The sequence below is a fragment of the Chiloscyllium punctatum genome, chromosome 8, assembly GCF_047496795.1.
Source record: "Chiloscyllium punctatum isolate Juve2018m chromosome 8, sChiPun1.3, whole genome shotgun sequence".
Classification (NCBI taxonomy): domain Eukaryota; kingdom Metazoa; phylum Chordata; class Chondrichthyes; order Orectolobiformes; family Hemiscylliidae; genus Chiloscyllium; species Chiloscyllium punctatum.
This window is the reverse complement of record NC_092746.1, coordinates 126,058,457-126,346,814: the sequence shown is the minus strand read 5'-3', so window position 1 is coordinate 126,346,814 and position 288,358 is coordinate 126,058,457.

Here is a 288,358-nt window from a genome sequence, read left to right as displayed (position 1 = left end):
GGGTTGCAGGTTACGGTTCATTAATATGTAAATCCCAGAACTCCTTTTAAGTCACATTCTCGAGATAACGTGAGGTTTTATAAAAATAAGGTGACAATTGGGCGGCAGAGTGGTTCAGTGGTTAACACTGCTGCAGCACCAGGGTCCCAGGTTTGATTCAAGCCTTGGGTGATTGTCTGTGTGGAGTTTGCATGTTCTCCCCGTGTCTGTGTGGGTTTTCTCTGGGTCCTCCTGTTTCCTCCCACAGTCCAAAGATGTGCAGGTCAGGTGAATTGGCCATGCTAAGTTGCCCGTAATGTCAGGTGCATTAGTTAGAGGGAGATGGGTCTGGGTGGGTTAATCTTCGGAGGGTCGGTGTGGACTGGCTGGGCCAAAGGGCCTGTTTCCACACTGTAGGGAATCTAATCTAAAAAAAATCTCACCTCAGACAATGCATTAAAGTGTGAGGTTAGAATCTGTCTGTATCCAAATCTTGAGTCATACTAGTTCTATTTGCGAAGTAGGAATTTATAAATTTATAATTGACTGCCTGCATATTGTGCACTTTTTGAGCATGTGTGTGTGTGTGCATGCATGAGAGAGACTGTGAGTGTGCACATGAGAGTGTGAGTGCACGTGAGTGAGTGTGTACTTACGTGTGTGCATGCTTGGTAAAATGTTTGTGTGTGTGATGGCCTATAAGCCTGTGAGAGTGTGTGCGCGTAGGTGTGAGTATGGGATTGTATGTGTGTGTGTGTATGAGCGAGGGTCTCATGAGTATGTAAGAATGTTTGTATGTGTGCTTGTGTGTGTGTGTGTGTGTGTGTGTGTGTGTGTGCTTGTGTGTGTGTGTGTGTGTGTGTGTGTGTGATGTGTGTGTGTGTGTGTGTGTGAGAGTGTATAGTGTAGTGGGGTCACCTGTAGTGTGACATGAACCCATGGTCCCAGTAGAGGCCATCCTCATGGGTTCCTTACTTGGCTAACAGGCTCTGCTTGGCCAATCTGCATTGTTGCCTATCCTTAAGTCTACCTTTGAGGATGGTTACCTGAAGATTCGAGGGTGAAGTGTTTCCTGACTGGGTGGGAACACCCCTGTCTGGTAATTGTTGCGTGGTGTCCATTCATCTGTTGTTGTAGTGACTACTTGGTCTCACCAATGTACCATGCCTTGGGGCATCCTTTCCTGCAGTGTGTGAGATCGACAACGTTGGTGAGTCACACGGTGGGTGGTGTCCCCACGTGTAATGGTGGTATCCATGTCGACACTGACACGTCTTGCAGTGGTTGCCATGACAGGATTGTACAGTTTTGTGGCCTATGTTGTCCTGAAATCTGTGCAGTTTGCTGCGAACAATGGTCTGTTTAAGGTTTGGTGATTGTTTAAAGGTGAGAAGTGGAGGTTTAGGGATGGTCATGGCAAGGTGCTCATCCTCATTGATAATGGCATAGTTTCTCTGCTCCTGGGAAGTACTGGACAATGAAGGGTACCCTATCAGTTGCATCCCGTGTCTGTGTCTTGAGGAGGTAATAATGGTTTCTCGCTGTGGCACATTAGAACTGGCAATTGATGAGTTGAGCATCGTACCCTGTTCTAATAAGGGCATTTAGAGTACCTTCAGCTGTCCGTTGTGTTCCTCCTCATCTGAACAAATCCTGTAGATACATGTAGCTTGTCCGTAGGGGATGGCTGTTTTAATATATTTAGAGTGGAAGCTAGAGAAGTCCAGAATTGTAAGATTATCCATGGGTTTGCAGTAGAGTAAGGTACTGAGGCCCTGGATTAGTGGTGCTGGAAGAGCACAGCAGTTCAGGCAGCATCCAAGTAGCTTTGAAATCGACGTTTTGGGCAAAAGCCCTTCATCAGGTACTGAGGTGCCTTTCCTTGATGGAGATGCATGTGTCGAAGAATGAGACAGATCCTAAAGAGTAGTCCATCGTAAGTCTGATGGTGGGATGAAACTTGTTCATATCACTGTGTGATTGTTTCAGTGACTCTGCGCCATCGCTCCAAAAGAATAAAATATTGCCAATATGTCTGGTGTATAGTGCTGCTTGGAGGTTTTGTGCAGCCAAGATGTCTTGTTTGAACTTCTGCATGTAATGTTGGCATATTGGGGTGCAAATTCAGTCCCCATGGCTATTGAATTAAATTGAATTTATTGTCACATGTAACAAGGCATAGTGAAAGGCTTTGTCTTGCGAGCATTACAAGCAGATCACAGAGTTAAGTAGCATAGACAGTAAATAATAGGTAAACAAGGACAAAAACAAAAACACTGATACAGGCGAATGTTAAGTTTGTGAGTCCATTCAGTATTCTAACAACAGTAGAGTAGAAACTTACGAAACTGGCTGGTGCATGTGTTCAGACATCTGTACCTTCTCCCCGATGGTAGAGGTTGTAGAAAAACATGGCCAGGGTGGGATGGATCTTTAATCTCCGAGCACCATCCGACAACTCATCCACTTCATCCTCAACCAGAACATTTTCACCTTTGACAACCAGTTCTTCATCCAGACGCATGGAATAGCCTTTCGGCGGGATGTTACTCATGCCCCCTTACACATTCACAACACAGAGGTGGAATGAGTGGAGAGTGTCAACTTCCTGGGAGTGGTCATCAACAATAAGCTTTTTGAACTCTTCATGTGGACGCACTGGTTACCAACACATTCCACCCTGACCTTAAATTTACCTGGACCATCTCTGACACTTCGCTCCCCTTCCTGGACCTCTCCATCTCCATTAGTGACGACCGACTTGACACTGACATTTTTTACAAACCCACCGACTCCCACAGCTACCTGGATTACACCTCTTCCCACCCTATCTCTTGCAAAAATGCCATCCCATATTCCCAATTTCTCCGCCTCCGCTGTATTTGCTCCCAGAAGGACCAGTTCCACCATAGAACACACCAGATGGCCTCCTTCTTTAGAGACCGCAATTTCCCTTCCCACGTGGTTAAAGATGCCCTCCAACACATCTCGTCCACATCCCTCACCTCCGCCATCAGACCCCACCCCTCCAACCGTAACAAGGACAGAACGCCCCTGGTGCTCACCTTCCACCCTACAAATCTTCGCATAAACCAAATCATCCGCCGACATTTCCGCCACCTCCAAAAAGACCCCACCACCAGGGATATATTTCCCTCCCCACCCCTTTTCGCCTTCCGCAAAGACCGTTCCCTCCGTGACTACCTGGTCAGGTCCACGGCCCCCCTACGACCCACCCTCCCATCCTGGCACTTTCCCCTGCCACCGCAGGAACTGTAAAACCTGTGCCACACCTCCTCCCTCACCTCTATCCAAGGTCCTAAAGGAGCCTTCCCCACCCATCAAAGTTTTACCTGCACATCCACCAATATCATTTATTGTATCCGTTGCTTCCGATGTGGTCTCCTCTACATTGGGGAGACTGGGCGCCTCCTAGCAGAGCGCTTTAGGAAACATCTCTGAGACACCTGCACCAATCAACCAAACCGCCCCGTGGCCCAACATTTCAACTCCCCCTCCCACTCTGCCGAGGACATGGAGGTCCTGGGCCTCCTTCACCGCCGCTCCCTCACCACCAGACGCCTGGAGGAAGAACGCCTCATCTTCCGCCTCGGAACACTTCAACCCCAGGGCATCAGTGTGGACTTCAACAGCTTCCTCATTTCCCCTTCCCCCACCTCATCCTAGTTTCAAACTTCCAGTTCAGCATTGTCTCCTTGACTTGTCCGGACTTGTCTGACTGCCTATCTCCTTTTCCACCTATCCACTCCACCCTCCCCTCCCTGACCTATCACCTTCATCTCCTCCCCCACTCACCCATTGTACTCTATGCTACTCTCTCCCCACCCCCACCCTCCTCTAGCATATCTCTCCACGCTTCAGACTCACTGCCTTTATTCCTGATGAAGGACTTTTGCCCGAAACGTCAATTTTGCTGCTCATTGGATGCTGCCTGAACTGCTGTGCTCTTCCAGCACCACTAATCCAGTATTTGGTTTCCAGCATCTGCAGTTATTGTTTTTACCGCACTGGTTACAAAGGCACAACAATGTCTCTTCTTCCTCAGGCAACTGAGAAAATTTGGCATGACAGCGAACAAATTTGCCAACGTTTATATGTGTGTCATTGAGAGCATTCTGTGTGGATGTATCACTACCTGGTATGGCAACTATACCATTCAAGATCAGAGATGGTTACAGAGAGTGGTGAACTCGGCCTGGACGATCACAAAGGCCAACCTCCCATCTATAGAATCCATCTACCAGGACCGCTGTCAAGGAAAGGCCGCCAGCGTTCTCAAAGATCCATCCCACCCTGGCAATGCTTTTCTACAACCTCTACCATCAGTGAGAAGGTACAGAAGCTTGAACACACGCACCAGCCGGTTTTGAAACAGTTTCTACCCTACTGTTGTGAGAATACTCAATGGACTCACAAACTCTTAGCATTTGCCTGTATCTGTGTTTTTGGTTTTGCCGCTGTTTACCTATTATTTACTTATCTATGCTATTTAACTATGCGATCTATCTGTATTGATCGCAAGACAAAGCTTTTCATTCTTTTTTAACTGAAGAGACTCTAAATCTCCTGGTTATATTTTTTTCTTGCGGCTGTGCTTACTTTTCCCCAGCACCCATGTTGTATGTGTGCCGGTGTGAGACACAGTGAAAGGCAACAGGTGTACAAATCTTTATTCAGTTTCCACCACCAGGAAGGAAGGAAACACCAGGGTGGCCAGTGACAAGCAGTGCCCTTCTCAGAGGGCAATGCTGCGGGATCAAACAGTGAGGGTGAGGGTAGGGATCAAATCAGAGTTGGAGGGGGAAATAATACACTCCATTCCTCATGGTGCCCACCTTTTCCTGAAAATCTCAAGTGTGTTGATGGACACCGCGTGCTCTTTCTGCAGGGACACCCGGGCTCTGACATACCCATGGAAGGGGGCAGGCAATCAGCCATAATGAACCCCTCCACAGCCCGTTGCCTGGACCTGTTTATGGCCAGTTTGGCCAGGGACAAAGCTTTTCACCGTGCCTTGGTACATGTGACAATAAATTAATTTCAGTTCAATTCAATTCAATTCAATTCAATTCATCTGCTGGTTGGATGACAATGTTGCAATTGGCTTTGAGAGCATGGATGGCATTGCATTGTGATTGGGTGATGTTTTGCTCTACCTTGTGGGTGTGACTGATGAATCTGGCATTTATACATTTCCTGACAGTTTGAGCATACATGTCAAGCCAAGGGCAGCAGCCTTCTGGAGGGGTCCGAATCGACTCCTTCTTTGGTCGCTCCACTACGGATCTCTCCGATGACTGTTCTGGTTCATCGGTTGGCTCATTGGGATTACTGCAGACATCTTGGAAGAAGTCCCAGAGTCTCATTCATTTGATGAATTCCTCTGTGTCTGCTGCAAGAACAATGGGGTCCATTTTGGTGCAGGGCAGAAATTGATGAGAACCACCATCTCCTCCGCTTGAAGAACATGGTCCGATAAGTTGACGATCTTTTCCCCGTGGTAATATCATTTTCAACTGTCGTGCCAGGGGACGCTTGGCTACTGCTGGTGGTGATACCAAGTTTCTCTAATTTCTTGTTCTTGTTCTTGTTGTATCTGTACATGGTGTAGGTCTGTCGCTATGTCTGCTTGGCAATGTTGTATAACTATACTGCTGTATCTTGAGTGCAAGCTGAGACTGTAAACTCTGTTTTGACTTCAAAGTTACGGCACCTGCTGTAGAGTTGGTGTATGAGGTTATTGAGGAATTTGCAAAAGGTGTGGTAGCATTTTGTTTTGCTCAAAAATGCACAATCTACAGGCAGTCAATGCAGGCAATAATCCATGTAATATTTTATAAATTCCTACTTTGGAAATAGAACCGGTCTGACTCAAGATTAAGATACAGGCTCTAACCTTACTCCTCTAATGCATTTTCTGAGCTGAGATGTCACCGTTTTTTAAAATAAAACTTTAAGTTATTGCCAGAATGTGACTTAAAAGACGTTCTGGGATTTACATATTAATAAACTGAAACGTGCAACCCATTCTAAAAGATGAAAGACTTAGCTGCAATTTAGGTTAGTTCAATATATCATTTCAATTGCATGACTCTGTAATCTTTTGTGATAAATTCTGTGTTTTATGATCCTGTTCCACAGCTACCTGATGAGGAAGCAGCACTGCAAAAGTTAGTGCTTTCAAATAAACCTGTTGGACTATAACCTGGTGTAGTGTGATTTTTAACATTGAAAAGGCTTCTGGATGGATATATGAATAGGAGGGGTTAAGAGGGATATGAGACAAATGCTGGCAAATGGGACCAGATTAATTTAGGATTTCTGGTCAGCATGGATGAGTTGGACCAAAGTGTCTGTTTCCATGCTGTATATCTCTGTGACTTGATGACTGTATCCAAGTCCTCTAAGTCTTCCTTATCAATTTTCCCTGTTATCGGGACATATCTAGGTAAAAGGCAACCTGAGGTAGACCTTGCTAAAGGTTCTCCATCATCTACTGAAACATTGAACAGGCTGATGATATGCTGAATGGCAGTCTCGTATTTTGGTAGAAGCTGTTATGGGATTTAATTGTAACACACCTCTGAGAATTCTGGTCAAAATTCAAGTAAGTAGGGCTCATGTCAAGCTTTGTGAAGGATAAACCTCCTGACAGCTTCACAGACATATAATTTATCAGTGGAATTGAGTATGTAGCTAACTGTAAAAAACTGTTTACTGTTTACTTAAAGTCCCCACAAAGGTGAACAGACCTAACAGACTTCAAAATTGGTACAACCAGTGCCACCCTTTTTGGCAATTGGACTGATTTGTTGATTCACTTACTTTCCAGCCTTCTGAGTTATACTTCTGGTGGCAGATGAAACTCAACATGGGAAAGTGTGAGGCCATGCAGTTTGATAGGAAGAATAAAGGCATGGACTATTTTCTAAATGGGGAAAGAATTCAGAAATCTGAAGTGCAAAGGGACTTGGAAGTCCTAGTCCAGGTTTTTCTTAAGGTAAATTTGCAGGTTGAGTCAGTAGTTAGGGAGGCAAATACAATGTTGTCATTCATCTCGAAAGGTCTAGAATACAAAAGCAGGGTTGTACTTCTGAGACTTTATAAGGCTCTGGCCAGACCACATTTAGAGTATTGTGAGCAATTTTGGGCCCCATACCTTAGGAAAGATTTATTGACCTGGAGCGGGTCCAAAGAACGTTCAGCAGGAGAAAGTAAGGACTGCAAATGCTGGAGATCACAGTCGAGAGTGTGGTGCTGGCAAAGCACAGCAAGTCAGGCAGCATCTGAGGAGCAGGAGAATTGATTTTGGGCATAAGCCCTTCATTAGGAATGAGGTTTGTGGGCCCGGGGGGGCTGAGAGATAAATGAGAGGCGGTGGTGGCCTCGGGGTAGGGTAGCTGAGAATGCAATAGGTAGATGAAAGTGGGGGAGAAGGTGATAGGTTGGAGAGGAGGGTGGAGCAGTAGATGGGAAAGACGATGGACAAGTCAATGTACCAAGTTGGAGGCTTGGACCTGTGATAAGATGGGGGGAGGGGAAATGAAGAAACTGGTGAAATCCACAATAACCCAATGGGATTGCAGGGTCCCAAGGTGGAAGATGAGGTGAGTGGTGAATTTGTGGAATTCATTGCCACAGAAGGCTGTGCAGACCAGGTCATTGAGTATATTTAAAACAGAGGTAGATAGATTCATAATTGCCAAAGGGATTAAAGGTTACAGGGAGAATGTGGAAGGATGGGGTTGTAAAATCTACCAGCCATGAATGAATGGCAAACCAGACTCAATGGGCCACTTGACCTGATTTCTGCTCCTATGTCTTATGGTCTAAAAGTCTTCTATTTTTGGCCATAAGGCAAATGGCACTAGATGAGGCATGCAGAGTTAAGGAATTGTTTCCTGATCACCATGCAAAGTTGCTTTGGCTCCTCTGATCATCTCTGAAGTGAAAAGTCACATGATACCAGCATGGTGGCTCAGTGGTTATTACTATTGCCTCACAGCTCCAGGGACCCAGGTTCGATTCCAACCTCAGCGACTGTCCGTGCGGGGTCCCCGTGTCTGCGTGGGTTTCATCTGGGTGCTCCGCTTTCCTCCCACAATCCAAAGATGTGCAGGTTAGGTCAATTGGCCATGCTAAATTGCCCATAGTAATCAGGGATGTGTAGTTTAGGTGCATTAGTCTGGGTAAAATGTGGAGTGATAGGGTAGGGGAATGGGTCTGGGTGGGTTGCTCTTCGGTGTGGACCTGACCCAAAGGGCCTGTTTTAACACTGTAGGGATTCTATTCTATACCGAGTTATACTCCAACAGGTTCATTTGAAAACACAAGCTTTCCGAGCTTTGCTCCTTCTTCAGGTGTTAGTGAAGAGGATATATTGGTCACAAAATTTCTAAGTAAAAGATCAAAGGGTCATCCAACTGATACAAATGTAACAAACAAACCTAGGTGGTTGCTAAGTGTTTAATCAGTTAGAATTGAGATGCTGGTTTTAATTGATTAAAATGCAAATCCCAGAATTTCTTTCAAGTCACTGCCCTGAGATTACTTCAGGTTTTATCAGTATAATGGCATTATGGGTCAACCCGCAGCAGGTGGACTGCAGAACTTAAAGAATGCAGCTCACCACAACCTTCTCAAAGGCAACTAGGGATGGGCAACAAATGCTAGCCAGCAGGCAATGCCCACATCCTACAAAATGAATATTTAAAAAAATTGAAAATCTGTGTCCTTTTGGAACTCAGGAAGAAGTCCGAGAAGTGAGAAAGAAGTGCTACAACACTTTGTAGTAGCTAAGTGTTGGACTCAGGCCTCTTGAACCCACTGCAGAGTTGTCCTCTGAAATAAATTGGTCAGTAAATTGGTTGCATTACTGGTGAGAGGATACCAAGCTGTACTGAAGCAGGGCACAATGGAGGACTTGAACAGTGAGGCAATATGGGCAGAGCTTAGAAATAAGAAGGCTGTGGTAACAATTTGGAGCTGTACTATAGGCTTCCCAACAGCAAGCAAGTTAGAGGTTCAAATATGTGACCAAACTGTGGAAACATATAGGAACAACAGAGTGGTGGTGATAGAAGATTTTAATTTTCCCAACATTGACTGCGATTCACTTTGTGTTAGAGGGGTAGATGGAGCAGAATTTGGAAAGAGCATCCAGGAGCGTTTTATAGAGCAGGATGTAAATAATCCAACTGGATCTGGTGTTGGGGAATGAGCCCAGCCAGGTAGTTGAAGTTTCAGTATGGGATTACTTTGGGAACAGTGATCACAATTCTGTAAGTTTTAGAATATTCATGGACAAAGATGAGAGTGGTCCTAAAGAAAGAGTGCTAAATTGGGGGAAGGCCAAATATAGCAAAATTTGACAGGAGTTGGGAAAGGTGGATTGAGAGCAACTGTTTGATGGTAAATTCACATTTGATATGTGGGAGGCTTTTAAAGAGAGGTTGATTAGAGTGCAGGGGAGTAGGGATTAGCTTGGGAATAGTGATCACAATTCCATGACATTTAGAACATTCATGGACAAAGATGAAAGTGGTCCTAAAGGAAGAGTGCTAAATTGGGGCAAGGCCAAATATAGCAAAATTTGGCAGAAGTTGGGGAAGGTGGATTGAGAGCAACTGTTTGATGGTAAATTCACATTTGATATGTGGGAGGCTTTTAAAGAGAGGTTGATTAGAGTGCAGGGGAGTAGGGATTAGCTTGGGAATAGTGATCACAATTCCATGACATTTAGAACATTCATGGACAAAGATGAAAGTGGTCCTAAAGGAAGAGTGCTAAATTGGGGCAAGGCCAAATATAGCAAAATTTGGCAGAAGTTGGGGAAGGTGGATTGAGAGCAACTGTTTGATGGTAAATTCACATTTGATATGTGGGAGGCTTTTAAAGAGAGGTTGATTAGAGTGCAGGGGAGTAGGGATTAGCTTGGGAATAGTGATCACAATTCCATGACATTTAGAACATTCATGGACAAAGATGAAAGTGGTCCTAAAGGAAGAGTGCTAAATTGGGGCAAGGCCAAATATAGCAAAATTTGGCAGGAGTTGGGGAAGGTGGATTGAGAGCAACTGTTTGATGGTAAATTCACATTTGATATGTGGGAGGCTTTTGAAGAGAGGTTGATTAGAGTGCAGGTCAAATATGTCCCTGTGAAAATTAGGGATAGAAATAACAATATTAGGGAACCATGGATGACAGGTAAAATTGTGAGACTAGCTAAGAAGAAAATGGAAGCATATATGAGTCTAGGCGACTTCACTGGGTAAGTAAGACCAATCTGAAACAAGGAATTAAGAGGGCTAAAAGGGGTCATAGAATCATAGATATGTACAGCATGGAAACAGACCCTACAGTATAACTCATCCATGCCAACCAGATATCCCAACCCAATCTAGTCCCACCTGCCAGCACCTGGCCCATATCCTTCCAAACCCCTCCTGTTCATATACCCGTCCAGATGCCTTTTAAATGTAGCAATTGTACTTGCCTCCACCACTTCCTCTGGCAGCCCATTCCACACACGCACCACCCTCTGTGTGAAAAGGTTTCCCCTCGGGTCTCTTTTATATCTTTCCCCTCTCACCCTAAACCTATGCCCTCTAGCTTTGGACTCCCCCACCCCAGGGAAAAGACCTTATCTATTTACCCTATCCATGTCCTTCATGATTTTATAGGGTTGGTGACGATTCACCATGGCACATTCGCCGCCGCCGATTAGCCACTGCCAGTTCACCACCAGCACTTCTCCACTGGGGTTGTTTGACCTCTGGAGACTATTCGCCACAGGAAAAATATATATGTACTGATTGCTTTCCCTCCCACCTGTTCTTTCATACTTCTCAGTCCCCTTAATCTATACAACTACATGCTACATATTCATAAAACAAGAGGTAAAATAAATATCATTTTATTGGTTTATATATAAAAATACTTGCGGTGGCGAATCGTCTTCAGTGGCCAATGGGCGGTGGCGAAGCATCCTCGGCGGTGAAAGGGCAGTGGCTAATTGGCGGCGGCGAACCTGCTGTGGCGAATGGTCCCATCCCGGATTTTATAAACCTCTATAAGGTTACCCCTCAGCTTCCGATGCCCCAGGGAAAACGGCCCAGCCTATTCAACTTCTCTCTATAGCTCAAATCCTCCAACCTTGGCAACATACTTGTAAGTCTTTTCTGAACCCTTTCAAATTTCACAACATCCTTCCGATAGGTAGGAGATCAGGATTGCATGCAATATTCCAACAGTGGCCTAACCAATGTCCTGTACAGCGACAACATGGCCTTCCAGCTCCTGTATTCAATACTCTGACCAATAAAGGAAAGCAAACCAAACGCCTTCTTCACTATCCTATCTACCAGTGACTCTACTTTCAAGGAGCTATAAATCTGCACTCCAAGGTCTCTTTGTTCAGCAACATTCTCTAGAACCTTACCATTAAATGTATAAGTCATGCTAAGATTTGCTTTCCCAAAATGCAGCAAATCCCATTTATCTAAATTAAACTCCATCTGCCACTCATCAGCCCATTGGCCCATCTGATCAAGAACCCATTGTAATTCGAGATAATTTTGGTGTCATCTGCAAACTTACTAACTATACTTCTTAAGTTTGCATCCAAGAGATTTTCTTTTGCAAACAGGGTTAAGAAAAATCTCAAAGCCGTTTATTCATAAATAAGGAGCAAGAGGGTAATTAAAGAAAGGGTTGGTCCACTCGAGGACAAAGGAGGAAAGTTATAGAAAATGGGTGAGATTCCTAATGAATACTTTGCATTGGTATTCACCGAGGAGAGGGATATGATGGATGTTGAAGTTTGGGATAGATGTTTGCTTACTCTTGGTCAAGTTGGCATAATGAGGGAGGAGGTGTTGGGTATTTGAAAAGGTTTTAAAGTGGACAAGTCTCCATGTCCGGATGGAATCTATCCCGGGTTCCTGAGGGAAACGAGAGAGGAAACAGCTAGAGCCTTAACAGATCTTTGCACCTTGAACACGGGTGAGGTTCTGGACGACTGGATAATTGTTCATGTTGTCCCCTTGTTTAAGAAGGATGGCAGGGATAATCCAGGTTATTATAGACTGTTGAGCCTGATGTCAATGGTAGGGAAGCTACTGGAGAAGATACTGAGGGATAGAATCTGTTTACATTTGGAAACAAATTGGCTTATCAGTGATAGGCAACATGGTTTTGTGCAGGGAAGATCATGTTTTACCAACTGAGTAGGATTCTTTGAGGAAGTGACAAAGTTGATTGATGAGAAAATGGCTGTAGATGTTATATACATAAGGTTCCCTACGGTAGGCTGATAGAGAAAGTGAAGTCGCATGGGGTCCATGGTGTACTAGTGAGATGGATAAAGGACTGGCTGGGCAACAGGAGACAGAGAGTAGTAGTGGAAGGGAGTTTCTCAAAATGGAGAAATGTGTCCAGTGGTGTTCCACAGGGATCCATGCTGGGGCCACTTTTATTTGTGATATGCATAAATGATTTGGAGGAAGGTATAGATGGTCTGATTAACACATTTACAGATGACATGACGATTGGTGGAGGAGCAGATAGTGAAGGGGACTATCAGAGAATGTAGCAGAATATAGACAGATTGGAGAGTTGGGCAGAGAAACAGCAGATGGAGTTTAAATCGGACAAATTTGAGGTGATGCATTTTGGAAGATTCAATTCAAGTGTGAACTATACAGTAAGTGGAAAAGTCCTGGGAAAATTGATGTAAAGCGAGATCTGGGTGTTCTGGTCCATTGTTCCCTGAAGGTGGCAATAGAATGGTCAAGAAGGCATACAGCAGGCTTTCCTTCATCAGACGGGTTATTGAGTACAAGAGTTGGCAGGTCATGTTACAGTTGTTTCTGACTTTGGTTCAGCCACATTTGGAATACTGTGTACAATTCTGGTCACCACATTGCCAAAAGGATGTGGATGCTTTGGAGAGGGTGTAGAGGAGGTTCACCAGGACTTGCCTGTATGGAGGCCACTAACTTTGAAGAGAGGTTGAGTAGATTAGGATTATTTTCATTAGAAAGACGGAGGTTGAGGGGGGACCTAAATGAAGTCCAAAAAATCATGAGAGGTACAGGCAGGATGGATAGCAAGAAACTTTTTCCCAGATTGGGGTACTCAATTAATAGGGGCCACGAGTTCAATGTAAGAGGGGAAATGTTTAGGGGACGTATGCGAGGAAAATTCTTTACACAGAGGGTGGTGGTTGTCTGGAACATGTTGCCTGTGGAGGTGGTAGAGAAGGGCATGATAGCATAATTTAAGATCTATCTAGACAGATACATGAGTGGGCAGAGAGCAGAGGGATACACATCCTTAGAAAATATGTGACTGGTTTAGATAGAGGATCTGAATTGGCGTAGGGTTGGAGGGATGAAGGGCCTGTTCCTGTAATTTTCTTTGTTCTTTGTTTTGTTCTTGACATGAGGACGCAAAGATCATCGCCAAAGGCACAACAATCTCTTCTCTCACCTCCCGTGGAAACCTTGGCTATCTCCTTCCTGTCCCAGCGGACTTTTCTATCCTCATGTTTTTCAAAATTTCCAGCACATCCTCCTTCTAAACATCAACCTGTTCATGCATATCAGCCGATTTCACGCTGTCCTCACACACTACATCATCCCTCTCATTCGTGAATACTAAAGCAAACTACTCATTAAGGACCTCCCCTACCTCTTCTGACTCCATGCATAAGTTCCCTCTATTAGCCCTGATCAGCCATACCCCCTCTCTGGCCATCCTCTTGTTCCTCACGTAAGTGTAGAATGCCTTGGGGTTTTCCTTAAGGCTTTTTCATGTCCGCCCTTCTAGCTGTTCTAAATCTAATCTTCAATTCCTTCCTGGCAACCTTGTAACCCTCTGGAGTCCTGTGTGATCCTTGCTGCCTCAACCTTAAGTACCTTTCCTTCTTGCTATTGAATAGATATTCCACATGTCTTGTCTTCCTTTCACCCTACCATCCCTTTCTTGCCTCAGTGGGATAAACCTATTCAGCACTCGCAGCAAGTGCCCCATAAACAATGTCCACATTTCTGTCATGCATTTCCCTGAGAATAAATGTTCCCAATTTATGCTCCATTGTTCCTGCATAATAGCATTGTAAATCCCTCTTCCCCAATTGAATACTTTCCCATACCGTCCAGTCCTATCCCTCTTCATGACTATAGTAAAGGTCAGGGAATTGTGATCACTATTACCAAAATGCTCTCCCCCCAGGAGATCTGACACCTGATCTGGTTCGTTGCCAAGCACCAAATCCAATATGACCTCCCCTCTAGTCGGCCTATCAACATATTGAGTCAAGAATGCTTCCTGCATACACCTGCCAAAATCTGTTTCATCCAAACTGTTCGCACTAAGGAGATTCCAATCAATATTAGGGAAGTTGAAGTCACCCATGACAACAACTTTGTTACTTCGGCACCTTTCTAAAATCTACCTCCCAATCTGCTCCTCCATGTCTCTGTTGCTACTGTGAGGTCTATAGAAAACTCCCAATAAAGTGTCTGTTCCTTTCCTATTTCTGACTTCCACCCAGTAGAAATGACTCAGTAGACAAACCCTCCTCAATGACCTCTCTTTCTGCAGCTGTTATACTATTCCTGATTAGCAATGCCACTCCCCCAACTATTTTTCCTTCCTCTCTATTCCTTTTGAAACATCTAAACCCTGGAACATACAAAAGCCATTCCTACCCTGTGACATCCAAGTCTCCATAATGGCCTTGCTGTCCATCTGATATTACTTTCAATTTTCTTTAACAATAAAACAGATGTTTATTACATGAAGAAAGAATTTAAAAAGCTATTTAATTTAGAACTCAGTTTAGAAAATATTTATAACACATAACAAAACAAAGTTTCCATCTGTGCCCCAACATTATAACTTAACAGTGTTGAATCTTGACAGTTTATCCTTCCACTTCATTTCTTGAAATATTGAGTCAAGATTAGAGTGGTGCTGGAAATGCACAGCAGGTCAGGTAGCATCCGAGGAGCAGGAAAATCGACGTTTTGAGCAAAAGCCCTTTCAGCTTGAAATATTGATTCAGCTGATCCTTCCCAGTTCTGTGAAGTTTTCTTGCATGAATAGTCACAAACTGAAAGCTTATGTTTTTTCAGTCTTCAATATCTGAAGATTTCTAATTGGTATGGCCCAAACCAGACCCCTCGAAAATATTTTAAGAAGGTAGCCTAGACCCTAACCTTTTCTTGGAGAAAGTGAGGACTGCAGATGCTGGAGACCAGAGTTGAAAAGTGTGGTGCTGGAAAAGCGCAGCAGGCTAAGCAGCATCCGAGGAGCAGGAGAATCGACGTTTCGGGCATATGTCCTTCTTCAGGAAAGGTTCTCCTGCTCATCGGATGCTGCCTGGCCTGCTGCATTTTTCCAGCACCACACTTTTCAACCCTAACTTTTTCTTATTTGAGAGGTACATGTGAAATGTGTGTTCCAAATATGATGTGACTGGTCAAACTACTTGATGTTAAGCAAATCACAATTTATTTAAACACGTTAATTAAAATACAAACAAAATAAAGAGGAATTTAGAATAACTTAACTATTGGAAAACTTAACCAAATAGACACAGTACCTATTACTAATGAACTGTTCCAATATAGGAACATCCCAGAAGTACACTCCTTGACAAAAAGGTAAAATCAGACACAGATTCTTACATTCAGTTTTCCAATTGAGGAGGAAACAAATTCAAGAGAAATTTCAGAGAAAATAGCAGCTAGGAATCATTTGCTGAAATTTCCACCTCTTCTGGGACCCCAAACAGCTTCTGACTGATGCAACTAAAAAAAACTTGAATACCTGGTCTATGAGAGCTAGCCACTCCTCTTCGATTGTTTCAACGTTTTAATGAAAAATCTGAAGGCCTCAAAGTGTTGACTTGGGTGGTCTCTCATAGCCACTTCAGCACCTCTGCGTCTACAGCATGTGTTCAAAACACCCAGGACAAAATAAACCTTTTCAAGTGACAGCATCGTCACACGAATCAACATTCCTGGTCTGGCTGTTGCATAATTAACTGTCAAATAAGGTATTTTATTCCTTGAACATCCCTTAAAATGGCCACCCAAGTGGACAGAGTTGTTAAGAAAGCATATGGTGTTTTGGCTTGTTTTTATTCCATACAAAGGTATTCTACCTGATATGAATTGTTTGCTCCATGTCTGTTTTTCATAAATGCAAAGAGAAAGACACTACTGAATCATTTTTGTGATCTAAAAAATGACAAAATTAGAAAATTATATTTTATCATTATTCATAATTATATAAGGTTTATGTTTTGTTTTAGGAATGAATATTTTTATTCTTTATGTAGAGAACTTTGGAAATCTTTCTGCCATTTATGATCCAGATTCACTTGAAGACGATGTTGGTGGTTTAAGTTCAGGTAACTGATTAATGATGTCCTAAATACCATCTTGGTAAGAGTTACAGAGTGAGTAAGGAATAAAGAAGCGGTGTTGTTGACTATTGTTATGACCCCTGCTGATGTCATCCCTAGACATGTAGATCCCAGACTAAAACCTGACTTGATAGATCATGCTTTATTTTGATTTTAACAAATTGGTTTGTTACTGAACTATAAGTGTGTGTTGCTTCTTATTTTGTTTTAACAATTAAATTATATTTCATTATCTAAGCAATTGAAGAAAAAAATATCAAATTAAGCTATCTAATTAAATACACAAATTCAATTATTTTTAAGCTTCCTGTGAAAGGGCAATCTCATTAATCCTAAAATATTATTTTGTAAATTGAAAAGAAAAACAGCAACTTTCATATTGTGCCCAAAATGCACTCCTGATAGTGTATCTAAGAACATCCAAAAACACCACTCATACAATACATTTCATAGAACATAGAACATGGAACATTACAGCGCAGTACAGGTCCTTCAGCCTTCGATGTTGCGCCGACCTGTCATAACAATCTGAAGCCCATCTAACCTACACTGTTCCATGTACGTTCATATGCTTGTCCAATGATGACTTAAATGCACTTAAAGTTGGTGCACCTACTACCGTTGCAGGCAAAGCATCACTGAATAAAGAAACTATCTCTGACATCTTCCCTATATCTATCACCCCTCAATTTAAAGCTATGCCCCCTCATGCTCGCCGTCACCATACTTGGAAAAAGACTCTCCCTGTCCACCCTATCGAACCCTCTGATTATCTTATTTGTCTCTATTCAGTCGCCTCTCAACCTTCTTCTCTCTAACGAAAAAAGCCTCAAGTTCCTCACCCTTTCCTCATAAGACCTTCCCTCCATACCAGGCAACATCCTAGTAAATCTCCTCTGCACCCTTTCCAAAACTTCCACATCCTTCTTATAATGTGATGACCAGAACTGTACACAATACTGCAAGTGCGGCCGCACCAGAGTTTTGTACAGCTGTAGCATAACCTCATGGTTCCGGAACTCGATCCCTCTATTAATAAAAGCTAAAACAATGTATGCCTTCTTAACAACCCTGTCAACCTGGGTGGCAACTTTCAAGGATCTGTATACCTGGACACCGAGATCTCTCTGCTCACCTACACTACCAAGAATCTTACCATTAGCCCAGTACTTTGCATTCCGGTTATTCCGACCAAAGTGAATCACCTCACACTTGTCTGCATTAAACTCCATTTGCCACCTCTCAGCCCAGCTCTGCAGCTTATCTATATCTCTCTGTAACCTACAGCATCCTTCGTCACTATCCACAACTCCACCGTTCTTAGTGTCATCTGCAAATTTACTAACCCACCCTTCTACGCCCTCAGCCCGGTTGTTTATAAAAATGACGAACAGCAGTGGACCCAACACCGAACCTTGCGGTACACCACTAGTAACTGGACTCCAGGATGAACATTTCCCATCAATGATCACCCTCTGTCTTCTTTCAGCAAGCCAATTATTGATCCAAACTGCTATATCTCCCACAATCTCATTCTTCTGCATTTTGTACAATAGCCTACTGTGGGGAATCTTATCGAATGCCTTGCTGAAATCCATATACACCACATCAACCAGTTTACTCTCATCTACCTGTTTGGTCACCTTCTCAAAGAACTCAATAAGGTTTGTGAGGCACGACCTACCCTTCACAAAATCGTGCTGACTATCCCTAATCAAATTATTCTTTTCTAGATGATTATAAATCCTACCTCTTATAACCTTTTCCAACACTTTACCAACAACTGAAGTAAGGCTCACTGGTCTACAATTTCCTGGGTTGTCTCTACTCCCCTTCTTGAACAGGGTAACGACATTTGCTATCCTCCAGTCTTCTGGCACTATTCCTGTAGACAATGACGATTTAAAGATCAATGTCAAAGGCTCGGCAACCTCCTCCCTGGCTTCCCAGAGGATCCTAGGATAAATCCTATCCGGCCCAGGGGACTTATCTATTTTCACACTCTGCAGGATTTCTAATACATCTTCCTTGTGAACCTCAATCCCACCACATTTAGTAGCCTGTATCTCAGTATTCTCCTCGACAACATTGTCGTTTTCTAGAGTGAATACTGTCGAAAAATATTCATTTAGTGCTTCCCCATCTCCTCTGACTCCATGCACAACCTCCAACTACTATCCATGATTGGCCCTAATCTTACTCTCGTCATTCTTTTATTCCTTAAATACCTTTACTAACTTTTCCTCTACATCTCTGGAACTATTCGGAGGCCTGTAGAAAACTCTCAACAGGGTGACCTCTCCTTCCCTGTTTCTAACCTCAGCCCATACTACCTCAGTTGACGAGTCCCCAAACATCCTTTCTGCAACTGCAATACTGCCCTTGACCAACAAAGCCACACCTGCCCCTCTTTTACCATCTTCTCTGTTCTTACTGAAACATCTAAATCCTGGAACCTACAACAACCATTCCTGTCCCTGATCTATCCATGTATCCAAAATGGCCACAACATCGAAGTCCCAGGTACCAACCCATGCTGCAAGTTCATCCACGTTATTCCGGATGCCTCTGGCATTGAGGTAGACACACTTCAAACCAACTTCTTGCTTGCCGGTGCCACCTTGCGTCCCTGATTTTGGACCTCCCTACTCTCAACCTTTTCTGTACCCGAACTACAATTTTGGCTCCCATCCCCCTGCTGGATTAGTTTAAACCCACCCCAATGGCCTTAGTGATTTCCCCCCTAGGATATTGGAACCCTTCTTGTTCAGATGAAGACCATCCTGCTTGTAGAGGTCCCACCTACTCCAGAAAGAGCCCCAAATATCCAAGAATCCAAAACCTTCCTCCTGCACCATCCCTGTAGCTCATGTTCAATTCCTCTTTCTCCCTATTCCTTGTCTCACTAGCACATGGCACGGGCAACAAACCAGAGACAGCAACTCTGTTCGTCCTAGCTCTAAGATACCATCCTAGCTCCCTTAATTTCTGCCTTAAATCCTCATCTCTCTTCCTACCGATGTCGTTGGTGCCTATGTGGGCAACGACTTGGGGCTGCTCCTCCTCCCCCTTCAGGATCCCAAAAACATGATCAAAGACATCATGAACCCTGGCACCTGGGAGGCAGCACACCAACTGTGAGTCTCTCTCGTCCCCACAGAACCTCCTATCTGTCCCCCTAACTATGGAGTCCCCAATGACTACTGCTCTGCTCCTCTTCCCCCTTCCCTTCTGAGCAGCAGTGACAGACTCTGTGCCAGAGCCCTGTGCCCCACTGCTTTCCCCTGATAAGTCATCCCCCCCAACAGTATCCAAAATGGTATGCTTATTGTTGAGGGGAATGGCCACAGGGGATCCCTGCACTGCCTGCTGTTTCCCTTTCCGTCCCCTGACTGTAACCCATCTGCCTTTTTCTTGTACCTGAGGAATGACTACCTCCCTGTAACTCCTCTCAATAACTCCCTCTGCCTCCCGAATGATCTGAAGTTCATCCAGCTCTAGCTCCAATTCCCTAATGCGGTTTTCGAGGAGCTGGAGTTGGATGCACTTCCCGCAGATGTAGTCAGCAGGGACACTAGTGGTGACCTTACCTCCCAAATTCTGCAGGAGGAACATTCAACTGCCCTCACCTCCATTCCCACGATTCTAAATTCCCAAAGAGACTGTTGAAAAAATAAGGAATAAAAAATAAACTCGTTACCTTACCAATCTGGCGCACAGAACTTTGTTTTGGTTAGAGGAGGAGGATGGGTGGGAGATACTACCCGAGTAGTGTTTCAGGTAACACAACCACACAAATATATGACTTCCCAGAAGTCCTTCGCTCCTCCCTCGCACCTCTTAGCAAATGGAGGCCCGACTCCCGAGATAAGTCCTTTTTAATGTGGGAAAACTCACCCTTCTCGGCAGCCGTCGCTTCACCACTCCTTCTCTCCTCGCTTTTTCCGTTACGAAGTTCTGTTGAGTACTTGTGAACTGGAAGGTGGGAAGCTAGAATTTGTTTCTAAAAATGGTAGGAGGGAAAGTTGTGTGGTCCCTTTAAGAGGTGATGTGCTTTTCGAAGCTTGGAGATTTAAGAACGAATGTCTGTGTTCTGCAGTTGCAGATACTTGAATTGAAACATATGTATCAATTGGTGGTGTGTTTAGGCTTGTTTGATGTGAAGGCAACCAGCTTGAATATTAGCCAATAACAAGGGAACCTCAATTATCTGAACGTGATGGGCGGGCACTATTTCGTGCGGATAATCAATTATTCGGTTAATCGATTAATTGCTTTTCTTCTGGGGCTCGGAGTTTTTAAAGTCTGTTCCCTGTTCAGGAGACTGCAGCAGGACACAGCGCATAAGGCCCCACCCCTGACCCCGTGCAACACTGTCCCTTGCCTCCAACACCATCCCACGCCCGCCCGCACCCAGACACTGCACCCCAAAAGTGTGGTGGAGTTCGAAAAAATTAGATTGCAAACAAGACAACTGGAGTTAGAGAATGAAAGGAAGATGAGTTTGAATTACAGTTAAAAGCTGAAGATAAAGAAAGGGAAAGAATGCTCAAGTTGGAAAAGATGAAGTTGGAACTTGAGGCGAAAAGACTTCAAATGACAGAAGTAAAAGTACAGGATAGAAGCGATGATGAGCAAACTCATCACAGTCAACAACCTGATAGTGATATATACAAATACTTCAGAACATTACTGAAATTTGACAAAAAAGATGTGGAATTCTTTTTAATTTCTTTTGAGAAACTGGCTAGGCAGCTGAATTGGCCAGTGAATGTGTGGCAATGTTAATTCAGGACGAGTTGGTAGGCAGGGCTAGTGAGGTGTTTGCAATGTTTCAGAGGAGGTGTCAGGAGAATGTGAAGAAGTGTAAAATGCTATTTTGAGTGCCTATGAATTGGTACCAGAAGCAGATAGACAATGGTTCAGAAAGGTAAAGAAGGAACGTAAAGACTTCTGTCAAGTTTGAACGAATTAAACATAGCAACTTTAATGAATGGGTGGGAGCATTAAAGATAGACAAGACACATGAGGATCTCAGAGAGATTATACTGCTAGAGGAGTTTAAAAGCTCACATCCAGAAATGATAAGAAATCAAATTGAGAAACAGAAAGTTCAAACAGTGAGAAGAGCTGTAGAGGGGGTGGATGAGTATGCAGTAGTGCAAAAATTGAAACTTAGCTTCCGACAGCAATTTTATTGTGTGAAGAATAGAAATTGTGAAAAAGGGGAAATCCTTCAATGAAAAACAAGAAGTAGATCACACTTCGAATAGTTTACCGCAGGTGAAAAAAGAAACCCGAAGGGGATTAAAAGCCTCAGATATTTTCACTGCAATAGACTGGGACAAGTAAAGTCATAGTGCTGGTGATTGAAGAAAGGTGCTGGGAAAAGGTGTTTTCACTGCAATAAGGTGGGACACATGATGTCACAATGCTGGTGGTTGAAGGAAGGCAGTGGATAAAAGGATGTGCTAAAAGAGGCTAAACCAGTGTGATTCGTTGAAGTGGCGAAGGATATCCCAAAAGCAGTTGAGGCACTGCATGGCCTAGTTACGGGCTAGAAAGTGAGATGGTGCCCGAACTCTACAAAGACTTCACCTCTGTGGGTAACGTTTACTCCGGTAGACCAGAGGGAGAAGGTAAAGAAGTTAAAATATTGAGAGACACAGGAGATAATCAGTTTCTAATAGGGAGAAATGAAATTATTTGCACTGTTTCTGAAATATTACCCGAGAGATTGGTAATTTGTGGAATAGATGGAGAGAGATTAAGCCTTCTTGTAAGATCAGGTTGGAAAGTCCACTCAAGACTGGGGCAGTGAGAGTGGGAGTGATTGAAAGAGTGTCTATTCCAGAAATACAGTTTGTTCTTGTAAAAACCTAGCAGGATCAAAGATGGGAGTGATGCTCCTTATAGTGAAGAATCCAAAGGAAACAAGGGAACTGAGGATTTTAATGAAAAATAACCTGGAATGTTTCTGGATTGTGTGGTAACAAGATCCCACAGTCGTAAGTTAAATCAAGAAGGAGAAATAAAAGAGAGAGATGAAGGAGTTGAGGTGCAGTTAGCTTACATTCTGCTTGATGAAATGATAAAGGAAAAATCTGAACAGGTGAAGCATCAGGCAGAGATATTTAGTTCTGGAAGATTACTGGAATTATAAAAAAAAGAGACAGTAAAAAATTTATATAACAAATTCTACTCACAAAAAGGAGTCAGAATGTATTCCTAGTGTTATTATCTCAAGGAAGATTTGGAGATGCCGGTGTTGGACTGGGGTGTACAAAGTTAAAAATCACACAACACCAGGTTATAGTCCAACAGGTTTAATTGGAAGCACACTAGCTTTCGGAGCGACGCTTCTTCACCTGACAATCACCTGATGGAGGAGCGTCGCTCCGAAAGCTAGTGTGCTTCCAATTAAACCTGTTGGACTATAACCTGGTGTTATGTGATTTTTAACCTCATCTCAAGGATGAATTCTAAGGTGAAAATGGAGACCTCACTGGTTATTGCCAAGGGAAAATGGGCAGAAGTTCAGCAGATTGTTTTGCCGGTAGCATACAGACAGGAAGTATTATGGGTAGCATGTGAATTTGCAGTAGGAGGCCATGTAGGAGGGAGGAAGACTCAGGTGAATTCTATTGGCCTAGATTGCATCGGGATGTGGTTGAATTTTGTCATACCTGTCATATGTGTCAAAGTTAGGAAAGACACAGGCATTAATAAAACCAAAGTTAAAAATCACACAACACCAAGTTATAGTCCAACAGGTTTAATTGGAAGCACACTAGCTTTTGGAGCGACGCTCCTTCATCAGGTGATAGTGGAGGGCTCAATCGTAACACAGAATTTATAGCAAAAATTTACAGTGTGATGTAACTGAAATTATACATTAAAAAGTTGATTGTCTGTTAAGCCTTTCATCTGTTAGAATACAGTGATAGTTTCACTTCTTTCATGTGTAAATCAGAAAACCTTTTTTTTTAAAAAAGTTGCATTCTTGGGTTAGCAGAGAAAAGTGGCCGAGCAGAGGCTGATAGTTAAGTTCGGTACCCATAGGGAGGGCCTCAACCGTGACCTTGGGTTCATGTCACATTACAGCTGACCACCATTGCACTATACACACACACACAGATATTCCTACAGACACACACTCTCACGTATACACGAACACACGTACACACAGACGTGCACACAGACACCCACACACACCCTTACACACACACTCATTCCCACACTCACACATGCACCCCCTCACAGACTTAAGACACTCTGCACTCACTACACACACACACACATACACTTTCTCACACTCACAACCCCCAACCCAGACAGACAGACATACACACACACAGACACAGACAAAGACCCACATGCACACCTATTGTGGGGTGAATTTGTACTGGCAGGGTTACATTGTACTTTGCTCAAAAACTGCATGCATTCATGTAGAACTCTGAGCTCAAAAACTGCATGAATTTATGTAAAACTCCGTTATCTCACTTTTTAGATTAGAATCAATCTAAGCATCATGGCATAGACAGAGAACACAGGGGGCCAACACCTTCAACATATTGTCTAGCTATCACCATTGTTAACAGCTAACCCGAGAATGCAACTTTTTAAAAAAAAAGGTTTTGTGATTTACACATGAAAGAAGTGAAACTATCACTGTATTCTAACAGATGAAAGGCTTAACAGACAATCAATTTTTCAATGTATAATTTCAGTTACATCACACTGTAAATTTTTGCTGTAAATTCTGTGTTACGATTGAGTCCTCCACTGTCATCTGATGAAGGAGTGTCGCTCCGAAAGCTAGTGTGCTTCCAATTAAACCTGTTGGACTATAACCTGGTGTTGTGTGATTTTTAACTTTGTACACCCCAGTCCAACACCGGCATCTCCAAATCATTAATAAAACCAGCGCCTTTTGACAGGGAACTGGAGAAAGAGGTATTAGTTGCTGCCCCTCTGAGTGAGTATTCATATTTAGATGATTTGGATTTTTATGTGCCTTAGAGTAAATTGACTAATGAGGAGGTCCTGAAGGAATGGGATAGGATAGCAAGCTATCTCAGGACCACAGAACTGATTTGAAAGGCTTGTTGCTGCAGTATAAAGACATATGTATGAATAGAATGGGGAGGACTAATACTGTAGTGCATGACGTTGATGTATGGAGTGCTGTTGTGATAAATCAACACTCCGACAAATTGATGCTCTTAAAGCAGCACAGGTACAGAAGGAAATGGATGCAATACCCCAAGAAGACGTCATCCAGCTGAGTCAAAGTGGGTGTGGATGTACCTACTAGAAAAGGTACAAAACTTGACCTTACTCTCCTCTTGGGAAATAAGGCAGGGCAGGTTACTGAGGTGTCAGTGGGGGAGCACTTTGGGACCAGCAACCACAATTTCATTAGTTTTAAAATAGTGATGGAAAAGGATAGACTTGATCAAAAAGTTGAAATTCTAAATTGGAGGAACGCACGTATTCTCAGGTAAAGAGGCTGCTGGAAAATGGGAAGCCTTCAGAAATGAGGTAACGAGAGTCCAGAGAAAGTATATTCCTGTTAAGGTGAAATGAAAGGCTGGTAGGTATAGGGAATGCTGGATGGTGAGAGAAATTGAGCTTTTGGTTAAGAAAAAGAATGAAGAATATGTCAGGTATAGACAGGATAGATCGAGTGAATCCTTAGAAGAGTACAAAGGCAGTAGGAGAATACTTAATAGAGAAATCAGGAGGGCAAAAAGGGGACATGAGATAGCTTTGGCAAATAGAGTTAAGGAGTATCCAAATGGTTTTTACAAATACATTAAAGACAAAAGGGTAACTAAGGAGAGGATAGGGCTCCTCAACGATCAGCAAGGTGGCCTTTATGTGGAGCTACAGGAGATGGGGGAGATATTAAACGAACATTTTGCATCAGTATTTATTGTGGAAAAGAACATGGAAGATATAGACTGTAGGGAAATAGATGGGGACATCTTGAAAAATGTCCACATTACAGAGGAGGAAGTGCTGGATGTCTTGAAACACATAAAAGTGGATAAATCCCCAGGACCTGATCAGGTGTACCCCAGAACTTTGTGGGAAGCTAGGGAAGTGATTGTTGGGCCTCTTACTGAGATATTTGTACCATCGATAGTCACAGGTGAGGTGCTGGAAAACTGGAGGTTGGCTAACGTGATACCACTGTTTAAGAAAGGTGGTAAGGACAAGCCAGGGAACTATAGACCAGTTAGCCTGATGTCTATGGTGGGCAAGTTGTTGGAGGGAATCCTGAGGGACAGGATATACATGTATTTGGAAAGGCAAGGACTGATTAGGGATAGTCAACATGACTTTGTGTGTGGGAAATCATGTCTCACAAACTCGATTGAGTTTTTTGAAGGAACAACGAAGATGATTGATGAGGGCAGAACAGTGGATGGATCTATATGGACTTCAGTAAGGCATTCGACAAGGTTCCCCATGGGAGACTGGTTAGCAAGGTTGGATCTCATGGAATACAGGGAGAACTAGCCATTTGGTTACAGAACTGGCTCAAAGGTAGAAGGTGGTGGTGGAGGGTTGTTTTTCAGACTGGAGGCCTGCGACCAGTGGAGTGCCACAAGGATCGGTGCTGTGTCCACTACTTTTTATCATTTATATAAATGATTTGGATGTGAGCATAAGAGGTACAGTTAGTAAATTTATAGATGACACTAAAATTGGAGTTTAGTGGACAGCAAAGAAGGTTACCTCAGATTACAACGGGATCTTGATCAGATGGGCCAATGGGCTGAGGAGTAGCAGATTGAGTCTGAAATGCGAGGTGCTGCATTTTGGGAAAGCAAATCTTAGCAGGACTTATGCACTTAATGGTAAGGTCCTAGGGAGTGTTGCTGAATAAAAGAGACCTTGGAGTGGAGGTTCATAGCTCCTTGAAAGTAGAGTCACAGGTAGATAGATAGTGAACAAGGCACTTGGTATGCTTTCCTTTTTTGGACAGAACATTGAACATAGGAGTTGGAAGGTAATGTTGCGGCTGTACAAGATGTTGGTTAATCCACTTTGGGAATATTGTGTGCAATTCTGGTCTTATTCCTATTGGAAGAATGTTGTGAAACTTGAAAGTGTTCAGAAAAGATCTACAAGGATGTTGCCAGGGTTGGATGATTTGAGTTTCAGGGAGAGGCTGAAAAGGCTGGGACTGTTTTCCCTGGAACATTGGAGGCTGAGGGGTGACCATATAGACATTTACAAAATTATGAGGGGCATGGATAGGATAAATAGGCAAAGTCTTTTCCCTGAGATGGGGGAGTCCACAACTAGAGGGCATAGGTTTAGGGTGAGAGGTGGAAGATATAAAAGGGACGTAAGGGGCAATTTTTTCGCACAGAGAGTGGGACATGTATGGAATGAGCTGCCAGAGGAAGTGGTGGAGGCTGGTAAAATCACAACATTTAAAAGGCATCTGGATGAGTATGAATAGGATGGGTTTGGAGGGATATGGGCCAAGTACTGGCAAATGGGACTAGATTAGTTTGGGAAATTTGGCTGGCAAGGACGAGTTGGACGAAAAGGGTCTGTTTCCATGCTGTACATCTCTATGACTCTAGTTCTAATGGAAGTCATATAGGTATACAACATGGAAACAGATCCTTCAGTCCAACCAGTCCATGCTGACCATACTCCCATACTAAAATAGTCTCACTTACCTGTGCTTGGCCTGGATCCCTCCAAATATTTCTGACTCATGTACTTATCTAAATGTCTTTTAAACATTGGAACTGTACCCACATCTACCACATCCTCTGGAAGTTCATTCCACACTTGAACCATTCAGTGTAAAAAAGAAACCCCTCATGTCTTTTTAAAATATTTCTCCTCTCACCTTAGAAATATGCCACCTCGTCTTGAAATGTCCCACACTATGGAAAAGGCCATTGCCATTCACCTTGTCTATACCTTACATTTTCTAGACACACTCCCAGTCACAGCTGACAATATCAGACTTTGGACACGGAAAGATGCAGTCCTGCCAGAACAGAAGCAGCTGGTGGTGATAGGGGATACCAAAGGGCCAGAATTAAAACCTTTTCAGACCTAGAAATACCAGATCAAATTAGAGGATGGCATGTTATTATAGGAAAAAAGTTTCCTGATGAAGGGCTTATGCCCGAAATTTCGATTCTCCTGCTCCTCGGATGCTGCCTGACCTGCTGTGCTTTTCCAGCAGCACATTCACGACCCCCATATTATTATGGTGAGCAAGAGTGATTGTTCCAAGCCAAGGTTACCGCCAGATGACTCCACCAGGGTCATCCAGGGGTTTCCAAAATGAAATTGTTGGTGAGAAATTTTGTCTGATGGCAGGATTAGTTGCAGACAGAGTTGCAATGGTGGGGCAGTGCCCAGGGTGCCAACAAGGACAAACATTACCGCCAGGAGCTCCATCACATTTGTGGGAATAGTTGGGTAAACCCTTGACTCAGTTACATCTTGATGATTTAGGTCCTTTCGTGGGTTCAATGTTCTTAGTCATTATATTCACCCACTCAAAGTGGTTGGATATGGATATGGGGATGACAATAGAAAAACTGCATGCATTTTTTGTAACACACAGAATCCTGGAAATTTTGGTCACAGATAATGGGCCATCATTTACCAGCGGGAAGTTTGGGTATTTTCAAAAGTTGGGTGGCATTCAACATTTCAGGACAGCTTCATCAAATATTATGGCAGAACGATCTGTCGAAATTTTAAAGGCAAGCTTAAATAAACATCCTACAGCTTCACTAGATACTAAACACTCCTAGTTGCTATTTCATTGGGGGAACCACATGCAACCACAGTGATAGCTTGAGCTATGTTGCTAATGGGGGGAAGAGCCCACTCCAGGTTCCATCTGATCTTCCCCGAAACTGTGGGGATCATTTGTGGGAGGGCGCAACTGCATCAGGAATACCTCTGCCAGAGACAAGAATCTGCTAAGTGAGATTTCAGGGAATGAACTTTGAAGTAGGAACCACAGGAATGGTTTGGCATGGGTAGGAGGCACGTGTGGACAGGTCATGTGACAGGTCACTGGATAGGTGTGATGTTCCTGAATGAGCACATGGACCATATGAAGTTGCAGCCCTGCAAACGAGCAGGAGCATAACATTCTCCACTCCTTGGTGTAGTTGGAAAAGCTGGCGAAATCCGTGGATTCTCTCTGTCCACTGTCAAGCATTCAAGAGACCTCAGAATCTGAGATGGACAGGCGCATGTCGCCACTTAAATGCCTTTCCTGCCTGAAAAAGAGTTTGAATTTCTTCTGAAATGCTTTGGGCGCAAGAGGTGTTGTTACTTGACATCAAGGGCTTTTGCCCGAAACATCGATTTCGCTGCTCGTTGGATGCTGCCTGAACTGCTGTGCTCTTCTAGCACCACTAATCCAGTATTTGCTTTCCAGCATCTGCAGTCATTGTTTTACCTCATCTATATCAGAGGCAGAGTCAAAGGAACCTGAACCACAACTAAAATGCCTCAGGAAGAGATATAAGAAAAAGAACTGGCCTCTGTCCTCAGACTCAGAAGGGAGGAATGTAGTGATTGTAATGAGGTCAACCAGGTAGACCTCAAAGAATATGAGATTCCTGATTAGGGCTGTTAATAAAGAAGAACAGTACAGCACAGGAACAGACCTTTCGCTCTCCAAGCTGCACCAACACATTTTGCCCTTCAATGTTAAGACTATCATCATTTACAGGATTGGGCATCCCTCTATTCTCTTCCTTTTCATGGATTCATCCAGGTGCTTCTTCAATGCTGCTATTGTGTCTGCATCCACCACCTCTTTTGGAAACTTGTTCCATGCACTCACCACTGTTTGTGTGAAAAACTTGCCTTGCACATCTTTTTCAAACATACCCCCTCTGCACCTTGAACCTGCATCCCCTAGTTATTTACTCCTCTGCCCTGGGAAAAAGCCTGATACTTTCCACTCTATCCCTGCCATTCATAATCTTTTAAATTTCTATCAGGTCACTCCTCAACCTTATGCACTGCAGTGAAAACAAACCCAGTGTATAGAGTCATAGCCCTTTGTACACACCACCCATCGCTACTGCCGATTGGATGGTTTAGTGAGGTCCTCGGCTCGGCCCCGCCGGTGTCGGACAAGGCCCTGGTGGAACAAAAAAAAAATTGGGGGCAGCCTCACAGCGCCAGAGACCCGGCTTCAATTCCTGCTTCAAGCGACTCTCTGTGTGGAGTTTGCACATTTTCCCCATGTCTGCATGGGTTTCCTCTGGGTGCTCCAGTTTCCTCCCACACTCCAAAAATATGCAGGTGAGGTGAATTGGCCATGCAAAATTGCCCATAGTGTTAGGTTATGGGGTAAATGTCGGGGAATGGGTCTGAGTGGGTTGCACTTCGGCGGGTCGGCTTGGACTTGTTAGGCCGAAGGGCCTGTTTCCACACTGCGGATAATCTAATCCAAAAGTACAGCACGCAAACAGACTCTTCAGTCCAATTTGTCCATGCCAACCAGATATTCTAATCCAATCTAGGTCCATTTGCTAGCACTTGTCCCATTTCCCTTCATACCTTCCTATTCATATACCCATCCAGATGCCTTTTAAATGCTGCAATTGTACCAGCCTGCACCACTTCCTTTGGCAATTCATTCCATAAATGCACCACCCTCTGCATGAAAAAGTTGCACCTTAGGTTCCTTTTATATCTTTCCCCTCTCACCCTAAACCAATGCCCTGTACTTCTGGACTCCCCCAACTAAGGGAAAATTATGTAGGGAATCCAAACTGCTTCTACAAGTATCTGCAAACTATTTATGATGAGATCAAATGGTAAAGGTAAAGTCAGCAAAGTCCCAGAGGATAGCTCTCCTATTAGAGCGGGTGACAATTGGTAGTGGTTTAACCTGAGGGTCAATATGCCTGAGGCAAGGATTGAGGTTGAAAAGATGGGACTTTCATGATGAACTCAGCTGTTATGGGAGTTGAACCCATTGTTGGCATCAACTGCTTTACAAACCAGCTATCCAGGCAACTGAAGTAACTGATCCCAAATTTAAAGTGAATGCTTGTTCCATGAAATCAATAACCAGATGGCTTGCCGGGATAAACACTAATGTGAGCTGTCTTGTGAAATAGGCATCTCTCAGAATAGGAGAAAGTGAGGACTCCAGATGCTGGAGTTCAGAGTCAAAAGGTGTGGTGCTGGAAATGCACAGCCAGTCAGGCAGCATCCACGGAGCAGGAGAGTTGACATTTTGGGCATAAGCCCTTCATCAGGAATTTGGTGGGGGTGTGGAGGGATGGGTAGTGGGAAGAGGGGGCAATGTGATCAAAAGTGGACAAGGCCATAGATTTTAAACCATCAGATATAGGAACAGAAGAAAGCTATTCATCCATTTAGTGAGATCATGGATAATTTGATAACCCTCAACTCTCCTGCCTTTTCCCTGTAATGTTGATTTTCTTAGCTTCACCCTCCCCATTAACTGATGATAATTAGCCTTTGCCTGCATCCACCTATCGCTTTCCCAGCTATCTACCACACAGCCCACCCTCCACCCCCGCCCCACCCCCTTATTTATTTATCATCCCCTTCCTCCTCCTCATTCCTGATGAAGGGCTCATGCCTGAAACATCAACTCTTTTGCTCCTTGGATGCTGCTTGACTTGCTTTGATTTTCCAGCACTACTCTTGTTAACTCTGACTGTCCAGCATCTGCAATCCTCACTTTGTCCTAATCAAAAATCTCAATCTCAGCCTTTGAATAAACTTAATGATCCAACCTTACCAGCCTTCTATAGTAAAGCATTTCACAGATACACAACATTTATCCCAATCTTGCGTTTTCTCTGAATTGGCCAAGCACCTAGCTATACTAGCTTCAATGTTATGGGTTCTTATTAAATGGCTTAATTTTTGGCATCTAATCAAATACCTCTGTAATCCCAAATATATGATCCCTTTATCTATCCATCTTATTTTCTTCTCAAAGATTTCAACAACTTTTTTAAGGATTCAGTAGATTAGTATCAGTGCAGAACACTGTCCCTGTACTTGATTCTCTTCATATTCTAGGATGCATCAGGTAATCATCAGGGTCTGGGTCAGGATCTTTAGCCCCATTAGTTCAATAGTGTTTTTTTTCTAGTGATAATCATTGTAGTTATTTCCTGTACTTTAGATATTTAATTACTTTACTATGAATGTCTCTACTGTGAAGACTGATGCAAAGTATTTATTTAACTCCTCTGTCATTTCCTAGGTCCCCATTATTATTTCCTTAGTCTTATTCTCTCGGGCAGCTGTGTACACTTTAGCTTTTCTTATTGTTTTTATATATTTTAAAGAAGCTATTTTCTTTAATAATAAAACAGATATTTATTTTAAAAAAGCGTTAAAAAGGTTATTTAGTTTGGAACATAGTTTAGAAAAATCTTAAATTACATAATAAAACAAAGTTTCCATCTGTGCCCCAACACCATCACTTAACAATGTTAAATCCTGCGAGTTTATCCTTGCAACTCAAAACTTGAAATATTGATTCAACTGATTCTTCCCAGTTCTTTGCTGTGAACTGTGAAGCTTACTTGCATGAACAGTCACAAACTAAAAGCTTATGCTTTCTCAGTCTTCAATATCTGAAGATTTCTAATTGTTATGACTCAGACTAGACCCTTGAATATATTTTAAGAAGGTAGCCCAGACCCTAACTTTTTCTTATTTTACAGGTAGGTGTGAAGTGTCGGTTCCAGATGTGATGAGACTGGTCAAACCATTTGACATTAAGCAAATCTCAATTTATTTAAACACAATAGTTAAAATAAAATGAAAGGAAGAGGAATTTAGAATAACTTAACTATTGAAAAACTTAGAGTTCATTACAAGGCTGACGTCATCTGCAGCTGTCTATTGTAGTATATCTGCAACCTTAAGCACTAAACATGAGATCATTTTGGAGAAGAAATCAATTGAAAAACTTAACCAAACAATAGATACAGTACCTATTACTAGTGAACTGTTCCAGTATAGTAACATCCCAGAAACACACTCATTGGCAAAAAGGTAAATTCAGATGCAGATTCTTATATGCAGGCCTCCAATCCAGGAGGAAACTAATTCAAGAGAAATTTCAGAGAAAGTAGCAACTAGAATCATTTGCTGAAACTTCCACCTCTTATGGTCCCCCAAACAGCTTCTGACTGATGCAGCTAAAAAAACCCACAGAACACCTGGTCTGTGAGAGCTGGCCACTCCTCTTCGATTGTTACAACATTTTAAAAATAAACCTGAAGGCCTCATAAAGTGTTGAATTGGGTGGTCTCCCATAGCCACGTCAACACCTCTGCGTTTACAACTTCTGTTCAAAAAACCCAGGACAAAATAAACTTTTTAAGTGACAGCATTGTCACACTAATAAACACTTGTAATCTGGCAGTTGCATAACTAACTGTGAAATAAGGTATTTTATTCCTTGGACTGTTTGTATTCCGTACAAAGGTATTCTACCTGATATGAATTGTTTGCTACATGTCCATTTTTCGTAAATGCAAGGATGAAGCTAATACTAAATTTTTTTTGTTCCAAAAATGACAAAATTAGAAAATTATATTATATCATGATTCATAATTATATAAGCTTTCATTTTTGTTTTAGGAATGAGGGCCGTGTACTGAATATGTTCTATTCTTTATGTAGCAAACTTTGGAAATCTTTCTGCCATTTTTGATCCAGATTCACTTGAGGAAGACGGTGGTTTATGTTCAGGTAACTGATTAATAATGTTTGCTTAAGAGTTACAGAGTGAATAAGGATTAAAGAAGGAGTGTTATGACCCCAGCTGATGTCATCTCTGGATCTGTCAGATCCCAGACTGAAACCTGGCCTGATAAATCATACTTTGTTTCGATTTTAACAAATTGGCTTCTTACTGAACTATAAGAGTATGATGCATCTTATTTTGTTTTAACAATAAAATGTTATTTCGTTATCAAAGCAATTGAAGATAAAATAATGTAAACTAAATTAAAGTATCTAATTATAACATAAAAGCAATGATTTTTAAACATGCCATAAAAGGGCAATCTCATTAATTCCAAGATTTTATTTTGTGAATTGAAAAGATAAACAGCAACTTTCATATCGTGCCCAGTGCATCTGACTCATATGATACATCAGCATCCCTATCTCTAAACCTTGATGATGGTTTTAAGTCACTTGTGACTTGAGTGAGCTTCTTCTGTTATGAAGTTCTGTGAAGTACTTGAGAAGTGAACGGCAGGAAGCTGGAATTTGTTTGTAAAAATGGTAGGAGGAAAATGTACATGGTGCCGTTAAGAGCTTCCAAGTTTGGAGGTTTAGAAATGAATGTTTGTGGGCAGCAGTTGCAGTTGCAGCAATTGACAGTGTGATGGCAACTTAGGCTTGTTTTGATGTTAAAGGCACCAGCTTGAATATCAACCAATTAATTCTAAACCAGGCCCTAAATACCAAAATTCCTGAAGAAGGGTTCATGTCCGAAACGTTGATTCTCCTGCTCCTTAGATGCTGCCTGACCTGTGCGCTTTTCCAGCAACACATTTTCAGCCCTAAATACCAAAACACAATTAAATTTAAATCTTGGTTTTAACTACCCCAAACCAATCCAAATTTTAAACAATTAATATATCATCACCGGTTTAACGAAGAGGGTATTTGAAAATTAGAGGGAGAGCCAACTGCTATCTGAAGAGAGAGCAAACCGGCCATTTGAGAAATAAATACCTGTCTCTCACAAGAAATCTCCATGCTCTCTACAAAAAACACCATCTATTCATAAAGGTACACTGCACATTTAGTGAATATTCCTGACAGCAAAATTTGATGGAGAGAGGTGTAGAGAACAGAAGAAATTGCAGAAATCTTTGACAGCAGAATTCAATGGAAGAAAGGCATTTGTGACCTGGATAAGCAGAAGGAAGACAAGAGATAGCAGAAAAGGAGGAGCATTCTGGAAGACACATTCTGTTTGAACTTTGAAAGACTAAATTTTACTTCACTGTTTTCTTTTGACTTCGACTTATGTAGGTCAGACCTGTGTTTTTGGTTCAGCATACTATTAGAATCTTGTTTTATTCAGGAATAGGTAGTTCAAGGGGGATTGTTTGGTTTGTTACTTTGCTAATTTGTTCACCGTTGTGGAGTAAGATAAGTAATTAGTTACTTGTTAATTATAGAGTGGATGAAAGAATTCCATTTCATGTACCCACTCCTTTACATCAGATTACAGGTAAGAGATAGGTCATTCCACTTTTCATCCTTCTTTCATCTAATTATGAGAGGGAAGGTGAGCTTCTCTGGGTATTTTGGGTAATTATCAGAAGGGAACCTCTACTTCTGCCATAACAGATTGAGACTTGTGATTGCGTTTAATTATCAGAGGTGCTCAACATTTTCTGCATCATAATAGATTGGGCGCTCAGTTCTGGGATCTGAATGGTTTGTGTGCGGATCTGAATGGATTTGGATAGCTTTGAACAGTTTTGGGTTATAAAAAGTCACAGCAGATTTGAACAGATCTGGGGATTAGCGTCCTGAATCTTTAAATAAACTTAGGTGAGGAGTAGAAAGTCAGTTTAATTTCAGTTACTTGTGGCTGGTTAAATCAAAACCGGGGGGAATGGCTTGTAACATTGGTAAAGAGTCGCTGCGGTTTGAAGATGCTTCCCAAATTTGCCAAGGAAGTTTAGAAAGACAGAAAAAAGGAAAATTAGCAGACAGGCGAGAATTTGGTTTACCTGGGGAAAGTAGGAAAGCTGAAAGTGTAACAGAGATCATCAAGCAATTAGGAATATTAGAGAAACTGTCAAGTGTGGTACATTTTAAAAAAAAATAGATTGCAAATGAGACACCTGGAGTTAGAGAATGAAAGGAAAAAGAGAGACTTTGATTTTTGGTTAAAAGCAGAAGATAAAGGAAAAGAGAGAGCATTCGATTTGTAAAGGATTATGTTGGAACTTGAGGCAAAAAGACTTCAAGTGACAGAAATAAAAGTACAGGATAGAAGTGATGATGAACAGACCCATCGTAGCCAACAACCTGGTAGAGATATATACAAATATTTCAAAACGTTACCAAAATTTGACGGAAAACATGTAGAAGCCATTTTCATTTCTTTTGAGAAACTGGCTAGGCAGCTGAATTGGCCAGAGACTGTGTGATAATGTTAATTCAGACCAAGTTAGCAGGCAGGTCTAGTGAGGTGTTTACAGTGCAGTCAGAGGAGGTGTCAGGATTATATGAAGAAGTGAAAAAGGCTATTTTGAGTGCCTATGAATTGGTACCAGAAGCAGATAGACAATGGTTCATAAAAGTAAAGAACAAACCATGTCAGAATTCTGCTGAGTTTGAAAGAATTAAGCATAGCAACTTCAATAGATGGGTGAGAGCATTAAAGGTAGATTGGACATATGAGGATTTTAGAGAGATTATTCTGCTGGAGGAGTTTAAAAGCTCACTTCCAGAAATGATAAGAACTAATATTGAGAAAGAGAAAGTTGAAACAAAAGATCTGCAAAGATGTATGATGAATATGCGTCAGTGCACAAATTGAAATTTAACTTCTGGCAGCAATTTTATTGTGTGAGGTGTAGAAATTGGGAAAAAGGGAGATCTTTCAATGAAAAACAAGAAGTAGATCACACTGGGAATAGTTTACAACAAGTGAGAAAAGTAATCAAGAGGGTGAAAAGAATGTGGAGGTCATCAGATGTTTTCATTGTAATAGAGTGAGGCACATAAAGTCACAGAGCTGGTGGTTTAAGAAAGATGGTGAAAAAAGGTGTTTTCACTGCAATAAGGTGGGACACATAAAGTCATAGTGCCGGTGTTTGAAGAAAAGCAGAGGGAGAAAGAATGTGGTAAAGGAGGCTAAACCAGTGGGATTAGTTGAGGTGGTGAAGGATATCCCAAAGATGTTGAGCAGCTGCAGGAGATTACATCGCTTAGTTATGGGCTGGATAGTGAGATGGTGCCTGATCTCTACAAAGACTTCACCTCTGTAGTGGGTAAAGTTTACCATGAAAGAAAAGCGGGGGGGGGGGGGGGGGGGCGGCGCGGGGGAAGGGGGAAGTTAAACTATTGAGAGACATGGGAGCTAATCAGTCTCTAATATGAAGAGATCAAATTATTTGCAATCTTTCTGAAATTTACCCGGGGGAGTGTAATTTATGGAATAGATGGAGTGATCTTTAGCATTCCCCTATGTAAAATCAGATTAGAATGTCCACACAAGACTGGGGAGGTGAGATTAGGAGTGATTAAAAGAGTGTCTAATCCAGAAATACAGTTTGTTCTTGTAAATGACCTGGCAGGATCAAAGGTGAGGGTGATGCTCTTTGTAGTGAAGAAGCCAAAGGAAAACCAGGGAATTGAATAGTTAAAAAGAAAATACTCTGGAATTTTTCTGGACAAGATCCCACAGTCATAAGTTAAAACAAGAAAGGAAAACCAAAGATAGAGATGAAGGAGTTGAGGTCCAGTTAGCTGACACCCTGTTTGATGAAATGGTAAAGGAAAATCCTGTACAGGTAGAGGATCAGGCAGAGATGTTTAGTTCTGAAAGATTACTGGAATAATAAAAGATTTATAGAATAAAGCTTACTGAAAAAGGAACCAGGGTGCATTCCTGAGTGTTATTATCTCAAGGAAAGAATTCCAGGAGAAATGCATGGAAGTTCATCAAATTGTCTTGCTGGTAGCATACAGAAAGTATTAAGGTTAGCACATGAATTACCAGCAGGAGGTCATATAGGAGTGAAGAAGACTCAGGCTAAGATACAAAAGCACTTCTATTGACCTGGATTGCATGGGGATGTGGTTGAATTTTGCCATACCAGTCATATGTGTTGAATGGTAGGAAAGACACGGGCAGTAATAAAACCAGTGCCTTTGGACAGGCAACTGGAGAAACAGGTATTAGCTGCTGCCCTTCAGAGTGAAGAATCAAATCTAGATGATTTGGATTTTGAAATGACTTTGAATAAATTGACTAATGAGGAGGTCGTGAAGGCATGGTTTAGGATAATAAGCTATCTGTTTCAGGATCACAGAACTGACTTGAAAAACTTGTTGCATACTGCTGATTCTTTCTATATGTAAGAATAGAATGGGGAGGCCTAATACTATAGTGCACAAGGTTGATGTATGGAGTGCTGTTCTGATAAAACAATACCCCTACAGACTTAATCCTCTCAAAGCTGCATAGGTACAGAAGGAGTTGGAAGCAATGCTCCAACAAGACATCATTGAGCTGAGACAAAGTGAGTGCAATTCACTAGTCGAGTTGGTCCTGAAGCCTGATGATACTCAATGATTCTGCGTGGATTATTGGAAGGTCAACACTATAACTAAATCAGATTCATACCCAATCCTATGGCTGGAGGACTGTGTCGAAAAAGTTGGACAAGCCACTTACATCATAAAGTTGGACTTACTACATGGTTACTGGAAGAGCCTTTGTCGGATAGAGTGAAAGACGTTTCTGCATTTGTAACTCAAAATAGATGATGTCAATTTAAAGTAATGCTTTTTGGAATGAAAAATGCACCAGCCATATTTCAAAGACTTGTGAATCGAGTTGTGGCAGGATTGACAAATTGTGCCATCTATAGAGATAACTTAGCGATGTTTAGCCATTCATGGAAAGATTAAATGCTGCCTTTGGCAGAGCAGTTTGAAAGACTACCAGAGGCAAAACTGGTTATAAATTTAACAAAAACTGAATTCATGAAGGCAGAAGTGACGTTCTTGGGACACGACATTGGACATGGAATGATGACCCCAAAGGCCATTGAGGAATTTGCAAGAGCATCCTCGAAGAAAGAGGTGCTTTGATTTTTGGCACTGACTGGATTCTACTGGAAGCCTGTGCCAATAATTAGTAGTGTGGTGGCACTGCTGACAGATGTGCTAAAGTAGAACCTGAAATTTTAGTGGACAGAATAATGCCAGGAGGCCAGGAGGCACTTGAGATTTTAAAAGCCCTGTTAACTACCGCACCAGTTTTAGCCACACCAAATTGCTGAAACTCTTTAAAGTCCTGCACGACACCAGTAATGCTGGGGTTGGAACTGTGTTGATGCAGGAGGATAACGATGGAATTGAAAGGCCAATTGGTTATTTTTCAAAGAAACTCAATATCAGAGAAAATAACCATCATCGAAAAAGAGGTATTGAGTTTAGTTCTGGCCTTATAACATTTTAATGTTTATGTTGTGAACAGTGTATCAGAAATGGTTGTGTACGTGGACCACAACACACAATATTTTGGAAAGATTTAAGGGCAAAAATATGAGACTATTTCTTTGGGGTCTTATGTTACAGGCTACAATTCTGCTACAATTTACAGATTGTCGATTTATGGGTTATGAAAATGTTACTCTGAATGCGTTATTGCGGGCTTGAAAGAAAATGTGTAGATAAGATTGCACCACTGTTATATATGTATGCTAAATTAGTATGAAATGTGTAACTTTAGATACTGACCTATATATTTCATGACTTGCCTGCATTTGGACCATATCTGTCTCTAAACTTTTCTGATTCAAATGTGAAATTGTCTTTTAAATGTGTAATTATAAAGGACTTCACCACTTCCTGAGAATGGTTCTACTAGAAATGTCAGATTTCTATACCTCTTAATGCTGCCAGGCTTGCTGTGCTCTTCCAGCCTCCTGATTGCATACATTGGATTCCAGCATCTGCAATTTTTTTGTCTCTTCACCACTTCTTCTGACAGCTTGTTCCATAAATGCACCACCCTCTGTGCTTAGATGAGGGGAGAGGTTGAGAAGGATAACCTCAACTCTATCTCAATCAATGTGAATGGAGTCACTCTGCATCACAAACCAGCCAAATGAGCTAAACGGATCACTTACCTTTCAATCAAATTGCAAACAATCCCATGTAGAACCAGTATATATTTTCCCAAATAACTCTCCAAATTAAGCTTAATGTTTTGTTATTTTGTTATTTTGACCTTATCTCAAATTCAAATATCAATATTACTGGAATGGTTAGTTTTGTTTAGACATGTTATGGACAGGACAGACCCTATCAAAATATTTTAAGAGGGTCGCCTAGACTCTAAGTTTTTCTTATTTTAAAGGCAAGTGTGAAATGGACATTTCAGGTATGATGCAGCCAGTCAAACCACTGAATTTTAAGCAAAACAGAATTTAGAATAACTTAACTATTAAAAAACTTAACAGACCTGACATAGCAACTTAACTATGAAACTGTTCCAATTCTAATAACACCCCATAAACACACTCAATGGCAAAAGGTAAATTGAAACACACATTCTTACAGGCAGGAGACATTTCAGAAATAAACAACAGCCAGGAATCATCTACTGAAGCATGGAACTTATTTGAACTGCAGCAGCTTCTGCTCCAGTTGAACCAAATCAGAAAAAAAAACTGAACTATAAGATCTGGCCACTCCACTATCATTGTTAAACTAGTATTTTTCCAGACATTTCGGCAGCTCTGCTTTTACAACCTCTCCTGAAAAAAAACCCAAGGACCAAATAACCTTGTTAAAGTGACAGCACTGTCACAAACACCACTTGAGTGCAGGTAATTGAATACTCACGACATATTGTGAACAGCGGTTAGTCCACAGCAAAACTTCAAAACAAAGCCAAACCTTGGCCAAATGGTTAATGCTTTCTTCAGGATCCAGGTTGGCAAGGGATTGTAATTGCTATTGGTATTCAAAGAGTCCCACTAGACCTAAATTGAGTAACAGAACTAATAGTCCTATGTCCAGGAGAGTGCACACCCTGGAAGGTCCACCTACATCTGATTTGGAATGGTTAAATTGCTTCGCAACATCCAAATCAGAATCAATCAAAATGAGCATCTGGTTAAATCGTCATCTAGTTCATAGAGCTATAGAGGCAAACAGCATGGAAACAGACTCTTTGGTCCAACCAGTCCATGCTGACCCTTGGCTGAATTTCACATCAACTATGCAAGTCCTTTCATGAGCTCAATGTCCTCAGCCATAATAGATGCGCACACTCAAAGTAGTTGCATAGAGTTCATTCGTCAAACCTGGGTATGGTGATAGAAAAATTGTGTGTATCTTTTACAATACACAGACTCCTGGAAGTGTTGGTCACAGATAATGCACCATCATGTACCAGCAGGGAATTAGGGTATTTTCTAAAGTTGAATGGCATTCAACATTTCAGGATAACTCCGTATCATCTGTCATCGAATGGTTTGGCAGAAAGATCAGTCGAAACTTTAAAGGCAGGCTTAAATAAACATCCTTCAGCTTCACTCGATACTAAACACTCCTAGTTCCTATTTCATTATGGACCACCTCTTATGCAACCACAGGGATAGCTCCAGCAAAGTTGCTAATGGGGAGAAGAGCCCACTCCAAGTTCCATCTGACCTTCCCTAAAACTGTGGGGATCATTTGTGGGAGGGTTGGGGAGGGTGAAACTGCATCAGGAATGCCAATACCAGACACAAGATTCCACTAAGTGAGAGAGATAGTTTACTTCAGGGAATGAAGTTTGGAGTAGGAACCATGGGAATGGCTTGGCATGGGTAAAAGGCACGGTCACGTGTGGTCAGATCCAGTGATGTGTACAGTTTGGTTGGGTGCGACGCTCTTGAAAAATGACATAGATCATATGAAAGTTGCAATCTCGCAAATGGACAGAAGCATAACATGCCCCACTCCTTGATGCATGTTGGAAAAGCTGGCAAAACCTTTGGGTTCTCCCTCTCCTCAGTTAAGCATTCAAGAAACCTCAGAATCTGAGATAGATATGCATATGCCTTCGTCCGAATGCCTTTGCTGCCTGAAGAGGAGAATGAATTTCCTCCAAGAAGCTCTGGGCACAAAGGGTGAGCTACTGTGCATTACACGCTGCCTGTATTAGAGGTGGAGTCAGAGGAACCAGAGCTAAATGTCCCAGAAGAGTTATAAGAAAAGAAACCAGCCTATGTCCTTGGACTCAGAGGGAAAGGGATGTTGTGATTGTAACGAAGTTAGCCAGGTAGACCTCAAAGAGTATAAGTTCCCTGATTAGGGCTGTTAAAAAAGACCAGTGCAGCACAGGAACAGGCCCTTTAGCGGTCCAAGCTGCTCTGACGCATTTTGCCCTTCCATGCTAAAAACTGTCTTCATTTACAGGATCTGTATCCCTCTATTCCCATCCTTTTCATATATTCGTCCAGGTGCTTCTTGAATGCTGCTATTGTGTCTGCGTCCACCATATCTTCTGGCAACATGTTCCAGGCACTCACCACTGCTTGTGTGACAAATGTGCCTATAGACATCCCTATGCAACTTGAATCTGAGCCCCCTAGTAATTGACTCCACTGCCCTGGGAAAATGCCTCATACTTTCCACTCCATCCATGCCATTCAGAATCTTTTAATGCACGACTAAAATATAGAGGAGGTTTAGGGAGCATTTGCTACAAGTGCTGGATAGGTTTGTCCCACTGAGGCAAAGAAAGGATGGTGGGGTGAAGGAACCTTGGATGACAAGAGATGTGGAACTGCCTTTATTCCTGATGAAGGGCTTTTGCCCGAAACGTCGATTTCGAAGCTGCTTGGATGCTGCCTGAACTCCTGTGCTCTTCCAGCACCACTAATCCAGAATCTGGTTTCCAGCATCTGCAGTCATTGTTTTTACCTAAGAGATGTTGAACATGTAGCCAAGAGCAAGCAGGAAGCTTACTTAGGGTTGAGGAAGCAAGGATCAGATAGGGCTCTAGAGGGTTACAAGGTACCCAGGAAGGAACTAAAAAATTGACTTAGGAGCTAGAAGGGGCCATGAAAAAGCCTTGGTGAGTCGGATTAAGGAAAATCCCAAAGTGTTCTACACTTATGTGAAGAACAAAAGGATGTCTAGATTGAGGATAGGGCCAATCAAGAATAGTGGAGGGAACTTGTATCTGGAGGTGGAGGAGGTAGGGGAGGTCCTTATGAATACATTGCTTCAGTATATCAAATGGACATTGTCATTTGTGAGGACAGCATGTAATAGGCTGATATGCTTGAAACAGGTTGATGTTAAGAAGGAAGATGTGCTGGAAATTTGAAAACATGGGGATAGATAAGTCCCCAGGGCCAGAAGGAATATACCCAAGGTTACGACAGGAAGGGAGGGAAGAGATTGTTGGCATACTCACTGTCCACTGGAGTAGTACCAGATGATTGGTGCATGACAAATGTTATTCCCTTGCTCAAGAAAGGGAATAGAGATAACCCTGGGAATTATGGACTTATGGTCTTACGTTGGTGGTTGGCAAATTATTGGAGAGGATTCTGAGACAGAGGATTTATGATTCTTTGGGAAAGCATAGTTTAAGTAGAGATAGTCAGCATGGTTTTTTGAGGGGCAGGTCATGCTTCACAAGCCTTATTGAATTCTTTGAGGATTCCTTGGAGTGTTGGAGGCTGAGGAGGGACCTCATAGAAGCTTACAAAATTATGAGGGGCATGGACAGGATAAATAGACAACGTCTTTTTCCTGGGGTCGGGGAGTCCAGAACTAGAGGGCATAGGTTTAGGGTGAGAGGGGAAAGATATACAAGAGACCTAAGGGGCAACATTTTCACACAGAGAGTGGTATGTTAATGGAATGAGCTGCCAGAGGAAGTGGTGGAGGCTGGTACAATTGCAACATTTAAAAGGCATTTGGATGGGTATATGAATAGGAAGGGTTTGGAGGGACATGGGCCAGGTGCTAGCAGGTGGGATTAGATTGGGTTGGGATATCTGGTTGGTATGGACAGTTGGACCGAAGGGTCTGCTTCCATGTTGTACATCTCTATGACTCTATGACTCTATATGATAAGACGCAATGATGAAGGTAGAGCAGTGGATGTGGTGTCAATGGATTTTAGCAATGTGTTTGATAAGATTTCCCATGGTAGGCTCATTCAGAAAGGAAGGAGGCATGAAATACAGGGAACTTTTGGGTGTCTGGGTACAGAATTAGCTGGCCCATAGAGGACAGAGATCGTAGTAGATGGAAAGTATTCAGCCTGGAGCTCAGTGAACAGTGGTGTTCCTCAGGCATCTGTTCTGGGACCTCTGCTGTTTGTGATTTTTATAAATGATTTGAATGTGGGGTGGAAGGGTGGGTTAGTAATTTTGCTGTTGATATGAATGTTGTGGGGAGTTGTGGATAGTGTGGAGGGCTATTGTAGGTTGCAGCGGGACATTGACAGGATGCAGAGCTGGCTGATAAGTGGCAGATGGAGTTCAACCTGAAAAAGAGTGGAGTGATTCATTTTGGAAGGTTGAGTTTGAATGTAGATTATAGGCAGGATTCTTGGCAGTGTGGAGGAACAGAGGGATCTTGGAGTTCATGTCCATAGATCCCTCAAAGTTGCTACCCTAGTTGGTTGGGTTGTTAAGAGCGTGTATGGTGTGTTGTCTTTCTTTAGCAGGAGTTTAAGAACTGCAGGGGTATGCTGCAGCTCCATAAAGCCTTGATTAGACCACACTTGGAATATTGTGTTCAGTTCAGGTCACTTCATTATAGGAAGGATGTGGAAGCTTTAGAGAGGGTGCAGTGGAGATTTACCAGGATGCTGCCTGGACTCGAGGACATATCTCATGAGGAAAGGTTGGGGGAGCTAGGGCTTTTCTCACTGGAGTGAAGAAGCATGAGAGGTGACTTGATAGAGGAGTACAAGATGATGAGAGGCATAGGCAGAATGGATAGCCAGAGATGTTTTCCCAGAGTGGAAATGGCTATCATGATGGGGCATATTTTAAAGTGATTGGAGGAAAGTTTAGGGGAGATGTCAGAGGTAGGTTTTTTACACAGAGTGTGGTGGGTGCATGGAATGCACTGCCAGCATGGTAGTACAGTCAGATACCTTAGGGGCATTTATGCGACTCTTGGGTCGGCGTATGGATGATTGTAGAATGAAGAGTATGTAGGTTAGTTTGATCTTAGAGTAGGGTAAAAGGTCGGCACAACACTGAGGGCCAAAGGGGCCTGTACTGTACTGTTCTATGCTCTATCTTCTATCTCCTGCATTCTAGTGAAAATAAACCCAGTGTATCCAACCTTACTCTGTAGCTAAAATCTCCTATACTGAACAATATCCTGATAAACCTTTTCTGTACCCTCTCCAAAGCATCCACATCCTTCTGGTAGTGGTGACTAGAACTGTTAGCAATATTCCAAGTGTGGCCTAACTAAATTTCTATAAATCTGCAGCATAACTTGCCTATCCATATACTCAATGCCCCTTCCAATGAAGGCAGGCATGCCATAGGTCTTCTTTTCATTACCTTATCTACCTGCGCTGCCAGCTTCAGTGATCTGTGGACCCGCACATCCAGATCCCCCTGCAAATCAATACTCCTCAGGGTATTACCATTCACTGTATAATTTCCACCTTTACTTTACCTTCCAAAATGAATCACATCAGATTTGTCCGAATTAAACTTCAGCTGCCATTTTTCTGCCCATGCCTCTAACTCATCTATATCTTGATGTATCCTCTTACAATCCTCTTCAATATCCACAACTCCACCAATCTTTATATCATCTGCAAACTTACTAACTAACCAGCCATATTTTCTTCCAATATTGAGTAGAGTGGGTTATTTTTGATTATACACTTTCTTGAGATCATCACTTGATTAAAATGTAAAAATATAAAACATTGGTACTAAGTTAGCCTGGATCAGTGTTTTCTAAAGCAGTAAGACTGCGCTACTTTCTGTAGATTGTTAAGGTGAAAGATGGCCTTTTGTAAGAGTGATGTGCTCTTCCTGTAGGATGTGGGAGATTAGGGAGAATTTCCACGTTGCTGAAGATTTTGTCTGCAGTAAGTATGTTTGATTGCGATCCTTGATGTATTGAATGTTTGGAGTGGCAGTTAGAGGCAGTGGGGAATTTACAGGAGCTAAGGAATGTGATAAATGGCAGTAACAGGAAGAGAGAAAAACTGCACATATAGTCAGGTGGATGGGTTACCACTAGGAACAGTAGGAGAGAGAGCCAGGTAGTGCAGGATTGTCCTATGCCTATTCCTGTCTCAAACTAGTATACAGTTTTGGAAAATGTAGGGGCTGTTGGACCCTTTGGGGAATGTAGGCAGAAGTAGGTACTGCAGATACTAGAAATCAGAGTCCAGATTAGAGTGGTGCTGGTAAAGCACAGCAGGTCCTGATGAAGAACTTTTGTCTGAAACGTTGATTTTCCTGCTCCTCGGATGCTGCCTGACCTGCTATGCTTTTCCAGAACCACTCTTTGGGGAATGTAGCATGACCAGCCAAGTTTCTGGCACCGAGACTGGCTCTTTTGTCATGAGTTGTACATCAGGTTCAAAGCGATCGATTGTGATAGGGGACTCATGAGTCAGAGGCACCGACAGATGTTCCTGTGGCCAATAGTGAGAAATTAGAAAATTGTGTTGATTTCCTGGCGCCAGGATCAAGGATATCTTGGAGAGAGTGGAGAATACTCTCAAAGGGGAGTGGGACCTGCAGGACGTCATTGTTCACATTGGAACTAACGACATAGAAAGAAAAAAGAATGACGTTCTGAAAGGAGAATGTAGGAAGCTAGGCAGGAATTCAAAAAGAAATTTAAGCGGGTAGTAATATCTTGGTTGGGTGAAAGGTAAGGCTGGCAAGTGGAGGGACTGCTGGATGACTAGACAAAATGGATATTTTGTCAAGAAAAAGAAGGAAGTGACGAACTAGTGAGGGTAGAGATAGGAGGATAGAGCAGATGAATGTGTGGTTGAGAAGCTGATGCAGGAGAAAAAGGTTCACATTTTTGGATCATTAGAATCTCTTTAGTAGAAGTGACCTATACAAGAAGGATGGATTGCACCAGAATTGAAAGGGGACTAATATACTGGCAGGGGGAATTGCTAGAGCTGCTTAGGAGGACATATCTGGGACTGGGATATCACAGCAATTACAGAGACGTGGCTCAGGGATGGACAGGACTGGCAGCTTAATGTTCCAGGATACAACTGCTGTAGGAAGGATAGAAAGGGGGGTAGGGAGAAGGCGCAAGAGAGGAAGGGGAGTGAGGTTTTTGATAAGGGATAACATTACGGCTGTATTTAGGGAGAATATTCCTGGTAATACGTACAGGGAAGCTATTTGGGTGGGACTGAGAAATAAGAAATGGATGATCACCTTATTAGGATTGTACTATAGATCCCACAATAGTCAGCGGGAAGTTGAGAAATAAATTTGTAAGGAGATCTCAGTTATCTGTAAGAATAATAGGGTGGTAAAGGTAGGGGATTTTAAGTTTCCAAAAATAGACTGGGACATGCCATAGTTTTAAGGGTTTGATGGAGAGGAATTTGTTAAGTGTGTACAAGAAAGTTTTCTGATTCACTATATGGATGTTCCTCTTAGAAAAGGTGGAAAACCTGACTTACTCTTGAGTAATAAGGCAGGGCAAGTGACTGGTGTGTCACTTTTGGTTCCACAGGTTGGCGCAATGTCAAGTACTGAAGGGTCTGTACTGTGCTGTAATGTTCTATGGTCATTTTGGGGCCAGAGATCGTAATTCGATTAGTTTTAAAATAGTGATGGAAAAGGATAAGCAGGATCCACAAGGTAAAGCTCTAAATTGGAGGAAGGCCAATTTTCACAGTATTAGGCAAGAACTTTCAAAAGTTGATTGGATGCAGACATTCGCAGGTAAAGTGATGATTGGCAAATGGGCAACCTTCAAAAATGAGATAACGAGAGTCCAGAGGCAATATGTTCTTGGTTGGGTGAAAGGTAAGGCTGGTAAGTGGAGGGAATGCTGGATGACTAGAGAAAATTGATATTTTGTCAAGAAAAAGAAGAGAGCATATGTCAGGTATAGACAGCAGAGATGGAGTGAATCCTTAGAGTATAAAAGCAGTAGGACTATACTTTAAAGAGAAATCAGGAGGGCAAAAAGGGGACATGTGATAGCGTTGACAAATAAAGTTAAGGAGAATCCAAAGGGATTTTATAAATACATTAAGGACAAAAGGGTACATTGGGGGGAGATGTGGAGAATAGAACCCCTCAAAGATCAGCAAGGCAGCCTATTTGTAGAACTGGGGGGAGAATGGGGGAGATACTAAATGAGTATTTTGCATTAGTGTTTATTGTGGAGAAGCACATGGAAGATACAGAATGTGGGAAATAGATGGTAGCATCTTGAAACATGTCCATATTACAGAGGAAGAGGTGCTGTGTGTCTTAAAATGCATAAAGATGGATAAGTTTCCAGGACATGATTAGGTGTACCCTAGAATTCTGTAGGAAGCTAGGGAAGTGACACTTGCTGAGACCCTTGCTGAGGTATTTGTGTCATCGATAGTCACAGGTGAGATGCCAGAAGACTGGAGGTTGGCTAACATGGTGCTACTGTTTCAGAAAAGTGGTGAGGAAAAGCCAGGGAACAATAGACTGGTAAGCCTGAGATCGGTGGTGGATAATTGTTGGAAGGAATCGTGAGGGACAGAATTTATATGTATTTGGAGAGGCAAGGACTTATTAGGGATAGTCAGCATGACTTCTTGCATGGGAAACCATGTCTTACTAACTTGATTGAGTTTGCAGTTGACACCAAAATTGGAGGCATAGTGGACAGTGAAGAAGGTTACCTCAGAATACAACAGGATCTTGATCAGATGGGCCAATGGGCCGAGGAGTGACAATTGAAGTATAATTTGTGAGGTGCTGCATTTTGGAAAGGCAAATTAGAGCAGGATTTATGTACTTAATGGTAATGTCTGGGGAGTTGCTGAACAAAGAGACCTTGGAGAGCAGGTTCACAGTTCCTTGAAGTCATGAGGGACATGGGTAGGGTAAGGAGACAAGGTCTTTTCCCTGGATTAGTATAGTCCAGAACTAGAGGGCATAGGCTTAGGGTGAGTGGGCAAAGGTTTAAAAGGGCCCTCAAGGGCAACTGTTTCATGCAAAGGGTGGTGCGTGAATGGAATGAGCTGCTAGAGGACATGCTGGTACAATTACAACATTTAAATGCATCTGGATAGGCACATGAATAGGACGGGTTTACAGCAATATGAGCCACTTGCTGGCAAATGGGACTAGATTAATTTGGGATAACTGGTTGGCATGGACGAGTTGGACCGAAGAGTCTATCTCTGTGCTGTAAATCTCTACGACTCTATTTATGTCGACTATGAACATTAGAGTTCCCAGCACTGATCCCTATGGAACAGCACTAGTCACAATCCTCCATTCTGAACTGATTCCTTCTACCGCTACCCTCTGTCCCTTTGATGAAGCCAGTTCTGTATCCCTCTTGCCAGCTCACCCGTAACACGACGTGACTTCACCATTGGTACAAGTCTGCCATGGGGGACTTTGTCAAAGGCTTTTCCCTCATCAATATCTTTGTCATCTCCTCACAAAACTCAATCAAGTTGGTGAGGCACGACCTCCCCCACACGAAACCATGCTGTTTAATCTGGTCCAACCTTGGATACTTGACTGATCAATAAAAACAGGAGTGTCAGACATCCTAACAGTCTGACAGCTGCCTCTGAGGGAGCTGGATCAGTATCAAAGACTTTTTACATGTAAATAAAGGGTGACTTGGTGACGGGATACCGCCTCTGTGGAGTTATTTCACTATCCTTGATTAATCATAATATTCATTCACTTTTACCTAGATTCTGTTTGTCTTGAATAATGTATACCCCTCAATATTCAAGACCTAATTCTTGTTATCCCACAGCATATTTCTGTAACAAATCTCAGTTCATACTTAACTGTTTTAATGTGCTCTATGAATTTGTTTATATGTGAATGATATTCACATTTATGAAAGGTTACATGGCCACCACTTCTGGCCCTGAACAGTTGCTCCTCTTCCTCAAATTACTACAAAAGTGAAAGGTACCTGAAAAAATTGAAAACTCTCACCCTATTACTTTGTGGGAACGCCATGAGTGTTCTCTCCATTATCAGGATGCTGCCAGCAGGCTAAATGATGTTTTGCCTACCACACCAATTAGTAATGTTTATGTGAGTTTCGGTACCAATGTGATGCCAACTACAAAGGCCATAGAACCCAGTCACTGGCAGATCATATAAAGCAACATAACCCATTGACCATCCTTAGCAGGAGTCATGCTTCACCAGCTCTTGCTTGTAAGCCTCTGAACATCATGTTCAACATTAGATGTGGTTCTGCTAATGGACAGCAATTATTAAATAATCTGAAAGTTTTAGGAATTGCACAAAATACCCAATTAAGATTATCTTTGAGTTTGCAATAAGATTTAATTGCATGTTTGGAACTACATACATAAAGACGCAGGAGTCTGTTTGTCAACAACAGGAATTCATCAAAAATTGCATCTTTCTGTTTGGGTAAAAAGGAAACATGGAAACTAGTCATCTTTGCTACAATTTTCTAATCTGCTACCCAATCAGAAACTGCCTGCCTGGTGTGAGAACGAAGTTGAACAATTCACTGTTCTTGTTGCATCTCTAACCTACAAGCACCCTTTTCTCACACTGTATAAATTGGTAATCCTTTTTTCAAGTCCGTTTCTAGCATACTGGTCTTGATGAGAGTGAGATGGAAATGTTTGATTTAATGTACTTTAGTAATGTTTAAAAGTCAAAGCTTACATGTTGTACACAGAAATCCAAGAGCTGGAATACTATCCAACCTGTAGCTGAAACAGTTGCATATCAGATGGTAAAATACTGTGCAAATAAAGGTTGGATAAATTATAAAAGAAATCCAAACTGCTTCTATAAGCATCTGCAAACTACTTATGATGAGATCAAATTGTAAGTATAAAGTCACAGTCCTAGAGGACAGCTGTCCTATTAGAGAGGGAGATGATTGGTGGTGGTTTAGCCTGAGGGTCAATATGCCTGAGGCAAGGATTGAGGTTGAAAAGGTGGATGTCCATGGTGAACTCAGCTGGTATGGGAGTTGAACCCACTGTTGGCATCACACTGCTTTATAAATCAGCCATCCAGACAACTGCACTAACTAACCCCAAAATTAAATAGGATAATTATTCCTAACACCACCAAATTTGCTTCCATGAGGACAGAAACCATATGTAATGCTGGGATAAACACTAATGTGAGCTGTCTTGTGAGATAGGCATCTCTCAGAGTAAAAGTCATAAAGTCATAGACATATACAGCACGGAAACAGAACCCACGGTCCAACCTGTCCACGCCGACCAGACATCCTAACCCAATCTAGTCCCACCTGTCAGCAACCGGCACATATCCCTCCAAACCCTTCCTATTCATAAACCTATCCAAATGCCTTTTAAATGTTTCAGTTGTACTAGCCTCCACCACCTCCTCTGGCAGCTCATTCCATACACGTACCATCCTCTGCATGAAAACGTTGCCCCTTATGTCTCTTTTATATCTTTCCCCTCTCGCCCTAAACCTATGCCCTCTAGTTCTGGACTCCCCCAACACAGAGAAAAGACTTTGTCTATTTATCCTATCCATGCCCCTCATAATTTTGTAAATCTCCATAAGGTCACCCCTTAGCCTCTGACGTTCCAGGAAAAACAGTCCCAGCCTTTCAGCCTCTTCCAGTAGCTCAAATCCTCCAACCCTGGCAACATCCTTGTAAATCTTTCCTGAACCCTTTCAAGTTTCAGAACATCTTTCCAATAAGAAGGAGACCAGAATTGCATGCAATATTCCAACAATAGCCTAACCAATGTCCTGTACAGCCACAACATGACCTCCCAACTCCTGTACTCAATGCTCTGACCAATAAAGGAAAGCTTATCAAACGCCTTATTCTATCTACCTGCAACTCCACTTTCAAGGAGCAACGAACCTGCACTCCAAGGTCTCTTTGTTCAGCAACACTCCCTAGGACCTTACCATTAAGTGTAGAAGTCCTGTTAAGATTTGCTTTCCCAAAATGTAGCACCTTGCATTTATCTGAATTAAACTCCATCTGCCACTTCTCAGTCCATTGGCCCATCCGATCAAGATCCCGTTGTAATCTAAGGTAACCTTCTTCACTGTCCACTACACCTCCACTTTTGGTGTCATCTGCAAACTAACTAACTGTACCTCTTATGTTCGCATCCAAATCATTTATATAATTGACAAAAAGTAGAGTACCCAGCATCGATCCTTGTGGCATGTCACTGGTCACAGGCCTCCAGTCTGAAAAGCAACCCTCCACCACCACCCGCTACCTTCTATCTTTGAGCCAGTCCTGTATCCAAATGATTAGTTCTCCCTGTATTCCGTGAGATCTAACTTTGCTAATCAGTCTTCCATGGGGAACCTTGTCGAATGCCTTACTGAAGTCCATATAGATCACATCTGCCGCTCAGCCCTCATCAATCATCTTTGTTACTTCTTCAACAAACTCAATCAAGTTTGTCAGACATGATTTCCCACACTGGATTAGTGGTGCTGGAAGAGCACAGCAGTTCAGGCAGCATCCAACGAGCAGCGAAATCAATGTTTTGGGCAAAAGCCCTTCATCAGGAATAATGGCAGTGAGCCTGAAGCATGGAGAGATAAGCTAGAGGAGGGTGGGGGTGGGGAGAGAGTAGCATAGAGTACAATGGGTGAGTGGGGGAGGAGATGAAGGTGATGCGAAGGTTTGTAGGGTGGAAGGTGAGCACCAGAGGCGTTCTGTCCTTGTTACGGTTGGAGGGGTGGGGTCTGAGGGCGGAGGTGCGGGATGTGGATGAGATGCGTTGGAGGGCATCTTTAACCACGTGGGAAGGGAAATTGCGGTCTCTAAAGAAGAGGCCATCTGGTGTGTCCTATGGTGGAACTTGTCCTCCTGGGAGCAGATATGGCGGACGCGGAGAAATTGGGAATACAGGATGGCATTTTTGCAAGAGATAGGGTGGGAAGAGGCGTAATCCAGGTAGCTATGGGAGTCAGTGGGTTTGTAAAAAATGTCAGTGTCAAGTCGGTCGTCACTAATGGAGATGGAGAGGTCCAGGAAGGGGAGCGAGGTGTCAGAGATAGTCCAGGTAAATTTAAGGTCAGGGTGGAATGTGTTGGTGAAGTTGATGAATTGCTCAACCTCCTCACGGGAGCACGAGGTGGCGCCAATGCAGTCATCAATGTAGCGGAGGAAGAGGTGGGGAGTGGTGCCGGTGTAATTACGGAAGATCAACTGTTCTACATAGCCAACAAAGAGACAGGCATAGCTGGGGCCCATACGTGTGCCCATGGCTACACCTTTGGTCTGGAGGAAGTGGGAGGATTCAAAGGAGAAATTGTTAAGGGTGAGGACCAGTTCGGCCAAACGAATGAGAGTGTCAGTGGAAGGGTACTGTTGGGGACATCTGGAGAGGAAAAAACGGAGGGTTTGGAGGCCCTGGTCATGGCGAATGGAGGTGTAGAGGGATTGGATATCCATGGTGAAGATAAGGCGTTGGGGGCCAGGGAAACGGAAGTCTTGGAGGAGGTGGAGGGCGTGGGTGGTGTCTCAAACGTATGTGGGGAGTTCCTGGGCTAGGGGGGATAGGACAGTGTCAAGGTAGGTAGAGATGAGTTCAGTGGGGCAGGAGCATGCTGAGACAATGGGTCGGCCAGGGTGGTCAGGCTTGTGGATCTTGGGAAGGAGGTAGAACCGGGCAGTGCGGGGTTCCCGGACTATGAGGTTGGAAGCTGTGGGTGGGAGATCTCCTGAGGTGATGAGGTTCTGTATGGTCTGGGAGATGATGGTTTGGTGATGGGGGGTGGGGTCATGGTCGAGGGAGCAGTAGGAAGAGGTGTCCTCGAGTTGGCGTTTGGCTTCAGCGGTGTAGAGGTCAGTGCGCCAGACTACCACTGTGCCCCCTTTATCCGCTGAAGGAGCCTTCCACATCCATCAAAGTTTCAACTGCACATCCACCAATATCATTTATTGTATCCGTTGCTCCCGATGTGGTCTCCTCTACATTGGGGAGACTGGGCGCCTCCTAGCAGAGCGCTTTACGGAACATCTCCGAGACACCCGCACCAATCAACCAAACCGCCCCGTGGCCCAACATTTCAACTCCCCCTCCCACTCTGCTGAGGACATGGAGGTCCTGGGCCTCCTTCACCGCCGCTCCCTCACCACCCGACGCCTGGAGGAAGAACGCCTCATCTTCCGCCTCGGAACACTTCAACCCCAGGGCATCAATGTGGACTTCAACAGCTTCCTCATTTCCCCTTCCCCCACCTCATCCTAGTTTCAAACTTCCAGCTCAGTTACTGTCTCCTTGACTTGTCCGACCTGCCTATCTTCTTTTCCACCTATCCACTCCACCCTCTCCTCCTTGACCTATCACCTTCATCTCCTCCCCCACTCACCCATTGTACTCTATGCTACTCTCTCCCCACCCCCACCCTCCTCTAGCTTATCTCTCCATGCTTCAGGCTCACTGCCATTATTCCTGATGAAGGGCTTTTGCCCGAAACGTTGATTTCGCTGCTCGTTGGATGCTGCCTGAACTGCTGTGCTCTTCCAGCACCACTAATCCAGTATTTGATTTTCAGCATCTGCAGTCATTGTTTTTACCTTGATGATTTCCCACACACAAAGCCATGTTGACTATCCCTAATCAGTCTTTGCCTTTCCAAATACATGGAGAAGGTGAGGATTGCAAATGCTGGAGATCAGAGTCAAAAAACGTGGCACTGGAAATGCACAGCAGGTCAGGAAGCATCCGAGGAGCAGGAGAGTCGACGTTTCGGGCATAAGCCCTTCATCAGGAATGTGGGGTAGGGGAAGGGGAACAATGTGATCAAAAGCTGACAAGGCCCATAGATTTTAAACCATAGGATATGGGAACAGAAGTGGGCCAGTCAGCTCATTTAATCTGCTTCTACATTCAATGAGATCGTGAATAATCTGATGACATTCAATTGTCCTGCCTTTTCCCCATAACCTTGATTCCCTTACTAATCAAAAACCTATTTCAGCCTCTGAAGATACTTAATGGTCCAACCTTAACAGTCTTTTATCATAAAGAATTTCACAGAGACACAATATTTATCCCAATCCTATGTTTTCTATAAGTTGGCCAAGCACCTGCCTATTGGAGAAAGTGAGGACTGCAGATGCTGGAGATCAGAGTGGAGAATATGGTGTTGGAAAAGCACAGCAGGTCAGGCAGCATGCAGCAGGTCAGGCAGCATCCAAGGAGCAGGAGAATTGATGTTTTGGGCAAATTCCTGATGAAGGGCTTGTGCCCAAAATGTCGATTCTTTTGCTCCTTGGATGCTACCTGACCAGCTGTGCTTTTCCCTCACCACACTCTCAACTCCAAGCCCCTATCTATTCTAATATACTACCTCCAATGTTATGGGATCTTATTAAGTAGCCTGATGTTTAGCACCTTATCAAACACCTTCTGAAAGCCAAAATATATGATCCCTTTATCTATCTGTTTTATTTCCTTCTCAAAGATTTCAACAACATTTTTAATGATTCCCAGTTCACCCACTGTCCCTGTAGCTGCTTCCTTTAATATCCTATAATGTGGAGGTGCTGGTGTTGGACTGGGTTGGAGAAAGTTAAAAATCACACAACACCAGGTTACAGTCCAATAGGTTTGATTGGAAGCACTAGATTTCGGAGTGCTGCTCCTTCATTAGGTAGCTTTGGAGTAGGATCATAAGACACAGACTTTAGAGCAAAAGATCACAGCAAACCTGGATTGCTGTTAAGTCTTTCATCTTTTGGAATGGCTTGCAGGTTTCATTTCATCAATATGTAAATCCCAGAACTTTTTTCAAATCACATTCTCAAGATAAATTAAGGTTTTATAAAATACAAGTGACATCTCAGCTCAGACAATGCATTAAAGATGTGAGATTAGAGTCTGTCTCTATCCCAAGCTTGAGACAAATTGATTCTATTTCCAAAGTAAAAATTTATAAAATGTTACATGATTGACTGCCTGCATTGACTGCCTATAGATTATATGCTTTTTGAACAAAATAAAATGTATCTACAATTACAATTCTGCAAAAGCAACTTCAAGCCATAGACTGCTCTGTGTGTGTGCATGCATGTGAGGAGAGAGACAGAGAGGAGAGACTGAGAGAGAGAGACAGAGAGATAGAGAGAGAGAGAAGGAGAGAGAGAGAGTGTGTGTGTGTGCACACACACGTGTACATGTGCTCTCAAATATGAATGTGTGCATGTCAGTATGTGTGAGTGAAAGTGTGTGTTTGTGCGCCTCTTGGAGGGTATTTATCTATGTCTCTGAGGGAGAGCATATGTATAAGAGAGGGTCTGCGTGAGTGTATGAGTATGTAAAAGTGTATATGTATGTGTGTGTGTGAGAGTGTATAGCGTAGTGGGGTCACCTGTAGTGTGACATGAACCCAAGGTCCCAATTGAGGTTATCCTCATGGGTTGGTTATTGGCCCCTGCTCGGACACTCTGTTGTTGTGTATCCCAGCGTCCGCCTTGGAGAATAGTCACCTGAAGATGCTCAATGCCCCTGACTACTGAAGCGTTTCCCGACTGGAAGGGAACATCCCTGTCTGTCACGATGGTTCAATGGTTAGCACTGCTAACTCACTGCGCCAGTGACACGGGTTTGATTCCAGCCTCGGGCAACTGTATGTGTGAAGTTTGCACATTCTCCCTGTGTCTGTGTGGGCTTCCAACTGGTGCTCCAGTTTCCTCCCACAATCCAAAGAAGTGTAGGTTAGGTGAATTGGTCATGCTAAATTGCCCATAGTGTTCATGGATGTGTAGGTTAGGTGCTTAGTCAGGGGTAAATATAATATAATAGGGTCGGGGAATGGGTCCGAGTGGGATGTGCTTTGAAGGGTCAGTGTTGACTGGTTGGGCCAAAGGGCCTGTTTCCACACTGTAGGGATTCTATGATTGTTCCGTGGTGTCCATTCATTCATAGTCGTAGCGTCGGCTTGGTCTCACCATTCTACCATGCTTCAGGGCATCCTTGCCTGCAGCGTATGAGATAGACAATGTTGGCTGAGTCACATGAGTACCTGCCATGTACATGTTGGGTGGTGTCCCCATGTGTAATGGTAGTATCCATGTCAACACACTGACATGTCTTGCAGTGGTTGCCATGACAGTGTGGTGTTATGGTCGATGTTGTCCTGAAGGCTAGGCAGTTTGCTGCAAACAAAGGTCTGTTTAAGGTTTGGCGGTTGTATAAAGGTGAGAAGTAGAGACATAAGGAAAGACTTGGCGAGGTACTCATCCTCATTGATAATGTGTTGCAGGTTGCAAAGAAATTGGCGTAGCTTGCCCGTTCCTAGGATGTACTGGACAATGGAGGGTACCCAGTTGGTTGCATTCTGTGTTTGTTTCCTGAAGAGGCCATTACAGTTTCTTGCTGTAGCACGTTGGAACTGTTGATGGATAAGTTGAGCATTGGACCCTGTTCATTTGAGGGCATCCTTCAGCACCTTCAGGTGTCTGTGGTGTGCCTCCTTATAGAACATAGAACATAGAACAATACAGCGCAGAACAGGCCCTTTGGCCCTCGATGTTGCGCCGACCTGTGAACTATTCTCAGCTCGTCCCCCTACGCTATCCTATCATCATCCATGTGCTTATCCAAGGATTGCTTAAACCTCCCTAATGTGGCTGAGTTAACTACACTGGCAGGTAGGGCATTCCAGGCCCTTACTACTCACTGAGTAAAGAATCTGCCTCTGACATCTGTCTTAAAGCTATCACCCCTCAATTTGTAGTTATGCTCCCTTGTATAAGCTGACGTCATCATCCTAGGAAAAAGACTCCCACTGTCTACCCTATCTAATCCTCTGATCATCTTGTATGTCTCTATCAAATCCCCTTTTAGCCTTCTTCTTTCCAATGAGAACAGACCTAAGTCTCTCAGCCTTTCCTCATAAGACCTTCCTTCCAGACCAGGCAATGTCCTGGTAAATCTTCTCTGCACCTTTTCCAATGCTTCCACACCTTCCCGAAGTATGGCAACCAGAACTGTGCACAATATTCCAAGTGTGGCGGCATTAGCGTTTTGTATAGTTGCAGCATGATATTGCAGCTCCAAAACTCAATCCCTCTACCAATGAAACCTAACACACCATATGCCTTCTTAACGGCACTATCAATCTGGGTGGTAACTTTTAGGGATCTATGTACATGGATTCCAAGATCCCTCTACATATCCACACTAACAAGAATCTTTCCATTGACCCAGTATTCTGCCTTCCTGTTATTCTTCCCAAAGTGAATCACCTCATATTTAGCTGCATTGAACTCCATTTGCCACCTCTCAGCCCAATTCTGCAGTTTATCCAAGTTCCCCTGCAACCTGTAACATCCTTCCACACTGTCCACTACTCCACCGACTTTAGTGTCATCTGCAAATTTACTATTCCATCCACCTATGTCTGCGTCTAAGTCATTTATAAAAATGACAAACAGCATATCTGAAAAGATCCTGTGTATGCATAGGGCTTGTCCTTAGGGGATGCTGTTATAATATGTTTCGGGTGGAATCTAGAGAAGTACTGCATCATTAGGTTATCTGGGGGTTTGCAGTAGAGTGAGGTCCAGAGGTGCCCATTCTTGATGGACATGTGTGTGTCCAGAATGAGAGACATAGTAAAGATTTGGTTGAAAAATCAATCAGTCATGATCGAATGGCGGAGCAGACTCTATTGACTATTTGTGCTCCTCTGCCTTTGATCTTTTTACAACCTTTTAAAAAAACCTAACGGCCTCATAAATTATTCCATTAGGCTGTCACTATAGTGACTTCAGCATTTCTGCCTTTACAACATCTGTTCAAAAACCCAGGACAAAATAAACTTTTTAAAGTGACAGCTTCATCATACTAATAAACAGATCTGGTCTGATTGTTGCATAACTAACTGTCAAATAAGGTATCTTACTCCTTGAATTGTTTGTACTCCATACAAATGTATTCTACCTGATATGAATTGTTTGCTACATGTCCATTTTTCATAAATGCAAGTATGAAGACACTACTGAATTTTTTTATGATACAAAAATGAGAAAATTGGAGAATTATATCAAGATTCATAATTATATAAGGTTATGTTTTACTTTAGGAATGAGAGGCATGTACTGAATATTTTTATTCTTTGTGTAGCAAACTTTGGAAATCTTTCCGCCATTTTCAATCCAGATTCACTTGAAGAAGATGTTGGTGGTTTAAGTTCAGGTAAATGATTAATGATTTCCAAAATACCATCTTGGTAAGCGTTACAGAGTGAATGAGGAGTAAAGAAGCGGTGTTGTTGACTATTGTTATGACCCCAGCTGATGTCATCTCTGAACATGTCAGATTCCAGACTAAAACCTGGCTTGATGGATAATGTTTTGCTTTGATTTTAACAAATTGGTTTCTTACTGAACTATACGTGTGTGATACTTCTTATATTGTTTTAACAATAAAATGTCATTTCATTATCAAAGCAAATGAAGATAAAACAATGCCAACCAAATTGAAGTATCTAATTATAACACAAATTCAATGATTTTTAAACATAACGTAAAAGGGCAATCTCAGTAATCCAAAGATATTATTTTGTAAATTGAAAAGAAAAACAGCAACTTTCAAATAGTGTCCGAAATACATTCCTGATACAGTATCCAAAAACATCAATTATATAATACATCAGAGTTTCTGTCTCAAAAACCTTGATGGTTTTATGTCACTTGTGACTTTAGAGAGCTTCTTCTGTTGCGAAGTTATGTCGGGTATTCATGAAGCGAAAAGCAGGAACCTGAATTTGTTTGTAAAAGTGATAGGAGGAAAAAGCACATGGTTCCTTTAAGAGGTGATTTTCTCTTCAAAGCTTGGAGATTCAAAAAATGAATGTCTGTGGGTAGCAGTTGCAGATGCTTGAATTGAAACATATGTATCAATTGGCAGTGTGGTTGGCAACCTAGGCATGCTTTTGACAATTAATTTAAACCAGGCCCTAGATATCAAAAATTGAAAAGCATGGCGCTAAAAAAGCACAGCAGGTCAGGCAGCATCCAAAGAGCAGGAGAGTCAATGTTATTAGCCATTCATCATTCCTGACTCTCCTGCTCCTCAGATGCGACCTGACCTGTTTTGCATCTGCAGTCCTCATTTTCCCCTCGATACCAAAGCCCAATTAAATTTAAATCTCTTGTTTTTGACTACTTCGAACCAAACCAATTGTAAATAAATTAATTTGTCATCACCCGTACGTTTAGTGAATATTCCTGACAGCAGAATTTGAGGGAGAGAAGTGTAGAGAACTTCTAAAGTGGATTAAAGGTGTTGTGACTTGAGAGAAGCAGAAGGAAGACAAGAGACAACATAAAAGTTGGAGCATTCCGGAAGACACATTCTGTGTGAACTTTGAGAGACTAAGTTTTTAATTAATTGTTTTCTTATTACATGGATTTATATAAATTGGACCTGTGTTATTGGAACAGCATACTATTAGAATCTTGTTTTATTCAGGAATAGGTAGTCAGAGGAGAATTGTTTGACTTGTTAGTAATTCTGCGAATTTGTTAGATAAATAAATTGTTACTTGTTAATTATAGAGTGGATGAAAGGATTCAATTTCATTTAACCACTCTTATAACAGATGACTAGAAGTTGAGTATCGAGAGTGTGTTGCTGGAAAAGCACAGCAGGTCAGGCAGCATCCGAGGAGCAGGAGAATCAATGTTTCGGGCCAGAGCCCTTCATCAGGAATTGATGTTGAGTATGTTAGAGGAAGTGATGACTTAATGGTATTAATCGCTGGACTATTAATCCAGAGATCCAGGTAATGTTCCATGGATCCAGGTTTAACTCTCACCACAGCAAATGGTGGAATTTGAATTCAATAAAAATTTGGAATTATGCATGATGACCATGAATATATTGTTCGGTAAAAACAATGACTGCAGATGCTGGAAACCAGATTCTGGATTAGTGGTGCTGGAAGAGCACAGCAGTTCAGGCAGCATCCAAGTAGCTTCGAAATCGACGTTTCGGGCAAAAGCCCTTGTTGATTGGCAGAATGATCCATCTAATTCACTAATGTCCATTACGGACAGAAATTGCCTTCTTTATTTGGTCTGGATTACATATGACTCCAGACCCATAGCAATGTGGTTGACTTTTAACAGGTTGTGTAATAAATGCTGGCCTAGCCATCAGTGCCCTCATCTCATGAATGAATAAAAAGAAATTAAGTTCAGGTATTTCACAGCTTCAAGGAAGTATTATGAAGTGGAGGTTGACACCCTCTCACCTTTTAACAGAAGGTCAATTGCAAAATGTAAAATCAATTCACCAGGATTAATAATACAGGTACAAAAGTGGTATAGACAATGTTAATAAGATTTAATCTGAAAGATAAGGCCTTGTTACATTAATGAAGTAATATTACAGAAGTTATGGGAAATAAAGCAATGAAGTAGTATGCACTCAAGTTTTTTTCATTCATTCATGAGATGTGGACTTTACTGGCTAGGCCAGCATTTATTACTCATTCCTGCTTCAACAACGTGAACATAGGAAGTGTGGTTAATAAGTTTGCAACTGACACCCAAATTGGAGATTTAGTGGTGAGTGAAGAAGGTTACCTCAGAGAACAATGGGACTTTGATCAGATGGGTCAATGGGCCAAACAGTGATAGATGGACTTTAATTTAGATAAAGGTGAGGTGCTGCTTTTTGGAAAGGCAAATGAGGGCAGGACTTATACACTTAATGATAAGGTCGAGGGAGTGTTGCTGAACCAAGAGACTTTGGAGTGCAGTTCATAATTCCTTAAAAGTGGATTCTCAAATAGTTATGATAGTGAAGAAGGCATTTGGTATTCTTAAATTTATTGGTTAGAGCATCGAGTATAAGAGTTGGGAAATCATGTTGCGACTATACAGGACGTTGGTTAGGCCCCTATTGGAATACTGCATGCAGTTCTGGTCTTAGTGCTATAGAAAAGATATTGTGAAACTTGAAAAGATTCAGGAAAGATGTGCAAGGATGTTGCTAGGATTGAAAGGTTTGAGCTATAGGGAGAGGTTGATTCAGCTGGGGCTATTTTTTCCAGTGAGCATTGGAGGCTGAGGGGTGATCTTATAGTGGTTTATAACATCATGAAGGGCATGTATAGGGTAAATAGCCATTTCCCTGGGGTGGAGATAACATAGGTATAAGGTGAGAGGGGAAAGATTTAAAAGGGATCTAAGGGGCAACTTTTTCATGCAGAGGGTGGTCTGTTTATGGAATGAGTTGCCAGGTGAGGCTGGTACAATTATAACATTCAAAAGGCATCTGGATGGGTAAATAAATAGGAAAGGTTTAGAAATCTTTGGGCGAAATGCTGGCAAATGAGACTGGATTAACTGAGAATGTCTGGTCAGCATGAACAAGTTAGTCCAAAGGGTCTGTTTCCATGCTGTACATCTCTATGACTCTGTGACTATGAGACCACTATCATCCCGGTGCCCATAAAAAAATCAGATTGCCTGCCTGAATAACTATTGCCTGATGGAGGCTCTGATATCCATCATTCTGAGAGGTTAGTAATGGAACAAATCAACTCCAGCCTCTCAGGTTGCCTTGATCCACGTAATCACCTACCATCATATTGTCCATGGCATCAGAGATGCCATTTCTCTGATCCTACACTCAATCCTGGAATATTTGGATACAAGGACATCTACATCAGATTCCTATTTGTTGATTTTAGCTCCAACTTCAGCACTGTTATTCCAAACAAACCCATCCTCAAACACCAAAACCGAGGATTCTGCTCCCTACTCTGCAACTGAAACCTTGATTTCCTAACCGGCAAGCCATAATCATTAAAGATATGTGACAACATCTCCTCCATAATAATCCTCAACAATAGTGCCCCACAAGGCAACACATTTAGCCCCTTACACTCAACTCTTTATACAGTGATTATTGTGTGGCCCAGTTCAACTGTAGCTCAATTTATAAATTTGTTGATGGCACCACAGTAATGAGTCTGATCTGAAACAACAGTGAGATAGTGTACAGGAAATAGGTAGACAGCTTAGTGGCATGGTGTAAAGCCAACAATCTCTCTCTCAATGTCAGAAAAAGGAAGGAGCTGGTCATTGACATTTAACAAACATCTGGATGGGCAAATGAATTGGAAGGGTTTAGAGGGATATGGGCCAAATGCTGGCAAATGGGACTCGATTAATTTTAGGATACCTGATTGACATGGACAAGTTGGACCGAAGGGATTGTTTCCGTTCTGCACAACTCTATGACTTTATGATTCTATGTCTGATAACAGCAAATATTAAATCTTTTGCTACGTGTTTTTAAATTTATGGATCTTTCCCCCCAATGGAAGAGAGTGAAACAATGACTGATGTGGGAGGGTTCTTTGATTATGTTGGTTGCTTTCCCGGGCAGCAGGAAATGTAGATAGTGTCAATGGAAGGAAGGCTGTTTTTCATAATGGACTGAGCTGGATTCACAAATCTCTGTAATTTCTTGCAGTCTTGGACAGAGCTGTTGCAATACCATTGCATCCGGACAGGATGCTTTCTGTGGTGCATTTGTAAAAGTTGGTAAGAGTTATTGTGGATATTGTGAATTTCCTTAGTAATCTAAGTGGACAGAGGTGTTGGCTTGCTTTCTTGACTATAGTGTCAAAGTGGATAGACCAGGACAAATTATTTACTCCCAGGAACCTGAAGCTTTTGACCACCTCCACCTCAGCACCATTGACATAATTTTAGAGATGAAGAGAGATTAGAAAGACTGGGATTGTTTCCAGAGGAGACTGAGGGGTGAGGAAGTGGTGGGGGCTGAGGTGGGGGTTGGTGGATGTTGGTGGGGGGGAGAATGGTGGGAGGCATGATTGAGATTTAATTGAGAGGGGCATAAACAGGGTAGGCAGAAAGGATTTTTTTTCCCTTGGTGGAGGAATCTATGCCCAGGGTTCATAGATTTAAGGTAAAACATGGGAGATTTAGAGGAATAATTAATTGGAAAAAGTCTTAAATCGCAGGATTAATGCTTATAAAGGCAGGGATTTGTTGGAGAGAGATCCTGTCTGATTAATTAAACTGAGTTTTTGAAAAATGTGACTAAATATACTGATGATAGCAGGGCTGTTGATGTGGTTTACATGGACTTCAGTAAGGCATTTGATAATGTCCCACATGGAAGGTGGTCCAGAAGTAGAGAGCCCATGGGATCAGGCAAGCTGGAAAACAAGATTGAAAATTAACTTCCATAAAGGAGGCAAAGCTCAATGGTGGAGGGTTGTTTGCGTAATTGGAAACCTGTAACCACCCTTGTACCACAGGGATCAGAGCTGGGACCCTTTCTATTAGTTATTTGCTTTAATGACTTGAATGTGAATGTAAAAGGCATAAATAAAAGTTTTAAGATGACACAAAATATGGTGGTTTTTTTGATAGTGAGGTGGATGGACTCAGGCTAGTCTAATACTAATCAGCAGGTAAATTGTGTACAGCAGTGGCAGTTTGATTAGTCAAACAGGATCTCCCTCCAACAAATGGAATTTAATCCCAATAAGTCTTGGGAGATCTAATAAGGGAAGCATATAGACAAAGAATGGTAGGTCCCTAGGGAGTACTGAGGAACAACAGGACCTTGGTGTACAAGTCCATAGATCCCTAAAGGTGTCAGCACAGGTATACAGGATGGTAAAGAAGCCATACTGCTTGCCTTCATTAGCCAGTGTGGAATATAGGAGTAAGGAAGTCTTGTTACAATTTTATCAAACATTGGTAACGCCACAGAAGAAATACTGTGTGCATTTCTGGCTGCCATGCTCTCAGAAAGATGCAATTTCACTGGCAAAGGTACAGAGGAGATTCCATTAGACCATAAGGTATAGGAGCAGAATTTGATCAATCAGGCCTGTTCTACCATTCTATCATGGCTGATATGTTTCTCAACAGGACGTTGCCAGGGATGAAATGTCTCATCTATGAAGACAGACTGGATAAGCTGGTTTTGTTTGTCTTGGAGCAGGGGAAGCTGACAGGGGATCTGATTGAGGTGTACAAAATGCTGAGAGACATAGACAAAGTAGATCATGAGAATCTTTTCCCCATAGCAGATGTGTTTGAGACCAGAGGACATAAGTTTAAGCTGAGGAGTTTTTTTTTACCCAGATGGTGGTACAGATAGAGAACGTGCCACCTGAAATGGTGGTGGAGGCAAGTATAACCAACTTGATGTAATAAACAATATTCAACATAGTTGGTGGGAATCTGGAAGGCACTGCCTGAAAGGTGGAGGCAGTTACAAATGTGGCTTTCAAAAATGGAATTGGATAATTATCTGAAGATAACAAAATATGCAGAATTTTAGGAACTGAGGGAGTGATTGAAATAAACTGAATTGCTCTTGCGATGAAACAGATCTGGATTTAACCATTCTAGCTTTCGTTTTTTAAACTGTTTAATACATTTCATTTGTGTTGCCTGGAGTATGCTCTCATGGGAAAGTAGCTGGTTTTGCCTGCTGCTCCAATTTTATTTCTGGTGTTTTATTTAAATTAATTTGAATTAGTCATATTATCTAATAGTTTTCTTTTAATTATTCTGATTCTCTTACTACCCCTTTTCTAATGTTATTTGCAAATTCATTTGATATAAAGGTGAAAATATGCACGTGTAGAGATATTCTTTGGATTATAGAGTAAAATGAGAAATTCAGTGGAATTTTGGTCAACTAATACTCACTCTCCATAACCTGGGACTCCAAGCACTTAGGAGTAAATATCGCAATTGATCCATCTTGGTCTATCCACTTTGACACTACAGGCAAGAAAGCACACCAATGCCTCTAATTTCTCAGAAGGCTAAGGAAATTTGTCTCTTACCGATGACTCTTACCGATTTTTATAGATGCACCGTAAAAAGCATCCTATCCAGATGCATCACAGCCAAGACCACAAGAAATTACAGAGTTGTGAACTCAGCCCAACCTATCATGAAAACCAGCTTCCCCTCCATTGATTCCAGTTACACTTCCTGCTGCCTCAGGACAGCAGCCAACATAATCAAAGACCCCTCCAACTCCAATTAAACTCTCTTCCACCCTCTTCTGTCAGGCAGAAGATATAAAAGTTTGAAAATACCTATCACCAGATTTAAAAACAGCTTCTTCCCTACTGTTATCAGACTTACGAATGGACTTCTCACAGAGGGTGGCATGGTGGCTCAGTGGTTAGCACTGCTGCCTCACAGCATCAGGGTCCCAGGTTCGATTCCACCCTCAGGTGACTGTCTGTGTGGAGTTTCCACATTCTCCCTGTGTCTGCATGGGTTTCCTCCCACAGCCCAAGGATGTGCATGTCAGGTGAATTGGCCATGCTGATTTACCATTAGTGTAAGGAGGGAAATGGTCCTGAGTGGGTCACTCTTCGGAGGGTCGGGTTGTGCTGAAGGGCCTCTTTCCACACTGTAAGGAATCTAAACCAAATCATTGACCAGAGATGTAACTGGATCTGCCAGATAAATATTATAAAGATATTTGAGTTCTTCTGTAGGCTGAAATAAGACAGGATTGTTTTCAAATCCACAATTTACAAGAAAGGAATTTGAGACCTTTTGTGAACCCTACTTGTACCTACTTTTCCAACCAACGTATTCAGAAATGTTATTACACACCACTGGAGCAGGTGGGACTTGAATCCAGTCGCCTGTTCCAGACATAGGGACACTACCACTATCCCACAAGAGGGCCCCCGAACCCTGCTTGTATAGTTGTGGGATCCAACAATACTCAAACAGACTGAAGCTGAGAGTCATTCATGAACTAAGCTGATTGGCTTGTGGATTAGGGACCACAGTCCTCTGTGTGTTAACAACAAGATGGTTGCTTGTCAGTTATCTGAACAGTTTGGGCTGCTGGAAAAGCTCAGCAGGTCTGGCAGCATCTGTGGAGAGTGAAGCTTGTCAGACCAAAAGAGAAAATCAGCAGTTCTACAGCAGGCAAAACCAGACTCTCTCAGTTCTCTGCAGTGAAACAAATTAAACCTGAAGAAACTGGTTTAGCTTTCCTTCAGTAGATGTTGCAAGGTTTGTCTTTGAATTGTATAAACTTTTGGAAAAGAAATAGCAACACCCCCCAGCCCCCATACCAGTGCCTCAAGCAAACTGGTGGGAGCATTTGAAAATGGGCTAAGAAGAAACCTTCAGATCAGCAAGATCCAACCCAACAAATTTTTGAACAAAGAACATGGAACTGTTTCCCAGGTTTCCCTTTGTCCATGTCATAGAGTCATAGAGACTACAGTACAGAAACAGACTATTCGGTCCAACTCATCCATTCCGACCGAATTAATCTAGTTAATTAATTAATCTAAATTAATCTAGTCCCATTTGCCAGCACTTGGCCCACGTCCCTCTAAATACTTCCTATTCACATACCCATCCAGATACTTTTTAAATGTTGTAATTATCTCAGTCTTCACTGCTTTCTCTGGTGGAATACAGTACTGCTTTGTCTGTCCAACTACTTTTCTCTCTCTATGAGCTCTATTTCCACCCATTGGTTACAGCAACCACCTCTCCCAGAACCCCCTCCCCAAATCTCTGCAAAATACCTTTTCCTCTCTACCATCAGTTCTGAAGAAGGGTCACTGGACATGAAATGTTAGCTCTTATTTCTCTCCACAAATGCTGCCAAACCTGCTGGGTTTTCCAGCAATTTCTGTTTTTGTTTTTGTTTTAGTTTGATTTCCGGCATCTGCAGTTCTTTCATTTCTTTTCGTCCTCATTTCATTTCTTGTTAACAGTGCAACCCTACTACCTTTTCCATTCCTCCTGTCTCTTCCAAAATATCCCTGAATGTTAAATTCCAAGTTTTAGTCTCTTTGTAGCTATGTTTCCAAATTGATCATGAGATCATATTTAGTTACTTCAATTAGCATTGTTAGTTCATCGATTTTTAAAAAATACTTCATGCAATAAGATGCAAAGCCTTTAAGTTTGTTCTGTTGTCAAATTTTCCAATACTTTTATGGCTCCTTGCTGTAAAATGATATTTACACATTCTGTCCATTCCTTTTATTTTCTGGTAACAGTCAGCCTCTTCACTAAACTGCAATTCTACCTTTTTCTTTATCTTTGATTTTATAATTTTCCTTGCAACTGAACCCTGGGACCAAAACGTATCCTTCAATCAACATCAATAAAATACATTCTGGATTAGTGGTGCTAGAAGAGCACAGCAGTTCAGGCAGCATCCAAGTAGCTTTGAAATCGACGTTTCGGGCAAAAGCCCTTCACCATTTCAAAGCTACTTGGATGCTGCCTGAACTGCTGTGCTCTTCCAGCACCACTAATCCATAATCTGGTTTCCAGCATCTGCAGTCATTGTTTTTACCCCATCAATAAAATACAGTCATCTGGTTATTATTACATGGATTTGTGGTACATTGCTGTGTGCAAATTGGAAACTACTTTTCTATATTGCATAGTGAGTATACTTCAAAAAGTATTTCATTAGCAGTAGGGAAGTTAAACATTTTGCAAAGGTCACTGTAAAAACAGGAGAAAGTGAGGACTGCAGATGCTGGAGGTCAGAGCTGAAAATGTGTTGCTGGAAAAGCACAGCAGTTCAGGCAGCATCCAAGGAACAGGAGAATCGACGTTTTGGGCATAAGCTGTAAAAACATAAAGTCTTTATATTCAGCTTCTCTCATTATTCTGATTTTAAGTTATCTCGGGCCTTCACAAATTGACTTTTCACACATAACATTTACTCCTAATTATATCTGTGTTACTGTTTTTTTATCATTAGCAACATATCACTTTTCAACTGAATTTAAATTCTACATTACATGATCAAGGTATAATAATTTAAAGAGTTCAACAGATACTGAGGGGACATGAATGCAGAGGGCAGTGAATGTCTGGAATTTGCTGCCTGAGTCGGGGATGGAGGAAGAGTCTCTTTTAATAAGTATCTGAGTCTGCACCATAAGTGCTTTAAGCTGCAGGTCTATGCACCGTGTGCAGGAAGATGGGCCAAATAGCTCCTATCTGTACTATATGATTTCAATTGTTCGATATTAAATAAAAGATAATTTCTGGAGAATACACATTGCACCACCTAGATAACCATTTGAAATTTACAAACTCAATATGCCCAGCTTCAGTAAAGGGTTCTTATGGCAGCGTAAGAATTCTGAATTAGTGTTGCACAAAGCTGGATTCTTATTTAACCAAATAAGAGGTTGCTAAGCTGCTGGCAAGGATATTTGCCTCCTCGCTCTCCACGGGAGTCGTACCGGAGGATTGGAAGGAGGCGAATGTTGTTCCACTTTTCAAGAAGGGTAATAGTGAAATCTCTGGCAATTACAGACCAGTCAGTCTTACGTCTGTGGTCAGCAAAATTGTGGAAAGAATTCTGAGGAATAGGATTCATGACTATTTGGCAAAGCATAGTGTGATTAAAGGCAGTCAGCATGGCTTTGTGAGGGGCAGGTCATGCCTCACAAATCTTATTGAGTTCTTTGAGGAGGGGTGTCAAGAAAAGTCGACAATGGTAGAGCAGTGGATGTGGTGTATATGGACTTCAGCAAGGCATTTGATAGGGTTCCCCATGGTAGGCTCATTCACAAAGTCAGGAAGTATGGGATACAGGGAGATTTGGCTATCTGGATTCAGAATTGGCTGGCTGACAGAAGGCAGAGAATGGTTGCAGATGGAAAGTATTCTGCCTGGAAGACAGTGTTGAGTGGGGTCCCGCAGGGATCTGTTCTTGGGCCTCTGCTCTTTGTAGTTTTTATAAATGACTTGGATGAAGAGGTTGAGGGATGGGTTAGTAAATTTGCAGATGACACAAAGGTTGGAGATGTTGTCAATAGTATAGAGGGCTACTGCAGGCTGCAGTGCGATGTAGGCAGGATGCAGAGCTGGGCTGAGAAATGGCAGATGGAGTTCAACCTGGATAACTGCAAAGTGATGCATTTTGGAAGGTCAAACTCGAATGCTGAATATAGGATTAAAGACAGGATTCTTGGCAGTGTGGAGGAACAGAGGGATCTGGGTGTGCAACTACATAGATCCCTCAAAGTTGCCACCCAAGTAGATAGGGTTATTAAGAAAGCATATAGTGTTTTGGCTTTCATTAACAGGGGTATCGAGTTTAAGAGCCACGAGGTTTTGCTGTAGCTCTACAAGTCCCTGGTGAGACCACAGTCGGAATATTGTGTCCAGTTCTGGTCATCCTACTATTGGAAAGATACAGAGGCTTTGGAGAGGGTGCAAAGAAGGTTTACCAGGATGCTGCCTGGACTGGAGGGCTTGCCATATGAAGAAAGGTTGAATAAACTCAGACTTTTCTCTCTGGACGGAAGGAGGAACAAAGGAGACCTGATCAAGATATACAAAGTAATGAGAGGAATGGATAGAGTCAATAGCCAGAGAGTTTTCCCCAGGGCAAGATTGACTGGCATGAGAAGTCATAGTTTGAAGATATCAGGAGGAAGGTATAAAGGAGACATCAGAGGTAGGTTCTTTAAACAGAGAGTTGTGAATGCATGGAATGCGTTGCCAGTTGAGATGGTGGCAGCGAAGTCATTGTGGACATTTAAGCGACTGCTGGACATGCACATGGACAGCAGTGAGTTGAGGGGTGCGTAGGTTAAGTTACTATATTTTACATTAGGATTAAGTCTCGGCACAACATCGTGGGCCTAAGGACCTGTTCTGTGCTGTACTTTTCTTTGTTCTATGGTAAATGTTGAAAGCACTCTGGATGTATAAAAACAAATCTTGACTTGGGGAGAATGACAACACAAGCATTTACCAAACAATATGAAAAACTGCCCAGGAATGTTCCGTGCAATTAGTGCAGGATAAATGCAAACCAGCCAATTAATGCCATATCAGTTTATTTTTAGTTATCAACTGTAATGGAAGGAACTGTCAACAATGCTATCAAGTGGTACTTGCAATGGAATAACCTGCTCACTGATGCTCAGATTGAGTTCCGTCAGGACCACTTGACTCCTACCTTCATTATAGTCTTGGTCCAAATATGAATAAGAAAGCTGAACTTCAGTGTTGAGGTGACAATTACTGCCCTTAACATCAAAGCAGTATCAGGGGAGGCAGTAGCCTAGTGGTATTATCGCTGGACTGTTAATCTAGAGACCCAGGTCATGTTCTGGGGACTTGAGTTCAAATCCATCTGCAAGTAAGAGTTTAATGATGACCATGAGTCCATTGTCGATTGTTGGAAAAACCCATCTGATTCACTAATGTCCTTCAGTGAAGGAAACTGCCATCCTTACCTGGTCTGGTCTACATGTGACTCCAGACCCACAGCAATGTGGTTGACCTGTGCTCTTCCAGCACCACTAATCCAGTATTTGGTTTTCAGCATCTGCAGTCATTGTTTTTACCTTGGCAATAAATGTTGGCCTAGCCAATGACATCCTCATCCCATGAATGAATAAAGATAATTTATTTGACCAAGTATGGCATCAAGAACAGTACCAAAACTGGAGTCATTGGGAATTAGAGGGAATTATAGTCATACCTAACACAGAAAAAAATGGTTGTCACTGATGAAAGTCAATCTCTCAGCCTCAAGACTCCAGTGCATGAGGTCCTCGGGGTAATTGTAAGAAGCCAATTCAATTCTATATCTACATCGGCCAATTCTTTCATCTATCATAAGGTTAGAAGTGGGGATGCTCGCTGATGATAGCACGATGTTTGCACATACTCAGATATTGAAGCTGTCAATGCCCATATGCAGCAAAAGCTGGATAACATCTAGGTCTTGGTTGATAAGTTGAAAGTAATATTCATATCACAAATTGCCATGAAATGACTATTTCTAACAATGATGAGGATGGACCACAGTTGGACTTGGGTAGACAAAGTTAAAAATCACACAACACCAGGTTATAGTCCAACAGGTTTATTTGAAAGTACTAGCTTTCAGAGCGCTGAAGGAGGTCATCCTTTAGAGGGTGAGAAGGGGCATTCAGTTATGGGATATAATGAAATGGCCGAGGCATTAAATAGGTATTTTGTGTCAGCATTCACAGTGGAGGACATAAGTATCATGCCAGTAATTGACACAGAGATAAAGGTAGGTGAGGACCTGGAAAAAATATCATAATTATGGAAGACATGATTTGGAGGAGCCGGTGTTGGACTGGGGTGGACAAAATTAAAAATCACACAACATCCGGTTATGGTCCAACAGGTTTATTTGGAAGCACTAGCTTTCAGAGCACTGCTCCTTCATCAGGTAATTATGAAGCAGGACTATAAGATACAGAATTTATAGCAAAGGATTATAGTGTCATCAACTGAAATGATATGTTGAACAAATCTATATTGTTGTTAAGTCTTGTAGAATGGGTTGCAGATTTTGATTCATTAATATGTAAATTCCAGAACTATTTTAAAGTCACATTCTCAAGATAACAAGGTTTTATAAAAAAAAGGTGACATCTCAACTCAGACAATATATTAAAAGTGTGAGGTTAGAGTCTGTCTGTATCCCAATCTTGAGTCAGACTGGTTCTATTTCCAAAATGGAATTTACAAAATATTACATGGATTGACTGCCTGCATTGACTCCCTCCAGACTGCATTTTTTGAGCAAAATAGAATGTATCTGCAAATATAATTCTGCAAAAACAAATTCACCCCATAGACGTGTGTGTGTGTGTGTGTGTGTGTGTGTGTGTGTGTGTGCAGGAGAGAGAGTGAGAGACAGAGAGAGAGAGAGAGAGAGAGAGACAGTGTGCATATGAGCGTGTGTCTTAATATGAGTGCACATGAGAGAGTGTTTGTTTGTGTGTGTTTGTGTGTGCACACTTCGTAAAGAGTATGTGTGAGTGTGATGGGGTATAAGCCTGTGAGAGTATTTGTGTGTGTATGAGCGAGAGTGTGAGTATATAAGTGTGGGTGTGTGTGTGAGAGAGAGTGTATAATGTAGTGGGGTCACATGTAGTGAAACATGAACACAAGATCTGGGTTAAGGCCATCCTCATGGCTACCGAACTTGGTTATCAGCCTTTTCTTGGTCACCTGTCCCAAAGTCTGCCTTGGAGGTTGGTCATCCGAAGAGTTGAGGCTGAATGTTCCTGACCGCTGAAGTGTTCTGGTCACTCTGGTATCATGCTCTGTCTTCTTATGGGCCAGCTATTTCTGTATCCAGACAGCCGGATTTCACTGTCTCCCATGCCTCCTTACATTCTGAATGAGCCTACCATGGGAAAAATTATCAAATGCCTTGCTAAAGTCCATGTACACTGAATCCACTGCTCTACCTTCATCAATGTGTTTTGTCATATCCTCAGAAAACTCAGTAAGGTTTGTGAGACATGACCTGCCCCTCACAAAGCCATGCCAACTATTTCTAATCAAACTGGTTTTCCATCATAAATCATCTCTCTCAGAATCCTCTCCAATACTTTGCCCAGCACAGACGTAAGACTGGCTGGTCTGAAATTCTCAGGATGATTATTCCTATTCAGTTTCTTTAACAAGGGAATAACATTTGCCACCCTCCAATCACCTTGCGCTACTCCAGTGGACAGTGAGGATACAAAAATCATTGCCAAAGGCACAACAATCTCTTCCCTCACTTCTTGTAGTAACCTGGGGTATATCCTGTATGGCTCAGGACAATTTGTCTGTTCTTATGCTTTTCAAACTTTTCAGCATATCCTCCTTCTTAACACCAACTGTTTGAGCTTTTCAGTCTGTTTCACACTGTCTTCAGAAACATCAAGATCCCTCTCAATAGCGAATACTAAAGCAAAGTGTTCATTAAGGACTTTCCCTACCTCCTCCAACTCCAGGCACAAATTCCCTGCACTATCCCCTGATTGGCCCTACCCTCATTCGAGATTAGAGTGGTGCTGGAAAAGCACAGCAGGTCAGGCAGCATCCGAGGAGCAGGAAAATAGACATTTCAGGCAAAAGCCCTTCATCAGGAATAGATGAAGGGCTTTTGTCTGAAATGTCGACTTTCCTGCTCCTTGAATGCTGCCTCACCTGCTTTGCTTTTCCAGCACCACTCTAATCTAGACTCTGGTTTCCAGCATCTGCAGTCCTTATTTTTAACTAACCACACTGTTGCCATCCTTTTGTTTCTCACATAAATATAGAATGCCTTGGGATTTTCTTTAATCCTTCCCACTAAGGCTTTTCATGCCCCCTTCTAGCTCTCCTAAATCCAGTTTTCAGTTCCTTTCTGGGTACCTTGTAACCCTCTAGAGCCCTGTCTAATCATTGCCTTCTCAACCTTAAGTAAGCTTCCTTCTTCCTCTTGTCACCCGAGATTCTTTCAACCTACCAGCCCTTCCTTGCTTCAGTGGGACAAACCTATCCAGCACAATCAGCAAGTTCTTCCTAAACAACCTCCACATTCCTGTTGTGCATTTCCCTGAGAACATCTGCTCCCAATTTAGGTGCCCCAGTTTCCTGCCTAATAGCATTGTAATTCCCCCTCCACCAATTAAATAATTTCACATACTGTCTGCTCCTAACCGTCTCCATGACTATACTAAACGTCAAGGAGTTGTGATCACTATCTCCGAAAGCTCTCCCACTGAGAGATCTGACACCTTGCATGGTTTGTTGCCAAGCACCAAATCCAATATGGCCTCCCCTCTCGTTGGCCTGTCTACATATTGAGTCAGGAGTCCTTCCTGGAAACACCTGACAAAAAACTCCATCCAAGATATTTGAACAAAGAAGGTTCCAATCAATATTAGGGAAGGTGAAGTCACCCATGTCAACCATCTGTTACTTCTGAACCTTTGCAAAACCTGCCCTCCCAATCTGCTGCTCCGTGTGTCAGTTGCTTTCGGACGTTTGGAGAAAACTCCCAATAAAGTGATGGCTTCTTTCCTGTTTTGACCTTCATCCAGACTGACTCTGTAGACTAACCCTTCTCATTGACCTCCCTTTCTTCAGATCTGATACTATCCCTGATTAGCAATGCCACTACTCCATCTCTTTTACCTTGCCCCATTCCTTTTGAAACAGTTAAACCCTAGAATATCCAACAACCGTTCCTGCCCCTGTGAAATGCAAGTCTCTGTAATAGCCACAACATCATAGTTCCAAGTACTGATCCATGCTCTAAGGTTGTCAGCCTTATTCCTGATACTTCTTGCATTGAAATAGACACACTTCAATCCATCACACTGACTGCACGTTTGCCCTATCAAGTGCCTATGTCTCCTCACAGACTCTCTGCACACTGTATTTGGCTGTTCACTACCTACTCTATCATCTGATCTGTAGGTCAGTCTCCCACCCCACTACCAATCTAGTTTAAACCCTCCCAAAGAGCTCCTGCCTGGGATATTGGTGCCCCTCCTGTTCATGTGCAACCCAACCTTCTTGTACAGGTCCTACATTCCCAGAAGTTACAGAATTTCTACAATGTAGGAACAGGCCCTTTAGCCTAACAATTCCACACTGACCCTCTGAAGAATATCCCACCCAAACCTATTCCACTCATTACTCTACATTTACCCCTGACTAATGCACCTAACCTACACATCCCTGAACACTATGGGCAATTTAGCTTGGTCAGTTCACCTAACCTGCACATCTTTGGATTGTGAAAGTAAACTGGAGGACCCGGAGTAAACTCACACAGACGTGAGCGGAATGTGCAAATTCCACACAGACAGTCGCCCAAGGCTGGAATGAAACCCGGGTCCCTGGCACTGTGAGGCAGCAGTGCTAACCACTGTGTCACCCCTATTATCCCATTGATCCACATATCTGAAGCCCTCTCTCCTACACCAGTCCTGCATCCATGCGTTCATCTGCACTCGCTCTCTATTCCTAGCCTTGCTAGCCCGTGGCATTGGCAGTAATACTGAGATTACTACTGTGCTCATTCTGCCTTCTCGCTTCCAACCTAACTCCCCATAATCTCTTTTCAGGACATGACTCAGATAATCATAGTATATTCACATTTTCCAAGAGGATATTTTACTTTGAGATGAGAAGTAAGCCTATCTTATTACAAAATATCATCTAAAATATTTGATAAAAACCATTCAATAAACTCATCTCCCAGATGATCTTTGCCATGAATTTCCATAGAGTTGCAGACATTCTTTGTTAGAAAGTGGAAGATGTGTGGGTGTTACGAAAGGAAAAATAATGGGCTTTACAGAGGGAGCGTATTTCTCTATGAAGGGTTAGAGACATGTTTCTTTCCATTTTGTCCTCAAGAGAAATTAATTCTCCATAATTCTTATTGGAAAACCTTGCAGCAAACCTTGAGAATACAGAACAAGCTCTAAATCCAAAGTCTGTCTGTCCATATTATGAGTCTTGAGTGTGGTGCTGGAAAAGCACAGCAAATCAGGCAGCATCCGAGGAGCAGGAGAATCAACGTTTTGGGCAAAAGCCTTCCAAGCTTTTCCAGCAGCACACTCTGGGCTCGAATCTCCAGCATCTGCAGTCCTCACTTTTGCCTGTCCATATTATGAGGCAGTGTTACTCAGATATTGAATAACTAATTATATTGAATACTTTGATTTATTTTGTGAACACTGTGATGTTCTTTCCTCAATGACAGCTGGAAGCATGACTGCAGATTCACTTGAAATGAGTTATGACTCACTGGAACCACGGTATCACAGTCGTAAGTGCAATTATTTTTAAACTGAAATAAATTTTCACTTTGATATACAAATAGAAGGTGTATAGGCGTTGATGTTCTAATAGTTGATGGGATTACACCGAAAGGCACTGATTCTCATCCACAATTAGGGAAATGGTGAAACTCAACAAGATTATAGGAGGCTAGGCGATGTCTTTGACCATTTAAAAGAAAATGGAAATCAAATTGTCCCAGGGTTGATATTTGATCATTATTTGGCCTGTGAATTAAAATAACAGAGTGCCTTAGTGGATTGAAAGGAACAGCATCTCTAAATATGGGTTTGAAGGCAGACAGATCTTTTACTTCACAGATCAGACTGGGAGACTAATTGTGTTAGATGCGTTCGATGGGTTGAGTATACACAGGAAGATCTTTCTATGAAATGTAAATTACGAGGAGAGTGTATTACTTGGACAATTTATGAGGCTGGATGATCTCCTCATGTAAAACTGTATGTTGTGTTCCGAGAAATTGTAGGTCTGTGTGGATTAAAGCAAAGGTTTGGAAATGGGGGAGTACTATGTAATGGGGACATTGAGAAAATGACCAGATTAATTGTGAAGGGAATGTTTGTTGAGGTTATGTATTGGCCAGAAGACAAGAGAATCTCTTATTCCTCGTAATGATCTGCGATCTTTTCCTTTTTCTTGAGAATACAGATTACACTTCAATTTTTCATTGTAAAATGCAAACCTAATGTTCAAACTGCTGGAGTGTCCATAAGAACAAATTCTGCTGATTCAGGGGTGAGAATGCTGCCACATATGACTGCTACATTGGGAAACTTGTGAGACTCAATAGAGAGATAGATTAGCTTTGTATGAGGGTAGAGGGATAATCAATATTTCTGTGGATTCAGGGTATGAAGTGTGCAGTTTAATATCACAAACCAGGCAAAGCTATCTTTCCTTGAAAAATGTACCAGTCAGGATCAATTGTTTTCTCCTGTTAATGGTATTCTTGAAGAAATGCGGTGACAAACTTTGTCAAATAGGGAGTAAGTCAGTGATCGAAGTTCTGCCTGTCAGTATTATAAAATATGTCTGTTTTTAACAATAAGTTAAAGCATTGAACAGTTTCATTATTATGCAGTGTGAACACTGAGACCTTCTCTTCCCTTTCATGACCAGGTGGAATGAGTGCAGATTCACCTGAAGTATCAAAGTCTTCTTGCCGTAAGTACAAACATGGATAGCCTTAGATTGGAAGGCATTACAATTTACTTCAGGAAAAGCAATTGGAAGGAATAGGCATATTTATGATTTAAAATCCTGTGGTACCTGAATAGCAACCAGTAATCCCTCAATTCTGCTCGCTTAACCTGTCAAGGAATGTAGTTTTTTAATGTTAAATCATAATGTCTAGAGCATGCAATTCCTTGAATCAACTCCTCCATTGAATTTATGTCATTGCCTGTTGATGAACCTTAATATCAATGACTCAATCTCACCTTGGGGGTTGGATTCATTTCATGAATTGCATATGCTTAATAATTGAGCATTATTAGCCCTCGAGACTCCGTGATGGCCATTTCTCTAGTTGGTTCCTCAATTTATTGATATCAGAAGTCATCCAGTACACATGTCAGAAATTCCTCCCCTATGGAATTCTCAATGGTTAAATTTGCCTTATCATTATGCAGGTTATAAATGCCCAGGATTACAGCTGTAACTGTAATGCTTGCATCTTTAACTTCCTCTTTTATGCCTTCCCTGTTCGCGGTCTAGATACAAACACTACTATTATTTTCTAAACTCTATGAATACAGTACAATATTGGAGTACAGCTCCAATACAGTGGAGCTAATATCTTTCCTGACTATTGCATTGATTGCATTAATTTTCCTCTTTATCAGGAACACCACCTCACCGTTTCCTTTTTGTATGTCCTTCTTAAAAATTGAGTAATCCTCAATATTTAGTTCTCATCTCTGCTCACCCTGTGATCATTTATGTGTAATCCCAACTTTATCAGCAACATTTATATCTTTTTGTGCAACTAATTTATCCACTTTATCGTGAATGCCCCGTGCGTTAAGAGACAGGGCCTTAAGGCTTCATCTGCTGCTGTCCACATGCTATAGGTTGATCTATAATCCCCTTTGAGAAAAATAGTTATATAGCATGGATGCAGACCCTTCCATCCAACTCATCCATACCAACCAGGTATTCTGAACTAATCTAGTCCCATTTGCCAGCATTTGGCCCATATCTCTCTCAACCCTTTCTAATCATATACCTAACCAGATACAATTTTAATTATTGTAATGTTAGACTAGTTAGTCTGATGTCAGTGGTGGGTAAGTTCTTGGAGGCGATTCTAAGGGACAGGATTTACACACATTTGGAAAGACTTTGCACAGGAGAAATTGTGTCTGAGTAATTTGATTGATTTTTTTGAAGAGGTGACAAAGAAGATTGATAAGGGTAGAGCAGCAGACGTTATCTGTATAAAGGTCTGCCCTTAGGGAGAGAATTCCAGGATTTTGATTCAGCAGTAGAATGACAATACAGGGTCAGGATGATTAGTGGTTTGGAAAGGAACTTGCAGCTAGTTGTGTTCCCATGTGTCTGCTGTCCTTGTCCTCCTAATTGAAAGTGGTCGTGGGTTTGGAATGTGCTGCTGTCTGAGGATCTCTGGTGAATTTCTATCATGCGTCTTGTAGATAGTATACACTGCTGCTAGTATGCTTTGGTGGTGGAGGGAGTGAATGCTTGTGGATGTGATGCCAATCAAGTGGGCTGCTTTGTTCCGAATGGTGTCAAGCATAAGCATTGTTGGAGCTGCTCCCATCCAGGCAAGTGGGGGTATTCCATCACACTCCTAACATGAGCCTACTAAATGGTGGATAAGCTTTGCCGAACCTGGTGGTGAATTAGTAGCTGCAGTATTCATAGCCTCTGACCTGCTATTATAGCCACTATGTTAATGTGGTAAGTCTAGTTGAGTGTCTGGTCAATGGTAACCTTAAGAATGTTGATAGTAGGTGATTCAGTGATGGTAACACCATTGAATATCAAGGGGTGGAGTACAGATTGTCTTTATTGAAGATGGTCATTGCCTGACATTTGTGTGGCATGATTGGCTCCTTGATGCAATGCTTTGTCAAATGCAGCATGAATGTTAAAGGCTGTCACTCTCATCTCACTTCCTGAATTCAGTACTTTTGTCCAAATTTGAACCAAGGCTGCAATGAGGAGCTGAGTGGCCCTGACAGTCCCAAAACGGAACGTCAGTAAGCAGATTATTGCTGAGCAGCAGCTACTTGATAGCATTGTTGATGATACCTTCCATCACTTTACTGACAATTGAGAGTAGACTGATGGGGCCGTAATTGACTGGGTTGAATTTGTCATGCTTTTTATGTACAGGACATAACTAGGCACATGTTCCACACTGTTCGGTAATTGTGTCAGAAAAACTCATCTGGTTCACTGAGGTCCTTTAGGGAAGGATATCTGCCATGTGATTCCAGATCCACAGCAAAGTGGTCTGTATGTGACTCCAGATCCACAGCAAAGTGTTTGACTCTTGCCTCTGAATTAAAAATAAAGAAACTGGAAGAGCTTGTCAAAGGGAACAGAAGTTCTGGCCCACATGCTTACTTGTATTGCTGGAATATTGTCAGGCAGCATAGCTTTTGCAGTATCCAATGCCTCCAACCTTTGCCTATATCACATGGAATGAATCTCATTGAGTGAAGATTGGTTTCTGTGAAGCGGAGGTCCAATGGAAGAGGATGAGATGGATGAATCACTTAGCACTTCTGGCTGAAGATTGCTGTGAATGCTTCTTTTACACTGAGGTATTGGGCTGTTCCACCATTGAGGATGTGGATATTTATGGAGCCTCCTCCTCAATGAGTTGTTGAACTACCTTCATGTTTGGATAATGAGATCACTTTGCTCTGTTGGTCACTTGTTGCTTGTCCTATTTCATAACTTCACCAGTTGACTCCTTTTTTAGGTTTGCTTGTGCTGCTAGGCAAAAGTGAGGACTGCAGATGCCAGAAACCAGAGTTTAGATCAGAGTTGTGGTGGAAAAGCACAGCAAGTCAGACAGTATCCGAGGAGCAGGAAAATCATTGTTTCAGGCAAAAGCCCTTCATCAGGGCTGCTCCTGCTTGTGCCTTTCCTGACTTACTTTCCTGCCTCCACAAAAATTGGTGGGGTGGTAAATTGCAACGAGGAAATAAGAAGTTTACAAATGGGTATAGATAGGTAAGGAGAATGGGCCAAAATGTGGTTAGTGGAGTTTAACATGGGTAAGAATGAGGTCGTGCATTTTGGTGGGAAACATTGAAAGGCGATCCATTATCTAACTAGGGATAGACTTTGGGCTGCTACAGTAATAAGGGATCTGGGTGTCCACATCATGGAGTCACCGAAATCTAGCATGTAGCTAAAGCAGATAATAAAAAAAGTGAATTGGCTTTTATAGTGAAAGGAATAGAATATAATGGTAAGGAAGTATTATTGCAACTATACAAAGCACTGGCGAGACCACACCTGGAGCATAGTGCATAGTTTTGGTCCCCTTATTTGAGGAAAGATGTAGTTGGCATTGGAGGCAGTTCAGAGGAGGTTCACAAGATTGATCTCAGAGATGAGAGATTTGTTGTATGAAGAGAGATTAAACAGTTTAGGCCCATACTCTCTGGAATTTAAAAGAATGAGGAGAGATCAAATTGAGGTATTCAAGAAGATAAAAGATATGGATAAAATAGACGTGGAGCAGATGCTTCCTCTTGTGGAACATTCTAGGATGAGAGGTCATAGTCTTAGGATAAGAGATAGCAAATTTAAAACAGAGTTAAGGAGAAACTACTTCTCCCAAAGGATTGTGAATCTGTGGAATTCGCTACTCCAAAGTGCAGTGGATGCTTGGGCAGTGAGTAAATTGAAGGAGAAGCTGGACAAATTTTTAATTGCCAGTTCTATCCATTCCTGAGCCAAATTTCTGTAATAGCTATCCTTGAGGATCTAATTTTCAACCTTCTGCCCTAATACCCCACATTCTGTCATCAGAACTCCGGTCTTTATTCTTCCTATATCGTTGGAATGAATGTGTACAATGCCCTTTTGCTGATCACTCTCTCCTTTGAAATTATTCTACACCCTCTTCCAGACATCCTTGACCCTGCCAGTCAGGAGGCATTACACCATACTGATGTCTTGCTGTCATCCGCAGATACGTCCATTTGTGCTCCTGGTTAGAGAGTCCAATTTCACAATCCATTGCTTGGAACTTGACATACCCCTCATTACAGCAGAGCCAATCTCATAACCAGAAACCTGTCGGTCAGTGCTACATTTCTGTGAGAGTCCATAATCCTTACCCTTACGTCCCACTTGCCAGATGTCCCTTTATCTGCTGTCCCCAGATCAACTTTTTGGAAGTTCCTGTTTAATACCATCAACATTTTCCTTGTCCCAGTTTAAAACTTTAAGTTCTGGAGCATGCATATCCTTTTCTATAATTATTTTTAAATTAATAGAATTACAGTCACAGGTCCCAAACTACTCCCCCACTAACACCTCAGTAATTTGCCTTGCCTTATTTCCCAAGGGAAGGTTGAGTTTTGCCCCTTCTCTCATAAGACCATCCACATGTTGACAGAGAGAGTTTTCTTGAACACGCATAAATAGTTTCTCCCCATCCAAGCCCTTAACATTATAACAGTCCCAGTCTGTGTTTGGAAAGTGAAAATCCCCTACTATTACCTTATTCTTACAGCTCTCTGCTATCCCCCTACATATTCGCTCTTCAATTTCTCACTGACTGTAAGTGTGTCTATGGTACAATTCCATCAATGTAATCACCATTTTCTTATTTATCAGTTCCATCCATATAGCTTCACTGGACAATCTCTCAGGAATATCTTCTCTAAGTACTATTGTGATATTTTCCTGAATCAAAAACACAACTTCACCACCTCTCTTGTCTCCCCTTCTATCCTTCTCATAGAAACTGTACCCTGGAGTATTGAGTTGCCTCCCTCAGTCATGTTCTGTAATAACTATGTCCCATGTTCCCATTCATGCTCTGAGTTAATCTGCCTTACCTGTCAAGCCTCTTGCTTTGAAAATAATGTAGTTTAATTAATCAGTCCTTTCCCCATTCACTGCCGTGCTGTTGTTTGCCTTTAAGTTCCTCTCTTTAACATCTATACTAGCATCATTGTCTGTCTTGTCTCATGGCTGCTTAGGGTTCCATTCCCTGCCAGGATAGTTTAAACCCTCCCAAGTAGCTCAAGCAAATCTTCCTGACAGGACGTTGTTTCCTCGCCAATTCAGGTGCAAACTGTCTCTATTCTCCAGGTCACATCTGCTCCAAAAGAGATTCCATTGATCCAAAAATCTGAATCCTTGCCCCTGCACCAGCTCCTCAGCCACGCAGTAATCTGCCCTATCCCCATATCTCACTCGCATGTGGTGCAGGGAATTTCCAGAGATTACTACCTCTGATGTCCTTCGTTTAACTACCTGCCTAACTCTCTCAGCAGGACCTCATCCATTTTTCAACTTATGTTGTTGGTACCAATGTGTAGAAAGACCTCTAGTTATTCCCGCTCCCCTTCGAGACTTTGCTGCAATTGCTCCGAGAAGTACCAGATAGGCACACACCATCATGAAGTCTCGATCGTGGGTGCAGAAACACCTGTCTGTGCCTGGATTACAGTGCCCCCATCATAAGTGTTCCCTTGGACTGTGCCAAATCCTGCTTTACAGCAGAGTTATTCATGGTGCCAAAGGTCTGGTTATTTCTGTATTTATTCCCTATGAGGGTATTTCTCCCCAGCAGTATATTTGTTTAAGAGGGGGACAGCCACAGGAGCTACCTCTCCTGGCAGTCACTAGTACTTGACTGAAACTCATGTGTGACCACTTCCCTGAAGCTACTACTATCATATTCTCTGTCTCCTGTATGCTGTTCAGTACTTCTAACTGCTACTCAAACTGATGTATGCATTCTGAGAGAAGTGATAGTCAGACATACTTCCTACAGAGAAAGTTACCTTCACCTGACGAAGGAGCAACATTGTGAAAGCTGGTGATATCAAATAAACTGATCTGACTATAACCTGGTGTCATGTGAGTTCTGACCTTGCCCACCTGAGTCCAACACCGGCACCTCCACACCATTTAAGTAACTCATCTCTGCCTTCCTTCTCCAGTGCCAATCATGACTTTCCTTAGATAAAGAAATCAATCCTGCACACAGTACCCCTAGCGGTACCAATGCCCTGTATAAACGTTTCATCATAAAGTTTTCTAGAGATATTGTGAGACTACAAATTAAACCGATGGCAGATCTAAAATGCTTGTTGAAAAGCTTTCAATAAACCCATCTTCCAGAGTACCTTTGATATGGAGAGGGAAAGTTGATAAGGAGAGTGGAGGAAATGGCAGTGTTAAGTAAGTAAATACAATGTGGTGTTCGAGGAGAGTATATATCCTGGTTTGGATGGATAGAGGTGGAATGTTTCTCTGTTTTGCATGTTCAAAAGTATTCAATATATTTGTACATAGAACAAATGACAAATCCAAATTCTCTCTGTACATGTTATGAGGCAGTTTTCCTCAGATATTGAACAGCTCATTGTATTGAGTACTTTGATTCATTTTGTGATTACTACGACCTTCTTTCTTCAATGATAGCAAGAAGCATGACTGCAGACTCATTTGAAATGAGTAATGACTCACTGGAACCACGGTATCGCAGTCGTAAGTGCAATTATAAAATTGAAACTGAAATTTATTTATAATCTAATATACAATTGGAAGGCATTTCAGCATTGACGTTGTGACAGTCTGTGGGATTATGCAGGAATGTACTAAGTCTCGCCCATAACTGAGGAAATAGTGAAATCCAACATGGTTAAATGAGGCTAGGCAATGGCTTTGGTCATTTTAAACAATGAGGAGAAAGTGAGGACTGCAGCTGCTGGGGATCAGAGCTTAAAAATGTGTTGCTGGAAAAGCGCAGCAGGTCAGGCAGCATCAAAAGAGAAGGAGAAGCAACGTTTCGGGCATAAGCCCTTCTTCAGGAATGAGGAGGGTGTGCTAAGCATGCTAAGATAAAAGGTAGGGAGGGGGGACTTGGGGGAAGGGAGTTGGGAATATGATAGGTGGAAGGATGTTAAGGTGAGGGTGATAGGCCAGAGACGGGGTGGGGGCGGAGAGGTCGGGATGAAGATTGCAGGTCAAGAAGGTGGTGCTGAGGCTGAGGGTTGGGACTGAGAAAAGGTGGGGGGATGGGGAAATGAGGAAGCTGGAGAAATCTGCATTCATCCCCTGTGGTTTGAGGGTTCCTAGGTGGAAGATGAGTTGCCCTTCCTCCAGGTGTCGTGTTGCCATGGTCTGGCGATGGAGGAGGCCAAGGACCTGCATGTCCTTGGCGGAGTGGGAGGGGGAGTTAAAGTGTTCAGCCATGGGGCGGTTGCGTTGGTTGGTGCGGGTGTCCCAAGGTGTTCTCTGAAACGTTCCGCAAGTAGGCGGCTTGTCTCCCCAATGTATAGAAGGCCACATCGGGTGCAGCGGATGCAGTAAATGATGTGTGTGGAGGTGCAGGTGAATTTCTGATGGATATTGAAGGATCCCTTGGGGTCTTGGAGGGAAGTGAGGGGGGAGGTGTGGGTGCAAGTTTTGCATTTTTTGCGGTTGCAGGGGAAGGTGCCGGGAGTGGAGGTTGGATTGGTGGGGGGTGTGGATCCGACAAGGGTGTCATGGTGGGAGTGGTCTTTCCGGAACGCTGATAGGGGTGGGGGGGGGAAATATATCCTTGGTGGTGGGGTCCGTTTGGAGGTGGCGGAAATGACGAAGGATGATCCGATGTATCTGGAGGTTGGTGGGGTGGTAGTTGAGGACTAATGGGGTTCTGTCCTGGTGGCGATTGGAGGGGCGGGATTCAAGGGCGGAGGAGCGGGAAGTGGAGAAGATGCAGTGGAGCGCATCGTCAACCAATTCTGAGGGGAAATTTCTTCTTCTTTGAAGAAGGAGGCCATCTGGGTTGTTTGGTATTGGAATTGGTCCTCCTGGGAGCAGATGCAGCGAAGGTGAAGGAATTGGGAATATGGGATGGTGTTTTTACAGTGGGCAGGATGGGAAGAGGTGGAATTTAGGTAGCTGTGGGAGTCAGTCGATTTATAGTATATGTCCGTGTTGAGTCGGTTGTCCGAGATAGAGATGGAGAGGTCGAGGAAGGGGAGGGAGGAGTCTGAGACAGTCCAGGTAAATTTGAGGTCGGGGTGGAAGGTGTTAGTAAAGTGGATGAACTGTTCAACCTCCTCATGGGAGCACCAGGTAGCGCCGATACAGTCATCAATGTAGCGGAGGAAAAGGTGGGGGGTGGTGCCAGTTTAGCTGCGGAAGATGGACTGTTCCACGTATCCTAATTCTTAGCCATGGGCACCCGTATGGGCCCTAGCTATGCCTGCCTCTTCGTTGGATATGTGGAACAGTCCATCTTCCGCAGCTACACTGGCACCACCCCCCACGTTTTCCTCCGCTACATTGATGACTGTATCGGCGCAACCTCGTGCGCCCACGAGAAGGTTGAACAGTTCATCCACTTTACTGACACCTTCCACCCCGACCTCAAATTTGCCTGGACCGTCTCAGACTCCTCCCTCCCCTTCCTAGACCTCTCCATCTGTATCTCGGACGACTGACTCAACACGGACATATACTATAAATCGACTGACTCCCACATCTACCTAGATTACACCTCTTTCCACCCTGCCCCCTGTAAAAACGCCATTCCATATTCCTATCCAAGCAATTTGAACTAAGAAGGTTCCAATCAATATTAAGGAAGGTGAAGTCACCCATGTCAACCAGCTGTTACTTCTGAACCTTTGCAAAATCTCTCTCCCAATCTGCTGCTCCGTGTCTCTGTTGCTTTGGGAAGTTTGGAGAAAACTCCCAATAAAGTGATGGCTTCTTTCCTGTTTTGACCTTCATCCAGACTGACTCTGTAGACAAACCCTTCTCATTGACCTCCCTTTCTTCCGATCTGATACTATCCCTGATTAGCAATGCCACTACTCCATCTCTTTTACCTTGCCCCATTCCTTTTGAAACAGTTAAACCCTAGAATATCCAACAACCGTTCCTGCCCCTGTGAAATGCAAGTCTCTGTAATAGCCACAACATTATAGTTCCAAGTACTGATCCATGCTCTAAGTTTGTCAGCCTTATTCCTGATCCTTCTTGCATTGAAATAGACAAACTTCAACCCATCACACTGACTGCACGTTTGCCCTATCAAGTGCCTATGTCTCCTCACAGACTCTCTGCACACTGTATTTGGCTGTTCACTACCTACTCTATCATCTGATCTGTAGGTCAGTCTCCCACCCCACTACCAATCTAGTTTAAACCCTCCCAAAGAGCTCCTGCCTGGGATATTGGTGCCCCTCCTGTTCATGTGCAACCCAACCTTCTTGTACAGGTCCTACATTCCCAGAAGTTACAGAATTTCTACAATGTAGGAACAGGCTCTTTAGCCTAACAATTCCACACTGACCCTCTGAAGAGTATCCCACCCAAACCTATTCCACTCATTACTCTACATTTACCCCTGACTAATGCACCTAACCTACACATCCCTGAACACTATGGGCAATTTAACTTGGTCTGTTCACGTAACCTGCACATCTTTGGCTTGTGAAAGGAAACTGGAGGACCCAGAATCAACGTTTTGGGCAAAAGCCTTCCAAGCTTTTCCAGCAGCACACTCTGAGCTCTAATCTCCAGCATCTGCAGTCCTCACTTTTGCCTGTCCATATTATGTGGCAGTGTTAGTCAGATACTGAATAACTAATTATACTGAATACTTTGATTTGTTTTGTGAACACTGTGATGTTCTTTCCTCAATGACAGCTGGAAGCATGACTGCAGATTCACTTGAAATGAGTTATGACTCACTGGAACCACGGTATCACAGTCGTAAGTGCAATTATTTTTAAACTGAAATAAATTTTCACTTTGATATACAAATAGAAGGTGTACAGGCGTTGATGTTCTAATAGTTGATGGGATTACACCGAAAGGCACTGATTCTCATCCACAATTAGGGAAATGGTGAAACTCAACAAGATTATAGGAGGCTAGGCGATGTCTTTGACCATTTAAAAGAAAATGGAAATCAAATTGTCCCAGGGTTGATATTTGATCATTATTTGGCCTGTGAATTAAAATAACAGAGTGCCTTAGTGGATTGAAAGGAACAGCATCTCTAAATATGGGTTTGAAGGCAGACAGATCTTTTACTTCACAGATCAGACTGGGAGACTAATTGTGTTAGATGCGTTCGATGGGTTGAGTATACACAGGAAGATCTTTCTATGAAATGTAAATTACGAGGAGAGTGTATTACTTGGACAAGTTATGAGGCTGGATGATCTCCTCATGTAAAACTGTATGTTGTGTTCCTAGAAATTGTAGGTCTGTGTGGATTAAAGCAAAGGTTTGGAAATGGGGGAGTACTATGTAATGGGGACATTGAGAAAATGACCAGATTAATTGTGAAGGGAATGTTTGTTGAGGTTATGTATTGGCCAGAAGACAAGAGAATCTCTTATTCCTTCGTAATGATCTGCGATCTTTTCCTTTCTCTTGAGAATACAGATTACACTTCAATTTTTCATTGTAAAATGCAAACCTAATGTTCAAACTGCTGGAGTGTCCATAAGAACAAATTCTGCTGATTCAGGGGTGAGAATGCTGCCACTGGGCCACACTCCACACTCCAAAGATTTGCAGGTCAGGTGAATTGGCCATGCTAAATTGTCCGTAGTGTTAGGTAAGGGGTAGATATAGATGTAGGGGTATAGGTGGGTTACGCTTCGGCAGTGCGGTGTGGACTTGTTGGGCCGAAGGGCCTGTTTCCACACTGTCAGTAATCTAATCTAATCTAATCTAAATATGACTGCTACATTGGGAAACTTGTGAGACTCAATAGAGAGATAGATTAGCTTTGTATGAGGGTAGAGGGAAAATCAATATTTCTGTGGATTCAGGGTATGAAGTGTGCAGTTTAATATCACAAACCAGGCAAAGCTATCTTTCCTTGAAAAATGTACCAGTCAGGATCAATTGTTTTCTCCTGTTAATGGTATTCTTGAAGAAATGCAGTGACAAACTTTGTCAAATAGGGAGTAAGTCAGTGATCTAAGTTCTGCCTGTCAGTATTATAAAATATGTCTGTTTTTAACAATAAGTTAAAGCATTGAACAGTTTCATTATTATGCAGTGTGAACACTGAGACCTTCTCTTCCCTTTCATGACCAGGAGAAATGAGTACAGATTCACCTGAAGTATCAAAGTCTTCTTGCCGTAAGTACAAACATGGATAGCCTTAGATTGGAAGGCATTAGAATTTACTTCAGGAAAAGCAATTGGAAGGAATACGCATATTTATGATTCAAAATCCTGTGGTACCTGAATAACAACCAGTAATTCCTCAATTCTGCTCACTTAACCTGTCAAGGAATGTAGTTTTTTAATGTTAAATCATAATGTCTAGAGCATGCAATTCCTTGAACCAACTCCTCCATTGAATTTATGTCATTGCCTGTTGATGAACCTTAATATCAATGACTCAATCTCACCTTGGGGGTTGGATTCATTTCATGAATTGCATATGCTTAATAATTGAGCATTATTAGCCCTCGAGACTCCGTGATGGCCATTTCTCTAGTTGGTTCCTCAATTTATTGATATCAGAAGTCATCCTGTACACATGTCAGAAATTCCTCCCCTATGGAATTCTCAATGGTTAAATTTGCCTTACATTATGCAGGTTATAAATGCCCAGGATTACAGCTGTAACTGTAATGCTTGCATCTTTAACTTCCTCTTTTATGCCTTCCCTGTTCGCGGTCTAGATACAAACACTACTATTATTTTCTAAACTCTATGAATACAGTACAATATTGGAGTACAGCTCCAATACAGTGGAGCTAATATCTTTCCTGACTATTGCATTAATTGCATTAATTTTCCTCTTTATCAGGAACACCACCTCACCGTTTCCTTTTTGTAGGTCTTTCTTGAAAATGGAGTAATCCTCAATATTTAGTTCACATCTCTGCTCACCCTGTGATCATATCTATGTAATCCCAACTTTATCAGCAACATTTATATCTTTTTGTGCAACTAATTTATCCACTTTATCGTGAATGCTCCGTGCGTTAAGAGACAGGGCCTTAAGGCTTCATCTGCTGCTGTCCACATGCTATAGGTTGATCTATAATCCCCTAAGAGAAAAATAATTATACAGCATGGATGCAGACCCTTCCAGACCCTTTATCATCCATACCAACCAGATATTCTGAACTAATCTAGTCCCATTTGCCAGAATTTGGCCCATATCTCTCTCATGGATAAGCTTTGCGGAACCTAGTGGTGAATTAGTAGCTGCAGTATTCATAGCCTCTGACCTGCTATTATAGCCACTATGTTGATGTGGTAAGTCCAGTTGAGTTTCTGGTCAACGGTAACCTTAAGAATGTTGATAGTAGGTGATTCATTGATGGTAACACCATTGAATATCAAGGGGTGGAGTTCAGATTGTCTTTATTGAAGATGGTCATTGCCTGACATTTGTGTGGCATGATTGGCTCCTTGATGCAATGCTTTGTCAAATGCAGCATGAATGTTAAAGGCTGTCACTCTCATCTCACTTCCTGAATTCAGTACTTTTGTCCAAATTTGAACCAAGGCTGCAATGAGGAGATGAGTGGCCCTGACGGTCCCAAAACGGAACGTCAGTAAGCAGATTATTGCTGAGCAGCAGCTACCTTGATAGCATTGTTGATGATACCTTCCATCACTTTACTGACAATTGAGAGTAGACTGATGGGGCCGTAATTGACTGGGTTGAATGTGTCATGCTTTTTATGTACAGGACATAACTAGGCACATGTTCCACACTGTTCGGTAGTTGCCAGTGTTGGAATTGTGTCAGAAAAACCCATCTGGTTCACTGAGGTCCTTTAGGGAAGGATATCTGCCATGTGACTCCAGATCCACAGCAAAGTGTTTGACTCTTGCCTCTGAATTAAAAATAAAGAAACTGGAAGAGCTTGTCAAAGGGAGCTGAAGTTCTGGCCCACATGCTTACTTGTATTGCTGGAATATTGTCAGGCAGCATAGCTTTTGCAGTATCCAATGCCTCCAACCTTTGCCTATATCACATGGAATGAATCTCATTGAGTGAAGATTGGTTTCTGTGAAGCGGAGGTCCAATGGAAGAGGATGAGATGGATGAATCACTTAGCACTTCTGGCTGAAGATTGCTGTGAATGCTTCTTTTACACTGAGGTATTGGGCTGTTCCACCATTGAGGATGTGGATATTTATGGAGCCTCCTCCTCAATGAGTTGTTGAACTACCTTCATGTTTGGATAATAAGATCACTTTGCTCTGTTGGTCACTTGTTGCTTGTCCTATTTCATAACTTCACCAGTTGACTCCTTTTTTAGGTTTGCTTGTGCTGCTAGGCAAAAGTGAGGACTGCAGATGCCAGAAACCAGAGTTTAGATCAGAGTTGTGGTGGAAAAGCACAGCAAGTCAGACAGTATCCGAGGAGCAGGAAAATCATTGTTTCAGGCAAAAGCCCTTCATCAGGGCTGCTCCTGCTTGTGCCTTTCCTGACTTACTTTCCTGCCTCCACAAAAATTGGTGGGGTGGTAAATTGCAATGAGGAAATAAGAACTTTACAAATGGATATAGATAGGTAAGGAGAATGGGCCAAAATGTGGTTAGTGGAGTTTAACATGGGTAAGAATGAGGTCGTGCATTTTGGTGGGAAACATTGAAAGGCGATCCATTATCTAACTAGGGATAGACTTTGGGCTGCTACAGTAATAAGGGATCTGGGTGTCCTCATCATGGAGTCACCGAAATCTAGCATGTAGCTAAAGCAGATAATAAAAAAAGTGAATTGGCTTTTATAGTGAAAGGAATAGAATATAATGGTAAGGAAGTATTATTGCAACTATACAAAGCACTGGCAAGACCTCACCTGGAGCATAGTGCATAGTTTTGGTCCCCTTATTTGAGGAAAGATGTAGTTGGCATTGGAGGCAGTTCAGAGGAGGTTCACAAGATAAGTGTTCCCTTGGACCTTGCCAAATCCTGCTTTACAGCAGAGGTATTCATGGTGCCAAAGGTCTGGTTATTTCTGTATTTATTCCCTATGAGGGTATTTCTCCCAGCAGTATATTTGTTTAAGAGGGGGACAGCCACAGGAGCTACCTCTCCTGGCAGTCACTAGTAATTGACTGAAACTCATGTGTGACCACTTCCCTGAAGCTACTACTATCATATTCTCTGTCTCCTGTATGCTGTTCAGTACTTCGAACTGCTACTCAAACTGATGTATGCATTCTGAGAGAAGTGATAGTCAGACATACTTCCTACAGAGAAAATCACCTTCACCTGACGAAGGAGCAACATTCTGAAAGCTTGTGATATCAAATAAACCGATCTGACTATAACCTGGTGTCATGTGAGTTCTGACCTTGCCCACCTGAGTCCAACACCGGCACCTCCACACCATTCAAGTAACTCATCTTTGAAGAGGTGATAAGTAGGTTAGACCAGGGAAACCCAGTGGATGTGGTCTATCTAGACTTCCAAAAGGCCTTTGATAAGGTACCACACGGGAGGCTTCTGAGCAAGGTGAGGGCCCATGGTGTTCGAGGTGAGCTACTGGGATGGATTGAGGATTGGCTGTCCGACAGAAGGCAGAGAGTTGGGATAAAAGGTTCTTTTTCAGAATGGCAGCCGGTGACGAGCGGTGACCCGCAGGGTTCAGTGTTGGGGCCACAGCTGTTCGCATTATATATTAATGATCTGGATGAATGGACTTGGCGCATTCTAGCGAAGTTTGCCGATGATACGAAGATAGGTGGACAGGCAGGTAGAACTGAGGAAGTGGGGAGGCTGCAGAAGGATCTAGACAGTTTGGGAGAGTGGTCCAGGAAATGACTGATGGAATTCCACGTGAACAAATACGAGATCTTGCACTTTGGCAAAAACAATAAAAGCACAGACTACTTTCTAAACAGTGAGAAAATTCGTAAAGCCAAAGTACAATGGGATCTGGGAGTGCTAGTCGAGGATTCTCTAAAGGTCAACATGCAGGTTGAGTCTGTGATTAAGAAAGCGAGTGCAATGTTGTCACTTATCTCAAGAGGGTTGGAATATAAAAACACCATTGTGCTACTGAGACTTTATAAAGCTCTGGTTAGGCCCCATTTGGAGTACTGTGTCCAGTTTTGGTCCCCACACCTCAGGAAGGACATACTGGCACTGGAACGTGTCCAGCGGAGATTCACACGGATGATCCCTGGAATGGTAGGTCTAACATATGAGGAACGGCTGAGGATCCTGGGATTGTATTCATTGGAGTTTAGAAGATTATGGGGAGACTTAATAGAGACGTACAAGATAATACATGGCTTGGAAAGGGTGGATGCTAGGAAATTGTTTCCGTTAGGTGAGGAGACTAGGACCCGTGGACACAGCCTGAGAATTAGAGGGGGTAAATTCAGAATAGAAATGCGGAGACATTTCTTCAGCCAGAGAGTGGTGGGCCTGTGGAATCCACTGCCGCAGAGTGCAGTGGAGGCCGGGACGCTAAATGTCTTCAAGGCAGAGATTGATAGATTCTTGTTGTCTCGGGGAATTAAGGGCTGCGGGGAGAATGCGGGTAAGTGAAGTTGAAGTGCCCAGCAGCCGTGATTGAATGGCGGAGTGGACTCGATGGGCCGAATGGCCTTACTTCCACTCCTATGTCTTATGGTCTTATGGTCACCTCTGCCTTCCTTCTCCAGTGCCAATCATGACTTTCCTTAGATAAAGAAATCAATCCTGCACACAGTACCCCTAGCGGTACCAATGCCCTGTATAAATGTTTCATCATAAGGTTTTCTAGAGGTATTGTGAGACTACAAATTAAACCGATGGCAGATCCAAAATGCTTGTTGAAAAGCTTTCAATAAACCCATCTTCCAGAGTACCTTTGATATGGAGAGGAAAAGTTGATAAGGAGAGTGGAGGAAATGGCAGTGTTAAGTAAGTAAATACAATGTGGTGTTCGAGGAGAGTATATATCCCGGTTTGGATGGGTAGAGGTGGAATGTTTCTCTGTTTTGCATGTTCAAAAGTATTCAATATATTTGTATATAGATCAAATGACAAATCCAAATTCTATCTGTACATATTATGAGGCAGTTTTACTCAGATATTGAACAGCTCATTGTATTGAGTACTTTGATTTATTTTGTGATTACTACGACCTTCTTTCTTCAATGATAGCAAGAAGCATGACTGCAGACTCACTTGAAATGAGTAATGACTCACTGGAACCACGGTATCGCAGTCGTAAGTGCAATTATAAAATTTGAAACTGAAATTTATTTATAATCTAATATACAATTGGAAGGCATTTCAGCATTGACGTTGTGACAGTCTGTGGGATTATGCAGGAATGTACTAAGTCTCGCCCATAACTGAGGAAATAGTGAAATCCAACATGGTTAAATGAGGCTAGGCAATGGCTTTGGTCATTTTAAACAATGAGGAGAAAGTGAGGACTGCAGATGCTGGGGATCAGAGCTTAAAAATGTGTTGCTGGAAAAGCGCAGGAGGTCAGGCAGCATCAAAGGAGAAGGAGAAGCAACGTTTCGGGCATAAGCCCTTCTTCAGGAATGAGGAGGGTGTGCTAAGCAGGCTAAGATAAAAGGTAGGGGGGGGGACTTGGGGGAGGGGCGTTAGGAATATGATAGGTGGAAGGAGGTTAAGGTGAGGGTGATAGGCCAGAGAGGGGGTGGGGGCGGGGAGGTCGGGAAGAAGATTGCAGGTCAAGAAGGTGGTGCTGAGCCTGAGGGTTGGGACTGAGAAAAGGTGGGGGGATGGGGAAATGAGGAAGCTGGAGAAATCTGCATTCATCCCCTGTGGTTGGAGGGTTCCTAGGTAGAAGATGAGTCGCTCTTCCTCCAGGCGTTGTGTTGCCATGGTCTGGCGATGGAGGAGGCCAAGGACCTGCATGTCCTTGTCGGAGTGGGAGGGGGAGTTAAAGTGTTCAGCCATGGGGCGATTGCGTTGGTTGGTGCGGGTGTCCCAGAGGTGTTCTCTGAAATGTTCCGCAAGTAGGCGGCCTGTCTCCCCAATGTATAGAAGGCCACATCGGGTGCAGCGGATGCAGTAAATGATGTGTGTGGAGGTGCAGGTGAATTTCTGATGGATATTGAAGGATCCCTTGGGGTCTTGGAGGGAAGTGAGGGGGGAGGTGTGGGTGCAAGTTTTGCATTTTTTGCGGTTGCAGGGGAAGGTGCCGGGAATGGAGGTTGGGTTGGTGGGGGGTGTGGATCTGACAAGGGAGTCATGGAGGGAGTGGTCTTTCCGGAACGCTGACAGGGGTGGGGAGGGAAATATATCCTTGGTGGTGGGGTCCGTTTGGAGGTGGCGGAAATGACGAAGGATGATCCGATGTATCTGGAGATTGGTGGGGTGGTAGGTGAGGACTAATGGGGTTCTGTCCTTGTGGCGATTGGAGGGGTGGGGTTCAAGGGCAGAGGAGCGGGAAGTGGAGGAGATGCAGTGGAGAGCATCGTCAACCAAATCTGAGGGGAAATTTCTTCTTCTTTGAAGAAGGAGGCCATCTGGGTTGTTTGGCATTGGAATTGGTCCTCCTGGGAACAGATGCGGCGAAGGTGAAGGAATTGGGAATATGGGATGGTGTTTTTACAGGGGACAGGTTGGGAAGAGGTGGAATTTAGGTAGCTGTGGGAGTCAGTCGATTTATAGTATATGTCCGTGTTGAGTCGGTCGTCCGAGATAGAGATGGAGAGGTCTAGGAAGGGGAGGGAGGAGTCTGAGACAGTCCAGGTAAATTTGAGGTCGGGGTGGAAGGTGTTAGTAAAGTGAATGAACTGCTCAACCTCCTCATGGGAGCACGAGGTAGTGCCGATACAGTCATCAATGTAGCGGAGGAAAAGGTGGGGGGTGGTGCCAGTTTAGCTGCGGAAGATGGACTGTTCCACATATCTTACTCCTTAGCCATGGGCACCTGCATGGTCCCGAGCTATGCCTGCCTCTTCGTTGGATATGTGGAACAGTCCATCTTCCGCAGCTACACTGGCACCACCCCCCACCTTTTCCTCCGCTACATTGATGACTGTATCGGCGCTGCCTTGTGCTCCCACGAGGAGGTTGAACAGTTCATCCACTTTACTGACACCTTCCACCCCAACCTCAAATTTACCTGTACCGTCTCAGACTCAATAGAGAGAAAGATTAGCTTTGTATGAGGGTAGAGGGAAAATTAATACTTCTGTGGATTCAGGGTATGAAGTATGCAATCTAATATCACAAACCAGGCAAAGCTATCTTTCCTTGAAAAATGTACCAGTCAGGATCAATTGTTTTCTCCTGTTAATGGTATTCTTGAAGAAATGCAGTGACAAACTTTGTCAAATAGGGAGTAAGTCAGTGATCGAAGTTCTGCCTGTCAGTATTATAAAATATGTCTGTTTTTAACAATAAGTTAAAGCATTGAACAGTTTCATTATTATGCAGTGTGAACACTGAGACCTTCTCTTCCCTTTCATGACCAGGAGAAATGAGTACAGATTCACCTGAAGTATCAAAGTCTTCTTGCCGTAAGTACAAACATGGATAGCCTTAGATTGGAAGGCATTAGAATTTACTTCAGGAAAAGCAATTGGAAGGAATACGCATATTTATGATTCAAAATCCTGTGGTACCTGAATAACAACCAGTAATTCCTCAATTCTGCTCACTTAACCTGTCAAGGAATGTAGTTTTTTAATGTTAAATCATAATGTCTAGAGCATGCAATTCCTTGAACCAACTCCTCCATTGAATTTATGTCATTGCCTGTTGATGAACCTTAATATCAATGACTCAATCTCACCTTGGGGGTTGGATTCATTTCATGAATTGCATATGCTTAATAATTGAGCATTATTAGCCCTCGAGACTCCGTGATGGCCATTTCTCTAGTTGGTTCCTCAATTTATTGATATCAGAAGTCATCCTGTACACATGTCAGAAATTCCTCCCCTATGGAATTCTCAATGGTTAAATTTGCCTTACATTATGCAGGTTATAAATGCCCAGGATTACAGCTGTAACTGTAATGCTTGCATCTTTAACTTCCTCTTTTATGCCTTCCCTGTTCGCGGTCTAGATACAAACACTACTATTATTTTCTAAACTCTATGAATACAGTACAATATTGGAGTACAGCTCCAATACAGTGGAGCTAATATCTTTCCTGACTATTGCATTAATTGCATTAATTTTCCTCTTTATCAGGAACACCACCTCACCGTTTCCTTTTTGTAGGTCTTTCTTGAAAATGGAGTAATCCTCAATATTTAGTTCACATCTCTGCTCACCCTGTGATCATATCTATGTAATCCCAACTTTATCAGCAACATTTATATCTTTTTGTGCAACTAATTTATCCACTTTATCGTGAATGCTCCGTGCGTTAAGAGACAGGGCCTTAAGGCTTCATCTGCTGCTGTCCACATGCTATAGGTTGATCTATAATCCCCTAAGAGAAAAATAATTATACAGCATGGATGCAGACCCTTCCAGACCCTTTATCATCCATACCAACCAGATATTCTGAACTAATCTAGTCCCATTTGCCAGAATTTGGCCCATATCTCTCTCATGGATAAGCTTTGCGGAACCTAGTGGTGAATTAGTAGCTGCAGTATTCATAGCCTCTGACCTGCTGTTATAGCCACTATGTTGATGTGGTAAGTCCAGTTGAGTTTCTGGTCAACGGTAACCTTAAGAATGTTGATAGTAGGTGATTCAGTGATGGTAACACCATTGAATATCAAGGGGTGGAGTTCAGATTGTCTTTATTGAAGATGGTCATTGCCTGACATTTGTGTGGCATGATTGGCTCCTTGATGCAATGCTTTGTCAAATGCAGCATGAATGTTAAAGGCTGTCACTCTCATCTCACTTCCTGAATTCAGTACTTTTGTCCAAATTTGAACCAAGGCTGCAATGAGGAGATGAGTGGCCCTGACGGTCCCAAAACGGAACGTCAGTAAGCAGATTATTGCTGAGCAGCAGCTACCTTGATAGCATTGTTGATGATACCTTCCATCACTTTACTGACAATTGAGAGTAGACTGATGGGGCCGTAATTGACTGGGTTGAATGTGTCATGCTTTTTATGTACAGGACATAACTAGGCACATGTTCCACACTGTTCGGTAGTTGCCAGTGTTGGAATTGTGTCAGAAAAACCCATCTGGTTCACTGAGGTCCTTTAGGGAAGGATATCTGCCATGTGACTCCAGATCCACAGCAAAGTGTTTGACTCTTGCCTCTGAATTAAAAATAAAGAAACTGGAAGAGCTTGTCAAAGGGAGCTGAAGTTCTGGCCCACATGCTTACTTGTATTGCTGGAATATTGTCAGGCAGCATAGCTTTTGCAGTATCCAATGCCTCCAACCTTTGCCTATATCACATGGAATGAATCTCATTGAGTGAAGATTGGTTTCTGTGAAGCGGAGGTCCAATGGAAGAGGATGAGATGGATGAATCACTTAGCACTTCTGGCTGAAGATTGCTGTGAATGCTTCTTTTACACTGAGGTATTGGGCTGTTCCACCATTGAGGATGTGGATATTTATGGAGCCTCCTCCTCAATGAGTTGTTGAACTACCTTCATGTTTGGATAATAAGATCACTTTGCTCTGTTGGTCACTTGTTGCTTGTCCTATTTCATAACTTCACCAGTTGACTCCTTTTTTAGGTTTGCTTGTGCTGCTAGGCAAAAGTGAGGACTGCAGATGCCAGAAACCAGAGTTTAGATCAGAGTTGTGGTGGAAAAGCACAGCAAGTCAGACAGTATCCGAGGAGCAGGAAAATCATTGTTTCAGGCAAAAGCCCTTCATCAGGGCTGCTCCTGCTTGTGCCTTTCCTGACTTACTTTCCTGCCTCCACAAAAATTGGTGGGGTGGTAAATTGCAATGAGGAAATAAGAACTTTACAAATGGATATAGATAGGTAAGGAGAATGGGCCAAAATGTGGTTAGTGGAGTTTAACATGGGTAAGAATGAGGTCGTGCATTTTGGTGGGAAACATTGAAAGGCGATCCATTATCTAACTAGGGATAGACTTTGGGCTGCTACAGTAATAAGGGATCTGGGTGTCCTCATCATGGAGTCACCGAAATCTAGCATGTAGCTAAAGCAGATAATAAAAAAAGTGAATTGGCTTTTATAGTGAAAGGAATAGAATATAATGGTAAGGAAGTATTATTGCAACTATACAAAGCACTGGCGAGACCTCACCTGGAGCATAGTGCATAGTTTTGGTCCCCTTATTTGAGGAAAGATGTAGTTGGCATTGGAGGCAGTTCAGAGGAGGTTCACAAGATTGATCTCAGAGATGAGAGATTTGTTGTATGAAGAGAGATTAAACAGTTTAGGCCCATACTCTCTGGAATTTAAAAGAATGAGGAGAGATCAAATTGAGGTATTCAAGAAGATAAAAGATATGGATAAAATAGACGTGGAGCAGATGCTTCCTCTTGTGGAACATTCTAGGATGAGAGGTCATAGTCTTAGGATAAGAGATAGCAAATTTAAAACAGAGTTAAGGAGAAACTACTTCTCCCAAAGGATTGTGAATCTGTGGAATTCGCTACTCCAAAGTGCAGTGGATGCTTGGGCAGTGAGTAAATTGAAGGAGAAGCTGGACAAATTTTTAATTGCCAGTTCTATCCATTCCTGAGCCAAATTTCTGTAATAGCTATCCTTGAGGATCTAATTTTCAACCTTCTGCCCTAATACCCCACATTCTGTCATCAGAACTCCGGTCTTTATTCTTCCTATATCGTTGGAATGAATGTGTACAATGCCCTTTTGCTGATCACTCTCTCCTTTGAAATTATTCTACACCCTCTTCCAGACATCCTTGACCCTGCCAGTCAGGAGGCATTACACCATACTGATGTCTTGCTGTCATCCGCAGATACGTCCATTTGTGCTCCTGGTTAGAGAGTCCAATTTCACAATCCATTGCTTGGAACTTGACATACCCCTCATTACAGCAGAGCCAATCTCATAACCAGAAACCTGTCGGTCAGTGCTACATTTCTGTGAGAGTCCATAATCCTTACCCTTACGTCCCACTTGCCAGATGTCCCTTTATCTGCTGTCCCCAGATCAACTTTTTGGAAGTTCCTGTTTAATACCATCAACATTTTCCTTGTCCCAGTTTAAAACTTTAAGTTCTGGAGCATGCATATCCTTTTCTATAATTATTTTTAAATTAATAGAATTACAGTCACAGGTCCCAAACTACTCCCCCACTAACACCTCAGTAATTTGCCTTGCCTTATTTCCCAAGGGAAGGTTGAGTTTTGCCCCTTCTCTCATAAGACCATCCACATGTTGACAGAGAGAGTTTTCTTGAACACGCATAAATAGTTTCTCCCCATCCAAGCCCTTAACATTATAACAGTCCCAGTCTGTGTTTGGAAAGTGAAAATCCCCTACTATTACCTTATTCTTACAGCTCTCTGCTATCCCCCTACATATTCGCTCTTCAATTTCTCACTGACTGTAAGTGTGTCTATGGTACAATTCCATCAATGTAATCACCATTTTCTTATTTATCAGTTCCATCCATATAGCTTCACTGGACAATCTCTCAGGAATATCTTCTCTAAGTACTATTGTGATATTTTCCTGAATCAAAAACACAACTTCACCACCTCTCTTGTCTCCCCTTCTATCCTTCTCATAGAAACTGTACCCTGGAGTATTGAGTTGCCTCCCTCAGTCATGTTCTGTAATAACTATGTCCCATGTTCCCATTCATGCTCTGAGTTAATCTGCCTTACCTGTCAAGCCTCTTGCTTTGAAAAGAATGCAGTTTAATTAATCAGTCCTTCCCTCATTCCCTGCCTTGCTGTTGTTTGCCTTTAACTTCCTCTCTTTAACATCTATACGAGCATCAATGTCTGTCTTGTCTCATGGCTGCTTAGGGTTCCATTCCCTGCCAGGATAGTTTAAACCCTCCCAAGTAGCTCAAGCAAATCTTCCTGACAGGACGTTGTTCCCTCGCCAATTCAGGTGCAAACTGTCTCTATTCTCCAGGTCACATCTGCTCCAAAAGAGATTCCATTGATCCAAAAATCTGAATCCTTGCCCCTGCACCAGCTCCTCAGCCACGCAGTAATCTGCCCTATCCCCATATCTCACTCGCATGTGGTGCAGGGAATTTCCAGAGATTACTACCTCTGATGTCCTTCGTTTAACTACCTGCCTAACTCTCTCAGCAGGACCTCATCCTTTTTTCAACTTATGTTGTTGGTACCAATGTGTAGAAAGACCTCTAGTTATTCCCGCTCCCCTTCGAGACTTTGCTGCAATTGCTCCGAGAAGTACCAGATAGGCACACACCATCATGAAGTCTCGATCGTGGGTGCAGAAACACCTGTCTGTGCCTGGATTACAGTGTCCCCATCATAAGTGTTCCCTTGGACTGTGCCAAATCCTGCTTTACAGCAGAGTTATTCATGGTGCCAAAGGTCTGGTTATTTCTGTATTTATTCCCTATGAGGGTATTTCTCCCCAGCAGTATATTTGTTTAAGAGGGGGACAGCCACAGGAGCTACCTCTCCTGGCAGTCACTAGTAATTGACTGAAACTCATGTGTGACCACTTCCCTGAAGCTACTACTATCATATTCTCTGTCTCCTGTATGCTGTTCAGTACTTCTAACTGCAACTCAAACTGATGTATGCATTCTGAGAGAAGTGATAGTCAGACATACATCCTACAGAGAAAATCACCTTCACCTGACGAAGGAGCAATATTCTGAAAGCTTGTGATTTCAAATAAACCGATCTGACTATAACCTGGTGTCATGTGAGTTCTGACCTTGCCCACCTGAGTCCAACACCGGCACCTCCACACCATTCAAGTAACTCATCTTTGAAGAGGTGATAAGTAGGTTAGACCAGGGAAATCCAGTGGATGTGGTCTATCTAGACTTCCAAAAGGTCTTTGATAAGGCACCACACGGGAGGCTGCTGAGCAAGGTGAGGGCCCATGGAGTTCGAGGTGAGCTACTGGGATGGATTGAGGATTGGCTGTCCGACAGAAGGCAGAGAGTTGGGATAAAAGGTTCTTTTTCAGAATGGCAGCCGGTGACGAGCGGTGCCACTCACGGTTCAGTGTTGGTGCCCCAGCTGTTCACATTATATATTAATGATCTGGATGAATGGACTGGGCGCATTCTAGCGAAGTTTGCCGATGATACAAAGATAGGTGGACAGGCAGTTAGTACTGAGGAAGTGGGGAGGCTGCAGAAGGCCCATGACATCGAACAATTCTTCCGTCGCCTCCACCTCCGAGCTTAGTTTCACAATCAGGACTCCCACCCACCTTCCGAGGATCCCTTCACCCACTTCCAACACAATGCATCCATCTGGACACCCCACGCTGGCCTATTACCTGCCCTCGACCTCTTCTTTTCCAACTGCCGCCGGGATATTAACCGCCTCAACCTGTCGACCCCCCTCCCCCACTCCAACCTCTCACCCTCACAATGCGCAGCCCTCCAATCCCTCTGCTCTAATCCCAACCTCACCATCAAGCCAGCGGATAAAGGGGGCGCAGTGGTAGTCTGGCGCACTGACCTCTACACCGCTGAAGCCAAACGCCAACTCGAGGACACCTCTTCCTACTGCCCCCTCGACCATGACCCCACCCCCATCACCAAACCATCATCTCCCAGACCATACAGAACCTCATCATCTCAGGAGATCTCCCACCCACAGCTTCCAACCTCATAGTCCGGGAACCCCGCACTGCCCGGTTCTACCTCCTTCCCAAGATCCACAAGCCTGACCACCCTGGCTGACCCATTGTCTCAGCATGCTCCTGCCCCACTGAACTCATCTCTACCTACCTCGACACTGTCCTATCCCCCCAGTCCAGAAACTCCCCACATACGTTTGAGACACCACCCACGCCCTCCACCTCCTCCAAGACTTCTGTTTCCCCGGTCCCCAACGCCTCATCTTCACCATGGATATCCAATCCCTCTATACCTCCATCCGCCATGACCAGGGCCTCCAAGACCTCCGTTTTTTCCTCTCCAGACGTCCCAAACAGTACCCTTCCACTGACACTCTCATTCGTTTGGCCGAACTGGTCCTCACGCTTAACAATTTCTCCTTTGAATCCTCCCACTTCCTCCAGACCAAAGGTGTAGCCATGGGCACACGTATGGGCCCCAGCTATGCCTGTCTCTTTGTTGGCTACGTAGAGCAGTTGATCTTCCGTAATTACACCGGCACCACTCCCACCTCTTCCTCCGCTACATTGATGACTGCATTGGCGCCACCTCATGCTCCCGCGAGGAGGTTGAGCAATTCATCAACTTCACCAACACATTCCACCCTGACCTTAAATTTACCTGCACCATCTCTGACACCTCGCTCCCCTTCCTGGACCTCTCCATCTCCATTAGTGACGACCGACATGACACTGACATTTTTTACAAACCCACCGACTCCCACAGCTACCTGGATTACACCTCTTCCCACCCTATCTCTTGCAAAAATGCCATCCCGTATTCCCAATTTCTCCGCCTCCGCCGTATCTGCTCCCAGGAGGACCAGTTCCACCATAGAACACACCAGATGGAGACCGCAATTTCCCTTCCCACGTGGTTAAAGATGCCCTCCAACGCATCTCGTCCACATCCCACACCTCTGCCCTCAGACCCCACCCCTCCAACCGTAACAAGGACAGAACGCTCCTGGTGCTCACCTTCCACCCTACAAACCTTTGCATATACCAAAACATCCACCGACATTTCCGCCACCTCCAAAAAGACCCCACCACCAGGGATACATTTCCCTCCCTACCCCTTTCCGCCTTCCGCAAAGACCGTTCCCTCTGTGACTACCTGGTCAGGTCCACACTCCCCTACGACCCACCATCCCATTCTGGCACTTTCCCCTGCCACTGCAGGAACTGTAAAACCTGTGCCCACACCTCCTCCCTCACCTCTATCCAAGGCCCTAAAGGAGCCTTCCACCTCCATCAAAGTTTTACCTGCACATCCACTAATATCATTTATTGTGTCCGTTGCTCCCGATGTGGTCTCCTCTACATTGGGGAGACTGGGCGCCTCCGAGGAGAGCGCTTTAGGGAACATCTCCGAGACACACGCACCAATCAACCAAACCGCCCCGTAGCCCAACATTTCAACTCCCCCTCCCACTCTGCCGAGGACATGGAGGTCCTGGGCCTCCTTCACCGCCCCTCCCTCACCACCAGACGCCTGGAGGAAGAACGCCTCATCTTCCGCCTCGGAACACTTCAACCCCAGGGCATCAATGTGGACTTCAACAGCTTCCTCATTTCCTCTTCCCCCACCTCATCCTAGTTTCAAACTTCCAGCTCAGCACTGTCTCCTTGACTTGTCCGGACTTGTCCGACCTGCCTATCTCCTTTTCCACCTATCCACTCCACCCTCTCCTCCTTGACCTATCACCTTCATCTCTTCCCCCACTCACCCATTGTACTCTATGCTAATCTCTCCCCACCCCCACCCTCCTCTAGTTTATCTCTCCACGCTTCAGGCTCACTGCCTTTATTCCTGATGAAGGGCTTTTGCCCGAAACGTCGATTTCACTGCTCGTTGGATGCTGCCTGAACTGCTGTGCTCTTCCAGCACCACTAATCCAGAATGCAGAAGGATCTAGACAGTTTGGGAGAGTGGTCCAGGAAATGGCTGATGGAATTCCACGTGAACAAATGCGAGGTCTTGCACTTTGGCAAAAACAATAAAAGCACAGACTACTTTCTAAACGGTGAGAAAATTCGTAAAGCCAAAGTACAATGGGATCTGGGAGTGCTGGTCGAGAATTCTGTAAAGGTCAACATGCAGGTTGAGTCTGTGATTAAGAAAGCGGATGCAATGTTGTCACTTATCTCAAGAGGGTTGGAATATAAAAACACCATTGTGCTACTGAGACTTTATAAAGCTCTGGTTAGGCCCCATTTGGAGTACTGTGTCCAGTTTTGGTCCCCACACCTCAGGAAGGACATACTGGCACTGGAACGTGTCCAGCGGAGATTCACACGGATGATCCCAGGAATGGTAGGTCTAACATATGAGGAACGGCTGAGGATCCTGGGATTGTATTCATTGGAGTTTAGAAGATTAAGGGGAGACTTAATAGAGACGTACAAGATAATACATGGCTTGGAAAGGGTGGATGCTAGGAAATTGTTTCCGTTAGATGAGGAGACTAGGACCCGGGGACACAGCCTGAGAATTAGAGGGGGTAAATTCAGAATAGAAATGCGGAGACATTTCTTCAGCCAGAGAGTGGTGGGCCTGTGGAATTCATTGCCGCAGAGTGCAGTGGAGGCCGGGATGCTAAATGTCTTCAAGGCAGAGATTGATAGATTCTTGTTGTCTCGGGGAATTAAGGGCTGCGGGGAGAATGCGGGTAAGTGAAGTTGAAGTGCCCAGCAGCTGTGATTGAATGGTGGAGTGGACTCGATGGGCCGAATGGCCTTACTTCCACTCCTATGTCTTATGGTCTTATGGTCACCTCTGCCTTCCTTCTCCAGTGCCAATCATGACTTTCCTTAGATAAACAAATCAATCCTGCACACAGTACCCCTAGCGGTACCAATGCCCTGTATAAATGTTTCATCATAAGGTTTTCTAGAGATATTGTGAGACTACAAATTAAACCGATGGCAGATCTAAAATGCTTGTTGAAAAGCTTTCAATAAACCCATCTTCCAGAGTACCTTTGATATAGAGAGGGAAAGTTGATAAGGAGAGTGGAGGAAATGGCAGTGTTAAGTAAGTAAATACAATGTGGTGTTCGAGGAGAGTATATATCCCGGTTTGGATGGGTAGAGGTGGAATGTTTCTCTGTTTTGCATGTTCAAAAGTATTCAATGTATTTGTACATAGAACAAATGACAAATCCAAATTCTATCTGTACATGTTATGAGGCAGTTTTACTCAGATATTGAACAGCTCATTGTATTGAGTACTTTGATTTATTTTGTGATTACTACGACCTTCTTTCTTCAATGATAGCAAGAAGCATGACTGCAGACTCACTTGAAATGAGTAATGACTCACTGGAACCACGGTATCGCAGTCGTAAGTGCAATTATAAAATTTGAAACTGAAATTTATTTATAATCTAATATACAATTGGAAGGCATTTCAGCATTGACGTTGTGACAGTCTGTGGGATTATGCAGGAATGTACTAAGTCTCGCCCATAACTGAGGAAATAGTGAAATCCAACATGGTTAAATGAGGCTAGGCAATGGCTTTGGTCATTTTAAACAATGAGGAGAAAGTGAGGACTGCAGCTGCTGGGGATCAGAGCTTAAAAATGTGTTGCTGGAAAAGCGCAGCAGGTCAGGCAGCATCAAAGGAGAAGGAGAAGCAACATTTCGGGCATAAGCCCTTCTTCAGGAATGAGGAGGGTGTGCTAAGCATGCTAAGATAAAAGGTAGGGAAGGGGGACTTGGGGGAGGGGTGTTGGGAATATGATAGGTGGAAGGAGGTTAACGTGAGGGTGATAGGCCAGAGAGGGGGTGAGGACGGAGAGGTCGGGAAGAAGATTGCAGGTCAAGAAGGTGGTGCTGAGGCTGAGGGTTGGGACTGAGAAAAGGTGGGGGGATGGGGAAATGAGGAAGCTGGAGAAATCTGCATTCATCCCTTGTGGCTGGCGGGTTCCTAGGTGGAAGATAAGTATTTAGGTAGCTGTGGGCGTCAGTCGATTTATAGTATATGTCCGTGTTGAGTCGGTCGTCCGAGATAGAGATGGAGAGGTCTAGGAAGGGGAGGGAGGAGTCTGAGACAGTCCAGGTAAATTTGAGGTCGGGGTGGAAGATGTTAGTAAAGTGGATGAAATGTTCAACCTCCTCATGGGAGCATGAAATAGCGCCAATACAGTCATCAATGTAGCGGAGGAAAAGGTGGGGGTTGGTGCCAGTTTAGCTGCGGAAGATGGACTGTTCCACATATCCTACTCCTTAGCCATGGGCACCCGCATGGGCCCTAGCTATGCCTGCCTCTTCGTTGGATAAGTGAAACAGTCCATCTTCCGCAGCTACACTGGCACCACCCCCCACCTTTTCCTCCGCCCAGAGAGTACAGGCCCAGAGAGTACAAGCCCAGTGAGTACAGGCCCAGAGAGTACAGGCCCAGTGAGTACAAGCCCAGAGAGTATAGGCCCAGAGAGTACAGGCCCAGTGAGTACATGGCCAGTGAGTACAGGCCCAGTGAGTACAAGCCCAGTGAGTACAGGCCCAGAGAGTACAGGCCCAGAGAGTACAGGCCCAGTGAGTACAGGCCCAGAGAGTACAGGCCCAGTGAGTACAAGCCCAGAGAGTACAGGCCCAGAGAGTACAGGCCCAGTGAGTACAAGCCCAGTGAATACAGGCCCAGTGAGTACAAGCCCAGTGAGTACAGGCCCAGGGAGTACAGGCCCAGTGAGTACATGGCCAGTGAGTACAAGCCCAGTGAGTACAGGCCCAGAGAGTACAGGCCCAGTGAGTACATGGCCAGTGAGTACAAGCCCAGAGAGTACAGGCCCAGTGAGTATTTCACATCCCCAGTTGCCCCATTGAGAAGGTGGGGATACACAGATCATAGCACCTTACAGCACAGTACAGGCCCTTCAGCCCTCGATGTTGTATTAACCTTTTGAGATAAAACGTTCTTTTTTGGAATGGCAGCCGGTGACAAGTGTGTCCCTCAGGGTTCAGTGTTGGGGCTGCAGCTGTTCACTTTATATATTAATGAAGAGACTGGGGGCATTCTGCTCTCTCTTGTTCTGTGTCTCTGACTCTCACTGTCTTTTATCTCTCTCTCCATGTCACTCTGTCACTTACTCTGTCTGCCTCCCTGTCTCGCTTTCACTCTCCCTGTATATCTGCCTTTCGGTATTTCTGTGTTTTTTCTCTGTCTTTCACCCTCTCTCTGCCTCACACTTGCTGTCTCACATGCCTGAGTGTGTCTCTATCTGTAACCCTCTTTGTGTTCATGTAACTCTCTGTCTTTGTCTCACTTTTTGTGGGTCTCTGTATCTCTCTCTCTCTCTCTCTCTCTCTCTCTCTTTCTCTCTGTCTCACACACTTGTTCTCCCTTTACCTGTGTGTGTCTTGCTCTCTCTCTTTCTGACCCTGTGACTCACTGTCCCTGGCTCTCTCTTTCTCTGTCTTACTGTCTGTGAGTTTCTGTACATATCTCTCTCTCTATCTCGGACTTGTTCTCCATGTGTCTGTGTCTTTCTCTCTCTGTGTCTACATTGTGTATCCACCAACCAGTTTTCAGTCCAGTTAAATATCCTATCCCCAGTTCCAAACATTTTAATTTTTCCCTTTTAATCTTATGTGGGACTTTGTCTGAGAGCCTTCTGAAAGTCCAAATAAACCTCATGACTTGGCATAAACCCCACTCAATCAATATCATTAAAAGCTCTTTAAACGATAGCTAGTGTTCAAGATCTCAATGTTCCTGTGAGGGTGAAGGACGAGGTTGGCAGGAACAGGGAACCCTGGATGACAAGGGACATTGAGGCTTTGATCAGAAAAAAGGAGGTCGTGTCTCAGGTACAGGCAGCTGGGATCATGGGAGTACCTGGAGCTTTACAGGGAATACAGGAGTTTACTGAAGACAAAACAGGAAGGCACAAAGGGGGGCCTTGGCTGAGAAGATGAGGTCAATCCAAAGAGATTCTTTAGGTATATTAAATGACAAAATATATCTCGAGAGAGAATAGGAATCTGGCGGCATAGTGGCTCAGTGGTTAGCACTGCTGCCTCACAACACCAGGGACCCAGGTTCGATTCTAGCCTTGGGTGACTGTCTGTGTGGAGTTTGCACATTCTCCCGGTGTCTGCGTGGGTTTCCTCCGGGTGCTCCGGTTTCCTCCCGCGGTCCGGAGATGTGCGGGTCGGGTGAGTTGGCTATGCTGGGTTGCCCATTGTATTCAGGGATGTGTAGGTTTGGTGCATTAGTCAGGGGTGGGTGTGGAGCAGTAGGGTCTGGGTGGGTTGCCCTTTGGAGGGCCAGTATTGGGCTGAGGGGCCTGTTTTTACACTGTAGACCTCTCAAGGATCTAAGTGGGCATGTATATGTAGAACGTAGGAAATGGGTGAGGACCTCATTGAATATTACTCCCCTGTGTTTATGGTGGAGAAGGACATGAAGACTTGGACATTTGGAAAGGTTAGTGATGATATCTTGGGGACAGTCCATATCACAGTAGAGGAGGTGTTGGATATATTAGAATGTGTGAAGGTGGATAAATTAGATTACTTGCGGTGTGGGGGCAGGCCCTTCGGCCCAACAAGTCCACGCCGACCCTCCGAAGCGCGGCCCACACAGGCCCATTCCCCTACATTTACCCCTTCATCTAACACTACAGGCAGTTTAGCGTGGCCGGTTCACCGGCCTGCGCGTTTTTGGACTGTGGGGGGGGGGGGGGCCGGGGGGCCTGGGGGGGTCCCACGCAGACACGGGGAGAGTCCTTGATAGTTATGATGCGGTGAGGCACAACTTAGGATGCGTGCCTTGGAAAAGTAGGCTTCAAGGCAAGGGCGCAATTGATATGTGGAGCTTGTTCAAGGAGCAACTATTGAGTGTCCTTGATAAATATGTACCTGTCAGGCAGGGAGGAAAGGGTCGTGTGAGGGAGCCGTGGTTTAATAAGGAATTGGAATCCCTTGTTAAAGGGAAGAGGGCGGCCTATGTAAAGATAAGGCGTGAAGGTTCAATTGGGGCGATTGAGAGTTATAAGGTAGCCAGGAAGGATCTGAAGAGAGAGCTAAGAGCAGCAAGGAGGGGACATGAAAAGTCCTTAGTTGGTAGGATTAGGGAAAACCCAAAGGCTTTCTAGAGGTATGTCAGGAATAAAAGAATGATGAGGGTAGGAATAGGTCCAGTCAAGGATAGTAGTGGGAAGTTGCATGTGGAGGCTGAAGAGATTGGAGAGACACTGAATGAATACTTTTCGTCAGTATTCACTCAGGAACAGGACATTGTTGCCGATGTGAATACTGAGTCACAATTAATTAGAATGGACGGCTTTGAGGTATGTAGGGAAGAGGTGTTGGAAATTCTGGAAAGGGTGAAAATAGATAAGTCCCCTGGGCCTAATGGCATTTATCCTAGGATCCTCTGGGAAGCTAGGGAGGAGATTGCAGAGCCATTGGCCTTGATTTTTATGTCGTCGTTGTCTACTGGAATAGTGCCAGAAGACTGGAGGACAGCAAATGTGGTTCCCTTGTTCAAGAAGGGGAGTAGGGATAACCCTAGTAACTATAGGCCAGTGAGTCTCACTTCTGTTGTGGGCAAAGTCTTAGAGAGAATTGTAAGGGATAGGATTTATGAACATCTGGATAGGAATAATGTGATCAAGGATAGTCAGCATGGTTTTGTGAAGGGCAGATCGTGCCTCACAAACCTTATTGAATTCTTTGAGAAGGTGACCAAGGAAGTGGACGAGGGTAAAGCAGTAGATGTGGTGTATATGGATTTTAGCAAGGCGTTCGATAAGGTACCCCATGGCAGGCTAATGCAAAAACTACGGAGGTATGGCATTGAGGGTGCATTAGAGGTTTGGATTAGGAATTGGCTGGCTGGAAGGAGACAGAGGGTAGTAGTTGATGGTAAAGGTTCATCTTGGAGCGCAGTTACTAGCGGTGTTCCACAAGGATCTGTTTTGGGACCATTGCTGTTTGTCATTTTTATAAATGACCTGGAGGAGGGACTAGAAGGCTGGGTGAGCAAGTTTGCGGATGATATGAAAGTCGGTGGAGTTGTTGACAGTGAGGAAGGATGTGTCAGGTTACAGCGGGATATAGATAAGTTGCAGAGCTGGGCAGAAAGGTGGCAAATGGAGTTCAATGTGGGTAAGTGTGAAGTCATTCACTTTGGTATGAGTAACAAAAAGATGGGGTACTGGGCTAATGGTCGGATACTTGGTAGTGTGGATGAGCAGAGGGATCTTGGTGTCCATGTACACAGATCTCTGAAGGTTGCCACCCAGGTAAATATTGCGGTGAAGAAGGCATATGGCGTACTGGCTTTTACTGGTAGAGGAATTGAGTTCCGGAGTCCTGAGGTCATGTTGCAGTTGTATAAGACTCTGGTGCGGCCGCATCTGGAGTATTGTGTGCAGTTTTGGTCGCCATACTATAGGAAGGATATGGAGGCACTGGAACCGGTGCAGAGGAGGTTAACCAGGATGTTGCCTGGTATGGTAGGAAGATCGTATGAGGAAAGGCTGAGGCACTTGGGGCTGTTTTCATTGGAGAAAAGAAGGTTTAGGGGTGACTTGATAGAGGTGTACAAGATGATTAGAGGTTTAGATTGGGTTGACCGTGAGAACCTTTTTCCACGTATGGAGTCAGCTGTTACGAAGGGGCATAGCTTTAAATTAAGGGGTGGTAGGTATAGGACAGATGTTAGGGGTAGATTCTTTACACAGCAAGTCGTGAGTTCATGGAATGCCCTGCCAGTAGCAGTGGTGGACTCTCCCTCTTTATGGGCATTTAAACAGGCATTGGATAGGCATATGGAGGATAGTGGGTTAGTGTAGGTTAGGTGGGCTTGGATCGGCGCAACATCGAGGGCCAAAGGGCCTGTACTGCGCTGTATTGTTCTATGTTCTATGTTCTATGACTCACTGGATAGCACAGCTTCCTCATTTCCCAATCCCCCCACCTTTTCTCAGTCCCAACCCTCAGACTCGGCACCGCCTTCTTGACCTGCAATCTTCTTCCTGACCTGTCCGCCCCCATCACCCTCACCTTAACTTCCTTCCACCTATCACATTCCCAACGCCCCTCGCCCAAGTCTCTCCTCCCTACCTTTTATCTTAGCCTGCTTGGCACACCCTCCTCATTCCTGAAGAAGGTCTTATGCCCGAAATGTCAATTCTCCTTCTCCTTTAATGCTGCCTGACTTGCTGAGCTTTTCCAGCAACACATTTTTAAGCTCAGTTTAAACAATGGAAATCAAATGGTCCCAGTGTTGATATTTGGTCAATACAGAATTATTTGGCCTGTGAATTTAAATAATAGAGTGCCTTAGAGGATGGAAATATATGTATTAAGGCACACATTTTTCTTCACAGATCAGACTGGGAGAGTAATTGTTTACATAGGGTGGGATGAGAGAGTATTTAGTGTTTAGGATACTATGAGGTGAATGGACAAATTCTGAGGGGGGGAAATGACCTCTTTATGAGGAGCTGCATGTTGTGTTCCTATAAATTTCTCATCTGTATAGACAAACAAAAAATGGTTTGGAGATGGGGGAGTACTATGTAATGGGGGACATTGAGAAAATGACCAGATTAATTGTTATGGGAATGTTTCTTGACGGTTACTCCTGATGAAGAGCTTATGCTCAAAATATTGACACTCCTGCTCCTCGGATGCTGCCTGAGCAGTGTGCTTTTCCAGCACCACACTTTTTGACTCTGACTCCAGCATCTGCAATCCTCACTTTCCCCAAATTGGATAAAGATGTGGATGATAATGAAATAGTGTAGGTTAGATGGGCTTTAGATTGGTTTCACAGGTCAGCGCAACATTGAGAGCTGAAGGGCCTGCACTGCGCTGTCATATTCTGTGTTCGTTGACAGCAAGAAGCTTGACCGCAGATTAACTTGAAATGCGTTCTGATTCACTGCAACAACAGCATCACAGTTGTAAGTGCAATTATAAAGTTTTACATTGAAATAAATTTTAACTGAGGCTGAGGAATGGTAGATGGAATTTAATTTAGATAAATGTGCGGTGCTGCATTTTGGAAAAGCAAATCTGGGAAAGACTTATACACTTAATTGTAAGGTCCTAGGGAGTGTTGTTGAAGAAAGAGATCTTGGAGTGCAGGTTCATAGTTCCTTGAAAGTAGAGTCGCAGATAGATAGAATAGCGAAGAAAGCATTGAGTATGTTTGCCTTTATTGGTCACAGCATTGAGTAAAGGAGTTGGGAGATCATGTTGTAGCAGTACAGAACATTGGTTAGGCCACTTTTGGAAATTCCATGCAATTCTGGTCTCCTTCCTACTGGAAGGATGTAGTGAAACTTGAAAGGGTTCAGAAAAGATTTACAAGGATGTTGCCAGGGCTGGAGGATTTGAGCTGTAAGGAGAGGCTGAATAGGTTGGGTCTGTTTTCCCTGGAGCATTGGATGCTAAGGGGCGACCTTATAGAGGTTTATAAAATCATGAGGAGCATGGATAGTTTAAATAGACAAAGTCTTTTCCCTGAGGTGGGGAGTCCAGAACTAGAGGGTAAAGATTTAGGGTGAGAGGGGAAAGATATAAAAGGGACCTAAAGGGCAACGTTTTCATTTAGAGGGTGGTGCATGTGTGGAATGGGTTGCCAGAGGAAGTGGTGGAGGCTGGTACAATTGCAGCATTTAGAAGGCATCTGGATGGGTATATGAACAGGAAGGGCTTAGAGGGATATGGGCCAAGTACTGGCCAATAGGACGATGTTAGGTTAGGATATATGGTTGGTATGGACAAGTTGGACTGAAGGGTCTGTTTCTGTGCAGTACATCTCTATGACTCGATGACTACGATATACAATTAGAAGGTTATTTTTTTCTTCATTTAATAGCCTGTGGGATTATTCAGGAATGCACTGATTCTCATCCACAACCATGGAAATGGTGAAATCCAACAAGGTTATAGGAGGTCAGGCAATGTCTTTGATCATTTTAAACAATGGAAATCAAATTGTCCCAGGGTTGATATTTGGTCAGTACAGAATTATTTAACTGTGAGCTAAAATAATAGTGCTTCAGTGGATGGAAACGAACAGCATCTCTTAATATTGGTTTGAAGGCACACAGATAATTTATTTCACAGATCTGATTGGGAAAGTAATTGTGTACATGTGTTGGATGAGGAGAATATATGTAGGAAGTTTTTTCTTTGCATTGGAAATTATGAGTTAAGTGCATTACTTCACAAGTTCTGGGGGGGGAATTGATCTCTTAAGTGAAGCTGTCTTTTTCATTCCTATAAATTACAGGTCTTTATGGATGAGAGTGAAGGTTTGGAAATGGAGGAAAAAATGTAATGGGACATTGAGATACTGACCAGACTGGTTGTTATGAATCTGTATTTTGAGGGTTATATATTGGCAAGGACACTGGAGAATGTCTTCTTCATCATAATGGCCTGCGATCTTGTACTTTCTCTTGAGAATACAGATTGCAGCGTGGTTTATCATCAGTAGAAAGCAAACTTAATGCCCAAATTTTTGGAGTGTGACATGTAACGACATTGTCCTGACTCAGAGGTGAAAGTGCTGTCACTGAGCCACAGATGACTTCTGCATTGGGCAAATTGTGAGACTGAATAGAGAGAGAGATCAGGTTTGTATGGAGGTAGAGAGAGATGAATACTTCTGTGGATTAAGAGTGACTCGCAACTTTTAGAGCATTTAAATTGTCATTGGATAAACATATGGATGATAATGGAATAGTGTACGTTAGATGGGCTTCAGATTGGTTTCACAGATTGGCGCAACATTGAGTGCTGAATGGCCTGTACTGCGCTGAAATGTTTTACGTTCTATGAAGTGGGCAACAAAATATCACAAGCCTGGTAACCCTATTTTTCCTTGAAAAATGTACCAATACGAATCAAATGCTTTCTCCTGTTAGGATAATCTTAAATAAAAGCAGGGACAAGCCTTGTTAGTGGACAAGTCAGTGATCTAAGCTCTGCCTTTCAGTATTATAAAAGATGTATATTTTTAACAATAAGTTAAAGTATTAAACAACTTAATTATTGTGCAGTGTGAGCACTGGAACCTTCTTCTTTCTTTCATGACCAGGTGGAATGAGTGCAGATTCTCTTGAGGTATCAAAGCCTTCTTGCCGTAAGTACAATCATGGATAACCCTAAATTGGAAGGTATTAAGATGTATTTAATGAAAGGCAACTGGCACTAAATAGCAATCATTAATTCCTCAGCTCTGCTCACTTATCCTGTCAATGCATGTAATGGCTAGAACACCAGTTGGTTCATGCTAAATCACAAGGTTTAGAGCAATTGAACCAACTCTTCCATTGAATTTACATTAAGGCCAATTGCTGAACCTTAATATCAACAACACATTCTCACCTTGGTGTTGAATTAATTTCATAGAAGAAATGATTAGCCCTTTAGACTCCATGATGGCTTTTCTCTTGCTTGTTCCTCAATATATTGATCCAAAAAGATATCCTGTACACACTACAGAAATTCTTCCCCAATGGAATTCTCACTGATTAGATTTGCATATTCAGTATTCAGATTAAAGACATCCAGAATTACAGCTGTATTTGAAATGCTTGCATCTCTAATTTCCTATTGTATACCTTCCCAACTTTGCCAAACCAGTTCAGAATCTAGCTGCAAATATCACTGCACATTGGTCTTTCTAAACTCTGAACACAGCATCCACTTCTCACTGGAACTGAAATCATTCCTCACTATTGCATTAATTTATCTCTTTAATCAGCAACACCGTCTCACTATTTAGTTTTGTATGTTCTACTTTAAAACTGAATATTCCTGGATTTTAAGTTACCATCACTGGTCTCCCTGCAATCACATCTACATAATTCTAGTTATGCCATCTGCATTTATATCTTTTTGTGCAACTAATTCATTCACTTTATTGCAATTGCACTGTGCATTTAGAGAAAGGACCTTAATGGCTGTCATCTTCACTATGGCTAAAGCTGGATGACATCCAGATTTTTCCTGATATGTGGCATGTAACATTCATGCCACAAAGTGCCCGGCTATGCCATCCCTAAGAAGAGAGACACCACCAAATGGTATTTGTGTTCATTGGAATTACCGCTGCTGATTTCTCCCACCATAAACAAACCATTTGGGGATTTGCCTTTAATCAGAAACTGAACTGAATAAGTCACATGTATAGATAAATACTGTAGTTACAAGAGTGGGTCAGAGGTGAGAGGATTTTAAAAATATTTTATTCATGGCAATTGAGTGTCACTGGCAAGACCTTATTGCTTGTTCAAGAACATTTTCTTCCTTGTTGTTATTAGACTCTTGAATGGATCTCTTGAACTTGAAATAATGTTGATCTTACTAGTGTTGATCTCGTTTTGAGCTCCTCCTGTGCTGTACTCAGGTACAATAAAATCGAAGCAAATCAAAGAAGGTAATGGTGAGCTGCTTTCTTGAATTGCTGCAGTCTGAATGTTAAAGGTTGATCCACAGTGCCCTTAGAAACATAGAGTTATACAGCACAGAAACAGACCCTCTGTTCCAACTCATCCATGACAAGCAGAGAAACTTAACTCATCTAGTCCCATTTGCCAGCAGTTGGGTGATAATCCCTTCCTTTCAAGTAATCACCTAGATGCCTTTTAAATGTTGTAGTTGTACCTATCTCTGCCACCTCTTCCTTCCCAGCTTATTCCCTATACGCAGCACATTCTGTGTGAAAAATTACCCTTCAGGTCCCTTTTAAATGTTTCCCCTCTCACCTTCAACCTATTCCCTCTTGCTTTAGACTCCCTTACTCTGGGAAAAAGACATTGGCTATTCAGCATATCGATACCCCTCATGATTTTATAAACGTTTACAAGGTCACCACTCAGCAGGGTGATGGTGGTATCGTGGTGAGCATAGCTGCCTTCCAAGCAGTTGACCCGGGTTCGATTCCCGGCCGTTGTGGTTTGTAAATAGCCTTGTGGGCGGCACTGTGGCACAGTGGTTAGCTGCCTCACAGCGCCAGAGACCCGGGTTCAATTCCTGCCTCAGGCGACTGACTGTGTGGTGTTTGCACGTTCTCCCCGTGTCTGCATGGGTTTCCTCCGGGTGCTCCGGTTTCCTCCCACAGTCCAAAGATGTGCAGGTCAGCTGAATTGGCCATGCTAAATTGCCCATAGTGTTAGGTAAGGGGTAAATGTAGGGGTATGGGTGGGTTGCGCTTTGGCGCGTCGGTGTGGACTTGTTGGGTCGAAGGGCCTGTTTCCACACTGTAATCTAATCTAATCAAACTCCGATGCTCCAGGAAAAAGGCTCCAGCTTATTTAACTTCTCCCTGTTGCTCAAACATTTAACTGGAGGTTAACTAATGTGAAGACATCATTTAAGGAAAAGCCTGGGAACTATTGACCGGTGAGTTCTGGTATCACTGTTGGAAAGGTTGTTGGAGGGCATTCTGAGGGACAGGATTTACAGGCATTTGGAAAAACAAGGACTCATTCAGGATAGTCAACATGGCTTTGTGCATGGGAAATTGTGTCTCAACAACTTGATTGAGTTTTTTGAAGAAGTGTCAAAGAAGAGTGATGAAGGCAGAACAGTAGACATTATTAATATTGAGTTCAGGCCTCACAGAAGGAATTCAATGTATCCCAGCACATTGTAGGAAGCCATGGAAGAAATTACAGGGCCTGCTATGGAGATATTTTGATCATCAACAACCCTGGGTGAGGTGCTGCAAGACTGGAGGTGACTAATGTTGGGCCATTATTTAAGAAAGGCTGCAATGAAAACCAAGTGAACTACAGACTGGTGAGCTTAACATTTGTGGTGACTATGTTATTGGAGAGGATTCTGGTCTTGTCCTGCAGGATATACATGAATTTAGAAAAGCAAGGACTGATTAGGAATAGTCAGCATGGTTTTATGCGTGGAAAGTCATATCTCACCATTCTACATGGACTTTAACAAGGCCTTTGAAAAGGTTTTACTTTGTTGACTGATTAATAAAGTTAGATCACATGGGATTCATGGAGAGCTAGCCAGTTGGATACAAGATTGACTTTAAGGTAGGTAGCAGAGATTTGTTGTTCATGCTAAAGGCCTGTGACCAACGGTTTACCGCAATGATCACTGCTGGGTCCACTGGCTCGTCATTTATATATATACAGTTTTGATTTGAATAGAAGAGGTATGGTTTGTAAGTTTGCAGTTTTAGTAGTCAGTGAAGAACTTTATCTAAGAGTACAATAGGATCTTGATGAACTGAGCCAATATGCCAAGGAATGGCAGGTGGCGTTTAAATCACTTAAATGTGAGATGTTGCGCTTTGGTAAGACAAATCAAGGCAGCTCTCACCCAGATAATAGTAGGACCCTGGGGTGTATTGTTGAACACTCAGGGACCAGTCAACTCAAGAGGGATTACGCAGGTTGGAGAACCGTGAAGCCCCTCTTTGAGTCTCCAGCAGACTGGTGTGAAACGGTAAAAGGGAACATCAAGAGGTTCTTCATCCTCAAAGGTGTTCAGGAGGCGAGAGTGAGGTGGGGAAAACTATACCAACTCAAGGAAAGTATGCAGAACCTGCTCCTGCTGCAGATGGTGGGGGTTGATGTCACGGAGGACCTCCAGGAGGTGAAGGGCCAGCAAGCCTCATTCTTTGCCTCGGAGGCCTCCAGGATAATCTTCCGGTCCAGAGTCTGCTCCGTGGAGCAGGACGAGATGTGCTCGCGTTTCTTCTTCCAGAAGGTGCACAAAGAGAGCTCCGTGCTCGGCAGCCTGAAGGAAGAAGATGGCTCGATAACGTCATCTCAGGCTGACATCATGAGGATCAGTAAATCCTTCTATGCCAGTCTGTATGACTCGAAGCCAACCAACAGCGCGGCCTCCCAGTCGTTCCTGTCCTCTATCATGGTGGTCCGAGACGGCAGAACACGAGAGAGGCTGGACCAGCCGCTATCTCTGGATGAGCTGACCAAGGCCCTTGAGTCCTTTGGAAAGAATAAAACTCCCGGAAGCGACGGCTTACCGGTCGAGATTTATTCCGCTCTTTGGGACTTGATCAGCCAGGACCTGCTGGAGGTTAGATTAGATTAGATTAGATTACTTACAGTGTGGAAACAGGCCCTTCGGCCCAACAGGTCCACACCGCCCCGCCGAAGCGCAACGCACCCATACCCCTACATTTACCCCTTACCTAACACTACGGGCAATTTAGCATGGCCAATTCACCTGACCTGCACATCTTTGGACTGTGGGAGGAAACTGGAGCACCCGGAAGAAACTCACGCAGACACGGGGAGAACGTGCAAACTCCACACAGACAGTCGCCCAAGGCGGGAATTGAACCCGGGTCTCTGGTGCTGTGAGGCAGCAGTGCCACAGGTGTATGTCAGTGTGCTTCGGGCAGTGAATCCATGAGGGAAGGCATCATCACCCTCATCTACAAGCAGAAGTGGGAGAGGGAGGAAATTAGAAATTGGAGACCGATCTCACTGTTAAACACAGACTACAAAATCTTGTCAAAGGTCATCGCCAACCGTTCAGGTCTGCTCTGGGATCGGTGATCCACCCTGACCAAACCTGTGCTGTACCAGGCAGGAAGATCTTTGAGAGTCTTGCAATCCTCAGGGATACGATTGCCCACGTGCAGGACAGTGGGGTGGACACCTGCCTCATTAGCCTGGACCAGGAAAAAGCCTTTGACAGGATATCGCATACATATATGAGGGATGTCCTCTCCAAAATGGGCTTTGGGGAGGGAATCGGAAATTGGATCAGACTGCTCTACACCAGCATTGTCAGTGCAGTCTCAATCAATGGGTGGGAATCAGATAGCTTCCCTGTAAGATCTGGAGTCAGGTAGGGCTGCCCCCTCTCACCCGCCTTGTTTGTGTGTTGCATAGAGCCATCTGCCGAATCCATCAGGAAGGATGCGAACCTGAGAGGGGTGACTATTCCTGGCAGCGGGGGCCTACAGGTTAAGGCCTCCCTGTACATGGATGACGTCGCTATTTTCTGCTCGGATCCGCTGTCCATGCACAGACTCATGTGCATCTGTGACCAGTTAGAACGGGCTTCAGGGGCCAAGGTAAACTGAGGCAAGAGCAAGGCCATGCTCTTCGGGAACTGGGCCGACCAATCCTCTATCCCCTTCACCGTCAGGACTGACCACCTGAAGGTGCTGGGTATTTGGTTCGGGGGGGGGCTGGGGCGTGCGCCAAGACCTGGGAGGAGCGGATCAGGAAAATGAGACAGAAACTAGGCAGATGGGAGCAACGGTCACTCTCCATTGCGGGATAAATCCTGGTCATCAGGTGTGAGGTACTCTCAGTATTGCTATATGTGGCACAGGTCTGGCCTATCCCCAGGACCTGTGCCGCTGCAGTCACCCGGGCCATCTTCCACTTTATGTGGAGATCAAAGATGGACCGGGTTCGTAGACACACAATGAAAAAAGACCGGTGCAATGGGGGAAAAAACACGCCCAATGCCACCCTCACCCTGATGGCCACCTTTGTGTGTGGCTGCATCAAGCTGTGCGTGGATCCCCAGTATGCAAACACCAAGTGTCACTACGTACTGAGGTTCTACCTGTCCCCGGTGTTGTGAAGGATGGGCCTGGCCTTGCTGCCGCGGAACGCTCCGAGTAGCTGGACCGTTCCGTACCACCTGTCCTTCATGGAGAAATTTATGAGGAAAAACACCTTTGACCACAAGTCCATCAGGAAGTGGTCAGCACGTAGTGTCCTTGAGACCCTTCGGGAAAAGGAGAGGGAGGATCCTGTCGAGCGGTTCCCTGAGCAGACTGTCAAAGCCATTTGGCAGAATGCCTCATCGCCAGAACTTTCCAACAAGCACCAAGACGTGGCTTGGCTGGTGGTGAGAAGGGCTCTGCCTGTGAGATCCTTCATGCACACCCGGACTCTCGGCCGCACCGCATGCTGCCCTCGAAGCGGCTGCAGGGGGGGACGAGACTGTCACACACCTCCTTCTGGAATGTGCCTATGCAAAGGAAGTCTGGAGAGGAATGCAGTGGTGTTTGTCGAGGTTCGTCCTGAGCAGTGCCGTGACGCGGGACTCCGTGCTCTACGGCCTGTTCCCCGGGATGCACACCGAGACGAACATCAACTGCGCCTGGAGGATCATCAACTCGGTGAAGGACGCTCTCTGGGCGGTCCGAAACCTGTTGATCTTCCAGCTGAAGGAGTTGACCCCGACTGAGTGTTGCAGACTGGCACATTCCAAGGTCCAGGACTACGTGTTGAGGGACGCGCTGAAGCTTGGGGCAGCTGCCGCCAAGGCGGGGTGGGGAAAGACCATCGTGTAACATCTGCCTGCCTAAAGAAGAACAGGGGGCCCATGCAGTCGTTTGGGCTCTGCTGATGCCTCAGCTAAATATATGGGCATATGATTGAGAAACGCACAGACCTGTATATAACAATGATAAATTCTGATCTGTGTATGTAAATGTTGACATACGTATGGCATGACCAAATGTACAGACCATCAAATCATTTTATGAATAAAGTATATATTTTTGAAATAAAAAAAAACTCAGGGACCAGTCAATGCTCTGAGTAGTTGGACCGTTCCATATCACCTGTCCTTCGTGGAGAAGTTTATGAAGAAAAACAGCTTTGACCACAAGTCCATCAGGAAGTGGTCAGTACATACTGTCCTTGAGACCCTTCAGGAAAAGGAGAGGGCGGATCCTATTGAACGGTTCCCTGAGCAGACTGTCAAAGCCATTTTGCATAACGCATCAGTGCCCGAACTTTCCAACAAGCACCAAGGCATGGCTTGGCTGGTGGTGAGAAGGGCTCTGCCTGTGAGATCCTTTATGCACGCCCGGACTCTCAGCCGCACCGCATGCTGCCTTCGAAGCGGCTGCGGGGGGGGAGGAGACTGTCACACACCTCCTTCTGGAATGTACCTACGCAGAAGAAGTCTGGAGAGAAATGCAGTGGTGTTTGTCGGGGTTCGTCCCGAGCAGCACCGTGACACGGGACTCCGTGCTCTACGTCCCTGTTCCCCGGGAAGCACACCGAGACGAACATCAACTGTGCCTGGAGGATCATCAACTCGGTGAAGGACGCTCTCTGGGTGGTCTGAAACCTGTTGATCTTCCAGCTGAAGGAGTTGACCCTGACTGAGTGTTGCAGACTGGCACATTCCAAGGTCCAGGACTATGTGTTGAGGGATGCGCTGAAGCTTGGGGCAGCTGCCGCCAAGGCGGGTTGGGGAAAGACCACCGTGTAACATCTGCCTGCCTAAAGAAGAACAGGGGCAGTCATTTGGGCTCTGCTGACGCCTCAGCTAAAAATGTAATCGTACAGACCTGTAAATAGGAATGCTTACTCTATTTTTGGTATGCAAACAAATGGAATGTTTACATATATATGGCATGTCCAACTGTACAGATCATTAAAGTATTTTATGAATAAAGTATATTTTTGAAATAAAAAAGAATTCAGGGACCAGTCAAGGGGCTGACCAATCCTTGATCCCTTTCACTGTCAGGACTGACCACCTGAAGGTACTGGGTATTTGGTACGGGGGGTGCAGGGGTGTGCGCCAAGTCTTGGGAGGAGCATATCAGCAAAGTGAGGCAGAAACCGGGCAGATGGAAGCTACGGTCGCTCTCCATCGTGGGGAAAAAAACCTGGTCATCAGGTGTGAGGCACTGTCATTGCTGTTATATGTGGCACAGGTCTGGCCTATTCCCAGAACCTGTGCTGCTGCAGTCACCCGGGCAATCTTCCATTTTATATGGAGATCAAAGATGGACTGGGTCCGAAGAGACTCGATGTATAAAGATCTGGGCAACAGGGTAAAAAACACACCCAATGCCACCCTCACCCTGATGGCAACCTTTGTGTGTGGCTGCATCAAGCTGTGCGTGGATCCCTGGTACGCAAACACCAAGTGTCACTACGTACTGAGGTTCTACCTGTCCCCGGTGTTGCTAAGGATGGGCCTGGCCTCGCTGCCGCGGAACGCTCCAAGTAGTTGGACCGTTCCATATCACCTGTCCTTCGTGGGGAAATTTATGAAGAAAAACACCTTTGACCACAAGTCTATCAGGAAGTGGTCAGCACATAGTGTCCTTGAGACCCTTTGGAAAAAGGAGAGGGCGGATCCTCTTGAGCAGTTCCCTGGGCAGACTATCAACGTCATTGGGTAGAATGTCTCAGCGCCAGAACTTTCAAACAAGCACCATGGCTTCGCTGGTGGTGAGAAGGGCTCTGCCAGTGAGATCCTTTATGCACGCCCGGACTCTCTGGCCACTGCATGCTGCCTTCGAAGTGGCTGCGGAGGGGACGAGACTGTCACACACCTCCTTCTGGAATGTGCCTATGCAAAGGAAGTCTGGAGAGGAATGCAATGGTGTTTGTCAAGGTTCATCCTGAGCAGTTCTGTGACGCAGGACTCCGTGCTCTACAGTCTGTTCCCCAGGATGCACACCGAAACGAACATCAACTGTGCCTGGAGGATCATCAACTCAGTGAAAGACGGTCTTTGGTCTGCCTGAAACCTGTTGATCTTCCATAAAGGAATTGACCCCGACTGAGTGTTGCAGACTGACACATTCCAAGGTCCAGGACTATGCGCTGAGTGACGCGCTGAAACTTGGGGCAGCTGCTGCCAAGGCGCGGTGGGGAAAGACCACCATGTAAGATCTGCCTGCTTAGGAAGAACAGGAGGCCCACTCAGTAATTGGGCTCCACTGATGCCTCAGCAGAATACCTGGATATCAATGTACAAATTTGTAAATACGAATGATTAATTCCGATCTCTGTATGTAAAGAAATGGAATGTATATGTATGTATGGCATCACCGATTGTATAGATATCAAAATAATTTTATGAATAAAGTATAGTTTTGGAATAAAAAAAAGACCAAGGGTGCAGGTATCAACCACAATAAGCCAAAGTCCCCACCCACTTCAAGAAGACCACCATCATCCCTGTACGTAAGAAAGCACATACTACCACCCAACAGCCGTGACCTCAATTATCATGAAGTGCTATGAGAGGCTGGTCATGGCCCAAATCAACCCCAGTCTCCCAGCCTATCTTGATTGCCTACAATTTGCTTACTAACGTAAAAGGTCCACAGTAGATGCCTCATTCCCCAGGCCTGCACTTATCCCTGTAACATCTGGACGTTAAGGACAGCTACGTCAGACTTCTGCTCATTGACAACAGCTCTGCCTTTAAAACTATTATTGTCCCCAGACTGATCCTAAAACTCCATGACCTTGGTCTTGGCTCTGCCCTCTGCAACCAGCTCCTCAGCTTACTAACCAAAAGACCGCAATCAGTGAAGATAGACAACTGCACCTCCACCACAATAATACTCAACACTGGAGCCCTCCAAAGGATTTATTCTCAGCCCCCTACTGTACCCCTTGTATTCTCACAACTGTGTTGTCACATTCCAAATGAATGCCATCTACAAGTTCGCTGATGACACAACCATAGTTGCACAGATATGTAACAATGATGAATCAAATATAGAAGGGAGATAGAGGACTTGGTGACATAGTGCAATCAGAACAACTTCTCTCTCAATGTCAGCAAAACTAAAGAACTAATCATTGACCGCAGAAAGGAGGAAGAAGAACATGGAACTGAGTCTGAGATGATGGATAGCATCAAGTTCCTCAGGGTGACAATAACAGGCAATCTGTCCTGGACTTACCACATAGTTGCAATGATCAAGAAGGAAAAACAACGCGTCTTCTTCCTCAGGCGGCTAGGGAAATTTGGCATGTCCTTAACTATCCTCACCAACGTTTACAGATGCACCATTGGATGCGTACTGTCGGGTGTGTAACGGCCTAGTATGACAATTACTCTGCCCAGATTCTATAAGAAACTACACAAGGTAGTATGTGAGCCTAGACAATCATGGAAGCCATTCGCTGCTGTGGAAAGGTGGCCAACATCATCAAAGTCCCATCGCACCCTAGTAACAATCTGTAACCTCTTCCGTCAGGCAGAAGATAAAGAATCTTGGACACACACACCAGCAGGTTCAGGAACAGCTTCTTTCCGGCCATTATCAGACTGATGACTGGAATCCCTAGCCTCAAATAATACTGATCTTGCTAACGTTGATCTCGCCTAGTGCACACCCTGTGCAATGTAACCTGTATGCCTCTATCATCAGTGTCTTTGATCTGTACATCCTTGCTTACTATGACCTGCTTGTACTGCCTATAAACAAAGCCTCTTACTGTACTTTGGCACAGGTAACAAAAAAAAGCAATCAATCAACATAGTTCTTGAAAGTTAGATGGGTGGTGAAAAAGCTGTTTGGCATGTTTGTCTTCATCAGCCAGAGAATTGAATAGATGAGTTGAGAGATCATATTACAAAAGATATTGGTAAGGCCACATTTGGAGTACTGCATAGATTTTTGGTTTCCCTGCTATGGCAACGATACTATAAAACTGGAAAGGGAGCAAACAAGACTTACAAGGATATTACAGTCATGGCTGATGGGTTTCTCAACCCCATTCTCCTGCTTTCTTCCCATAAACCCTTCATCCCTTTGAAACTCAAGAACCTATCTCAGTCTTAAAAATATTCAACAACCTGGCAATGAATTCCACAGATTCACCAATCTCTGGCTGAAGACATCTCTCCTCATCTCTATTCTAAAAGGTCTCCTCTTTGCTCTAAGGCTATGCCCTCGGGTCCCAGACTCTCCTATCATTGGAAGCATCTTCCCAATATCTGCTCTGTCCAGACCATTCAGTATTCTGTATGTTTCAATTAGATCCCTCCTCATCCTTCCCAACTCCATTGAGTATAGATCCAGAGTCCTCAAATGTTCCTCATTCCTGGGACCATTCTCGTGAACCTACTCTGAATACGCTTCAGAACCAGCACATCCTTCCTGAGATATGGGGCCCAAAACTGTGCACAATACTCCAAACGTGGTTTGATCAGAGCCTTATAAGGTCTCAGAAGTACATCCCTGCTTTTATATTCTACTCCTCTCAAAATAAATGCCATCATTACATTTGCCTTCCTAACTAATGATTCAACCTGCAAGTTTACCTTGAGAGAATCCTGAACTAGAACTCCCAAGTCTCTTTCCACTTCAGACTTCTGAATTTTCACCGCATTTAGAAAATAGTCCATGCCTCTATTCTTCCTACCAAAGTGCATGACCTCACACTTTTCCACATTGTACTCCATCTTCCACTTCTTTACCCACTCTCCTAACTTGTCCAAATCCTACTGCAGCCTCCCTGTTCCCTCAATGCTACCTAAGCCTCTACTTATCTTTGTATCATCTGCAAAATTAGCCAGAATGCTCTCAGTTCCTTCATCTAGATTTTTAAGGTACAAGGTGAAAAGTTGTGGTCCCAAAATTGAGTCTTGCAGAGCACCACTTGTCACCAGCTGCCATCCTGACAAGAACCCTTTTATCCTCACTCTATGCTTCCTGCCAGACAGCCAAGCTTCTATTCATGCTAGCACCTTACCTCCGACACCATGGGTCCGTATCTTACTCAATAGCCCTCTGTGTGACGCCTTATCAAAGAAGTCATTTATTGGCTCTCCTTGGTCTAACCTACTTGTTACTTCCTCAAAGAATTCTAGCAGATTTGTCAGGTATGACCTCACCTTGATGAAATCATGCTGACTTTACCCTGTTTTACTATCCACTTCCAAGTATTCAGAACTTTCATCCTTCACCATGGAATCCAGCATCTTAGCCACAACTGAGGTTAGGCTAATCGGTCTGTAATCAGTGTGTGTGTGTGGTGGGGGGTGGGGGAAGGTTTATGAGTGTCTGTGAGAGAGTGTGTAGAGAGTGTGTGTATGTGAGTGTAAAGGGGTATAAGCCTGTGAGAGGGTATATGTGGGAATGTATGTATGTATGTATGAGAGAGGGTCTACATATGTGTATGTGTGTGCGTGTGTGTAGGAGTGTCTGTCTGTGCGTGTCCATCTGTGTGCGTGTAAAGTGCAATGGGGTCACCTGTAGTGTGACATGAACCCAAGTTCCCGGTTGAGGTCATCCTCATGGGTAGCGAACTTGGTTATTAGCCTCTGCTTGGCCACCTTGCAACTTGTCACAGTAGATGCTGTAAGACGTGTCAGAATGTTGACACAGATACTACTACAGATTACACATGGGGACACCTCCCACCATGTACGTGGCAGGTACTCATGCGACTCAGCCAACGTTGCCTATCCCATAAGCTGCAGACAAGGATGCGCTGAAGCATGGTACATTGGCGAGACCAAGCAGAGGCTTCGGCAATGGATAAATGGACACCGCACAACAATCAACAGACAGGAATGTTCCCTCCCAGTTGGAGAACACCTCAGGGTCTGGAACATTCGACCTTGGAACTTTGGGTGACCTTCCACCAAGGCGGACATCGGGACAGTCAATAATGAAAAGTGGCCAAGCAGAGGCTGATAGCCAAGTTCAGTACCATGAGGATGGCCTCAACTGGGACCTTGGGTTCATATCACACTACAGGTGACCCCATTGCACTTTACACATACACACAGACACTCATACACACAGACACACACACACACACGCGTACGTAGACCCTCTTTCATACGCTCACATATACATTCCCACATACACCCTCTCACAGACTTATACCCGTTTACACTCACATACGCACACTCTCTCACAGACACTCATAACCACGCCCCATCCAAACACACACACACACACACCCCAATGCATACATACACATATAAGTTTTTGTGTGAATTTGTACTTACAGAATTACATTTTACTTTGCTCAAAAACTGTGTGAATCCATGTAAGATTCTGTAAATCCGCCTTTTAGATTAGAATCAGTCTGACTGATTGTGGCACAGACAGCCTTACAGGGAAGCTCACACCTTCAATACATTATCTGAGCCGACATGATACCAATTGTTAAAGTTCACTTGAGAATGTAACTTTTTAAACAAAAGTTTTGCGATTTACATATGAAAGAACTGAAACTAACGTGGTCATCTTAAAAGATGAGGGACTTGACAAACAATCCAGGTCTTTTTCAATATATAATTTCAGTTACATCACATTTTAAACTTTTACTATAAAGTCTGTGTCTTACAAACTTATTCTCCACAACCACCTGATGAAGGAGCAGAACTCCAAAAGTTAGTTCTTCCAAATAAACCTGTTGGACTACAACCTGATGTTGTGTAATTTTTAACTTTGACCTCATCCTTACCAATCTGCCAATTGCAGACCCATTTGTCCATGGTACGATTGGTAATAGTGAGCTCTACACAGTCTTGTCAAGAAAAAGTCTCACTTTCACATTGATAATACTCTCCATTGTGTTGTGTGGCACTATCAATGTTCCAAATTGGACAGACTTCAAAGAGATCTAGCAACTCAAGATTGGGCATCCATGAGTCACTGCACCATCAAGAGCAGCAGAATTATACTCCAACACAATCTTGCAATCTCTTGGCCTGGCATATCCCCCACTCAATCATTACCATCAAGCCAATGTTCCAATGCCGATTCAATGGTGAGTACAGGAGGTCATGCCAGGAGCAGCACCAGGCATATCTAAAACAGATGTTAATTGGTGAATCTAACAGAAACGACAAGCAGCAAGTGCTCGATAGAGCTAAGTTATCCCACTAACAAGCTCTGCAGTTCTGCCATGATCAATCATGAATGCTGGTTGGCAGATAAACGACTCACTGGAGGATGAGGCTTCATAAATATCCCCCTCCTCAATGATGGATTCCTCAACATATCAGTAGAGAAGACGCATTTGCAGCAATGTTCAGTGAGAACTGCTGAGCGGATGAACCATCTTAGTCTCCTCCAGTGATCACAGGAACCAGTCTTCAGACAATGCAATTCACTCCATGAGATACTAAGAAAAGGTTGGAGCTACTGGATACCTCAAAGACTATGGGGCCTGACAACATTCCAGACATGAGACTGAACATGTGCTCCCAAACTTGCTATTCCCATTACTGAGCTCTTCCAGTTTGTTTTCTTTTTGTCATTCATCCACATGGTGATGGCGTTGCTGGTCAGCATTTATTACCCACCCATAATTACCTCAAGGAAAGTTAAAAGTCAGCCACTTTGCTGTGCGTCTGGAGTCACATGTGGACTAGACCCAATAAGGACGGCAGATTCCCCTCCCCAAAAATGACATCTGTGAACCATGTTATGGACCAGGCCAGGCCACCTCAAAATGTTTTAAGAAGGTAGCCCAAGCATTAACTTTGGATTTTCTTTAGGCAGGTTTAGAGTGCGTGTTCCAGGAGGGATGCAGCTGGTCAAACCACACAGTTCTGAACAATTTATTTAAACATTACGGATAAAACAGGAACAAAGGAAAACAGAATTTAAAATAACTTTATTTATTTGATTACCCAAGTGACTCTATCACAACTTAACGAAGGAGCTGTTCCAATCCCCGCATCATCCCTTAAACATACCCCTTCACAAAAGGTAAATTCAAGCACAGGTTCTTACAGGCAGGAGAGGTTTCAGAGAGAAAGTTCAGGTAAGAAACATCTGTTGAAGCATAGAACCTCTTTTCACTATAGCTGCTTCTCTGTTACCAGCAGTTTTCTGACTGATTGCTGAAACAATCAGAGAGTTTAGCTTTGTATGTAGGTAGCGAGGAATGAATATTTCTGTGGATTAAGGGTGTGAAGTCCTCCATTTTAATTGCCCGCTTTGATCTTGTCATACCCTGCTTTACGGCAGATCCAATCATGGTGCCAAAACTCTGGCTTCTGCTAGTTTCTCCTTGAGAGGTCATTTCTCCTTAACAATGTCCAAAATAGTACTTTTGTTTATGTGGAAGATAGCCACAGTGGACTCCTGGCTACCTCTCATTCCAGTGACCCATCTATCTGACTGAACCTGCAGTGTAAACACCTCCCTGAAGCTGCTATCTATCAAATTATATGTCTTCTGTATGCTTCACAGTGCTTCCAACTGCCACTTTTGCCAATCCATACAGCCTGAGTGGAGCTGCATTTAGACACACTTTCTGTGGATTTGGTCACCAGGGATACTCAACTGTTCTGTGATCTCCTGCATCTGACAGAAGGCATGAACCACTCCACTGACTGCCTTCTGTGCCCCTTTAACAAGCAGCAAACTGACGAATAAAGAAAAGTCTTACCTCACCTAATCTTGTTGGTACTCACCCTCCTTATCAAAGCCTGGTATTCACTTCAGCCCACTCTATGATCTAAACAGCAGCACTTTGATCATAAAGCAGCCCCTTCCAAAAATGGCCTGAACAAGACACAGCAATGCCCACCCACCCCCATTTCACTGAACTCCTACACTAAACTCAACTCCCAGTGTTTTTATGCCCTGAAGTTCGCATTCTCTGCTGGGAGCACTTTTCTGATGAAGGGCTCTTGCCTGAAACGTCTATTTTCCTGCTCCTCAGATGCTGTCAGACTTGCTATGCTTTTCCAGCACCCGACTCACAACTCTGATCACCAGCATGGGCAGTCATCACTTTCTCCTGGGAGCACGTTAGGCCTAGCTGATGCACTTAAGGTCTGCCCTGATTCAAGAACCAAATTTAATCAACTTAGTTAACCTCATTTAAGTAACTCAGCTCTACCTTCATTCTTTAGTGCCAAGTTTGACTTTCCTTGGATAAAAAAATCAATCCTGCACACAATACTCCTGGCGACACTGATGCCCCACATAAACATAACATCACAAGGTTTCATGGAGGATCTTTTATTATGAGATTACGAATTAAACCTATGGCAGATCTAAAATATTTGTTGAAAAGCCTTCAATAAATGCATCTTCCAGATTACCTTTGACATAGAGAGGGAGAGTTAGAGAGCGGAGGAAATGGTGGTGTTATGTAAATAAATACAATACAGTACAGAATTTCAGGATAAAATATATCCCTTTTTGGAAGTTTAGAGATGGAATGTTTCTCTATTTTGTGTGATGAAGGGGAATTATATTTCATAACCTTTTTTAGAAGCTATTCAATAAAGCTCATAGAATAGAGAATAAGCCACAAATCCAAATTCTGTCCATCCATATTATGCAGCAGTGTTAGATATCGCTTCGGTAAATATATTGAACAATTGATATATTTTGTGAATGCTGTGATCTTCTTTCTCCAATGACAGCTGGAAGCATGACTGCAGATTCACTTGAAATGAGTTATGACTCACTGGAACCTCGGTATCACAGTCATAAGTGCAATAATAATGTTTTACATTGATATAAGTTTTCACTATGATACACAATTGGAAGGTATTTAGGTATTAATGTTCTAAGAGCTTGTGGGATTATGCAGGAAGGCACTGATTCTCAACCACAACCAGGGAAATTGTGAAACCCAACAAGGTTATAGGAGGTTAAGCAATGTCTTTGATTATTTCAACCAATGGAAATCAAACTGTCCCAGGATTGACATTTGGTTGGTACAGCATTATTTGACTATGAGCTAAAATAATAGAGTTCCTCAGTGGATGGAAAAGAACACCATCCCTATATGGATCTTTTACTTCACAGATCAGACTGGGAGAGCAATTGTGTACATGTATTGGATGGGGAGAATATATGTAGGAAGTTCTTTTTTTGTGCAGGAATCTATGAAGTAAATGTATTACTTGGACAAGTTCTGAGGGGGATGATCTCTTTATGTGAAGCCGTATACTGCAATTGTATAAATTGCAGGTCTTTATGGATAAGAGCAAAGGTTTGGAGATGGTGGAATACAATGTAATGGGAAAATGACCAGATTAGTTGTTATGGGACTGTATTTTGAGGGTTATATATTGGCCAAGACATTGGAGAATCTCTTCTTCCTCGTAATTGCCTGTGGTCTTGTACTTTCTCTTGAGAATACAGATTGCATTTTGATTTAGAATGCAAACTTAGTGATCAAATTTCTGGAATGTGACATGGAACCACGTTGACCTGACACAAGAGGTGAGAGTGCTGTCATTGGGCCACAGATAACTTCTGCATTGGGGAAAATGTGAGAGTAGATAGAGACGGACATCAGCTTTGTATGAAGGTAGAGGGGGGTGAATATTTCTCTGGATTAATGATGTAAATTGGCAACCAAATATCACACACCCGGCAACTCTATTTTTCCTTGAAAATATGAATCAAATACTTTCTCCTGGTGACAACCACCTGAAGAAGGAGCAGTGCTTCGAAAGCTAGTGCTTCCAAATAAACATGTTGGGACTGTAACCTGGTGTTGTGTAAGTTTTGCCAATGTCCACCCCAGTCCAACACTGGCACCTGCAACTCATTTCCCCTGTTATGATATTCTTGAATAAAAGCAGTGACATGTCAGGGAGCATGTCAGTGATCTAGGTTCTGCCTGTCAGTATCATAAAAGTTAAAGCATTGAACAATTTCAATATTATGCAGTTTGAAAACTGGGGCCTTCTTTCTTTAATGAACAGGTGAAATGAATGCAGATTCTCTTGACATATCAAAGTCTTCTTGCCGTAAGTACAATCATAGACAGCCTTAAATTGGAAGGCATTAAGATTTATTTAATAAAAAGCAGTTGGAAGGAATTTTACATTTATGATCAAAAATTCTATGACACTAAATAACAGTCATTGATTCCTCAGCTATGCTAATTTTGCTTGTCAAGTGGCCAGAATACCAGATGGTTAAAGCTATTTTATAAGGTCTAGAGCGTGCAATTCCTTAAACCAACTCCTCCACTGAATTTATATTAAGGCCTGTTGCTGAACCTTAATATCAACAACTCATTGTCACCTTGGGGTTGGATTAATTTCATAGAGAAAATGAACTGGTGTCGTTGTACATGTTTCATGTTTGAGCATTATTAACCCTTTAGATTCCATGTTGACCTTATCTCTTGTTGGTTCCTCAATATATTGATCCAGGAAGCCATCCTGTATACACAACAGGAGTTCCTCCCTGACAGAATTCTAACTGATTATATTTGCATATTCAATATGCAGATTAAAGACACCCAGAATTACAGCTGTACCTGGAATGCTTGCATCTCTAACGTTCTGTTTAACGTCCTTCCCAACATTGGCACTCCAGTTCGGGTTTAGATACAAACACCACTATTGTTTTTTTTGTCCCTTGGGCTTTCTAAACTCTACCAATACACTACCAACTCTTCCATCACTGGAGATAATATCTTTCCTCGCTATTGCACTAAATTTCGTCTTTAATCTTTAGCATTCTAGTTTTTGGATTTACCTATTCTAGGCAAAATACTTTGGTAATTCCCCTTTTCTATGCCCCTCATGATTTTATTAACCTCCATAAGGTCATCCTTCAGCCTCTGTGCTCCAGAGAAAAAGGTCCCAGCCGATCTAGCTCCCTTGAGAACTCAAACCTTCCACTGTCAGTAACTCTTTCTATATTGATAATATCTTTCATTTTGCAGGGCGACCAGAATTGTATGCATGGCTCTAAATGTGGCATTCCAAACGTCTTGTACAGTTGTTACATGACATCCCAACTCTTATGTTCAGTTCTCTGTCTGATGAAGGCAAGAATTCCAAATGCGTGCTTCACCACCCTGCCTCCCAAGATGTCACTTCCAAGGAATTATACACCCGCACCCATAGATCTGTCTGTTTGACAACACTCCCTAGGATTGAAGAAGGAGGTGCTGGAAGAGCACAGCCAATCAGGCAGCATCTGAATGACTGGCTGTGCTTTTCCAGCACCACATCTTCGACTCTGATCTCCAGCATCTGCAATACTAATTTTCTTTTAACACTCCCCAGGACACGAACATAAACTTTATGAATCCTGCTGTAGTTTGTTTTACCAAAATGCAACACGCCATACTTATCTGAATTAAACTCCACCTGTTATGCTTTGGCCCATTGGTCCAGTTGCTCAAACTCCTCTAGTACTGTTAGATAACTTTCTTCACTGTCTATAATACCACTTTTTTTTATCATCTGCAAACTTACCAACCATATTTCTATATTTTCATCTAAATTCTCATCTACTATTATTCAGACAGGATAAGTCATTCAGTGTTCTGTTTTCTGTTCATCCAGTAATCTTGTAAATAAATTGTGTTTTGTTTAAATCTAAGTTGTCGGACCAGCTAATTCTCTCCTGGAATATCCACTGTACATTTGCTTAAATCAAATAGCAAAGCTAGGGTCTGGGCTATCTTCTTCAAACGTTTTGAGGGGTCTGGCCTGGTCCATAACACCACACGTAGACAGCCATGTTAATATTTAATGGCCATTATTCTTTCCCTGGTTACTCTTCTGTCTTTAATATACTTAGAGTCATAGAGATGTAGAGCATGGAAACAGACCCTTCGGTCCAACCCCTCCATGCCGACCAGATATCCTAACCCAACCTAGGCCCACCAGCCAGCTCCCTGCCCATATCCCTCCAAACCCTTCCTATTTATATACCCATCAAAATGCCTCTCAAATGTTGCAATTGTACCGGCTTCCACCACTTCCTCTGGAAGCTCATTCCATACACATACCACCCTCTGTGTGAAAATCTTGCCCCTCAGGTCTCTTTTATATCTTTCCCCTCTCACCCTAAACCTATGCCCTCTAGTTCTGGACTCCCCTACCCCAGGGAAAAGACTTTATCTATTTATCCTTTCCATGTCCCTCATGATTTTATAGACCTCTATAAGGTCACCCCTCAGCCTCCGACACTCCAGGGAAAACAGCCCCAGCCTGTTCTGCCTCTACCTATAGCTCAAATCCTCCAACTCTGACAACATCCTTGTAAATCTTTTCGGAACCCTTTCAAGTTTCACAACATTTTTCCAATAGGAAGGAGACCAGAATTGCACACAATATTCCAACAGTGGCCTAACCAATGTCCTGTGCAGCCGCCACATGATCTCCCATCTCCTGTCATCAATACTCTGACCAATAAAGGAAAGCATACCAATCGCCTTCTTCACTATCCTATCAACCTGCGACTCCACTCATAAGGATCTATGAACCTGCACTCCAAGGTCTCTTTGTTCAGCAACACTCTCTAGGACCTTACCATTAAGTGTATAAGTCCTGTTAAGATTTGCTTTCCCAAAATGCAGCACCTCGCATTTATCTGAATTAAACTCCATCTGCCACTTCTCAGCCCATTGGCCCATCTGATTAGGGTCCTGTTGTAATCTGAGGTAACCTTCTTTGCTGTCCACTACACCTCCAATTTTGGTGTCATCTGCAAACTTACTAACTATACCTCTTATGCTCACATCCAAATCATTTATATAAATGACAAAAAGTAGTGACCCCGCACCGTTGCTTATGGCACTCCACTGGTCACAGGCCTCCAGTTTGAAAATCAACTCTCCACCCCCACCCTCTGTCTTCTACCTTTGAGCCAGTTCTGTATCCAAATGGCTAGTTCTCTCTGTATTCTGTGAGATCTAACCTTGCTAACCAGTCTTCCATGGTCAAATGCCTTACTGAAGACCATACAGATCACATCTGATGCTCTGTCCTCATCAATCCTCTTTGTCACTTCTTCAAAACAAAAACCTATAAGTAAAGAGCTAGACTGAGAGCAGCTCAGTTAACTGTTGCCAATCATCAAGACTCATTTACTTCACTAATGTCCCTTTGAGAAGGAAGTCTGCTATATTTCCTTACTCTGGCCTACATGTGACTCCAGACCCAAAGTGATGTGATTGGCTATAAATATCCTCCAAAATGGGATGGAAAGCCAATCAGTTGAATCACAACAGCTAAAAAGTGTAAAGCAAAGAAGAAAACTAGATAGTTAGCCTGCCATTAATCTTGGTACCAAAAACAAACAATGATAATATGTCTAACCATTACTCTAGCAAATTCCTCTTTACCAACATTTGGGGCTTGTGCCACAATTAGGTGAGTCAAGCAACAACCTGATATTGTCAGATTCACAAAATCATACCTTAATGACGTACCAGACACAACCATCACCATATGGATATATATCTTGTACTACCAGCAGCCACAGTACTGACGGCACAGAAATTACACAGTCAGGCAGCAATCACCTTGGTAGACTTCAACATTGATGCCTAATCCCATGGCAAATCATTCATATGCCCACCATCACACCCACCTTAGCTTATGAACGACTATTCCAGCATGTTGAACTCCATTTGGAAGAAGCACAGAGGGTGGGGGAAGTTCAATGTCCATCACCAGTGTGGCTCAATAGCACCACTACTGACTAAGTTGATCAAGTCCAGAATAGTACAGCTACTAGAGTGAGTCTGCCCGAGGTGGTGAGAGAAAAACCTGTTCTACCTTGCCCGCAACCTGTCAGAGACGCACAGCCACTGTAATATAGGTATGGTTGGCCACCGCACTCTTGTGGAGGAAAAGTCTTTTCATCAAACATGAAGGAGATCTTCTGTAATGTTACATGGCATTGTCCCATTTAGCGTGGTGGCAGTCTTCAAACAGATCCAGCAACTTAAAGCTGGGCATGCAAGAGGCACAGTGGGAGACCAGCAGAATTGTTTTCAACCACAATCTGTAACATCATGGTCCAGCAACCCCCAGCTCTACCACTAGCATCAGGCTGTGGAATCAACTTTGGGTCAATTAAAAGTGCAGGAAGGCATGCTAGGAGCCGCACTAGACACATCTAAAAAATGAGGTGTTACAATACATGCCAAATAACAGAAGCAGCACACGGTCATCAGAGATAAGTGGTCCAAAGGATTCACTCAAAGCTCTGCAGTCCTGACACATTCAGTCATGAATGGTGGTCCAAAATAAAAAGAGCCAACAGACAGAGGATGCTCCATAAAGTGTATCCATTCTCAACGATGGAGTCATCTAGTACATCAGTATAAAAGATAAGACTGATGTAGTTGTGTCCATCTTCAATCAAAAGGTGCCATAAGGATGTCTGATGTGTCCAGCACAGATTCCAGTCTTCAACCATTTCAATTCACTTTAAGGGATAAGACCATTAGACATAGGAACACGGTAGTCTGTTCAATTAAAGATGAGGAAGTCTACTCAATTAAATCATAGCTTTCAAATCAATGCTAAACTCCACTTCTTGCCATTGCCATAACTCTAGGATCTCTCACTGGTTAGAAATCCTGTCTTAGCCTTAAAAATACCCAGCCTTGGTACCCTTCTGTATTAAAGAATTTCACAGATCTATTATCCTCAGATGAGATTCCTCCTCATCATTATCTTAAACGTGCGACCCTTATTTCAGAGATTATGTCCTCTGATCCTAGACTCTTCGCAAGGGGAAACAATCTGTTACATTTGCTTGGTTAAGTCACCTAAAAACCTTGATGGTTTCAATAAGGTCTCTTCTAATTCTAACTTCCCATCAGTACAGATCCAGGTACAGGGCTCTTCATAAGACAGTCTCTTCATAAGGTATCAAACCTTATCTCCAATGCCAGTTATGTTTTTCCTTAGAAAAAGGGGCCCAAAACTGTTCTCCATATTCTAAAGCCCAGTGTAATTTTATCAAAACTTCCGCCCTTTTACTCAATTCCATTTGCCTTCCCAATTACCACCACCAAATCCATCTGCACCACTGGTTTCTTAAGTATTTCCATTTAAATACTATTCAGATTCTCTATTCATCCTGCCAAAGTACATAACCTCACATTTTCCCACATTATATTTCATTTGTCAAGTTTTTGCCCACTCACATGACCCTGTTTATATTCCTCTGCACTGTCATCCACATCACTTACCTTTGATTTATCCTTTACTTTATCTGCCAAAGCTATCTTGTGCCTCCCTTTTGCCCTCCTGATGTCCTTCCTAAGTGTGCTCCTCCACTCCCTATTTTTCTAAAGGGATTAATTTAAACCCAACTACCGGTATGTGCCTATGCATCCTTTTTCTTGAGCAGAGCTTCAATATCTCTAGTTGTCAGTTTTCCTTACTCCTGCTAGCCTTACCCTTCAAACTACCAGGAACATGCTGGCCCTGAATTCTTGTTTTTTTTCTCTTTTGAAAGCCTGCCACTTGCCATATGTCCCTTTACAAGTGACGGAACTTCCCCAATCAACTTTTGAATGTTAATGAATTAATACTATAGAAATTGTCCTTTTCCCAATTTAGAAGATTAACTTGTGGATCAGGCCTTTCATTTACCACAATTATTTTTAAAATATTAGAATTATAATCACTGGTCCTAAAGGACTTCCCATTAATACTCCAGTCATTTTTCTTGGCTTATTTCCCATGAGGAGGTCAGATTTTGCCCCTTTTTGAGTAAGACCATCTCCATATTGACTGAGAAAGTGTTTTTGTACACACTGAACACATTTCTTCCCAACTAAGCCCTTAAGTTTATGGCAGTTAGAATTGATGCTTAGAAAATTAATATCCCAAATTAATACAACCCGATTATCATTTCAGCTCTCTGCAAACCCCCTATATACTTGCTCCTCAATTTTCCACTACTGGGGAGCTGGCAGTACAATCCTATCAAAGAGGTCACCAACTTCTTATTGCTCAGTTCCACCCATTCAACTTCACTGGATGATCCTTGTCTGTACACTGACTAGAGAAGCCCTCATCAAAATTACTCACTTGGACCTTGCCATGTCCCACTTTACAGCAGAGCAAGTTGTGGTGCCAAAGACCAGACTGCTGTTGCTATTTCCCCTGAGAGCCTATTCCCCCCAACCATATGCAAAACAGTATATTTGAAAGAGGAGGATAGCCACAGCAAACTCTTGCACAACCTGACTACCTGTCCTGGCAGATGGTAGATGGGACCATATCCATAAAGCTACAATCTATCACATTATCTGCCTCTTGTATGCTTCTGAGTGCTTCCAATTGCTGCTTCATATGATCCATGTGATCTGAGAAGAGCTGCAGTTGGACACACTTCTTGCAGACTTAGTCACCAGGGATACTTGATTGCACCCTGAACTCCCACATCTGTCGCAAGTACGTTACTTGAGAAGATTCTGTGAGGTAAAATATACATGCATTTAGAAAGACAGGATTTCAGTAGGTATAGTCAGCATGGCATTGTGCATGGGAGATCACACCTCACAAATTTGTTAGGATTTTTTTGATGACCAGGAAAGTTGATGAGGGCAGAGTGGTAAACATAGCCTACATAGATTTCAGTAAAGCCTTTGATACCACATGGTAGTCTGCTCTGGAAGGTTTGATCAAATGGGATCCAGGGGTAGCTGGCAAATTGGAGACACTGTTGGCTTGATAGTAGGAAGCAGAGGGTAATAACGGAAAGATGCTTGTTGGACTAGAGGCCTGTGACTAGTGGAGTGCCTCAGGGGTTGGTGCTGGGCCCAATACTGTTTGTTATTGATATCAATGATTTGGTTGAGAACATACAGGGCATGATTAGTATGTTTGTAACTGACACTAGAATAGGAGGTATCATGGACAATGAAGAAGGTTATCAGAAATTGTAGCAGGACCTTGATCAGCTGGGGAAGTGGGTGATAAATGGCAAATGCAGTTTAATATAGATAAGTATGAGGTCTTGCATTTTGGAAAGTCAAATCAAGGTAGGAGTTTCATGGTGAACGGGAGGCCCTTAAGGATTGTAATGGAACAGAGGGACCTTGGATTTAGGTGCATGCTTCTCTGAAAGTGGAGTCACAGATAGACAGGGCAGTGTAAAAGTCTTTTTGGCACACTGACTTTCATCAGTCAGGCATTGAGGATAGAAGTTGGGAAGTTATGTTGCAGTTGTACAGGATGTTGGTCAAGCCGCACTTGAAGTATTCTGTACAGTTTTGGCTATAGGAAGGATGTTACTAAACTAGAACAAGTGTAGAAGAAATTTACAAGGGTGTTGCCAGGACTTAATGGTGTGAATTATAAGGGAGAGGTTGGACAAGGTAGGGCTTTTTTCTTCAGAGTACAGGAGACTGAGGGGGAGTCTTATGGAATTGTAGAAGATCATAAGAAACATGGATAGGGTGAATGCACTCAGTCTTTTTCCCAGGGTTGGGGAATCAAGGACTAGTGGGCATCACTTTAAAGTTAGAGGGGAATGGAACAAAAGTGAACCTGAGGCACAACATTTTTACACAGAGAGTGGTACATATGTGGAATGAGCTGTCAGCAGAAGTGGTTAAGGCAGGTACATGAACAACATTTAAAAGGCACTTGGACAAACACATGGTTAGGAAAGATTTAGAAGGATATGGGGCAGGTGCAGGGAATTGGGGATAGCGTAGATGAACATTTTGGTCAGCATGGACCAGGCATGTCTTCATGCTGCAGTGGACTCTTCTTCAGAATTAAGATTTAGACTCTTAAACTCCCACAATGAGCTCAACTCCGAGCATTTTCATTCCCTGCAGTTCTGACTCTGACAGAAGGAGCATACCACTCCACTGACTGCCATGTCTGCCGCTTTAACAAATGGCAGATGTTGGAATAAAAAAGGTATTATCTTCCTCTTATCCTGTTGCTCGTCACCCTCCTCAACAAAGTCTGGTATTCACCTGGACCCTCTCTTCCACAATGTAGCCCCTTGCAAAAATGTCCAGAAGAAGCCAGAACAGTGCTTCCCTCCACATTTCACTAAACTCCCACATTTAACTCAGTTGTCAGCATTTTCACACTCTAACATTTGCACTCTGTGCTAGGAGCACTTCAGCCTGAGCATTTTACAAACTGAGCATTTTACAGCCCTCCTTCACAAACTAGATTTAATCACTTTACTTAATTAGTTTAATCAGTTGAATTAGCTGCTCCCTCTGTGCTACAGCATCTGTGAAGCGAAATCAAAGTTAACATTTCGGGTCCAGTGGACTCTTCTTCAGAATGAAGATTTAGACTCTTAAATTCCCACAATGAGCTCAACTCCGAGCATTTTCATTCCCTGCAGTTCTCACTCTTATGTTTCAATTAGACCTTGTAAACTCCATGCAACTCCAGGCTGAGTATACAAAACTACACCTCACAGAATAATAACCATCTCTGTCTTGCTTCTCCAGTGCCATACATGACCTTCCTCAGATGAAGAAACCAATCCTGCACACAGTACTCCTGGGGTACCAATGCCCTGTATAAACATAACATCATAAGGTTTTCTAGAGAACCTTGTACTGTAAGATTATCAATTAGAACAATAGTAGATCTAAAATGTTTGTTGAAAAGCCTTCAATAAACCCATCTTCCAGATTACCTTTGACATGGAGAGGAAGAGGCAGAGTGTGGAGTAAATGGCAGTGTTAGAACATAGAACATAGAAGAATACAGTGCAGAACAGGCCCTTTGGCCCTCAATGTTGCACCAACCTGTGAACTAATCTAAGCCCGTCCTCCTACACTATCCATGTGCTTATCCAAGGATTGTTTAAATCTCCCTAATGTGGCTGAGTTAACTACATTGACAGGCAGGGCATTCTACACCCTTACCACTCTCTGAGTAAAGAACCTGCCTCTGACATCTGTCTTAAATCTATCACCCCTCAATTTGTAGTTGTGCCCCCTCGTACAAGCTGATGTCATCATGCTAGGAAAAAGACTTTCACTGTCTACCCTATCTAATCCTCTGATCATCTTGTATGTCTCTATCAAATTCCCTCTTAGCCTTCTTCTTTCCAAAGAGAACAGACTCAAGTCTTTCAGTCTTTCCTCATAAGACCTGTCCTCCAGACCTGACAACATCCTGTTAAATCTCCTCTGCACCTTTTCCAGTGCTTCAACATCTTTCCTGTAATGGGGCGACCAAAACTGTACACAATATTCCAAGTATGGCCGCACTAGCATTTTGTATAGTTGCAGCATGACATTACGACTCTGGAACTCAATCCTTCTACCAATAAAACCTAATACACTGTATCCCTTAACAGCACTATCCACCTGGGTGGCAATTTTCAGGGATCTATATACATGGACTCCAACATCCCTCTGCACATCCACACTACCAAGAATCTTTCCATTGACCCAGTATTCTGCCATCCTGTTGTTCTTCCCAAAGTGAATCACCTCACATTTAGCTGTATTGAACTCCATTTGTCACCTCTCAACCCAATTCTGCAGTTTATCCCCTTGCAACCTGTAATATTCTTCCACACTGTCCACTACTCCACCGACTTTAGTGTTATCTGCAAACTTAGTAACCCATCCACCTATGCCTGCGTTTAAGTCATTTATAAAAAAGACAAACAGCAGTGCTCCCAAAACAGATCCTTGTGGCACACCACTAGTGACCGAACTCCAGGCTGAATATTTTCCATTAACCACCACTCGCTGTCTTCTTACAGAAAGCCAGTTTCTAATCCAAACTGCTAAATCACCCTCAATTCCATGCCTCTGCATTTTCTCCAACAGCCTACCATGTGAACCTTATCAAAGGCTTTACTGAAGTCCATGTACACCACGTCAACTGTCCTACCCTCATTCACATACTTCGACACCTTCTCAAAAAACTCAGTGAGGTTTGTGAGACATGACCTGCCCTTGACTATCTGCAATCAAATTGTTGATTGTTGGATGGTTATAAATCCTATCACTTATAATCCATTCCAAAACTTTTCCTACAACAGATGTAAGGCTCACTGGTCTATAATTACCTGGGTCATCTCTACTGCCCTTCTTGAACAAGGGCACAACACTTGCAAACCTCCAATTCTCTGGTACTAAACCTGTGGAGAATGATGACTCAAATATCAAAGCCAAAGGCTCCAGCACCTCCTCCCTAGCTTCCCAGAGAATCCTCAGATAAATCCAATCCAGCCCAGGGGAGTTGTCTACTTTCACTCCTTCTAGAATTGACAACACATCTTCTTATTAACCTCAATCCTTTCCAGTATAATATCTCGTTTCTCATTCTTCTCCTCAACAATATTCTCCTTTTCCTGAGTGAAAACTGATGAAAAATATTCATTTAGTACCTTTCTGATCTCCACAGGGTCCACACTTAACTTTCCACTTTTGTCTTTGACTGACCCTATTCCTACCATAGTCATCCTTTTATTCCTCATGTACCTATAGAAAGCTTTAGGGTTCTCCTTTATTCTACTGGTTAAAGACTGCTCATGCCCTCTCTTTGCTCTTCTTAACTCTCTCTTTAAATCCTTCCTCGCCAATCAGTAACTCTCCATCGCCTCATCTGAACCATCTCGTCTCATCATCACGAGCCTCCTTTTTACGTTTAACAAGAGATGCAATTTCTGTAGTAAAGCACCTTACCTTAACACCTCCTCCCTGCCTGCCAGGGACATACTTATCAATGACACGCAATATCTGTTCCTTAAAGCAGCTCCACATTTCGATTGTCTCCATCCCTTGCATTTTGCTACCCCATTCTGTGCATCTTACGTCTTGCCTAATTGCATTATAATTGCTTTTGCCCCATTGATAACTCTTGCCCTTTCCATCGCTAAACTAAAAGTAACTGAATTATGGTCACTCTCTTCGACATGTTCAACTTTCACTAAATCAAACACCTGACCTGGTTCATTACCAAGTACCAGATCCAGTACGGCCTTCCCTCTTGTCGGCTCTTCGATACAATGTGTCAGGAAACCCTCCTGCACACATTGGACAAAAAGTGATCCAAAAGTCAATGTTGGGGAAGTTAAAGTTTCCAATAATGACCACCCTGTTCCTTTCACTCCTACCTAGAATCATTTTGCCGATTCTCTTCTCCACATCCCTGGAACTCGGCGGAGGCCTATAAAAAAACTCCCAGCAGTATGAACATATAGAACATAGAACATAGAAAAGTACAGCACAGAACAGGCCTTTAGGCCCACGATGTTGTGCTGAGGTCTAATCCTAATGTAAAATATAATAACTTAACCTACGCACCCCTCAACTCATTGCTTTCCATGTGCATGTCCGGCAGTCGCTTAAATGTCCCTAATGACTGCTTCCACCACTACCACAACTGGCAACCCATTCCATGCATTCACAACTCTCTTCATAAAGAACCTACCTCTGACATCTCCTCTATATCTTTCTCCTAATATCTTAAAACTATGACCCCTCGTACCAGTCAATCCTGCCCTGGAGAAAAGTATGACCTCTCCTTTCCTGTTTCTAACCCCAGCCTATCCTACCTCAGTAGACGAGTCCTTGTCAGAAGTTCTTTCAGCCACAGTTATACTATCCTTGACTAACAAGGCCACACCTCCACCTCTTTTACTGCCTTGCCTGTTCTTAATGAAAGATCTAAATCTTGCAACCTACAACATCCATTCCTCACCCTGCTCTATCCATGTCTCCGAAATGGCCGCAACAAATAGCCAGGTACCTATCCATGCTGCAAGCTCACCTACCTTATTTCGGATACTTCTGGTGTTGAAGTAGACACACTTCAAACCAGCTTGCTGTCTGCCAACATATTCCTGCGACCGTGAAATCCTGTCCTATCCTCCCTACTCTTATTACACGAATTATACCTTCGGTTCCCATCCCCCTGCTGAGCTAGTTTAAACCCACCTGAACAGCACCAGCAAATTTCCCACCCAAGATATTAGTACCCCTCTGGTTCTAGTGAAGACAATCCTGTTTGTAGAAGTCCCACCTTCCCCAGAATGAGCCCCAATTATCCATGTACCTGAAACCCTCACTCCCGCACCATCCCTGCATCCACATGTTCAGCTGATATGTCTCCCTATTCCTTGCCTCACTATCACATGGCATGAGTAACAATCCAGAGATAACAACTCTGTTTTAGCTCTCAGCTTTCATCCTAGCTCCCTGAAATCCTACCTTACATCCCTATCCCTCTTTCTTCCTATGTCGTTGGTACCTACGTGGACCACGACTTGGGGCTGGTCACCTTCTCCCTTTCTGGGAGCAGTGGGAGGCACAGTGGAGGTGATGTGGAGACCAGGAGGGTGGTTAGAAGGTAAGGAAACTGCTTAAATACTCACCTTCAAAGCCCACAGCCTTTTTTCCTGTCTGGAAGCAGTGGGAGACACAGCGGAGGTGATGTGGAGACCAGGAAGGTGCAGGGGAGGTAAGGAAACTGCTTAAATGCTTACCTTGAAAGCCCACAGCCTTTTTCCTGTCCGGGAGCAGCGGGAGATACAAAGGAGGTGACATGGAGACCAGGATGGTGCAGGGGAGGTAAGGAAACTGCTTAAGTATCTTCAAAGCCCGCAGCCTTTTTCCTGTCCGGGAGCAGCAGGAGACACAAAGGAGGTGACACCAGGAGGGTGCTGGGAAGGTAAGGATTTAGTATATATTTGGGCAGCGGTTAAAACCGAGATACTACATGTGTAGTATCTCCCTCCTGCACCCCTCCTCTAACCAGAAGAAAAAGAATCTGTAAGGTAAGATTTTTTCTTTTTTCTCATACATTTAAGTGCATGGTTTGATTTTAGTTCATTGATATAAAGCTAAGCTTACAATGGCAGGGGACCTCTGACTCATGGCATGTGTGTCTTCCTTGATGTGGGAGCTCAGGAGTGTGGCTGACGTTCCTGACTCTTACACATGGAAGAAGTGTGTCCAGCTGCAGCTCTTGTTTGACCACATGACGGCTCTGGAGCTGCGGATGGACTCACTGGAGCAGCCGCGATGCTGAGGAGGTCGTGGATAACACGTTTAGTGAACTGGTCACACCGCAGGTTAGAATTGCTGAGGGAGATAGTGAATGGGTGACCAAAAGGCTGAAAAAGAGTAGGAAGGCAGTGCAGGTGTCCCCTGAGGTTATCTCCCTCCAAAACAGGTATACCGTTTTGGGTACTGTTGGGGGAGGTGGCTCACCAGGGGAGGGCAGCAGTTGTCAGGATCATGGCACCGTGGTGGGCACTGCTGTTTAGAAGGGCGCGAAAAAGACTCGTAGGGCCATAGTCATCGGAGTTTCTATTGTAAGGGGAGTCAATAGGCAGTTCCGTAGCTGAAAACGGGACTCCTGGATGGTATGTTTCCTCCCAGGTGCTCGGGTCAGGGATGTCACCAATCGACTGCAGAGCATTCTAAAAGGGCAGGGTGTTCAGACAGTTGTCTTGGTGCATGAAGGCACCAACGATATAAGTAAAAAACGAGATGAGGTCCTGAAAGCAGAATTTAGGGAGCTAGGAGAGAAGTTAAAAAGGAGGAGCTCAAAGGTAGTGATCTCAGAATTGCTACCAGTGCCACATGCTAGACAGCGTAGAAATGAAAAAATAGGCAGGATGAACACGTGGCTTTAGGAATGGTGTAGGAGGGAGGGATTCAGATTTGTTGGACATTGGACCAGTTCTGGGGAAGGCGGGACTATTACAAAATGGATGGTCTACATCTGAACCAGACTGGAACCAATGTCCTTTGGGGATTTTTTTGCTACTGCTGTTGGTGTGGTTTTAAACTAATGTGACGGGGGCTGGGAACCAGAAGAGAAGACAAGTAGACAGCGAGGTGGAAACTAGAGAGTGTAAGAATCATGAAGATAGCATTAATAAGGGGAAGAGTAGGCAGAGAGCAGATGAATGCAAAAGAACTGGTGGCCTGAAGTGCATCTACTTTAATGCAAGGAGTATAGTGTGTAAGGCAGATGAATTTAGGGCTTGGATTGGTGCCTGGGAGTATGGTGTTATTGCAATCACAGAGACTTGGTTGAAGGAGGACATGATTGGCACTTAAATGTTCCAGAATATAGATGCTTCAGACAGGACAGGGAGGGAAGTAAAAGGGGGAGCGGATTTGCATTGCTGGTCAGGGATGATATCATGGCTGTGCTAAAGGAGGACACTATGGAGGGCTTGAGTAGTGAGACATTATGGGTGGAGCTGAGAAATAAGAAGGGTGCAGTTACATCGTTGGAGCTGTATTACAGGCCTCCCAACAGTGAGCGTGATGTAGAAGAACAAATAGGTAAACAGATTATGAAAAGATGTAGAGGCAATAGGGTGGTGGTGATTGGAGATTTTAATTTTCCCAACATTAACTGGGATACACTTGGTGTCAGAGATCTGGATGGGGCAGAATTTGTAAGGAGCATCCAGGAGAGTTTTCTAGAGCAGTATGTCATTAGTCCGACGAGGGAAGGGGCCTATTGGACCTGGTGTTGGGGAACGAGCCAGGACAAGTGGTAGAAGTTGCGGTGGGGGATTTCTTTGGGAACAGTGACCACAATTCTGTAAGTTTTAGAATACTCGTAGACAAAGAAGAGAGTGGTTCTAAGGGAAGAGTACTAAAGTGGGCCAAGGCCAATTATATCAAAATTAGACAGGAGCTGGGAAATGTGGACTGGACACAGCTATTTGAAGGGAACTCCACATTTGATATATGGTGGCTTTCAAAGATAGGTTAAAGATAATGCAGGATAGGAATATCCCGTTGGAGGCAAAGGATAGGAAAGGCAAGATTTGTGTACCGTGGATGGCAGGAGAAATCGTACAATGAGCCAAGAGGAAAAAAGAAGTGTACATAAGGTCCAGGCAGCTAAGAATAGAATGAGCCCTGGAGGAGTATCGGAAGAGTAGGACCATTCTTAAATGAGGAATCAAGGGGGCTAAAAGGGGTAATGAAATAACTTTAGCGAACAGGATTAAGGAGAATCCCAAAGCCTTTTATTCTTATATAAGAAGTAAGCACATTACTAGAGAAAGGATTGGTCCAGAAAAGGATAATGAATGAAGGCTGTGTGTCGAACCTGAGACAATGGGTGAGATTCTGACTGATTACTTTGCATTAGTGTTCACTGAGGAGAGGGACATGATGAATGTTGAGATTAGAGATAGAAGTTTGATGAATCTGGATCATGTTGACATAAGTAGGGAAGATGTGTTGGGTAGGCTAGAGGTTATTAAGGTAGACAAATCCCCAGGACTGGATGGGATCTATCCCAGGTAACTGAGGTAGGCGAAAGAGGATATAGCTGGGGCCCTGACATATATCTTTGTGGCATCCTTAAACACAGGTGAAGTGCTGGGGGACTGGAAGGTTGCTCATGTTGTCTCCGCTACAAGAAGGGTCGTAGGGATATTCCGGGTAACTACAAACCAGTGAGCCTGACATCAGTGGTGGGAAAGCTGCTGGAGAAAGTATTGAGGGATAGGATCTATTTATATTTAGAAAAGAATGGGCTTATTGGTAATAGGCAACATGGCTTTGTGTGGGGGAGATTGTGCCTTGCCAACTTAATAGAGTTCTTTGAGGAAGTGACCAAGTTGATAGATGAAGGAAGGGCTGTTGATGTCATATACATGGACTGTAGTAAGGCGTTTGATAAGATTCCCCATGGTAAACTAATGGAGAAAGTGTAGTCACATGGTGTGCAGGGTGTTCTAGTTAGGCGGATTAAGTACTGGTAGAGCAACAGGAGACTGAGAGTAATGGAGAAATGGAGAAAAGTGACCAGTGGTGTTCCACAGGGATCAGTGCTGGGGCCACTGTTGTTTGTGATATACATCAATGATCTGGAAGAGGGCATTGTGGGTCTGATCAGTAAGTTTGCAGATGACACAAAGATTAGTGGAGTAGCAGAAAGCATTGGGGACTGTCAAAGAATACAGGAGAATATAGATAGACTGGAGATTTGTGCAGAGAAGTGGCAGATGGAGTTCAATCCAGGCAAATGTGTGGTGATGCATTTTGGGAAGTCTAATTCTAGAGCGAATTATACAGTGAAAGGAAGAGCCCTGGGAAAAGTTGATGAGCAGAAAGATCTGGAAGTGCAGGTCCATTGTATCCTGAAGGTGGCTGCACAGGTGGATAAAGTGTCAAGAAGGCATATGGTATGCTTGCCTTCACTGGACGGGGTATTGCGTATAAGAGCTGACGGGTCATGTTAAAATTGTACAAGACTTTGGTTCGGCCGCGTTTAGAATACTGTGTACAGTTCTGGTTGCCCCGTTACCAAAAGGATGTGGACGCTTTGGAGAGGGTGCAGAAAAGGTTTACAAGGATATTGCCTGGTATGGAAGGTGCTAGCTATGAAGAAAAGTTGAGTAGGATAGATTTGTTTTCATTAGAAAAAAGAAGATTTTTCAGGGGGCACCTGATTGAGGTCTCCAAAATCATGAAGAGTATAGACAGGGTAGACAGAGATAAGCTTTTTCCCTGGGTGAGGGATTCAATAACGAGAGGTCACGCTTTCAAGGTGAGAGGTGAAAAGTTTAAGGGGGATATACGCGGCAAGTACTTTACACAGAGGGTAGGGGGGGTCTGGGACACGTTGCCAGCAGAGGTAGTAGAGACAGGCACAGTAGATTCACTTAAGATGCATGAGTAGGTGGGGAGCAGAGGGATACAGACGTTTAAGAATTGGGCAACAGATTTAGACAGTAGATTTGGATCGGCTCAATCTTGGAGGGCTAAAGGGCCTGTTCCTGGGCTGTAAATTTTCTTTGCTCTTTGTTCATTGTTCCTGGATCCCAAAGACACGATCTGAGATATCATGGATCCTGGCACCTGGGAGGCAACACACCAACCGTGAGATTTGTTTGTTCCCAACAAGCCTTCTATCTGATCCTCTAACTATTGAGTCCCCAATGACTAACACTCTCCTCCTTGCCCTCCTTCCCTTCTGTGCAACAGGGGCAGACTCTGTGCCAGAAACCTGGGCCCCACTGCATGCCTCTGGTAAGTCATCCCCCACAACAGTATCCAAAATGGTATACTTGTTTTTCAGGGGAACGACCACAAGGGATGCCTTCACTGACCGTTTTCTCCCACTTTGAACAGTTACCCAGCTTTCTTCGTGCTAGGAGTAACTGCTTCCCTGTAATTGTTATCTATCACAGCCTCTGCCTCCCGAATGATCCAAAGTTCATACAGCTCCCACTCCAGTTCCCTAAAACAGTCTTGGAGGAGCGAGAGTTGGGTTCATTTCCTGAAGATGTACATGGATGGTGTCCCTCACTTCAAACATCATTCAGGAGGAACATTCCTCTCCCTGCACTGCCATCCCTACTAGTCCCATTATCAGAAAGTAAAAAAAAGAAGAGAAGCTTACCTGATGTGTCCCTGGTGTTAAAGGTTAGAGGAGGTGGTTGTGTGGCAGGCCTTACAAAAGTAAGGCCTCGAGTTTAGAAAGCACTCACTTAAATAGCTGGAGGGAAATAAAGAAGTCCCTGCTTTCTCAGAAACCTCTGCTCTCTGATGTCAGATGTAAAGACTCGAATCAGTGACTCACCAGTCTCAACAGGGCCCTGGTCCAAGCTCCACCCTTTGAGCTGCTCTGCTGAAAAACAGAAATCAAGTTAAGCAAGTAAATATGATGGGGTATTTGAGGAGAGAATATATCCCTCTTTGGAAGATTAGATATGGAATGTTTCTTTGTTTTGTATGTTCAAAGAGAATTACATCTTATAACCTTTCTTGGAAAATATTCAATAAAGCTCACAGAATAGAGAACAAGTGACAAATCCAAATTTGGTCTGTCCATATTCTGAGGCAATATTACTCAGATATTGCCCAGTTAATTGTGTTGAGTATCTTGATTTATTTTGTGAACTGCGATCTTCTTTCTTCAATGACAGCAAGAAGCATGACCGCAGATTCACTTGAAATGAGTTACGACTCACTGGAACCACGGTATCGCAGTCGTAAGTACAATTCTAAAGTTTTGAATTGATATTAATGTTCACAATGATATACAATTAGAAGGCGTTTACGTATTGATTTTCTTTCAGCCTGTGGGATTTTGCAGGACTGCACTGACTCTCATCCACAACTGGGTAAATGGTGAAACCCATCAAGATAGTAGGAGGCCAGGCAATGGCTTTGACCATTTTAAACAATGGAAATCAAATGGTCCCAGGGTTGATATTTGCTCATTACAGAATTATTTGGCCTGTGAAATGAAAATAACAGAGTATTGTAGTGGATGGAAAAGAACAGCATCCCTAAATGTGGGTTTGAAGGCAGACAGATCTTTTACTTCACAGATCGAACTGGGAGACTAATTGTTTTAGATGCATTGGATTGATTTCCTCCAACAGTACAAAGATGTGCAGGTTAGGTGATTTGGCCATTCTTAAATGTGCCTCGGTATTCAGGGATGTGTAGGTGCATTAGTCAGGGTTAAGAAGTTCTGTGCAAAGGAAATTATGAGGTGAGTATATTACCTGGAGAAGTTGTGAGGGGGCATGATCTTTTTATTTGAAGCTGTATGTTGTGTTCCTTAAATTTGCAGGTCTGTGTCGATGAAAGCAAAGGATAGGAGATAGGGAATTCTATATAATGGGGACATTGAGAAAATGACTAGAATAACTGTCATGAGGATGTTTGTTGAGTCTCCTGGCCAATACATATTGGCCAGGAGACTGGAGAAATCTCATCTTCCTTGAAATGACCTGTGATCTTTGGTTTATCATCAGTAGAGTGTAAACGTATTGCTCAAGTTTCGGGAGTGTGACATGAAATTGCATCCTTCTGTCTCAGCACATGTGAGAGTGCTGCCACTGGGCCATAGAGGACCTGTGGTTTAAGGGAGTGAAGTTGGTAACTGGCCTGGCCACCCTTTCTTTTCATGAAAGATTTACCAATTTGAATCAACTGCTTTCTCCAGTTTATAGTATTCTTGAATAAAAGCAGTGACAAACATTGTTGAATAATGAGGAAGTCAGTGATGTAAGCTCTGCATGTTGGTATTATAAAGCATGACTATTTTTAAACAATTAATAGAAGCATTGAACAGATTCATTTTTGAGGAATGTGAACAGTAGGTCCTTCTCCTTTCTTTAATGACCAGGTGAAATGAGTGCAGATTCTCTTGAGGTATCAAAGTCTTCTTGCCGTAAGTACAATCATAAACAGATACCCGAAACTGATCTAGTTTTCCAACATTTGGCCCTTATCCTTCTACTTCTTTCCAATTCATGTACTGTCCAGATGTTGTAGAGTCATAGAGAGATGTACAGCATGGAAACAGACACTTCGGTCCAACCTGTCCATGCTGACCAGATATCCCAACCCAATCTTGTCCTACCTGCCAGCACCCAGCCCATATCCCTCCAAACCCTGCCTATTCATATATTCATCCAAAAGCATTTTAAATGTTGCAATTGTACCAGCCTCCACTACTTCCTCTGGCAGCTCATTCCATACACATACCACCTTCCGTGTGAAAAGGTTGCCCCTTAGGTTCTTTTATATCTTTCTCCTCTCACCCTAAACCAATGCCCTCTAGTTCTGGACTCCCCTACCCCAGGGAAAAGACTTTGTCTATTTATCCTATCCATGCCCCTCATAATTTTGTAAACCTCTATAAGATCACCCCGTCAGCCTCCAATGCTCCAGGGAAGACAGCCCCAGCCTGTTCAGCTCTCCCTATAACTCAAATCCTCCAACCCTGGCAACATCCTTCTAAATCCTTTCTGAACCCTTTCAAGTTTCACAACATCTTTCCGATAGGAAGGTATCCAGAATTGCATGCAATATTTCAGCAGTGGCCTAAACAATATCCTGTACAGCCGCAACAAGACTTCTCAACTCCGGTACTCAATACTCCGACCAATAAAGGAAAGCATATCAAACACCTTCTTCACTATCCTATCTACGTGCGACTCCACTTTCAAGGAGCTATAAACCTGCACTCCAAGGTCTCTTTATTCAGCAACACTCCCTAGGACTTTACCATTAAGTGTATAAGTCCTGCTAAGATTTGCTTTCCCAAAATGCAGCACCTCACAGTTATCTGAATTAAACTCCATCTGCCACTTCTCAGCCCATTGTCCCACCTGTTATAATCTGAGGTAACCTTCTTCACTGTCCATTGCACCTCCAATTTCGGTGTCATCTGCAAACTAACTAACTGTACCTCTTATGCTCACATCTAAATCATTTATATAAATGACAAAAAGTAGAGGACCCAGCACCGATCCCTGTGGCACTCCACTGGTCACAGGCCTCCAGTCTGTAAAACATGAGATCTAACCTTGCTAACCAATCTCCCATGGGGAACCTTGTCGAATGCCTTACTGAAGTCCATATAGATCACAAATCTCCAATGCTTCTTTCAGCAGCTCTTTCAATGCATGCACCACACTCTGTGAAATAAGTTGCCCCTCAATTCCCATTTAAATCTTTTCCCTATCACTTGTGGGCGGCACAGTGGCACAGTGGTTAGCACCGCTGCCTCACAGCGCCTGAGACCCGCGTTCAATTCCCGCCTCAGGCGACTGACTGTGTGGAGTTTGCACGTTCTCCCTGTGTCTGCGTGGGCTTCCTCCAGGTGCTCCAGTTTATTCCCACAGTCCAAAGATGTGCAGGTCAGGTGAATTGGCCATGCTAACTTGCCCGTAGTGTTAGGTAAGGGGTAAATGTAGGGGCATGGGTGGGTTGCGCTTTGGCGGGTCGGTGTGGACTTGTTGGGCCGAAGGGCCTGTTTTCACGCTGTAATGTAATGTAATCTAATCTAATCTTTAAACCTATGCCCGCTTGGTTTGGACTCTTGTACCCTTGAAAAAGACGTTGGCTATTCACCCTACGTATGCCCTCATAATGTTTTAAACCTCTGTAAGGTCATCCTTTAGCTTCTGATGCTCTGGGGAAAAAGCACAGTGCATTCAGCCTCTCCCTATAGCTCAAACTCTTGCCTGGAGTTTGGCTAATGTGGTGCTGTTATTTAAAAAATGTGGTAAGGACAAGCCGGGGATCTATAAGTCAGTGAGTCTTTTGTCAGTGGTGGATATATTGTTAGAGGGTTCTTAGGGACAGGATTTGCATCTGTTTGATAAGGCAATGACTTCTTAAGTGTAGTCAACATGAATTAGTGCATGGGAAATCATGCCTCATGAAGTTGTTTGCCATTTATTAAGAAATTTCAAAGAAGATTGATGAAGGCAGAGCAGTAGAAGTTGTTTGTATGGACTTTACCCCTGAGAATATAGAACATTATAGTGGAGTACAGTCCCTTCAGTCCGCGATGTTGCACCGACCTATAAAACCAATCTAAAGCCCATCTAACCTACAGTATTCCATCATCATCCATATGTTTATCCAATGACCATTTAAATGCTCTAAAAGTTGGCGTGTTGTCTGCTGTTGCAGGCAGGGCATTCCATGCCCCTACTTCTCTCTGAGTAAAGAACCTACCTCTGACGTCTGTGCTACATCTATCACTCCTCAATTTAAAACTATGTCCCCTTGTGCTAGCCATCACCATCTGAGGACAAAGGCTGTCAAAATCCACCCTCTGATCATCTTGTATGTCTGTATTAAGTCATCTCTCAAACTTCTTCTCTCTTTCAAAAACAGCCTCAAGTCCCTTAGCCTTTCCTCATAAGTCCTTCCTTTCATCCCAGGCAACATCCTAGTAAATCTCCTCTGCACCCTTTCCAATGCTTCCACATCCTTCCTATAATTCGGTGACCAGAACTGTACACAATACTCCAAGTGTGGCCGCACCAGAGTTTTATACAGCTGCAACAAGACCTCATGGCTCCAAAACTCAATCCTCTACCAATAAAAGCTAACACACCGTACGCCTTCTTAACAACTCTATCAATTTGGGTGGCAACTTTCAGGGATCTATGCACATGGACTTCGAGATCTCTCTGCTCATCCAATACTCTGTATTCCTGTTACACCTTCCAAAGTGAATCACCTCACAATTTTCTTCATTAAACTCCATTTGCCACAACTCAGCCCAGCTCAGCAGCTTATCTATGTCCACTTGCAACATCTTGCTGCACTATCCACAACTCCACCCGCCTTAGGAAGGGACTTCCAGGAGTTTGGTCCAGTGATAAAGTGGCAATATATATCCAAGTCAGGATGGTGAGTGTCTTGGAGGGTAACTTGCACGTGGTAGTGTTCCCATGTATCTGCTGACCTTGTCCTTATAGATGGAAGTGGGGTCATAGGTTTGGAAGATGCTGTCTGAGGATCTTTGGTGAATTTCTACAGTGCATCTTGTAGTGGATGCTTGTGGGTGTGATACCAATAAAGTAAGCTGCTTTGTCCTGAATGGTGTCAAGTTTCTTGTGTGTTGTTGCAGCTGCATCCACCAAGACATGTGAGGAGTTATCCATCACACTCCTAACTCGTGTGTTGTTTTTGGTGGCTAGGATTTGGCGCAACACGTGTGTAGTTTTGTGATAAGTCCAGTTGAGATTCTGATCAATGGCAACCTAAATGATGTCGATGGTGGAAGATTCAGTGATGATAACACCATTAATTTCAAGGAGTGGAGGCCAGATAGTCACTTATTGAAGGTGATGATTACCTGGCATATGTGTGGCACGAATCTTACTTGACACAGCCTGGATATTGTCTAGATTGTGTTGCATCTGAAAATAGTACACTTCAGTATTTGAGGAACCATGTATAGTGCCGAACATTGTGCAATCATCAATGAGAATCTCCACGTCTGACCTTATGATGGAGGGAAGATCATTGATGAAGCACCTGAAAATGTTTGGGTGTAACTATCCTGAGGAACTTGCATTGAGATGTCTTAGAGTTGAATTGACTGATGTTAACAACCTTAATCACCTTCCTATGTGCCAGGTATGCTCACTGATGGTCATTGATTCAAGTTTTGCTGCAACCCCTTGATGCCATTCTCTGTCAAATGCTGTGATGATGTCAAGGGCTGTCGCTCTGACCTTATGTCTGAAATGCGATCAAGAGCTGACTGGCCCTGGCAGAATCCAAAATGAATAACAGTGAGCAGGTTATTGCATATTAGCACTATTGATGACTTTACTGACAATTAAGAGAGCCAGATTGTTTCTCATTTGAGATGGGTACAAACAAGGACTGCAGATGCTGGAAACCAGAGTCCAGCTTAGAGTGGTGCTAGAAAAGCACAGCAGGTCAGGCAGCATCCGAAGAGCAGGAAAATCGACGTTTCGGGCAAAAGCCCTTCATCAGGAATAGAGGCAGGGTGCCTGCAGAGTGGAGAGATAAATGAGAGGGAGGTAGAAAGTAGCATAGAGTACAATAGGTGAATGGGGGTGGGGGGGTGGAGGCGATAGGTCAGGGAGGAGGGTGGGGGAAGGTAGCAAAGAGTACAATGGGTGAATGGGGGTGGGGATGAAGGTGATAGGTCCGAGATGAGGGTGGAGTGGATAGGTGGAAAGGAAGATAGGCAGGTAGGACATGTCATGAGGGCAGTACTGAGCTTGAAGGTTGGAGCTAGGGTGAGGTGGTGGAAGGGGAAATGAGGAAATTGGTGAAATCCATATTGATGCAATGGGTTTGAAGTGTTCCGAGGCGGACGATGAGGTGTTCTTCCTCCAGGCGTCGGGTGGTGAGGGAGAGGCCCAGAACCTCCATGTCCTCGGCAGAGTGGGAGGGGGAGTTGAAATGTTGGGCCACAGGGCAGTGTGGTTGATTGGTGCGGGTGTCCCGGAGATGTTCCCTAAAGCACTCTACTAGGAGGCGCCCAGTCTCCCCAATGTAGAGGAGACCTCATTGGGAGCAACGGATACAATAAATGATATTGGCGAATGTGCAGGTAAAACTTTGATGGATGTGGAAGGCTCCTTTAGGGCTTTGGATGGAGGTGGGGGAGGAGGTGTGGGCGCAGGTTTTGCAATTCCTGCGGTGGCAGGGGAGGGTGCCAGGAAGGGAAGCTGGGTTGTTGGGGGGGGGCGTGGACCTGACCAGGTATTCACGGAGGGAACAGTTTTTGCGGAAAGCAGAAATGGGTGGGGAGGGAAATATATCCCTGGTGGTGGGGTCCGTTTGGAGGTGGCAGAAATGTCGTCGGATGATGTGGTTTATGCGAAGGTTGGTAGGGTGGAAGGTGAGCACCGGGGGGTTCTGTCCTTGTTACGGTTGGAGGGGTGGGATTTGAGGGCGGAGGTGCGAGATGTGGACGCGATGCATTGGAGGGCATCTTTAACCACGTAGGAAGGGAAATTGCAGTCTCTAAAGAAGGAGGACATCTGGTGTATTCTGTGGTGGAACTGGTCCTCCTGGGATCAGATATAGTGGAGGTGGAGGAATTGGGAATATGGGAAAGCATTTTTGCAGGAGGTAGGGTGGGAAGAGGTGTAATCCAGGTAGCTTTGGGAGTCGGTGGGTTTGTAAAAATGTCAGTGTCAAGTTGGTCGTCATTAATGGAGATGGAGAGGTCCATGAAGGGGAGGGAGGTGTCAGAGATGGTCCAGGTGAATTTAAGGTCGGGGTGGAATGTGTTGGTGAAGTTGATGAATTGCTCAACCTCCTCGCGGGAGCACGGGGTGGCACTGATGCAGTCATCAATGTAGCGGAGGAAGAGGTGGGGAGTGGTGCCGGTGTAACTATGGAAGATGGACTGTTCTATGTAGCCAACAAAGAGACAGACATAGCTGGGGCCCATACGGGTATCCATGGCTACCCCTTTGGTCTGGATGAAGTGGGTGGATTCGAAGGAGAAATTGTTAAGGTTGATGACCAGTTCAGCCAACGAATGAGAGTGTCGGTTGAAGGGTACTGTTGAGGACGTCGGGAGAGGAAGAAACGGAGGGTTTGGAGGCCCTGGTCATGGCGGATGGAGGTGTAGAGGGATTGGATATCCATGGTGAAGATGAGGCATTGCGGGCTGGGGAAACGGAAGTCTTGGAGGAGGTGGAGGGCGTGTGTGGTGTCTCGAATGTATGTGGGGAGTTCCTGGACTGGGGGGATAGGACAGTGTCAAGGTAGTTAGAGATGAGTTCGGTGGGGCAGGAGCAGGCTGAGACAATGGGTCGGTCAGCGTGGTCAGGCTTGTGGATCTTGGGAAGGAGATAGAATCGGGCAGTGCAGGGTTCCCAGACTATGAGATTGGAAGCTGTGGGTGGGAGATCTCCTGAGGTGATGAGGTTCTGTATGGTCTGGGAGATGATGGTTTGGTGATGGGGGGGTGGGATCATGGTCGAGGGGGCGGTAGGAGGAGGTGTCTTTGAGTTGGCGTCTGGCTTTAGTGGTGTAGATGTCAGTGTGCCAAACTACCACTGCGCCCCCTTTTTCTGCTGGTTTGATGGTGAGGTTGGGATTGGAGCAGAGGGAGTGGAGGGCTGTGTTGTGAGGGTGAGAGGTTGGAGTGGGGGAGGGGGTTAGACAGGTTGAGGCGGTTAATGTCTCAGCAGCAGTTGGAAATGAAGAGATCGAGGGCAGGTAATAGGCCAGCACGAGGTGTCCAGGTGGATGGAGTATGCTGGATGCGGGCAAAGTGGTCCTCAGAAGGTGGTGGGAGTCCTGGTTTGTAAAAGTAAGCATGGAGGTGGAAGCGGCGGAAGAAGTTTTTGACGTCATGCCGTGTATTAAATTCATTGATGCGTGGATGGAGGAGGATAAAGGTGAGGCCTTTGCTGAGGACTGATTGTTCAACCTCAGTGAGGGGGCGGTCAAGGGGAATGGTGAAAACTCAGAAGGGCTGGGAGCTAGGACCTGGTATAGGTGTGGAGCTGGGAGTGGGGGTGGAATGTGTAACTGGAATGGGTGTGGTGGTAGGAGGAATGAGGTTGGAGTCATGAGCAGGGGTGGTGTTCCCCTCAGGGTTCTGGGGGCGGGAATGGTGACAGTGGGATCTGTGAGGGGGCGTGTCAGCAGAATGCAGTTGAGTGGTGTTGGTGGGGTCGGAAGTGGTGGCGAACACGGCAGTGGGAGCGACGGAAGTCACTGAGCGTGTAACATCAGCGATGATGTGAGGGGCAGAAGTGATGTCACGTGTGGTGCATGGGGAATTGTGAGGGGTGGAAGTGGCTGTGGAAGCCTTTTCATGCTTTTATTTGAGATGGTCTTGCCTGGTATTTGTGTGTCTGGAATATTACTTACCACTTGTCAGCCCAAGCCTGATTATTGTCGAAATCTTGTTGTGTTTGAACATGCACATCTTCTGTCATGTCGAGTCACATATGGTGCTGAACATTGTGCAATCATCATTGAATATCCCCACTCTGACCTTATGATGTGGGGAAGGTCAATAACGAAGCAACGGAAGGTGGTGCCTGGAATACTACCCTTAGGAAGTCATCTCGGAGAAAGTGAGGACTGCAGATGCTGGAGATCAGAGCTTAAAAATGTGATGATGGAAAAGCACAGCAGGTCAGGCAGCATCAAAGGAGAAGGAGAATTGGGCATAAGCCCTTCTTCAGGAATGAGGAGGGTGTGTCAAGCAGGCTAAGATAAAAGGTAGGGAGGAGGGACTTGGGGGAGGGGTGTTGGGAATGCGATAGGTGGAAGGAGGCTAAGGTGAGGGTGATAGACCGGAGAGGGGGCGGGGGCGGCATCCCATATTCCCAATTCCTTCGCCTTCGCCGCATCTGCTCCCAAGAGGACCAATTCCAATACCGAACAACCCAGATGGCCTCCTTCTTCAAAGACCGCAATTTCCCCTCAGACGTGGTTGATGATGCTCTCCACCGCATCTCCTCCACTTCCCGCTCCTCCGCCCTTGAACCCCGCCCCTCCAATCACCACCAGGACTGAACCCCACTAGTCCTCACCTACCACCCCACCAACTTCCAGATGCATCAGATCATCCTTCGTCATTTCCGCCACCTCCAAACGGACCCCACCACCAAGGATATATTTCCCTCTCACCCCTATCAGCGTTCCGGAAAGACCACTCCCTCCGCGACTGCCTTGTCAGATCCACACCCCCCACCAACCCAACCTCCACTCCCGGCACCTTCCCCTGCAACCACAAAAAATGCAAAACATGCACCCACACCTTTCCCCTCACTTCCCTCCAAGGCCCCAAAGGATCCTTCAACATCCATCAGAAATTTACCTGCACCTCCACACACATCGTTTACTGCATCCGCTGCACCCGATGTGGCCTCCTATACATTGGGGAGACAGGCCGCCTACTTGCGAACGTTTCAGAGAACACCTCTGGGACACTCGCAACAACCAACCCAACTGCCCCGTGGCTGAAAACTTTAACTCCCCCTCCCACTCCGCCAAGGACATGCAGGTCCTTGGCCTCCTCCATCGCCAGACCATGGCAACACAACGCCTGGAGGAAGAGCGACTCATCTTCCGCCTCGGAACCCTCCAACCACAAGGGATGAATGCAGATTTCTCCAGCTTCCTCATTTCCCCTCCCCCCCACCTTTTCTCAGTTCCAGCCCTCAGACTCAGCACCGCCTTCTTGACCTGCAATCTTCTTCCCGACCTCTCCGCCCCCGCCCCCTCTCCGGCCTATCACCCTCACTTTAGCCTCCTTCCACCTATCGCATTCCCAACGCCCGTCCCTCAAGTCCCTGCTCCCTACCTTTTATCTTAGCCTGCTTGGCACACCCTCCTCATTCCTGAAGAAGGGCTTATGCCTGAAACTTCGATTGTCCTTCTCCTTTGATGCTCCCTGACCTGCTGCGCTTTTCCAGCATCACATTTTTAAGCCCTTAGGAACTCATGCAACGATGTCCTGGAGTTGAGGTGACTGATGTCAACAACCATAACCATCTTCCTATGTGCCAGGTACGACTGCAACCAGAAGAGAGTTTGCTCACTGGTGCCCATTGATTGCAGCTTTGCTAGGACTTCTTGATGCCATACGTTGTCAAATGCTCCGCTATTAAATTCAGTGCTTTTGTCCAAATTTGAACTGAAGCTGTAATGAGATCGGAACCTCAGTGGCCCTGGCAGAACCTGAACTGGCTATTTCTGAGCAATTGCTGCTGAAGGCACTGTAGGTGACATCTTCCAATGCATTACTGACAATTGGGACTAGAATGATGGATGGGTATTTGGCTGATTTAGATTTATCCTGCTTTTTGTGTACAGGACGTAACTGCAATTTTTCCACATTGTTTTATAGATGCCAGTTTTAGAGACATACATAGAGGGCAGGTGATAGCTTAGTGGATTATCATTATCTAGAGACTCAGGCAGTGTTCCGGCGATCCAGTTTTAATCTTGCCATGGTAGATTATGAAATTTTAATTCAATAAAAACCTGGAATTATGAGTCTAATGATGACCATGAAACAATTGTCGATTATCAGAAAACTCCATCTGATTGTGATGATGCTGCCTTTTTAACAGGGTTATGTTGTCCTTGGTTTCTGTCGTAAAGGCAGAGTTTCAATATGTCTGGAAATGTCTACTTGAACACAATGGTAGCGGAGTGGCCAGTTCTCCCAGATCAGGTTATTTCTCTAGTTAGGTTTGTTTTAGCAATCAGTCAGAATGCTGCTGGTAACAGAGAAGCAGCTATCGTGAAAAGAGGTTCTATGCTTCAACAGATGTTTCTTACCTGAACTTTCTCTCTGAAACCTCTCCTGCCTGTAAGACCCTGTGCTTGAATTTATCTTTTTGTGAAGTGGTCTGTTTATGGGATATTGCAGGGATTGGAACAGCTCCTTCCTTCAGTTGTGAAAGAGTCAGTTGGGTCATCAACTAAGTAAAGTTATTTTAGATTCTGTTTTCTTTTGTTTGTGTTTCATTCATAATCTTTAAATATATTGTTTTGTTTAAAGCTGAGTGGTTTGACCAGCTGCATCCCTCCTGGAACCCGCACTCTAAACCTGCCTAAAAAAAATCCAAAGTTAGTGCTTGGGCTACCTTCTTAAAACATTTTGAGGTGGCCTGGCCTGGTCCATAACATCGTTCACAGATGTCATTTTTGAGGAGGGGAATCTGCCGTCCTTATCGGGTCTAGTCCACATGTGACTCCAGACCCACAGCAAAGTGGCTGACTTTAACTTTCCTTGAGGTAATTATGGGTGGGTAATAAATGCTGACCAGCAACGCCATCACCATGTGGATGAATGACAAAAAGAAAACAAACTGGAAGAGCTCAGTAATGGGAATAGCAAGTTTGGGAGCACATGTTCAGTCTCATGTCTGGAATGTTGTCAGGCCCCATAGTCTTTGAGGTATCCAGTAGCTCCAACCTTTTCTTAGTATCTCATGGAGTGAATTGCATTGGCTGAAGACTGTTTTTTTGTAATGCTGGGGACCACTGGAGGAGACCAAGATTGATCATCCACTCAACAGTTGACACTCAACACTGAACATTGCTGCAAATACTTCTTTTCTACTGATATGTTGGGCTTACCAATCATTTGAGGATGGGGATATTTATGAAGCCTCATCCTCCAGTTTACCTGCCAACTAGCATTCATGATTGGTCGTGGCAGAACTACAGAACAATAGATCCAAACTATTGTTTGTGGGATCACTTCGCTCTGTCAATCACTTGCTCCTTGTTGTTTCTGTTAGCTTCACCAGATTAACATCTGTTTTAGGTATGCCTGGTGCTGCTCCTGGCATGGCCTCCTGTACTCACCATTGAATCAGGTTGGGGCGTTGGCTTGATGGTTATGATTGAGTTGGGGATATGCCAGGCCATGAGTTGTAGATTGTGTTAGAGTACAATTCCGCTGCTCTTGATGGTGCACAGTGACTCATGGTTGCCCACTCTTACGTTGCTAGATCTCTTTGAAGTCTGTCCAACTTAGAACATTGGTAGTGCCACGCAACACATTAGAGGGCATTGTCAATGTGAAGGTGGGAGTTTTTCTTGACAAGACTGTGTAGAGCTCACTTTTAACAACAGTACAGTGGACAAATGGGTCTGAAACTGGCAGATTGGTAAGGATGTGGTCAAATATGTTTTTCCCTCTTTGTGAGTGTTGAACACCTGCTCTGATCACTATCCATCCACTACCTACAAGGTACAAGTCAGCAGTGTGATGGAATATTCTCCATCTTCCTGTTGGATGCAGCTGTAACAACACTCACTTGATTAGCAGACCATCTTGAACATTCATTCTCTTCACCATCAAAGCACTGTAGCAGCAGGTGGTACCATCTATGAGATGAATTGTAGCAACACACCTTGACTCCTTCGACAGGACCTTCCAAACCTTTTCCCGCTTCCATGGAGAAGGACAAGGGTAGGAGATGCCTGTGAATACCACAAACTGCAAATTCACCTCCAAGTCAGATAATGTCTTGATTTGGAACTACTGTATATTGCTATTCTTAATAGTTGCTGGTCAACATCCCAGAAATCCCTTCTTAAGAGTTGGCTGAGTGTCCAGTTACTCAAAGAATGCAGCAGTTCAAAACAGCAGGCATCACCAGGCTGTGGACAATGAGGGATGAGTCTGTGACACCTACTTCCCATGATACCAACGTCTGTGAATGGACTGATTTAATTCGAAACTGTGGTGAGGGTGAGGAATGGATTTAGCAGCTTGTGTACAGGGCTTTGACTGAGGATAGAAGTGCCCTAAGTCTTCCCAATTTTTAATTGGTGAGAATTTAGAGCTGGGTGTCAACAACATGCTTGTACTTGAGGGAATGTTGCAGGAACACCTCGTGTTGCATAAGGTTTGTTATATTTCAATCGCTTGCTATTTTAAGAAATTGTGTTTTCAGCTCTATACATTCAATTTATTTCCAATGGGAGACTGGAACCCAAGAGCATTGCCTTAGAGTCAAGAAAAGACCTTTTTTGAATGGAGATAATTAGAAACTTCTTCTGCCAGAGATTAGTGAATCTAAGGAATTCATTGCCACAGAAGGCTGTGGAGGCTGGGTCATTGAGTATATTTAAGATGGAGATAGATAGGTTCTTGAGGATCAAGAGAATCAAGGGTTTTGGAGAGAATGGGGTTGAGAAACTTAAGAGCCATGATTGAATGGCAGAGCAGACCTGATGGGCTGAATGACCTAATTTCTGCTCCTTTGTGTTGTGGTCATATGGCCTCTTCCAGCCACTCCTGATAACTCAAGCATTCAAATCTCAGTAATATCCTTGTTTGCACCTTTTTCAATTTTATAATATCCTTCCATAGCAGGGCAACCAGAAATCTATGCAGTGCTCCAAATGTGGCCTTACCAATATCTTGTACAGCTGTAACATGACCTCTCAACTCTTCTACTCAATTCTCTGGCTGATGAAGGCAAACATGCCAAACACCTTCTTCACCACCCTGTCGACTTTTCAAGGAACTATATGGATTGATTAATTTATTTATCGTCACATGTGCCTAAGTACAGTGAGAAATTTTGTCTACGAGCTGTACAAGCAGATCATAATAAGCAAGGATATACAGATCAAAGAGACTTACATAAAAACATACAGGTTACATTGCACATAGTTTGCACGAGGCGAGATCAATATTAGCTCTATCAATATTTCTTGAGACTAGAAAGTCCATTTATCAGTCTGATAATGGCTGGGAAGAAGCTGTTCCTGAACCTGCTGGTGCATGTGTTCAGGCTTCTCAAGGTTGTAGGAGATAATTATTGGGGTGTGGTGGGTCTTTGATTATATTGTTTAGAATGTAATAGAATCCCTTCAGTGTGGATACAGGCCCTTTGGCACAATAAGTCCACACTGACCCTTTGAAGAGTACGTCACCCAAACCCATTCCACTACCTTAATACTCAACATTTAGATTAGAGTGGCACTGGAAAAGCACAGCAGGTCAGGCAGCATCCGAGGAGCAGAAAAATCAACGTTTTGGGCAAAAGCCCTTCATCAGGAATAGAGAGGCCTCTATTCCTGATGAAGGGCTTTTGCCCAAAACATTGATTTTCCTGCTCCTCGGATGCTGCCTGACCTGCTGTGCTTTTCCAGCACCACTCTAATCTAGGCTCTGGTTTCCAGCATCTGCAGTCCTTGTTTTTACCTAGTTGATTTTAACCTTCCTGCGAATCCTCTTGCAAGGATGCCTGCCTTGAAGAAGTTTTCCTCCTCTCTCTACAAGAATCTCAGTGAGTCTCTCTCTCACTGCAACCCCCAGGTCATCTCCTCTGCCCTGAAGCTCTTCAACCATGTCCTGAAACAGACTTGCTACCACAGCCACACTTGCTTTCTCAGTGCCTGCCTCCGTAACCAACTCACCCCACACGGACTCCGGACCACCTTTAAACAAGCAGAGTTTGGAACTGAACAGGACAAACAGGACAGACTGCAGATTCAAAAACACCAGCAACGGTTCTCCTTCTTGATCCTTCGCTCCACACTCGCAGCCATATGCCGGCACCTAATCTCTCTACAGTCTGCCCTGCCACAGCTGAGGGCCACATTCTCTCAGAATTGCAAAGGACCCCTTCTGTACTGTATTCTCAGGAGAATTCATAATCGGCTTCTATTCCTGATGAAGGGCTTTTGCTGTCAATTTTCCTGCTCCTCGGATGCTGCCTGACCTGCTGTGCTTTTCCAGCACCACTCTAATCTAGACTCTGGTTTCCAGTATCTGCAGTCCTTGTTTTTACTTACTCTACATTTGTGGCTGACTAATTCACCCAGCCTACACATCCCTGAACACAATGGCATTTTAACATGGCCAATTCACCTAAGCTGCACATCATTGGATTGTGGGAGGAAACAGGAGCACCTAGAGGAAACCCATGCAGACATGGAGAGAATGTGCAAACTTCTCACAGACAGTCACCCGAGCTGGAATCAAATCTGGGTCCCTGGCACTATAAGGCAGCACTGAGCCACCGTGCCCCCTCTCTATGGCAGTGAGCTGTGTAAATGGACTCCATGGTTGGAAGGTTGTCTTCTGTGTGGTCTGGGCTGTGCACATCGCTTTCTGTAATTTCTTATCGACCCTGGGCAGAGTAGTTGCCACACTAGGCCGATAGCCCCCAGTGCATCTGTAAAGTTGATGAGGGTCCTTAAGGACATGCTAAATTTTCTTAGTCAACTGAGGGAGAAGACATGCTGTTGTGCCTTCTTCATTGTTGCATCTATGTGGTAAGTCCAGGACAGATTGTCTGTTATTGTCACCCTGAGGAACTTGATGCTATCCATCATCTCAGCCTCAATTCCATGTTCTCCTCCTTTCTTTCTGAAGTCAATGATTAGTTCTTTTGCTGACATTGAGAGAGAAGTTGTTCTGATTGCATCATGTCACCAAACCCTCTATCTCCCTTCTGTATTTTGACTTGTCATTGTTTGGTATCTGTCCAACTATGGTGGTGTCATCAGCGAACTTGTAGATGGCATTCCTTTAGAATTTGGAAACACAGTCGTGGATGTACAGGGAGTACATTAGAGGGGTGAGAATGCACCCTTGGAGGGCTCCAGTGTTGAGTATTGTTGTGGTGGAGGTGCAGTTGTCTATCTTCACTGATTGCGGTCTGTGGGTCAGAAAGCTGACGATCCGGTTGCAGAGGGCAGAGCCAATACTAAGGTCATGGAGTTTTAAGATCAGCCTGGAGGTGATAAAAGTTTTGAAGGTGGAGCTGTAGTTGATGAGCAGGCATCTGACATAGGTGTCCTTGATGTCCAGGTGTTCCAGGGATGAGTACAGACCTAGGGATATGGCATCTGCTGTGGACCTGTTCTGTTGGTAGGTGAATTGTAGGGGATCAAGGCAGGCTGCGAGACTGGAGTTAATTTGGGTCATGACCAGGCTCTTGAAGCACTTCATGATTATTGAGTTAAGAGCTGCTGGACGGTAGCCATTACAGCAATGTGTGCAATGCCCTTTTGCTGATCACTCTCTCCTTTGAAAATATTCTGCATTCTCTCCCGGACATCCTTGACCCTGCCAGCCGGGGGCAACACACAATCCTGATGTCTTGCTGTCAGCTGCAGATACGTCCATCTGTGCCCCTGATTAGAGAGTCCCCTTTCACAATCGATCGCTTGGAACCTGACATACTCTCATTACAGCAGAGCCAATCTCATAGCCAAAAACCTGACGGTCAGTGCTACATTTCCATGAGAGTCCATAATCCATTAAATTTATGTCCCACTTGTCAGATGTCCCTTTATCTGTGAACAGACTCCCCAAATCAAATTTTGAAAGTTCGTGTTTAATTACATCAACATTTTCCTTGCCCCAATTTAAAACTTTAACTTCTGGACCAGGCCTGTCCTTTTCTATAATTATTTTTAAATTAATATAATTTCAGTCATAGGTCTCAGACTGCTCCTCCACTAACACCTCAGACACTTGCCTTGCCTTATTTCCCAAGAGGAGGGTGAGTTTTGCCCTTTCTCTAGTAAGGCCATCTGCATGTTGACAGAGAATGTTTTCTTAAACACGCATAACAAATTTCTCCCCATCCAAACCCTTAACATTATAGCAGTCCCAGTCTATGTTTGGAAAGTTAAAATCCCCTAATATTACAACTCTATTATTCTTACAACCCTCTGCTATCCCCCTCCAAATTTGCTCTTCGATTTCTCACTGACTATAAAGGCTTCTATAGTACAATCCCATCCAGGTGATCACCACTTTCTTATTTCTCAGTTCCATCCATATAGCTTCACTGGACAATCTCTCAGGAATATCCTCTGTAAGTACTATTGTAATGTTTCCCCGAATCAAAAACACCACTCCTGTCTCATCTCCCCTTCTGTCCTTCATACTGAAGCAGCATTGAGCTGCCAGTCCTGTGCCTCCCTCAGCCATGTTCTGTAATAACCATGATATCCCAGTCCCATGTTCCCATCCATGCTGTGAATTAATCTGCCTTATCTGTCAGGCCTCTTGCTTTGAAATGAATGCAGTTCAATTAATCAGTCCTTCCCTCATTTCCTGCCGTGCTGTTGCTTGCCTTTAACTTCCTCTCCTTAACATCTATACTAGCATCAATGTCTGTCTTGTCTCATGACTGCTTAGGGTTCTATCCCCTGCCATAATAGTTTAAACCCTCCCAAGTAGCTCAAGCAAATCTTCCTGACAGGATGTTGTTCCTTCGCCAATTCAGGTGCAAACTCTTTCTGATCCCCAGGTCATACCTGCCTCAAAAGAGATTCCATTGATGCAAAAATCTGATTACCTGCCCCTGTACCAGCTCCTCAGCCACACAGCCATCTGCCCCATCATCATACCCCAACTCTCAATAGCATGTGGTACAGGGAGTATTGAGAGATCATTACTTCTGAGGTCCTTCATTTAACAACCTGCCTAACTCCCTCTGCAGGACCTCATCCTTTTTTCAACTTATGTCGTTGATACATGTGTACAATGACCTCTAACTGCTCACTCTCTGCTTCGAGAATTTGAGATGCAGCTGCTCCGATATACACCGGATAGGCAACACACCATCATGAAGTCTCACTCATGGGTGCAAAAATGTTTGAACGTGCCCAGATTGCAGAGCCCCTCATCACAATTGCTCCTTTGACCTTGCCATATCTTGCTTTACAGCAGAGCTAGTCATGGGGCCAAAAATCTGGCTGCTGCTATTATTGACCCCTGTGAGGCTATTTCTCCCCAACAGTGTATTTGTTTGAGAGATACAGTCACAGGAAACTCATGCACTACCTGGCTACCTCTCCTGGCAGTCACTCATGTACGTGACTTAACCTACTGTGTGACCACTTCCTGACGCTACTACTATCATATTCTCTGTCTCCTGTATGCTCCTCAGTACTTCTAACTGCCACTCAAACTGATGTATGCATTCTGAGAGAAGTGGTAGTCAAATATACTTCCTACAGACAAAATCATCTTCACCTGACGAAGGAGCAACATTCTGAAAGCTCGTGATTTCAAATAAACTGATCTGACTATAACCTGGTGTCATGTGAGTTCTGACCTTGTCCCCCTGAGTTCAACACCGGCACCTCCACACCATTTAAGTAACTCATCTCTGCCTTCCTTCTCTAGTGCCAAACATGACTTTCCTTAGATAAATAAATCAATCTTACACACAGTACAGGGTGGTACCAATGCCCTGTATAAACACATCATTGTAAGGTTTTCTAAATGACCTTGTATTGTGAGACAATGAATTAAACTGACAGCAGATCTTAAACTTTTGTTGAAAAGCCTTCAATAAACCCATATTCCAGAGTACTTTTCACTTGGAGCAGGTGAGTTAGAGAGTGGATGAAGTGGCAGTGTTAAGTCAGTAAATACAATGTGGTGTTCAAGGAGAGAATATATCCCTCTTTGGAAGTTTAGAAGTGGAATGTTTCTGTATTTCTCAAAAGTATTCAATACACCTCAGAATACAGAACAAGTGACAAATGCAAGTTCTGTCTGTCTATATTATGAAGCAGTTTTACTCATATTGAACAGCTCATTGTATTGAGTACTTTGATTTGTTTTGTGAACCCTGTCATCTTCTTTCTTCAATGACAGCAAGAAGCATGACTGCAGATTCACTTGAAATGAGTTACGACTCACTGGAACCACGGTATCACAGTCGTAAGTGCAATTATAAGCCTAGCTTATACATTTAAAGCATGCCTTGCTTCAAGAACCAGATTTAATCAGTTTAATTAATCTCAGAGAGGGGAATAACCTCATTTAAGTAACTCAGCTCTGCCTTCATTCTCTCGTGCCAAATATGACCTTCCTAGGAGAAAGAAATCAATCCTGTATGCAATCCTTCTGGAGACACCAATGTCCTGTATAAACATAACATCAGAAGGATATTTAATTATGAGATTACGAATTAAACCTATGGCAGATCTAAAATGCTTGTTGAACAGCCTTCAATAAATACATCTCCCAGACTATCTTTGACATAGAGAAGAATAGTTAAAGAGTGGTTGGAATGGTGGTATTAAGTAAATAAATACAATGCCATTTTTTTTAGATTAGATTCCCTACAGTGTGGAAACAGGCCCTTCAGCCCAACAAGTCCATACCGACCCTCCGAAGAGTAACCCACCCAGACCCATTTCCCTCTGACTGATGCACCTAGCACTATGGGCAATTTAGCATAGCCAGTTCACCTGACCTGCACATCTTTGGACTGTGGGAGGAATCCAGAGCACCCAGAGGAAACCCGCGCAGACACAGGGAAGAATGTGCAAACTCTACACAGACAGTTGCCCGAGGCTGGAATTGAACTTGGGACCATGGTGCTATGAGGCAGCAGTGCTAACCACTGAGCCACCGTGCCACCCCTCAAGAGGATAAAACGTATCCCTTTTTGGAAGTTTAGAGATGAAAAGTTTCTTTGTTTTGAGTGATCAAAGGGTATTCTATTTTCATAACCTTTTTAGAAGCTATTCAGTGAAGCTCATAGAATAGAGATCAAGCCATAAGTCCAAATTCTATCTGTCTGTATTATGTCAGGTATTGCATAGGTCAATGTATTGAATAATTTGATTATTTTGTGAAGACTGGGGTCTTCTTTCTCCAATGGCAGCAAGAAACATGACCGCAGATTCACTTGAAATGAGTTATGACTCACTGGAACCTCGGTATCATAGTCATAAGTACAATTGTGAACTTTAACATTGAAATAATTTTTCACTATGATACACAGTTGGAAGGTGTTTAGCTATTGCTGTTCTAAAAGTCTGTGGGATTATGCAGGAAGGAACTAATTCTCACTCGCAACCAGGGAAGTGAGGAAACCTGATAAGGATACAGGAGCCAGTCAAATTCTTTGATCACTTTAAACAATGGAAATCAAATGGTTCCAGGTTGATATTTGATTAGTACAGAATTATTTGACTGTGAGCTAAACTAATTGAGTGCTTTAGCAGATGAAAAAGAACAGCATCACAAAATATGTGTTTGAAGGCACACAGACCTTTTATTTCACAGATCAGACTGGCAGAGTAATTGTGTATGTGTGTTGGATGGGGAGAACATGTATGGGAAGTTCTTTCTTTTTATGGGAAATTATGAGCTAAGTGTATTACTTGGACAAGTTCTGAGGGGGGATGATCTCATTATCTGAAGCCGTATATTGTGTTCCTATAAATTGCAGGTCTTTATGGATGAGAGTAAAGGTTTGGAGATGGGGAAAATCAATGTAATGAGGCATTGAGATACTGACCAGATTGGTTGTTATGGGACTGTATTTTGAGAGTTACGTATTGGTCAGGACACTGGAGAATCTCTTCTTCCTCGGAATGGTCTGTGATCTTGTACTTTTCCTTGCGAATACAGATTGCACTGTGGTTTATCACCAGTAGAATGCAAACTTAATGGTCAAATTTCTGGGGTGTGATATGTAACCACATTGTCCTGACTCAAGAGATGAGTGCTTTCACGGGGCCACAGATAATTTCTGCACTGGGGAAAATGTGAGACTGAACAGAAAGAGAAATCAGGTTTGTATGAAGGTAGAGAGGGATGAATATTTCTCTGGATTAATGGTGTGAAGTGGGCAACCAAATATCACATGTCTGGCAACCCTTTTTTTGAAAAATGTACCAATATGAATTTTGGATGTAGGTTTGCTCACTAAGCTGCAAGGTTCATTTCCAGACGTTTCGTTACCCTACTCGGTAACATCCTCAGTGGGCCTCAGGCGAAGCAATGCTGAAAATTCCTGCTTTCTGTTTATATGTTCGGGTTTCTTTGTGTTGGTGATGTCATTTCCTGTGGTGATATTATTTCCTGTGACGAAGTCACTTCCGGTTCCTTTTTCTCACGGGGTGGTAGATGGGGTCTAACTCGATGTGTTTGTTGATAGAGTTCCAGGTGGAATGCCATGCTTCTAGGAATTCTCGTGCATGTCTTTGTTTGGCTTGTCCTAGGATGGATGTGTTGTCCCAGTTGAAATGGTGTCCTTCCTCATCCGTATGTGAGGATACTAGTGAGAGAGGGTCATGTCTTTTTATGGCTAGTTGGTGTTCATGTATCCTGGTGGCTAGTTTTCTGCCTGTTTGTCCAATGTAGTATTTGTTACAGTCCTTGCAAGGCATTTTGTAAATGACATTAGTTTTGCTCATTGTCTGTATAGGGTCTTTAAGTTCATTAGCTGCTGTTTTAGTGTGTTGAGGGTTTGTGGGCTACCATGATGCCAAGGGGTCTGAGTAGTCTGGCAGTCATTTCTGAGGTGTCTTTGATGTAGGGGAGAGTGGCTAAGGTTTCTGGATGTGTTTTGTCTGCTTGTTTGGGTTTGTTGCTGAGAAATCGGCGGACTGTGTTCATTGGGTACCTATTCTTTTTGAATACATGGTACAGGTGATTTTTCTCTGCTCTGCGAAGTTCCTCTGTGCTGCAGTATGTGTTGACTCATTGAAATAATGTTCTGATGCAGCTTTGTTTGTGCGTGTTGGGATGAATGTTTCTGTAGTTCAATATTTGGTCCGTATGTGTTGTTTTCCTGTAGACGCTGTTTGAAGTTCCCCATTGGCTGTTTGCTCTACTGTGACATTTAGGAATGGCAGTTTGTTGTTGTTTTCCTCCTCTTTAGTGAATTTTATGCCAATAAGGGTATTATTGATTATCTTGAAGGTTTCCTCTAATTTGTTTTATTTAGTGATGACAAAAGTGTCATCCACGTAGTGGAACCAAAGTTTGGGTTGGATGGTTGGCAGAGCTGTTTCTTCAGGTCTCTGCATTACTGTCTCTGCTAAGAACCCTGATAATGGATATCCCATGGTTGTTCCATTGGTTTGTCTGTAGGTTTTGTTGTTGAAGGTGAAGTTTGTGGTAAGGCATAGGTCCACGAGCTTGATGATACCGTTCTTATTGATGAAGTTAGTGGTGTTTGGTGTATGTGTCTTTGGGTCTTCTAACAATGTAGTCAGTGTTTCCTTGGCCAGGTTAATGTTGATTGAAGTAAACAGCACTGTTCCATCAAAGGAGACCATTATTTCATCCTCTTCTATGTTAATGTCTTTGATGGTCTTCAGGAATTCTTAGGTGGAGTGAATGGAGTGGCGTGAGTCTTCTACTAAGTATTTTAGTCTTTGGTGTAACTCCTTGGCGAATCTGTAAGTTGGTGTTCCAGGTAGTGAGACTATGGGTCTGAGGGGGGCACTTGGTTTGTGAATTTTGGGTAATCCATAGAAGTGTGGTGTGTTGGATCAATCTGGTTTCATTTTTTGGAAGTTGGCCTTACTTATTTCTCCAGATTTCTGAAATATTTTGAGTAAGGCTGTGATTTGGTTCTCTAGTTGTGGGGTCGGGTCTACCGCTACCTGTTGGTGAGTGTTCGTATCTGTAAGTAGTGCATTCGCTTTTTCAATGTAGTCTTTTCGATTTAGAATGACTGTTAAGCTTCCTTTGTCTGCAGGTAGGATAACAATATTTTCTGTTTTTTTAGTCTTTCTAGTGCCTTCCTTTCTTGTGTATTGAGTGTGTTTTCTTCCTTTTTTCTGCTTAATGTTGGTGTGACTACCTGTCTGATGGTTTGCTGGGTTTTTTCGGTGAGTTGGTTGTCTTTTAGTGTTGTTTCTAATGCTGCGAAGAAATCTTTCTTGTCCGCATTCTGGCACTTGTAATTTAATCCGCTTAATAAGATGGCTTTTTCTGTGTCTGTTAAGGGTCGGTCAGATAAGTGTTTTTATCCATGCTTCCATGTTGTGAGTGTTGTTCCTTTGTGTAAGTTTGTCTAGTTTTTTCTGCAGGTCTAGTTTTTTTCATTCTTTGTGTATGTCGCTGTCTAATATCTATGGTTTGCACTGTGTCTATTCATTCATGGTCTGTTGCATGACAGAGTAAAGATTTTTGACGCAAAATTTCCCTGTTGTACTTACGGAGTCTGTTGTGCAAGGACTGTAACAAACACTACATTGGACAAACAGGCAGAAAACTAGCCAACAGGATAAGTCTGAAAATGAATCTTCCAGCTCAGCGAGCAAACTTACATCCAAAACCTCAACCTGAGCTACAAATCTTCTCAAAACTATGAAGACCAATATGAATCAAATGCTTTCTCCTGTTATAGTATATTTGAATAAAAAAATAGACAAACATTGTCAAATAGTGAACAAATTAGTGATCTAAGCAATGCCTGTCAGTATTATAAAACATCTGAGGAGCAGGAAAATCGACGTTTTGGGCAAAAGCCCTTCATCAGAAACGTTGATTTTCCTGCTCCTCAAATGCTGCCTGACCTGCTGTGCTTTTCCAGCACCACTCTAATCTAAACTCTGGTTTCCAGCATCTGCAGTCCTCACTTTTGCCTAGTATTGTAAAACGTGTCTATTTTTAATAATTAATTAAAGCATTGAACAGTTTCATTATTGTGCAGTGTGAGCACTGGGATCTTCTTTCTTTAATAATCAGGTGAAATGAGTACAGATTCTCTTGAGGTATCAAAGTCTTCTTGCCTTAGATAGCCTTAAATTGGAAGGTATTAAGAGTTATTTAATGAAAAGCAATTAGAAGGAATTTGTGCATTAATGATCTAAACTTCTGCAGCACTAAGTTGCAGTCATTGATTCCTCAGCTATTGATTATTTAGCTATCGATTGACCAGAACACCAGTTGGTTAATGCTATTTCATAAGGCACAGAACATGCAATTCCTTGAACAAACTCCTCCATTGAATTTACATTATGGCTTATTGCTGAACCTTAATATCAACAAATCACTCTCACCTTTGGATTTGGTTCATTTCATAGTCAAAAAGATGGTGTTGTCGTACATATGCTTCATGATTGAGCATTATTAACCCTTTAGACTCCATGATGACCTTATCCACAATGTATTGATCCAGGAAGCCATCCTGTATACATAACAGGAATTCCTCCCCTGCAGAATTGTAACAGAGTAGATTTGTGTATTCAATGTGCAGATTAAAAAGACCCAGAATTACAGCTGTACCTGTAATGCTTGCATCTCTAATGTCCTGTTTAATGCCTTCCCAACATTGGCACTCCAGTTTGGGTTTAGATACAAACACCACTATTGTTTTTTTGTTCCTTGGGGTTTCTAAACTCTAACAATACAGATTATACTTCACTGGAGCTAAAATCTTTCCTTATTCTTACACGAATTTTCCTCTTTAATTTTTAATATTCTAGTTTTGGATTTACCTACTCTAGTGAAAAGACCTTGACATTCCCCTTACCTATGCCCCTCATGAGTTTATTAACCTCCATAATGTCACCTTTCAGCCTCTGTGCTCTAGGGAAAAAGGTCCCAGCCGATCTAGCTTCCCCTGAGAACCCAAACCTTCCACTGTCAGTAACATCCCATGAAAATGTTTTTGCACCCTTTCTAGATTAGTAATATTCTTCCTTTTGCAGGGCAAACCCAGAATTGTATGCAGTGCTTCAAATGTGGTGTTCCAAACGTCCTGTACAGCTGTAACATGACGTCCAAACTCTTGTGCTTAGTTCTGTGATGAAGGCAAACATGCCAAATGCCTGCTTCACCACCTTGTGTACACGAGATGCCACTTTCAAGGAATTATACACCTGCACCCATAGGTCTGTCTGTTCGACAACACTCCCCAGGATAATAACATAAATTGTATGAATCCTGCTCTGGTTTGTTTTACCAAACAGCAACACCTCATATTTATCTGAATTAAACTTCATTTGTCCAGTTGATCAAGATCCTGTTGTACTGTTAGATAACCTTCTTCACTGTCCACAATACCATTGATTTTAGTATCATCTGCAAACTTACTAACAATACCTCCTGTATTCTCATCTAAATGGTTTATCTAAATGACGAGCAACAGTGGACTCAGCAGTGATCCTTATGCCACACTGCTGATCACATGCCTCCAGTCAGGACAACAATGCTATACCACTACTCTGTCACCAACAATCAAGTCAATTTTGTATCCAACTGGCTAGCTCTACCTGGATCCTATGTATCTACTTTGTCAAAGGCCTTGTTTAAATCCATGTAGATTTTGGAGACACGGTTTCCCACATTCAAAGCCATGCTAATTACCCCTAATCAGTCTTTGCCTTTTCAAATGCATGTAGATCCCATAGAACAGGATCAGAATCCCCTCCAACATCTTACCTACCACAGATGTTAGGCTTATCGGTCTATAGTTCCTTTGCTTTATCTTGCACCTTTCTCAAATACTGACACAACATTAGCCATCTCCAGTCTTCTGGCACCTCTCTCATGGCTGTCCGGTGGAGGCCCTAATATTTTTTCCTAGCTTTTCTCAACATTCTGAGATAAACTTGAACAGGCTGCAGGGATTTATCTGCCTTTATGGGGACATATTTTCAAGATATCACTATTTATGTATCTGAGTCCCCGAGATTGCATGTCTTTCTCCACGTTAAGTACTGACAAGATGTATTAATTTGGGATTCCACCCATCTCCTGTGGTTCCACACACAGACAGCCTTGTTGATCTTTAATGGGCATTATTTTCTCCCAGGTAAAAACAATAACTGCAGATGCTGGAAACCAGATTCTGGATTAGTGGTGCTGGAAGAGCACAGCAGTTCAGGCAGCATCCAAGGAGCTTCGAAATCGATGTTTCGGGCAAAAGCCCTTCATCAGGAATAAAGGCAGTGAGCCTGAAGCGTGGAGAGATAAGCTAGAGGAGGGTGGGGGGTGGGGAGAAAGTAGCATAGAGTACAATGGGTGAGTGGGGGAGGGGTTGAAGGTGATAGGTCAGGGAGGAGAGGGTGGAGTGGATAGGTGGAAAAGGAGATAGGCAGGTAGGACAAGTCCGGACAAGTCACGGGGACAGTGCTGAGCTGGAAGTTTAGAACTAGGGTGAGGTGGGGGAAGGGGAAATGAGGAAACTGTTGAAGTCCACATTGATGCCCTGGGGGTGAAGTGTTCCGAGGCGGAAGATGAGGTGTTCTTCCTTCAGGCGTCTGGTGGTGAGGGAGCGGCGGTGAAGGAGGCCCAGGACGTCCATGTGCTCGGCAGAGTGGGAGGGGTAGTTGAAATGTTGGGCCACGGGGCAGTGTGGTTGATTGGTGCGGGTGTCCCGGAGATGTTCCCTAAAGCGCTCTGCTAGGAGGTGCCCAGTCTCCCCAGTGTAGAGAAGACCGCATCGGGAGCAACGGATACAATAAATGATATTAGTGGATGTGCAGGTGAAACTTTGATGGATGTGGAAGGCTCATTTAGGGCCTTGGATGGAGGTGAAGGAGGAGGTGTGGGCGCAGATTTTGCAGTTCCTATGGTGGCAGGGGAAAGTGCCAGGATGGGAGGGTGGGTTGTAGGGTGGTGTGGACCTGACCAGCAGAGACCCTACTCATAGACCCTTCCTGCGCTGCCGTAGTCACGGAGGGAACGGTCTTTGCGGAAGGCGGAAAGGGGTGGGGAGGGAAATATATCCCTGGTGGTGGGGTCTGTTTGGAGGTGGCGGAAATGTCGGCAGATGATTTGGTTTATGCGAAGGTTGGTAGGGTGGAAGGTGAGCACCAGGGGTATTCTGTCCTTGTTACGGTTGGAGGGGTGTGGTCTGAGGGCGGAGGTGCGGGATGTAGGCGAGATGCGTTGGAGGGTATCTTTAACCACGTGGGAAGGGAAATTGCAGTCTCTAAAGAAGGAGGCCATCTGGTGTGTTCTATGGTGGAACTGGTCCTCCTGGGAACAGATACGGCGGAGGCGGAGAAATTGGGAATACGGCATGGCATTTTTGCAAGAGGTAGGGTGGGAAGAGGTGTAATCCAGGTAGCTGTGGGAGTCGGTGGGTTTGTAAAAAATGTCAGTGTCAAGTTGGTCGTCATTAATGGAGATGGAGAGGTCCAGGAAGGGGAGCGAGGTGTCAGAGATGGTCCAGGTGAATTTAAGGTCAGGGTGGAATGTGTTGGTGAAGTTGATGAATTGCTCAACCTCTTCGTGGGAGCACGAGGTGGCGCCATTGCAGTCAATGTAGCGAAGGAAGAGGTGGGGAGTGGTGCCGGTGTAATTACGGAAGATCAACTGCTCTACGTAGCCAACAAAGAGACAGGCATAGCTGGGGCCCATACGTGTGCCCATGGCCACCTCTTTGGTGTGGAGGAAGTGGGAGGATTCAAAGGAGAAATTGTTAAGGGTGAGGACCAGTTTGGCCAAATGACTGAGAGTGTCAGTGGAAGGGTACTGTTGGGGACGTCTGGAGAGGAAAAAAAGGAAGGCTTGGAGGCCCTGGTCATGGCGGATTGGATATTCATGGTGAAGATGAGGCATTGGGGGCCGGGGAAACGGAAGTCTTGGAGGAGGTGGAGGGCGTGGGTGGTGTCGCGAACGTATGTGGGGAATTCCTGGACTAGGTGGGATAGGACAGTGTCGAGGTAGGTAGAGATGAGTTCAGTGGGGCAGGAGCATGCTGAAACAATGAGTCGGCCAGGGTGGTCAGGCTTGTGAATCTTGGGAACGAGGTAGAACCGGGCAGTGCGGGGTTCCTGGACTATGAGGTTGGAAGCTGTGGGTGGGAGATCTCCTGAGGTGATGAGGTTCTGTATGGTCTGGGAGATGATGGTTTGGTGATGGGGGGATGGGGTCATGGTCGAGGGGGCAGTAGGAAGAGGTGTCCTCGAGTTGACGTTTGGCTTCAGCGGTGTAGAGGTCAGTGCGCCAGACCACCACTGCGCCCCCTTTATCCGCTGTCTTGATGGTGAGGTTGGGATTGGAACAGAGGGATTGGAGGGCTGCGTGTTGTGAGGGTGAGAGGTTGGAGTGGGGGAGGGAGGTAGGCAGGTTGAGGCGGTTAATGTCCCGGCGGCAGTTGGAAATGAAGAGGTCGAGGGCAGGTAATAGGCCAGCGTGGGGTGTCCAGGTGGATGCAGTGTGTTGGAGGTGGGCGAAGGGGTCCTCAGAAGGTGGGCGGGAGTCCTGATTGTGAAAGTAAGCTCTGAGGCGGAGGTGACGGAAGAATTGTTCGACGTCACAGTGTGTATTAAATTCATTGATGCGTGGACGGAGGGGGATGAAGGTGAGTCCTTTGCTGAGGACTGATCGTTCATCCTCAGTGAGGGGGAGGTCTGGGGGGATGGTGAAAACTTGGCAGGGCTGGGAGCTGGGATCTGGTGTGGGTGTAGAGCTGGGAGTGTGGGCGGAACCTGTAACTGGAGTGGGTGTGATGTTGGGGGGAATGTGGGTGGAGTCATGAGCAGGGGTAGTGTTCCCCTCGGGGTTCTGGGGGGTGGGGATAGTGACAGTAGGGTCTGTGGGGGGCATGTCAGCAGAATGCAGGTGAGTGGCGCTGGTGGGGGCGGAAGTGGTGGTGACCACGGCAGTAGGGGTGGCGGAAGTCACTGAGCATGTGGCATCAGCGATGATGTGAAGGGCAGAAGTGATGTCACATGTGATGCATGAGGAATTGTGAGGGGTGGAAGTGGTTGTTGGAGTGGCCATGATGGGGGCGGAAGTGATATCATCAATCAGCGTGGAGGTGGCAGCTGCATCAGCCGCATGGCTAATGGCAGAATAGATTCCGAGGCCAGGGGAATCTTCTGGAATGTTTGAGGAGCGCTGGTTATGGAGGTGGGTGGATAAAAGTTTGTTGTACTTACAGTTTTTGATGTTTGAGATGGAGTTGAAATACTGTTTGTTGAGAGTATGAATTCTCCTGAGGATGTAATACAGAGTGGGTCCCTTGCAATTCTGAGAGAGTGTGGCCCTCAGCTGAGGCAGGGCTGACTGTAGAGAGGTTAGGTGCCGGCGCATTGCTGCAAGCGTGGAGCGGAGGATCTTGAAGGAGAACTGTTGCTGGTGTTTTTGAATCTGTAGTCTGTACTGTTTGTCCTGTTCGGGTCCAAACTCTGCTGGTTTAAAGGTGGTCCGGAGTCCGTGTGGGATGAGTTGGTTAGGGAGGCAGGCAATGAGGAAGCAAATGTGGCTGTGGTAGACAGTTTGTTTCACGACATGGTTGAAGAGCTTCAGGGCAGAGGAAATGACCTGGGAGTTGCAGTGGGAGAGGGACTCCCTGAGATTCTTGTAGAGAGAGGAGGAAAACTTCTTCAAGGCAGGCATCCTTGCAAGAGGATTTGCAGTAGGTGAGGGAGGAGGTGTGGGCGCAGGTTTTGCAGTTCCTGTGGTGGCAGGGGAAGGTGCCAGGATAGGAGGGTGGGTTGAAGGGGGGCGTGGACCTGACCAGGTAGTCACAGAGGGAACAATCTTTGCGGAAGGTGGAGAGTGGTGGGGAGGGAAATATATCCCTGGTGGTGGGGTCTTTTTGGAGGTGGCGGAAATGTCGGTGGATGATTTGGTTTATGTGAAGGTTGGTAGGGTGGAAGGTGAGCACCAGGGGCGTTCTGTCCTTGTTACGGTTGGAGGGGTGGGGTCTGAGGGTGGAGGTGCGGGATGTGGATGAGATGCGTTGGAGGGTATCTTTAACCACGTGGGAAGGCAAATTGCGGTCTCTCAAGAAGGAGGCCATCTGGTGTGTTCTTTCTCAGTTATTTCTCACCACCACCCATTCAGCTTTCACTTGATGGATCCTGTCTGTGCACAAACTAGAGAAGCCCTCATCAAAATTACTCACTTGGACCTTGACATGTCCCACTTTACAGCAGAGTCAGTTGTGGTACCAAAGACCAAACTGCTGTTGCTATTTCCCCTGAGAGCCTATTCTCCCCAACCATCTGCAAAATGGTATATTTGTTTAAGAGGAGGACAGCCATAGGAAACTCTTGCACAACCTGACTACCTGTCCTGGCAGTTAGCCATCTACAAGATGGTAGATGGGACCAGATGTCTGAAGCTACGATCTATCACATTATCTGCCTCTTGTATGCTTCTGAGTGCTTCCAATTGCTGCTTCATATGATCCATGTGATCTGAGAAGAGCTGCAGTTGCACTCACTTCCTGCAGACTTAGTCACCAGGGATACTTGATTGCACCCTGATCTCCCACATCGTCGTAAGTAAGTTACTTGAGAAGATTCTTAGAAATAAAATATACATGCATTTAGAAAGAAAGTGTTTCAATGAGTGTAGTCAGCATGGCTTTGTGCATGAGAGATCATGCCTCACAAATTCGCTAGAGTTCTTTGATGAAGTGACCAGTAAAGTAGATGAGGGTAGGATGGTGGACATGGATTTTGGTAAGGCTTTTGATAAAGTTCGATATGATAGGCTGCTGTGGAAGATTAGATTGAGTAGAATCCGGGGGAGCTGGCAGATTGGAGAGACTATTGGCTTGATGGTAGGAAGCAGAGGGTAATAATGGAAGGATGCTTGTTGGACTGGAGGCCTGTGAGTAGTGGAGTGCCTCAGGGGTCACTGCTGGGCCCAATGCTGCTTGCTATCGATATCAATGATTTGGATGAGAATATACAAGGCATGTTAGTAAGTTTGCAGCTGAAACGAAAATAGGAAGTATCATGGACAGTGAAGAAGGTTATCAGAAATTGTAGCAGGACCTTGATCAGCTGGGGAAGTGGGTGAGCAATGGCAAATGCAGTTTAATATAGATAAGTATGAGGTCTTGCATTTTGGAATGTCAAATGAAGGTAGAGGTTTCATGGTGAATGGTTGGATCTTAAGGATTGCAATGGAACAGAGGGACCTTGGAGTTCAGGTGTACACTACTCTGAAAGTGGAGTCACAGGTAGACAGGGCAGTGTAGTAGTCTTTTTGGCACACTGGCTTTCATCAGTCAGGGCATTGGGCAGAGAAGTTTGGAAGATATGTTGCATTGTAAAGGGCATTGGTCAGGTCGCAATGAAGTTCTGGTCACTTTGCTACAGGAAGGATGTTACTAAACTGGAAAGAGTGTAGAAGAAATTTACAAGGAAGTTGCCAGGATTCAATGATGTGTGTTATATGTGAGAGGTTGGTCAAGCTAGGACTTTTTTCTTTCGAGTACAGCAGACTGAGGGGGGGATCTTATGGAAGTGTATAAGATCGTGAGAGGCATGGATAGGGTGAATGCACTCAATTTTTTTCCCAGGTTTGGGGAATTGACAAGGGAGCATCAGTTTAAGAATAAAAGGGAACCTGAGGAACAACTTTTTTTATACTGAGGGTGGTACGGATGTGGAATAAGCTGCCAGCAGAAGTGGTTGAGGCAGGAACATTAACAACATTCAAAAGGCAGTTGGACAAATACATGGATAGGAAAGGTTAGAAAGATATGGGCCGAATGCAGGGAAATGGTGTTAGTGACGATGAACATTTTGGTCAGTATGAACCAATTTGGACTGGTGCTGCAAGATTCTATGACTGTATGACTCTACCTGACAGGAGGAACGTACCACTCCTCTGACTGCCATATCTGCCCATTTAACAACTAGCAGATGTTGAAATAAAAAAGGTATTATCTTCCCCTTAACTTGTTGCCAGTCACCCTCCTCAACAAAGTTTGGTATTCACCTGGACATTCTCTTAGGTTTAACCAGCAGCACCTCATCCACAACGCAGCCCCATGCAAAAATGTCCAGAAGAAGACAGAGCAATGCCTCCCTCAACAATTTGCTAAACTCTCACACTTAACTCAGTTTCCAGCATTTTCATAATCTAACGTTTGCACTGTGTGCTAGGAGCACTTCAGTCCTAGCATTCTACTCTTCAGAACTGCCCTGCCTCACAAACCAGATTTAATCAGTTTACTTAATTAATTTAATCAGTTGAATTAGCTGCCACCTCTACGCTGCAGCACAAGGACAGCTTGTTTAAAATGTCTTGCAGCCTGAAAAAAAACAACCCTTTAGATGTTTACCTTTACCCACAGTTTTAAGAAGGCACAGCATTAAGATTAAACAAAAACTGAAAGAACTGCAGATGCTGTAAATAAGAAACAAAAACAGACATTGCTGGAAAAGCTTAGCAGATCTGGCTGCATCTATGAACAGAAATCAAAGTTAACATTTCAGGTCCGGTGATTCTTCCTCAGAATTAAGATTTAGACTCTTAAACCCCCACAATTAGCTCATTTCCGAGCATTTTCATTCCCTGCAGTTCTCACTCTTATGTTTCAATTAGACCTTGTAAACTCCATGCAACTCCAGGCTGAGTATACAAAACTTCAACTCACAGAATAATAACAATCTGAGTAACTCCCCTCTGCCTTGCTTCTCTCGTGCCATGCATGACCTTCCTCAGATAAAGAAACCAATCCTGCACACAGTACTCCTGGCAGTACCAATGCCCTGTATAAACATAACATCACAAGGTTTTCTATAAAACCTTATACTGTGAGATTATCAATTAGAACAATGGCAGATCTAAACTGTTTGTTGAAAAGCCTTCAATAAACCCATCTTCCAGATTACTTTTGACATGGAGAGAGACAGAGAGTGGAGGAAATGGCAGTGTTAAGTAAGTAAATATGATGGGGTATTCGAGGAGAGAATATATCCCTCTTTGGAAGATTAGATATGGAATGTTGCTCTGTTTTGTGTGTTCAATGGGAATTATATCTTATAACCTTCCTTAGAAAATATTCAATAAACCTCATAGAATAGAGACAAATGACAAATCCAAATTCGATCTGTCCATATTCTGAGGCAGTGTTTAGATTTTAGATTAGAGATTAGATTACTCAGATATTGCCCAGCTAATTGTATTGAGTACTTTGATTTATTTTGTGAACTGCGATCTTCTTTCTTCAATGACAGCAAGAAGCATGACTGCAGATTCACTTGAAATGAGTTATGACTCACTGGAACCACGGTATCACAGTCGTAAGTGTAATTCTAAAGTTTTGAATTGATATTAATGTTCACAATAATATACAATTGGAAGGCGTTTAGGTATTAATGTTCTCTCAGCTGTGGGAATTTGCAGGACTGCACTGATTTTCATCCACAACTGGGTAAATGGTGAAACCCAACAAGGTAATAGGAGACCATTTTAAAAAATGGAAATCAAATGGTCCCAGATATAGAACAGCATCCCTGAATGTGGGTTTGAAGGCAGACTGATATATTACTTCACAGATCGGACTGGGAGAGTAATTTTGTTAGACGCATTGGATGGGTTAAATATTTAAAAGACATTGGAGTTATAGAGATTTACAGCATGGAAACAGACCCCTCAGTCCAATTTGTCTATGCCGACTAAATATCTTAATCCAATCTTGTCCCACTTGCCAGCATCTGGCCATATCCGTCTAAATCCTTCCTATTCATGTATTCATCCAGATGTCTTTTAAATGTTGTAATTTTACCAGCCTTCACCACTTCCTCTGGCAGCTCATTCCATACCTGCACCATCCTCTATTTGAAAAAGTTGCTCATTAGGTCCTTTTAAAATTTTTTTCCAATGCTACAGTGGAATCTTGCATGTCCTGGCTACCTCACAGTGACCAATCTAGCTGACTGAAACCGTAGTGTGACCACCTCCTTGAAGCCGCTATCTGCCACGTTATCTGTCTCCTGTATGATCTTCAATGCTTCCAACTGCCACTCTTGCCAATCCATGCAGCTTGAGTGGAGCTGCACTTAGACACACTTCCTGCAGATTTGGTCGAAAGGAATACTCAACTGTCTGTGATCTTCTGCACATGACAGGAGGTGTGAACCACTCCACTGACTGCCATCTGCGCCCCTTTAACAAGTAGCACACTGATGAATAAACATAGAACATAGAACATTACAGCGTAGTACAAGCCCTTCGGCCCTCGATGTTGCGCCGACCTGTCATACCAATCTGAAGCCCATCTAACCTACACTATTCCATGTACGTCCCTATGCTTGTCCAATGACAACTTAAATGTACTTAAAGTTGGCGAATCTACTACCGTTGCAGGCAAAGCATTCCATACCCTTACTACTCTCTGAGTAAAGAAACTACCTCTGACATCTGTTCTATATCTATCACCCCTCAATTTAAAGCTATGCCCCCTCGTGCTCGCTGTCACCATACTTGGAAAAAGGCTCTCCCTGTTCACCCTATCTAACCCTCTGATTATCTTATATGTCTCTATTAAGTCACCTCTCAACCTTCTTCTCTCCAACGAAAACAGCCTCAAGTCCCTCAGCCTTTCCTCATAAGATCTTCCCTCCATACCAGGCAACATCCTAGTAAATCTCCTCTGCACCCTTTCCAAAGCTTCCACATCCTTCTTATAATGCGGTGACCAAAACTGTACACATTACTCCAAGTGCGGCCGCACCAGAGTTTTGTACAGCTGTAGCATAACCTCATGGTTCTGGAACTCAATCCCTCTATTAATAAAAGCTAAAACACTGTATGCCTTCTTAACAACTCTGTCAACCTGGGTGGCAACTTTCAAGGATCTGTGTACCTGGACACCGAGACCTCTCTGCTCATCTATACTACCAAGAATCTTACCATTAGCCGAGTACTTTGCATTCCGGTTATTCAGACCAAAGTGAATCACCTCACACTTGTCCGCATTAAACTCCATTTGCCACCTCTCAGCCCAGCTCTGCAGCTTATCTCTGTCTTTCTGTAACCTACAACATCCTTCGTTATTATCCACAACTCCACCGACCTTAGTGTCATCTGCAAATTTACTAACCCACCCTTCTACACCCTCATCCAGGTTGTTTATAAAAATGACAAATATCAGTGGACCCAACACCGACCCTTGCGGTACACCACTAGTAACTGGACTCCAGGATGAACACTTCCTATCAACCAACACCCTCTGTCTTCTTTCAGCAAACCAATTACTGGTCCCAACTGCTATATCTCCCACAATCCCATTCCTCCACATTTTGTACATAGACTACTATGTGGAACCTTATCGAACGCCTTGCTGAATCCATATACACCACATCAACTGGTTTAATCTCATCTACCTTTTTGGTCACCTTCTCAAAAAACTCAATAAGGTTTGTGAGACATGACCTACTCTTCACAAATCTGTACTGACTATCCCTAATCAAATTATTCTTTTCTAGATGATTATAGATCCTATCTCTTATAACCTTTTCCAACACTTTACCAACAACTGAAGTAAGGCTCACTGGTCTATAATTACCTGGGTTGTTTCTACTCCCCTTCTTGAACAGGGGAACCACATTTGCTATCCTCCAGTCTTCTGGCACTATTCCTGCAGATAATGATGATTTAAAGATCAATGCCAAAGGCTCGGCAATCTCCTCCCTGGCTCCCAGAGGATCCCAGGATAAATCCCATCCGACCCAGGAGATTCATCTATTTTCACACTCTGCAGGATTTCTAATACCTCTTTCTTCTGAACCTCAATCCCACTTAGTCTAGTAGCCTGTATCTCAGTACTCTCCTTAACAATATTGTCGTTTTCTAGAGTGAATACTGTCGAAAAATGTTTATTTAGTGCTTCTCCTATCTCCTCTGACTCCACATACAACTTCCCACTACTATCCTTGATTGGCCCTAATCTTACTCTCGTCCTTCTTTTATTCCCTAAATGCCTATAGAAAGCCTTAGGGATTACCCTGATCCTACCCGCCAACAACTTCTCATATCTCCTCCTGGCTCTTCTAAGCTCTCTCTTTAGGTCTTTCCTGGCTACCTTGTAACCCTCAAGCACCCTAACTGAGCCTTCACATCTCATCCTAACATAAGCCTTCTTCTTCCTCTTGACCAGAAATTCCACTTCCTTCGTAAATCACAGCTCCCGCACTTGACAGCTTCCTCCCTGCCTGACAGGTACATATTTATCTAGGACATTCAGGAGCTTTTCCTTGAATAAGCTCCACATTTCTAATGTGCCTATCCCGTGTAGTTTCCTTCCCCATCCTATGCTTCCTAAATCTTGCCTAATCGCATTGTAATTGCCTTTCCCCAGTTGTAACTCTTGCCCAGTGGTATACATCTATCCCTTTCTATCACTAAAGTAAACATAACAGAATTGTGGTCGCTATCACCAAAGTGCTCACCTACTTCCAAGTCTAACACCTGGCCAGACTCATTACCCAGTATCAGATCTGATGTGGCTTTGCCCCTTGTTGGCCTGTTGACATACTGTGTCAGGAAGCCCTCCTGCACACACTGGACAAAAACTGACCCATCTATAGTTCTCGTACTATAGTGTTCCCAGTCAATATTTGGAAAGTAGAAGTCCCCTATGACAACTATCCTGTCTCTCTCATTCCTATTGAGAATCATCTTTGCTATCTTTTCCTCTACATCTCTGCAACTATTTGGAGGCCTATAGAAAACTCCCAACAGGGTGACCTCTCCTTTCCTGTTTCTAACCTCAGCCCATACTACCTCAGTTGATGAGTCCCCAAACATCCTTTTTGCAACTGTAATACTGTCCTTGACCAATAATGCCTCACCTCCCCCTCTTTTACCATCTTCTCTGTTCTTACATCTAAATCCTGGAACCTGCAACAACCATTCCTGTCTCTGCTCTATCCATGTCTCTGAAATGGCCACAACATCAAATTCCCAGGTACCAACCCACCTTATTCCGGATGCTCCTGGCATTGAAGTAGACACACTTCAAACCAACTTCTTGCTTGCTGGTGCCATCTTGCATCCCTGAAACTTGATTTCGGACCTCCCTACTCTCAACCTTTTCTATACTCGAACTACAATTTTGGTTCCCATCCCCCTGCTGGATTAATTTAAGGTAAAAAAACCCACCCCAAGAGCCTTACTGATTCTCCCCCCCAGGATATTGGTACCCCTCTGGTTCAGATGAAGACCATCCTGCTTATAGAGGTCCCATCTACCCCAAAGAGCCCCAATTATCCAAGAATCCAAAACCCTCCCTCCTGCACCACCCCTGTAGCCAACTCCTCTCTCTCCCTATTCCTCATCTCACTAGCACGTGGTACGGGCAACAAACCAGAGACAACAACTCTGTTCATCCTAGCTCTAAGCTTCCATTCTAGCTCCCTGAATTTCTGCTTTAAATCCCCATCTTTCTTCCTACCTATGTCGTTGGTGCTTATGTGGACCACGACTTGGGGCTGCTCCCCCTCCCCCTTAAGGATCCCAAAAACACAATCAGAAAATTTAAAACCCTGGCACTAGGAAGGCAACACATCAACCTTGAGTCTCTCTTGTCCCCACAGAACCTCCTATCTGTCCCCCTAACTATGGAGTCCCCAATGACTACTGCTCTGTTCCTCTTCCCCCTTCCCTTCTGAGCAGCGGGGACAGATTATGCCAGAGCCCTGTGCCGCACTGCTTTCCCCTGATAAGTCCCCCCCCCCCCCCAACAGTATCCAAAACGGTATTCTTATTGTTGAGGGGAATGGCCACAGGGGATCCCTGCACTGCCTGCCGGTTCCCTTTCCGTCCACTGACTGTAACCCATCTGCCTTTTTCTTGTACCTGAGGAGTGACTACCTCCCTGTAACTGCTCTCAATAACCCCCTTGCCTCCCGAATGATCCCAAGTTCATCCAGCTCCAGCTCCAGTTCCCTAGCGCGGTTTTCGAGGAGCTGGAGTTGGGTGCACTTCCTGCAGATGTAGTCAGCAGGGACACTAGTGGTGACCCTTACCTCCCACATTCTGCAGGAGGAACATTCAACTGCCCTCACCTCCATTCCCACTATTCTAAATTCCCAAAGAGATTGTTGAAAAATAAGGAATAAAAAATAAACTTGTTACCTTACCAATCTGGCGCACAGAACCTTTTTTTTGGTTAGAGAAGGAGGATGGGTGGGAGACACTACCCGAGTAGTATTTCAAGTAATGCAACCACACAAATATATGACTTCCCAAAAGTCCTTCGCTCCTCCCTCGCACCTCTCAGCAAATGGAGGCCTGACTCCCGAGGTAAGTCGCTTTTAATGCGGGAAATCTCACCTTTCCCGACAGCCCTCGCTTCACCACTCCTTCTGTCCTCGCCGCTCTGGCAAAATGGAGGCCCGACTTCCGAGGTAAGTCCCTTTTAATGCGGGAAAACTTACCTTTCCTGACAGCCCTGCTTCACCACTCCTTCTCTCTTCGTCGCTCTGGCAAAACGGAGCCAGAGAAAGAAAGGTCTTACCTTCACCTTATCTTGTTGCTGCTCATTCTCCTTATCAAAGCTTGGTATTCAGCTAGGCCCGCTCTTTGATCTAAACAGCAGCACTTTGACCACAAAGTAGCCCCCTGCAAAAATGACCAGAACAAGACACAGCAATGCCTACCCGCCCCCATTTCATTAAACCCCTACACTGAACGCAACTCCCAAGACTTTGATACTCTGCAGTTCGCACTCTGTGCTGGGAGCACTATAGGCCTAGTTTATACACTTAAAGCCTGTCCTGCTTCAAGAGCCAGATTTAATCAGTTTAAATGAGGGGAATAACTTCATTTAAGTAACTCAGCTCTGCCTTCATTCTCTTATGCCAAATATGATTTTCCTAGGATAAAGAAATCAATCCTGCACATAATACTCCTGGCAACACCTATTCCCTGTATAAACGTAACATCACAAGGTTTTATGGAGGATCTTTTATTATGAGATTATGAATTAAACCTATGGCAGAACTAAAATGCTTGTTGAAAAGCCTTCAGACTACCTTTGACATAGAAAGGGAGAGTTAGAGAGTGGAGGAAATGGTAGTGATAAGTAAATAAACACAATGCACTTCGAGGATAAAATATATCCCTGTTTGAAAGTTTAGAGGAGGAATGTGTCACTGTTTGTGTGATCAAAGGCAATTATATCTTCATAAACATTTTTTAGAAGCCATTTAATAAAGCTCACAGAATAAAGAACAAACTGCAAATCCAAATTTTGTCTGTCTATATTATGAGGCAGTACTAGTCAAATGTTGCATAGGTAAATGAATAATTTGGTTTATTCTGTGAACACTAGGATCTTCTTTCTGCAATGACAAGTCCCCAGGTCCGTATGGGATGTATCCCAGGTTACTGAGGAAAGCGAGAGAGGAAATAGCTGGGGTTTTAACAGACATCTTTGCAGTATCTTTGAAAAGGGTGGGGGTGGTGTGGGCGGTGTGCAAGGGGGTTCTAGAGGACTGGACAATTGCTGATGTTGCCCCATTGTTTAAGAAGTGTAGCAGGGAAATTCCAGGTAATTACAGATCTGTGAGCCTGACATCAGTTACTGGAGAAGATACTATGGAAAAGGATATATACCCATTTGGAAGGAAATAGGCTTATCAGTGATAGGCAGCATGGTTTTGTGCAGGGAAGGTCATATCTTACCAACCTAATAGAGTTCTTTGAGAGGTGACAAAGTTGATTGATGAGGGAAGGGATGTAGATGTCATATACATGGACTTTAGTAAGACATTTGATAAGGTTCCCTTGGTAGGCTGATGAAGCAGATGAGGTCGCATGGGGTCCACGGTGTTCTAGCTAGGTGGATAGAGAACTGGTTGGGCAACAAGAGACAGAGAGTAGTTGCAGAAGGGAGCTTCTCAAACTGGAGACCTGTGATTAGTGGTGTCCCACAGGGATCCGTGCTAGGATCACTGTTATTTGTGATATACTTAAATGATTTGGAGGAAAGTATCGGTTGTCTCATTAGCAAGTTTGTAGATGACACTAAGATTGGCGGAATAGCAGATAGTGAAGGGGACTGTCAGAGATTACAGCAGAATATAGAGAGATACGCTAGTTGGACAGAGAAATGGCAGATGGAGTTCAATGTGGACAAATGCAAGGTGATGCATTTTGGAAGATCCAATTCCAGAGCGAGTTATACAGTGAATGGAAAAGTCCTAGGGAAAATTGATATACAAAGAGATCTAAGTGTTCAGGCCCATTGTTCCCTGAAGGTGGCAACACAGGTCAGTAGAGTGGTCAGGAAGGCATATGGCATGCTTTCCTTCGGTGGACGAGGTATTGAGTACAAGATTGGTAAGTCATGTTACAGTTTCATAAGACTTTGGTTTGGCCACACTTGGAATACTGCTTACAGTTCTGGTTGCCACATTACCAATAGCATGTGGAAGCTTTGGAGAGGGTGCAGATGAGGTTAACCAGGATGTTGCCTGGTATGAAGGGTGCTGGCTATGAAGAGAGATTGATTAGATTATGATTATTTTCATTGGAAAGAAGAAGATTGATTGAGGACTATAAAATCAAGAGAGGTTAGAGAGGGTGGATAACAAGAAACTTTTATGCAGAGTGGAGGACTCAATTACATGGGGTTATGAGTTCAAAGTGAGGTGGGAAAGTTTAGAGGAGATATACATGGAAAGTTCTTTACGCAGAGGGTGGTGGGTGCCTGGAACGTGTTGCTAGTGGAGGTGGTAAAGGCAGGATCTATAGCGTCCTTTAAGATGTATCTAGACAGATATATGAATGGGCAGGGAGCAAAGGAATATAGATCCTTAGAAAATAGGTGGCAGGTTTAGATAGAGGATATGGACCAGCACAGGCTTGGAGGGCTAAAGGGCCTGTTCCTGTGCTGTAATATTGTTTGCTCTAATGTCAGCAAGAAGCATGACCACAGATTCCCTTAAAATGAGTTATGACTCACTGGAACCATGATATCACAGTCATTAGTGCAATTCTAAAGTTTTACATTAAAATAATTTTTCACTATGATGCACAATTGGAAGGTGTTTAGGTATTGCTGTTCTAAAAGTCCGTGCGATTATGCAGGAAGGAACTGATTCTCATTCGCAACCGGGGAAGTGGTGAAACCCGAAAAGGTTTTGGGAAGTTGGGCAGTGCCTTTGTAAGTTTTAAACAATGGAAATTAAATGGCTCCAGAATTGATATTTGGTCAGTGCAGAATTGTTTGACTGCGAGCTAAAATAATAGAGTGCCTTAGTAAATGGAAAAGAACAACATCTCTAAATATGGGTTTGAAGGAACACAGATCATTTATTTCACAGATCAAACTGGGAGAGTAATTGTGTATGTGTGTTGGTTGGGGAGAATATATGTAGGAAGTTGTTCTTTGTATGGGAAATTTTGAGGTAAGTGAATTACTTGGCAAGTTCTGAGGGGGGATGATCTCTTTATGTGAAGCTGTATGCTGCGTTTCTATAAAATGGAGGTCTTTGTGGACAAGAGTAAAAGTTTGGAGCTGGAGGATTACAATGCAATGGGCAATTCAGAAAATGACCACATTAGTTGTTTTGGGACTGTATTTTGAGAGTTACATATTGACCAGGACACTGGAAAATGTCTTCTTTCTCAAAATGGCCTGCAATCTTGTATTTTCTCGAGAATACAGATTGCACTTTGGTTTATCATCAGTAGAATGCAAACTTAATGCTCAAATTTCTGGGGTGTGACATGGACCCACATTGCCCTGACTCAAGAGGTGAGAGTGCTGTATTAGAGAAGATGTGAGACTGAATAGAGAGGGAGATCAGCATTGCATGAAGGTAGAAGGGAATGAACATTTCTCTGGATTAAGGGTGTGAAGTGGGCAACCAAATATCATAAACTTGGCAACCTTCCATTATGAATCAAATGCTTTTTCCTGTTATGGCATTCTTGAATAAAAGCAGTGACAACCATTGTCAAATAGTGAACAAATTAGTGATCTAAGCTCTGCCTGTCAGTATTGTAAAACATGTATATTTTTGACAATTAGTTAAAGCATTGAACAGTTTCATTATTGTGCAGTGTGAACACTGGGACGTTCTTTCTTTAATGACCAGGTGGAATGAGTGCAGATTCTTTTGAGGTATCAAAGTCTTCTTGCCGTAAGTACAATCATGGATAGCCTTAAAATGGAAGGCAGTAAGATTTATTTAATGAAAAGCAAATAGCACAAAATAGCAATCATTGATTCCTCAGGTCTGTTCACTTATCCTTTCAATGCATGTAGTGGCAAGAACACCAATTGGTTCATGCTAAATTATAACGACTGGAACATGCAATTCCTCAAACCAACTCCTCCACTGAATTTACATTGAGGCCTGTTGCTGAACCTTAATATTAACAACTCATTCTCACCTTGGGGTTGGATTAATTTCATAGAGGAAATGAATTGGTGTTGCCGTACATACGCTTAATGATTGAGCATGATTAGCCCTTTAGACTCCATGATTGCCTTTTCTCTTGTTAGTTCCTCAATATATTGATCCAGAAAGCCATCCTGTACACAGGACAGAAATTCCTCCCCTATGGAATTCTCACTGATTAGATTTGTATATTCAGTATATAGATTAAAGACACCCAGAATTACAGCTGTATCTGAAATGCTTGTATCTGTAAACTCCTGTTTTATACCTTCCCAACCAAGCCAAACCAGTTTAGGGTCTAGATAGAAACACCACTGCACCTTGGTGTATCTAAACTCCATGGATACAGCATCACTTCTCATTGAACAACAACAGCAATATAATACAGTACAGAAGTTAAGATCTTTCCTTACTATTGCATTAACTTTCCTCTTTAATCAGCAACACTATCTCATCTTTTAGTTTTGTATATCCTACTTAAAAACTGAATACTCCTGGATATTCAGTTCCCATCACTGGTCTCCCTGCAAGCATGTCTGCATAATTCCAATGATGTCATCTGCATTTATCTTTTTGTGCAACTAATTCATTCACTTTATTACAATTGCACTCTGTATTAAGAGACAAAGCTTTAATGCTTATCTTCTTCACTGTGACTAACAGCTGGATAATACCCAGATCTTTCCTGATATGTGGCAAGTAACATTCATGCCCCAAAGCTATGCCATCCCCAAGAAGAGAGACTCCACCAAATGGTATTGGCGTTCATTGGAATTACCGTTACTGATTTCCCCTACCATGAACCAACCATTTGGCAATATGCCATAGACCATAGAGTCATAGAAATGTACAGCATGGAAACAGACACCGGTCTAACTTGTCCATGCCGACCAGATATCCCAATCCAATCCAGTTCCACCTGCCAGCACCCGGCCCATATCCCTCCCAACCCTTCCTATTCATATACCCATCCAAATGCCTCTTAAATGTTGCAATTGTACCAGCCTCCACCACATCCTCTGGCAGCTCATTCCATGCACGTGCCACCCTCTACGTGAGAAAGTTGCCCCTTAGGTCTCTTTTATATCTTTCCCGTCTCACCCTAACTTATGCTCTCTAGTTCTGACTCCACGACCCCAGGGAAAAGACTTTGTCTATTTATCCTATTCATGCCCTCATAATTTTGTAAACCTCTATAAGGTCACCCCTCAGCCTCTGACGCTCCAGGGAAAACAGCCCCAGCCTGTTCAGCCTCTCCCTATAGCTCAAAACCTCCAACCCTGGCAACGCCCTTGTAAATCTTTTCTGAACCCTTTCAAGTTTCACAACATCTTTCTGATAGGAAGGAGACCAGAATTGCATGCAATATTCCAAAAGTGGCCTAACCAATGCCTGTATAGCCGCAACATGACCTCCCAACTCCTGTACTCAATACTCTGACCAATAAAGGAAACCATATCAAACGCCTTCTCACTAACCTATCTACCTGCGACTCCACTTTCAAGGAGCTATGAACCTGCACTCCAAGGTCTCTTTGTTCAGCAAAACTCCCTAGAACCTTACCATTAAGTGTATAAGTCCTGCTAAGATTTGCTTTCCCAAAATTTACCTCGCATTTATCTGAATTAAACTCCATCTACCACTTCTCAGCCCATTGGCCCATTTGGTCCAGATCCTGTTGTCATCTGAGGTAACCCTCTTTGCTGTCCACTACACCTCCAATTTTGGTGTCATCTACAAAATTACTAACTGTACCTTTTATGCTTGCATCCAAATCATTTATGTAAATGACAAAAAGTAGAGGGCCCAGCAGTGATCCTTGTGGCACTCCACTGGTCACAGGCTTCCAGTCTGAAAAACAACCCTCCACCACCAACACCCTCTATCTTCTATGTTTGAACCAGTTCTGTATTCAAATGACTAGTTTCCCTGTATTCCCTGTATTCCATGAGATCTAACATTGCTAATCAGTCTCCCATGGGGAACCTTGTTGAACGCCTTACTGAAGTCCATATAGATCACATCTACTGCTCTGCCCTCATCAATCTTCTTTGTTACTTCTTCAAACCAGAAACTGAACTGAATAAGTCACATGTATAAATAAGTACTGTGGTTACAAGATTATCTCAGCGGTTAGAGGGTGTTTTTGATATTTTATTCATAGCAACTGGGTGTCAGTGGCAAGCTATTATTGCTTGTTGCTAGTTTCCCTCTGTCAGGCAGAAGATAGAGAAGTTCGAACATATGCACCAACAGGTTGAAGAACATCTTCCTTGCTGTTATTAGACAGCTGAATGCAATCTCTCTAACTTGAAATAACGTTGATCTTGCTAGTGCTGATCTCGCTTTGAGCACCTCCTGTGCAGTGTTGTATTCAGTTACAATGAAATCAAGTCAAAACAAAGTCGGTGGTTGTGAGCTGCTTTCTTGAATTGCTGCAGTCCGAATGCAGATCTGCAACGCCTTGGAACCAGAGTTATAAAGCCCAGAAACAGACCCTTTGTTCCATCTCATCCATGCCAAACAGATTTACTAAACTGATCTAGTCCCTTTTGCCAGCATTTAGGTGATAATTCCTTCCTTTCAAGTATCCACTTGGATGACTTTTAAATGTTGCAGTTGTACACCTTTGCCACCTCTTCCTCACCAGCTTATTCCATGTATGCACCATGTTCTGTGTGAAAAGTTATCCCTCAGGTCCCTTTTAAATCTTTCCCATCTCACCAATTCCCTCTTGTTTTAGTCTCCCCTATGTTGGGAAAAAGATGTTGGCTAATCACCATATTGATGCCCCTCATGATTTTATAAACCTCTGCAAGATCACCCTCAGCCATCGATGCTCTGGGACAAAGGCCCCTGCCTATTTAACCTTTTCCCATTGCTCAAACATTCAACTGGAGGTTCACTAATATGATGTCATCATTTAAGGAAAAGCCTGGGAACTATAGATTGGTGAGTCTGATGTCACTGTTGGGAAGGTTGTTGGAGGACATTCTGAGGGACAGGATTTACATGTATTTGGAAAGGCAAGGACTCATTCAGGATAGTCAACATGGTTTTGTGCATGTGAAATTGTGTCTCAACAACTTAAGATTTTTGAAGAAGTGTCAAAGAAGATTGATGAAGGCAGGGCGGTAGACATTATCTATATTAAGTTCAGGCTTTACAGAAGAAATTGGTTGGGTTGGATTTATCCTGCTTTTTGGGTACAAGACATAACTGGACAATTTTCTACACAGTTAGGTAGATGCCAATGTTGGAACAGTAATCAGAGGTGAGGTGACAGCCTATTGACATTATCACTGGACTGTTAATCCAGAGAGACACCTCTTTTAGGTGTGCTTGGTGCTGCACCTGGAGTGGCACCTGCATTCTCCATTGAACCAGAATTGGTCCCTTGGTTTGATCCTAATTATTGAGTGGGGGATGTGCTGTGCCATGAGGTTGCAAATTGTGTTGGAGTATAATTCTAGTGTTTGTGAAGGTGCACAGCATCTCACGGATGATCAAATCTTGAGTTGCTGGGTCTGTTTGAAATCGATCCAGTTTAGCAGTGATAGTGCTGGACAACACCATGGAGAGTATTCTCAATGTGAACGTAGACCTTTGACCTCCACACAATCTTGTGGAGACACTCTTACCTATTGTGTCACAGACAAATGTGTCTGCAACTGCTAGATTGGTAAGGATAAGATCAAGTGTACTTTTCCCTCTTGGTGGGTGTCTCACCTCCGGTCTGTTCACCTTCAAGGCAAAAGTCAAGTGTGTGGTGGAACATTCTTCACGTTCTTGATTAGATGCAGCTTGAATAACTCAAACCATTTGATACCATAGGGAAAAAAATACCAAGCTCACTTCATTCACATTGACCATCTTAAACATTCATTCCTTTCACCATCAATGCACTGTAGCAGTAAATTGTACCATCTACCAGATAAATGGCATCATCACACCTTGGTTCCTTTGACATTAACTTCCAAGCCTGTTACCTCTCCCACCTTGAAGGACAAGAACAGGAGATGCAAATGAACACCACAAACTGCAAATTTATCTCCATGTCAGACACAATCTTTACCTGGAACTGTATCGCTGTTCCTTTTCGCGTCTGGTTCATATCTTAGAAAACACTTCTTAAGAACTATATGCATGTGCTTATATACAAAGAACGCATCACTTCAAGATGCTAAGTACCCAGAATGCTTTGAGCAATGAGGGATGAGCAATACCCACTTCCCGTGAAAGAATTGGAAAATGAGAGTAGAAGCTCTTTATGGTGTCTAATATGATACCAAAGGCTGTGAACGGACTAGGTTGATCTAAGACTGTGACGAGGGAGAGGAATGGATTTACCAGCTTGTGTATAGGGCGTTACTGAGGACTGAAGTGTCCCAAACCTTCCCAATATTTAATTAGTGAGATTTTAGAACTGGGGACATCAGCATGCTTGTACCAGAGGGAATGTTGCAGGAGCACCTTTGTTCCAAAATGGATGTTAGATTTTTATTTTAAACTATTTTAAGAGATTGCGTTATCACCTCTACCCATTCTACTTATTGCATTAGTACGTCACAGGAGGTGTATTGCTACCGTAAGTAGTAAGATTAGATGCTAAAAAGATAATTACAATATTTGAGACTGCCTTGCCATTCAAAAAAATTGTAGCTAATATTTTATCTCCACTCCACCTACTGTACTCTTCTCATGTTCCTTAATTCAATTACTACCTTAAACCTTATTGTTATGAACCAGACCACCCCTGAAAAATCTAAGTATGTAATCAAAGTTATGTTATTTCAAAGGCAAATGTAAATTACTATGTTCCAGATGGAATTTGATTGGTCAATCAACTCGTTGTTAAACAAAACAATTAAAAAACAAAAAAGCTCTATTGGAAAATTTTAAAGAATAGATAAAGTAATGACTAACTACACTGTTCCAATGTAGTAACATCCCATAAACACTCTAGGAAGAGAAAATGAAGCTTTTGGCTTTAATAGAGAGGGGAAATAGCTTCCATTTGTTCAAGCCCACAACAGTAAATACTGAAAGCCAACTAAAAAAATCCTTGATCTGAGAGAGCTTGACCGCACCCACTCAGGTTGCTTCTATTGTTCTGTTCTGTAAATAAAAACCCAAGTCTCACAACACGTTTATCTTCTCAATCTAGTCAGTGCCTGTTCCCCAATCTCAAAGAATCCAGGACAAAACATGTCTCTTAAAGTCATAGCATTGTCACACTTGCTCTCCCTTAAAAGAATTTCAATATATGAAGATGTGTTCATTTAAAAAAAAGTCTTAGTCTTTTGTGATTAGTATACTACAATACATAAACGTAACATTAGCCAAGCATGCAAACATTTGCTACCACAATCTATTTCAGTCCATTTATTCCCACCACTGAATGCCTCTGCATTTTGTCAAAGTTGTGAACATGCATTGGCAATTTTGTTCTTTCATCCTGCCACATGTATAATTTTAAAATTAGATAGTTGTAATGATAATCTCCATCTGAACAGTATGGAATTTGACTTTAAATTCCAGACTGTTTAGATGGAGATTATTATTACAGCCAATTATGATCGATATTTACAATTCTCAGATACAATATTTCGACATTTATATTGCCAGTAACGTAACACCAACACCATGTTCAAAGTTTCCTTCTCAATCACAGAATATTTCTATTGATGATCATTCAATTTTCTGGAAAAATACCAAATAGGTCTTTCTGTCTTCTTGGCAAAAGTGAGGACTACAGATGCTGGAGATCAGAGTCAAGCTTAGAGTGGTGCTGGAAAAGCACAGCAGGTCAGGCAGCATCCGAGGGTTAGGAAAATCAACATTTCGGGCAGGAGCCTGAAATGTTGATTTTCCTGCTTCTGGGATGCTGCCTGACCTGCTGTGCTTTCTAGTACCACTCTAATCTTTCTATCCTCTTGTCATCTTGTTAGAGTACAACACTGACACCCACATCACTTGCACCGATAGCCACCTTGAATGGCTTTGTTATTTAGGTGTGGCTAATACTGGGGCCATGATTGCAGTCAAGCCCTTTACAGGATTGTGAGCCCATCATGGCCAGGTGCTTAAGGACTGTGCATTGTGAACTATTAACTGTGTTTCACATTTTTCTATGTTTTCGTAAGAAGGACTGTAATGTAAACTTTGTCAGTTCATTTATTTTTCTGCTCTGTGCCAAGATGCTGTGCCTAGGTACATTTGTACCTAAGATGGTGCCGTAAGTGACAACTTGTAAACTTTTCATGGTACTCATACAAGTGAGTACATATGACAATAAAAGCTAATTATAATTCTTTTTGGGCATCAAATGCCTTCAGACAGTCCTCCATCTACTGAAATTTTCTGCACTTTAGTCAGTTAGTGGAGCAATCACACTGCTAAGATTCCATAGGAACTTATGATGAAAACCAAGAATTGTCATACTTCCTTCTTCAATAGTCTGGAAAACTCCCCAATAATATTTGTTTTCAAATCCCATGGGGCTAATGCCCATGTCCAATGACATGGCCTGGGAATGGGACTTGGGCTTTTGCAAACTGACTTTTGGCCAGGTTTATCAATCTAGCCTCTCGAAGTCATAGAGTCAGCATGGAAATAGACCCTTCAGTCCAATTTATCCATGCTGAACAGATACCCTATGTTAATCTAGTGCCATTTGCCAGCAATGGCTCATATCCCTCTAAACCATAGAGCATAGAAGAAGAATACAGCGCAGCACAGGCCCTTTGGCCCTCGATGTTGCACCGATCCAAGCCCACCTAACCTACACTAGCCCACTATCCTCCATATGTCTATCCAATGCCCGCTTAAATGCCCATAAAGAGGGAGAGTCCACCACTGCTACTGGCAGGGCATTCCATGAACTCACGACTCGCTGAGTAAAGAATCTACCCCTAACATCTGTCCTATACCTACCACCGCTTAATTTAAAACTATGCCCCCTCGTAATAGCTGACTCCATACATGGAAAAAGGTTCTCACGGTCAACCCTATCTAAATCCCTAATCATCTTGTACACCTCTATCAAGTCACCCCTAAACCTTCTTTTCTCCAATGAAAACAACCCCAAGTGCCTCAGCCTTTCCTCATACGATCTTCATACCATACTTCATATTCCGGTACCCATTCAGATGCCTTTTAAAATGCTTTAATTCTCCCAGCTTCAGCCACGTCCTCTGGCAGCTCATTCCATACACACCATCCCTTAGGTCCCTTTCATATCTTTCCCCTCTCACCTTAAACCTATGCTCTCTAGTTCTGGACTCCCACAATCCAGGGAACAGACTTATCTATTTACCTTATCTCATGATTGTGTAAACATTTAAGGTCACCCTTCAGCCTCCAATTTACCCACCAATGACATCAGTTCTCACCAGTCTATAGTTACTTTGCTTTTCCATGCAGCCTTTCTCAAGTCATCCGCCAGTGTTCCAGTGCCTTACCCACAGCTACAAATAACTCCGCTAGGGGCCCTGAAATTTCTTCCATACTTCCCATTATGCCCTGGGAACACTTGAATAGGTTTTAGGAATTTATCTACCTTTATGCATTTTAAGACACCAGCACTTCCTCTTCTGTAATGTGTAGTTTTTTCAAGACACACTACTTATTTCCCTGAGTTCCCTAGCTTCCATGTCTTTCTCCACAGTAAATACTGACAAGATATTTGTATAGGATCTCACTCATCTCCTGTGATTTCACTCAGATGGCCTCATTGATCTTTAACAGAATGATCTCCCTTGTTACTTTTTGTCCTTAATATTTTTGTAGAATCTTTGGATTCTCCTTTTCCTTATCTGCAAAAGCTATCTCATGTCCCCTTTTTGCCTTCCTGATTTCCTTCTTAAGTGTACTCCCCATTCTCCTCAAGGATTCCTGAAGAAGGGCTTATGCCTGAAACATTGATTCTCCTGCTCCTTGGATGCTGCCTGACCTGCTGCACTTTTCCAGCAACACATTTTTCAGCTCTGATCTCCAGCATCTACAGTCCTCACTTTCTCCTAGGTGTCTATCGTACAATCCCATCAAAGTGATCACCACTTTCTTATAGCTTCAAGAGATGATCCCACAGGAATATCCTCTAAATACTGCCGTGATGTTTTCCATCGTCAAAAAGGCCATTCCTCCTCTCTTGCTTCCCCTTCTATCCTTCCTATAGAAACTGTACCCTGGAACATTGAGGTACCAATCCTGTCCCTCCCTCAGTTATAGAACATAGAAAAATACAGCGCAGAACAGGCCCTTCGGTCCTCAATGTTGCGCCGACCTGTGAATTATTCTCAGCTTGTCCCCCCTACACTATCCCAAAATCATCCATGTGCTTATCTAAGGATTGTTTAAATCTCCCTAATTTGGCTGAGTTGACTACATTAGCAGGTAGTGCATTCCATGCCCTAACCACTCTCTGTGTAAAGAACCTGCCTCTGACATCTGTCTTAAATCTGTAACCCCTCAATTTGTAGTTATGCCCCTCATACACGCTGAAGTAATCATCCTAGGAAAAAGACTTTCACTGTCTACCCTATCTAATCCTCTGATCATCTTGTATGTCTCTATCAAATCCCCTCTTAGCCTTCTTCTTGCCATTGAGAACAGGTTCAAGTCCCTCAGCCTTTCCTCATAAGACCTTCCCTCCAGACCAGGCAACATCCTGCTAAATCTCCTCTGCATCTTTTCCAGTGCTTCCACATCCTTCCCAAAACATGGGGACCAGAACTGTAGATAATATTCCAAGTTAATGTTCTATGATATAAAGTCCCATGTTTCCATCCATGGCCTGAGTGCATTTGCTTTACTTGTCAGACCTCTTGCATTGAAATAAATGTAGTTTAATTCAACAAACTAGTCTCATTCCCTGCCAAGTCCACTTAAATTTCTCTAACTTTAGTACCAATCTCAACTTTGTCTCATAACTGCTTCAGGTCCCACCCCCTGCCAGAATAGTTCAAACCCTCCCAAGTAGGTCTAGCAAATTTCCCTGTCAGTTTATTGGTCCTCCTCCACTTTAGGTGCAAAGCATCTTCTTTTCTCCAGGTCATGTCTGCTCCACAAATCCAACTCATTATCCGCTGCACCAGCTCCTCTGATGATGTATATTTTCTTCCACAAATCTGGAAGACACAAGTTTCTGTACAATGGCAGATGCTTTATTATTGGACAGCCACTGAGAGATTCAAAATGTCCCCAAAGTAGCAGTGTGTGTACTTGTGGTGACACTCCATGAATCTCTGCCCTGCACACAGACAGTACTTTTTATAGGAAATAAACAAAAGGTTTATCAGTCACATGGGTGATTGTCACCACATAGTTTAAAGTAGATAATTATGAACTTACAAAGTTGGATGAATGTCAATGTCCTGTGATAACATACGAATGGATTACAGAAACTGATTATCATATTCTTCATGATTATGTGTTGATGAGAAGAGATTAAGTCAGAAGGGTTTTGCCTGCTGTAAATGGGGGATTCACATACCTATGCTAATATGGAGGGGAAGACAATAGGAGCAGGAGACAGTTGAACAAGGTTGTGGCCAAGGCTTTCATTCTTGTCTGGAAAGGGTAAATACCTCTCTCTGGGGCTACAGGGGGAATCCACATGGCTGTATTTGAGAGAGAGTACAGCTTTCAGTTGATACTGCAGTAAGACATTTGGTAGAGGAATGTTTAACCCGCGAGTCCTCAACATGTCCTGAAAGACAAGCAAAGCATGGAACTGATCCCTGTGGCATTTAACTTCCTCACCTCAGCCATCCATTTATCTGTCCGATCCACATATTCCAGCTTCTGTTTGCACTTGGCAAGGGGAGTATCTAGAAATTACTACCCACGAGGTCCTGCTTTTTAACCACCTGCCTAATTCCCTCTGCAGGACCTTTTCCTTTTTCAACCTATGTCATTGATACTAATCTGTACAGTGACCTGTGATTGCTCACACTTCCCTTTGAGAATTTGCTGCAACCTCTCCAAGATGTCCACCAGGGAGGCAATACTCACTACAGCAGAAAACATCTGCCTGTGTCCAGGCTAAAGAGTCCCCCATCACAATTGCTCACTTGGGCCTTGCCATACACTGCTTAACAATAGAACCAGTCATGGTGCCAAAGACTACAATGCTGCTATTTTCCCCATGATAGGCTATTCCCCCCACAACACATCCAAAACAGTATAGTTGTTTGAGATGGGGTAGCCACAGGAGATTCCTGCACCACCTGGCTACCTTTCCTGGCAGTCACCCATCTGCCTGACAGGCTGCCATCTGATCACTTCCCTGAAACTATTATCACATTGTCTCCTGTATGCTCCTTATGCTTCCAGTTGCACTCCACCCAATGAACGCAGTCTTAGGAGCTGCAATGGGACACTTTCTGCAGAGAAATTTACCTGGGACACTGCACTGCTCCACTCCCTGATTTTCTACACCAAACAAGAGTATACCATTCCACTGACTGACATCTCTGCCCCTTTGTTTTTGGATTAGTGGATTACAGCACAGCAGTTCAGGCAGCATCCGAGGAGCAGCTTCTCAGATGCTGCCTGAACTGTTGTGTTCTTCCAGCACCACTAATCCAAAATCTGGTTTCCAGCATCTGCAGTCATTGTTTTTACCTAGTTGATCTCTGCCCCTTTAACAACTAAGATTTGTTGATTAAAAAAAGTCTTACTTTTCACTTTTCTTGTTGCTGTTTGGCCTCCTCGACAAAGCCTGATATTCACCTAGGACCAATCTTAAGTCTAAATTTGACCACAAAGCAGTCCCTTCCAAAAAATGGTCAGCACTAGACAAATTCCTCTTCGAATACTGTCTGACCTGCTGTGCTTTTCCAGCACCATTTTAATCTTGACTCTGATCTCCAGCATCTGCAGTTTCTTTCACACAGCAATTCTTCCTTCCACTTCCCTCAACTCCTATACTTAACTCCCAATGTTTTCATGCTCTGCATAGAGTCAGAGTCCTACAGCACAGAAACAGGCCCTTTGGGCCAAACTGGTCCATGCAAACCAAAGTGTCCATCCACACTAATCCCATTTCACTGCACTTGGCTCATCCTTCTAATCCTTTCCTATTCATGTATCTGCCCAAATGCCTTTTCATTGTTGTTAATATATCCACCTCAACCATTTCTGCTAGCAACTCATGCCAGTTGCAAACTACCCTCAAAGAAGTTGCCTCTCAGGTTCCCTTTTATTCTCTTTCCTCTAACATTAAACCAATGCTCTAGTCCTCAATTTCCCAACCCTGAGAAAAAAAGAATTGAGTGCATCACCCTATTCACACCTCATGGTCTTATACATTTCTATAAGATCCCCCTCAGCACCCTATGCTCTAATTATTTTTTAAAAATCATTTTAAAGGTCTAGCTTGTCCAACCTCTCCCAATAGCTCAGACCTGGCAACATCCTTGTAAATTTCTTCTACACTTTCCAGTTCAATAACTTCCTTCCTATAGCAAGCTGACCAAAACTGAACACCTTACTCCAATTGCAGCCTGACCAAGGTCCTGTACAACTGCAACATAACTTCCAATCTTTATACTTACTGCCCTAACCAATGAAGGCCAGTATGCTAAAAGCCTTTTCATTATCCAGTCTACCTGTGACTCCATTTTCAGCGAACCAAGCACCTGAACTCCAAAACCCCTCTGTTCCACTGCACTCCTTAAGGCCCTACCATTCACCACGAAACTGTTACTTGATTTGACTTTCCAAAATGCAAGACCTCACACTTATCTACATTAAACTCCATTTGCCATTTCTTGGCTCATATCCTTGATGATCAAGGTCCTGCTACAACTTCTGATAACCTTCCTCATTACTGTCTATTTTAGTGTCATCTGCAATTTTATTAGTTTGTACATTTTCATCCAAACCATTGATATAGATAATAAACAGCAGTGGGCTCAGCACCAATCCCTGAAGCACTCTAATAATTACAGGCCTCCAGTCCAACAAGCATTCTTCCACTATTACCCTCTGCTTCCTACCATCAAGCCAATTGTGAATCCAATTTGCCAGGTCCCCCTGGATTCCATGCAATCTAATCTTCCAGAGCAGCCTATCATGTTAACCTCAAAGACTACACCTACCACCCTTCCCTCATCAACCTCCTGGTCACATCAAAGAACTAATAAATTTGAGAGGCATAATCTCCCATCCACAAAGCTATGCTGACCATTACTAATCAAACCCTGCCTTTCCAAATGAATGTCAGAGATGTACAGCTTGGAAACAGACCCTTCAGTCCAACCCATCCATGCCGACCAGATATCCCAACCCAATCTAGTCCCACCTGCCAGCATCCGGCCCACATCCCTCCAAACTCTTCCTATTCATATAGCCATCCAAATGCCTCTTAAATGTTGCAATTGTACCAGCCTCCACCACATCCTCTGGCAGCTCATTCCGTACACGTACCACCCTCTGCGTGAAAAAGTTGCCCCTTAGATCTCATTTCTTTTCCCTCTCACACTAAACCTATGCCCTCTAGTTATGGACTCCCCGACCCTAGGGAAAAGACTTTGTCCATTTATCCTATCCATGCCCCTCAATTTTGTAAACCTCTATAAGGTCACCCCTCAGCCTCCGACGCTCCAGGGAAAACAGCCCCAGCCTGTTCAGCCTCTTCCTGTAGCTCAGATCCTTCAACCCTGGCAACATCCTTGTAAATCTTTTCTGAACCTTTTCAAGTTTCACAACATCTTTCTGATAGGAAGGAGACCAGAAATGCATGCATTATTTCAACAGTGGCCGAACCAATGTCCTCTACAGCCGCAACATGACCTCCCAATTCCTGTTCTCCATGCTCTGACCAATAAAGGAAAGCATACCAAACACCTTCTTCACTATCCTATCTACCTGCGATTCCACTTTCAAGGAGCTATGAACCTGCACTCCAAGATCTCTTTGTTCAGCAACACTCCTGAGGACCTTACCATTAAGTGTATAAGTCCTGCTAAGATTTGCTTTCCCAAAATGCAGCATCTCTCATTTATTGGAATTAAACCCCATCTGCCACTTCTCAGCCCATTGGCCCATCTGGTGCAGATCCTGTTGTAGTCAGAGGCAACCCTTTTTGCTGCCACTACACCTCCAATTTTGGTGTCATCTGCAAACTTACTAACTGTACCACTTATGCTCACATCCAAATCATTTATGTAAATGACAAAAAAATAGAGGGCTCAGCACTGATCCTTGTGGCACTCCACTGGTCACAGGCCTCCAGTCTGAAAAACAACCCTCCACCACCACCCTCTGTCTTCTACATTTGAGCCAGTTCTGTATCCAAATGGCTAGTTCTCCCTTTATTCCGTGAGATCTAACCTTCCTAACCAGTATCCCATGGGGAACCTTGTCGAATACTTTATTGAAGTCTATATAGATCACATCTACTGCTCTGCCCTCATCAATCCTCTTTGTTACTTCTTCAAAAAACTCAATCAAGTTTGAGACATGATTTCCCATGCACAAAGCCATGTTGACTGTCCCGAATCAGTCCTTGCCTTTCCAAATACATGTCCATCCTGTCCCTCAGGATTCCCTCCAACGTCAGGCTCACTGGTCTATAGTTCCCTGGCTTGTCTTTACCGCCCTTCCTAAATAGTGGCACCATGTTTGCCAACCTCCAGTCTTCCGGCACCTCACCTGTGACTATTGATGATACAAATATCTCAGCAAGAGGCCATATCTTCTCAAGTAACTTACCTAACACAGGTGTTAAGCTTCCTCATCAATACTTCCCAGAAATTTCTCCACAGCCCTGAAACAATGGCACATCATTATCTACCATCCATCTTCTGGCACCTCACTTGTGATGAATGATACAGCCAGAGCGCCTGCAATTTCTTCTGTAGCCTCTTGCAGCTTTCTTGGATATATCTGATCAGGACCAGGAGATTTATCTACCATCATACATTCTAATACATCCAATACCTCCTCTACTGTGATATTGACCGTCCCCAAGATCCAAGTCTTCATGTTTTCTGCATGGAAAAGATAGAAAAACACATTCATCGAGAACCTTGTCCATCTCTTCCAGTTCTACACAAACATATCCACTTTGGAGCTTGAGGAGCCCAATTCTCTCTAGTTATTCTTTTATATATACTTACAGAACCTCTTTGGATTTACCCTAATCTTCTCAGCCAAGGCTATCTGGTTTCCCCTTTTCACCCTCCTAGATTCATAGTCAGAGATGTACAGCATGGAAACAGACACTTCGGTCCAATCCACCCATGCCAACCAAATATCCCAACCCAATCTAGTCCCACCTACCAACACCCGGCTCATATCCCTCCAAACTCTTCCTATTTATATCCCCATCCAAATGCCTCTTAAATGTTGCAATTGTACCAGCCTCCACCACTTCCTCTGGTAGCTCATTCCATACAAGTACCATCCTGAGTGAAAACGTTGCCCCATAGGTCTTTTATATCTTTCCCCTCTCACCCTAAACCTATGCCCTCTAGTTCTGGACTCCACGACCCCAGGGAAAAGACTTTGCCTATTTATCCTATCCAGGCCCCTCAATTTTATAAACCTCTATAAGGTCACCCCACCGCTTCCGATGCTCCAGGGAAAACAGCCTCAGCTTGTTCAGCCTCTCCCTATAGCTCAAATCCTCCAACCCTGGCAACATCCTTGTAAATCTTTTTTGAACCCTTTCAGGTTTCACAACTTTCCGATAGGAAGGAGACCATAATTGCACACAATATTCCAACAGTGGCATAACCAATGTCCTGTACAGCTGCAACATGACCTCCCAACTCCTGTACTCAGTACTCTGACCAAGAAAGGAAAGCATACCAAACGCCTTCTTCACTATCCTATCTACCTGCAACTCCAATTTCAAGGAGCTATGAACCTGCACTCCAAGGTCTTTTTGTTCAGCAACACTCCCTAGGACCTCACCATTAGGGTGTATAAGTCCTGCTAAGACTTGCTTTCCCAAAATGCAGCACCTCATATTTATTTGAATTAAACTCCATCTGCCACTTCAGCCCATTGGCCCATCTGGTCAAGATCCTGTTGTAATCTGAGATAACTCTCTTCGCTGTCTACTACACCTCCAATTTTGGTGTCATCTGCAAACTTAACTGTACCCATTATGCTCGCATCCAAATCATTTATGTAAATGACAAAAACTAGAGGACCCAGCACCAATCATTGTGGCATTCCACTGGTCACAGGCCTCCAGTCTGAAAAACAACCCTCCACCAACACCCTCTGTCTTCTATGTTTGAGTCAGTTCTGTATCCAATTGACTAGTTCTCCCTGTATTCCGAGAGATCTAACCTTGCTAATCAGTCTCCCATGGGGAACCTTGTTGAACGCCTTACTGAAGTCCATATAGATCACATCTACCGCTCTGCCCTCATCAATCCTCTTTGTTACTTCCTCAAAAAACTGTCAAGTTTGAGAGACATGTTTTCCCACACACAAAGCCAGGTTGACTGTCCCTAATCAGTCCTTGCCTTTCCAAATACATGTACATCCTGTCCCTCAGGATTCCCTCCAACAACTTGCCCACCACTGATGTCAGACTCGCTGATGTATAGTTCCCTGGCTTGTCCTTACCACCATTCTTAAACAGTGGCACCAGTGGCTCCAGTTTTCTGGCACCTCACCTGTGACTATCAATGATACAAACATTGAGAAAGAGGCCCAGCAATCACCTCTAACTTCCTGCAGAGTTCTCGGGTACACCTGATCAGGTCCTGGGGATTTATCCACCTTTAACTGTTTCAAGACATCCAGCACTTCCTCCTCTGTAATATGGACATTTTGCAAAATGTCATCATCTATTTCCCTATAGTCCAGATCTTTTACATCCTTTTCCATGTTAAGAACTGATGCAAAATACTCATTTATTATCTCCCCAGTTTTCTGTGGCTCCACACAAAGGCCACCTTGCTGATCTTTGTGGGGCCCTGAGACCATTCCCCCCTCCCCCCTTCCTATAACTGCCATCTATCACATACTGTTGCTGTTGCAAATTCCTCATTGCTTCTAACTGTCTGTCCAACTGATCCATTCGATCTGATAAGATTCGCAGCCAATAGCATTTATGGCCGATATAATCCACAATAACCCTTAAACTCTCATATCTGACAAGTACATATCACTTTATTAAAGGCCACTTTTGCTCCTTCACAATCTATAGACCTAGAAAATACACCATCTTATTCCTCTACAAACACTGCCCCAGGTTAAATTAATAGTTATGGCTGATATTTTAAGTTTAATCAAGAGACATAGCTCCAAAAACATAATCAAGAAAGAACCTACTCTACTCACTACTGCAGATTCTCTGTAGGCCACACTTAAAGCAACAATTAACTTATCTGATTCTGTGCTGTGAACTTCATCCAACAGTTCCTCCAAGATCAGTTATGAATTTCACTGTTTGATAATTTTCCCAGACGCACTCCAATGTCCAGCAATACACAAATTCAAACATCAAAGGCAGTAACTGTGCAGGTTCTCTTTCTCACTCTCCTGATTTCCTTTTTCAGTATATACCTCCAGGGATCCCCTTGATCAAAACTGACAGTACCCAAGCCATACCTCATGTTTTCTGGTCAAAGCCTCAATATCTCTTGTCACCGAGGGTTCCCTATTCCTGTGAACCTTGCTTTTCACCTTCAGAGGAACATATAATCCTTGAACACTAGCTAGCTCACTTTTAAAGGCTTCCCACTTGCTGGAGGTCCCTTTGCCTACAAATAAACCACTCCAATCAACCCACAAGCTCTTGTCTGGTTCCCTCAAAATTCACCTTTCTCAGTTTAGAACTTGAACCTGTGGACAGGTTTTGTCCCTTTCCATAACTATTTTAAATTTAAAACTATGGTCACTGGTCCCAAAGTGCTCCCCCACTGTCATCTCCATCACACATCCTACCCGATCAGTCAATGAAAGCAAGCATGCAGGTACAGCAGGCAGTGAAGAAAGCTAATAGCATGCTAGCCTTCATAACAAGAGGAATTGAGTATAGAAGCAAAAAGGTCCTTCTGTAGCTGTACAGGGCCCTGGTGAGACTGCACCTGGAATATTGTGCGCAGTTTTGGTCTCCAAATTTGAGGAAAGACATTCTGGCTATTGAGGGAGTGCAGCGTAGGTTCGTGAGGTCAATTCCCAGAATGGCAGGACTATCGTACGCTGAAAGATTGGAGCAACTGGGCTTGTATACATTTGAGTTTAGAAGGCTGAGAGGGGATCTGATTGAGACATATAAAGTTATTAAAGGATTGGACACTCTGGAGGCAGGAAGCATGTTTTCATTGATGGGTCAGTCCCGAACCAGAGGACAGTTTAAAAATAAGGGGTAGACCACTTAGAACAGAGTTGAGGAGAAACATCTTCATCCAGAGAGTGGTGGGTGTATGGAATACTCTGCCCCAGAAGGCTGTGGAGGCCAAGTCTCTGGATACTTTCAAGAAAGAGTTGGATAGAGCTCTGAAGGATAGTGGAATCAAGGGTTATGGGGATAAGGCAGGAACAGGATACTGACTGAGGATGGACAGCCATGATCATAATGAATGGTGGTGCTGGCTCAAAGGGCAGAATGGCCTACTCCTGCACCTATTGTCGATTGTCTATTTCCCAAGACTAGGTCAAGTTTTGCCACTTTCCACGTAGGATCCTCTATATAACTTTCCTGACCTTGCAACACATTCCACCCCATCTAAGTCCTTAACACTCCAGCAGACCTAGCCTATGTTAAGACAATTATCCCCACATCCTCCCCACATTTGCTCCTCTAATTCCCATTTGTAATCTGCATTGGCTGTGCTTTAGGCCTTGCTTTTTATACTCTGCTTCAAGAACCCGATCTAATCAGTTGACTTAATCAGCTTAATGAGCTGCCCTCTCTGTGCAACCACACTGGGAGAGCTTGTTTAAAATTTGCTTAGACCTGAAAGAAAAGGAAAACAATTCATAAATGCCTACCCTTCCTTTACCCACTGTTTTAGATTTTAACAAGGCAAAGGATTAAAATTTATTTTAATTAATCTTAAGATTAGCCTCCCACACGTAGCTCAACTCCTAGCCTTTTCATTCTCTGCAGTTCACACACTTGTGTTTCAATTAGATTTTCTAAACTTCATTCAATAAAATCCAGTATAAACATAACAAGGTTTTCAACAGGATCTTTAATTATGAGATTACAATTTAAACCTACGTCAGATCTAAAATATTTGTTGAAAAGCCTTCAATAAACCCATCTTTCAGACTACCTTTGACATAGAGAGGGAGAATTAAATTTGAGGAAGTGGCGGTGTCAAGTAAGTAAATAGGATATTCAAGAAAGATTCTTTGAAGTTTAGAGATGTAATGTTTGTCTGCTTTGTCTGCTGAAAGGGTATTATATCTTCATAACGGTGGCACAATGGTTAGCACTGCTGCCTCATGGCACCATGGACTCGGGTTCAATTCCAGCCTCAGGTGGCTGTCTGTGTGGAATTTGCACATTCTTCCCATGCCTGCATGGGTTTCCTCAGGGTTCTACAGTTTCCCCTCTACAGTCCAATGATGTGCAGATTAGGTGGATTTGCCATGCTAAATTGCTCATAGAGTCAAGGAACGAGCAGGTTAGGTGGATTAGCTACGGGAAATGCAGGATGATGCAGTGGGGTTGGGTCTGAGTGGAATACTCTTTGGAGGGTCAATGCAGACTCGATTGGCTGAATGGCCCGCTTCCCACACTGTAGGGATTCTATCATTCTATGAACCTTATTAGAAGCTAATCAATAAAACTCATTAAACACAGAAGAAGCTACAAATCCAAATTCGCTTTGTCCATATTATGAGGAGAGTTACTCAGATATTGTACAGCTCATTGTATTGAGTAGCTTGATTTATTTTGTGAACACTGTGATCTTCTTTCTTCAATGACAGCAAGAAGCATGACTGCAGATTCACTTGAAATGAGTTACGACTCACTGGAACCATGGTATCACAGTCGTAAGTACAAAAGTTTTCAATTGAAATTCATTTTCACAATGATATGGAATTAGAAGGTATTGATGTTCTAACAATCTATGGGATTACACAGGAAGGCACTAATTCTTGTCCACAATTGAGGGAATGGTGAAACCCACCAAGGGGATAAGAGCACAGACAATGGGTTTGAGCATTTTAAACAATGGAAATCACATGCTCCCAGGGTTGATATTTGGTTAGTACAGTGTTATTTGGCTTGTGAATCAAAATAACAGAATGTGCCTTCGTGGATGGAAAGGAACAGCATCTCTAAATGCAGATTTCAAGGTGCATAGATCTTTTACTTCACAGATAGGGAGAGTAATAGTATACATGCATTGAATGGGGTGAATATATGTACGAACCTCTCTCTATGTATAGGAGATTATGAGGTGATTGCATTGCGTTGACAAGTTGTGAATACAGATGATCTCTTTCTGTGAAGCTATATGCTGTGGATGGATGAAAACAAGTCTCAAGATTCTGTTATTACACGGGAGAAGTATGTAATGGGGCCATTGAGAAAATGACCCGATTAGTTGTTATGTGAATGTTTGTTGAAGGTTATATATTGGCCAGAACATTGAAGAATCACTTCTCCCTCATAACGGCCTGCAATCTTCTACTTTCCTTTGAGAAAACAGCTTGTTTTTTGGTTTATCTAATGCTCAAACTTCTGGAGTGTGACATCTAACCACATCCTTCTGACACACAGGTAAAAGTGCCACAGATGACTTCTACATTAGGGAAATTGCGAGAATGGAGAGGCAGCAACTTTAGCTTTGTATGAAAGTAGAAGGGAAATTAATATTTCGGTGGTTTAAGGGTATGAAGTGGGCAACCAGATATCACTGGCCTGACAAACATATCTTTCCTTGAAAAATGTACCAATTTGAGACAACTGTTTTTTCCTGTTTATGATGTTCTTGAATAAATGCAGTGACAAACATTGTCAAATACGGAGCAAGTCAGTGACCTAAGCTCTAGGAGAAAGTGAGAACTGCAGATGCTGGAGAGTCAAGAGTTGAAAAGTGTGGCACTGAAAAAAGCACAGCAGGTCAGGCATGACAGGCTTATGCCCAAAATGATGATTCTCCTGCTCCTCAGATGCTGCCTGACCTGCTATACTTTTTCCAGTACCACACTTTTCAACTAATGATTTAAGCTTTGCCTGTCAGTGTTATAAAACATTTCTATTTTTATCAATTAGGTTAAAGCTTTGAACAATTTCATGATTGTGCAGTGTGAACACTGGGAACTTCTCCTTTCTTTAATGAGCAGGTGAAATGAGTGCAGATTCACTTGAGCTATCAAAGTCTTCTTGCCGTAAATACAATCATAGATAACCTTAAAATGGAAAGTATTAGGGTTTATTTAATGAAAGGCAATTGGAAGGATTTTGAGTATTTATTATCCAAACTCTTGGACGTTAAATAGCAATCATTGATTCCTCAGCTCTGTTCATTTAGCTTGTCAATGTATGTAGAGACCAGAATACCAGTTGGGCAATGCTAAATGTTATGAAGATGTGGGTATACTGTGCCTTTTAAGAAAGTTAAAATCTGGCAGAACTACCTGAGAGCACTGAGTGTTCTCAATAAGGTAAAATGTAGCATGTGGTCCAGCAGTTAGTGTAGCTGGTTGCCTGGAGACAAAAACAGATTTGAATTAGGCCAAGGTTAAAAATCACACAACACCAGGTTATAGTCCAACAGGTTTAATTGGAAGCACTAGCTTTTGAAGCGCTGCTCCTTCATCAGGTGGTTGTGGAGTACACGATTGTAAGACACAGAATTTATAGCAAAAGTTTACAGTGTGATGTAATGAAATTATACATTGAAAAATACCTTGACTATTTGTTAAGTCTCTCACCTGTTAGAATGACCATGTTAGTTTCACTTCTTTCATATGTAAATTAGAAAACTTTTTTAAAAGTTACATTCTCAAGTGAACTTTAACAATTGATGTCAGCCCAGATAATGTGTTGAAGGTGTCAGCCCCCTGTGTGCTGCTGTCTGTGCCATAATGTTTAGACTGATTCTAATCTAAAAAAATGAATTAAAAGAATCTTACATGGATTCATGTAGTTTTTGAGCAAAGTACAATGTAACTCTGCAAGTACAAATTCACCCCACAAAGGTGTGTGTGTGTGTGTTTGTGTGCGTGTGTTTAGTGCAGCAGGGTCACCTGTAGTGTGACATGAACCCAAGGTCCTGGTTGAGACCATCCCTATCGGTACTGAACTTAGCTATCAGCCTCTGCTCGGCCACTTTTCACTGCTGCCTGTCCCAAAATCCCCCTTGGAGGATGGTCACCCGAAGGTCTGAATTTGAATATCCCGGACTGCAGAAGTGTTCTCCAAGTGGGAGGGAACATTCCTGTGTGTTGATTGTTGTGCGCTGCCATGATGAAGGGGCAGCGCTCCGAAAGCTAGTGCTTCCAATTAAACCTGTTGGACTGTAACCTGGTGTTGCGTGATTTTTAACTTTGTACACCCCAGTCCAACACTGGCAGCTCCAAATCTTGAATTAGGCGAATCAGTTTAAATTATACCCCAAACTGTTAAGTCACAGGGTAAACCCTCCTGCTTAATTTAAACCAGCCACACAGAAAACATTTATCCCGTGCAGTAATCTGTGAAAATTTGAGAGGTCAAGACTATTTAAAATAAAAATTAACAACTTTATTTCTTAACGTACAGCAGAGAATAATTAACTAACAACTATTTACAACTCCTTCCTCTAACCTCTTTACTTTTCACTTTGTGCTGTGACTTATGATAGTGGGACTGGGTTACCATACAGTCTAGGAAAATACCAGGATATTTGTTTTTTAACTCCTCAGTTTCTTGGTCTTCCTTGGGCTTCTCCACAACAAGGGGAGTAACTCCCACCTTGGACCCTGCCAAATCATTCCCAAGAACAAACTGAATTCCTGGAACTGACACTCTGTCAATCACTCCCACTATACCTTCCCCAGTCTTGAGTTGGCACTCCAACTTGATCTTACATAGGGAATCACTAAATTTTTATCCATCTATCCCACAAATTACCACGCTCTCAGGTATCAGATCAGAAAGAGTGCATATTCGCTCATTCCTTACTATCAGCAGCTGGTTGGATCCTGTATCTCTCAAAATGATAACTTCTTGTCCTTCTCCCCCTGTACTTTCTGAGTAAACATTACTCACAGAGGCGAATTCTTTGTAGATATCAGGTACTAACTCCATATCCAGCCCATGCCCATGCTGTGCATTCTCCTGCAGCTCCTCGGCTCTTCTTCGGTCTCCTTTACTACCTTCACTAATGCCACTGGCTTATCTTCTTTTACCACATTTTTTCCTACAGCGCCTTTCTTTAATGACCATTACTGTGTCTCTCATGTCCCACCTTCTGGCAGTGAAAACACCTTTTCCAGTGCCCTTCTGAAGCCACCAGGGCTGTAATTTTCTGTGTTCCACTCCATTACAGTGAAAACATCTGAGGCCTTTCACCACCTGTCCACCCTCTCGGCCTATTTTTTATCCTGTGGTAAATTCTTACCAGTGTTCTCCAATCTTGGTTTCGTAGGATCCCCCCCATCTCCTAACATCTATGCCTCACAGGATAAAATTCTGGCCGTAACTTGTCTTATGCACCAACATGTACTCATCTGCTAATTCTGCTGCCCTTCTCACTTCCTAACTTTCTGTTCTACCACGTGAATTCTTACCATCTCTGGAAGTGAGTTTTTAAATTCCTTCAGCAGAATAATCTCTCATAGAGCCTCAAAGGTCCTATCTATTTTCAAAGCGCAAACCCATTTATCAAACTATGCTTAATTCTTTTGAACTCAACATGAGTCTGACCTGGTTCCTTCTTTGTGTTTCTGAACCGCTGTATATATGCTTCTGGTACAAATTCATAAGGTCTTAAAATAGCCTGTTTAACCTCTTCATAATCTCTTGACCCCTTATCTGACAGCATGGCAAATATCTCACTAGCTCTGCCTACCAGCTTAGTCTGAACTAGCATTACCCATAAATTCTCAGACCTCTCCATTTGCTTAGCCAATTTTTCAAATGAAATACAGAAGGTTTCAACATCTTTCTCATCAAATATGGCAGAGTTTTGAAATATATATAAATACTATTGCCTTCTCTTTTAATCTCCATCCTGTTAACTTGACTTTGCTAACTAAGTCACAACTTCTGTTTGTAATTTTTACCTGTTTGTAATTTTTATTAATGACTTGGATGAGGGAGTCGAAGGGTGGGTCAGTAAATTTGCAGATGATACGAAGATTGGTGGAGTTGTGGACAGTGAGGAGGGCATTTGTCCTTTGCAAAGGGACTTAGATATGATGCAGAGCTGGGCTGAGGAGTGGCAGATGGAGTTCAACCTTGTCAAGTGTGAGGTTGTCCATTTTGGAAGAACAAATAAGAATGCGGAATACAGGGTTAACTGTAGGGTTCTTAGTCAGGTGGAGGAACAGAGGGATCTTGGGGTCTATGTACATAGATCTTTGAAAGTTGCCACTCAGGTGGATAGAGTTTGTAAGAAGGCCTATGGTGTATTATCGTTCATTAGCAGAGGGATTGAATTCAAGAGTCGTGAAGTGATGTTGCAGCTGTACAGGACTTTGGTTAGGCCACAGTTGGAGTACTGTGTGCAGTTCTGGTCGCCTCACTTTAGGAAAGATGTGGAAGCTTTGGAGAGGGTGCAGAGAAGATTTACCAGGATGTTGCCTGGAATGGAGAATAGGTCATACGAGGATAGGTTGAGAGTTCTTGGCCTTTTCTCGTTGGAACGGCGAAGGATGAGGGGTGACTTGATAGAGGTTTATAAGATGATCAGAGGAATAGATAGAGTAGACAGTCAGAAACTTTTTCCCCGGGTACAACAGAGTGTTACAAGGGGACATAAATTTAAGGTGAAGGGTGGAAGGTATAGGGGAGATGTCAGGGGTGGGTTCTTTACCCAGAGAGTGGTGGGGGCATGGAATGCGCTGCCCGTGGGAGTGGTAGAGTCAGAATCATTGGCGACCTTTAAGCGGCATTTGGATAGGTACATGGATGGGTGCTTAATCTAGGATAGAAGTTCGGCACAACATCATGGGCCAAAGGGCCTGTTCTGTGCTGTATTGTTCTATGTTCTATGTTCTATGTTCTCAAGTTCACATTTTCTCTCTTTTTGCACACTAAGAACCTTCTATTTCTTTTTCCTGTCTCTCTCTTTCTCTCTCCCTTTCTTCTCTCTCTTTACTCAGTTAAGAACCTTCTCTCTCTTTCTTTTCCCTCTCTTTTCCTCTCTCTCTCTTTCTTTCTTCCCCCTCTCTGTCTTTTCCTCTCTTCCTCTCCCTTTTTCTCTCCCTCTCCCTTTCCTCCCTCTCTCTCTGTTTATCTTCTAACTCCATTTTCCTCAATTGTAATTTAAGTTTTTCTACCTCCACTGCACTTGTCTGTTGCTCTGACACACCTAATTGTTTGAGTAATTCCCTTCCAATTTCAGCTTTACTTTTGTCCTTGGTTAAACCCAAATCTAACTTATTTGCTAATTCTAAAAGCATGGCTTTTTTCTTTTCTTCTAAACTTTTTTGGCAAATTTGAGAATCATCTTCAACTCCCAGAACCTCGTTAGCAATTTTAAGAGCCATTTCTCTCACTTTTAATTTAATCAACCACAAATCACTGAAATTAAACAATTTGTCTTACCTACATTTTATTTAAAGATCTAGAACACTAACCTGCAAGTGTTTAAATCTGCTGGGATTTTTCGTACCGCAAATCTGTTCAAATCTGTCTGAACCAGTTCAAATTCCAACAACGAGCCCCCAAACCCCAGATAGGTTAGAAGAGGGAGTTGTAAATAATTGTTAATTAACTAGTCTCTGTTATACTTTAAGAAATAAAGTTGTTAATTTTTATTTTAATTAGTTCATGGCCTCTCAAATTTTCACAGATCACTGCATGAGATAAATCTTTTCTGTGTTGCTGGTTTAAATTAAGAACAAAAAAAACAAAGAAACTTTACAGCCCAGGAACAGGCCCTTCAGCCCTCCAAGCTTGAGCCAATCCATATCCACTATCCAAACCTGTCACTCAATTCCTAAGCTTCTGTATCCCACTGCTCCCCACTTACTCATGCATCTGTCCAGATGCATCTTAAATGAATCTACTGTGCCTGCCTCTACTACCTCTGCCAGCAATGCATTCCAGGCACCTACCACCCTCTGTGTAAAGTACTTGCTGCATGTATCCCCCTTAAACTTTTCACCTCACACCTTGAAAGCGTGACCTCTCATTTTTGAACCCCATCGCCCTGGGAAAACAATTATCTCTATCTACCCTGTCTATAGCTTTCATGGTTTTGTGGACCTCAATCAGGTCCCCCTCAATCTCCTTTTTCCTAATGAAAACAATCCTAATCTACTCAACCTCTCTTCATAGCTAGCACCTTCCATACCAGGCAATATCCTCTTAAACCTTCTCTGCACCCTCTCCAAAGCATCCATATCCTTTTGGTAATGTGGCAGCCAGAACTGTACACAGTATTCTAAATGCGGCCGAATCAATGTTGTGTACAATTTTAACATGACCTGCCAGCTCTTATACTCAATATCCCATCCGATGAAGGCAAACATACCATATGCCTTTTAACTGGTTATATCCTATTGAAGTTTAGCAGTAGTGTTTTAAAAACAAGGCCTAATATTTGGTAGAATTGTAATAGGAAGTGAACCAATAAGCAACAAATTTACAGTTAGGGTCATGGATAATTGAATTAAGAATGGCTGAAGCTTGAATGGAGGACATTTGGTTTGTTGTGTCCATGCCAGCTCTGTACATGAACAACTCAACTGAATAAATTATTTTGAATGTATTATTACAAATGAGCAGCTGAACCTGTATGTTGAAGTTAAAGTATTTTACTGAGCTAATGAATGCATCCTATCCTTTATTGTTTAAATATATTTAGTATTAGTACTTGGAGTTATTACTTTCCAATAGGTTGAGCAGATGTGAAGAGAATGATACGCAGACGTAGAATATGTCTATCCACATAATGAGTCATTATTGTTTACGAGCAGCTAACTGTAATCGTTACTTTCACCAGAGCATACTGTAAATACTAAAGCATTCCTTCTTTAATGGTAGCATATTCATTCAGTGTGGATTCTCTAGAAGTGACAGAGTCTGGACCTTATGCATGTAAGTACCATTGTTTTGAAGTCATTTAGGTTGTTTCAGAAAAATGTAAAAGAAGGAACCATTGATGATCCAACACTATGGACCTGAACAGCAATGAACTGCTTTTTATTGTAATTCTGTTTGGTTAGCATACAAGTCAAGTGCATTTCAGGTTAGTGATAATACATCAAGAGTGGAAAGTTCTTGGATCAACTCAGGTGATACTGAGTTAGATTAATCTTAGGTGGACCCTCATGATTTGGAAGGGTAAATTGCCTCCATGACAAAAGGCAAAATCTGGAGGAGGAGGAGGAGGGTGCTATTTTTGATATTTTGAAACACCCCATTCAGATGTTTTCTGGCACATCTCTGGAGCCAGTGGGAACTTAGCCCAGCTTTCTGGCTCAAATATCAGAAGACCACCACTGTGGTCTTCATGACCCCTTATTTATATGGGATATTTAAAGAATATCTATTAATGGGTGGCTCAGAAAAAAGAAGTACCCCTACTGGAGAGTTATGCTGAGATTGTTGAAAGAGAACTTTGAGTGGATAGCAAGGAGACAGGGAATATCCTGCATAGATGGTAATAGATGGTTCATGACAGTTATAAATCCAATCTGCAATCCATTACAGGTACAAAAGACCCTGAAACCCACTATTTGGTTGTTTGAAATTTTAATAATGTAGACATGTAAAATTTATCAAGTGTATGCTGCAACTTGCATGTGTGCTCATTTCAACTGTGATCATAAACTACAAACAGTAGACAGACTCATTTTTGAGAGATTACACATATGGTTCAACACCAGAAACTCTCAGCTGGAAGCAAAGCAATAAAGTTATGTAATTGGGCAAAAGATATTACAAACGAGGACAGTTATCTGTAAGTAGAAATATAATTATTTTATTGAGAGCTGCTAAACCTTCTTTAAAATTCTATAGAAGTTGTATAGAAGCATTTTTCTCAAAAAGTTAGGAACAGTAGAATACTCAGATCTGTTCCTACCAGCTAACTGCATTCAACCCATTCATGATTTTGTAATGTGAGTTTCTCCTTTTTGATAGCTGCATGTCAAATGAGTGATGATTCACTTGAGGTGCCAAAGTCAACAGCTACAGTAGGCCGTAAGTACGATTCTGCATACATTTCAGTTGAATGACATTGGGGTTTGTCCCCAAAGATCCATTGGAAGGAGTTTCTATGCTATAATCCAAGCCTATAAGAATTTTCAGCAGCAAAATTCTCAGCTAAACCCCACAAAAAAACCTCTTCAAAAACAATCAGGGCAAAAGAAAAATAAATGAGTATTATTCTCACTTAAAAATGACTAAAAAAGGCAAAGACCAAATTATTTGTTCTCATGATATTTATTAAGCAATTAATATCGGCCAGAAGAACAAAGAAAAAAGAAAATTACAGCATAAGAACAGGCCCTTTGGCCCTTCAAGCCTGCGCCAATCCAGATCCTCAATCTAAAACTGTCACCTATTTTCTAAGGATCTGTATTCCTCTGCTCCCTGCCCATTCATGTATCTGTCTAGATACATCTTAAATGACGCTATCGTGCCCGCCTATACCACCTCCCCTGGCAACTTGTTCCAGGCACCCATCACCCTCTCTGTGAAGAACTTTCCATGCATGTCTCCTTTAAACTTACCCCCCCCACCTTGAACTTATGACCCCTAGTAATTGAGTCCTCCATTCTGGGAAAAAGCTTCTTACTATCCACCCTGTCTATACCTTTCATGATTTTGTAGACTTCAATCAGGTCCACCCTCAATCTCTGCCTTTCTAATGAAAACAATCTTAATCTACTCAAACTCTCTTCATAGCCAGTGCCCTCCATACCAGGCATCATCCTGGTGAACCTCCTCTGTACCGTCTCCAAAGCACCCACTTCTTTTTGGCAATGTAGCAACGAGAACCATACGAAGTATTCCAAATGTGGCCGAACCAAAGTCTTACACAACTGTAACATGACCTGCCAACTCTTGTACTCAATACCCTGTCCAATGAAAGAAAACATGTCTTTTGCCTTCTTGACCACTCTGTTGACCTGAGTTGCCACCTTCAGAATATAATGGACCTGAACACCCAGATCTCTTTGTCCATCAATTTTCCCCAAGGCTTTTCCATTTACTGTATAGTTCGCTCTTGAATTGGATCTCCCAAAATGCATCAACTCGCATTTGCCCGGACTGAGCTCCATCTTCCATTTCTGTGCCCAACTCTCCTATCTCTCTATATTCTGTTGTATTCTCTGACAGTTCCCTTCACTATCTGCTAGTCCACCAATCTTAGTGTCATCTACAAACTTGCTAATCAGACGACCTATGCCTTCCTCCAGATCTGATTTGGAGGAGCTGGTGTTGGACAGAGGTGGACAAAGTTGAGAAGTGTGGTGCTGGAAAGACACAGCAGGCCAGGTAGCATCCAAGGAATAGGAGAATCGACGTTTCGGGCATAAGACCTTATACAGGAATGAGGCTGGTGTGCCAAGTGGGCTGAGATAAAAGGTAGGGGGGAGGGAATTTCAGGGAGGGGCGCTGGGAATACGATAGGTGGAAGGAGGTGAGGGTGAGGGTGATAGGCCGGAGAATGTTCAACCTCCTCGTGTGAGCACGAGGTAGTGCCAATACAATCATCGATGTAGCGGAGGATAAGGTGGGGGTGGTGCCAGTGTAGCTGCGGAAGATGGACTGTTCCACATATCCTACGAAGAGACAGGCATAGCTGGGGCCCATTCGGGTGCCCATGGCTACTCCTTTGGTTTGGAGGAAGTGGGAGAATTGGAAGGAGAAGTTGTTAAGAATGAGGACCAGTTCAGTCAATCGAAGGAGGGTGTCGGTGGAAGGGTACTGGTTGGGTTGGCGGGAAAGGAAGAAGCGGAGGGCTTGGAGGCCTTTGTGATGGCGGATGGAAGTGTATAGGATGTCCATCGCGAAGATAAGGCGTTGGGGGCCGGGAAAGCGAAAATCATGGAGGAGGTGGAGGGCGTGGGTGGTATCCTGAACTTGGTGGGGAGTTCTTGGACTAAGGGGGACACCCTGCCCCTTGTAAAAATGCTATCCCATATTCCCAATTCCTTCGCCTCCGCCGCATCTCCTCCCAGGAGGACCAATTCCACTCCCAAACAACCCATATGGCCTCCTTCTTCAAAGACTGCAATTTCCCCTCCACCGTGGTAGACGTGCTCTCCACTGCATCTCTTCCACTTCCCGCACCTCCGCCCTTGAACCCCGCCCCTCCAATCGCCACCAGAACAGAACCCCACTGGTCCTCACCAACCACCCCACCAACCTCTGGATACATTGTATCATCCTCGGTCATTTCCGCCATCTCCAAACAGACCCTGCCACCAGGGATATATTTCCCTCCCCTCCCCTATCAGCATTCCAGAGAGACCACTTCCTCCACGACTCCTTCATCAGGTCCACACCCCCCCACCAACCCTCATCTTCTGCCTAGGAACCCTCCAACCACACGGGATGAATGTAGATTTCTTCAGCTTCCTCATTTCCCCTCTTCCCACCTTATCTCAGTCCCAACCCCTGGATTCAGCACCGCCCTCTTGACCTGCAATCTTCTTCCCAACCTCTCCGCCCTCACCCCGTCTCTGGCCTATCACCCTCACCCTCACCTCCTTCCACCTATCGTATTTCCAGCGCCCCTACCTTTTATCTCAGCCCACTTGGCACACCAGCCTCATTCCTGAATAAGGGCTTACGCCCAAAATGTTGATTCTACTGCTCCTCAGATACTGCCTGGCCTGCTGTGTTTTTCCAGCACTACATTTCTCAACTCTGGTCTCCAGCATCTGCAGTCCTCACTTTCTCCTTTTCAGAGGTGGACAAAGTAAAGAGTCACACAACACCAGATTATACTCCAACAGGTTTATTTGGAGGCACTTGTTTTGAAGCGCTGCTTCTTCATCAGGTGGTAAGCATCATGGATAAGCCCATTTTCTTCCAAATGGGAATAGATCCTATCCCTCAATATCTTCACCAGCAGCTTCCCTGCCACTGACATTAGGCTCACCATTCTATTATTACCTGGATTATCCCTGCTACCCTTCTTAAACAAGGGGACAACATTAGCAACTCTCCAGTCCTTTGGGACCTCACCCATGTTCAAGGATGCTGCAAAGATCACTGTTAAGGCCCCAGCTATTTCCTCTCTCACTTCCACCATTAACCTGGGATATATCCTGTCCAGACCTGGGTTCTTGTCCACCTTAATGCCTTTTAGAATGTCCAACATTTCCTCCTTGCCTTTGTTGACTTCATCTAGAGTTATCAAACATCTATGCCTAACCTCAACATCTGTAATGTCCCTCTCCTCATTGACTACCAATACAAATTACTCATTAAGAAACTCACCCATTTTCTCTAACTCCACACATAACTTTCCTCCTTTGCCCTTGAGTGGGTCAACTCTTTCTTTAGTTACCCTCTTGCTCCTTATATATGAATAAAAGGGATTTTCCTTAACCCTGTTTGCAAAAGTAACCCTGTTTGCTAAATAACTCCTCTGATTTTCTTCAAAATAAAGGTATGGAATATTTTACATCTACTTGAGAGGGAAAACAAAACTTCAATCAGACTGTAAGGCATGGGAGCAGAAATTGGGCCATTCAGCCCATTGAGTCTGCTCCACCATTCAAACATGGCTGATAAGTTTCTCAATGCCTTGATACTCAGGAACCTCTGTATTTCAGTCTTAAATATATTCAGTGACCTGGTGTCCATAGCCTTCTGTGGAAATGAATTTCATGGATTCACCACTCTCTGGCTGAAGGCATTTCTCTTTATTTACATTCTAAAAGGTCTTCCCTTTACTCTAAGGCTGTGCGCTCAGGTTCTAGTCTGGGCCATTCAGTATTCTGTATGTTTCAATTAGAACCCCCCCCCCCATCATCCTTCTAAATCCCTTTGAATGTTAACCTAGAGTCCTCAAATGTTTCTCGTATGTTAAGCCTTTTATTCCTGGGAGCATTGTCGTGAACCTCCTCTGGACCTGCTCTGATCAGAGTTTTTTACATCCTCAGAAGTGTATCTCTGCTGTTATATTCAAATCCTCTTAAAATAAATGCCACCATTGCATTTGCCTTTCTAACTAATGGATCCACCTGCAAGATTACCTTGAGAGAATCCTGGACTAGAACGCCAAGTGTCTTTGCACTTTAGACTCTTGAATTTTCTTTCCATTTAGAAAATAGTCCATGCCTCTATTTTTTTCTACTGAAGTGCATGACTTCACACTTTCCCACATTGTACTCCATCTGATACTTCTTTTCTCACTCTCCTAACCTGTCCAAATCCTTCTGTAGCTTCCCTGCCACCTCAATGCTACCTGTCCTTCTACCTTTCTACCTTCTACCTTTCTTTGTATCATCTGTAAAGTTAGATTCCAGGATCTAACCCACGACGAAGTTAGGCTAATCAGTCTGTAATTTTGTGTCTTTTGCCTTACCTTTTTTAAACAGAGGTGTCACATTAGTGAGTTTCCAGTCCTCTGGGACCCTCCCTAATTCTAGCAATTCCTGAAAGATCACCTTTAATGCCTGCACTATCTCTTCAGCCATCTCTCTTAGAACTCTGGGGTGTAGTCCATCTGGCGCATGTGATTTACCCACCTTCAGCCTATGCAATTTTTCTAGCATCTTCCCCTTGATGGTGGCCACCACACTCAACTCTGCTCCCTCACTCTCTTGAATATTTGGGATATTATTTGTGTTTCCACCATGAAGACTGATGCAAAGTAATTTTTCAGTTCCTCAGCTATTTCCTTGTTCTCCCCTACTATCTCTCCAACGTCATTTCTCAGCAGCCCAATGTTCACTTTTGCCTCTCTTTTGCCCTTTATATGTCAACAGAAATACTTCCAGTCTTCCTTTATATTATTGGCTAGTTTACCTGCATTAATTTTTTTTTTCTTTGTTGCCCTCGGTTGGTCTTTGTAAGATTCCCAATCCTCTTGTTTCCCACTGCCCTTTGCCACATCATATGCTCCCTCTTTGGCTTTTATGCTATTCCTGACTTCCCTAGTCAGCCATGGTTGTCTCATCCTCCCTGTACCATGCTTCATTTTCCTCAGGATGAAACTCTGTTGTGTTTCCCGAATTATTCCTAGAAACTCCTGCCATTGCTGTTCCACTGTCTTTCCTCCTAGGCTCCTCTCCCAGTTAATTCTACCCAGCTCCTCCCTCATGGCTCTGTCATTGCATTTACTCAGCTGTAATACCATTACCTCTGATTCTATCTTCTCCTTCTCAAACTGCAGAGTAAATTCAATTATATTATGATCATTGCCTCCTTCAGGATTCCTTCACTTTAAGTTCCCTTATGAAGTCTACCTCATTGCACATCACTAAATCCAGTATTGCCTCTTCTGTAGTGCACTGCACTACAAGATGCTCCAAAAAGCCATCTCATAGACATTCCACAAATTCCTTTTCTTACAATTCACTCCCAACCTGATTTTCCCAGTCCATCTGCATGTTGAAATCCCTCATGGTCACTGTAACTTTGTCTTTCCTACACATCTTTTCTATCTCCTGCTGTATCTTGCGCCCCAGTTCCTGACTACTATTTGAAGACCTATACATAACTCCGACGATTTGTTCACCTTTGCGGTTCCTCAGTTATACCCACGTAACTTAATATTTCACTTGAGAGACAGCATTCACAATACAGCCCTTCCTCTTACTGTGGTGTAATGTCAGCCTAATCTTGGATGTAATTTGAATGAAGGAGAAAGTGAAGGGTTATGCCTGAAAAGTCGATTCTCCTGTTCCTTGGATGCTGCCTGACCTGCTGCGCTTTTCCAGCAACACATTTTCAGCTGTAATTTGAATGACCAATCTCCTGCCTCAGAGGCAAAAGGTTAGCACTAACTACATCACAATCAACAACAATGGTGTGTAAAAGTGTGGCATAAAGAAAAGCCCAATGACATTTTTAAAATTAACCTTTAATGCTTGAATCTAAGCTTTCAGCTAAACTCATCACTTGCTCAATTTTGCAATCCAGGAAGAATTATTCCTTTCAGTGTTGTGTTCTTGGCAGTCCCTAATAGGTCCTCTCAAGGTACGAAAAACCTGAATATTACTAAAAAGAAGGACATGCTGCCAGAACTTGCATTCATTCTTGTAGTAATGTCAGAAATGCATGGCTGCTTAGGAACTAGCTGGATTTAACAAAAGCAGAGAACCAAGACTGGGTCCCTCATATTCAAGAGTACTTTTCATTTTAGAAGGATGGGATGCTAGGAAAAGATGGTCAGAAAACTCTCTTAAATAACAATGACATCAGTGCAATAGTAAGAGATGACTTTGGTTTTTAAGATCAAAATGTAAAATTTTGTTTGGGTAAAGATAAGCCAAACCATCATCTCCCAGACCATCCATAACCTCATCACCTCAGGGGATCTCCCATCCACCGCCTCCAACCTCTTAGTCCCACAACCCTGCACCACCCATTTCTACCTCCTGCCCAAAATCCACAAACCTGACTGCCCTGGCCGACCCATTGTCTCAGCCTGCTCCTGCCCCACCAAACTCTTCTCTGCATACATCGACATGGTCCTGTCCCCCTTAGTCCAAGAACTCCCCACCTACGTTCGGGACACCACCCACGCCCTCCACCTCCTCCATGATTTTCGCTTTCCCGGTCCCCAACGCCTTATCTTCAGCATGGACATCCAGTCCCTGTAAAACCTCCATCCCCCATCACAAAGGACTCAAAGCCCTTTGCTTCTTCCTTTCCCGCCCGACGAACCAGTACCCTTCCACTGACACCCTCCTTCGACTGACTGAACTGGTCCTCACTCTGAACAACTTCTCTTTCCAATCCTCCCACTTCCTCCAAACCAAAGGAGTAGCCATGGGCGCCCGAATGGGCCCCAGCTATGCCTGCCTCTTCGTAGGATATGTGGAACAGTCCATCTTCCGCAGCTGCACTGGCACCACACCCACCTTTTCCTCCGCTACATCGATGACTGTATCGGCACTGCCTCGTGCTGTCACGAGGAGGTTGAACAGTTCATCCACTTTACCAACATCTTCCACCCCGACCTCAAATTTACCTGGACCGTCTCAGACTCCTCCTGCCCCTTCCTAGACCACTCCATTTCTATCTCGGGCGACCGAATCAACACGGACATTTACTATAAACCGACCGACTCCCACAGCTACCTAGACTACACCTCCTCCCACCCTGCCCCCTGTAAAAACGCCATCCCATATTCCAAATTCCTTTGTCTCCGCCACATCTGCTCCCAGGAGGACCAGTTCCAACATCGAACAACCCAGATAGCCTCCTTCTTCAAAGACCGCAATTTCCCCCCAGACGTGATCGACGATGCTCTCCACCGCATCACCTCCACTTCCTGTTCCTCCGCCCTTGAGCCCTGCCCCTCCAATCACCACCAGAACAGAACCCCACTGGTCCTCACCTACCACACCACCAACCACCATATACATTGTATCATCCGTTGTCATTTCCGCCACCTCCAAACGGACCCCTCCACCAGGGATATATTTCCCTCCCCTCCTCTATCAGCGTTCCGATAAGACCACTCCCTCCGTGACTCCCTCATCAGGTCCACATCCCCCCACCAACCAAACCTCCACTCCCGGCACCTTCCCCTTCAACCGCAAGAAATGCAAAACATGCTCCCATACCTCCCCTCTTACTTCCCTCCAAGGCACCAAGGGATCCTTCCATATCCACCACAAATTCACCTGCACCTCCGCACACATCATTTACTGCATCCGCTGCACCTGATGTGGCCTCCTCTATATTGGGGTGACAGGCCGCCTACTTGCGGAACGTTTCAGAGAACACCTCTGGGACACCCGGACCAACCAACCCAACCACCCCGTAGCTCAACACTTCAACTCCCCCTCCCACTCCACCTTGGGCTCCTCCATCACCAGACCATAGCAACACGACTGCTGGGGGAAGAGTGCCTCATCTTCTGCCTAGGAACCCTCCAACCACAAGGGATGAACTCAGATTTCTCCAGTTTCCTCATTTCCCCTCCCCCCACCTTGTCTCAGTCCCAACCCTCGGACTCAGCACCACCTTCCTAACCTGCAATCTTCTTCCTGACCTCTCTGCCCCCACCCCCACTCCGGCCTATCACCCTCACCTTAACCTCCTTCCACCTATCGCATTTCCAACACCCATCCCTCAAGTCCCTCCTCCCTACCTTTTATCTTAGCCTGCTTGGCACACTTTCCTCATTCCTGAAGAAGGGCTCATGCCTGAAACATCGATTCTCCTGTTCCTTGGATGCTGCCTGACCTGCTGCGCTTTTCCAGCAACACATTTTCAGCTAAAGATAAGAACAGCAATGTTAAGAATTAATTCATGGGAGTTGTTTGCCAGGTAATTGTAACTACATTCTGGCACAGAAATATTGATGACTTGTAAGGAAGGCTTGACAAGGGAGGTTGATGGCCCAGTGATATTAGACTATTCATTCAGAGAACCACATCTTGGGGACATTGGCAAATAGTGGATAATGAATTCAGTAAAAATCTAGAATTAAGAGTTTAGTGATGATGCTGAAACTATTGTCAATTTTTGGAAAAACCTACCAGGTTCACTAATGCACTTTAGTGAAGAAAACTGTTACTCTTACCTGATCTTGCCTACATGTGACTCCAGAACCACAATAATGTGATTGACTCTCAACTGCTCTCTTGGCAATTAGGGATGGACAATAAATGCTGGCCTAGCCAGTAGTGCGTGCATCCCATGAATGAATAACAAACAGAATGAGATTTAATCTATGTATAAATTGAATAAATCAAAGGTAACCCAGAAGATGAAATAGATGTCAAGAATTTTCAGGTTATTTTCTTAGAGCAACAGAGCCAACCATAGAGTAGGCTGTTTTAGGCCTGATAATGCATAAGAGGCAGGCGTAATTAGTTCACTTGTAGTAAAGGAGTCTCTAAATTAAAATTATCAAAACATGATGGCTTGTCTGGAGAACTTAGGTTTCCTAGCACCAGTTGTGATCTGAGTCTGAGGTGGAGTCCAACAACTGCTGCAGATTCCCTAGTATTAATACTAATCTAGGCGCTGTCAGTACTTTCTCAGACTTTCCCAAGAGGATTTGAGTTATAGGGAGACAGTAAATAGGCTGGGGCTGTTTTCCCCTGAGGCTTAGGGATGACCTTATTGAGGTTTATAAAACTATGAGGGGCATAGATAGGATAATTAGACAAGGTCTTTTTCCTGTGGTGGGCGAGTCCAGAACTAGGGGGCATAGGTTGAGGGTGAGAGGGGGTAGATGTGAAAGGGACCTAAGGAGCAACTTTTTCATGCAGATGGTGGTACGGGTATGGAATGAGCTGCCAGAGAAAGTGATAGAGGCTGGTATAATTGCAACGTTTAAAAGGCATCTGGATGGGTATATGAATAGGAAAGGTTTAGAGGGATATAGGCCAAGTGCTGGCAAATGGGACTAAATTAGGTTAGGATGTTTAGACACCATGGATGAGTTGGACCAAAGGGCCTGTTCCCGTGCTGTATAGCTCTATGACTTGATGACTCTAACATTCCATTGTACAGAAAACCATCCTCCAGGTGGCTATGATGGAAAAGGATAGACCTGATCTAAAAGTTAAAGTCCTAACTTGGAAGAAGACCAGTGTTGACAATATTAGCCAATAACTTTCAAACATTGATTAGGGCAGAATTTCACAGGTAAAGGGTGAGTAGGAAAATGGGAAGCCTTGAAAAATTAGATATTAAGAGTCCAGAGACAACTTGTTCCTGTTGGGGTGAAAAAGAAAGGCTGAAAGATGTAGGGAATGCTGGATGACAAGAGAAATTGAGGTTTTAGTTAAGAAAAAGAAGGAAGCCTATGTTAGATATAGGCAGCAGGGATTGAATGAATCCCTAGAAAAGTATAAGGGTGAAAAAATATACTTAACAGGGAAATCAGGAGAGCAAAAAGGGGACATGAGATAGCTTTGGCAAAGGAGAATCCAAAGGAATTCTGCATATATATCAAGGACAAAAGAGTAACTAGGAAAAGAATAGGGCCCCTGAAAGATCATGTTTTGATTCATAGAATTCCTACTGTGCAGAAGCAGGCCATTCAGCCCATCAAATCCGCACCAACACTCAGAAACAAATCCCATCAAGACTCATCCCATTACCCTGAATTTACCATGGTTAACCCTAGAACTGTAAGAAATGGGAGAGATGTAAACAAGTATTTTGCATCAGTATTTACTGTGGAGAATGATATGGAAGCTAGAGAACTTGGGGAAATACATAGCGACATTTCAAAAAGTACTCGTACTATGGAGGTGAAGATGCTAGTGTCTTAAAGCGTCTAAAGATGGATAAATCCTCAGGACCTGAACAAGTGTATATGAGAACTTTGTAAGAAACTAGGGAAGTGATTGCTGGGCCCCTCGCCAAGATCTTTGTATCATTGCTGCTTCAGGTGAGGTGCCAGTAGACTGGAGGTTGGCTAACGTGGTGCCATTATTTAAAAAAGGAGGTAAGGACAAACCAGGGAGTTATAGACCTGTGAGCCTGACATCAGTGGTGGGAAAGTTGTTGGAGGGGATTCTGAGGGACGGGATTTTCATGTATTTGGGAAGGGAAAGACAGTTTAGGGATAAAATGGTTTCTGCTTCAAAAATCGTGTCTCACTAACTTGATTGAGTTTTTGAAGAAATAAAAAAGAGGATTGATGAAGGCACTGTGTTGGATATGATTTATATCTGTATTTACTTCAGTAAGGTGTTCAACAAGGTTTTACATGATAGACTGGTTGTTAAGGTTAGATCACATGGAATACAAGAACTCGCCATTTAGATACAGAACTGACTGCAAGGTAAGAGTCAGACGATGGTAGTGGACGGTTGCTTTCTGGACTGGAGGCCTGTGACTAGCAATGTACCTCAAGGATCAATGCTGGGTCCACTGTTCTTCTAAATCATAGAAATGATTTGGATATCGGAGCAATGGTTAGTAAGTTTGCAAATGACACCAAAATTGGTGAACAGTGAAGAAGGTTACCTCAGAGTACCTTGGGACCTTTATGAGATAGGCCAATGGACCAAGGAGATGGTGTTCAATTTTGACAAATGTGAGGTGCTGCATTTTGGAAAGGCAAATCAGACCAGGACTTATACACTTAACAGGAAAGTCCTGAGGATTATTGCCGAATAAAGAGGCCTTGGAGTGCAGGTTGAAAGTGGAGTAACAGGTAGACAGGGTAGTGAAAAAGGCATTTTATATGCTTGCCTTTATTGGTCAGTACGTTGAGTATAGGAGTTAGGAGGTCATGTTACAGCTGTATAGGACATTGGTTTGGTAACTTTTGGAATTGTAGTCTTGAGGTTTGAGGTGAGTGGGAAAAGATTCAGAAGGGACCTGAGGGGCAACTTTTTCACGTAGAAAGTGGTGCATATATGGAATGAACTGTCAGAGGAAGTGGTAGATGCTGGTATAATTACAACAATTAAAAGGCATTTAGTTGGGTATATGAATAAGAAGGTTTTAGGGGAATATGGGACAAATGCTGATAGATGAGACAAGATTTTAAAAATTCATTTGTGGCATGTACACGTTGCTGGCTGGCCAGCATTTATTGCCCATTTCTAATTGTCCTTGAGAAGGAGATGGTAAGCTGTGTTCATTAACTGCTGCAATCCACCAAGGGCGCATTGCCTCACAATGCAATCGGGAAGGAATTCCAGGATTTTAACCCAGCGACAGTGAAGGACCGGCAATATACTTCCAAATCAGGTTAGGGGGTGAACTTGAAGATGGTGGTGTTCCCATATATCTATTGCCCTTGTCCTTCTAGATGGAAGTGATTGTGGCTTTGGAAGGTACTGTCTGAGGACCTTTGGTGAATTTCTGCAATGCATCTTGAAGGTAGTGCACACTGCTGCTATTGAGCATTGATAGTAGAGGGAGTGGATGCTTAATTTACACTAATTTAGGATATCTGGTCAATATGGATGAATTGGACCGAAGGGTCAGTTTCCATGCAATACATCTCTATGACTCTATGACTCACGTGGTTCCCTGACAGCCACAACAATTGCCTTGCACTAAACCAGTTAATTTTCCACTTGTCTCATTGTCATGTCCAATCAACCATTGACATTTAACACTCAATGAACTATTTGAACTGTTTTGAAGAAATAGTACATAAGCCTATTACTACATAAGCCTATTTGGTTTAACTTCCCAGATATTGACTGGGAAAGCTATAGCTCGAGTTCGTTAGATGGGTCGGTGTTTGTCCAATATGTGCAGGAAGGTTTCCTGAAACAATATGTAGACAAGCCAACAAGAGGTGAGGCCATTCTGGATTTGGTTCTAGGTAATTTGGTTCAAGGCCAGGTGTTAGACTTGGAGGTAGGTGAGCACTTCGGGGACAGTGACCACAACTCGGTGACTTTTACTCTAGTGATGGAGAGGGATAAGTGTGCACTGCAGGGCAACAGTTATAGCTGGGGGCAGGGAAATTATGATGCGGTGAGGCATGACTTAGGATGTGTGGATTGGAAAAATAGGCTTCAAGGGAAGAACACAAATGGTATGTGGAGAATGTTCAAGGAACTGCTAATGGGTGTCCTTGATAAGTATGTACCAATCAGGCAGGGAGTAAAGGGTCTTGTGAGGGAGCCGTGGTTTAACAAGGAATTGGAATCCCTTGTGAAAGGGAAGAGGATGGCCTATGTAAAGATGAGGCGTGAAAGTTCAGTTGGGGCGATTGAGAGTTATAAGGTAGCCAGGAAGGATCTAAAGAGAGAGCTAAGAGCAGCGAGAAGGGGACATGAAAAGTCCTTAGTTGGTAGGATTAGGGAAAACCCAAAGGCTTTCTATAGGTATGTCAGAAATAAAAGGATGACTAGGGTAGGTATCGGTCCAGTCAAGGATAGTAGTGGGAAGTTGTGTGTGGAGGTGGAGGAGATTGGTGAGACACTAAATTAATACTTTTTGTCAGTATTCACTCAGGAACAGGACATTGTTGCCGATGTGAATACTGAGTCACAATTAATTAGAATGGACGGCTTTGAGATATGTAGGGAAGAGGTGTTGGAAATTCTGGAAAGGGTGAAAATAGATAAGTCCCCTGGGCCTGATGGCATTTATCCTATGATCCTCTGGGAAGCTCGGGAGGAGATAGCGGAGCCATTGGCCTTGATTTTTATGTCGTCGTTGTCTATGGGAATAGTACCAGAAGAATGGAGGATAGTGAATGTGGTCCTCTTGTTCAAGAAGGGGAGCAGGGATAGCCCGAGTAACTATAGGCCAGTGAGTCTCACTTCTGTTGTGGGCAAAGTCTTAGAGAGAATTGTAAGGGATAGGATTTATGAACATCTGGATAGGAATAATGTGATCAAGGATAGTCAGCATGGTTTTGTGAAGGGCAGATCGTGCCTCACAAACCTTATTGAATTCTTTGAGAAGGTGACCAAGGAAGTGGACGAGGGTAAAGCAGTAGATGTGGTGTATATGGATTTTAGCAAGGCGTTCGATAAGGTACCCCATGGCAGGCTAATGCAAAAACTACGGAGGTATGGCATTGAGGGTGCATTAGAGGTTTGGATTAGGAATTGGCTGGCTGGAAGGAGACAGAGGGTAGTAGTTGATGGTATAGGTTCATCTTGGAGCGCAGTTACTAGCGGTGTTCCACAAGGATCTGTTTTGGGACCATTGCTGTTTGTCATTTTTATAAATGACCTGGAGGAGGGGCTTGAAGGCTGGGTGAGCAAGTTTGCGGATGACACAAAAGTCAGTGGAGTTGTGGACAGCGAAGAAGGATGTGGCAGGTTACAGCGCGATATAGATAAGTTGCAGAGCTGGGCAGAAAGGTGGCAAATGGAATTCAATGTAGCTAAGTGTGAAGTCATTCACTTTGGTAGGAGTAACAAGAAGATGGATTACTGGGCTAATGGTAGACTACTTGGTAGTGTGGATGAGCAGAGGGATCTTGGTGTCCATGTACACAGATCTTTGAAAGTTGCCACCCAGGTAAATAGTGCTGTGAAGAAGGCATATGGTGTACTGGGCTTTATTGGTAGAGGAATTGAGTTCCGGAGTCCTGAGGTCATGTTGCAGTTGTATAAGACTCTGGTGCGGCCTCATCTGGAGTATTGTGTGCAGTTTTGGTCGCCATACTATAGGAAGGATGTGGAGGTATTGGAACGAGTGCAGAGGAGGTTTACCAGGATGTTGCCTGGCATGGTAGGAAGATCGTATGAGGAAAGGCTGAGGCACTTGGGGCTGTTTTCATTGGAGAAAAGAAGGTTTAGGGGAGATTTGATAGAGGTGTACAAGATGATTAGGGGTTTAGATAGGGTTGACAGTGAGAACCTTTTTCCGCTAATGAAGTCAGCTGTTACTAGGGGACACAGCTTTAAATTAAGGGGTGGTAGGTATAGGACAGATGTTCGGGGTAGATTTTTTACTCAGCAGGTTGTGAGTTCATGGAATGCCCTGCCAGTAGCAGTGGTGGACTCTCCCTCTTTATGGTCATTTAAGCGGGCATTGGACAAGCATATGGGGGTTATTGGGCTAGTGTAGGTTAGGTAGGCTTTGGTCGGCGCAACATTGAGTGCCGAAGGGCCTGTACTGCGCTGTATTTTTCTATGTTCTATGTTCTATGTTTGTCAAGGATTGCATTATCAGTCAAGGATTGCATTATTATGAGCTTTCTTCATCACTCACAATGACCATGAGCAGATAGTACTCTGATTTCTGCTATGTGTGGTGTGGCCAAAGTCATGTTATCTGCTGTTTTGATTAATGACATTAATCAAGGTGTGGACATTAATTCTTTAATCATTGCCTCATCAGAACGAAGAGCTTCAGCAGCCAGCAGATTTTGTGTGCCAAGCAGTGGTAATGAATATCCCCGTACATCCTCGCCACGGAAGCGATTGAAAGCATGTGGTCCATGTAAGTTGCAGATCAATCTAAAGAAACAACTATTTAGAGGTACCCTAGTGATATTGAGTCAATGTTGGAGTAAAATGTGTGGAAACGGGTTATCACATAGCTCACCATAGAATCATGCAACGATGCATCTTAAAAGAAGAACGCACCTATAATGCCAATGGTCCCATACATTAATGAAAAATGGCAAAGTTGCTGTAGTAACTTAAGAGGACTACAACTTAAAGGATCTTAAGACTGGTGGTGGTTTAACCTGAGGGTCACCAGGCCTCTGGTAAGGAGAGAATTTGAGAAAGAGAGTCTTTTATGGTTACCTCAGCTGGTAACCATGAAGGACTCAAACCATCCAGCTTCTTTATTAATATAAATTCTAAATAGTTGGGGCCTCAGCACTGATCCTTAGAGTACCTCATAACATACTGCCTGCCCACCTGCAAATGTCCCACATTCTGATTCTTGTACATTGACTATTTGTTTATCCATGCTAAGGAATCACCTCTATTTCCATGAACTATTAATGTTTGTGTTAATCTTTGATATGTCATCTAATCAAATCCTTTTTAGAAATTCCAGTAAACTACAGCTACTGGTTTCCCTTTATCTACTCCACTAATTACATCTTCAAATAACTTTAGTAAGAATGTCAAACATGATTTGCCCTTTGTATAACAATGTTAATTTTTCCAACAATGCTCTGGCATTCTAAGTGCATTATTAAAACTTCTTCCATCATCAGTTCTGACACTTTCCTGAAAACTAGATGACCTCTCTCACTCCTTTCATGGAATGTGAAGTTATTTTTGCTAACATCTAATTTGGTGCAATTGGTCCAGAATCTGCAGAATTGTGGAAAATTACAGTAGCTGCATTCACTCTCTCTGCAGCTATGTTTTTTAGAACCTGAAGACATAGGCCATTATATCCTGAGGATGTGACAGATTTTAGATGCTTGAGTTTTCACAGTACTTTTTCTTTTGATATTAATATGTTTAATTTTGGCACTCTTATAAGCCTCTATTACTCACTTTTGGAATGCAATTTGGTCTTCTACAGTGAAAAGAGTCACAAAGGATGGTATCTTCTGCTGTCTTCCATGGGAAGGATGGTAGCAAATGTGAGCTCTGCCCCCTTCCAATCAGCACCTCACTTAAGCCCATGGAACGATTACCTGTGGATACCCTACCCACACTACTGTGATATGAGTCCTTTGTGGGATAATTCATATCCAATTAAGGGCCACCTTCTGTTGCTGCTGATATTAGCCCAGTGGTAGTAATCCCTGTTACCACACAGGTGCTTGTGGTCTTCCCAGGGAGATGAAAGAGGAGTCCCTTGTACGAAGGCTATCGGGGCCTGATTGAAGGATTAGGCATTGGGAGGGAGGTGGTTCACTGCTTGAACCCTATACATTGCTGTTGAACCCTTTACATTGCCCTCACTTGTAATTCTCCAAAATCTTTGAACATGCTCCATCACATACCTCTTACTTGCTTTGCTCTTTCAAGGACCTCTTGTGGGCATCATAAAGGCAACAGACACTGCTTACTTCCTTTCAGTGATACTGAACACAAAAACTTCCAACCTCTGATTAGCTAGCATCATTCAAAGATAGATATCCCAGCCCTTGGTTCTTGATCCTGGGTAAGACCTGTCAGTACCTTCTCATCTAGCTGACTGGCAAGTAATGTCAATGAGTCTCCTTGAAGAAAGATAATGTAGATAACAGGCTGAGTTACCAGCTGCTAGCAAAGGCTCCCATGGACTCTAGTAATTTCACCCCAAAATGCTTTCTTCACTACTCTCCTTTTTATCTACTTGTAAAAGTATTGAGAATATTTTTATAGTCCTAGCATTACTTTTATTTTCTATTTTGTCCTTTTTTAACCATCTTCTGGTGGCCCTTTAATGGTTCTAAAGTACACTTAATTCTCAGACTCACTTACTATTCTTTGCAAAAAATATAACCCCATCTTTTAATCTAATATTGCGCTTAATATCTTTAGTAAGTCATGAATGAATCTTTCTAGATCAGCTTTTGTTTTTCAGTGCAATATATTTGTCTTGAACATTTTGAATTGTTTCTTTAAATTTTACAACCTGTTTATTTCCCACCGTACATTTTAGACTGTAAGGTGTAAGGGCAGAAGTAGGCCATTCGAGTCTGCTAAACAATTCAGTGAAATCAGGCTGATCTGATTATTCTCCACTCCATTTTTCTGCCTTATCTCCATAACTCTTCATCTCCCTACTGATTAAAAATCTGTCTCTCTCAGCCTTAAATATGCTTAATGAACCAACTTTGACCATGACCCCACCATGACCCTTCTGATCAAAATCGCTCACAATGTCCATGACCTCATTGCCTCTGGTGATCTACCCTCCATTGCCTTCAACCTTATAGTTGTACAGCAGCCCATTACCTGGTTCTATCTGCTCACCAAGCCCAGTTACTCTGGCAAACCCATTGTCTCTGCATGCTCCAGCCTCACAAGACTTATTTCTTCCTATCTTGACTTCATCTTCTTCCCCTTGATTCAGACACTTCTCACCTATATCCGCAACACTAACCAAGCATTCCACCTATTCAATAACTTCCAGTTCCCTGTCCCCCAGTGCTTTATCTTCACTATGGACGTGCAGTCCTAATAAAATCTATACCCTACAAGGATAGCCTTCAAGCCCTCAGCTTTTACCTCTCCAACAGATGCATCCACTTCTCCCTCCAACAATACCTTCTTACACCTCGCCAAACTAGTCCTCACCCTTCATAACCTTTCCTTTAACTCTTTTCATTTCCTCCAAATCCAGGTGGTGGCATGGGCACTCGGATGGGCCCTAGTAATGCCTGCATTTTTGTCAGCTATGTCGAATAGTCCCTCTTCCTAGGTTCGGTTCCCCAATTCTCCCGCTGTTACATTGATGACTGCACCTGTGCTGCATCTTGCACCCATGCAGAACTGGAACAGTTCAACGACTTTGCCTGCAACTTTCACCCTGCACTTAAATTCACTTGATCTATCTCGGACACCTCCCTCCCCTTTCCTAATCTCTCCATTTCCATTTCTGGCAAGTCTGCAGACAGACATTTACTATAAACCCGCAGAATCCCATAACTACCCGGACTCTACCTCCTCCTACCCGGTATCCTGCAAGAACTCCATCCCGTTTTCCTAATTCCTCCACCTCCACTGCATCTGCTCAGACAAGAAGACATTCCACTCCCGTGCATCCCAGATGTCCATCTATTTGGAACAACTTGCCGTTCCCCACTTTGTCATCCAGAAACCATCCACTGCATCTCGTCCATTCCCCATTCCACTGGTCTAAATACACACCCACCCCACCCCCCTCCAAATAAAGCCAGGGTCCCCCTTGTCTTCACCTACCTCCTTACCAGTCTCTGCACCCAATGTATCATCCTTAAGCACTTCTGCCAACCCCAATTAGACCCCACCACCAAGACAACCTTCCCTTCCCCACCACTCCATGCCTTCCTTCCGCAAGGACCATTCCCTTTGCCAATCCTTGGATCGTGCCACTATCCCCACCATCAACCCCTCTAGCCCCCCACCCAGCACCCCCATCCCCGAACCCCCAGGTATCTTCCCCAGCAAACTAAAACATTATTAATCTGCCGGCACACCACCGCTTATGCCTCCATCCAGGCCCTCAAACTGTCTTCCAGGTGAGACAGAGGTTCAGCTGCGTCTCCTCCAACCAAGTTTACAGTATCTGGTGGTCCTGATGTCATCTTCTCTACATTGGTGAGACTAAATTTAAATTCACCGTAATTTTAGCTGAGCATCTCTGCTGGGCCCTCAGGGGCTGACCTGACCTCCCAGTCACCATCCATTTTAATTTTCCTTCTCAGTCCCTTTCCAACATGACCATCTTTGACCTCCTCCACTACTACAGAGAATCAGACCGCAAATTGGAGGAACAACATCTCATCTTCTGCCTGGGCAGCCCACAGCCCGGAAGACCTAACATCCCATTTCAATAATCTTCCTTCCCATCCCCTGACTCTCTTTCCAGTCCTTCCCTCTCTCTTCCATTCCTCTGATCAACCTTTTCTTCCAGCTACCAACTGGATTCATTCCTCCCATTGACCAACCAGGTCATACCGTCTACCTGTGTTCACCTATCCCTTCTTCACCACCTTCCCCCCACTCCCACCCCTTTATCTGAAGCTCCCCTTACACCTACCCCCAGTCCTGAACTAGGCTTAGACCCAAATTGTTGACTGCTCCACCTCCTGATGCTGCCTTGCTTGCTGTGTTCTTCCAGCCTCCTGCTTGTCCATCTTGGAGTCCAGCATCTGTAGTTGTTTTTTGTTTCGAGCTTTGACAGTTTTCAGCAGGAATCAATTCCATAGATTTATGATCTCTGAGAAAAGAAAATCCTCCTTGACTCTGCCTCAAATAGGGGACTTCTTATTCTGAAATTATGCCCTTTGGTGCTGAAATCTCCTACCAGGGTAAACCATTTTTCCACATTTTCTATGTTTTGATAAAGTCACCCCTCATTTTCCTAAACATGCACAATCTACTCAAAGTTCATATTCCATTTGTTTTCCCTGTTATCTGTTAAACTTGGATGCTTTTTTGTGATTTAGTCTATCTACCCTGAAGAAGGGCTCATGCCCGAAATGTCGATTCTCCTGCTCCTTGGATGCTGCCTGACCTGCTGCGCTTTTCCAGCAACACATTTTCAGCTCTGATCTCCAGCATCTGCAGTCCTCACTTTCTCCTATATATCCAATCAACCTTAACTAGTTCTCCCCTCATATGATAGGCCATACTTAAGTTTAAGGTTTTTGTAAGTGATTGAAAAATGTTATTTTCAAACTTAATGTGAAGTTGAATTGTGTTATGATTACTGTTTCCCTTTTGATCCTTTATATGGTATTACTAATTAACCCAGCTTCATCACTTAACACTGGAACTTAAAAATAAACTTTAAGTTAGTCAATTCCATGAGATATTTCTCCAGGAAGCATTCACAAAAGCTTTCTTACAAATGTGTCTTCCAACTATGTTTTCCACTTTGAATGATCGAGTCTTTATGAAGATTTAAAGCCCACAGCTAATACATTGTCTTTGTTTCAAGTTTCAATAGTATAACACTGGCAGGAAGTTATAAAGTACTCCCACCAGAATTTCCTGACCCCTTCAACTCTGCATCTCAGCCTCTGTTAATTCTTCTTCTTGATTTTTCTGAGCCTTTTTCACGAATGCCCTTATGTCATCCTTTATTATCAGGGTTATCCTACTGCTTTTTACTTTCTGCATGTCTTTGCAAAATAGTATTAATTTCCCAACCTTTGTGCCCTCATTATGCATGCTTGGTCTAAGCCAAGTCTTTCATACTAGATAAAATATCACGGAAAGTATATAATGTCCTGGTGTCAGTGTTGGACTGGGTTGGACAATTTTGGATTACTTGTTACTTTGGTTCAACCTTTGTCATATGAGTCTTATACATATCATGTTTTTCCAGCTTGTCTCTATCATCTTATTTTTGATTTTTTGTAATTATCCCTCTGCCTCAATTAATCAGATCACAGGTCATCTCTTCACTTGCTATTCAACTGCTGACACTTTACTCACACTGTTTGACACTTTTGATCATCTGTAAAGACTTGTTATTTAGCCTGTTGACACTCCACTCACACCATTTGTAATATCTTTTGACACTCTTAATTACCTGGAATTATCTTGCAATGACTCTCTACCTATAAATCTTACCTGTTTGCTTCCCTCTACTTCACCTGCCGAAGGAGCAGCACTTTGAAAGCTTATGATTTCAAACAAACCTGTTGGTCTATAAGCTGGTGTTGTGTGACTTCTAACATAAAAGGTAAATTACAGAGATTTCATAAAGTAACAATTAATTCACTGTGCCAATGTAAAAGTGAATCCCATAGATCTCATCCTATTAACCTACTTCATTCCTGACCCATAAGGCAGTGGGCTTACTTACTCAGAGATAGGGGTTTGGTTTGTCACTACCAGAATATAGACACATGTCAGTAGATCCAAAACTACAAACCTATGAATCATCCTCTGAGCATCATGTAATTTAACCTGGGTGTCTGAGGTACCAAGTCTACATATGCCACTATCATGCAGTACTATGTAGAGCTTGCTGATGAATAGGCTGTGTACTATTGGTGACAGATTAATGCACTTGGATCTCTTAGTTACTAGTTGCACTGCTAGCCAGTACTCTTCCAGAAATTAAAGGCAGGAAATGAATATCAGCCTTGCCAATGATGCCCAAAGGCAGGAATGAAGTTTAAAAAAGACTTTCCAAAGACACATATTAACTGTACTTTAATGTCAATTCAACATCAATATAGATGTTTGAAGCAATTGTTTCTATTCTGTTCAATAATATTAGGTCAAGCTCGAAGGAAGGCCAAGAAAAGAAACTGTGCATGCCGTCGATGAGGTAGGCTGTAGAAGCAATAGACATAAAATCTGAAATATATAAAGGATTTTCTTGGATTAAAATGCTCTTTTCATAGCATTCCAGTGATATAGAACCATTAATAGTTCTTCAACCTCTATCATGGAAGAATGAGATGCGAGATTGTCAAGGCAGACAAGACAGGTTTTATTGGGTCTATGCTAAAAGAGCAATGGATGTCCTTGCCTACAGAAAGCAAAGTGATTCATTGCTGGTCTATTTTTCCTAAAATAAAGAGGCAAAGTGCATCTTGTTTAATGCAATATACCAATAATTGGGGCATACAGCTTATGTACCTGGTTATTGCACCAACACTGTAATTCATGTACAGCACAACTCATTCGTGTGGTAGGCAAAATATCTTTTTGGCTTAACAGCAACATTCTGTTGGTGGGAAATACCATCTGTGTTGCTATTGGTGTGATGTCAGGTGTGCAATTTATAAATATTTTAGTTGGATTCTTGAATTTTGAACTCAAGGCATACAGATTTTCTGCTAAAGGGCTTAATGATTAACGCATCAGTATTTCTACAGTACGTTGATTTCTTTTAAAGCATTGGATGAGAGCAACATACTCTGGGTAGTAAATGTATTTTGTTTACATTGGGAGAGTTAAGAAATTAACAAAGTAAATATTGTGGCGCATTTGGCTTTCAGGCAGCAGATACTAGAATTGCTTTTTTCAGTTTTGGAGAAGCACTCACAGCTTAGAATCATAGATTTCCTACAGTGTGAAAACAGGCCCTTTGGCCCAACAAGTCCACACCGACCCTTCGAAAAGTATCTCACCCAAACCTCTTGCACTACCCTTTTACTCTACAACTCTCCCTGACTAATGCACCTAAACTACATATCCCTGAACATGATGGGCAGGGATATAGCTTGGAACGAAAAACATGTTAGTGTCAGTTTGGCACAGTTTGTAAAAGAGTTGGCTGAATCTGGATGTGTAAAACTGTAGTTTTTGAGAAAGGGAGGTGGTTTAGGACTGTTGAGGAGTAGGTTACTGCAGTGTAAGGAGTTTAATATAAAAATTTCAGAACCGAAGTACTTGGCTAAAACCCTGAAGGTGTTGTTTGAAGCTGAGAAAATATAAGCTTAATTGTATGAAAATCCAGGAAAATTCTCAAGATAGAAGGTGAAGCTGCAGTTAAATTAAGCTTTATGCATGTGAAAGAGAGATTCTGTCTGGTGTGAGCACTGGGAAGGAGTATTTCAAGGATACATGGGAGTGTATTTTACCATGTGTTTCTAAATATTAAAATTTTTGTCACATTTATTTTATCTTAATTTCTTCTGTTTTATTGTAAAAATTGAATCTACAGCATTGCGTGCTTGTGTTTTAGCGGGAGACCACCTCGTTAAAGCCAAAATCAAAAGAACTATCAAGCCTGCTTTCAATCTGGGATCTGGGATTAAGAAAGCGAATGCAATGTTGTCTGATTAAGAAAGCGAATGCAATGTTGTCTCTTATCTCAAGAGGGTTGGAATATAAAAGCAGAGATGTACTACTAAGACTTTATAAAGCTCTGGTTAGGCCCCATTTGGAGTACTGTGTCCAGTTTTGGTCCCCACACCTCAGGAAGGACATACTGGCACTGGAACGTGTCCAGCGGAGATTCACACGCATGATCCCTGGAATGACAGGTCTAGCATATGAGGAACGGCTGAGGATACTGGGATTGTATTCGTTGGAGTTTAGAAGATTAAGGGGAGATCTAATAGAGACATACAAAATAATACATGGCTTTGAAAAGGTGGATGCTAGAAAATTGTTTCTGTTAGGCGAGGAGACTAGGACCCGTGGACACAGCCTTAGAATTAGAGGGGGTCATTTCAGAACGGAAATGCGGAGACATTTCTTCAGCCAGAGAGTGGTGGGCCTGTGGAATTCATTGCCACGGAGTGCAGTGGAAGCCGGGACGCTAAATGTCTTCAAGGCCGAGATTGATAGGTTCTTGTTGTCGAGAGGAATTAAGGGCTACGGGGAGAACGCTGGCAAGTGGAGCTGAAATGTGCATCAGCCATGATTGAATGGCGGAGTGGACTCGATGGGCCGAATGGCCTTACTTCCACTCCTATGTCTTATGGTCTTATGGTCTTATCTGACTTGTACAGTTATATTATCAGCTGGGATCATAACACTGCCTAGTAGAAATGTGAAATGAAAAGTTTCATCATATGAAGGATTACATCATCTTATAAGGAACAATAGGACAACCTGGGTTTGTACCCATTGGAGATTTGACAAATGAGAGGTGATCTTATTGAAATACAGAAGGTCTTGGGGGGTGGGGGAGGGGGTGGGGGAGGAATACCAGGATGAATGCTGAATGGTTATTTCCCTTTTGTGGCACTATTCAGTTTAAAGATATGGGAGTTTCCATTGAAGATTAGATGAAAAAAATCTCATTTCTTGGAGAGTGGTGAATCTTCGAACCTCTCTTTCCTAGAGAGTGGTGGAGCCAGTGTTATTGAGTACTTTTTAGGCAAAGAGAGATAAATTATTTTCTAACATGAGTCAAAAGGTTATCAAGAATAAACAGTACAGTGAAGTTGAGACCACAGTTAATCATTCCGAACTTATTGGAAGGGGCATTAGGCCTGAGAGGCTGAAAATCCTAACTTCTGCTCTTGATTCATATATTTATGATTTCTTTATCAGTCCAAATCCAAAAAGAATTGATTGGTATCTCCAATATGAAGAATGGAAATTAAGGAGGTCTGAGAGGCATAGAACATTGAACATAGAACAGTACAGCACAGAACAGGCCCTTCAGCCCACGATGTTGTGCCGACCACTGATCCTCATGTATGCACCCTCAAATTTCTGTGACCATATGCATGTCCAGTAGTCTCTTAAATGTCCCCAATGACCTTGCTTCCACAACTGCTGCTGGCAACGCATTCCATGCTCTCACAACTCTCTGTGTAAAGAACCTGCCTCTGACATCTCCTCTATACTAAAGTGGGCGGCACGGTGGCACAGTGGTTAGCACTGCTGCCTCACAGCGCCAAAGACCCGGGTTCAATTCCCGCCTCAGGCGACTGACTGTGTGGAGTTTGCACGTTCTCCCCGTGTCTGCGTGGGTTTCCTCCGGGTGCTCCGGTTTCCTCCCACAGTCCAAAGATGTGCAGGTCAGGTGAATTGACCATCCTAAATTGCCCGTAGTGTAGGTAAGGGGTAGATGTAGGGGTATGGGTGGGTTGCGCTTCGGCGGGGCGGTGTGGACTTGTTGGGCTGAAGGGCCTGTTTCCACACTGTAAGTAATCTAATCTAATACTTTCCTCCAACCAACTTAAAACTATGACCCCTCGTGTTAGTCATTTCTGCCCTGGGAAATAGTCCCTGGTTATCAACTCTATCTATGCCTCTCATTATCTTGTATACCTCAATTAGGTCCCCTCTCCTCCTCCTTTTCTCCAATGAAAAAAGTCTGAGCTCGGTCAACCTCTCTTCATAAGATAAGCCCTCCAGTCCAGGCAGCATCCTGGTAAACCTCCTCTGAACCCTCTCCAAAGCATCCACATCTTTCCTATAATAGGGCGACCAGAACTGGACGCAGTATTCCAAGTGCAGTCTAACCAAAGTTTTATAGAGCTGCAGCAAGATCTCACAACTCTTAAACTCAATCCCCCTGTTAATGAAAGCCAAAACATCACATGCTTTCTTAACAATCCCTGTCCACTTGGGTGGCCATTTTAAGAGATCTATGTACCTGCACACCAAGATCCCTCTGTTCCTCCACACTGCCAAGAACCCTATCCTTAATCCTGTACTCAGCTTTCAAATTCGACCTTCCAAAATGCATCACCTCACATTTATCCAGGTTGAACTCCATCTGCCACCTCTCAGCCCATCTCTGCATCCTGTCAATGTCCCGCTGCAGCCTACAACAGCCCTCTATACTGTCAACGACACCTCCAACCTTTGTGTCGTCTGCAAACTTGCTGACCCATCCTTCAATCCCCTCATCCAAGTCATTAATAAAAATTACAAACAGTAGAGGCCCAAGGACAGAGCCCTGTGGAACACCACTCATCACAGACTTCCAGGCAGAATATTTTCCTTCTATTACCATTCGCTGTCTTCTGTTGGCCAGCCAATTCTATATCCAGACAGCTAAGTTCCCCTTTATCCCATTCCTCCTGACCTTCTGAATGAGCCTACCATGGGGAACCTTATCAAATGCCTTGCTGAAGTCCATATACACCACATCCACGGCTCGACCCTCATCAACTTTTCGAGTCACATCCTCAAACAACTCGATAAGGTTTGTGAGGCATGACCTACCCCTCACAAAGCCGTGTTGACTGCATTTAATCAAGCCAGGCTCTTCCAGATAGTCATAAATCCTATCCCTCAGAATCCTTTCTAACACCTTGCAGACGACAGACGTGAGACTTACTGGTCTGTAATTGCCGGGGATTTCCCTATTTCCTTTCTTGAAGAGAGGAATTACATTTGCCTCTCTCCAGTCCTGAGGTACGACTCCAGTGGAGAGTGAGGATGCAAAAATCTTCGCAAGTGGTGAAGCAATTGCATTTCTCATTTCCCAAAGCAGTTGAGGACAAATCTGGTCCGGGCCTGGTGACTTGTCAATCTTAATGTTTGATAAAATTTTCAGCACATCAGCTTCCTCTATCTCTATCCATTCCAGCATGCACACCTGCTTTTCAAAGGTTTAATTCACTACAAAGTTCGTTTCTTTCGTAAAGACAGAAGCAAAAAACTCATTTAGGGCTTCCCCTACCTCCTCAGACTCCACACACAAATTCCCTGTGCTATCCCTGATTGGCCCTACTCTTTCTTTGACCATTCTCTTATTCCTCACGTAAGTGTAAAATGCCTTTGTGTTCTCCCTAATCCGTTCTGCCAAGCCTTTCTTGTGCCCCCTCCTGGCTCTCCTCAGACCATTTTTGAACTCCTTCCTCGCCTGCCTGTAATCCTCTAGAGCTGAGCTTGACCCTAGCTTCCTCCACCTTATATAAGCTACCTTGTTCCTTTTGACGAGAAGCTCCACTGCTCTCGTCATCCAAGGTTCTTTTATCTTACCGCTTCTTGCCTGTCTCAGAGGGACATATTTATTCATCACTTGCAACAACTGTTCCTTAAACAGTCTCCAAATGTCTATAGTGCCTTTACCATGGAACAATTGCTCCCAATCCATGCTTCCTAACTCATGTCTAATCGCATCATAGTTTCCTCTTCCCCAATTAAATATCCTCCCATTTTGCCTAATCCTCTCCTTCCCCATAGCCATATTGAATGTGAGGCAGTTGTGGTCATTATCACCAAAATGCTCTCCCACCACAAGATCTCATACCTGCCCCGGCTCGTTTCCGAGCACCAAGCCTAGAATGGCCTCTCCTCTCATCGGCCTGTCAACGTACTGAGTTAGGAAACCCTCCTGAACACACCTTACAAAAACAGATCCTTCCAAACCATTTGCTCGAAGGAGGTTCCAATCAATATTGGGAAAGTTAAAGTCACCCATTACAACAACCCTACTACATCCACACTTTTCCAAAATCTGCCGACCTATGCTTTCTTCCATCTCCCTGCTGCTATTGAGGGGCCTGTAGTAAACCCCTAATGAGGTGACTGCTCCCTTGCTGTTCCTAATTTCCACCCTTATTGACTCGGTAGGCAGATCTTCCTTGACAATGGAAGCTTCTGTAGCTGTGATGCCCTCTCTGATTAGTAGTGCTACACTCCTCCTCTTTTTCCCCCCTCCCTATTCTTTTTAAATGTTCTAAACCCTGGAACATTCAGCAACCATTCATGCCCCTGAGAAACCCATGTCTCTGTTATGGCCACAACATCATAGCACCAGGTACTGATCCATGCTCTATGTTCATCACTTTTGTTCCTGATATTCCTTGCATTAAAGCAAACACACTTTAACTGATCCCTTGGTTCCTTCCCAAGAAAATACTTCCCACTAGCTGGTCTACCTCTTGCTAATTGCCTCATCTGCATCAACTCTCACATCCAGTATACAGCTCAGGTTCCCACCCCCCCGCCATACTCGTTTAAACCCTCTCAAACTACTCGAGCAAACCTTCCACCCAGGACATTGGTCCCCTCCCAGTTCAGATGCAACCCGTCCTTCTTGTACAGGTCCCACCTTCCCCAGAAGACATATCAATTATCTACATATCTGAAGCCCTCCCTCTTACACCAGCTGCGCAGCCACGTGTTAAGCTGCACCCACTCCCTGTTCCTCGCCTCACTATCTCGTGGCACTGGTAGTAAACTAGAAAACACTACTCTGTTTGTCCTGCTTTGCAGCTTCCATCCTAACTCCCTGAAATCACTTTTTATATCCTCGATCCTTTTCTTAGCTATATTATTTTTAGTGCCAATATGTAACACGATTTCTGGCTGTTTGCCCTCCCCCTTTAGAACCTTATACACCCAATCGGAGACGTCCTGGACCCTGGCACCAGGGAGGCAACATACCTTCCGGGAATCCCGATCCTGACCACAAAATCCCCTGTCAGTTCCCCTATCAAGTCCCCTACCACGAGTACTTTTCTATTCTGCCCCCTTCCCTTCTTTGCCACAGTGTCAGGCTCAGTGCCAGAGAACTGACTGCTATGGCTTTCCTCTGGTAGGTCATCCCCCCCAGCAGTATCCAAAACGGTATACTTATTGCTGAGGGGAATGTCCACAGGGGATCTCTGCACTGTCTGTCTGTCCCCTTTCCTCCCCCTATCTTTAACCCATCTATCCTTGTCCTGAGCCTTAGGAGTGACCAACTCCCGGCAACTCCTCCCTAATCCCCCCTTAGCCTCCCGAATGATCCGTATTTCATCCAGCTCCAGCTCCAATTCCCTAACACGGTTTTCAAGGAGCTGGAGTTGGGTGCACTTCCCACAGATGTAGCCAGCGGAGACGTGTGCCATGTCTCCCACCTGCCACATTCTGCAGGAGGAGCAAGCAACTGCCCCAGCATCCATACCCAACTTATCTGGACACCCACTCAGTACTAAAGTAGAAAGCTTAGTTCAAGTTGCTATAAAATTAATAACAAACTTATATTGAATAGAGGAAGTTTAGAATGAACCTTACCTTATTAACCATGTTGGCTCTGGTAGGCTGGGAAAATACACTCAAAAATTTGACAGTGGACAATCAATGATTAATATTTAAAGAAATGATATATGCTGTATAACAGAAAAAGGCCCTCCAGTCCATTAAGTCTACATTGATCAAAAGCAAGCATCTAATAATTCTAATCCTATTTTTCAGCACTCGGCCCATAGCCTTGTGTGCCTTGGCATCACAAGTGCACACATAAATACTTTTTAAATGTTGTTATGGACCAGACCAGACCCTCTGAAAATATTTTAAGAAGGTAGCCTATAATCTAATTTGTTTTTATTTGAAAAGGAGATGTGAAGTGCCAGGTTCCAGATGCAATATTACATGTGTAACTTGTTACCTTGCTCTATCTGAATGCCCTATAATCTGTACATCTTCATTTGCTATGATCTGCCATGTACTGCTCACAAAACTTAGGTACGTGTTACTACAATAAATCAAATCAAATCAAATGCATCAAATCATTTCAAATGCATAAATCAAATCATGTACTTGATGTTAAACAAAACACAACTTATTTGAACACAGTGGTTAAAATACAAAAAAAAAGAGAAATTTAGAGTAACTTAGCTTTGGAAAACCTAACCGAATAATAGATACAGGAACAATTACTAATTAACTGTTCCAATATAGTAAGGTTCTATAAACACAGCCCTTGGCAAAAAAGCAAATTCAGACACAAATTCTCAAATACAGCTCTCCCATCAAGGAGGGGTAAAAAATCAAGAGAAGATTAAGGGTGAATAGCAACTAGGAGACGTACACTGAAGCCTCTACCTCTTTTGAGATCCCAAAGGCTTCTGCTTAAAACTAAACCTAAAAACTAACTAAAAACTAGAAAGTTTGGTCTGTGAGGACTAGCCACATCCCGGCTGGCCATATCATTCCACTTTTAAAAACGCTTCAGAAAAGATTTGCGACAATGTTGCCAGGGTTGAAGGATTTGAGCTATAGGGAGACGCTGAATAGACTGGGGCTGTATTCCCTGTAGCGTCAGAGGCTGAAGGGTAACCTTATAGAAGTTTATTGAATCATGACAGGCATGGATAGGATAAATAAACAAAGTATTTTCCCCGGGATGCGGGAAGTCCAGAACTAGAGGGCATGGTTGTAAGGTGAGAAGGGAATGATTTAAAAAGGAACTAAGGGGCATGTTTTCATGCAGAGAGTGGTGCGTTTTGCAATGAGCTGCCAGAGGAAGTGGTGGAGGCTGCTACACTTTCAACATTTAAAATGCATCTGGATGAGTAAATGAATAGGAAGGGTTCAGAGGGATGTGGATTAAATGTTGACAAATAAGATTAGATATCTGGTTGGTGTGAATAGTTGGACTGAAGTTTCTGTTTCTATACTTTACAGCTCTATTACTCTGTCACAACATTTAAAAGGATGAGTATATGAACTGGAAGGGTTTAGAGGGAAATGGACCAAGTGCTGGGAAATGGGACTAGATTAGTTTAGGCTATCTGGTTGGCATGGATGAGTTGGACCAAAGGGTCTGTTTCCATGCTGTACATCTCTATGACTCTATGTCCCCCTCAGTTTCCTTTGCTCCAAGGAGAATAAACACAGTCTATCCAATCTCTCTTCATAACAAACACTCTCCAGCCAGGCAACACTCTGGTAAATCTCCTCTGTCATTTCTCCAATGCAACCACAACCCTCCTATAATGCAGATTCCACTGCTACATGTAATGCTTTTGCTATGGCCTAACCAAACATTTTATACAATTCCAGCAAAATCTCTCTGCTCTTAAAATCTGTGCCTAGTCTAATAAAGGTAAATATTCCATATGCCTTCTTCACCACTTCATCCAGCTGTCCCACTGTCTTAAGGTACCTCCATACCTAGGACACTTTGATTCCCAGGGTCCTACCATTCATCTTTTATTCCATTGCCTTCTTTGTCCTGCCCGCATTCATCACCCATACTTATCTGGGTCAAATTTCATTTATCACTGATTAGGTTATCTAACCTGCACTTCTAAATCCCCATGTAATCCATTGCTGCCCTCCTCACTATTTATTCCCTAGCCAATTTTTGTATCATCTGCAAACTTACTGACCAACCATCCTACATTCAAAACAAAATCATTCATAGATACCATGTACAGCAGGGACCCCAATAGTAATCCATGCAAAACTCCACTGGACACAGGTTTCCAAGCACAAAAACATCCCTTGATCATCATCCTCTGCTTCCTCTGCAGTTGTGCATCCATTGTGTCAAATTTCCTTGCATCCCACTGGCTCTTTCCTTCCTTATCAGTCTCCCATGCAGTACCTTATCAAAAGCCTTACTGAAGTCTAAGTAGACTAAGTCAAATGCATTGCATTCATCTGCGCAGTTGGTCAGCGCTTTGGAAAATTCAGTCCAGCTGGTCAGACTTGAAGTACCCTGCTGACTATTCTTCATTAATCCTTGAAGTAGCTTCTTGAAGGCTGGTGTCCTGTCACCAAGTTATCTTTTATTTACATGTGCAATTACATGATACTGATCCAGCTAGCTCAGAGCTAGATTCTAGAGTGACCAGAACCCCTGAGACTCCTGTTTATATTTGTCAGCCAAGACTCCTTGATTGAAACAGGTTAACATAGTCTGTGAGGTCCTCCTGGCTGACCTTGGCCCAATCACTACAGGGAGGAGAAAGTGAGGACTGCAGATGCTGGAGATCAGAGCTTAAAAATGTGTTACTGGAAAAGCGCAGCAGGTCAGGCAGCATCAAAGGAACAGGAGAAACAACGTTTCAGGCATACGCCCTTCTTCAGGAATCCACTACATCCCCCCTGCTCTAAGTCCAGGGATGTAGGTCTGCTCTTCTTTCTCTAGCTTTTCCTGGGATGTTTTTACATGAGGTTCAGTTCTTTTGCCTCTGCCTCAGATACTGGCAGTGTGTGCTTGAAAATAGCCCACCTGTTGTGCTTGGAGCATCTTGGCAGAAATTCATCTTCATCTTCAGAAGGTAATGGCATTGAGGCTGCAGCATCTGCTGTATCCATCTTGTCCTCAAAGGTTTCTTCAAAGCTGGGTAGAAGGGGGATCTCACAAGTTCTGACAGCCTTGCCACATGTTCTGTGAGGTTTGGGTATGCTTTGCTACTGCCCTATTTGTGAAATTGCAGCTTTCATGTGTTCTATGGGCTTATTCAGAACCCCCTCTCTCATCTGAACTTTGCATATCACAGGACCTGACCTCACATCAACCATGCCTGTTACTTACACAGGGCCATTTCGGTGGATTTGACATCAGACTATGTCCACTGAAGAAAACTGCCTATCCCACTTGGAGGATTCTTCTGTCCGGCAATACTGATGCCGTTTCACCCTTCCTCCAGGTTTGGGAAGATCAGGTTTAACCTGCTGCAGAATCTTCTCCCAATTAGCAAGTCTTTCCCGATAGTTGCATGAGCATTGTCCTAGAATCAAAAAGCAATCAGGACAGTTTAGTATTGAATGAAGCTGTAGGCTGTTTCTTTAAGTCTGCCTTTTAAGTTTGGACTGCTCTTTATGCCCGGCCGTTGCACGATGATGGTATGGACTGACTAGAACCTCTGCAACTCCTATTTATTTCTGCCAGCCAGGAGTCCCGGATTGGACCAGGTTAATGGTCCCAAAGAGGAACTCCTATTCTATGTAGTTCATCTGGCCGACCTCATTCCAATCACTACATCCCTGTCACTCAAAGTGTAGATTAATTCTGTCCCTCTGAATTGCTTCCAATAGTCAGCCCACCACTGAAGTCAGACTGATGAGCCTGTAGTTTCCTAACTTATTCCTTCCTCCTTTCTTGGATAACTATATCACATTGTCTGTCCTCCAGTCATCTAGCATCTCTCCTGTGGCCAGAGAGGAATTGAAAATTATTGACAACGCGCCCGCTGTATCTTTTGTTCCCTCACCTTGGATACATTTTATCCTGCTGTGCCGATTCATTTATCTTAAGCCTAGCAGACCACTCAGAACCACATCTCAGTTTGTTGTAATTTTAAAAATTATATCATAGTCTTTCTCCATAATTTCTATACCCTCATCATCCCTCTCACTAGTGAATACCAACACAAAGTATTCATTTAGAACCCTTCTATTTGTTCCAGCTCTGCCCATTCTATAGTTGTCCTTTTACCCTTAATGTACTCGTAAACTCGTTAGGATTACCTGGTATTCTCTTTTCACTTGTTAATTGTTACCATCAGCCGGGATTATAACATTAGTGAACATAAAGACAGACTGTAGAAACTTGTTTAAGCCTGTGAAAAGGTGATTAGCGAGTTTTGAGAAGATTTGTAGCTCAGATTAAGGTTCTGGGTGTAAGTTTGCTTGCTGAGCTGGAAGGTTCATTTTCAAACGTTTCGTCATCACACTAGGTAACGTCATCAATGAGCCTCCGGTGAAGCGCTGGTTTTATGTCCCGCTTTCTATTTATTTATATAGGCTTCCTTCATTGTGGTGATGTCATTTCCTGTTCTTTTTCTAAAAAGGTGGTCGATGGGGTCCAAGATCTCATTGAATGGCAGAGCAAACTTAGTGATCTTAATGGTTGACTTCTGTTCTATGTCTTGTGGTATTGCGATGGAGGTACTGGAGTTAATTAATCCTTGAGATGGCAGATTATCTCATGTGAAAAATTGAGGAGACTGGCTCAATATTCTCTTGAATTTTGAAGAATGAGGGTGACCTCATTGAAACTTACCAAACTCTTACAGGGCATGACAGAATGTAGCCAAGATCCCCAAGGATCTTAAAACAGTCCATTTGGCCCAAGTCCACACTGACCCTTTGAACAGTATCCCACCCAGACCCATTTCCCTCCCCCATTACTTTACATTTCTCCTGACTAATGCACCTACCCTATGCACCCCTGAACATTATGGGCAATTTAGCATGGCCAATTCACCTAACCTGCACCTCTTTGGATAGTGGGAGGAAACTGGAACACCCAGAGGAAACCCACGCAGATACAGGGAGAATATACAAATTCCACACAGACAGTCGCCCAAGGCTGGAATCAAACCTGGATCCCTGGTGCTGTGAGGTAACGGTGCTAACCACTCAGTGTGACCGTAACATCTACCAAGGCATCTCTCTATTAGCATTGGTGGAGACTTGTTTATCCAAGTTGCTTTTGTCAGATTGCACTTTGTGAATGAAAACATCAATCCTGAATCCCAATGTAGTTTCAGAACTGGAAGATCTGAAATTGTTTTTATCTTTGCAATATAACATCTGCAACAGAAACACCATTTGAAAGCATTAGACATTTTATTCCTTTATATTTTCCTTCATCTTGCTGATACATATTGTCCTGCATATTTCATTAATGTTTCTGATTTTCATTTATGAACATCCTTGCAAGAACATTGATCCAAGTCCTGTTGAATTGCAACACTTTTTTAAAAAATGGATAACATTTGCCCTAGAACTTGTCACAATGACTTTACAAACTGAAGCCCACAGTCCTGCACCATGCCTCCAACCATGCATTTGTCCTTCCTGTTTTCCTATTTCTACTTTTGTTAAGATGTGACTCTCAGAATGATCCATTCATTATTCTTCAATGTCCTAATTTTTCAACTTTTCCCCTAATTCCTTAAACCTGACCATAGGATCTCAACAATGATGAAAGCAAAGTAGAGAAGACAATATGTAACACAAAGTTTAGCTCACTTCCTTCTCCAGACAGGATATTTTGTATAATCTCTATTAACAGGACATTGGTTCGGCTACTTTTGGAATGCTGCTTTCACTTCTGGTCTCCCTGCTATAGGAAAGATCTTGTTAAACTTGAAAAGGTCAGACAAGATTTACCTCGTTTTTACCTAGTTGATTTTAACCTTACTGCAAATCCTCTTGCAAGGATGCCTGCCTTGAAGAAATTCTCTTCCTCTCCTGATGAAGGGCTTTTGCCCAACACATCGATTTTCCTGTTCCTTGGATGCTGCCTGACTTGCTGTGCTTTCCCGGCACCATTCTAATCCAGACTCTGGTTTCCAGCATCTGCAATCCTCGTTTTTACCTTTACAAGGATGTTGCCAGGGCTGGAGGTTTTGAGCTATAACGAGAGGCTGAATGAAGCATTGGCGGCTGAGGGATGACCTTATAGAAGTTTATAAAATCATCAGGGGCATGGATAGGGTTTTTTTTTCCAGGGTAGGGGAGTGCAAAACTAGAGATCATAAGTTTAAGGTGAGAGAGGAATGATATAAAAGGGGCAACTTCTTCACACAGAGGGTGGTGCATGTGTGGAATGCGCTAGCAGAAGAGGTGTTAGAGGCTGGTTCAATTACAACATTTAAAAGGCATCTGGATGGGTATATAAAAACACTGTGTTTAGAAGGATATGGGCCAAATGCTGGAAAATGGGACTGGATTTATTTAGGATATTTGGTCGGCATGGACGAGTTGGACCGAAGAGACTGTTCCCTTGCTGTACGTCTCTATGATTCTATGACTCCATGTCCCTTATTCTAGCCTTTACCAAGAAGATCACTGGATTCAGGCTGATGGTTACAAGGTAGCCTGTTGTGGTTCTGTTCGCCGAGCTGGGAATTTGTGTTTAAGACGTTTCGTCCCCTGTCTAGGTGACATCCTCAGGCTTGGGACCCTCCTTTGAAGCGCTTCTGTGATCTTTCCTCCAGCATTTGTAGTGGTTTGAATTTGCCGCTTCTGATTGTCAGTTCCAGCTGTCTGCTGCAGTGGTTGGTATATTAGGTCCAGGTTGATGTGCTTATTGATTGAATCTGTGGATGAGTGCCATGCCTCTAGGAATTCCCTGGCTGATCTCTGTTTGGCTTGTCCTATAATGGTAGTGTTGTCCCAGTCGAATTCATGTTGCTTGTCATCTGCGTGTGTGGCTACTAAGGATAGCTAGTCATGTCGTTTCGTGGCTGGTCGATACGACCAGCTATCCTTAGTAGCCACACACGCAGATGACAAGCAACATGAATTCGACTGGGACAACACTACTATTATAGGACAAGCCAAACAGAGAACAGCCAGGGAATTCCTAGAGGCATGGCACTCATCCACAGATTCAATCAATAAGCACATCAACCGGGACCCAAAATACCGACCACTGCAGCGGACAGCTGGAACTGACAACCGGAAGCGGCAGATTCAAACCACTGCAAATGCCGGAGGAAAGATCACAGAAGCGCTTCACAGGAGGCTCCCAAACACGGAGGATGTCACCTAGACAGGGGACGAAATGTCTGCAACACAAATTCCCAGCTCGGCGAACAGAACCACAACAACGAGCACCCGAGCTACAAATCTTCTCCCAAACTTTGAAAAAGGTAGCCTTTCTGTCTGCTTAGTTGTGAGATCTCTAATAACAATTACATTTCTACACCTTACTGCTCCTTACTTTGGACTGTCTTACATTATTGTCTGCAGGCCAGCAATTATTGGCTGAACCTAGTTGCCATTGTGAAGGTGGTGGAGCTGCCTTCTCTAACCACTGTGGTTCATGTGCTGTAGGTAGACCCACTGTTGGGAGAAATTCTAGGATTTTGACCCAATGACAGTGAAGTGAGATGGTGAGTGACTTAGAGGGGAGTTTGCAGGTGGTTGTATCCCAAGTTGTCTTATTCTTCTAAACAGAAGAATAGGTTTGGAAGATGCTATGGAAGGATATTTGACTAATTTGACCTGAAAACTCCTGTACTTATTGCCACTTGCTATGTTTTTAGAAGTCCACTCTTCACTTTCCTAAATGTTTACTGCATCTAATGTGCCTATTTTCTAGCAAGTACACTCCAGAAAACACTCTTCCCCATGATGCTCTCAATAGCTCCGGCTTCCTGTCAGAAACAGAAGTGGGCCATTTAGCCCATGTAATCATCACTATTCTGATAGACCTCAACTCTACTTTCCTGCCTTATCCCCTGAGCCCTTGATTCCATTACTGATTTTAAAATATGTCTAGTTTAGCCTTCAATGTAGTAGATGATCCAACTTCTATAGTTTTGTACCGGTAGAACTTCCAGAGCATCATAGAAAGCAACCTTCCATTCATGGACTCCAATTACATGGCTCATTGTCACAGAAAGGCTGCCAACATATCAAAGATCCATCCCACCCTGGTAATGCCCTCCTACAACCTCTTCCATCAGGCAGAAGATACAGTAGCTTGAAGACAAGCGCCAGCAGGTTCAAGAACAGCTTCTTCCCTGCCATTATTAAACTGATGAATGGACTGTCTAACTTCAAATAAGACTGATCTTGTTAATGTTGATTTTGTCCAGTGCACACCCTTTGCAGTATAATCTATATGCCTCTGTCCAAGTTTTTCTTCATCCTTTGATCTGTAGGTCCTTGCTAACTATTTCTTCTTGTACTGATCATAAACAAAGCTTTACAGTGTTCTTAGGTACATGTAACAACAAATCAAATCAGGTTTATTACCCCGTGAGAAGAAATTCCTTCTCTGCCTTCAATGGATGACCCCTTTTGAGTCATGTGCTCTGGTCCTGGACTCCCCCACAAAGATGAACAACCTCTCAGCATCTGCCCTGTCAAACTCCTAAGAATTAGTAAGGTGTCAGCCTAAACTCCAATGGGAACAAACCCAATCTATTCAATTTCTCTTCATAAGGATTTCTTTTCACACCTGGAATTAACCGATAGAAACTTCTTGAGATAGCCTCTATTGTCATTTTTCCTTAGATACTGTACCAAAACTATTTATAGTGTAGTTTACATGACTTCCCTATTTTTGTACTTCACTATCTTAGAAATATAGGACAGCATTCATTTTGTTTTATCTATTACCCATTCATGGATGAGAACTCCCAAATCTCCCTCTATTCTATAATTTTCTGCAGTCTCCGTTAATTATAGGTATTCCTACTACTATTCCAAGAATGCCCCCTTGCACTCTTTATTGAACCAGAATTGATCCCTCATTTTGATGGCAATAACAGAATGGGGTATATGTTGTCCATAGTGTTGCAGATCACACAGGCTATTGGCCCACAGTGTGATTTTATTTATTCATTCACAGCATTAAGTCATTGCTGATTAGGTCAGTATTTACTGCCTGGCCCTAATTGCAAAGACGGCAGTTAAGAGTGAATCACATTGCTGTGGGTCTGAAGTCACATTTGGACCAGACCGGATAAAGGCAGCAATTTCCTTCCTCGGTCAATCTAATAGGGTTTTCCACAATCAGCAATGGTGTAAAGGTTATCATCAGATTCTTGGATCTATGAGAGTAAATCAAAGGCTAGGAATTCTGCAGCATGTAACTCATCTTCTGTCACACTAACGCCTATTTGCCGTTGACATGACATAACTTGAGAGTTTGATGGACTACTCTCCAAATGTCTGGATGAATGCAGCTCTACAGCACTCAAAATACTTTCTAGTTTTTTAAATTGAATTCAAATTCCATCACCAGCCATGGTGGGATTAGAACCCAAATCCCCAGAGCATTTCTTGCATCTCTGGATTAATAGTCTAGAGATGATACTACAAGGCCATCACATCCCCTTCAAATAGTATTTAATTCCTTTATTCTTCCTGCCAAATTGCATAATTCAAAGTCACATCCTCCCACATTATATTCCATTTGCCATACTTTTACCCACTTGCACACTGTCCATATTCTGTAGAATTTTTGTCTCATACTCACAACTTGCCATTTCTGTCATCTGAAAACTTAGTGATAGTACTTACCTCATCCAGGTCATTAGTATATTTTGTCAATAGTTGTGGTCCCATCACTGATCTCTGTACACAAGTTGTTATAGGTTCCCATCCTGAGAATGCCTTCCTTATCCCAATCCTCTATGTTCTATTAATTAGCCAATCCTTTGTCCATGCTATCGTACTACCTTCAACACCATCTTCTCTAATCTGAAGAATGAACTGGACCAGCCATAGAAATAATGGATCAATGGGAGTAAATCAAAGGCTAGGAATTCTGCAGCATGTAACTCATCTTCTGTCACACTAATGCCTATTTGCCGTCGACATGACATAACTTGGGAGTTTGATGGACTACTCTCCAAATGTCTGGATGAATGCAGCTCTATAGCACTCAAAATGCTTGATCCCCATACACAACAAAGCATCTAGCTTAATTGGCATCACAATCACCACCTTCAGCATTAACTTTGCACTTATTAGCTGCAGAGCGTAGCATTATCACTAGAGTAATTCACCAAATTTCTTCTGACAGCACCTTCTAAACCAGTAACAACTACCGAGAAGACAGAGGAAGTAGATGCATGGATGCAGCAAGACCTGCAAGTTCATAATTAAATTGCACACCATTTTGACATGGAGTTGTATCACCATTCCTTCATTGTTACTTGCCAAAATCCTAAAGCTTCTTGCCTATCAGTACTGCTGGTACCCCAGACCGTTAGGATTGTAGAAATCTAAGAAAACAGCTCACCATCACCTTCCAAGGACAAACAGGGATGGATAACTAATATTGACCAAGCCAGTGATGGCCATACTCCAAGAATGAGTAAAATTAAACTTCTTATACATTTGGTCTCCACATGAAGTCCTCTGAATTTATCAAAATTCCTTCTATTTGAAAAATCTCTTAGATTTTTAAGGATGCAGCTAACTGGCTAGATAGGGGTGAACAGTGAACACAGTGTATTTGGATTTTCAGAAGATATTTGATGATTAGCTACACCAGGAATTATTACATAAGATTAGGACTGTTTGCAATTTATGTCAATGACTTAGATGAGGGGACAGTATGCAATATAAACACATTACTTGGGATAAAAGCTTGCAAAGAGGAGGGAGCACAATAATGGAAGTAAAACCTTTTGTAGGAAGAAAGGAAAAGTAGAATATGTTTTAAATGTTGGAGTGTTTCATAAATATTGGTACTCAAATGAATTTCAGTATCTTTACACAACTCACAGAGAGTGAATATTGCTGAAAAGAGAGACACATTGCTGAAACTTTACACCTTGTGCTCAAAGGACAAATGCAAGAATGCCAAATTTCAAATAAACACGGTAATTTATGCCACAGGAATAAATGGTTCTGATCAGTTGGCAAGTCAACTCTGATTGAATAACACATTGCCATAGAGAAGTAAAAAGGAAATTTTACACTCCCCAAACTCATAGGTAATTGAAAAGGCATGTAAGGCATGAAGATATTCCTTTTGTCTCCAGAGAATGGATTTCTGTTTTCAGCAATATTCACATTAGAAGTATACACAGGGTAAGCAGGATGTATCATCAAAGAGCTGGTACAAAAATAATGGGAAAAATGCTTTTCTTTGTTGAAAGCTTTTGTTTGGGACAGTGTACTAAATACACAAGAATCATTTAAATATTAATACCCATTTCCTCTTTGTGACTATCCCTGGGTAAAGACCATCTTTGCGATAAGTAATGTTGTTATAGTCCCACTCTCATTAGAAAGAGACAGCTGGTGGTAGTTTAATTTGAGGGTCACCACACCTTAGGCAAGATTGAGAAGGAAGGGTCTTTATGGCAACTTCAGTCCAGGGTTTGAGCCTGCATTGACATCATTCTGCATTGCAAACCTACTGTCCAGTCAACTGAACTAACTGCTCCCCCTAGCCAGTACCAGCATAGCATAATTGTACTGGCACGTTTCCTGTCTCCTCTTATCTGCCAGTATGGCAGTATGGAGCAAGGTGGTACATGGTACAAAGCTGAGAAAACCTGATAAAAGAGAGTCAAATGTCTGAGAGAACTATTAATTTCTTCTTCATGTTTTAGATGCTGGAAGACAACCTCATTTGCTACATCCAGAAAGTGGAACATCTGAAGAAATAGGGAATAAGTCATCTTCTTTACTCACAAGGAATCCCAAAAACATTTCAAGATCAGTGTGTAATATCTTTGCAATAACCCTATCAATCCAATATGCTATTGTTGCTTGTGAAATTTCGCAGAAAGCAACTAGTGATAAAACATCATATCAATGAGGAAGGGTCATTCAAGTGAGATGCCTTCATTGATTGGGCTGTACTTGGTTAGCTGTGACAATAAAGGGTTTTTCTTTCAATGCCTAAAGAGTAAACACTGCACTCACTTCAAAATGTAATCTCTTAGATCTTAAATATTCAATCTGAGAGATAGCACATCTCTGAGGCTCAGTGGTTCAAAGTACTATTTGGTGGACAAGGTTTGCTGAGATGACAAAGGAATGGTAATGTGTGGAGTTGGCTCTTCACTGGTGTGGGTTATTTTGTTGTCCTCAATGACATTAAGCTATAGATAGCCAAAAAGGAAACATTAAAAAAAAGTACTACTTCTGATCACTAGCAACTGCCCCCATTGGAAGTTCGGCATTTTTACACCTTGGCAGACCTGCCTTATGTTTCAGTCTGTCAAAACTATAAATGATTCTATTATATTTTGTGGGTTGCTTAAGGAAGAGTTCAATTTGGAGCTACATGAACATAGAATTGTCAGTTCAAATTGCTGGTCTGGAGTAGTTTCTGCAGCTACATTACTTCTGGCCCTTCTCTGGGCATGTCAGTTGGTGAAACTTGAATTCATTAAAAATCTGAATAAAAGGCTGGCTGAATGTGATCATGTAACCAGTGTTAATTGTTATAACAATCCATCTGGTTCATTAAAGCCCTTTAATGAGGGAAATGTCCCACCTTTATCTGGCCTGGACTACTTGACCCACACAATATGGTTGACTCTTAACTGCCCTCTGGGCAATTTGAAATGGGCAATAAATGCTGAGTATTCCAAAACCTTCCATGAATGCATTAAAAAAAAGGTAGGCTGATTACATTCAGAGAAGGCAATGGCCTGGTGTTATTACCTATAGATTACTAATCCAGAAACTCAGCTCATGTTCATAGGACCACTGCAGATGGTGGAACTTGTATTCAATTGAAATCAAACTGGCATTAAGAATATACCAATAACCTTGAAACTATTTGGAGATAGTGAGGTCTGCAGATGCTGGAGATCAGAGTTGAGAGTGTGTTGCTGGAAAAGCACAGCAGGTCAGGCAGCATCTGGCAGGTCAGGCAGCATCCAAGTGAGGCCTCATTCCTGATGTAGGGCTCCAGCCCGAAACGTCAATTTTCCTGTTCCTTGGATGCTGCCTGACCTGCTGTGCTTTTCCAGCAACACATTCTCAACCTTAAAACTATTGTTGATTGCCAGAAAACCTCATCTGGCTCACTAACGACCCTGAGGGAAGAAAATTGCTATCCTTACCTGGTCTGACCTACATGTGAGTCCAGACCAAAAGAAATGTGGATGACTCTCAACTGCCCTTTTAAATGGCCTAGCAAGCCATTCAGAGTATCAAGAGATCTTGATCAAATGGGTCAATGGGCTGAAAAATGGCAGATGGAATTTCATCTTGATAAATGTGAGATTTTGCATTTTGGTACACAAACAAGGCGAGAGCTTATACAATTAATGGTAGGGCCTTGAGTAGTGTTGTAGAACAGAGAGACCTAGGGGTGCAGGTACATAACTTTTAAAGTTTGCCTCACATATGTACAGAGTGGTTAAAAAGGTGTTTGGAACACTTGTCTTCATTGCTTAGTCCTGAAAGTATAGGAGTTGAGAAGTCATGTTGAGGTTATACAGGACATTGGTGAGGCCTCTTCGGGAGTACTGTGTCTAGCTCTAGTGTCCAGTTATAGGAAGGATATCATTAAGCTGGAGAGGTTTCAGAAGATATTTACCAGGATTTTGCCAGGGTATGAAAAGTTCTTTTTTCACTGGAGTGTAGAGGTTGAGAGGCAACCTGATAGAAGTTTATAACATAATGAGGGGTATAGATAGAGTTAATAGTAGTTGTCTTTTCCCTAGGATGGGGTGCTTTAAGACTAGGGGAACATTTTTAAGTTGAGAGGAGAAAGATTAAAAAAAAACATGAAAGGAAAATATTTTACACAGCAGGTAGTTCAGGTGTGGAACGAATTTCCTGAGGAAGTGATGGATGTGGGTACAATTATAACGTTTAAAAGACATTTAGATAAGTACATGATTAGGAAAGGTTTGGAGGGTTATGGGCCAGGAACAGGCAGGTGGGGATGGTTTAGTTTGGAATTATTTTCAAAATGGACTGGTTGGAGTGAAGGATCTTATTTCTATATGACAATGATTCTATAAGTCTCAACAAGGAAATGAAACCTTGCATTGGTCTAGGCACTGGGAAAGACAACTACAGAAACAGCCCTATCATAGAGTCATACAACATGGAAACAGACCCTTGGTCCAACCAGTTCATGCAAACCATGTTCCCAACCTAACCTAGTCCCAATTGCCTGTGCTTGGCCCAAATCCCGCCAAATATTTCTGTTTTATCTCGCTGTTCAAATGTCTTTCAAACATTGTTATTGTACCTGCATTCATCACTTTCAATGACAATTCAATCCAAACATGAACAACTCTCTATGTAAAAAAAAAGTTGCTCTGCTTCCCTTCTTAAATCTTTCCCCTTACACCTTAAAAAATGCCCCTATTTTGGAACTCACTCATGCTATAGAAAAGACCCTTGTCATTCACCTTATTTATGTTCCTCGTGAATTTATAAATCTCAGTAAGATCACCCCTCAACCTTCTACATTCTAGTGAAAAAAGTCCCAGTCTTTCCAGTCTATTGTTATATCTCAAACCTTCAATTTGCAGCAACTTCCTGGTAAATCCTTTCTAAACCCTCTCCAGTTAATAATATCCTTCCTATAACAGGATGACCAGAACTGCACACAATACAGGGGTGACACAGTGGCTAGCACTGCTGCCTCACACTGCCAGGGACTTGGGTTTGATTCCAGCTTTGGTGACTGTCTGTGTGGAGTTTACACATTCTCCCTGTGTCTGTGTGGGTTTCCTCTGGGTGCTCTGGTTTCCTCCCACAATCTAAAGATGTGCAGGTGAGATGAATAGGCCATGCCAAATTGTCCATAGTGTTCAGGGATATGTAGGTCAGGGGCAAATGTAGAATAATAGGCTACGGGTCTGGGTGGGTTACTCTTCAGAGCGTTGGTGTGGACTTGTTGGGTCAAATAGCCTGTTTCATGCTGTCGGGATCCTCAACATGTTGTCCTAACTCTTATAACTAAAGGTCTGAGCAATGAAGACAAGTGTGCTAAATGACTTCTTAAACACCATGCCTACCTGTGACAAAAATTTCAAAGAATTGTGTACCTGAATCCAAGGTCTCTTTATTCTACAACGCTTACCAAGGGCCTACTACTATTTGTATAAGTCCTGTCCTTGTGTGTATTACTGACATCCAGAGGCTAGTGCCAATTTGGGAGTGGTGTCTCATAGACTGGTCAAGCATGCTTGACATAGTCATACTCACAGACTCATACTTTATTCAAAATGTCCTAGACACTACCATTACCACAGGACAGATCCAGCAGAGTTGGTGGTACATGGGAATGCAGTCAGGAGATAGTTGCCCTCGGAGTCCTCAGCATTGACTGCAGACCCCATGAGGTTTCATGGCATCAGGTTAAACTTGGTCAATGAAATCTCCTGTTGATTACTACATACTGCTCTCCCTTGACTGATTAATCAGTACTCCTCCATGTGGAGCAACACTTCGAGGAAGCACTGAGAGTGGCAAGGGTGAAAACTGAACTCAGGGTGGGGGACTTCGATGTCCACTACCAAAAATGGCTCAACAGAAACACTAATGATCAAGCTGGTCAGGTCTTAAGAATAAAGCTGCAAGTCTAGGTCTGCAGCAAATGGTGAGGAAATTAACAAGAGGGAAAATCTTAATTGACCTCATCATTACCAGTCTGTCAGCTGCAAGTGCATTTGTCCATGATATTATTGGTAAGAGTGATTGCTGCATAGTTCTTATGGAGACAATGTCCCACCTTCGCATGAGAATACCCTCAGTTGTGATGTATAGCTGTATCACTATATTAAATGGGACATGATGGTGTTAGACTGGGGTGGACATGGTTAAAGATCACCCAACACCGGGTTGTAGCCCGATAGGTTTATTTAGATGTACGAGCTTTTGGAGCGCTGCTCCTTGATGTCAACTATCTTGCAAAGGAGCAGCTCTCCAAAAGCTTGTATTTCCAAATAAACTGGTTTGACTATAACCTGGTGTTGTGTGATTTTTAAATGGGACAGACTTTGGACAGATCTAGGAACACAACACTGGACATTCATGAGGCTCTGTGGGCCATCAATTGCAGCAGAATTGTACTCCAGCGCAATCTGCAATCTCATGGTATGGCTTATCCCACACCTCAACTATTACCAGGATCAACCTTGGCTCAATGGAGAGTGCAGGAGGACATGCCAAGAGTCATATCAGCCATGCCTAAAAATGAAGTATCAACTTGGTGAAGCTACCAAACAGAACCATTGGCATGGCAAACTGTAAGCAGCAAGTGACAGACAAAGCTAAGCGATCTGTTGCCTGAAAAGGAGAACTCAAGCCTTTTAACCAGATATTCTTCCCTTCTTCAATTATTTCAAGACTGGGGTAACCTTCTGGCTTGGCTGATAAATGGCAAGTAATATTCACATCACTCAAGTGCCAGACAATGACTATCTCCAACATGAGACTCTCTAACCAGCAATTCTTTATATTCAATGACATTACCATCACAGATAGCAATGTGATTGATTCTTAACTGCACTATGGGCAATCAATGCTGGCCAGGCAGTGACACCCTCATCCATGAATGAATGAAAAACGATAAAATTACAATGGGATATTAATATTCAAGGTGACTGAACAAAACTATGGAAGATGACATTCAATGTAAGCAAGTATGAAGTTATCCATTTTAATATGCTTTGATTTTATTTGATTTATTATTGTCACATGTACTGAGATACAGTCAAAAATATTGTTTTCATGCTAATCAGACAAATCACACCTTATATAATTACATCAGGGTAATAGAACAGAATATGATGTTCCAACTGCAGAGAGAAATCAACTCTAATATATGAGAGGTCCAATCATAAGTCTGATAACAGTGAAGAAGATGCTGTTCTTGAATCAGTTGGTATGTGTTTTCAAACTTTTGTATCTTCTGCCTGATGGAAGAGGCTAGAAGAGAATATAACTGGGGTGGGAGGGCTATTTGATTATGCTGGCTGCTTTCCCAAGACAGCGGGAAATATTGATGGAGTCAATGGAAGGAAAGCTGGTTAGTGTGATGGACTGGGCTATGTTTACAGCTTCTATTCATTTTATAGGATGTGGACATCACTGACTCGCCAACATTTATTGCACATCCCTAATTGCCCTTGATAAGGTGGTGGTGAGCTGCCTTCTTGAACCATTGCAGTCCACCTTCTGTGGATTGACCCATAATGCCATGGGGAGGGAATCCAGGATTTTGACCCAGTGACAGTGAAGGAATGATGATATATTTCCAAGTCAGGATGGTGATTGGCTTGGAGGGGAACTTGAAGGTGGTAGTGTTCCCATATGTCTGCTGTTCTTGTCCTTCTAGATGGAAGTGGTCCATCTTGTAGATTGTACACACTGCTATGTCTGAGCGTCGGTGATGGAGGCAGTGGATGCTTGTGCCAATCAAGCAGACTGCTGTGTCCTGTTGGGTGTCAAGATTCTTGAGTGTTTTTGGGGCTGCACTAATCCAGGCAAGTGGAGAGTATTACTTCACACTCCTATTATGTGCCTTGTAAATGGTGGGCAAGCTTTGGGGAGTCAGGAGGTGAGTTACTCCCCATCGTGTTCCTAGCCTCTGACCTTCTCTTGTAGCCACTGTGTTTATGTGGTGAGACCAGTTGAGTTTCTGATCAATGATAACTCTCAGGATGTTGATAGTGGGGCATTCAGTGATGATAACACGATTGAATGTCAAGGGGCAGTGTTTAGTTATTCTCTTGTTGGTGATAATCATAGCCTGGCATTTGATTGGTGTGAATGTTACTTGGCACTTGTCAAGCAAGGTTTTTGGATCAGAGTGGTGCTAGAAAAGCACAGCAGGTCAGTCAGCATCCAAGGTGCAGGAAAATCGACGTTTCAGGCAAAAGCCCTTCATCAGAAATAGACGCTCAGTTTGGGTTCTGCCAGGGCTATTCAGCTCTTGACCTCATTACAGCCTTGATTCAAACAAGGGCAAAAGAGCTGAAATCCAGAGTTACCCCTTGACATCAGGGCTGTATTAGACTGAGTGTGGTCTAAAGGAGCCCTAGCAAAACTGGAACCAATGGGTTTGCCCCCGATACTCATTGGTTCCAGTTTTGCTAGGGGTCCTTTAGGCCACACTCGGTTTAATACAGCCTTGGTGTCAAGGGCTCACCTCTGGATTTAAGCTCTTTTGCTCATGTTTGAATCAAGGCTGTATTGAGATCAAGAGCTGAGTAGCCCTGGCAGAACCCAAATTGAGCATCACAGAGCAGGTTATTGCTGACCAGGTACTGCTTGATAGCACTGTTGATGACATCTTCCATCACTTTATTGATCATTGACAGTAGACTGATGGGGCATTAATTGGCCAGGTTGGATTTGTCCTGCTTTTTATGTACAGGATATACTTGGGCAATTTTCCACATTGTCAGGTCAATGCCAGTGTTGTGACTGTACTGGAACATCTTGGCTAGGAGAGTGGAAAGATCTGGAGCACCAGTCTTCAGTACTATTGCCGGAATGTTGTCAGGGTCCATAGCCTTTGGCAATATCTAGTGCCTCCAACTGGTTCTTGATATTTTGTGGAGTGAATGGAATGGGCTAAAGACTGTATCTGAGAAGCTGGGGACCATTGGAGAAGGCCTAGGTGGGTCATCTAATCTACACTTCTTACTGAAGATTGTTGTGAAAGCTTCGGCCTTACCTTTTGCACTGATGTGCTGGGCTCTCCAACATTGAAGATGGGGATATTTGTGGAGCCTCCTCCTCCAGTGAGTTGTTTAATTGTCCATGCCCATTCATGACTGGATGTGGTTGGACTTCAGAGCTTAGATCTGATCTGTTGGTTGTGGGATTGTTTAGTTCTGTCTATCACTTGCTGCTTATGCTGTTGGGCATGCAAATAGTCTTGGTGGCTTCATCAGGTTGACACCTCATCTTCAGGTATGCCTGGTGCTGCTCCTGGCATGCTCTCCTGCACTCTCCAACTCTATAATTTCTTGTGATATTGGCCAAAGCAGTTGCTTTACAAAGCTGTATTGCATCTGGGTAGGATGTTTTCTATGGTGCATCTATAAAACTTAGTAAGAGTCACTGAAGACATCGTGAATTTCCTTGGAAGTAGAGGTATTGATGTGCTTTCTTGACTGTAGTGTCAATATGGATGGACCAGAACAAATCGTTGGTGATATTTACTTCTAGGAACTTGAAGCTCTTGACCGTTTTCACTTCAGCACCATTGATCAGACAGGGGTGTGTCTGCCATTTCCCTTCCTGAAGTCAATGATAAGTTCCTTCATTTTGCTAAATTTGAGGGAGAGGTTGTCTTTACACCATGCTGCTTAGTTCTCTATCACTTTATTGTACTCTGTCTCACTGTTGCTTGAGATCTGATCCACAATGGTGGTGTTATCGGCAAATTTGTAAATGGAGTTAGAGCTACATTTGACCACACAGTCATGAGTGTACAAGGACTAAGGTAAGGGCTAAGTATGCAGATTTGCGGGGCACCAGTGTTAAGGATTATTGTGGAGGAGGTGTTGTCACCTATACTTTCTGATTGCTGTCTGTGGGTCAGAAAGTTGAGGATCCAGTTGCAGAGCAGGGAGCAGAGTCCGAGGTGTAGGAGTTTGGAAATGAGTTTGGTTGGAAGTTTGTTGAAGGCAGAGTTAAAGTCAGCAAATGGACGAAAAAGGTATAGAACAGGGTACTTTTGAAACTACATGAAATTAAGTACAGTGGATATCTAAGGAGACTTGGAGTTCAGGTGCATGGATCTTTAAAATGCAATGAACAGCGGGAAAAAGTAATCAAGAAAGCTAATGGAATGCTAGCTTTTATATTGAGATCTTGAATCTAAGGAAGCAGAAGTTATTCTCCAGCAATACAAAATACTTGTTAGATCCCTTGTGAGTACTTTGAGCATGATCTGGGGGCCATTGGAGAAGGCGTAGATGGATCCTCTACTCAACACTTCTGGCTGAAGATTGCTGTGAAAGCTTCAGCTTTAACCTCTCATTTAGGAAGGATACAAAAACAGAAATTGTTGGCAAAATTCAGCTGAAATAAAACAATCAACCATGGATGCTGCAGACCTGAAACAAAAGCAGAAACAGAAACAGAGTGAAGCTTAGCTTTATTTTAGGGTTTTGTTGTGGGCTGACCCAGAGTTCCTCTGTTCAGGATATGTCCTGCAAGAGCTATGCAGTTGCCTTCACTGAGGTGGTGTTCCTCAGCCTCAGTTGGACTGGCGAGAGTGTCCACCTCCTCTGGAATACCCTGGCTCTCATTTGCTCCAATTACCACATTTTCTAATGATAAAGCCAGTACTTGTTTAAAGTCCAATTGGGCTTCGGTGAGTCAGTGCTTTTGCATGGTTACATAATTAATCTCACATAACAACTGATCTCTCAGCATTTCATTAAGGGTTAAACCAAAGCCACATGCCTCTGCTATTCATCTTAAATTAGCCTAAAATCCTGATATGGATTCCCCGGCTCTCAAATTGCTGAATAACAATGATAGTGTCTCAGAATTAGAGGAGGCTTGGAGACTTAAATTCCTTAATTCCAGTGTTAGTATCTGGTGCCTCAGGGAAAGTTAGGTTCCTAATAATCAAAAAAGCTGAAGGTCCACAAGGTTACAGGAGAATTACTCATTGGCTTTCATCTGCCCCAATGTCATGTGCCTTGAAAAAATAGTAAATCCTTTGCACATAGCGGGCCCAGTCTTTGAAGCCAGGGTCAAATGAGTCAAGCATCTCAAATCATGCCAGAAAACCTTATGCCAACTCAAAGATGACTGTTGCAAGTGAGTTTCTTCAGGAAAGTGCTTTACTCTCATTGTCACTGAAGTAATTTCATAGAACTTGGTATCCTGTCACTAAGTCATCCTTTATTTACACGTGGAATGTTTTTGACTGTTATCCAGCTCCCTAAGAGTTAGCTCTCTGTGTGACAGGATGCCTGATACTCCTGTTTTTACCTGTTAGCCAAGGATCCTTTATTGGACCAGATTAACAGCCCCAATTAGGAAACTCATATTATATGAGGTCTACCTGGTTGACCTCATTACAATCACTGAATCCCTCCCTCTCTGAGTCTGAGTTCTTTTTCTTGTATCTTCTTCTGATATGTTTTAGGGCTGGATCAAGTTCTCTGACTCTGCCTTGGGTACAGGTCGCATGTAACATGCAGTAGTTCACTTCATATGCCAAGAGCAACTTGGAAGAACTTTGTTCTCTTCTGCAGGGGGCAAAGGCATTGAGATGGTGACATGCGCTGTTCCACCTCAGATTCCAAGATCTCTTCAATGCCTGATGGAGAAGGAAAGCCCACAGGTTCCAACAATCCTACCAACTATCAGGAGAGCCAGGCATGTTTTGTTCCTGCCCTGTTTGCAAGTTTACTGCTTTCATATGGTTCACATGCTTGTTCAAGCTGTTGCACATATCTGAACTTTATGCATTACTACACCTGACTTTGCATCAACCATGCCTCTTACGCATGCAGGGCCATTCCCGTGGTTCCTACACCAAACTTCTGTACCTGACGTACACTGTATCTTTCGCTTAGCGGAGCCTTGTGTCTGGCATTGGTGTACCTAATGCCATTGCACACTAGCCTCCCAGATCTGGGAAAATTAGATTTAACCTGATGTGGAGTCTTCTCTAGTTGTTAATGTATCTGCTGCAGCTACCCTTGTAGTAGCATGAGAGGTCATCCTCTAATCAAGTAGGAACTGGGACAGTTTGGTATCCAGTGAAGCTATAGGCTGTTTCTTTAAGCCTGCCATCAAAGTTTGGATTGCTGTTTCTGCCAAACCATTGGATGATGGATGGTATGGAGCAGGCATTATATGTCAAATACCATTCAACTTTTGGAATTTCTAAGATTCCCTGTTGGTAAATGATGGCCCATTATTTGTGACCAACATAGAGTCATAGAGATGTACAGCATGGCAACAGACCCTTCGGTCCAACCTGTCCACGCCGACCAGATATCCCAACCCAATCTAGTCCCTCCTGCTAGCACCCCGCCCATATCCCTCCAAACCCTTCCTATTCATAAACCCATCCAAATGCATCTTAAAAGTTCCAATTGTACCAGCCTCCACCACTTCCTCTGGCAGCTCATTCCATACAAGTACCACCCTCTGCGTGAAAAAGTTGCCCCTTAGGTCTCTTTTATATCTTTCCCCTCTCACCCTAAATCTATGGCCTCTAGTTCTGGACTCCCCTACGCCAGGGAAAAGACTTTGTCTATTTATCCTATCCATGCCCCTCATAATTTTGTAAACCTCTATAAGGTCACCCCTCAGCCGGCGACGCTCCAGGGAAAACATCCCGAGTCTGTTCAGCCTCTCCCTATAGCTCAAATCCTCCAACCCTGGCAACATCCTTGTTAATCTTTTCTGAATCTTTTCAAGTTTCACAATACCTTTCCGATAGGAAGGAGACCAGAATTGCATGCAATATTCCAACAGTGGCCTAACCAATGTCCTGTACAGCCGCAACATGACCTCCCAACTCCTGTACTCCATGCTCTGACCAATAAAGGAAAGTATACCAAACACCTTCTTCACTATCCTATCTACCTGCGACTCCACTTTCAAGGAGCTATGAACCTGCACTCCAAGGTCTCTTTGTTCAGCAACACTCCCTAGGACCTTACCATTAAGTGTATAAGTCCTGCTAAGATTTGCTTTCCCAAAATGCAGCATCTCACATTTATCTGAATTAAACTCCATCTGCCACTTCTCTGCCCATTGGCCCTTCAGGTCCAGATCCTGTTGTAATCTGAGATAACCTTCTTCGCTGTCCAGTACACCTCCAATTTTGGCATCATCTGCAAACTTACTAACTGTACGTCTTATGCTCACATCCAAATCATTTATGTAAATGTCAAAAAGTAGAGGACCCAGCATCGATCCTTGTGGCACTCCACTGGTCACAGGCCTCCAGTCTGAAAAACAACCCTCCACCACCACCCTCTGTCTTCTACCTTTGAGCCAGTTCTGTATCCAAATGGTTAGTTTCCCTGTATTCCACGAGACCTAACCTTGCTAATCAGTCTCCCATGGGGAACCTTGTCGAATGCCTTACTGAAGTCCATAAAAGATGTTGACAGTTTTCCTATCATTGTCTCTGTGTTTGATGAATGAACTGTACGCACATCCAACCAATTAGAGTGGGTGTCCAAAATGACTAGGAACACTGAGCTCATGAAAGTAGGGCAAATACATGAGGTTGTGCAAGTGACTGAAGTGTCAGTCAGAAAGCACTTTGGGTCCAGTGATCAAAGCTCTCTTAGTTTTGACATAGTTATGGAAAAAGATAGGAGAGCCCCACAGGTTAAGGTGCTAAACTAGAGCAGGGCCAATTTTGGGATCATTAGGCAGGATCTAGCAGAGATTAATTGGGTGAGTCTGTTTAAAGGAAAATGGGAGGCTTTTAAAAGTATGGTATCAAATGTCCAGGTTCAGTATGCCCCTGGTAGCATCAAGGGAAATGCTGGTAGGTTTAGGGATCCCTGGCTGATGAGGGATATTGAGGTTTTGGTCAGAAAAAATAAGAAGGCAGACATTGAGTTTAAGCTGTCAGGCTCAAGTGAATGCCTAGATGACTATAAAAAATGTAGAAGCACAATTTAGAGGGAAACCAAAAGAGTGAAAAGAAGCTATGAGATGGATCTGGCATATAAGGTTGAAGATAATCCCATGAGGATCCCGTATTAAGCATAAAAGGATGGCTAAGGAGGAAATAGGTCCGCTTAAAGATCAGCATGGCTGTCTATACGTGGAGCCACAGGAGATTAGGGAGATTTTTAATGAATATTTCTCCTCAGTGTTTACTGAGGAAAGAATCATGCATGCTAAGGAAATAAGGAAAACAAGTGGGGATGTTTTGGACCACGTGCATATTACCAGAGAGGAGGTGTTTGCAGCCTTAAAACTCATTAGAATGGATAAATCCCCTGGGCTTGATCAAGTCCATCCTTGGGCTAGAGAAGAAATTGCAGACGCCCTTGCAGAGATTTTTGTATCATCTTTAGCCACTAGAAAAGTTCCAGAAGACTGGAGGTTGGATAATGTTGTTCCATTGTTTAAGAAAGGTAGCAAAGTCAAGGCAGGGAACTACAGGCCAGTGAGCCTGACATCAGTGGTAGGCATTTTATTGGAGAGGATACTGAGAGGACACCAGGATCAGAGCTGAAAATGTGTTGCTGGAAAAGTGCAGCAGGTCAGGCAGCATCCAAGAAACAGGAGAATTGACGTTTCGGGCATCAGCCGACACCAGGATCAACCAACATTTAGTTGAGGTCTGATTAGGGGTAATCAGCATGGATTTGTGCGTGTCAAGTCATGTCTGACAAATCTTTTAGAAGAGGTAACCAAGGGCAGTGGATGTTGTTTATATGAACTTTAGTAAGGCCTTTGACAAGGTCTCACACAGCAGGTTAGTCATCAAGGTTAGGTTGCATGGAATCTGGGTAGACCTAGCTAATTGGATTCAAAATTAGCTTGATGGTAAGAAGCAGAGGGTGGTGGTTGAAGGTTGTTTCTTGGACTGTAACTCATGGTGTGCCACATGAGTTGGTGCTAGGACCTTTGTTATTTGTTATTTACTTAAATGTTCTCTCAGCTTAAACCAAAGCTTTCCAGTTTTGGACTCTGCTACTCTGGGGAAAAGACCTTGGCTACTCACTCTATCCATACCCCTGATGATTTTATAAACCTCTATAATGTCACCCCTCAGCCTCTTATGCTCGAGGGAAAATCGCCTAGCCTATTCAGCCTTTCTGATTAGATTAGATTAGATTACTTACAGTGTGGAAACAGGCCCTTCGGCCCAACAAGTCCACACCAATCCTCCGAAGAGCTAATCACCCAGACCCATTCCCCTACATTTTCCCCTTCACCTAACACTTCGGGCAATTTAGCATGGCTAATTCACCTAACCTGCACATTTCTGGACTGTGGAAGGAAACCGGAGCACCCGGAGGAAACCCACACAGACACAGGGAGAATGTGCAAACCCCACACAGACAGTTGTCTGAGGTGGGAATTGAATGCGGGTCTCTGTGAGGCAGCAGTGCTAACCACTGTGCCACAGTGCCGCCCTCTATAGCTCAAACCCTCCAGTGTGGTAACATCCTCGTAAGTCATTTCTGAACCCTTTCAAGCTTCATAACGTCTTTCCTGTAGCATGAAGATCAGAATTGAATGCAGTATTCCAAAGGTGGCCTAATCAATGTCCCACAATGACCCCCCAAACTCCTACACTCAATGCAGTGACCAATAAAGGCAAGCGTACCAAACACCTTCTTTGCCAACTTGTCTACCTACTTTCAAGGAAATGTGAACCTGCACTCCAAGGTCTCTTTGCTCAGAAATAGTCCCCATGACTATAAGTATTGCCCTGATTTGCCTTGCCAAATTGCAACACCTGATATTTATCTAAATTAAACTCATTTTGCCACTCATCTGCCCATTGCCCAATCTGATCAAGGTCCAGTTGTACTCCAAGATAATCTTCTTCACTGTCCACTACATCACAAAATTTGCTGTCATCTGCAAACTTGCTAACCGTACCTCCTATGTTCACATCCAAATAATTTATATGAATGCTAAAAAGCAGTGGATCGAGCACCGATGCTAGAGGTACACTATTGGTCACAGGCTTCCAGTCCAAAAAAGCAGCCTTCTACCACCACTCTCTGTCTCCTACCTTTAAGCCAATTTGTATCCAAATGGCTAGTTCTCCCTATATTCCTTGTGATCCAACCATGTTAATCAGTCTACATGTAAAAACTTGTCAAACACCTTACTGAAGTCCATATAGATAATATCCCCTGCTCTGCTTTCATCAATCTTCTTCATCATTTCTTCAGTGTCGTGGAATAGGAGTACAAGCACATAGTTTGTTGAAAGCAGCATCATAGGTCGACAGAGTGGTGAAGAAAGCATTTAACATGCTGGCCTTCATTGATCGAGGCACTGAGTGTCAGAGCTGGGACGTTATGTTACAATTGTTTAAGTCATTGGTGTGGCTGCACATGGAGTATTATGTACGGTTTTGGTCAACCTGTTATAGGAAAGACATAGTTAAACTGGGAAGACTGCAAAAAAGATTTACGAGGGTGTTGTCAGGACTAGTAGGCCTGAGTTAAGGAAGAAGTTGGCCAGGATAGGACTTTATTCTTTGGAACATAGGAGAATAAGGGGTGAACTTATTGAGGTGTATAAAATCATGAGAGGCATAGATAGCATGAATGCATATAGTTTTTTTTCCAGGGATGGGGAATTGAAAATTAGAGGGCATAGGTTTAAGGTGAGATGGAAAGATTTAAGAAGGACTTGAGGGGCTGTCAGAGAAAGTGGTTGAGGCAAGTATAATAGCAACATTTTAAAAAGCATTAGATTGGTATATGGGTGAGAAGGGTTAAGAGGGATATGGGCCAAATGTGGGCAATTGGAACTAGCTGAGTGGGCACCATGGTCAACCAGTTTGGGCCAAAGGACCTGTTTCCATGCTGTATTATTCTATGACTCTCTAAGTTTATGAAAGGACATGCATAGTTGATGTGTACCTGAGTCTACGGTTTACCCAGCCATTCCCTTGAATGTGGGGAAAATGCTGGCATTACGTTTTGTCCTCGTTGACTCTCTGAGTACTGCCTGACCAATGCGCTTATGTCTGCATTCAGCCCTGATGACCAAACAAAACTTCTCGCCAACATCTTCATTTTGGAAATGCCCTAGATAACCCTGGTGAAGTTCAGCCAGTATCTGGCAGTGCCCTGGTGTAGACCTTGTAAAATATTCTCTGTCGTTTGCTGAAAAATTACACAAGCCAATGATACCCCAAATGGCAGTCTGGTACAAATTGGTACAAACCCTTATGGGTATTAATTGTAGCATATATCTGGCAATTCCTCATCTAACCGCAATTGCGCATAGCTTATGCCCAACTTCATGAAGGATAGTCCCCTGAACAGCTTCATATATAAATCCACTATATAAGGGATTAGGTATTTATCCAGCAATGAAAAAGTGATTTGAAATCTCTGAACTCTTCATTTTATCTGTCAGCCAGGGCTCCCTGATTGGACCAGACTAAAGCCCCAATCAAGGAACTCGTATTGTATGAGGTCCATTTGGCTGACCATGTTACAATCACTACACCAATTATTTTCTTATCCAGTGACAAAATCAATCAAATGTATTTTGCCTTTGTACATTTATCGAGAATAGATGTGTGAGAAAAGCATTATCAATTAAACATGACAGCTGCTGTCACATTTTGAGCATCTGCAATATTTTGCTTTCTCCATTGTTTTGAGATAACTGTGAACTCTGATAACATTGTTACAAATCTGCACCATGAAGGTAGGAACCTTTTGATAAAACAGGAAGTAATATAATTTTTTTAAAATGTTGAATGAGTAGAATCTGGAAATATCTACCTTGGAGCATTTTGGAAGCAAATTCAGTGATAGCTTTCTAATGGGAATCTAATTTCATTATCATTTTAAAATTATTTGTTCATAGGATGTTAGAATCACTGGCAGCATTTAATTTCCCATCCCTAATTGACCCAAGAAGGCAATGGACATTTTACTGTATTGCATTGTGGGTCTGGAGTTACATAGCAGATTTTCCTCCCTGAAAGACATTATTGAATGATGTAAGGTTTTACAGCAATCAGTTGTGGTTCCATGAAACCATTAACCTAGCTTTCTCATTCCAAATTTTTACTGAATTCAAATTTCACCAAAAGTCTTGATCAGATTCAAACATTAGTCTGGGGAGCTGTATTGTGAGTTCAGTGACAATATCACTATCCCGCTGCCTCCCCGAAGAGACAGTCAAGACAAAGATGAGAAAGTATTTCGTCTCTCAGAGGGTGGTGAGTCTGTGGAGTTCTTTACTGCAAAGAGCTGTGAAGGTTGTCAATAAGTATACTCAAGGCTGAGATCGACAGATTTGTTTTAATCACTAAGGGAATCAAGGGTTATGGGGCAAAGGCACAGAAGTAGAGTTGAAAATTATCAAATCAGCCACAATCTCAATGAATGATTGAGCTGAATCAATGAGGTAAACAGTCTACTTCTGCTCCAATGTCTTATGATCTTTTTACCAAGAAAGCTGGCATGGACATAACATGTGAAAAGAATAGCTTAGTGTTTAACCATTCTAACCACAGATTATTCAAATGGCCCCTTGCTGAAATATTTTTATTATCGATAGTCACAGATGTGGTGCCAGAAAATTGGAGGACGGCTAACGTGGTGACACTATTTAAGGAAGCTGGTAAGGAAAGGACTGGTGAGCCTGACATTGGTGGTGGGCAAGTTGTTAGAGGGAATCTGAGAGACAGGATTTGCATGTATTTGGAAAGGCAAGGACTGATTAAGGATAGTCAACATGGCTTTGTGTGTGAGAAAACATGTCTCACAAACTTGATTAAGTTTTTTGAAGAAGTGACAAAGAAGATTGAGGGCAGAGTGGTGGACGTGATCTATATGGATTTCAGTCAGGCATTCGACGAGATTCCTCATGGGAGACTGGCTAGCAAGATCAGATCTCACGGAATACAGGGAGAACTAACATTTGGATACAGAACTGGCTCGAAGGTAGAAGACAGAGGGCAGTGGTGGAGGGTTGTTTTTCAGACTGGAGGCCTATGACCAGTGGTTTGCCACAAAGATCGGTGCTGGGTCCTCTACTTATCGTCATTTATATAAATGATTTGGATGTGAACATAGGAGGTATAGTTAGTAAGTTTGCTGTTGACACCAAAATTGGAAGTGTAGTGGACAGTGAAGAACATTACCTCAGATTACAATGGGATCTCAATCAGAAGGCCAAGAAGTTGAGGAGTGGCAGGTGGAGCATAATTTAGATAAATGCGAGGTGTTGCACTTTGGAAAAGCAAATCTTAGCAGGACTTATACACTTAATGGTAAGGTCCTAGGGAGCATTGCTGAACAAAGAGACCTTGGAGTACAGTTTAATAGCTCCTTGAAAGTGGAGTTGCAGGTAGATAGGATAGTGAAGAAGGCATTTGGTATGCTTTCTTTTATTGGTCAGACCATTGAGTTGGGAGGTCATGTTGCAGCTGTACAGGATATTGGTTGGGCCACTTTTGGAATATTGCGTGTGATTCTGAACTCCCTCCTATCGGAAGGATGTTGTGAAATTTGAAAGGGTTCAGAAAAGATTTACCTCCAGGGTTGGAGGGTTTGAGCATAGGGAGAAGCTGAATAGGCTGGGGCTGTTTTCCCTGGAGTTTGGGAGGCTGAGGGGTGACCTTATAGAGGTTAAAAAATCATGAGGGGCATGGATATGGTAAATAGACAAGGTCTTTTCCCTGCAGTAAGGGAGTCCCGAACTCGAGGGCATAGGTTTAGGGTGAGAGGGGAAAGATATGAAAGGGACCTAAAGGGCAACTTTTTCATGCAGAGGGTGGTGTATGTATGGAATGAGCTGCCAGAGGAATTGGTGATTGCTGGTACAATTACAGCATTTAGATGGAGAACACTACAGTGCAGTACAGGTCCTTCAGTTCTCAATGTTGTGCCGACCTATGAAACCAATCTGAAGCCAATCTATCGTACAGTATTCCATTATCATCCATATGTTTATCCAATGACTATTTAAATGCCCTTCAGGTTGGCGAGTCTACTACTGTTGCAGGCAGGGCATTCCACACCCCTCCTACTCTCTGAGTAAAGAACCTACCTTTGACATCTGCGTTTATCACACCTCAATTTAAAGCTGTGTCCCCTTGTGCTAGCCATCACCATCCAAGGAAAATGGCTTTCACTCTCCACCCTATTTAATCCTCTGATCATCTTATATGTCTCTATTAAATAACCTCTTACTTCTCTCTAATGAAACAGCCTCAAATCCCTCATAAGATCTTCCCTCCATACCAGGCAACATCTGAGTAAATCTACTCTCCACCCTTACCAATGCTTCCACATCCTTCCTATAATGCGGCGACCAGAACTGTATGCAACACTCCAAGGGTGGCAGCACCAGAGTCTTTTCAGCTACAACATGACCTCTTGGCTCTGCAACTCAACCCCTCTACCAATAAAAGCTATCACTCCATACCCCTTCTTAATAATCCTATCAACCTGGGTGGCAACTTTCAGGGACCTATGTACATGGATGCTGAGATCTCTCTGCTCATCCACACTACCAAGAACCTTACCATTAGTCCAGTATCCTGTATTCATATTACTCCTTCCAAAGTGAATCACTTCACACTTTTCTGCATTAAACTCCATTTGCTGCCTCTCAGCCAAGCTTTGCAGCTTATCTATGTCCCTCTGTAACCTGCAACATGCTTCCGCATTGTCCACAACTCCACTGACCTTGGTGTCATCCGCAAATTTACTAACCCATCCTTCTCCACCCTCATCCTGGTTATAAAAAATGAAAAAGAGCAATGGACCCAAAACAGATCCTTGCAGTACACCACTAGTAACTGAACTCCAGGATGAACATTTCTCATCAACCACCACTCTCTCTCTTCTTTCAGCTAGCCAATTTCTGATCCAAACTGCTAAATCACCCTCAATCACATGCCTCTATTTTCTGCAATAGCCTACTGTGGGGAACCTTATCAAACGCTTTACTGAAATCCATATACACCACATCAACCACTTTACCCTCATCCACCTGTTTGGTCACCTTCTCAAAGAACACAATAAGATTTTTGAGGCAAGACTTACCTTTAGCAAAACCATATTCACTATGCCTAATTCAAATGATTCCTTTCTACATTATTATAAATCCTTTCTCTTATAATCCTTTCCAACACTTTACTCACAACCGAAGTAAGACTTACTGGTCTGTAATTAACAGGGTTGTCTCTACTCCCCTTCTTGAACAAAGGGACAATATTTACTGTCCTCCAGTCCTCTGGCAGTATTCCTGCAGACAATGACAACACAAAGATCAAAGCCAAAAGTTCTGCAATCTCCTCCCTGGCTTCTCAAAGGATCCTAGGATAAATCGCAACAGCCCAGGGATTTATCTATTTTGACACTTTCCAGAATTGCTCACATCTCCTCCTTATGAACCTCAATCCCATCTAGACTAATAGCCTGTATCTTAGTATTCTCCTCGACAACCTTGTCATTTTTCTGTGTGCATACTGACCAAATAAATTCATATAGTGCCTCTCCTATCTCCTCAGACTCCACGCACAACTTCTCATTACTGTCCTTGATTGGCTCTAATCTTACTCTCATCATTCTTTATTCCTGACGTACCTGGAGAAAGCTTTAGGGTTTTCCTTGATCCTACCTGCCAAAGATTTCTCATGTCCTCTCCTTGCTCTTCTTAGCTCTCTCTTTAGGCCCTACCTGCTTAACTTGGAACTCTCAAGCGCCATAACTGAGTCTTCACGTGTCATCTTTACATAGCCTCCTTCCTCTTGACAAGAGATTCAACTTCTTTAGTAAATCATGGCTCCCTTGCTCAACCAGTTCCTCCCTGCCTGATAGGTACATGCTTATCAAGGACACGCAGTAGCTGTTCCTTAAACAAGCTCCACATTTCAATTGTGACCATCCTCTGCAGTTTCCTTCCCCATCCTATGCATCCTAAACCTTGCCTAATTGCGTCATTATTGCCTTTCCATCAGCTATAACTTTTGCCCTACAGTTTATACCTATCCCTTCCCATTGCAAAAGGGAACATAAGCAAATTGTGGTCACTATCACTGCAGTGCTCACCTATCTCTAAATCTAACACCTGGCCGGGTTCATTACCCAGTACCAAATCCTATGTGCCCTCGTCTCTTGATGGCCTATCTGCATACTGTGTCCAGAAACCCTCCTGCACACTTTTGAATAAAACTGACCCATCTAAAGTACTCAAACTATAGCATTTCCAGTCATTGGAAAGCTAAAATCCCCCATAACAACTATCCTGTTACGTTTGCTGCTATCCAGAATCATCTTTGCAAAATTTTCCTCTACATCCCTGGAACTTTTCAGAGACCTACAGAAAACACCCAACATTGTGACCTCTCCTTTCCTGTTTCTAAACTCAGCCCATACTACATCAGTAGATGAGTCTTCATCAAATGTCCTTTCTGCCAACATAGTACTGTCCTTGACTAACAACGCCACACCTCCCCCTCTTTTACCACCTTCCCTGTTCTTACTGAAACATCTAAACCTCAGAACCTGCAACAACTATTCTTGTCCCTGATCGATCCATGTTTCTGAAATGGACAAAACATTGAAGTCCCAGGTACCAACCCATGCTATAAGTTCGCCCACCTTATTCTGGATGCTCCTGGCATTGAAATAGATGCACTTTAAACCTCCTTCCTGCCTGCCGGTATACTCTTTTGACCTTGAAACCTGAATTCATGACATTACTACTCTCAACTTCCTGTACACTGGACCTATAATTCAGATTCTCATCCCCCTTCATAATTAGTTTAAACCCTCCCGAAGAATATTAGCAATCATCCCACCAGGATATTGGTACCCCTCTGGTTCAGGTGAGGACCATCCCATTTGTAGAGATCCCACCTACCCCAGAATAAGCCATAATTGTCCAGGTATCCAAATCCCTCCCTTCTGCAACATCCCTGTGGCCATGTGTTCACTGCTCTCTCTCCCTATTCCTCTCCTCACTAGCACATGGTATGGGTAACAAACTAAAGGCAACAACTCTGTTTATTCTAGCCACAAGTATCCACCCTAGCTCTCTGAATTTCTGCCTTACCTCCCTGTCCCTTTTTCTACCAATGTCGTTCGTGTCTATGTGGACCATGACTTGGGGTCACTCCCCCTTCTCCCTTAAGGATCCTGAAAACACGATCCGAGACATCATGAACCCTGGCACCTAGATTAGATTCCCTACAGTATGGAAACAGGCCCTTTGGTCCAACCAGTCCACAGCAATCCTTCAAAGAGTAACCCACCTAGACCCATTTCCCCCTGACTAATGCACCTAGCACTATGGGCAATTTAGCATGGCCAATTCACCCAACCTGCACATCTTTGGATTGTGGAAGGAAACCAGAGCACCCGGAGAAAACCCACACAAACACAGGGAGAATGTGCAACTCCACACAGACTGGAATCGATCCTGGGACCCTGGTGCTGTGAGATAGCAGTGCTAATCACCACTGTCTCCAACACACCAACCATGAGTCTCTCTTGTTCCCACAAAATCTCCTCTCTGTCCCCCTAACTATGGAGTTCCCAATAACTAATGCTCTAATCCTGTCTCCCTTCCCTTCTGAGCAACAGGGATGGACTGTGCCAGAGACCTGTAAACCATGGCTTACCCCTGGTAAGTCATCCTCCCCAACAGTATCCAAAACAGTATACTTGTTATTGAGGGGAATGGCCACAGAGGATCCCTGCACTGCCTGCTGGTTACCTTTCCGTCCCCTGACCATAACCCATCTACCTTATGCCTGTACCTGAGATGTGACTACCTCCGTGTAACTCCTCTCAATTACCTCCTCAGCCTCCGGAATGATCCAAAGTTCATCTAGCTCCGGCTCCAGTTCCCACTGCAGATTCTGAGGAGGGAAGTTGGGTGCACTTAAGACCATAAGATCATAAGACAAAGGAGTGAAAGTAAGGCTTGGCCCAAGGAGTCCACTCCGCCATTTAATTAGGGCTGATGGGCATTTCAACTCCACTTACCCACACTCTCTCCGTAACCCTTAATTCCTTGTGAGATCAAGAATTTATCAATCTCTGCCTTGAAGACATTTAATGTCATGACCTCCAACTTGGCAATGAATTCCACAGGCCCATCACTCTCTGGCTGAAGAAATGTCTTTTCATTTCCATTCTAAATTGACCCCCTCTAATTCCAAGGCTGTGCCCACAGGTCCTAGTCTCCCTGCCTAACGGAAACAACTTCCCAGCATCCATCCTTTCTAAGCCATTCATTGTCTTGTAAGTTTCTATTAGATCTCCCCTCAACCTTCTAAACTTTAATGAATACAATCCAAGGCTCCTCAGTCGTTCACTATAAGTTAGGCCTACCATTCCAGGTGAAAGTGAGGACTGCAGATGCTGGAGATCAGAGCTGAAAATGTGTTGCTGGAAAAGCACAGTAGGTCAGGCAGCATCCAAGGAGCAGGAGAATCGACGTTTCGGGCATGAGTCCTTCGGGGATGAGCCCTGAAGAAGGGCTGATGCCCGAAACGTCGAGTCTCCTGCTCCTTGGATGCTGCCTGACCTGCTGCACTTTTCCAGCAACACATTTTCAGCTCTACCATTCCAGGGATTATCCATGTGAATCTCTGCCGGACATGCTCCTGTGCCAGTATGTCCTTTCTGAGGTGGGGGCCCAAAATTGGACACAGTATTCCAAATGGGACTGAACTAGTGCTTTATAAAGTCTCAGAAGCACATCACTGCTTTTATATTCCAACTCTCTTGAGATAAATGACATCATTAAATTTGCTTTATTAATCATGGACTCAACCTACAAGTTAACCTTTAGAGAATCCTGGACTAAGACTCCCAGATTCCTTTGTACTTTGGCTTTATGAATTTTCTCACCATTTAGAAAGTAGTCCATGCCTGTATTCTTTTTTCCAAAGTGCAAGACCTCGCATTTGCTCACGTTGAATTTCATCAGCTATTTCCTGAACCACTCTCCTAAACTGTCTCTTTCTGAAACCTCCCCACCTCCTCAGTACTACTTGCCTGTCCACCTAACTTTGTATCATCAGCAAACTTCGCTAGAATGCCCCCAGTCCCTTCATCCACATCATTAATATATAAAGTGAACAGCTGCAGCCCCAGCACTGAACCCTATGCGACACCACTTGGCTACCATTTCCAAAAAAGAATCTTTTATCCCAATTCTCTGCCTTCTGTCAGACAGCTGATCCTCAATCCATGCCAGTAGCTCACCTCGAACACCATGGGCCCTCACCTTACTCAGCAGCCTCCCGTGAGGCACCTTATCAAAGGACTTTTGGAAGTCTGATAATAATATCCACTCTGGGACACCCAGACCAACCAACCCAACCACCCCGTGGCTCAACACTTCAACTCCCCCTCCTACTCCACCAAGGACATGCAGGTCCTTGGACTCCTCCATCACCAGACCATAGCAACACGACGGCTGGAGGAAGAGCGCCTCATCTTCCGCCTAGGAACCCTCTAACCACAAGGGATGAACTCAGATTTCTCCAGTTCCCTCATTTCCCCTCCCCCCAACTTGTCTCAGTCCCAACCCTTGAACTCAGCACCACCTTCCTAACCTGCAATCTTCTTCCTGACCTCTCCGCCCCCACCCCCACTCCAGCCTATCACCCTCACCTTAACCTCCTTCCACCTATCGCATTTCCAACACCCCTCCCCCAAGTCCATCCTCCCTATCTTTTATCTTAGCCTGCTGGTTTAACCTACTTGTTACCTCTTCAAAGAATTCTAACAGGTTTGTCAGGCATGACCTCCCCTTACTAAATCCATGCTGACTTGCTCTAATCCAATCCTGCACTTCCAAGAATTTAGAAATCTCATCCTTAATGATGGATTCTATAATTTTACCAATAACCAAGCTTAGGCAAACCGCCTATAACATTCCATCTTTTGTCTTGATCGTTTCTTGAACAAGGGGGTTACAACAGCAATTTTCCAATCATCTGGGACTTTCCCTGACTCCAGTGACTTTTGAAAGATCACAACCAATGCCTCTGCTATTTTCTCAGTCACCTCCCTCAGAAATCTAGGATATAGCCCATCAGGGCCAGGAGATTTATCAATTTTTAGACCTTTTAGCTTTTCTAGCACTTTCTCTTTTGTAATGGTTACCATACTCAAATCTGCCCTCTGATTCTCCTTAATTGTTGGGATATTACTCGTATCTTCCACTGACATAAAGTACTTATTAAGTTCTGCAGTTATTTCCTTATCTCCCATCACAAGCCTTCCAGTGTCATTTTGGAGTGGCCCAATGTCTATTTTGCCTCTTATGTATTGAAAGAAACTTTTACCATCATTTCTAATATTACTGGCTAGCCTACCTTCATATTTGATCCACCTTCCTTAGATTAGATTCCCTACAGTATGGAAACAGGCCCTTTGGGCCAACAAGTCCACACCGACCCTCTGAAGAGCAACTCACCCGGATCCATTCCCCTTCATTTACCCTTTCACCTAACACTACGGGCAATTTAACATGGCCAATTCACCTAACCTGCACATTTTTGGACTGTGGAAGGAAACCAGAGCACCCGGAGGAGACCCACGTAGACATGGGGAGAATGCGCAAACTCCACACACAGACAATTACCTGAGGCGGGAATTGAACCCGGGTGTCTAGCGCTGTGAGGCAGCAGTGCTAACCACTGTGCCACCGTGCCGCCCTTATTTCTCTCTTTGTTATCGTCTGTTTGTTTTTGTAGCCGTTCCAATCTTCTGATTTCCCAGTGCTCTTGATCACTTTATTGGCTCTCTCTTTTTCTTCGATACATTCTTTTTCCTGCAGATGAAGTCAGAGGGAACCCTTACCTTCCATATTCTCCAGAAGGAGCATGCAACTGTCCTAATAATTTTACCAATCTGGCGCACAGAATCTTTTTGTTTTGGTTAGAGAAGGGGGATGGGTGGAAGACACGGCCCATGTCGTGTTTTGGTGAAAGCAACTGGGCAAATATATACCCAGAAGGCATCTGAGTGGGTATATGAATATGAAGGGTTTAGAGGGATATGGGTCAAGTGCTGGCAATTAGGACTAGATTATGTTAGGATAGTTGGTCAGCATGAATGTGTTTGACCAAGGCGTCTGTTTCCGTGCTGTACATCTCTATGACGTCGGTGGTGGGCAAGTTGTTGGAGGGAATCCTGAGGGACAGGATGTACATGTATTTGGATGTACAATATTCCCAATTCGTTTGTCTCCGCTGCATCTGCTCCCAGGAGGACCAGTTCCAACACTGAACAACCCAGATGGCCTCCTTCTTCAAAGACCGCAATTTCCCCCCAGACGTAATCGACGATGCTCTCCACCACATCTCTTCCACTTCCCGCTCCTCCGCCCTTGAGTCCTGCCCCTCCAGTCGCCAACAGGACAGAACCCCACTGGTCCTCACCTACCACCCCACCAACCTCCATATACATCATATCATCCGTCGTCATTTCTGCCACCCCTAAACGGGCCCCACCACCAAGGATGTATTTCCCTCCCCTCCCTTATCAGCTTTCCGAAAAGACCACTCCCTCCGTGACTCCCTCGTCAGGTCCACACCCCCCACCAACCCAACCTCCACTCCCGGCACCTTCCCCTGCAACCGCAAGAAATGCAAAACTTGCGCCCACGCCTCCCTCCTTACTTCCCTCCAAGGCCCCAAAGGATCCTTCCATATCCATCACAAATTCATCTGCACCTCCACACACATCATTTACTGCATCCGCTGCACCTGATGTGGCCTCCTCTATATTGGGGAGACAGGCCGCCTACTTGTGGAACGTTTCAGAGAACACCTCTGGGACACCCAGACCAACCAACCCAACCACCCCGTGGCTCAACACTTCAACTTCCCCTCCTACTCCACCAAGGACATGCAGGTCCTTGGCCTCCTCCATTGCCAGACCATAGCAACACGATGCCTGGAGGAAGAGCGCCTCATCTTCCGCCTAGGAACCCTCCAACCACAAGGGATGAACTCAGATTTCTCCAGTTCCCTCATTTCCCCTCCCCCCACCTTGTCTCAGTCCCAACCCTTGAACTCAGCACCACCTTCCTAACCTGCAATCTTCTTCCTGACCTCTCCGCCCCCACCCCCACTCCACCCTCACCTCAACCTCCTTCCACCTATCGCATTTCCAACACCCCTCCCCTAAGTCCCTCTTCCCTACCTTTTATCTTAGTCTGCTTGGCACACTTTCCTCATTACTGAAGAAGGACTCATGCCCGAAACGTTGATTGTCCTGCTCCTTGGATGCTGCCTGACCTGCTGCGCTTTTCCAGCAATACATTTTCAGCTCTGTACATGTATTTGGAAAGACAAGGACTGATTAGGGATAGTCAACATGGCTTTGTGCGTGGGAAATCATGTCTCACAATCTTGATTGAGTTTTTTGAGGAAGTAACAAAGAGGATTGATGACGGCAGATCGGTAGATGTGATCATTATGGACTTCAGTAAGGCGTTCAACAAGATTCTCCACGAGAGACTGATTAGCAAGATTTGATCTCACGGAATACAGGGAGAACTCACCATTTAGTACAGATCTGGCTCAAAGATAGAAGACAGAGGGTGGTGGTGGTGGAGGGTTGTTTTTCAGAATGGAAGCCTGTGACCAGTGGAGTGCCACAAGGATCGGTGCTGGGTCCACTACTTTTTGTCATTTACATAAATGATTTGGATGCAAGCATAAAAGGTACAGTTAGTAAGTTTGCAGATGACACCAAAATTGGAGGTGTAGTGGACAGCGAAGAGGGTTACCTCAGATTACAACAGGATCTGGACCAGATGGGCCAATGTTCTGAGAAGTGGTAGATGGAGTTTAATTCAGATAAATGCGAGGTGCTACATTTTGGGAAAGCAAATCTTAGCAGGGAGTGTTGCTGAACAAAGAGACCTTGGAGTGCAGGTTCATAGCTCCTTGAAAGTGGAGTCACAGGTAGATAGGATAGTGAAGAAGGCATTTGGTATGCTTTCCTTTATTGGTCAGAGTACTGAGTACAGGAGTTGGGAGGTCATGTTGCGGCTGTACAGGACATTGTTTAGGCCACTGTTGGAATATTGCGTGCAATTCTGGTCTCCTTCCTATCAGAAAGATGTTGTGAAACTTGAAAAGGTTCAGAAACGATTTACAAGGATGTTGCCAGGGTTGAAGGATTTGAGCTATAGGGAGAGGCTGTACAGGCTGGGGCTGTTTTCCCTGGAGCGTCGGAGGCTGAGGGGTGACCTTATAGACGTTTACAAACGTATGAGGGGCATGGATAGGGTAAATAGGTAAAGTCTTTTCCCTGGGGTTGGGAAGTCCAGAACTAGAGGGCATAGGTTTAGGGTGAGAGGGGAAAGATATAAAAGAGACCTATGAGGCAACCTTTTCACACAGAGAGTGGTACGTGTATGGAATGTGCTGCCAAAGGCAGTGGTGGAGGCTGGTACAATTGCAACATTTAATGGGTATGTGAATAGGAAGGGTTTGGAGGGATATGGGCCGGGTGCTGGCTGGTGGCACTAGATTAGGTTGGGATATCTGGTCAGCATGGTCGGGTTGGACTGAAGGGTCTGTTTCCATGCTGTACATCTCTATGATTCTATGACTTTAAACGTGAAGCCAATTCTCCATTCACACGTTATGCATGGAATGAAAGAGTTGATGTTAGTCAAAGAAGGAACTGCGTATGTCAGGATTCTGGGAGGTGATGGCCAAATGGTATTTTCATTGGACTACTAATTTGGCAACCCTGGTAAAGTACTGGGGACCTTGGTTCAAATCCTGCTGTGGTAGATAGTAGAATTTGAGTTCAATTTTAAAAATCTTAATTAAGAGCCTAATGGTGATCATGAAATCATGACAAATTATCAGGAAAAACCCATCTGGTTCACAAATGTCCTTCAGGGAAGGATGTCTGCCATTCTTACCAGGTCCACATGTGACTCCACACCCTAGTAAGTGATTATCTCTTAACCTCACTCTGGACAATTAGGAATGGGCAATAAATGTTGGCTTGGCTCATGATGTCCATGTCCTGTGAATGAATATTAAAAAATGAACTTCATTTTGTGCTCCTGCAAGTGTTCCAAGAGAGGTAATTCCAGGACTTTGATTTGGTGACACTAAGAAAACAATGACATAGTTCCAAATTATGGTAGTCTTTATATGGGAGGCTTTAGCTGATAGTGTTGTTAAGTGTTTACTGCCCTTATTCTTCTAAGTTTTCACGGTCACATTTTGGAGAGTGCCATCAAGGAAGCTTTAGAAAGGTGAATTATGTGGTGAACTGAATATTCAAAGTGATAGATAGGGTGCTGATCAAGTGGGCTGCTTTGTCTCTGATGGTGTGAAACTTGCTAAATGCCTGTGTTCGAACTGTTCTATGATATCTCCAGCTTCTTCTTTAAACTTGAGTCCTTTGATGTGAGTTGACTTAAATTTTATGACATCATAAACAACTTGAATTAGTCATTTGATTATTCTCTATGTCATAAAGCTTTGAGGTTGATAACTGATGACAGAGTTGACAACTTGTGACTTTCAATCAGGCTTTATAACTAAGTGGTGTCTCCAGAGGAGGAGGAGAAAATGGATAATGAATGTGATCTGGAATTTAGGAAGAATTTGGAAGCCGAGCGAAGGAAGCTTGATGTGGAGCGTCAGATGAGAAAAACATATGAGGCTATTTCTCAGGATGCCAAAGAGCCCTTGGATGATACCTGTGCACTTACCTCTCCTGAGGAAGGTCAGTAATATACAACTTTTAAAAGCTTTTGTTCTCATTTAATGTTGGTTTAATTTTGATTTCCTTTGAAATGGTCTATTTCTCTCTATAATACCAGAGTCAACCAATCAGTTCTGCAAACGAACTGTTATTTGAAAAGCAAAAAACACTCCTCTGTACTCTCAATTAATCAATGCTAAGGAACTTGATTTGCTCCTAAATCTGGTATCTTTTCATTAGCAGTGACTAATGCAAGTTAGATTCATTGCCAAACAGTCAGTCGAATCTGTGCCCAAATGGGAACCTTGCCAATTTGAAGCATCAGAACAGGACAATGGGTGCATTTTAGACCATTTAGTCCTTTTTATCCTGTTCTGCTATTCAACACAATTACCATCTGTAATTGTTCACCTGATATAGCTCTTGTTTCTTTCAGTGATTAAAAATCTGCCTATCTCAGTGTTAAACCTATTCATCAATGAAGCATTCACAAACATTTAGATAGAGAATTCTGAAGCTTTATTGAAGCATAGAAGACAAGAGTAGTCCATTTAACCCCTTGAGCCTGTTCAGCAATTCAATATGATCATGGCTGATCATCGAGCTCCATATCTTAATCCTGCCCACCCCCATATTTCTTTTTCTCTTTTGTCACAAGAACTACGTCTACCTCTTTCTTGAAAACACACAATGTTTTGGCTCAAGCACTGTCTGTGATAATAAATTCCAAAGGCTCACTACCCTCTGGGTGAAAAGATTCCTTATCTCTGTACTAAATGTCCTCCCTCGTATTTATAAATTATGATACCTGATTGCGTACTCCTCGGACATCAGGAGCATCCTTTCTACATTTACCCTGTCTAGTCTTCTTAGAATTTATAGGTCTCTATGTGACCCCCTCTAATTCTTTGAAATTCCAGTGAATATAAGTTCTTAAGTTAGAAGAGCAGAATTAGGCCATTTAGCCCATTGAGTCTGCTCTCCCATTCAATCATGACTGATATCTCCCCCCTCCCCCCCCCATTTTCCTGCTTTTTCTCCTTAACCCTTCAACCCATTACCAATTAAAAATCTGTCTAACTCCTCCTTAAATTTAATCATTGTCACAGCATCAATGTCACTACGGGGTTGCGAATTCCACAGATTCACAACCCTTTTGGGAGAATTAATTTCTC